This window comes from Lepidochelys olivacea, assembly GCF_965140295.1.
Source record: "Lepidochelys olivacea isolate rLepOli2 genome assembly, chromosome: 2".
Classification (NCBI taxonomy): domain Eukaryota; kingdom Metazoa; phylum Chordata; order Testudines; family Cheloniidae; genus Lepidochelys; species Lepidochelys olivacea.
The window spans coordinates 257,763,230-258,051,587 of record NC_140412.1 but is presented as its reverse complement, the minus strand read 5'-3'; the positions used below and the strand labels follow the sequence as shown (position 1 = coordinate 258,051,587).

At 43.9% G+C, this 288,358-nt stretch overlaps 5 protein-coding genes across 8 annotated transcripts in view; 2 read left to right on the top strand and 3 right to left on the bottom strand.

Annotated features, from left to right (window-relative positions):
- CSRNP1 (cysteine and serine rich nuclear protein 1) overlaps positions 1 to 10,942 on the top strand; it is a 19,938-nt gene extending 8,996 nt beyond the window's left edge. The window contains exons 2-5 of the mRNA XM_084620446.1: positions 617 to 815; positions 3,617 to 3,876; positions 4,977 to 5,273; positions 6,944 to 10,942. Of these exons, the coding sequence (XP_084476572.1) occupies positions 641 to 815; positions 3,617 to 3,876; positions 4,977 to 5,273; positions 6,944 to 7,954 (1,743 nt within the window). The 5' untranslated portion in view covers positions 617 to 640 and the 3' untranslated portion in view covers positions 7,955 to 10,942. The remainder of the gene's footprint in view (positions 1 to 616; positions 816 to 3,616; positions 3,877 to 4,976; positions 5,274 to 6,943) is intronic.
- Positions 10,943 to 52,965: 42,023 nt separating this feature from the next.
- Positions 52,966 to 70,228, bottom strand: LOC311516798 (chymotrypsin-like elastase family member 1; the record flags this gene model as incomplete). Its single annotated transcript, XM_084621134.1, has 6 exons — positions 52,966 to 52,992; positions 55,579 to 55,728; positions 67,718 to 67,863; positions 68,494 to 68,630; positions 69,085 to 69,216; positions 70,203 to 70,228. The coding sequence occupies 6 exons, from the start codon at positions 70,226 to 70,228 to the stop codon at positions 52,966 to 52,968; spliced, it is 618 nt and encodes a 205-aa protein (XP_084477260.1).
- A 31,784-nt stretch (positions 70,229 to 102,012) lies between these two features.
- On the bottom strand, positions 102,013 to 162,371 carry TTC21A (tetratricopeptide repeat domain 21A). 3 transcript variants are annotated; one of them, XM_084620045.1, is made up of 29 exons: positions 162,221 to 162,371; positions 160,244 to 160,373; positions 158,847 to 158,960; positions 152,300 to 152,466; positions 150,745 to 150,867; positions 150,001 to 150,158; positions 149,114 to 149,198; positions 148,084 to 148,182; positions 146,592 to 146,787; positions 140,468 to 140,565; positions 139,286 to 139,486; positions 138,898 to 139,027; positions 136,949 to 137,106; positions 136,050 to 136,265; positions 133,409 to 133,647; positions 129,363 to 129,435; positions 129,052 to 129,162; positions 128,738 to 128,876; positions 128,318 to 128,421; positions 123,151 to 123,339; positions 121,097 to 121,207; positions 117,155 to 117,236; positions 116,511 to 116,661; positions 113,639 to 113,800; positions 112,910 to 113,105; positions 110,793 to 111,017; positions 110,031 to 110,151; positions 102,907 to 102,974; positions 102,013 to 102,822 (listed from the first exon to the last, which is right to left on the bottom strand). In XM_084620045.1, exons 1-29 carry the CDS (start codon positions 162,245 to 162,247, stop codon positions 102,745 to 102,747), a joined length of 3,951 nt encoding a protein of 1,316 aa, XP_084476171.1. In that variant the 5' UTR covers positions 162,248 to 162,371; the 3' UTR covers positions 102,013 to 102,744. The 3 variants fall into 3 exon arrangements, with proteins under 3 accessions (XP_084476171.1, XP_084476172.1, XP_084476173.1); XM_084620046.1 differs by lacking the exon at positions 162,221 to 162,371 and having other exon boundaries at positions 160,212 to 160,265; XM_084620047.1 differs by lacking the exons at positions 102,013 to 102,822; positions 102,907 to 102,974; positions 110,031 to 110,151; positions 110,793 to 111,017 and having other exon boundaries at positions 113,034 to 113,162.
- A 130-nt stretch (positions 162,372 to 162,501) lies between these two features.
- On the top strand, positions 162,502 to 182,838 carry GORASP1 (golgi reassembly stacking protein 1). Of its 2 annotated transcripts, XM_084620251.1 has the most exons (9): positions 162,502 to 162,659; positions 170,380 to 170,460; positions 172,693 to 172,896; positions 175,745 to 175,831; positions 176,189 to 176,319; positions 177,939 to 178,086; positions 178,787 to 178,937; positions 179,388 to 179,543; positions 180,626 to 182,838. In XM_084620251.1, the coding sequence occupies exons 1-9, from the start codon at positions 162,597 to 162,599 to the stop codon at positions 180,880 to 180,882; spliced, it is 1,278 nt and encodes a 425-aa protein (XP_084476377.1). In that variant the 5' UTR covers positions 162,502 to 162,596; the 3' UTR covers positions 180,883 to 182,838. The 2 variants fall into 2 exon arrangements, with proteins under 2 accessions (XP_084476377.1, XP_084476378.1); XM_084620252.1 differs by lacking the exons at positions 162,502 to 162,659; positions 170,380 to 170,460 and adding an exon at positions 171,897 to 171,958.
- A 21,805-nt stretch (positions 182,839 to 204,643) lies between these two features.
- WDR48 (WD repeat domain 48) lies at positions 204,644 to 259,810 on the bottom strand. The gene is made up of 19 exons (XM_084620753.1): positions 259,729 to 259,810; positions 241,670 to 241,810; positions 240,680 to 240,758; positions 240,315 to 240,397; positions 240,047 to 240,176; positions 231,776 to 231,864; positions 231,296 to 231,397; positions 230,451 to 230,675; positions 224,031 to 224,105; positions 223,109 to 223,211; positions 220,884 to 220,981; positions 218,305 to 218,412; positions 217,747 to 217,843; positions 215,538 to 215,633; positions 212,324 to 212,429; positions 210,559 to 210,646; positions 209,142 to 209,218; positions 207,837 to 208,029; positions 204,644 to 206,602 (listed from the first exon to the last, which is right to left on the bottom strand). Exons 1-19 carry the CDS (start codon positions 259,774 to 259,776, stop codon positions 206,507 to 206,509), a joined length of 2,034 nt encoding a protein of 677 aa, XP_084476879.1. The 5' UTR covers positions 259,777 to 259,810; the 3' UTR covers positions 204,644 to 206,506.
- Positions 259,811 to 288,358: the final 28,548 nt, after the last annotated feature.

Here is a 288,358-nt window from a genome sequence, read left to right as displayed (position 1 = left end):
TTTATTAACGTTTCTGTTGATGGAATGAATGTGTGGAACATCTGTTTTGTGTGCGTGCAGTAACCTACACTCACCTTTTTTGTACAGTCTTAATATGGGTGGAATGCTGCAAGGAATTCAGTTGAGTTGTCAGAAATAAGGTTTGAAGGTAGGGTGAAATAGGTAAAAATGTGAACCTCAAAAGTAGGGGAGAGACTTGGATGTGTTCAAAAACGATAGCAGTTTTAAGTAGTAACCATTTGTATTATGGTGGAAATCAGGGGACAGCTTTCATGGATGGGAATTAGTTGATGTACAAACTGAAATCATGGTGTGCTCCATCGCCTATCAAGGTTGTGAGGGAACAGCCCGGCAAATGTGAGGGTAGCAAATGTGTGACTTATGGGTAGGTGGCTAAACATCTCTGCCTCTGATCTTTAGGTGCATAGGGGTAAATCTTAGCCACGTGCAGAGAGCTGGCACAGAAGCCACTGAAATGCCAATGAAGCCCTCAAAATAAGGCTTAAGTGGTATTTGGTATTTTTGTTGGCTCCCTGTACAGGAGCGAATTTCACCCCTAGTGAAGAACATCCATTGTTGCCCATGCTTTATTTTTCCTTTCTCCCTTATTTTTCAGTTCTATGAAAAATACCGAATAACCATGAGTGGGGTACTGAAAAGGAAGTATGATGAACTGGAGGACGATGCCACCTACTGCTCCTCTTCCTCCTGCTCGCCTTTCTCCTCTTCTTCAGCCTCCTCAGGTTGGGAAACAGACGAGGAAAACTCCGGAGGAGACAGCAAGCCCAGCACTGCCTTACCCTCCAGTTTCACTCGTAAGTATCCTCTGACAGTATATGTTGTTATATCTAGATGGTGGGGCTGTGTCCAAACATTCTGCAAACGGATTTTTAAAACATGGCACCATCTCTGTGGATAGTTATTACAGTCACTCCCAAAATCTTGGCAGATACTGATTTATTCATTGTAAACTATGGAATGAGTCTATGAAGTCTGGTGCATGTAATTTTATAAATCTGGTCCGTTTACTTAGCCTGCATTTTAAGGATAGTTTTCTTCAACTGTTTATCCCAGTATTTTATAACAATTAGGGCCTCTATGAATTTGCATAGAGGCCCCAATTTGCAAAGATAGGAGCCTGAAGTTAAGTATCTAAATCTACCTTCAGGTATCTAAATGGGCAACTGGGGGCCTAAATGTTAGTTATAGGTGGCCATTTAAAAAAAAAAAAAAAGTAGGGTCAAGTGATTAACCAATGGCTTAATTAGTTAATACAAACCATTTCAAAGAACGGTTTCGTAAGCAAACCGGATAACTTGCCACTGACACTGTTGCTGGTGCAGACAAATGCTATTTTGTTTTCCTAGCAGCTACTACCAGTTTGGGTTGCTTTGGGGAAACACATAAGAACTTCTTCCCTCACTTGTCATCCAAAAATTACAATGCGCACAATCTTCAGCTAAGGGAAATAGCTTTACCAAGTAAATTATACTAGAGCCCTGCAAATATCTTGCAGTTAAAGTCCACTTAGCAGACATACACAAACATGCACTGGTCTGAAAAGGCATTAGAAGTCTTGTAATAATAAAGAGTCTCATTCTTTTTTGTCCTCTGGGTTTTGTGAAATAACAATGGACTTTCTGTATGCTCTGGCCCGATTAAAAAGTGTCAGGAATGAGAATACAATTTTTTTTGCGGGGGGAAGCAAAGTATATTTATATTTTGTTTTTTGCGGGTGGGGTGTTCTGGTAAAGAATAAATACTTTTAAATGCTTAAGCCAAGACTACACAAAAATGCTGTGCCCAGGGAGAAGATGTCATTAAAATGATGACAATGACCAGTGTGAGATCTCGAAAGCTTTGCTGATACATGTAGTAGAAGCTGCTAACATAGCTGCATCAATGCTCCTTTACACTAAACTAAGAAATGTTTGTTTATATGTTGGTAAATGAGGCTTACTGTTAAAAGTGGGCCTAGCTAACTCCAGTTCTGCATTTCTCTAAGCTTCTGGGGCACCTGATCCCACCCCACCTCTACAAACACCCTTTGAGTTTATAGCTGGTCATTACAATTCCATATCCATAGTAGTACTAATCAGGAGAGGAAGGAGATGGTTCAGACCGAGCTTTGGGATCCAGAGATCTGAGTTCAGAACAGTCTGCCAGTGATTCCCTTTGCAAGATCAAGTCACTGCAGCCTCAGTTTCCCATCTGTAAAATAGGGATGATAATTCTTCTTCTGTCTCGTGGAGTTAGATTCTAAGCTCCTTCAGGACATTTTCTGTCTTACTCGGTGTGTATACAGTTCTCCTAGCACGGTAGGGTTTGGTAAACTACTGATATAAGCTAAACCAGTGTAAACAAGGGTTACTCCAGTTTAAGTGTGTCTGCACTAGGGCATGTACCAGTATAGCTAGAGGGATGTAGAATAAAATCTGGCGCAATTTTTCATATACAGTCAAGGCAAGTTTTTAAATTGCTGTTTTAGCTGAGATGGGAGGCCATTGTCATTGGGAAGACATGCCCCCCCCCCAGTAACTGGAGACTTTCCACTTGCCATGTGAGGTCTGTTTATATAATTGTCAATGGTTTGGGCTCTAAAATTTGATTATCTTTGTGCTGACTAAGACTTCTCCCCACCTTCTATGAGAATCCAGCAGAGATGTGGGCAAACAAGCTAATTTTGTCTTTTGCTGCCTCTTCTTCCTAACATGTTCCTGTTACAGGAAAAGTAGTTCCTTAAACCAATATTGCCACAATTTTGCCTTCCATTTTACATGTCCTGATAGGTGCAGGGCAACAGAGTGATTCTGGAATTACTCCTGTAGACTTGTAAATCCGATCTGTTATATAGATAGATAGATTCACACTAGACAATGTAAAACTAGGTATCTCTGTAGAGATAACATTTTTAAACTTTCCCAATACATAAAGCATGTTATAGCAGTTTCAGATAAACCACAGTGTAGTGTTGCCAATGTTTATATTGGGATCACCTGTACAAAGATTAACATCTTTGCAGCTGCTCTCAAATTAGTCTCCGGAGAATAAACTACAGATTCATAGTTCCTCCCAGTGGATGCAAAAGGAAGTACCATAAAAGCAGCTGTTGGTAATTGTGTGCTCTCCCATATAAGCTGCAACAAGCATACTATTTGGGGGTCTGCAGAAAAGAATCTGAGGAATAAACGCAAGGTACCCTAAAAGCTGTGATGCTAACAGCATATAGAGAGGACCCAAGTGTTTAAAATCTCTCACGCTCACACACACAATTTTGTTATGCTCTGCTATACTTGAAGAATAAGTAAATGTAAATTTCCTTGAGGAAATCCATGTGAGGAGGAAATAGTCAGTTGCTTCTTAGAAAGACTGATCAATGTTCCTTGCTAGCAGAAAAATATTGGCTATGATTTCTTGCACCACCTTCACCTGCCTTGAAATGAGTATGCACGCTGCACTTGAGGATCTGTCTGCTGAGATACTGGCCTAATACTAACTGGTTGATTTATGTAGACTAACTGGAAGTCTTACAGTGGTTTGCAGCTGTTTAACATGAACGTACATCTGTTCAAAGGAGAGGTATGTCATGTGCCTTTTTTCATTTCTGCCTTTCTAGCTACATCCATTCTGAAGAAAACCAAGCGGTTAAAGAAGAACAATGTGGAGTTCGACCAGGTCACTGTGTTTTACTTTCCACGCTGCCAGGGGTTCACCAGCGTGCCTAGCCGTGGTGGCTGTACCCTGGGGATGATGAGCAAGCACAGTTCGTCCAGGCAGTTTACACTGGCAGACTTTTCTAAGGAACAGGAGAACGTTCGGCGGGAGAAACTCAAGGAGCGGCTAAAAGAGGAGAAACTGGAGGCATTGAAATGGAAGGTGAGTAGTAACATGTGGCATCATTTGTCATGAACTGGTGCAAGTCCTTATGATTAAGGCTGAGGTTTTGTCACGGATATTTTCAGTAAAAGTCACGGGCAATAATGAAAAATTCACGGAAGCCGTGACCTGTCCCTGACTTTTACTAAAAACACCCATCATGAAATGAAGAGCCTGAGCAGCTGCGGGTGGGCTAGGAGCTCCAGGGTCCCCCTCCACTGGGGGCTCCGAGCTCTGAGGGTCCTTCTTGCTTCCCCCCCTCAAGTGGAGAGGTGCAGTGGTCTCTGGGGCTGCGAGGAGCAGCGGGGGTCCCCCCTTTCAGTTGCGGTGGCTGGGAGTTGTGGTAGGTCCATCTGACCCTGCAGATCCCAGCCAGGGCTGGCTGAAGTCACGGAGTCTTTGGAAGTCATGGAATCGGTGACTTCCGTGACTAAGTCGCAGCCTTGCTTATGATTAGTTTCTGGCCGCTTTACCATTCGGGGCATCTCGGAGGTCTAAGTATCAGTTTTGACATATCCAGATTCTCTGGAAGCATGTGTTCAAATGTAGAGATGAGCAGCTCAGCTTTTCTGTTCTCCAAAGGTGAAGAAACTGAATTCCATGAATTTAATAACTTACCAAGTGTTTAGAGGAGACCTTGTTCCTGTCTGCTTGTTCCTGAAGGGCCGTCTCATATCTCTTTTGAGAAGAGTAAAGATTTGCCCTGGTGTCCTTGGCCAAAATGTTCCTCTTCCCACTTGAGCAATTTACCAGGTGTCTGCCTCATGACCCAAGAAGCTGCTGCATTTCAGAAGCAGGACTAGACCTGTCCCCTTCTCTCCCTTTAGCTTCTGCCCCTCTGGATCTTAATGGTCACCAGTTTTAGGTCACTGTTCTCTGACTCTTCCCCACAGCCGTCTCTTCACCCCTACCCAAGATACATGGCAGACACCCATTTGGGAAAGGCCAAGGTGCAGTAATAGTGGGGGTGGGGGGGTGGGGAGGGAGGATATTTGTTGTTGTGGCTTAGTTCTAAGTGTGCGTTTGCTGGTACAGGTTGAGATGCGTTCTTTAGTGTGTGTGGTCCGCTGACTCTGTCTTCCTCTGTTCTTTGGGCACAGCTGACCGTGAACGGCACGGCGGAGTCTGAGGAGGCCAGCCAGCTCACTACTGAGGACATATCCGACGATGACGTGGATGTGAGCAGTGTGGAGCTGGAAGACGGCTTCTTCCTACAGCCCTACCCTGCCAAAAAGAGACGTGCTCTGCTCAAAAACATGGGGGTGAAGAAGATAGACAGAGAGGAGAAACGGGAGCTGCACAGCATCCGCCTGTCCCGTGAAGACTGCGGCTGTGACTGTCAGGAGTTCTGCGATCCAGAGACCTGCAGCTGTAGCTTAGCAGGCATTAAATGTCAGGTACGTGCGGCTCGCTGTGCCACCCAGGCTGTGCATTGTGCCTTGCATCCATTCGGGACATATGTGAGCGAGGCTGGGACTGAGACAAGGGTGAAACTTAATATCAGAAGGGTCCTTGCACAGATTGGAACTATGTACATGGCCAGGCTTTTTGGCAGCGTCTGCAGTCTTGATGCAAGCAGAAAAAAAAGCAGGCAGGGAAGATTAGCTAGTTTTGAGCAAGCGCAGTATATAGACTAGATTCTCCTGCTAGCAAAGCCGGATTGTAAAATGCGCTAATTCTAACTTGCATTTAAAAAATTGTAACTGTCAAAGGGACACGGTTGAAATTGACAGGTTAAGCTCTGGCTACCTGCCTTAAAAATGGTCTATGTACACATATACTTTATCTGTATTTCAGAGCATAGAAAATTAGGCCCTTCTTACTCCTCAAGAACATAAGATAAAATGAGGGTAGCAGTGTAGATAAAGTTCCAGGATCTCTGCTGGACAGCCCCCACCTTGGGATGCCCAGTGGGTGCTGCATTTCTTTGCAGTCATGTCCATGTCCCAGTGCCCTTCTGTTCTGCATGTTTCTGCAAATCCACCACGTGTGGAAATCCGTACTCCCACACTGATCACTTAAAGCAGGACTGATGCATATTTAATGTTCCACTGGCTTGCCAAAACCGAGCAGGCAGGTAGAGTGGAGGGCTGCATCAGAGGCACATGCCCACAAACTTAAACGATGCTTCTAGGTCTCATGTTAGGTCTTGAGCGTGTCCCTTTGGATTTCTTGGCTTGTCTTAGTTCGTATCCCAATTCTGAAGTGATGACAAGCTGGGCTGACAGTCTATAGCATGTGATGTCGTGCATAGCTTCACCCAATCTTCAAAGAGTCCTCCTCCATTTTTAAGCACCCCCACCCCAAGAGATGAGTTTGGCATGCCAACCTCAAGTTTCTGCCTGTAGGTAACTTCAGACTGAGTTGGCCTGTATCACCCTCTTGGTGTAATTCCGTTTAGGAATTTGTGTTCAGGTTTTTCTTGTAGATGCTTGCCTCTCGAAATGTGTTCTGCAAGATGCATTCCATGGATTTTGAAATGTTAATTCATTATATGTCATGGCTGTGGGGATGGAAGTGTGTGAAGTGTGTGCAACCTACTATACAGCGCGTTTTACACATCCCCCTCTAGTGGCTGGTCCTCAGAGGGTGACTCTACCGCAGGTGCCAGTTATGGCAGTTACTCCTTTACTTCAAACGGTAGAAACTCTGCTTATTACCAGCCTGGGTCCTGGGAGCAGTCCCCAGTGACTATCACGATAGCTCTTGTTACGTGTGCATATGATATAATCAGTATATCACTATTTATACTATTTGTCCAAAACTTTCCACACAGGTTTCCTTTGAAAGGGTATATGCTTTACCTATGAGACCTTTTCAGCTCCTTTGGTCTTAAGTTGTACCAAGATCCATCCTTCTTCTAAAGAGTGTTTGTTTTTACCCACTAGCTGGTATGCTCTGTTATGAAGATGATTTCTCAGCATCACTGAAGTTTGGGGTTTCTTCAGAGCTTGCAGTCACTTTCTTTCACATTATGCAGGGGTTTATGGGCCCCGCACCTAACAGCACCTAGGCAGATGTAGAATCTCAGAGATCTAACACTGTTGTCTTCTTTGCTCCATGGCAGATGGATCACACTTCGTTCCCTTGTGGCTGCACGAAAGATGGCTGTGGAAATACAGAAGGAAGAATAGAATTCAACCAGGCTAGAGTGCAAACTCACTTCATCCACACCATCATGAAATTGGAACTGGAAAAGAACCAGCAGAGCAGTGAAAGGAATGTAGAACCCGAATCATCATTTCGGGACAGACTCCATCAATTTGGCTGTTCAGCAGGGAAAAATGTGTTTGAGGAAAGAGCTGTCCCACTGACTCCAGCATTTCAGTTCAACATGGACCTGGAGACAGTTGGGGAGAATAGCTGTAGTAGTGATATGACAGACTCTTCGATTTCATCCATTCAGAGCGAGGATTCGGAAGAACAGTACGAGAGTGTCCCGTCAGATAAGTCTCAGTCTGATATTGATGACGACGGTCTGGCAAGAATACTCCATTTCAATGATTCTGACATCGAAGACAACAGTAATAATTGCCAAGACAACTTAAGCTGTTTCCATCCTGCTGACTTCTTTAGTGCTAACATTGAAGACCAGTGTGGTACAGCTGCTGAAAAACTCAGCACTGGAAACTACTCTGGCCATTTGTCAAACATCTCTGAATGCCTGGATGAAAATGCCAATCAGGACGCTGGTTGTTTTCTAGACGACACTGCTGATACACACTGTGATGGGCTTTCGTGCTGCATGTCATCCTCTGCAGAGCAGTGCTCAAAGAGCTACACAGATCTCAGCCTTTCCTCTGACTCCTTGGATCTTTTTCAGTCATTTTCCGACTATAACTTGGGACCTCTTTATAACTCGTTAAAGGAATATGAGAACCTTGATAACTTTTCAGCATTGCAGTTTCAGTTGCCTAATTTTCCTGGCTTTCCCCAGGCAGGAGACCAGAGCACCTGTTTCCTGGAGTCTCTAATTGGCTTGTCTGAATCTGTCCCAGAAACTCCAGTCCCTTTCACAGACAATCAGCTTTTAGAAGATGCCATTAAGTCATCGCTAATGGAAACAGTGAAAGTTTAAAAAAAGAAGGAAAACTGAAATTAAAACTGAAGTACTGAGCAAACTTTCACTGGAAGGAGAAAATACTAAAAAAAGCTTTCTAAGCAGACAAATTATTTTTGGTCTTTATAGAACATGGACACTTTGAAATACTGCAGCTACAATCAGTTCTCTTGCTGTTTGTGCAAAATTTATAAACTTTCATAATTTGGAAAAAATAGAAGACTTTCAAGTACGAATTTACCTGTGTTTTGTACAAAAAGACTTATTAAGAAATACTCCTTGTTAACATTGCCAGTCATACACAACAGCCCCTTCTAGAAACTATTCAGTGTTGCAAAAACTTTTTAAAACAACTTTTGAATCCATATTTATTGTGAAAAATGATTTGCATAAGAGTGAGCCTGACATGTGCTTATGTTTAAATCTGAAGAGGTTTACAGAAAAGATCCATACACTATATCCATAATCATTTTCACCTATTTATTGCAAATTCCAGAATTTAAATAGCCACCGAAGCTTGAACTAGTATGAAACCTTATTTAAATTGGTAATACCTCAGATGTATTATGTGTACAATCATATTTTTTACATAATATATCTGTATTTATTTATTTTTTACCTTTTAGTACATGAATAGCACTGTGGTTTATTAATGACCTGGAAGTGCAATAAAGTCTTTAGCAGCACAGATCCTAAAGACGACAACACTGTTTTTTAAAAGAGACGGAAAGATGTTAACTTCAGAGATTGTCAGATACCTTTTCTGTCTTTGTATAACATTTCTAAAAGAGCCTAAGCCAGGTGAAGTTTGTGCGGGGGGGTGGGGAGGGTTGGTGTTGGGGTTTTTTCATAATTAAAAACATCCTCTTGGTAGCTAAAAATCCTTTCATGGATGGGATTATACAATGTTGTGTGAGGTCCATAATTCTGCTATGGAAGACAACCCCCCTAAACTATTCAAGAAATAATATGAACTAACTATATTTAAAAAAAACTTTTTTCATAAATTATTTTATAATTTTATTTAATTTCCTAAGGATTTGGCCATGAGATCTTTAGTGATCTATTATGGTGCCTGAATATGCAGAGGAACCATTAGCAGCAGCAGATGTAATGAGGACCTTTCCAGCTGGTAGAACTTTATGAGAGCAACACTGCTCATGCTCCTGATTTAAGTGCTCCTTAGGACACTGAAGTGTAAAGGGTCTAACGATTATGAAACACAGCGGGCCAGACCATTTATATGCATTTTATAGATAAATTGATAGAAGTAAATTTAGATGAAAATGAAGGTATTGGATTATTTATTGCTTTTATATGTTTTAGAAAACCCTAAAATAAAAAACTAAAGCTGAATAACTTGGCGCAACTTTTTAAGAAATAAATTAGAAATCAAATAGTATCATTTTAAGGGGTATTAGAGGCCTTCTCAGGCATGTGTGTTTAAATCTGTCTGAAAACAGGTCACTGGCCATTACGTATAATTGGACATAATCTGTATTTTAGCAGTACACTAAGTGCCTATGCCAACTGTACTGATGTGTGTTGGTCTAGTTTGTATATCCCAATATCATGGTATAAATCTACCAGCTTTAAAAATAGGTTTAAAAGATTCAATTCTTGTACGTGACAGAGTGATACCTGTACTTGAGCAATAGCCAAAGGGGGGGCTAGGGAATACATTTTTCTTTTTAAAGCCTGGTGTACATTGAGTTAAATGTCCTGCTCGAGCTATTTTAAACAAAAGCTGTGCCTATTAGCAACCCCGTATTCTGAATGTAAGCCCGCGGTGTCTGCTTTGCTGAATAGGCCAGCGTATGCAGACTCCCAAGCAAGAAAAGATGGTGTCAGTTTGACTGATTTTAGGCTAAAACAAAAACCCTTATGAAAAGCTGAGGCAAAACACTTCCATAGGCTGAACTATAAATATAGCAGACTATAGAGATTACAATGGTTTGTACCTGCTCGTTAATAAATGATTATTTGGTATTCTAATTGGCATGGCAAGTTGTTCACAGCGATCAGCAATTAGGAAATTCTCACATACCAGAAGAGCTATTTTGTCAATTGTAGATCTTCTCTTGTACTGAGCTGGTCAACTTTTAAATGGGACATATTATAACAAACCAAATTGAACTGTGACCCTTTGCAGCTGTGACTAATAGCTGGGTTTCAGTATAGCTGCAGGTTGCAGCGCTCAGGAGTCTATTGGTGCTGTCTGATTTAACTTCATCAGACTCCACTTGCCTCTCTGGGACTCCCTGCATCTTCGCCCCTGGAGCCCCGGCTACCCTGACTGAGCCCCCACCATTCCTTCCACACTGGAACCCTGACTGAGGACCCTGCCCTGTGCCGTGCAGAGCAATGGTACACTTTCATACAAGCCTTACCTAGCGAGAGTTGCTGGATGGGACTTGGCTGCCATGCAGGAGGGCCATTGTACGTGAACTACTGGCAGATGGAGGATTTCAAGAATTTTTCTTTGTTGTTCTGAAAATCCCATTCAGTTATCTAATTGGTGGTCGTTTCTATTCTTCAGACGGCATCAAAAATACTGACAAAAAGTGTCCGGTACCATTCTGTATTTATTGGCACTAATGTAAGATTATGTTTTAGAACATTCCTAGGTTTCTCTGCATATCTATCATTTTAGAAGTGAATGATGGGGATAAAGATTCCTGCCTTCATGAATTTTTTTTTCTATAATTTATTCATTTTATTTGTGTTGGTGCCAAAAAAAAAAAGAGAGAGAGAGAGAGAGTGATTCTTTTTTTCCCCTCCTTCAGGGCACTGTACTGTAAATATATATATTTTTTCCCCCTCTCCGTATCTGTGTAAAAAGTTGCCTATCAAACAGTTTAAAAACTGGGTATTTATTGACACAATCTGTAATTATCTAATGTATTGATTGAAACGCTTTGGTTTCAACATAGCTTTATTTTAGCTTTCCTTGTGTATATATTGTGATTATGTTGCTTAAAGGTACAAGTAAAAAAAGCTTTATTTTTACCTTATCCATTTTCATTTGTTTAAAAAAAAAAAAAAAAAGCATATTTGTCTACAGCTGCTGTCTGTCATTTCATCAAAGCAATATGAAGAAATTTCCATTTACACGCTCAATAAAACAATTTTGTTTGAATATGGTCATGCCTCTGCCTTTTTTCCTGGCTATTTCAATACAAGTGTTTGCTGAAATGTGTTAACTCGTTCCAGTCAAAAGGTTTGTGAGCGAAAGCTGCCAATCCCAGGCCTACAGTGTCACTTACCTTTCTTAAAACAGTCCAGAATTAGATAAACCTTTGCAGGTAATGGCAGGTTCTTTGAAGTGTATAAATATTAACTAGCCTTCATAACACCCTTGTGTCAATAAGGATACAGCCTCACTAGGAAAAAGGGTGCATTCTTAACTGATGTTCGCAAATGTGGTAACACAAGGCAAAATCCTAGTGGAGACCAGGAAGTTTGTAGTTTTAACAGGGAGTAGGTTGATGTAAAAGACGGGCGGGAGCCAGGTTTATCTTGACCTGCTAGCACATGTTAAAATTACAAGCTACCTTGCCTTAATCTGGTGTTAGTTACCACCTACTAGCTAAAACCATGTGTTAACTAAGAACTTACTTTGTTTTTTCTAGTGAAGACAAGGCCTATGGGTATGTCCATGATAGAGTTTTTACCTCTAGCTAATTGATTGTGTTAACTAGCTTGAGCTAATTGGCATTTATGAAGGCTACTCTGGAAACTCTCCAAACATTCGTTCTAGGGTAAACCACAATGTTCTGTAGTAGTAAGAAGGGACTGGAATGTGAAGGTTCACTGCTGGTATCAAGAAGGGGATTTGCAACCCTTTTCAGTCAGACATACTTGGTCCTTCACAGCAAATTTGGCACCAGCTGGGAGCTTCCCACTGAAGTTACACAGGCAGGGCAGAGCTAGCACTATTCTAAGAGAAACTCATGGTGCTGATCCTCTTCCTTTGAACAGTAGATACCAAAGAAATTGAGTCATGGGCCTTCTGACTTTTCTAAACCAGAAGAGCTCCCTTCCCCTGAGACCTGAGCAGCCTGGGCAAGCTAGCAGGGCCAATTATTTGTCACCCTGCTGTGAGCAGAACTAAGTCCACTCCAGCACTGAAGCCCAGTGCTGGCAGAGACTTCTCACCAGCTCCCACACGCTTTGTAGGGGTATCGGAGTCATACCAGGACACCAGCCTTGGTTCCAATGCCACCTGCACCAATTTCTCTGGCACCAGAAAGAATTAAAACTTTCAGCAGCAGGAGAGTCTGTCAGCATCACCTCCAGAACAGACTTATTCCTCCTCCTCCTCTGCCCACAACACTTTCTCTCCAGAATCTAGCAGGGACCCTCTTCCGGACATCCATCCCCATCCTTCTCCCAGGGATCCCCCAGAGAGAGCAACTCAGATCACACACTTGATCACCACCAGCAGACTTTAGGGATCCTCCTTAAGATCCCTTCCAGAATGCCTAAGTACCCCCGATATCCCTGTTAGACATTTCCGTCTCTATCCTATCCCTTTAGCTCTAGCCCTGCCATTGTGGGCCCCCTGGTCCAGGCCCCGCTAGGAGTGGCTCCTCCTAGATCCCCTGCCCGAGCTGTGACTTTTAGACCTCCCAAGGCAACAAGAGCGAGAATAACATTAGGAGGCAGAGGCTCAGGAGGAAGGCCCAGAAGATGCCTCTCTCCTATGAATGGTCCCTGACGGACACTCTCAAGCCTATATTCCACAGATGGGGGCTCCGCTCCGTAGAGCTGTTTACCAACAGCAAATGGCCTTGCTTCTGCTCCAGAGCAGGTGCTAGCCCAGGGTCCTTCATAGGCTGTTCTCAAGGCCCCAGGTGCTTAGGCATTGCATCACTCAGCAGTGCAACACCTAACTCCCAGGTGCCCTGCCGCCCAGTGGAATTCACACCCCTGCGTTAGGTACCCAGGATCCCCTACAGTGTATGGGGAGGGGGTGCCTAATGAAGGGATTTTTTCAGAAGCCAGCAAGATGCATTTGGAGTGCAATGCTGCAGAAACGGGCTTGGGAGTAGGGAGGGGAGTAGGCACCAAAGTGGTTGTTGGCGGGCAGCCCGTGCCCTAGCGTCCGAGCGATGGCTCTCGCTGTCTCTTGCGCACATGTGGCAGACGTTGCTCTGTGCCCCCAGCTGCCTTGTGTGCAGGGTGCTGTGCTCCCCCGCACCCTATTGGTGGCATGTATATGTCCCATCTGCTGCAGGGACTGGCAGGTATTGGGTGCGCTCAGAGTATGCCTACAGGATCAGACCCTGCTGGTGACCCGCCTCCCAGGTCGTTTGGGAATCCTGCTTTGGGGACATGTCTGCACCACACCCACACACCCACAGCTGGCCCACATCAGCTGATTCAGGCTCAGGGGGTGGAGCTGTCAAATTGCAGGGTAGCTGTGCAGGCTGGAGCCCAAGCTCTGAGACCCTCCCCCGCCTGTGGGGTGCCAGAGCTCAGGGTCCAGCCCAAGCATGAACATCTGCATCGCAGTTTCGTAGCCCCGCAGCCTGAATCCGAGCTGGCTGACACAGCCAGGCCGTGGGTGTTTGATTACAATGTAGACATGCCCTGGACATCAGCTTGCGCGAGGGCTCTGAGCTGCTCATTAGCAGCAGGGGCCGGGCAGGGCTTAGGCGGCTTTGTCAATGCTGAGCAGCAGAACCTAAGGCACCTAGGGGGTCGGGCAGCAACTGAGAGGTGACTTTGAAAATGTCCTTGGTGCCTTAATGGTACCTTTAGGCTATAGGCCAAAGCCTGCATGCTTTCCCACCCACCTCTCTGCTCCCCACGGGGTGATAAGGAAGACCAGGCAGATTGCAGCCACTGTGACTCTGATAGCTCCCCAGATAGTATTTGCAAAAAGAAAAGGAGTTCTTGTGGCACCTTAGAGACTAACCAATTTATTTGAGCATAAGCTTTCGTGAGCTACAGCTCACTTCATCGGATGCATACTGTGGAAAATACAGTGGACAGAGAACATGAGACAATGGGTGTTGGCTCCCAGATCTAACTGCCTTTGTCCACCCAGCCACTAACTTCTCTCCCCCATCTACCAGCTTTACACTCCCAGAACTGAGGACAAATTCTCCACCCAGAGCCCACGGTGCTACAAGTGACTGATCAGACATTGGCTGGCTGAGCATCACAGCCCAGGATTGCTCCATGGCTGTCCAGCAGCTCCTGATACGGAGCAGGAAACCCTCCACCAGCTCAGCATGGAAGAGCTTTTCCATCTGGGCGTCACATGGTCTAGCTCCAGTGCAAGACCCTATTCCCAAGAGTCTGGCTTACGTCCTCTCGCTCATGTCATGGGGCGTCACCATCAGCTCTCGCGGGAGTGGCTACAAACCAAAACAACCTGCAGCAGTGAGTCTCAGAGCCCAGGTCAACTGACTCAGGCTTGCACAGCCAGGCTAAAATATCAGTGTAGACATCTGGGCTCAGCTGAAGCCCGGGCTCTGAGAGCCTCCCTGTTTTGCTGAATTTCCAAGCCTGGGCTCCAGCCCAAGCCCAAATGTCTACACTGATGTTTTTAGCCCCACAGCCTGAGCCCCACATGCTAAAGGCAGTTAACCCCAGGCTTTGAGAGGTGCTGCTGGAGGTCTTCTTCAGCTGAGGAGCTGTACTCTCCGGTTCCATTTTGCTGCCCTTTCCGTGCTCCACCCTCCTGTCCAACCCCATACAGTGTTCTCTCAGCCCACTTTTCCAAAACCTCTCAAAGACTGGTCCATGCACACACTCTCCCTTCAGAAGGGGACCCTCCTGCACTCAGGGACGTTAATGTAGTTCTGACGAGCCTTTGGGAGCCCCTCCTCCTTTTAAGCACTCATCCAAGTGTTTTCGTCACCTCACATTCAAAACTGCCTTCCTGGGGCTGAGACCTTATGTGTCGCCCTGGTGGTGTCTGTTTCACTTGACCCAAACCAGCAACTTCCCTGTTTTCTTCACCAAGCCACACTCAGCTCCAGGAGAGCCCAAGCATCACACTGCAGATGCTTTCAGAGCCCTTTCTTTATTCCTGAGCCAGGACAGAGCCATTCCGGCAATCACCCCATTTATTTGTGGCTTCGGGGAAGGCTGTGAAAGGTCAGGTCACCTCTTCCCAGAGTTCAGCCAAGTGGCTCACTCAGTGCATTACAAGCTATAACCAACGAGCAGATATGCCCCTTCCCTTCATGAGATCCCAGGTGACTTCTTCAGCCAGACTAAGAAATATTCCTATGTCAGCGTGCTGCAGGGCAGCCCGTCGGCACCCCGCCCAAACCTTTTCTAAGCATTATGCCCTGATTTGGCAACTAGATCAAATGCCAAACTCACGTGAGCAGTTCTGCAATCCTTACTTAGCCAGCTGTAGCGAGCAAGTCATCATAAGTGGGATCCAAAGACTTGAAGACAAAAGAACAGTTACTTACCTTGCAGTCTTACGTGCCACGTGCCAACCAGGAATCGTCACTGAATTTAGGCAGCTGGTGGGATCAGTGACTTCCCAGGCCCAGGCTGGGTACTAATGGGGAGCACGACATGAATGCTGCTCCATGCCTCCCACCTTGCAGCAACTGTGGCTCTTCGAGATGTTTTAACCATGTGGATCCCACAAGCTGCCCTCCACCCCTGCTTCTCTGGAGACCTTCTTTACTGGATTCTGAGTTAGTGAGGGAACGGAGTGACAGCCCCGGCTGAAATGCTGGGTACAGGCATGGCTTCAGCTGACACTACTAGTCAATGATTCCAATCCCTCATGCATGCCGGGGGAGGGGAGCGTGGTATCCTGAATGAACAAGGTGCCACAAGTCCTCCTTTTCTTTTTGCGAATACAGACTAACACGGCTGCTACTCTGAAATCTACACAGAGAAAACATCATATTTACTGTAAGGTAAGTCACTGTTCTTAGTGGTTAATGCCTGTTTAACTTCAATACCTGATAAGCATTTGGGGACAAAGGGCCCCTTAGGTGAAAGAAAATTTGCAAGACATATGGAGTAAGATCCTCACCCCCACACTGGCCCCTGTAAACTGGAGCAGGCTGGAGCAGTGTAAAGGATCTCTAAAGGCCTCACACCAGGGGAGGATTAGCACAGCACAGACATACTGTAAGGCTGCCATCAGAGGACCCTTCGCAAGCCCTAGTTTTGGGTGCAGAAGGGGCATGATGAAGTGGTGTGCCGCGGAGATGCTGGGAATCACTGCCCTGGCCAATAGAGCAGCCCAGGAAAGCTGCACTAACTTACCTGGGTCCCCAGGATGCTCTAAGACATATGGGAGCCACAGAGCCACTCAGTCTCAGGAGAATGCACAGGTGACTTAAAGCCATCTTCACTCCTGTCACTTGGGCAATGAGCTCCACAGAGCTCATCTTAATGTAGACGGTCCCCATGTGAGTGACTGCCGTGGGGCCACTTGTGCAAAGGGCAGAATTCCACACAACTGGGGTACAGATCCAAGGTCAGCAGGCCAAACCCCTGCTCTGTTGATAGGGCAGAGAGCCAACCATCCCATCTGAAAGATTGGCACATTGTAAACTGCATGAAACTCAGCTCAGCAACTTTGGAAAGGTGAAAGACCAAGCAGATGCTGACGGCCAGAAGTCCAAGTCCAACCCAGTCCTAGTGAGACTGTCTTAGGGGACGTTTTTTGGCTTGTTCTGCCATAGGCTGCAGCATTGTCCTAGAAGTCGCAGTGCAATAGAATGAGCTGTGCTTTGCAAAACCTAAAGCTTTAGGGGCGGGCTTCCTGGACAAGGAAAGCCAGGTTAGGGGACAACCAGGCTGCTATGTGACAGCCCAAGAAAAATAGTTCGGTTGGTGTGGAGGCCAGCACCATGAAATGTTTGTTTTTCAATATAGTCTTAGTGGGATTTTTGCAGAGAAAAATCAAAGCTGAGGCTTCAGATTACCCCCCTGAGGTTTTGGTTTCCCCTAACAAGGAAGAATTTGGGACCTATTTAAGCTCCTCCTGTTTCCTCCATATTTCATTCAGACAAGAAGGCAGCTTCTTGAAAGCAAGCCAGTTGCTATAATTATTTCTGGGTGGCCAGTCCCAGAGAACAAGCATTACTGTTAACAAAGCTTTTTATGTATGAACTTCCTGGCGCCTTCTGACGATTCGCAGAATGTAGCATTCAGGTCGCTACAGATTAACGACATACAGCAACACTAAGGCGGCCAGCGGAATATAGTGCTAAGGAAAGTTCACTGGTCTCCTAAGATGCATCACAGAAACGATGCTTGTGCATTTCAAAGGCTAATGTGTAACAGCCTCCCGATTCAAAATAGCTGCCTGGGAAGAGAGGGTGTGAAATCAGACTGTAACCAAATTGTTGCACACTTGTATGTGTGTGTGTACAGCACATAGGACTGCTGATACAATGACACACCATTTAGAGTGAAGAGACAGCAAAAAGGGACACTTGGGTGTGATTTTAAACATAGTGAAATTGGTGCAAATCTCTGGGTGGCAGTTTATATCGGTTTGAGAGTACCTTATTTTGGATTAGCTTAAACTGATCCCTACTTGACTTAAACTAGATGGACATAAGACTGTCCACACAGCTTTGTCCACTAGCTTAATGAAACAAATGTTTACGATTGCATCTTAAGTTCAATCAGTGCAACTTTCTCCTGCAGACGAGTGTAAGGTTCAAAACCCTATTTGACGTTACACCAGTGTAAACTGAGGTCAGTGGGCCTGAATCTCTTTTTCACACCCATATCTACACTCCATTGATTTCATTAAAGTTGCTTCTGATTTACACCGGTGTAAGAAAAAAGACAATCAGGCCCAATGGAGTTACTCAGGATTTGCATCCGTGTCAGAGAGAGCAGAATTAGGCCTACAGGTTGCCACATTGCCTGAGTTTGGCATGAGCCAATATACAGTGCCAGTTCAGAAGGCAGCAGGTGGATGTAGGCATCTGAGTTTGAGAGTTGTGCTCTGTAGTGTGACTGTCCAAAGGAAAACAGCATCCTAGAAAAATAAGTATATACAAATGAAAAGAGTTTACATGGCTCAAAAGGTCTTTTCAGAAATGCCAACATTTTGCAGAAATGTTATCTTCAGCTTGATGTTGAGAAATCCCTCTGAACCAAGTGCTGATGGGGGAAAAGACAGAAAACACGTAGGCGAAATGTTCCATCTTTCTCCAGAGCACTGTAACATTAAGGCTTGGTCAGAAAAGTAACTATGAAAATAGTATCCTCTTATGCAACCAATCAGTTCTGTGTCTGTGTTCGGCATCAGATCTGTTGAATTACTGACAAAAATAAGTTTTTAATGCTTTTTACTTCTGCAAAGCCCCATTATAGAGGGAGTTGTTCCAGAATAGCTATTAAGGTCAATTTTCCCACGTAGGAAAGGCATCTCATGACCCTAGTATCTGAGCTCCAACTTCTCAAGCACGATGGGGGATAGGGGCATGGCTTTATGGACCAATAAAAATGCTAGATTCCTTCTCTGTGGCATTTACAATCTAAATTGGATGTAATAGCACAAGGGATGGAAAAGGGTGAAGGAAGAGGATTGTATGATGTTCACCATCCTGGCCATGACTGGGGAACTGAATGAGGGAGCTCCAGGACTGAAACACCAGATGCCTGTAGACCAAGCTAAAGCACTACCTCTGTAGCTAGGAGCCACACAGTCTTCTCCCGCTGTGGATTGGGTGCAGAATGGGACACAATACAGTCTGATCAGTGGGTTATTTGTCTGGAGTGAGCAGTGGGGCTAGAGAACAACTGGAGGTAATTCTTGTTATGTGCACATCATGCTCATTCTTCACCCAATTCAAAAAATTAATTGAACAGATTAAAGGTATCACAGGCGTTGGGTTGGAGGTGAGATAAATGCATTTTCTTTACAAATATGTTTTTCATTCTACCTAGCTAAGATGTGCTAACGAACAATACACAGCCCAGGAAGCGGTACACGTTGGCAAACACAAGGCTTAACCCTTTCCTGTATCTATTATGTAAACATTTCTTCGGTTTAGTAACCATGGGAACAAGCTATATTTGCTGATAGCCTTACCCTGGTAAAGTGCTGGATGAATCCCAGCTGAGCTTTAAGACACGCCCACCCTTCTGTTGTGAGGATCACGAAAGATTTTCTTTTTAAATGATGCCCTGTGAAGAAATCCACTAACCACGACCAGATGTGCTGCACACTGTGTTGCTTTCTCTCCGAAAGCACGGTTAGGAACAGGGCAGCTCGCTGAAACTTGTCTGGCCCAGCAGCAGGTTAAAGCAGCCGGCGAGAAATGCACTCGCTCTGAAACATACAGCTGAGTGAGGAGAATTCAATGGCAAGTGCATGAAGACAGTAGCCTCGGCTAGTGAAAAGCAGAAAGGCAGCGAGCTCCACGCTCTATCAAATGTTGTCCTTTGGTGTTATTTGGCTGGGTTAGGGTCACCATCTAGTGAAGGGAAATTAAAGGTTGTTTCTCTGAATGTGGACTGGACTATAGTAGCCTAAGAGAGCCAGCCTTTGGTGTAGGTATTTATTATTTGTCTGGGAGAAGACAACAAGCATGCGGGAGATGTGGGATGGATGACACGAGTTAGAACTGGGACATGTGTGGACAGGCTTGGGGAAACTTGTCCAGAGAGGCATTGTAGGCCCAGTATGTCAGGCACTAGACTGGGACTCAGGAGACCTGGGAAAAAATTCTGGCCTCACTTAACACAATGGAAGTTTTGCCATTGATTTCAGCGGGGGCCAGTGTTTTACCCTGGTTTGTGTTCTGAGCTCTGCTACTGATCTACTGTGTGGCTGCAGGCAAGTCACTTCACTTCAGTTTCTTCTTTCCTCCTTTGTTTGTCTTGTCTTTTTAGAGTGTGACTTCTTTGAGGAGGGGCATTGCCTCTCACTCATGGCGCGTACAGCACCTAACTCAAGGTTGGTTGGGGCCTCGAGGTGCTACTGTAATACAAATAATAACAACCACAACATGCCTGATGGTGTTCGCCCGAACACGGCCTCCAACAACCAAACCTGGCTCACCCTTGTGCAAAGAGACTGACAGATGTGCTGAAGTATGAGGTGGCGTGGTGCAGAGCAGGGGTTACACAAACTTCTGCTATGGAGGGGCATGACTTGACGCCACCAAGTGAAAAGTAGCACTCTTGGAGAATAAGTGGCCAGTAGCAAGCCTACCAATAAGATTAGCTCAGAGAACATCAAAGGCATCAGTTCTGTCTTTTTCCCCATCTGAGGCGCTCAGTGGGACTTTAGTGGCACATAGGCCTTATGCCAGGTCTCTGCACTGTGGTAAATTTCACTCAGGCTGAATAAAAGTGTCCTTGTTTTGCAGGTGGGGTTGGATACAGAAATGTCCCTGTCTGACTACATTGAAGTAACATTAGGTTCTAACTTGACAAAGACAAGGAAATCAAGAGTTTACACTCACCAAGCCAACAACCAGCATACAGCTAGACCCAAGCTGCAAAGCACAGATTTGAACTCTGAACCAATAAATCATTTTCTTTGACAAATGTTTTCATTTGCTCCTTCAAGCAGAAACCTAAATTCAGTAACCCATTCCTATATTAATGGGTGTGTAATTTCCAGTACAAGGTGTCCGACTAGTGTAAATCATGCTGAAATCAATGGCACCATATTGCCCCCCTACACCACATACAGCAGATCCCCTTCACGCACAGCACTCCCTTAACCCTTTAGCTTCCAGCCATTACAGCAGGCAGTACAATGGAGCATGCCGCAGCTTCTATTTTGTCCAAGTCCCTGAACAAAACAGCAGGATGGAACAGGTACTGAAGATGTAACTGACAATGCACATCAGCTCATTCCAGCAAGAAATCAGAGCCATTGCCAAATCTATTCCATTCCCCACCCCCACCCTCACCACTTAACCTTTTAGATTAAATAAAGGCTGATTTGGCTTTAAATATGAAAAAAATCTACATTTTAGGGCCCCTTTCCACTGATTCGGTCCTTTTATCTAGCAGGTCTGGAGCAGGAATACAGATCTCACCCTATCTTTACTGTGTGTCTATACAGTGCCTAGCACAATGGGCCTTGGTCCTCATTTGGTGCCTCTAAGGACTTCAGCAATACAAATAAACACTAATAAAAATTGACCATCCAAAAGCAAGCCAGAGAGTAAATGAAATTCATGAAAAATTCCATTGCGTAATTTCAAACATGATCAGTTGCCAGAACAGAGGAAGAGGCTAAATTCACCAAATAAACTATTTGTTATGAATTATTTCCTCATCTGTTTAAGCAATAGTAATTGCTTAAACCCCCCTCCTCCAATAGCTATTATGTAATACACAGTTAGCTAGGCGGACGGCATGTATTTCCTCTACGCATAAGGATCTGTTTAGTCATAATTTTAATTGACTGCATCTATGCATATAATTTCCTGTTAGGTTGATTGTGCTCCCCCTGCGAGAAGAATAGACCCCATTGTATTGCTCCATCAGCCATATGAACTGTGAGTAATGGGTTTAAACCCCAAAGGGATTGGAGAACGGTAATGATGGGTATGTGCAGTGCAGTGTGTACACTAAAGCTGAGAGAGAATTCTGTTCTATTCATGTTCTTATGCCATGCCCATCACCATGGTATCAGAGACCCAAGGCTGGCTCCAAAGCCCATTGAAGTCTGTGGAAAGGCTCTTGTTGATTTCAGCGGGCTTTGCGGCTGGCTCCCAGTGAAAAGGCATCACACAGAAGTATGGTGCACAGGCAGTCTTCTAATTCCAGCTTGTGCTGCCTGTCTTTTCAGGTGGCCAAAGCTACAGTTTCTTTTACAGTGTGGAAGAGTGCACTGGGCCGAATCTTGCTCCCTTTGCACTTAATGGGAGAACTGCCATTTTGTTCAGTGGCTGTAGGCCTTCAGGCTCCACCTAAAGTCAGCCACCGGGTGGCTTGGGCATGCCAGATGATAAATATGCTCTCAGAACCTCGTCCCTCCCGCCCCTTCTTTCTCTGACTCTTCCAAGACTGTGGCAGCAGAAGTTGGCAGCATATAGAATAATAGCAGACTTCATAATAGCCGCTTTGTGCCAAGAGAAGTTTATGTTTGATTTGAATAGCATGCAAGAGAAGGCCCTGGAGGAATTTCCTTCAGGGATTCAGTATCATGTCTCTGCAAGGCTGTAACTTTAAAGTGACAGACCCTTAATTTTTATAAGACTGAATTTTAAAAGGCCACAAATCTGCCTGTTTTATTTTAATTTTTTTATTTCTCCTGCTTTGAAATAAAAGAATCAACCTTCTGTCTTTTATTCTAGTGGAAAAGTCCTGCAGTGCTTGTCTCTCGCTGTCAATTAGAGCCACTGCAAACGCTGCCATGCCATTAATGCTAGATTACCTGTTACATGTGCTTCATACACGTTAGACCAGATTCTGAGGTCAGTTTCTCTGGTGTAAATGAAAAGAAGTGCCATGGAAATCACTGGTGCGCTTCCTGATTTAATCTGGTGTAAGGGAGAGCAGAATCGGAACCAATGACAGCTTACACGCACCAACTCACACACATCACCTAAGCCCACTACATACACAATTTATGCATCATTTGACAGCAGGAGGTTCATCTTCATGTTGGTTGGAATTTGGGATGGGGTGTTAAATGAATGCATTGCTGCCTTCACTGTCACTTGTGGGGAGGAAGAGCTGTGCTTGATCACTGGCATTTGCTTCTTTCTTGTTCTGCCCCATTCTATTTTGCAAGCTCCCTTGTCTAGCCACCTCTTGCTCAGGGCTTTTAGCGCTTTCCTTTTTCTGGGCATGGCCATCACGTGAGTTTTTCTTTTAATACTCAGAGGTATGGGATTTCTCACCTCCTTTCTTCATATTCATTTTGTGTGGGCCTATAAAACAAGAGTTAAACAGCACATTTAGCAACTAGGCTATAGAGCTTTTCTCCTCTAGGTCACAGAGCAGGATTTCAAAAGGGGCTGTGTCGTTTTATGACCAGTAATAACTACACATGGGCCAGAGACGCCGAGTTCAGATCAAGGATGTTTGGATCAATGCCTTTGGTTTGGACACATCTCTGCTAATAGACAGGCTAGTTCCTCAATGCCATAAATCATAGTAGCGCCGCTGACTGCAACAGAGCAGTGCCCGTGTGCACCAGATGAGGATGGGTGTGTCTACACAGCAAAAAGAAACCTGCAGCTGCCCTGGGCCAGCCAGCTTGGGCTCATGGGGCTTGGGCTGCGGAGCTGTTTTATTGCTGTGTGGCGTTCTGGGCTCGGGCTGCAGCCCAGGTTCGAGGACCCACTGGGGTGGGAGGGTCCCCAAGCTTGGGCTCCAACCCGAGCCCGGAAGTCTACACAGCAATGAAACAGCCCCACAGCCTGAGCCCTGTGAGCCTTAGTCAGCTGGCATGGGCCAACGCCACGGGTATTTCTTTGCTATGTAGATGTACCCAGTGTGGCCCCATACTAGAATGTAAACCAGCCTACCGAGTGCTGACCAGCTGTCATGATTCAGCGTGCCAACGGCTCCGCTCAGGAAAACATTTCACTGCCACCATCATCATGGACCGTACTGCACAGCCGGGCAAGTAGCTATTGATATACGCCCCTGAAACATCAGCCACTGCCAGGTGTTTATTACACAACTGACATCACCTCCATCCCCGACACCAGGGGTTCCCAAACTGAGGTTCATGAACCCCTGGAGGTTCGCGAAATGTTACAGGGGGTTCTCAGGAAAAAATTCCCTAATGGCAGACAGAGCTGTACCTAGGAAACCCGGGCAGCAAGGGGCCAGCAGCCTGGAGCCCCTGGACTTCCAAGAGCTAAGCAGATCAAAGCAAGCATATCTATCACACTGAGGAGATTTAAACTTCAAGACTCCTTATAAGAAATGGAAAGGGAGGTGGATATTTTTTGCTGTTTTTAAAATTAAATAGGCAGCTACTATTGTTTTTAAAATGATTATGAAGAACAAGTTTAAGCTTTGTTGTAACATGCGTTGTTTGCCTGGACTGCTCAAGACCTGAATGCTGTTTGAGTTGGCTTTTTAAATACTTTCATGCTGTTTCACATCTGATACTCCTTGATGAAACATAGGAGCCTTGTCATATAACAGGCTTATTCAAAGTGATACAAGCTACCAAAGTGAGATCTTGGAAGAGTGTTGCCGTTTTCATAATGATAAATAATAATTAATAATAAATAGTGTGTAATAAGCATGTCATAAAAACAAATTGTATATTTCCAAGATCACTGCTTTTATAATTTATACTCAGGTAAAGGAGAAAATCCCTGGAAATATTCATTTTTAGGAGGGGGTTCACGAGACTTGACATTTTAGTGAAAGAGGTTCACAGGTGGTTAAAGTTTGGGAACCACTGACCTACACCTTTATTTTCTTTCTTCTCTGCGGCCCCTCCCCTCCGCAGAGAGGCAGCCCTGGTTAGGGATCTACTAAATTCGCAGCAATGAAAATCACATCACAGACTGTGAAATCTGGTCTACCCCATAAAATACGGTCTCCCCTGTGAAATATGGTCTCCGGCTGCTCAGCTCTGAAGGCAGCACCCCCGCCAGCAGCAGCGCCGAAGTAAGGGTGTCAGGGTCTAGTCACCATTACTTCTGTGCGGCAGGGCTGCTGCCTTCACAGCTGGGTGCCCGGGCAGCAGCCACCACTTTCCAGCTGCCCAGCTCTAAAGGCAAAGCGGAGAGCGGTGGCAGCTCTGAAATCGGCGTCACCGCCTGCAGCTGCAGAGAAGTAAGAATGGCAGGGTACGGTATTGTCAGCCTTCTGAGCTGCTGCTGGCGGCGGCGCTGCCTTCAGAGCTGGGCACCCAGGCAGCAGCTGCTGCCCTCCTGCCACCCAACTTCAGGCAGCGCTGCCGCCAGCAGCAGCACAGACGGAAGGGTGGCAATATCATGACCCCCTAATAGACTTGTGAGCCCATTTTTGGGCCTGGGCCCCTAGTCTGAGAAACGCTGCAGAGAAATCACACATTTTTCATGGGCTGGTCACATAGCAAATTTCACAGATGTGTTACACAGTCACAAAATTTGCTATTTATGCCATGACCGACCTGTGAAAATTGTGTAATTTCTCTGCCACTTAAGTAGACCCCTAGCCATTATAGTTCTCCCCAGCGACCACCTCTCACCAACACGCCGGCACCTTTCCTGGTCCCAGAAAGGCACCTGAAAAATCCACTGCTTCACCTGGAAGGCAGTAGTTAAATGTTCCAGTCCAGTTCATTCTGCTCTGACCAGGCCATAGTTCATGATAACTTCCAGATGAACAGAGATTTACTCTGTGTGGAAACAGAAGCTACAGCAGGAATTAGTTAATGTCTGCACTTAAAATAGGGATGAAAAATGTGCTATTTTAGCTCCTCTCATTCTGCATTGTTATTAGTATTACAGTAGGACCTACGGGCCACAATCAAGATCAAGTCCCCATTGCTGTGGACACTGTATATAAATATATAAAGACACTGTCCCTGCCCCAAAGAGCTAATGATCTAAGGGCCTGATCCTGCAAGCGTTCAGTGGTCTGCACACACACACACTACTCACTGCAGGATTGGGGCCTAACTTATCTTTGCATGTATGAATCTCCAGGTCTGTCTTTGCTTGCTCCTGATGGCCCATTAGCCTGAACGCGATGCTGGTAATTTATTCTGTATCAATTTCAAGGTATATTTTACCAATTAAGTTAAATGTGAGTAGTGAGCATTCCACTTTCATGGATTACAGGTCTGGAACTGCACAGTGAAGCGAACAGCACAAATATTTCAGAAATATTCTGGCTGGGATCCAACACCCCCTGCCAGCAGCGATGGACTTTATCTTCTGGTGAGAAAGAAACAAAATGAGAAAGATCAGAAGGAAAGCACCCCAGGAAAGAGCAGTTTTACTTCAAGGTAGTGCAAGATAAGCACTAAGGGCTAGAGGCACAAAGGGAACTTAGATCCAGGTATAATTTTAAAGCAAACATTCTTTTCTTACTTCTGGAGACTTACGTTCAGGATTCTAGACCTTATTCTCCTCCCACTGAAATCCTTGAGATTTTTCCATTAATTTCAATGGGAGACAGGCTCAAACCCTTAAGACATTTTTTCCCCCTAATTTGAGTGTCTAAAATTAGGCACCTAAATCAAAGCAGCCTGATTTTCAATTGTGTGAGGCACCAACCGCTTCAATGCATGTCAACTGAAGCTGTGGGTGCTCAGCACCTCAGAAAATGTAGGACCCTAAATATATATTTGGGTGAAGAAATTCAGGCTCCCAAGATGGAGCATTTTGGTCTTAGAGTTTTCCCTGCAACAGATGATAAAAATCACACACCTACCAGAGTGTAGGCTAAAGGAAGAAATCACAATTTAAATGATTAATAGGAAGGGTTAACTTGTTTCCTTCATAGATAGCAACTCTTCCGATGACCTTTTTAACGTGAATGCCTCTACATATGTTAAAACATTTTTGAACGGATCTATTTTATATCTCGAGTATAGATATGAAGACTGCAGCTAAAAGAATAGCAACATGTGTGCTGACCCCGTCCTCTCCTAAGCGAGCGATTTCCCTTTGCCGCCTAAGCTGGATGTCTGTGAGGGGTTCTACCACACCCTATGGTAGGACATGCAATGGTGCTGGGTGTATTGGAGGTGCAGGGCATTGGTAATTAGACTCAGAGCCTTCAAGGTCAGAAAGGACCAGCATGATCCTCTCATGAAGGCTCAGGGCATTGGTAATTGGGGTACAGAGCTGTTGCCTTTGAGGTCACAGTTCAAATCCAGTTGTGGCTGTTGGTAGTCAGAAGCTGATGGCTGTTTGGGGGGACTGTATGACATGAGGTCCAGTGGTCTCAGTCCAGTTCTTGGTGGGCAATTAGTCAGAGCACAGGACCCACCCCAGAACTGCATTAATTGGCATCCTTGTTGGCAGTCTCAAACAAGAGCAAGGGACTGAAGAGACGTAGAGACTGAACTGCATACTTCTGAGGCAGAGGGTGTCCCTAGATCAGGGTTGAGTCCTGCTGGGGGAGAGGGGTGGAAAGCACTCTCCTGCTGCTGCTGTTCTGTGGGCTACCTGGCAATAGGAGTAGATATGTCACCTTTCACAAGCCCTGGTGCCTGTTCTACGCTACAGATGTGCAATGTTGGTAAGAACATTTTGTTCTTACATAAGGGCCCCAAATGGTCGAGTGGTCTAGAACAGCTCACCTGTCAGCAGATTTAATAACAGGTAAAGGCTCAACCAGTTCAGTGCCAGGATGGATGCAGATTAGCTGAAATAGTTCAACTCATCCTCTTGTTACCATCCCACAGCTTACCAGCAGTCCAATGAAAAAACCTCCTAGAGTAGGAGCTGAGCCAGGAATTGTGGAGTAGGTGCTCACAGGGCATTGCAACTAGTCTGGACGCAGAGAGAACCTGACAGTGATTCAGCCAAACTGTTTAGTATAGACCTGGACTAAGCACCTGATCCTGCACCACGAGTCAATAAGCATATGCCAATAACTTGAATGGGAGCAGAAGCAGGACCTAAAGCATTACAAAGTAAAACAGTGATTGTGGTGTACTTAAAATTGTAAATCATCACTTTACATTTCAGGGTTTTTTTGGTGCTGTTTGCTGGGTAGAGGATTCTGTACAATCTGGGCCTAGTAGCAGGCAGTCTACACTCAGCCACCGTGCAATAATATTAAGTAAGTTGTGCCTTAATGTTTTTTAGGGAGCAGCCTGTTTTGTCTCTCTCTGTTTTTTGCTCATTGTATAGATTATCATTCTGAATTCTAAGAAATAAAGTAGTGTTGCAGTCCAAGCTTCCAGCAAGAGTACTTATGTTTTTCTAATTTCCCTGTGTGTATGCCCGGAACATAACAAAGATGATGAATAATGTAGACAGGCCTAAATTATAGATAGGTCTGGTCCAATAGGTTGCAATGCATTACAAACTATTAACTATTATACCTTCTTGGACTAATAGAGAATAGAACTTAATGGGCCTTATGTACTTTTCATGCTCAAAGTATCCCAAAGTGCTTTCCAGTAATGAAGACTGAATTGCTCTCATGGGAGAACAGAGTTTATTATTTTCATCCCTCCTAATGCCCATCTTTTTTGCCTGCTGGTCAGTGGTTGATGGGTGAACAAGAAGAGGCAAACTTTATTAGAGACTTTGGAGACCACTCCCTACCCAGAAGGCTATTCAATCAGTCACAACACTGCAGGGACAGAAGTGACCAGAGCCAGGGCAGTATAGGATATTCCTCACGCACTTTAAGGCACTGCATTTCAGGCAGTGCAGCCGGACATTGCTCTTTCCACAGTGCTGTGTAGTTAGGGAGTTCATGCTGGGAGGTGCTGAGCACTCCTTTGAAGTGTGGAGTGCCGTCAGCTCCAAATAACATCCACAGGAGTGGAGGGTGTTTAGCTCCTCGCAGGCATGTCCGGTATCTTGGGGATCCATCTCTTTAAAGCCAGCCATTGTCTTGCCACACCCCTTCAAGATGGGCATGCAGACTTTCCAAAATCTAGTGGGATCCCCTGTTTTATCTCAACCCACTGTCTGCCACCTTTGGAAAAGGTGCTTGATATTACCACCATCAGAGTATCATCACACAGTATGATTAGAAGGGTCACTTTAGATGAGCTTTTTTGACAGCCTTTCTTAACTGTGATTTGGGAGTGACATGATTACAGGTTTGTGATTGGGGCTTGTAGAAAGATGAGGGGTTTGTAGCTCCAACAAGACTCTTCAGTGCTGAGAGACATATGAAGCGTATAACATGAAGAATAATGCACATCTTACAAAGGCGGTGCAAGGCTGTAATTTTATCTAATGGTTCTTCTTATCCCATGTAATAAACTATGGCAAAGTAGCACAAGATGTTCCTGTCAAAGGAGCCTGAGAAGCAATGATCCTCTTTGTAATGATGACAAGATAATGGCCCTGAATTAGGGTTTACTTTCTCACAACATTTGGTTCTTCTGCCATGAAACTTGCATTGTGATACTTGCTCCTGGCTGTTCCAGGGACTGATTCTGATCTCAGTCAGTCTGGAATAACTCCACTGGCTTCAATCACTGACACCGGCATGACTGAGATTAGAATCTGACCGTCGGGGTTAAAGAAGCAACAACTTGCTCAACATCCAAAGCAACTTGTGATAACAGGTTTAAAACGGCACAGTCAGGGCTGTTGCCCTAAGCAAACTGATCACAATCATTATATCTACGGGACAGCTGTCCCAGGGCACCCTTATTTCGAGCTGATGACAGAGCTTGTTAGGAGTCATGAGAGGCTAATATCAGAGACAGGCTCACAGTGCACCATTCAGATCCCCAAATCTGAAAGGTCCAGAGTTCACTGGGTTCCAACCCAAGGCTTTGGTTCAAGACTTCCGTTAATTTATTCAGGCCGGTATAGGCCCAGTCTGTCAGGCACTGGGGGAACACAGCATTCTTGGCCCTGGGCCCTGCACATAGGATCCTTCATCAGAAAAGAGCCTGAGCCCCCTGGGGTCTAACACTGTTCAGGTGAAGGCTAGATGCTTTCACTGGGTGAAATTCTATGGCGTGTGTGATGCAGGATGTTACAATGGTCCCTCCTGGCTTTAAAATCCATGAAAGGCCTAAAATACCATCTCAGGAAAGCCTTCCCCCAGAGCCAGCGAGGCGCTAAATATTCCACACTCACAATTCTGTGCTCCTCAGCCCCAGAGAGACAGGGAAAGATCTTTTTGTTCTGGGCTTTTGTGCACCATTGTTTTGGCCAGCACCTAGATACCAGAGTGATAGGCAGACAGACTGACCAGATTAGACTAGACAGAACCACTGACACCTCGGAACAGGGGAACTGAAAAAAATGTGAGAACCGAGGGGTGTCTACACCAAACAACCTGAACCATTCACAACCTAACTGCACTGATGCGTTCACATTACCCAGGCTGAGAGCTGGATTAAGGAAACCTGGTGCCTCAGGCACACCAAAACACAGGATGCCCCAGGGCTCCACCCACACAATCCCATGTCCATGCCATTACCTACAGTGGCAGTGGGCGGACCCCTCATCTGCCAGGAGCAGCAGAATTGGCAGCGAAGGTGGCAGTGAAGGTATTTATCTCAGGAGCCATTGCTTGGGTACACCAAGGTTACTGCCCATCTGCTCTTTCAGCCACACGGAGTCCTCTGCTGGGGTGATGTTCTCAGCTCCCTCCCCACCCACCCCGAGAGATGTGAGTCTTGGAGATAATCCCCCATTGAAGTAGCTCACACTTTTCAGAGCTATTGTTTCAGGCTATCTGCACCCAAGCAGACGTCCCTGCATTGGTTACACTGGAGTCACATTTGTTCATGTCTATGAGAGCTACAAACTTAATTTTGTTTGAATGAACGCTGAGATTCTGAGGTAATCACATAGCTCAAGAGCCAGGGCCCTAGGCATAGACCTTATGCCTTAATCCAGCCTAGCCAGGTTCTTTCACTTTAAGAAGGTTTGTACTTCTGCTTCACATCCTCACTTGCACTGAGCTACAGTGAATCAGTTGCACTGCCCTTCAGGTAGCCCCCCAAAGCTCCTGGAGCCGCTCTCAGCTCCAATGGCTACTGGGTGATTTTGCAGGGCTTGTGAGATAACTCCAGAGCATCCAGGGGAACTGAGCAGGGCCGTCTTGGCGTTAGTAACGTGGTCATACGTGGTGAAGGATAGTTAGAGCTGTGTATCCTCTGCATATTGCTGGCACTTGAGTCCATGTCATCTGACCAGTTCACCCAGTAGCTGCATGTAGCTGTTGAAAAGGATGGGAGAGAGACTTGATCTTTGTGGGACTCAGGTGAGGAGTCTAAGTGATGAAAGTGCTGTTTCCCATCACCACTCACTGGGTGCATCCTTCCCGGAAGGACTCAAACCATTTAGATCATTACCCTGCACCCTTGACACCTTTTTTAAGCAAGAAAGCACTGCTGCTTTCTGCAGCTTGGTCAGGAGGATGAGCATGGATGTCTGCCCTCTGTCCATTGACAGGAGGAGATCCTCCATCAGTACCTGTAAAGTGGTTGCAGTTCCATATCGTGGCTTGAATCCAGATTATGCTGGTTCTAGAGTCTTGGCTTCAATTAGATGAGCTTGTAGTCACCCTTTTGCTAGCTTCTCTATGAGCGTGCTCGGGAACGGGAGGTTTGACATTGGGCGGTAGCTGGCTAGAACCGATGAATGTAAGGTCATATTCTTCAGTGTCTATTGGCCAATTGTGTGTTTGAAGGAGGAATGAAAGATTCTTTCCCTGAATGATATGTTGGCTATTTTGGTCAGGAGTTTTCACCAGTTACTCATGATTCTCTTTCACAAGCCAGGAAGGGGCCAAGCTGGGTTTGTAAATCTTGGACTGAGACTCATTTAGGGTGTTCAGACCTTCTTGATAAGTGAATGTACTGAATTCTGGGAACACAGGCAGACTATGGGTTGGTGGGAGTAGGCAGGGTGGATCCAGGTTGTTTGGGAAGCCTTGCTGAATATCTGTGAACTTTTTAGGCTATGTCCACACTTAAAATGCTGTGGTGACACAGCTGCAGTTACACCATTGTAGCACTTCAACATAGACACTCACTACAGGACTGGGATGGGTTCTCCCATTGCGGTAGTTAATCCACCTCCCCAAGAGGCAGCACATAGATAGACAGAAGAATTCTTCTGATAGCCTAGTACTGTCTACACTGGCGGTTAGGTCAGCATAGCTACACCTCTAGGGATGTGGATTTTTCACACACCCCTGGATAGATGTAACTGTGCCAATGTAACGGTTCAGTTCACTAGGTGCTGGGTTCTGTTGCAGGCTGTAGGCACTTGGCATTGATGGAACAGTTCACCATCCTGATTAGCTCCGTTGGGCAGGATTTGGCAGCTTCAGTGGAGGCTAAGGGGAAGGTTCTCTGGGCCTGTAATATTGCCTCAGCATGGGCTGAGAGGAATTCATTATGTTTCATCCTCTCTCTATCAGCCTTCCACCAGTGTATCTACCCACTAAGGTCCAGATCCTCAAAGGTATTTAGGCTCCTAATTTTCATTGAAATCAACGGGAGTCAGGTGCCTAAATACCATTGAATCTGGGCCTAAGTGACCAAAGGGAAGGAGGGAGAAATGAACTCATTCCTTTAAGGATTCCAAGTGGCTTCAGTTTTGCAAAACTTTTGTAGGGCAGGTCACTGGAGCACTTGGGGTACGTCTATCGAGCTAGCGGCTCGACAGACTTGGGGGAGTAAGGCTCACGCTAGCACTTAAAAATAGCTGTGTAGGCAGTGCTTTGAAGTTGCAGTTTGGGCTGGAGCTCGGGCTCTGAAGCCTGGGTGGGCTTCAGAAACCCTACCCGAGCTGCACCTTCAAAGATCTGTCTACACAGCTAGGTTTAGAGCGCTAGGATGAGTCCCATTACCCCAAGTCTATCCCCCGGGGCTGGGAGGCTCACTGCTGCAGGCTGTGTAGACATACATACCCTTGGAGACCAGGAACCTAGTGAATCTCAGTCAATGCTTTGTCCAGAACAAGTCTTATTTTTAAGCCTGTAAATTCCTCGGGGCAAGGCCTGTCTCTGTTTTCCATTGTCAGAATTGCAGGGCAAACAGCTGAGGCAGGAGCAGATGGAGGCTGGAACAGGGGCTGGCTAGTGTGGAAGCGGCCATGGGAAAAAGCAGGAGCAGGCTTTTGAAAGTACTGGCAAAGAGAGTGTTCCTGGCCAGGTAGTGATGTTGAACATACTGGAGAGACTCCTTCCCTGAGCAGCCTCTATATGTGCCTTGGGATCACTTGGGTGGATCTTCGCCTGTGGATTTGCTGAATCCTGGTTGAATGGCCTATCGCAAGACTTGCAGGTAATTGTCTTTAATGACTCATCACACTCTCTGGCTCAGGGATGACTCATTGGGATGACTCACCATCAACCTCAGCCTAGACCAGTCCACACAAGCCATCCATTTCCTGGACACTACTGTGCTAATAAGCGATGGTCACATAAACACCATGCTATACCGGAAACCTACTGACTGCTATACTTACCTACATGACTCCAGCTTCCATCCAGGACACACCACACAATCCATTGTCTACAGCCAAGCTCTAAGATACAATCGCATTTGCTCCAATCCCTCAGACAGAGACAAACACCTACAAGATCTCTATCAAGCATTCTTAAAACTACAATACCCACCTGCTGAAGTGAAGAAACAGATTGACAGAGCCAGAAGGGTATGCAGAAGTCACCTACTACAGGACAGGCCTAACAAGGAAAATAATAGAACGCCACTAGCTGTCACCTTCAGCCCCCAACTAAAACCTCTCCAGCGCATCATCAAAGATCTACAGCCTAACCTGAAAAATGATCCCTCACTCTCACAGATCTTGGGAGACAGACCAGTCCTTACTTACAGACAGCCCCACAACCTGAAGTAAATACTCTCCAGCAATCACACATCACACAACAAAAACACTAACCCAGGAAACTATCCTTGCAACAAAGCCCGATGCCAAATCTGTCCACATATTTATGCAAGTGACACCATCATAGGACCTAGTCATATTAGCCACCCCATCAGGAGCTCGTTCACCAGCACATCTACCAATGTGATACATGCCATCATGTGCCAGCAATGCCCCTCTGCCATGTACATTGGCCAAACCGGAAAGTCTCTACGCAAAAGAATAAATGGACACAAATCTGACATCAGGAATCATAACATTCAAAAATCGGTAGGAGAACACTTCAACCTCTCTGGCCACTCAGTAACAGACTTAAAGGTGGCAATTTTGCAACAGAAAAGCTTCCAAAACAGACTCCAACAAGAAACTGCTGAGGCTGAATTAATATGCAAACTAGATACCATTAAAGTGGGCTTGAATAGAGACTGGGAGTGGCTGGGTTATTACACATATTGAATCTATTTCCCCATGTTAAGTATCCTCACACCTTCTTGTCAACTGTCTAAATGGGCCATCTTGATTATCACTACAAAAGTTTTTTTCTCCTGCTGATAATAGCTCATTTTAATTATTAGCCTCTTACAGTTGGTATGGCTACTTCCACTTTTTCATGTTCTCTGTACATATATATATATATATCTTCTTACTATATGTTCCATTCTATGCATCCGATGAAGTGGGCTGTAGCCCATGAAAGCTTATGCTCAAATAAATTTGTTAGTCTCTGTTAGGATATAGATATTCTGGCCTGTCTGTAAAGGCCTATACTCTAAGAATTTAAGTGTATTCTTATCACTTGGCTAGTTATAGAGGTATAAAAGAAACAATCAAAATCACTGTCTGCCGGTGTAAGAGCCTTCTCTTACTGTGACAGTCTGAGGCCCTATTCTTAGGCTAAGGCCTTTGGCTAAGCAACAGAGGCAGCCATAAGCTGGGAAGCGGCCGGTCACATCCTCACATTCCAAACTAGTCACATTGAAATAAGGTGCTATTGGGCTGTTAGGAATACAATCCTGTCCTGATAGTGCCTATCGCCTCCAGAGAAAGGGAAGTGCCTAGAAAATGTAAAAGGAAACTTAGTTTGATAGCATCCTGTCTGCCAAGAACTCACTTATCAATAGCTGGGATATGAAATCCTCACTTCTGTATTGTTTTGTCATTATAGTTCCCACTTTGCTATTGTTTGTCTGTATAATCTTTGTCTGGTTCTGAGATTGTTTCTGTCTGCTGTATAATTAATTTTGCTGGGTGTAAACTAATTAAGGTGGTGGGATATAATTGGTTACATAATCATGTTACAATATGTTAGGATTGGTTAGTTAAATTTCAGTAAAATGATAGGTTAAGGTATAGCTAAGCAGAACTCAAGTTTTACTCTACAGTCTGCAGTCAATCAGGAAGTGTGTGGGTGGGGGGGAATGGGAATGGGGATGGGGGTGCGGAATTGGAATCATGTTTTGCTAAGGGGGGGATGGGAACAGGGACACAGGTAAGGCTCTGTGGTGTCAGAGCTGGGAAGGGGGACACTAAGGAAGGAAACTGGAATCATGCTTGCTGGAAGTTCACCCCAATAAACATCGAATTGTTTGCACCTTTGGACTTTGGGTATTGTTGCTCTCTGTTCATGCGAGAAGGACCAGGGAAGTAAGCGGGTGAAGGAATAAGCCCCCTAACAGTCTCTAAGGTGCCACAAGTACTCCTGTTCTTTTTGCGGATACAGACTAACATGGCTGCTACTCTGAAACCTGTCATTGGGTTTAAACAAGCTTGAGCTCAGAGGTAACCTGACTCAGGTTTAGGCAGGCTCCGAGGTAACTCATCACACCGATACACCACTGAGCTGTCTGTCAGCACATTAAGAGCTAAACAAATAAACAAGCAGCTAGCACAGAAGCAGAATAACACGCATGCATGTCCCGGACGTGAACAAATGCACAGCTTCCAGGGCTTATGTAAGCCACAACAGCTTCAACGGTAGAGTTCCATCCTGTACCATCCTTTAAGAAAGGAATGGCTCCTGGGAGCTGTAATCCCTTGCTATAGGCAACGGGGACATCTTCCTCATCAGCAACATCTGATTTCCTTTCTATATAGGACAGGCTTTATGCATGCCACATATCGAGGCTAAGCAGCCTGGCCCATGCTATAGGGCACAAAGTCAGGCTCCAGGGCTAATGCTCTGTACCACATTTAATTATTTAGTAAGTCAAGCCCTTTCTTTTTTTTTTTTTTTTAACAGTCAAACGGTGTCATGTTACCACTGTGCCATGAATATCCCACCTCTGGTATTCAGGGATCATTTGTCAGATGAACTCTGTAATCCTAAGCATAGCAGGAGTTGTGCAAAGCCCCAGCCTGCCCGTTGCAGCAGGTTGTGATCAGAGCTGAAGTTGACACATTATGGATGTGATATAACAAGGGTCTCTCTGCGGTCAATGGGATGTTGCAGAGATTTGAACAATTAGCTTTGCAGCCCTTTTTAATGAATGTTCTCCCATACCAAGTACTGAGGGCCAGTTTCGAGGGGATGAGTTGGATTTCTGGCTTGTGTATATCATCTTTCACCAGTGTATCACCAGTCAATCTGGTTTTATCCTCGCAGATCATCTTTTTTAGTGTATACAACGAGAAAACGGTGCACCCAGGATTGTGTTGCACCAGATAGCACGTGGAAATGTATGTCCTTACCAAGGGCAGCCTCTAGGTCGAGCAGCTTGTCTTCCAGTAGCTCTGTTAGTCTTTGTGAAAGGAACATATGATCTACACCCATTATTAGGGGTGTGGTGAATGCACTCACCATATTAGCTGCCACCTATGTAGACTACCCCGTCGTAGCAGGTGAGAGGAAAAGCGGGCTAGCACTGATGCAGATTGTCCATGATGACACCAGGCCTGCTGCCCCTTTACAGTACTGCATGTTAATGTGAAGCTTAATGGACAGAAGGAGCTCTGCCTCAAGCAATAAACAGGGGCAACGGGCGAGAATTCTATTGACTTGCAGGTACCTTCCTTGACTGCCTGATGGTTGCCTTGGTTTCCAGTGAGGTCTCTCAGGACCTGTGCTAACTATTTTGGTGCCCTTGGCTGCTGCTACCCGGGGCAGTAAGGATGCCCTTACAGGGACACTCTCCTTCCCAGAACTTGCTTGGCTGGTGGGAAGGGAGTAGCCAGTCTGGGCAGGAGTCATGCTAATGTGTCAGCTCCTGGCCTGATTTCTGTAACAACTATCAGCAGTGGGAGGGGAGAGGTGCCCTTAAAGGGACAGTGTGGCTTAAACTGTCCTGGCTGACCTGGGGCATGGCCCAACTGGAGAATCACTTGGCCCTGCCACTGCTGCTGTCCCAGCTGAGCATAGGGGATGCTCTTAAAGCTGCTGCCTGTGTAACGTGGCCCTACGTGGACCCAGGAAAAGTTTGTTTTAGAGACGCCCAAGTCTCCTCTTCAGCTCATCCATAGTAGTGACTGACAAAGTGGAGTGGATATGGGACAATAATGATAGCCGGGGGCTAAGAAAGCCCAATAAATGCAGTTCTTCTTCGCATCCAGGCTTCAGACGATCTTTCCCACTATCCACCACATTGCCTTGGGCATAACAGCTCCACCAGTCAGGCTGAGAACAGGTGGCTTGGTCAACTACCGGGGAAAATAATTTTCTGCAATTTGGCAAGAAGACTGCCACAATCTGAAGGGAAAGAACAGATGGAGAAAACCAGATCTGCATTCCACAACATGGCAGTCTGTCAGATGGCAGGACATAACCTTGGATGCCCTCACACAACAGAAATGTAGCATGATTACTGACTTTCCAAGTAGTCAGATACTTATGGAGACAGAGGGCCCCAGCATTGTCATGTCAACACATCACACAGACTCATATATGGCACTTTTCAGAGTAGCAACCGTGTTAGTCTGTATTCGCAAAAAGAAAAGGAGGACTTGTGGCACCTTAGAGACTAACCAATTTATTTGAGCATGAGCTTTTGTGAGCTACAGCTCACTTCATCGGATGCACTGCGGAATTGGTGTCCTACAACCCGACACAGACTCTGCAGGGCCTTCTTTTTCCAGCCCCTGTTATCATGTGCCCTGTCTTGCTCAGGGGGCATGCCTTGCATTCACCGTAGATCCACAGTTGCATGCATGCACATTCAGATAGACTTTCCACATGCACTAGCAGACATGTGCAAGCAGATCCCTGCTCTGTGTACATGCATGGGTAGCCGGGCAACTGTCTAGCTAATGCACGCACACAAATCCAAGATTTGCACATGTAGAGCCACATGAAAAGTAGTCCTGTTTGAACACATGGAAAATGGTCTTCTGGAAACTTACTGTGCTCACCCTGAACATCTTCCCATTTTACCTCTCTCTTCACTATAACAATCATTTCCCTTGACATTACAAGGGGCTGGCATTATCAAGGGATCATTGTAAGCCAATGCATATTGATGCCCCCTGACCTAAGCAGCTGGCCAATATTTAGGGTCTTGCCAGGTTGTTTTCATTAGGTGGAGAAATTGGCGATGGAGTCAGATATTTCTTTGGTGCAATGCTGTTTATTTACAGAGAATGTACACAAAGTCCTGCTTCCCAGAACACAGCAGGAAGTTGCTCACAATTTTCAAACCTGCCTTTCCAGCCATTTCTGTGCTCCGAGGTGCTCTGTCTGAGCTCGCACTCTGGGCCACGTGCACAACTGCTTCTCTGGCTTTCTGCTGATTTTCTCTTCCCTTTCCGGTTGCTTTCTGCCTTTGACAGACAAAACCTTCACAGACAAAACACAGCTGCAACCAATCAGTTCCTCAGCCCCTGCATTTCCAGTCCTCAGGGAACCCTCTCTTACTTTCCCTGAGTTAGTTCTTACTCAGGATTTCTTACATGGTGCAGTGTCTTGGGAGGTGGCTTCTATTGTTTCAGCTATCTTATTCCAGGAAGGAGCTTAATTGCTTCTCCCATGTAGCTTGAATGAAGGGTGACTAGCATGCTGCCCATCAGCTTTAACCAGGTCTGTGATTTCTTAGATGAAAGACATGCTTGCTGGAAGCTACTAAAACCTTCCAGCATAACCGTATTGTAAACACTGGTCCCTTTTGTGAGAAGCGTAGGAGTTAGCAGAGAGCAGAGAATATGGTGCCTTTAAGATCCTTTCAGTCAGCCTGGAACTGTATGTATCATAGGGGTTGTCTACACTTCACTTTCACAGCATAGCTATGGCGGGAGAGCCCTCTAGTGCAGTGGTTCTCAAAGCTGGTCCATCACTTGTTCAGGGAAAGCCCCTGGCAGGCTGGACAGGTTTGTTTACCTGCCGCATCCACAGGTTCGGCCAATTGCGGCTCCCACTGGCTGCAGTTCGCCGCTCCAGGCCAATGGGGGCTGTGGGAAGCGGTGCGGGCCAAGGGACGTGCTGGCCTCCCTTCCCGCAGCCCCCATTGACCTGGAGCAGCAAACCGCGGCCAGTGGGAGCCGCGATCGGCCGAACCTGTGGACGCGGCAGATTAAACAAACCGGTCCGGCCCTCCAGGGGCTTTCCCTGAACAAGTGGCAGACCGGCTTTGAGAACCACTGCTCTAGTGGAGACTCAGCATAAGCTGACAAAAGGAATTCCTTCGATAGCATCGCTATACCACCTCCCTGAACTACTTTAGCTAACCATCAGAGGAGTGAAGTTCTGGAACAGCCTTCCAAGGGAAGCAGTGGGGGCAAAAGACCTATCTGACTTCAAGATTAAACTTGATAAGTTTATGGAGGAGATGGTAAGATGGGATAATATGATCTTGGCAATTAATTGATCTTTAACTATTCATGGTTAATAGGCCCAATGGCCTGTGATGGGATGTTAGATGGGGTGGGATCTGAGTTCCTACAGAGAATTCTTTCCTGGGTATCTGGCTGGTGAATCTTGCCCACATGCTCAGAGTTTAGCTGATCGCCATATTTGGGGTCGGGAAGGAATTTTCCTCCAGGGCAGATTGGAAGAGGCCCTGGGGGGTTTTCGCCTTCCTCTGCAGCATGGCGCATGGGTCACTTGCTGGAGGATTATCTGCACCTTGAAGTCTTTAAACCATGATCTGAGGACTTCAATAGCTCAGACATAGGTGAGAGGTTTTTCGCAGGAGTGGGTGGGTGAGAGTCTGTGGCCTGCGTTGTGCAGGAGGTCATAATGGTCCCTTCTGACTTTAATATCTATGAGTCTATGAGCCTATGAGAAGCACTCTTCTGTGTCAGCACAGTTGCACCTACGATGGAGGCTTTGCTGCCCGGGCTACGCCTGCTAGCAGGTGTGGGGTTTTTTGCTTGCCTCGCCAACATCGCTATGCCGACAAATCTTAAGTCTCAGAGTCAGCATGTTTGCAATCATCAGAGCCCCTGGAAATTTCAGAGGGCACAACATGGTCAATGTATTTTTGACACGTGCCTTAACCATACTTAAGGGGACATATTTCAAGGAATCCCTGTTGAGGTTACAGGGACAAACCATCCCGATGAGTCGAAAGAATGGTAAATATGGCAGGTGACCAGCTTGGCTTAACGGTGAAATCCTAGTGGGTCTTAAACATAAAAAAGAAGCTTACAAGAAGTGGAAGGTTGGACATATGACCAGGGAAGAGTATAAAAATATTGCTCAGGCATGTAGGAATGAAATCAAGAGGGCCAAATCGCACCTGGAGCTGCAGCTAGCAAGAGATGTCAAGAGTAACAAGAAGGGTTTCTTCAGGTATGTTGGCAACAAGAAGAAAGCCAAGGAAAGTGTGGGCCCCTTACTGAATGAGGGAGGCAACCTAGTGACAGAGGATGTGGAAAAAGCTAATGTGCTCAATGCTTTTTTTGCCTCTGTCTTCACTAACAAGGACAGCTCCCAGACTGCTGCGCTGGGCATCACAACATGGGGAGTAGATGGCCAGCCCTCTGTGGAGAAAGAGGTGGTTAGGGACTATTTAGGAAAGCTGGACGTGCACAAGTCCATGGGGCCGGACGAGTTGCATCCGAGAGTGCAAAAGGAATTGGTGTCTGTGATTGCAGAGCCATTGGCCATTATCTTTGAAAACTCGTGGCGAACGGGGGAAGTCCCGGATGACTGGAAAAAGGCTAATGTAGTGCCAATCTTTAAAAAAGGGAAGAAGGAAGATCCTGGGAACTACAGGCCAGTCAGCCTCACCTCAGTCCCTGGAAAAATCATGGAGCAGGTCCTCAAGCACTTACATGAGAGAAAAGCGATCAAGAACAGTCAGCATGGATTCACCAAGGGAAGGTCATGCCTGACTAATCTAATCGCCTTCTATGATGAGATTACTGGTTCTGTGGATGAAGGGAAAGCAGTGGATGTATTGTTTCTTGACTTTAGCAAAGCTTTTGACACGGTCTCCCACAGTATTCTTGTCAGCAAGTTAAAGAAGTATGGGCTGGATGAATGCACTATAAGGTGGGTAGAAAGTTGGCTAGATTGTCGGGCTCAATGGGTAGTGATCAATGGCTCCATGTCTAGTTGGCAGCCGGTGTCAAGTGGAGTGCCCCAGGGGTCGGTCCTGGGGCCGGTTTTGTTCAATATCTTCATAAATGATCTGGAGGATGGTGTGGATTGCACTCTCAGCAAATTTGCGGATGATACTAAACTGGGAGGAGTGGTAGATACGCTGGAGGGCAGGGTTAGGATATAGAGGGACCAAGACAAATTGGAGGATTGGGCCAAAAGAAATCTGATGAGGTTCAATAAGGATAAGTGCAGGGTCCTGCACTTAGGACGGAAGAACCCAATGCACCGCTACAGACTAGGGACCGAACGGCTAAGCAGCAGTTCTGCTGAAAAGGACCTAGGGGTGACAGTGGACGAGAAGCTGGATATGTGCCAGCAGTGTGCCCTTGTTGCCAAGAAGGCCAATGGCATTTTGGGGTGTATAAGTAGGGGCATAGCGAGCAGATCGAGGGACATGATCGTCCCCCTCTATTCGACATTGGTGAAGCCTCATCTGGAGTACTGTGTCCAGTTTTGGGCCCCACACTACAAGAAGGATGTGGATAAATTGGAAAGAGTCCAGCGAAGGGCAACAAAAATGATTAGGGGACTGGAACACATGAGTTATGAGGAGAGGCTGAGGGAGCTGGGATTGTTTAGCCTGCAGAAGAGAAGAATGAGGGGGGATTTGATAGCTGCTTTCAACTACCTGAGAGGTGGTTCCAGAGAGGATGGTTCTAGACTATTCTCAGTGGTAGAAGAGGACAGAACGAGGAGTAATGGTCTCAAGTTGCAGTGGGGGAGGTTTAGATTGGATATTAGAAAAAACTTTTTCACTAAGAGGGTGGTGAAACACTGGAATGCGTTACCTAGGGAGGTGGTGGAATCTCCTTCCTTAGAGGTTTTTAAGGTCAGGGTTGACAAAGCCCTGGCTGGGATGATTTAATTGGGGATGGGTCCTGCTGTGAGCAGGGGGTTGGACTAGATGACCTCCTGAGGTCCCTTCCGACCCTGATATTCTATGATTCTGTGAAGGAGGAGTGAGACCAAAGAACCCTCCTATGACTCAGAAGCTGTAGAGGATTGTGGGATTTGGGCAACAGCAAGATTTTCTGAGCCATTTTGGGGTGGGCTGTTGATATCGCTGGTTGAGGGGCATGTGGTGTGGGAGCTGTTGGATGGGGGTGCTTATATGGTGGAGGGCTGGTGTTGCTGTGGGTGGGCTTTGGGGGTGAAGGGTTGGTTCTTCTGGGCGGGGTGCTGGTGTTGCCAGGTAGGGCAGTTGTGGGGTGGGGGAGACTGGTGTTGTCAGCTGGTGCTTTTGGGTGTTGGCGGGGGAGACTAGTGATGCCAGATGGGGTACTTGTGGGGTGGGCAACTGGTGTTGCTGGGGATGGACTTGTGGAGGGAGGGTAAGCTGATGCAGCTGCAGGTGGGCTTGTGTGATGGGGGTGAGCTGGTGCTGCTAGGTGGGGGCTCATGGTGTGGGGGTGGGGCTGGTGTCACTGGGTAGGAGGGGCCTATATAATTGCTTGCGCAGTGTTGGTGTGGATTGTTGAACAGCTGCTGTGTTCCTCACCAGAAGTGGCTGTACATGGTGGGTGAAGACAGTCCTGCAGTTCTCTTCAAATCCTTTTAAAAATCAGAAAATTAAAGTGTATTTTTGTAAAGCCAAACATATGGGGAAAACCCCATTGGTTTCCAGATCAAAACAGCAAAACATGCAGTTTAATACAGTAATGAGTATGACATTTTACCTAGATGTGGACTATAGGAGGCTCTCACCTCTAATCTTTATATTAGAAAGACATAACTGACCAAAAAAAATGTACCACGGTGAGTGTGTCTACCTGGTAAAAAACCCTGCTGCAGTGAGTCTCGGAGCCCGGGTCATCAGACTCAGTTAATATATGGGAGAACCTAGAAAATATTATCAAGTGCAATCAAATAACTTCATGATTTTAAAATTAAAATCCATCACTACAGATGCTCTCCAGTGCTCTTGCAACTCTTGCAAAACTTCTTCACTTCTTCATCTTCATTTGTACTTGCCATAATATACAAGATTTATCTATTTGCAGATCAGAAATGATCTCTCATTGATAATAATTGTATCTAAAAAGCAGCTCCCTTATATAGCTGTGAGTGAATTAAATGCAGGATATGCATGCACTGTTTCATCATTTAGATCCAAAGTATTTTCTTCGAGATTTGGCCTTTGTATAGTTGAGCAAAAATAAATATTTCTTTGATGTAATGGTGCCCTTCAGTGGCTCGTTTGGTTAATTACAAGTATAAATGCTGTAATACAGTTCCAGATGATTAATGCAGATATTGGGTGGAATACACAAAGGTCCACATCATGCCCTGGGGCTACGCAAGCAGCTATGAGATTTGGACAGAATAGGAGAGTGCACAAAGAAGTTAATGAGCTGGAATGGAAGTATTGGTAAATTAAACAGCAATTCTGCAGTTTTAAAATGTTCCTCTCCTATACAGCAGAAAGGGATTTGGCTACGGGTGGGTGTGTAGCTTCCCCACATACTCCAACAAGCCCCACTGTTTATAGTGTAATTAATCAGAAAATGAATCTGTTACCTCCAACTCCAGTAACAGGGTTTGATTGTTTTTTTCTGCTAGTTTCATAAACTCAATATCACCCCTGATTGGTTCTGACTCATCCTTTAAGCTGTTTAAAGCAGTTCACAGAAGTATTGTGTTGGTAAGAATACATATTGTTACACAGCTCCTATTATCGGGGATGGTGAATTCTCACATCCCAACACCTCAGTGTGTATTATTCATTATCACAGGACTGAAACAAGAGCTTCTCTTGCAGCCTTTGCCCTAGGCCTGCCCTCGCCACTCCACCAGCAATTCCAGCCTAGAAGCCATTCGTCTCCCTCTGTCACGCTGGTCTCTGAACCTTTTATCACCATGCCCCTCCTGCATGGAACTCCCTCTCCATTCCAGTTCAGCAAGGGCCTGATCCTGCTGACATCAGTGACAAAGCTCTCATTGAGTTCAGTGGAGCAGGCTCAGGCCCCAAGCCACCACCTTCTCATTCAAATGCCGCCTAAAATCTGAGCTCTTTTGCCCTTTCCACAACAAGTGATTTAATAATGATTTTTTAAAAATCCAAGCTAGCTCTTTCTGCTGGATTTCCCAATGCCAAGTTAGTTTTCTGTGTCTGCCTTTTAAGGCCCAGTCCTGCAACCACTTTATAAGGCACGTAAGCAGGTTGGGGTCAGAGGGATGATGCCGAGATGTAGCGTTGCTCATATGCCAAAGTGTTTGTGGGGTTGGGGATTTAAGCCCCAATCTTGAAAAGACTTAGGCCACGTCTACACACCCACTTTTTTCAGTATAACATAATGTCACGCCAGAGAGGGAAACAAACCCATAAATTCTACCGACAGAAGCGCCGGAGTGCACTGTGTTATGTTGGTGGGACAGCTTCTCCCACTGACCTAGCTCCCACCACTCACGGAGGTGGTTTCATTATGGCAACGGGAGAGCTCTTTCCCACTGGCACAGAGCGGCTACACGGACACTCTTACGGCGGCACAGCTGCATTGGTACAGCTCTGCCGCTGTAAGCTTGCTAGTGCAGACAGCCCCTTAAAGACATGCTTAACTTTCCAGGCTGTGAGTAGTCTCCAGTGAGTCCCATGCAATTGTTCCCAGTGCGTCAAGTTAAGTATGTGTGTAAATCTTTGAGTGAAGCGTGTGTGTAAATCTTTGCAGGACTAGGGGCTTGCATTGTAAGCTCTTTGGGGCCGAGACCATTGTCATTTTGTGTCTTGTACAGCCCCAAGCGCACTGTCAGAACTTATAATGAACCTTAATTTGGCTGAAAACCGTACCAAGGACAAATTGATTTATTCTGCATTAGCGTGTGTAACTGAAGTTGCATTCTCAGTTCTCAATAATGAACTACATGATGTTAACTCACTAGTTTAAAAAAAATGGTGTTTCTTCTACTGATGAATTAGCTGGATTTATCTCTGATGTGTCTTTGTCATCAAGAGCCGTCCATCTAATGTACTTATATGGTTGCATTACTGTAGCACGTGAGCACCTCACAATAGTTAATGTATTTAAATGGGGATGGGGAACTAAGGCGCAGAGAGAAGTAATGACTTGTGCAAGGTCACAAAGGAAATGTCTTTAGAGCCCCAGACTACTATGCTAGCCATTGGACCCTCCTTCTCTAGAAGAAGATCCCCTTCCTAAAACCTAGAACCACTGAGAAAATTAAACCGCTTGAATTTGTAAGTGAGCATGACATGCCTCCTCGTTTCATTCTCCTACACACTTGATTGGGAATAAAGGCGGGGGCACATTCTGTTCTCAGTTATAGTAGCATGATCCCACGGACTCCAGTAGGGAGCCATTCTGCACTGGCAAGGCAATGGAAATTGGTGATGAAAACATCTCGTCTATAAATTGCATGAAAACAGGCACAAACGGCTGGCCAAGGCTACACAAAGTTTTTCTCATCTGCATTATTGTTTCAGAAGTATAAGTACAAAGGGAATCAGTTCCTATTCACAGAGAAACATGAGTGCACGAGATAAGGGGAGAGAAAGGGATCACTTTTCTCCTCTCTAATGGATCCCTATCCCAGCTAAGGGCTTGTCTATACTTACCGGGGGTTCGTCACATGGTGATTGATGCATTGCTGGTCAATTTAGCGGGTCTAGTGAAGACCCGCTAAATCGACCGCAGATCGCTCCCCCGTCGACTCCCAGACTCCACCTGAACAAGTGCAAGGGGAATCAACGGGAGAGCGTCTCCCGTCGACATAGCGTAGTGTGGACCCCACAGTAAGTAGATCTAAGTGCATCGACTTCAGCTACGTTATTCACGTAGCTGAAGTTGTGTAATTTAGATCGATCTCCCCCATAGTGTAGACAAGGCCTAACTTTCAGAGAGGTGAAGGCCAGAAGGGACCGTCATGATCATCTAGGCTGATCTCCTGCCTAACACGTGCCATTGGACTTCACCCATTGATTTCTGCGTCAAGCCCACAACTACCATTTGAGCGATAGACTATTTTTTTAGAAAGACATGAAGTCTTGATTTAAGTTAACACATCGGACTGACATGGGTTGTGTTGTGCCAGAGCATCAACACCAGCAGCAGCAGCCTGTGGACAGCTGCGCATAGCCAGCACACAGATGTGCTTTCTGGTAGCTTGCCCGCATCTGCTGCTACTGGTTCTGTCAGGATGGCAGCGGGCATTGACCCCGTGCTGTTTTCAAGGTGTCTCTTTGATGGATGGAACCTCAGTGATGACACGGAAAAGTGTTCCAGCCTTTGAGGAGGTGGGTAAAATGGTCTGAATTTCAGATTTTCTCCAAGGACAGGGCTTCTCTCACATGTTTGGGTTTCTTGTAAATCTAGCTAAGAGTATGCTAGTTGTAAGTGATCAGGGCCCTAGCCTGGGACTTGGGGGGGCCCTAGCCTGGGACTTGGGAGACCCAGGTTCAATGCCCTGCTTCACCACAGTGTGATCTTGGGCAAATCAAGTTGTTATTCTGAGCCTCAGGCTAATAGCACTGCCCTACCTCACCGGGGTCTTGTGAGGAGAAATGACCTTGAGATTTTCAGGTGCTCAGACACTCCAGTAATGAGGGTTATAGAAGTACCCAAGACAGAGAACTTTAACTCTGAATTCCCTGGCTTTTTAATGGTGTGTGTTTGTTTTACTAGCTACAGTGTTCTTGTAAGGATTTTTATCTTCATGTCATGTCATGTCATGTCAATTTTAACTTCACCTAAATGAAGCTTTTTGTCTGTGGGAATACATAAAGGGAACCATATTCTATCCCAATTCTGCGAACAGAATGTTCTCTAACAGCAGTGGCAGTTTTATGCAGAGTCTGATAGTAAAGCATCACGTGAAGTTTATTCCTACCTACATTCACATGTTTTAATGAATCTCAATGATCACTAAGAAAGGATCAACTGGAAGCTCAGGGAAAATACTCTAAAATGCTCATTTGTTTCTGTCACAGATTTGAGTAGAGTGCCCCCTTGCGGTCTCTCACTAAACTGCTGTGAGGGGAATCCAAGCCCCTGGATGGTGACAGCCTCCTTTGGTCTAAGCAAACTGTAGCAGTTCTCTCCCTTGGTCTTTGGTACATTTTCTAGGCACCAACTCTCAGTCTACTATGTCACAGAAATGGAGCCCTACAGCCCACATGCCTTAGGCCCCTAGGACCAGTGCTGACCCCCAAGATATCCCAGTTGCTTACACACACCCTCTGCCAGAATCCCACCGGAAGGTGCAAGCCCTCTATATTATGAGTTTAACTCTCAGGAGGCACTTAGTAGAGGTGAGGTATATAACACATATCTATCTATCCACAGTGCAACCCCAGTGTAATCTCCTTTGATTGAAGCTTCACATCCACAACTGGTCAGTTCAGTCAGTAGTCTGACAGTGATCTCTCACATCGTGATGGCCAGGAGTAATGCCTTCTACTATCTCTGGTTGGCTTGGGGACTCCATCCCATCCTGGCAGGCAGGGCCGGCTCTACAGTTTTTGCTGCCCCAAGCAGTGAAAAAACTGCCGCCGCGGACGGCAAAAGGGAGAAGCTGCCACCGATTTGCCGCCGCGACCGGCAGAACAGAGAAGCTGCCGCCGAATTGCCACCACGGAAACACTGCCGCCCCTTTCTAACTGCCGCCCCACGCACCTGCTTGGAACACTAGTGCCTGGAGCCTGCCCTGCCGGCAGGTGATGACTTGGCCACACCTTCATCACCTCTCGGCTGGACTACAGCAATGCAATACACCTGGGCATGAAGCCTTCAGCACCTAGGAAACTCCACTTAGTTCAAAACGTTGCCGTGCATCTCCTCAGCAACACGGGCTACACATCAAACCTGTCCGCCATGCTCTGGCTTCCCACAGAATGTCAAATCAAGTTTCAGGTCTCGGCCCTTATCTTCAACGCACTCAATGGCCTCGGCTCAGGGTATCTAGAAGATCATCTCAAGCTCTGGGACAAAGATTGTGGTCAACAACTTCACTCCTCTGGCACAATGGAACTCAATAACGAGAGTAAAGCTTGTATGTGTAGGTGACAGAACCTTCTTTGGGGGGGCGATCTGCGACTGTGGAATGAACTTCGCTGGCAACTAAGAACCATCACAAACTTCACTATTTTCCGCCCCAAGTGCAAGGCTCATTTCTTTGACCGTGCCTTCTCTAAATGGTATATTTAACACACACAAAAACCACACCCCTCAGAACCCTACCAAAGTGGGACACGCCACTCCACACGCTTCTCCTTCTGGGCCGAGGTAGAAAGAACAAACAACATGTGACAGTTGTATAGCCACATTGCTTAATGCAGTACTGGAAGACGCTCAGATACTATGGTGATGAGCCTGGTAAGAAAAGCCCACATAGAACAGAACAGATTCTTTGCAAGGAAGTCTAACACATTTTCTCCTTTGCTTAATCATAGAAAGCACAAGATAGTATAGATCATTTAACAAACAACAAGCATTCTAACTGCTCTGCCCCTCACTAGCTCACCCTCTCCTTGGGAATCCTTGGAGGGTCCATCTGTGTTCAGGAAAGCAGGCAGGTTCCTCTGCCTCATGAAGCTGCTACATGGTGGTAGGGTTGCTAAGTTTCTACTTGCAAAAACAAATATTCCCACCCCACCCCCCCGCCGCCCTGGCCTTCCTCCAAGGCCCCGTCCATGCCCCACCCCTTCTCCGAGGCCCCACCCCCCCGCTCACTCCATCCCGCCTCCCTCTGTCACTCACTCTCCCCACCCTCACTCACTCACTCATTTTCACCAGGCTGGCTCAGAGGGCTCAGGTGCGGGGGCTGGTGAGCGCTCCAGCTGTGGGTGCGGGCTCCAGGGTGGGGCCAGAAATGAGGAGTTCAGAGTGGGGGATGGGGCTCCAGGCTGAGGCAGTGGGTTGGGATGCCAGGGGGGGTGAGGACTCCAGCTGGGGGTGTGGGCTCTGGGGTGGTGCCAGGGATGAGGGGTTTGGGGTGCAGGAGGGGGTTCCGGGATGGGAGGTGGAGCTGAGGGGTTCGGAGTATGGGAGGGGGCTCTGGGCTGGGGCAGGGCGTTGCGGTGGGGGGGTGTGAGGGCTCTGGCTGGGGGCACAGACTCTGGGGTGGAGCTGGGTATGAGGGGTTTGGGGTGCAGGAGGGGGTTCCGGGATGGGAGGTGGAGCTGAGGGGTTCGGAGTATGGGAGGGGGCTCTGGGCTGGGGCAGGGCGTTGCGGTGGCGGGGTGTGAGGGCTCTGGCTGGGGGCACAGACTCTGGGGTGGAGCTGGGTATGAGGGGTTTGGGGTGCAGGAGGGGGTTCCGGGATGGGAGGTGGAGCTGAGGGGTTCGGAGTATGGGAGGGGGCTCTGGGCTGGAGCAGGGGGTTGCGGTGGGGGTGTGTGAGGGCTCTGGCTGGGGGCACAGACTCTGGGGTGGAGCTGGGTATGAGGGGTTTGGAATGCAGGAGGGTGCTCTGGGCTGGGAACAAGGGGTTCAGAGGGTGGGAGGGGGAATCAGGGCTGGGGCAGGGGGTTGGGGCGCAGGGCTCAGGGGTGCAGGCTTCATCTGGTGCTTACCTCAAGCAGCCCCTGGAAGCAGTGTCATGTTTCCCCTCCTGCTCCAGGTTGAGATAACACATAGAACAGATTCATAACATGGCATCTCTCCTCACTCTCGTTTGACTCAAAGCCTCTCTCACACACACGCATGGTGCACTTGCCTGTTGATGGGCAGACAGCTGCTGTATTTTCAACAGTTTTGATCTGTTATCACTTAAATTGCGGAAGTGGGAACACTGCAGGATCTTTAGCTGGACACAGGAACTTTTAACATTAGATATCCCAGTGTATTGTGATAATAATGCAAATCTTTACACCCACATAAAAAAAAACAAACCTGGCAGATTAAATTATTTTTCTGGCACCTGGCAAATCCATAAAAAACCCAGCCAGGCCGAGGAAATACCGGCCAGGTGGTAAACCTACTTGGGTGGCTAGCCTGGGCCAAAGTCCATGCTGCCGTAGCTTCAATGCTATTGGTACCCGAGCTAGCTAGATTAAAGCTAGCTTGAGTATATTTACATGTGCTGCAATCACACCTCCAACTGCAGTGTAGACATACCCTGAGACCCTCTCTACACATGGGCAGCAAAGCCTGCCCAAAATTGGGGGCCATGTGCACCCCTGCCCCACCCCGTCTCCGAGGCCCCCCCTCACTCCATCCCCCCTCCCTCCCTCCGTCACTCGCTCTCCCCCACCCCACTGATTTTCACTGGGCTGGGGCACGGGGTTAGGGTGGGGGAGGAGGGTGATGGCTCTGGCAGGGGGTGAGGGTTCTGGGGTGGGGCCAAGGATGAGGCGTTTGGAGTGCGGGAGGGGGTACAGGGTGCTGGGTCCTGGCAGGGCTTACTGCGGCTCCCTGAAGCGGCCACCAGGTGCTTGCGGCCTCGAGTGCGTGGGCGGTCAGGGAGGCTCCGTGAGCTGCAGCAGGAGCAGCCCCTGCAGCTCCCATTTGTGGCAGTTCACGGCCAGTGGGAGCTGCAGAGCCGGCACTTAGGGCGGGGGCAGCACGGAGAGCTACCCTGGCTGCCCCTGTACATAGGGGCCACAAGAATCTGGCGGCTGCTTCTGGGAGCCACGCAGAGCTAGGCCTGGCAGGGAGCCTGCCTTAGCCCCAGGCCCTATCCTCCTTACTCCGAAAGTCCCAGGAACCATCCAGTGTCTCTAAGCTATGAGTATTCCTAATAAAGCACTAGTATGTATGTCTAGTTATGTGACATCCATGTGACAAGTACAACAGCTACCCTATCCCATCCCATCTGCACTATTTTGGGTTTCACTATATAAGCAGTCAGATGTAAGCAGTCAGAATGAGCTCTACCCTGACATCTGGTGGTGAGCTGTGGAAAAGGACTTCAGGGGCTGATCTTGTTTGCATGGGCACTCTCATTTGCATGGGCACACCCACCCTGCCTAGCATGATGGACTGCTTGCCCAATGGTCACTTTGGCTGCTGTGGGATCCCCAGTCTCTCTGCTATTGGGGCAGGAGTAATAAAGGGTTGTTATCCTGGTTATGTGAATCAAGGACAGTAGAACTGTACTTGGCATTTTATGATGGAGAGGCTCGCCCTCAACTAAGTAGCACTTGCTTGGCAAGGGACATGGATTCCAAAACCTAGAGAATTGAGAGAGGTTGGGTATGTGGGTCTCTTCTCAAGGCCTCAAATATTACTTTCACACACCCCCACCATGGTGTAATAATAGAGCTAATTTTGGCTCCATTAGAAGCCTTGTGACATGCTGCAGAGCTGAAATCACTGATACCTAGGTCTAAGCATGAGACCTACTTTGGGCTAGTGGTGCGCCAGCACTGAGGCTCCCCCTACTATCAGCTAAAAATCATTGAGTTGGTGAGCAAACAGGAGGATGGCTAGAGCAGCGTGGGTGGCTGGCAGGGAGTGGCATGGAGCGGATAGCAGGGCAGCTGATGGAGAGGTGAGGCTGGTGGTGAAGACTGCAGCAGAACCCCATGGAGAGGCATGGCACTTGGCCGTTGACCTGAGCAGTGGAGAATGTAAGATGCCCCCCATATCTCCCTCCACTTCCACCCAGGCTGGGAGGTAAACTCTGCAGATTAACTTCTGAACTCTGGGGGGCTGCATTGACCAAGGACAGAAACTGTGGGTGGGGTGTGTGTGTATGACTATTGGCTTGCTGGACTTAAGACCCTGAGTGGAAAAGGACACTGCCAAACTTACTTTTGCTCATGCTTGGTGTTATGAATCCTGTTTGTGGTGTTTCCCCAACATAATGCCGCATTATTTCCCTCCTTTATTAAAAGGCTTGTGCTACACTCAGACTCTGTGCTTGCAAGAGGGGAAGTATTGCCTCTTGGAAGTGCCCAGGGGGGTGGTATCTAATTGTCCCAGATCACTGGGTGGGGGCTCGAGCCGGTTTTGCATTGTGTTATTGAAACGGAACCCCTAGATACTGAACCTGGGCTTTGTTGCTGCCAACTCTGACGGGAAGAAGGGTTACATTTGGACATAAGAGCATAAGAATATAAGAATGGCCATACTGGGTCAGACCAAAGGTCCATCTAGCCCAGTATCCTGTCTTCTGAAAGTGGCCAATGTCAGGTGCCCCGGAGGGAATGAACAGAACAGGTAATCATCAAGTGATCCATCCCGTCACCCATTTCCAGCTTCTGGCAAACAGGGACATCATCCCTGCTCATCCTGGCTCATAGCCATTGATGGACCTATCCTCTATGAATTTATCTAGTTCTTTATTGAACCCTGTTATAGTCTTGGCCTTCACAACATCCTCTGGCAAGGAGTTCCACAGGTTGACTGTGTGTTGTGTGAAAAAAATACTTCCTTTTGTTTATTTTAAACCTTCTGACTATTAATTTCATTTGGTGGCCCCTAGTTCTTGTGTTATGAGAGGGAGTAAATAACACTTCTTTATTTAGTTTCTCCACATCAGTCATGATTTTATAGACCTCTATCATATCCCCCCTTACTCATCTCTTTTCCAAGATGAAAAGTCCCAGTTTTATTAATCTCTCTTCATATGGCAGCTGTTCCATACCCCTAATAATTTCTGTTGCCCTTTTCTGAATCTTTTCCAATTCCAATATATTTTTGTGAGATGGGACAACCACATCTGCACACAGTATTCAAGATGTGGGCATACCATGGATTCAAATAGAGGCAATATGATATTTTCTGTCTTATTATCTATCCCTTTCTTAATGATTCCCAACATGCTGTTAGCTTTTTTGACTGTCGCTGTAGATTGAGTGGATGTTTTCAGAGAACTAGCCGCAATGACTCCAAGATCCCTTTCTTGAATGGTAACAGCTAGTTTTATTTGTATAGTTGGAATTATGTTCTCCAATGTGCATTACTTTGCATTTATCAGCATTGACTATGGAATGCACAATACTACAAGTTTTTAATTCATTGTCGCCTTATTATTATTGCAGCCAACCCATTCTATTACCATAGAATGGGTAGTGACCATAAGAGAGAGAGAAATGTAATTAACAGGCATATCTTTTCATTCAAACAGTAGTTCATATTCATGGACAAACTGATCCTTCCTTAATATCCACCATTATTCTCTATAATCTGAAAAACAACAGAGAAATGGATTCAATACAGAATATATTCAGTTTTGATCTTACATTATTTTTAAATGACTGAATAGGCCAATCCTCAGCTGTGCCAGACCTCCATTCAGCACAGCTCCGGAGAGTGGGGAACAAACGAGGCTATATTCCATGCCTGGGCTCTCCCCATACAGAGCTGATGGGGCTGGTTCAACTCCTGGTGCAAATTAGAGCAGTTTTAGGGCTGTTCCATCTGCCGGGAATTGCTTCAGTACAGCAGCACTTCAGCCATGCCCTCTTCACCACAGTTATGTCTTTGGCACGTCCTCTGTGCCAGAGGGTTGAGGGAGGCCAGAAGATGGCTAGCTATGCTAGCTTTATACCAGCAAGGGGTTCTCCCATACTAGGGGAATTCCCAGCTGGCTGGATCCACCAGGCTTCCAACTGCAGCTGAGGTGGGGCTAAAAATCTGATAATAAGACAACAACTTTCCAAATATAGAGAGTTCAGGTTAGTCATGGGCACTTTCCAACTAAAGGGTAAGTTACTTCAGATGAATCCATTGGGTTTTGTCCTATTTCCTGTTGACTGTAATTGGTGTAGTGCACATAAAACTCCATTAAACCCTTTGAAAGTTGGCTCCCCAGGGCCTATTTTTACCAGGTGAGGGATGCATTGCAGAGACCGCCATCTCATGGAAGAAATGGTTGTCCTGTTTTTATTCGTAATGGTTTAGAACATCTAGCTTGTTTCTATGGAAGTCTGGTACGCAGCACATCTTACAGACATGATTGTAATACAGCATTTTCCCGTGACCCCCGAAGCAGACGCCTCATTGTGGTGCACAATGTTGCTGGGAGCAAGGGCTCTTTGGACATTTCCATACCCTGGGCATTGACTGCATTGTGGGAATCAGCTGAACTGGGACAGCTACCGCACTTGTGCATTTGTAGATACAGTCTACAACTGTGTTGCCCCAGATTGGATTCAGAGATACAATAGTAGACTGCATGGATTCCTGAGGGACATGAGTTAAAGACATCGTCCCAGATATTATAACCAACTGGTACAACCATGCTTGTCATAATCACCTGGGACAGCTGCTGTATGTGTGCACAAAGCATTGTACAGGTGTCAGTCTCAAAATATACCAGGTAATTCATAGATCTTAAGGCAAAAAAGGACCAGTATGATCAGCTAATCTAACCTCCTGTATGACACAGGCCATAGAATTACACCAATGGTTTGTTGCAGTGTCTTTTTGCCTTATGTAGGAAAAGTCTAACTGATCAGATTTCATACCTATGGCCAAGTCGGATTTGTCAGCCTTACGTGTTGTACAGTAACTCCCCACTTAACATTGTAGTTATGTTCCTGAAAAATGCTACTTTAAGTGAAACTATGTTAAGCAAATCCAATTTCCCCATAAGAATTAATGTAAATGGGAGGGTTAGATTCCAGGGAAATTTTTTTCACCACACAAAAGACTATATTTATATATATACACACACACACATACAGTATAAGTGTTAAACAAACAATTTAATACTGTACACAGCAATGATGATTGTGAAGCTTGGTTGAGGTGGTGAAGTCAGAGGGTGGGATATTTCCCAGGAAATGCCTTACTGCTAAATGATAAACTAGCACTCGACTGAGCCCTCAAGGGTTAACACATTGTTGTTAATGTAGCCTCACACTCTACAAGGAAGCAGGAATGGAGGGAGCGGAGACAGCATGGCAGAGAGAGACAGAGACACACACAGTGTGTGTGAGAGACGCTCATTGGCCCTTTAAGTATGCTGACCCCACTCTAAGTACATTGCCTTTTTAAGTAGATCAGCAAGTTGAGACAGCAGCTGCTGCCAGCAAGCTCTCTCCCTCCTGAGCCATGTTGTGTCCCCTCTGCTCTGTGGAAATGGGGTACAGGAGCTGGAGGCAGGAGCGGGGTGAGGGGGCACCCTAACATTAGCACCCCTCTTCCCCCCGTCCCTTACACAGCAAGCAGGAGGCTCCTGGGAGCAGCTCCAAGGCAGAGGGCAGGAGCAGCACATGGCAGTGGGGGGAGGGACACCTAAATGCCCGGCAATTGATATCCTGCTGGTCGGCTGCCGCACAGGGAACTTAGGGGAGCCAGGAGCTGATAGGGGGGCTGCCGGTCCACCCTGGTTCCCACCCCCCACCAGCTAGCTCCAACGAGCTGCTCTTCCTGCAAGCAGTGGACAAAGCAAGTGGCTGCCAAACAACATTATAAGGGCGCATTGCACAACTTTAAACGAGCATGTTCTCTAATTGATCAGCAACATAACAATGAAACAACATTAACTAGGACAACTTTAAGTGAGGAGTTCCTGTACTTCAATCCTAGTATTTCCAGACAGTGACTGCATTCATTCTCCTTCATTAGATTTATTTGAATGTGCCAAAAATAAGGCCAAAGCATTTTGGATTTTAAACTCTCAACATTTCTTAATTCTGTTCTTAATGTAATAAGTATAATAATAAATGAATGTACTGGGTCAAACTTATCTCTGATATAACTCCATTAATTGTATGGGAGTACATCCAAGATGAATTTAAACCATTAACTTTGGGAGGAACTTACGTTGTAAATCCAGTTGATGTACGCAGATACCCGTGTGAAGACTGTAGGCTTCTGATAGGTGTTGCAGTAGGGGACAATCCCAAAACTAACAATCCCATGAATTTGCCAGGAACCATACCTGTTACACTGCAAAGGGCCCCCTGAATCACCCTGCAATCAGAGTGGAGAGAAGTGACACACAGTTACACCCAAATTTTCTTAGCAGTTTAGAAAAACTGGAAAAAGTGGTGACAGCTGATTAATTCATGAATGTTCCAATCAATGGGCCCGATACTGTGAGGTGCTGAGGATCTTTTGAGAGATGCTGAGTACTCCCAATGCCTACTGAAGTCAATGGGAGCAAAGAGTGCTCAGCACCTCCCAGAAGGTACGTGACATATTACAGAATCAGGCCCATAACTATTTGTTCTCTGAACTATTCCCAGGGGGATTCTGCACCAAAAAATTAAAAATTTTGCACATAAAAAATTAAAACAGCCTGAGAATGGGAACAGTTAACTAACAAAAAGATCATTAACAATGTTACTCTGCAGACAGGCGGCTACATTTCTGTTCAGAGAATGAAATCAATTAACCAGCAACATTAACAAAATGTGTTTTGTTTTGTTCAAAAGCTATTTTCTTTAACTGGAAAACAAAAAATTTTCAGTAACATGATACTAATATTTAATTAAGTTTTTTTTACAATTCTCAAGAAGTTACAGACATTTTACTAGGCAGGCAGGCTGCTACATTTCTGCCTCGGGGACAGAGCCTTCCTCCTGCGTAACGAAAAGACCTACCCTCCTCGAGCCACAGTATCAAGCAAGAGGAACAGAGTCTCTCTTGCTTGTTGGCCAGCACCGCCCCCTGATGGTGATCAATGTCTCTCCCACAAGCATGTACACCCAGCCTCTCTCCCCCTGCCGTGATTTGTGTCTCTGAGGCTGCTCCAGGCATGCTGGAACAGATGCACTGCCTGGGTTGCTGGGGAAGAGACATGTCCCCCCAAAAGATTTCTTTTGTATTTTTGTGTGTGTGGGGCACAGAAATATGCAGGCCATATGGATTCTGTGCCCTCGCAGAAGTGCAGAATTCTGTCAGGAGTACTGAACACACTCTCTTTCTGCCCCCTCCTATTCAATATAATTGATGTTTAAGGCACTTATCCACTGCCTATTGAAGTCCATCAAAAGATTCCTAGTGAGTTCAATTCAAAGATTAGACTCTAAATAAATCAGAACACTCTTCAGGTATTTGGACCCTGCAGGAAGCTTCAGCTTCTAGCAGCTCCCATATTCAACCAGGAATGTTCTAATTCTTCCCAAGATGAGACAAATTCAAAGGATCACTGAAAGCTACAGCTCATGAATTTAAAGAGATAGCAGCACAAGAGAGGCTCTAACTAAAACAACAGAAGTGAAAGATAAACAGACTATGGGCTCCTGCTGGGTCTTAAAGCCCTGGGTTTTTTCAGGTTCCTTTATAATGAATTAATACTGAAAATATAGTCAAAGCCAAATGTATTGCCCCTTGTTTTTAGGGTTTTGCACCATTTCCTTGACTTGACTGCATAGCTGCAATGGCGGCCTGGGGCCCTGGCCTAGCACTAATTCCCAGGATCTGATCAATGGGGCTTGCTGGTGGGACAGCAAACCTTGCCCACCCTGATAACAGCTGGGGAGAAATATGTGCAATGAGAAGAGAAGGTTACTCACCATGTGCAGTAATTGAGGTTCTTTGAGATGTGTGTCCCTCTGGGTGCTCCACTTCAGGTGTGTGCGCAGTTGGTGCCTTGACTAGTGTACACACAACCCAACCCCCTCAGTTCCTTCTCTACCATAGAGTCCTGACCGCAAACTCTGAAGTAGAGGGGAGGAGGGTGGGTAGTGGAGCACGTCCAGGGACACACATCTCGAAGAACCTCAGTTACTGCACAAGGTGAATAACCTTCTCTTCTTTGAGAGCTATCTCTGTGAGTGCTCCACTTCAGATGATCGTAGAGCAGTGCCCTTGTGTGGATGGAAGGGGCTTTGGAGTTGCATTCGTAATGGAGGTTAGCACTGTTAGACCTAGCATTGTGTCTGAGCTCAAATCTTGAGTAATTGCATAATGGTTCGTAAATGTGTGTTCAGAGGCCCTGGTGGCCGCTCTGCATATGTCTATTATTGGTACATTATTTAAGAAGGCTATTGAGGTAGATACTAATGTTGTTGAATGGGCCCTGATCCCTGATGGGGATGCTGTTTTGAGTTGTTCATAACACATCTGGATACAGTTGGAGATCCATTTTGACCGTTTCTGTGTGGATATTGCAGACCCCTTGGAAAGCTCTGTCATTGAAATAAAAAGCCTTGGGGATTTTCGGAAAGGTCTTGTTCTGTCCAGATAGAATGCTAACACGTGTTGGACATCCAATGTATGTCGGGCAGTCTCTTGTGTATTCACATGAGGTTTGGAGTAAAATGTAGGCAGGTGAATCAATTGATTGAGGTGGAAAGAGGATGATATTTTTGGTATGAATTTTGGATGTAGTCTCAATGTGACTTTGTCCTTGAAGAATATGGTGTACGGGGGATGAGCCACAAGAGCACCTAGTTCGCTTACTCATCATGTGGATGTAATTGCGACCACGAACGCCACCTTCATTGATAAGTGAAGAAGGGAGCAGGTGTCTAGTGGCTTGAATCGGGCTGTCAAGGTACTCTAGGGTACAGATGTGGGGACCTGCATGAAAAACCTCCTAAGCTTATCTTTACCAGCTTAGGTCAAAACTTCCCCAAGGTACAAAATATTACACCCGTTGTCCTTGGACTGGCCGCTACCACCACCAAACTAATACTGGTTACTGGGGAAGAGCTGTTTGGACGCGTCCTTCCCCCCAAAATACTTCCCAAAACCTTGCACCCCACTTCCTGGACAAGGTTTGGTAAAAAGCCTCACCAATTTGCCTAGGTGACTACAGACCCAGACCCTTGGATCTTAAGAACAATGAACAATCCTCCCAACACTTGCACCCCCCCTTTCCTGGGAAATGTTGGATAAAAAGCCTCACCAATTTGCATAGGTGACCACAGACCCAAACCCTTGGATCTGAGAACAATGAAAAAGCATTCAGTTTTTTACAAGAAGACTTTTAATAAAAAATAGAAGTAAATAGAAATAAAGAAATCCCCCCTGTAAAATCAGGATGGTAGATATCTTACAGGGTAATTAGATTCAAAAACATAGAGAACCCCTCTAGGCAAAACCTTAAGTTACAAAAAAGATACACAGACAGAAATAGTTATTCTATTCAGCACAATTCTTTTCTCAGCCATTTAAAGAAATCATAATCTAACACATACCTAGCTAGATTACTTACTAAAAGTTCTAAGACTCCATTCCTGTTCTGTCCCTGGCAAAAGCAGCATACAGACAGACACAGACCCTTTGTTTCTCTCCCTCCTCCCAGCTTTTGAAAGTATCTTGTCTCCTCATTGGTCATTTTGGTCAGGTGCCAGTGAGGTTACCTTTAGCTTCTTAACCCTTTACAGGTGAGAGGAGCTTTCCCCTGGCCAGGAGGGATTTCAAAGGGGTTTACCCTTCCCTTTATATTTATGACACGGGCTCTGGTAAGGCTTTAGAGCACCAAGTTTAAGTCCGATGGTGGGGTGGGTTCATGTATTTGTGGGTACATATTTTGTATGCCCGTGAGAAAAGGATTCATCATGGGGTGCGCCAATATTGATACGCCATTGACCTTATGGTGAAAGGCAGTAATGGCTGCTAGGTGTACTCTAGACAAGCTTGTGGAGAGTCCTGAGTTCTTTAGTTCTAATATGTATCCCAAGATCAATTGTAGTGGTGCCTTGAACGCAGATACGTGCTTGTTCTGGCATAATAAGGAGAATCTTTTCCATTTTTGGAGGTAAGTGGTACATGTGATTGGTTTTCTGCTGCTTACTAATACCTGTTTTACTTGTTCCAAGCAGGTTAACTCATAATGCTGGAGCCATGGAGGAGCCAGGCCTTCAGGTGAAGCGTGATGGGGCATCTGTCCCACACTGGCAGAAAAGGGGTTAAAAGCAGGCCTAGGGAGGCTGCGCAGGAGGCAGCCAATCACAGAAGGGCTTATAGGAGCAGCCAATCAGGGCCGGGCTGACCCATATAAGAAAGGCTGCAGAACAGAACAATGGGAGTCATTCCCTGGAGCTCGAGAAGGGAGGAGGACTGGCTGCCTTGCCGGCAGAAGGCAGCAAGCACCCTGGACTGAGCAGTGCTGTAGGCAGAGACTCAGAGGCTAAAGGCAGCTCCTGTCAGGCTACAGGGATCTGCAGACTGAGGCCCTGATGCAAGGGCAAAGAGGGTGCTGGAGCCCCTGAATGAAGTGGACTGCAGTTTGTCACTGAAGGAAGTGGCTAGACAGTGGACTGCAGGTCCCTCCAGAAGGCAGGGAACATAGAGTGTGGCACAGCCGGAGGACAGTGTCACTGAAGAGGATGCTGTGGTCCTGGGAGTGACGTGGGACCAGGAACAGAGGTGACAGCAGGCGAGACACCACCAGAAGAGGGAGCAGTGCTAATTCCCTGCACAACCTGCAAGAGATGCTGCAGTGGTGAGTCATGCCCCATCACATGAAGTTTTTCCAGGTTTGGGTGGAGGACTTGACCTCCATCTTGTGCGAGGAGATCCCCATCACAGAGGGAGATTGTGTGGTGCACAAATCACCATGCACCTCAGGTATGGGTACCAGGTCTGCCTGGGCCATGTCAGAACTATAAGTATGACGTTGGCTTTGTCAGTCCATATATTGTGTAGTACTCTGAGATTAGTGGTATCGTTGGGAATGCGTACAGGAAAGGAGCGTCCCATCTGATGAGAAAGGCGCCTCCAAGGGATCGTGTTCCCAGTCCTGTTTGTGAACAGAGTTGTGGAGATTTATTGTTTCGTGCTGTCACAAATAGGTTGATGCGTTGTGCGATACTATTCTTCAGTTCCCATTCATGGTCTTGGGAAAAGTGTCTGCTTAATGTGTCCGCTGTCATGTTTTGGCAGCCTGGGAGGTATGAAGCAGTGATGATGCTGTCATGAATTATGCACCAGTTCCATAATTTTATAGCCTCTGTGCATAGGGAATGAAAACAGGCTCCTACCTGTCGATTTGCTTCATGGCACCTAATTGTAGAAGATAGTTCACTTCTTGCTGTGGAAGGTGCTCATGAGGAGAGTCCCTGAAGAGGTACTGGGCGGGCGGTTGGGTGGGTGGGTTAGAGGTAAAGGGGATGGCATAACCCAATTGTATTATTTCCAAGACTCATTGATCCATGGAGATGGATGCCCAAGTGTGATAGAATGGACACAGTCAGTGGCCAAAGACCTGGGTATGTGCAGATGGCACTGGTTGTCAGGGGAGGTCGTTCAAACCCTCAGCCAATGTTTCAAAATTGTGTCTTGTGCAATGATGTCTGTGACACTGTAGGCTGAGACTGTGGGGTTCAGCATCTCTGTGGGCATTGTCTCGGTCTCTGGGAGTCGTAAGGTCATTGTCTTTGTCTTCTCCACCTATTTGAAGGTGTGTATATGCCTAAGGTATGGAGAGTTGCCTGGAGTGAAGGACCTCATCCTTTTTGGCCAAGAACAGCTTGTCTCTGTCAAAGGGAAGATCTTCAACCTTTGTTTGTAAGTCCTTCAGGATTCTGGATGAATGTAGCCATGATGCTCTGCGCATGACTATCACTATGGCTGTCATTCATGTGGCCATGCCTGCCACGTTGAAGGATGCCTATAGTGCTATTCTTGCCACAAGCTGTCCCTTGTTAAGGATTGCCTTAAATTGTTCCTTCTTCTCTTTGGGGATGTCAGTAAGGAACTCATTGAGTTTCAAGTAATTGTCGTAGTCATGTTTTGGAGGACCACGGCATAATTAGCTCTGCAGAATTGTAGAGTTGTGGACAAATATACTTTGCGGATGAATAAGTCTAGCCTCTACCAGTCTTTGTCTTGTGGGGTGGACCTGTACTGGTGTTGTTTTCCTGTGTGATTGGCTGCATCTACCACTATTGAGTTAGGGGAGGGAGTGAAAAGAGGAAGTCCATTCCTTTAGTAGGAACATAATATTTTCTATCAGCTCTTTTACATGCCGGAGGAACAGTGGCTGGTGTTTGCAATACTATTTCTGCCAGCTCCATTATTGTATTAATTGGCAGTGCTATCTTGCACCTAGAAGATATGTGGAAGATCTTTAGAAGCATTTGCTCAAGAAACTCCCTGAAAAAGCACAAGATCAAATCCGCACAGACGCACCCCTGGAACCCCGACCTGGGATATTCTATCTACTACCCAAGATCCATAAACCTGGAAATCCTGGGTGCCCCATCATCTCAGGCATTGGCACCCTGACAGCAGGATTGTCTGGCTATGTAGACTCCCTCCTCAGGCCCTACGCTACCAGCACTCCCAGCTACCTTCAAGACACCACTGACTTCCTGAGGAAACTACAATCCATCGGTGATCCTCCTGATAACACCATCCTGCCCACTATGGATGTAGAAGCCCTCTACACCAACATTCCACACAAAGATGGACTACAAGCTGTCAAGAACACTATCCCCGATAATGTCACGGCTAACCTGGTGGCTGAACTTTGACTTTGTCCTTACCCATAACTATTTTACATTTGGGGACAATGTATACCTTCAGATCAGCGGCACTGCTATGGTTACCCGCATGGCCCCACAGTATGCCAACATTTTTATGGCTGACTTAGAACACCACTTCCTCAGCTCTCATCCCCTAACGCCCCTACTCTACTTGCGCTATATTGATGACATCTTCATCATCTGGACCCATGGAAAAGAAGCCCTTGAGGAATTCCACCATGATTTCAACAATTTCCATCCCACCATCAACCTCAGCCTGGTCCAGTCTACACAAGAGATCCACTTCCTGGACACTACAGTGCTAATAAATGATGGTCACATAAACACCACCCTATACTGGAAACCTACTGACCGCTATTCCTACCTACATGCCTCCAGCTTTCACCCTGACCACACCACACGATCCATCGTCTACAGCCAAGCTCTGCGATACAACCGCATTTGCTCCAACCCCTCAGACAGAGACAAACACCTACAAGAGCTCTATCAAGCATTCTTACAACTACAATACCCACCTGCGGAAGTGAAGAAACAGATTGATAGAGCCAGAAGAGTTCCCAGAAGTCTCCTACTACAGGACAGGCCTAACAAAGAAAATAACAGGACGCCACTAGCCGTCACCTTCAGCCCCCAACTAGAACCCCTCCAACGCATTATTAAGGATCTACAACCTATCCTGAAGGATGACCCAACACTCTCTCAAACCTTGGGAGACAGGCCAGTCCTTGCCTACAGACAGCCCCCCAACCTGAAGCAAATACTCACCAGCAACCACATACCACACAACAGAACCGCTAACCCAGGAACCTATCCTTGCAACAAAGCCCGTTGCCAACTGTGCCCACATCTATTCAGGGGACACCATCACAGGGCCTAATAACATCAGCCACACTATCAGAGGCTCTTTCACCTACACATCCACCAATGTGATACATGCCATCATGTGCCATCAATGCCCCTCTGCCATGTACATTGGTCAAACTGGACAGTCTCTCCGTAAAAGACTAAGTGGACACAAATCAGATGTCAAGAATTACAACATTCATAAACCAGTCGGAGAGCACTTCAATCTCTCTGGTCACGCGATTACAGACATGAAAGTTGCTATTTTACAACCAAAAAACTTCAAATCCAGACTCCAGCGAGAAACTGTTGATTTGGAATTCATTTGCAAATTTGATACAATTAACTTAGGCTTGAATAGAGACTGGGAGTGGCTAAGTCATTATGCAAGGTAACCTATTTCCCCTTGTTTTTCCTACCCCCACTCTCCCAACATTCTTGTTAAACCCTGGATTTGTGCTGGAAATGGCCCAACTTGATTATCGTACACATTGTAAGGAGAGTGATCACTTTAGATAAGCTATTAGCAGCAGGAGAGTGGGGTGAGAGGAGGTATTTTTTCATGCTTTGTGTGTATATAAAAAGATCTTCTACACTTTCCACAGTATGAATCTGATTAAGTGAGCTGTAGCTCACGAAAGCTTATGCTCAAATAAATTGGTTAGTCTCTAAGGTGCCACAAGTCCTCCTTTTCTTTAGAAGTTTGTAGACAAGTTCTGGCGGACACCTGCAGGCTGTTCCGCACTGTTGAGATCAAGGTGGTTCGAGTCAGAAAGAATTTTGTTGGTAGGAAGGCAGTTGCTTCAAGGGAGTTGAGGTCCACTCCAATGAATTCCAGGCATTGGACAGGTTTTAGAGTAGACTTTTGTATGTTTCTTTGAAGTCCTAAGCTGGTGAACAGATTTATTGTACATTGGGTGGAGTCTATGGCTGTCTGTAGTGTTGGTGCTTTCAGCAGACAGTTGTCTAAGTAGGGGAATATCATGATTCTCTCTCTCTGCGTAGGTAGGCAGCTACTACAGCTAGTACCTTTTGAAAATACCTGAAGCACAGTGGAAAGGCTGAAGGGCAGAACTTTGTACTGGAAATGGTCCTGTGATATTGTAAACCACAGGAATTTCCAGTGTGAGGGATGGATAGATATGTGAAAATGTGTGTCCTTCTGACAATCAGTCCCCTGTCTCTAATGCTGGGATTATGGTGCTTAGTGTGACCATTTTGAATAGTTGTGTTTTCACAAACTTGTTGAATTGCTGGAGATTGAGAATAGGTCTCCAACATCCTGTTTTTTTCTGTGTGAGAAAGTAGTGGGAATAGAACCCCTTCCCTCTGTACTTGGTTGGTACAGGTTCTACTGCTCCCAGAGATATGAAATGGTTTGCCTATTCTCACAGCAGATGCTCGTCAGAGGGGTCCCAGAAGAGGGGCAGGGAAGTGGGGTGGGTAGGGGGTTTGGAGGTAAGGGGGATAGAGTAACCAATTTTGATGATTTCTAATGCCCATCTGCCCGTGGTAATGGACTGCCAGATTGGGTAGAATGGAAGTAGGCAATCTCCAGAATTCTTGCCAGTTGTAGATGGTGCCAACACTGAGAGACATGGGATTCTCAAGCCCTTGACCAAGGTTTCAAATCTGTTGTCTAGAGGTTGATGGCTGAGAGGTAGTAGGCGAAGGAGCAGATTGTCGTCTCCTTGAAGTTTTCTGTTTCCGCCCCGTTAATCGTAGTATCTATTGTGTTGTGTGTACGGAGGGGGTCAGAATCTTTGAGGAGTTTGACAATTGCTCTGCCATCTCTTGTTCTTAGGTGTGTGGATGCCCAGCGATTGCAGCGTGGCCCTCGAGTCTTTTAGAGTGTGCAGTGACTCATCTGTTTTGTCCGCGAAGAGTTTGGAGCCTTCGAACGGTAAGTCCTCTACAGTGGACTGTAGTGGCTTTGGAAAACCATATAGGTGAAGCCAGGAGGCTCTCCTCATAACAACCACTGTTGCTATGTATCTTGCTGAGGAATCAGCGGACTCAAGGGCAGCTTGTAGCACTGTTCTGCTGATGAGGTGGACCTCTGTGATGAGTGCTTTGGACTGCTCTTTTTTGTCTTCTGAAATAAAGTTAATAAATTCAGAGAGACTTGCGTAATTATTGTGATCATACTTTGCCAATAGGGCAGCATAGTTGGCAATTCTTAATTGTAAGGTCACTGCTGAATATGCTTTTTGGCCTAACAGGTCGAGCCATTTCCGGTCCTTGTCATATGGGGTGTTCCTGTAGTATTGTTGTCTACCCCGTTCGCTGACTGCATCAATAACTAGTAAATTCAGTGTTGGAGGCAAGAAGAGGAATTCAGTGCCCTTTGCTGGCACATAATATTTCTCATCAGACCTCTTACAGGTAGGTGGAATCATTGCTGGGGTTTGCCAGAGCGACTTCACAGGGTCCATGATCACATCATTCACTGGAAGGGTGATTTTGGAAGAAGTGGATGTGTGCAATTTGTCCACTAATTTGTGTCGAGATTCCTGGACCTCTTCCAGAGAGATGTCTAGTGAAGTGGCTTCTCTCTTGTAGAGATCTTGAAATCGTTTTAAATCATCAGCTGTGTTGGGAGGTGGGGGTATAACTGTGTCAACCAGTGAGGATGATGAGAAATGAAAATCAGTTGGATCCTCTGGGTCCTCCTGTTCTTGAGCCCCATGTTCAGAGGTGCCAGACGGTGCCTATGATTTTAATATAGGTGGTTGGTGTGTGCGAGTTATGGGCAGACCAGTAGGTGCACCCTGTTGCTGCTGTTGTGGTATGTAGTCCATGGATGCCAGAATGGCCATTTTGGTTGGAAGGGCACTGTGGGCATCCAAGGTTGCCCATACCAGGGCTGGTTCGGAAGGTTTGCAGGGAAGCCCGTGCCTGGAAGGGCATGTGCGGTGGGAGTAGCCACAGGAGAGGAATGTTGTGAAGAGTGTCCAACATTCTCTTCTCTATATTCCTCTTCGCTAGAGAATTGTGGTGCCGAGAGATGTGGGGAGCTGGGCTGGCTGATTACCACAGGTGCCAAGGTACAATCGGTGCCGAGGAGAGGAGACTCCAGTACCGATGAAACAGATAGATCTTTGTGAGAGAGGAATTGTTGTGAAGTGCCCAGGATCAGTACCATTGGGGTGATAGGAAACAGTACCATGTGCTGGAGAGTGCTCATTGGTGACAGTGTGTGGCTGGAGTGCATAATACCAGCACTAGGTGGCAGCATTCGAGGCGGAAGTACCGGTATACTTGGTACCGATTGCTTGATCACAGTTGACGGTACTGCAGCATGGGGTTTCACTTTCCCCTTGGTGTCTGTGGTGGAGCTTGGTTGCTTAGAAGCTCTCAGTTTCTTGGTACCGATGGTGCCAGGGGGACCCATTTTGTCAACCATTGACATGGCCAGAGTGGTTGATACCGGAAGAGTTTGACCAGTATCAGAGCACCTTTTCTTGGTTGACTCTGGAGTCAGGAACATGGTACCCCATTTTTTTTGCTGCCTTCTTGGCAGGTTGGTCAGGAGCCCTTTCCATAGAAGAGGGGCCTTTGTCAAAGGCTGCAGTCGGCGATTACTGGCAAGAGGGGTGCGTACCTCAGGGTCAGATGCCTGGCAAAGAGATTTCTCCATGAGGAAAAGTTTTAGTTGGAGATCTCTTGCCTTTCTGGTGCGGGCTTTCAAGTTGTGACAGTGCGAGCACTTCTCAGGTATATGTGCCTTAACAAGATAGAAGACGCACTGAGAATGCCCATCTGAAAGGGGTATTGACAGCTTGAAGATTGTGCAGTGTTTGAACCCTGGGGAGCCAGGCATGCCCCTTAGGGAGCATACGCTCTCTGTAAGATGGAGAGAGGTACGGATATCATGCTGCTGCGATAGAACAGAATGGAAACTTACAGTCCTAGGAGGAGAATTAAAATAATTTCTTTTTAAAGGGATGGTGATAAGTAGGAAGGTTATGTATTTGAATCTGTTCTCACTAAAATCTATAACCTAAGACTAATTGAAGAAAGGGTATTCCTAAGCTGCGAGGCACTGCTGAGTGCTCCAACTTGAGCCAACAGTGGTAGAGAAGGAACTGAGGGGAGGTTGGTCGCACAGCACCAGTTAAACACCTGAAACAGCACGAGATGGGGACCACACATGAGAGACCCAACCAGGCACTGATACCATAAATCTCCGGCTACGAGCGCAGGGGCGCATCGATACCTAAAGTGGAGAACCCACAGGGACAGCACTCAAAGAAGAATTGAGGGGTTCAGGTCGTGCACGCAGTAGTCAAGGCGCCACCAGTGCTGTGAGACAACTACTGCGCACACACATCCCTGATGGACACTGCTACTGAAAATCTTTGATCAATGGCACAAGGACGCACTGACACCTGAAGTGGAACACCCAAAGGGACAGCACTTGAAGAAGAACTTTGAAGCTTTCCTCTCCTTTATCCCCTTCCCATGGGCTCTCTTGTGGGAGGGGGCAAGCAGGAACAATAATAATTAAGAGGATGGTACTCAAGAAGAAGTAGCTGACTTGTCAGGAAGGCCTGAACTCCTGAGATGTTGCAAGCATTGGGGAAGTGTGTTGTAAGTAATTCACAATTCCTGTAGGAGCAGGGTTGTATAAGAAAGAAAGAGTTAAGGGGGAAAAGAGAAAATATGGCACTTACACTGCACCCGGCCCTCACGCCATCTCCACCAGCACACACCATGTTCTCCTTTGCTTGAGAGCCCCACCAGTGATTCTGAGAGCAGATGGCATGGTCAACCACTGGGAGTATCGCTTCTTGAAGTCTAGCGGGAATGCTGCCACCAGCTAAAGGAGAAAGGGCAATATTCTGCTCAAAGAGACACTAGAATTAAAAATAAAGGCCCACCTCTGCCACCCTTATTCACGTTGAATAGTACTGAACTATGCATGACTAGTTCCATCGGGATCAACAGTACTATTCACTGAGCAAAGTACAGCCCAACGGAACCGTAGTGGGATTGGGCCCAGGATGAGGGTAATATGTCCCCTGCTCACTCGTGGGATCTCCTCCATGTCTAGTCAGTCGTATCTGCTGAGTTTAGTGATTAAAATAAGTGTTTACCACTTAAATCATGATAGCTGGTCATGGTCAACCCTCGGGTGGATCCCAGGATGAACCACTATCACTGACATGTTAAACACGACAGTGCTTGTCCACACTGAGTGCTAAATGGTGCCAAACATCATGCTATTTAAGAAATGTTTACTCTGGGAAAATGCATCTTGTGATTACAAGAGCTTATTCCGGCATTCACCCCCCTGCAGAGAGCCATTAGAAGACCCGGCACCACTTACATCCTGCGTGAGCTGTCAAAGATGTTGCATAGCCACAGGTTTTATTTACAAAAAGAGTTGTGCTGGGTCTCTGATCTGGGTCAGTCTTTCTGGAATGAGGAGCAACTTTTTCCCACTTACCACTAGCCAGTCCCCATCCAGTAATATAACATGGATAATCATTAGGCAAAATGTCTCCTTCAGACGGAAGCATGGCTACCTCAACAAAGCCATTAGCATAGGCAGGTGTAGAGAGATACAGCAGGGCAATGTCATTTCTGAAATAGGACACAAAGATTAGCCCTTCAGATGCCACAAGGCAAAATTCTTGAGTTAGTCATGACCAAATCCCGAACACCCTTGCTCACTTTTTACTTACCTATCTAGGCACTTATATAGCCTCCACTGCCATAGTATCTGACACCTCACAAAGATTAATAATGTACCCTTAAAATGCCCCTGTGAGGTAGGGAAGTGTTGTTAACCCCATTTTACAGATGGGGAACTGAAGGTGCAGAGGGATTAAGTGATTTGCTCTAGTCATATGGAAAGTCTACAGACTAGAAACTGAACCCAGATGTCCTGAGTCACAGTCCAGTATTTTCTACAAAGCCATCCTTAACCTCAGTGGGTGATGGATAGAATATGTACATAAACATCTGCAGGATTGGCCCCTAAGTAAGGACATCAGTATTCATTCCCATGCCAACGTCGTGTTCAAAAACAAATTACCCATTTGCAATATCATAGGGGTTCCAGTCTTCATGAATAAATATTTTGTTCACACCAATAAAATATTCAGTGCCATCCAATTCAAAGAGATTGTGCTCGCCCAGAGCCACTCGGTAAGTTGCTCCTATTGGCCTGAAAATGAATTGAAAAATAATTACCATAAAGCACGCCCTTTGCTCCACATTGGTGCCTTTGTATGATAGCTTCTGCAGCAGTAGGATCTTTCTCTTGTTATAGTCATTTCTACAGCGCCTTTCATCTGAGGACCTTCAAAGTGCTTTAACAGACCCTATACCTGTGAGCTCGGGAAGTATTATCCTCATTTTACTATGTGGGAAACTGCACCTGTTGTATCTGACTTCCTTGTTCAGCTCCTCATAACCTTTTCAAACCAGAATCTGGAATTGTTCATGTTCCATCTATACTTAAAGTTTAATATATAAAATTATGGAATATATATGTGGAATGTTAAGGATGTGTTTATTGTGGATACTTTATTTAAGGATATGTTTGCTAAGGGCATCTGTAGCTAAAGATATGTTTCTTCTTAATATTATAATGTATTGTTTATATGGTGTCAAAAATGTGTGAGTATCAGAGGGGTAGCCATGTTAGTCTGGATCTGTAAAAGCGGCAAAAAGTCCTGTGGCACCTTATAGACTAACAGACGTATTGGAGCATAAGCTTTCGTGGGTGAATACCCACTTCTTCAGATGCATGTCAAAAATGTGCGAGGAGCTTTACGGATCATATAAGCAGATATGGCATGCAGAGGGGGTAGGCAGGGTTTCCTTCCTCACTCTGTCTTTGTGCAGGTTTATGCATATTTAAATTTATTTTAAATAGTTACATGTATGCACATTTATATGCATTTATGTAAATCTGCAATCCGCTGTTTTTTGCTTCCAGGAAGTTGGCAGAAATGGGTAAATATGGATCAGTCTTATAATATTTACCATAGGTCACAGACTAACTGTGGGTTAGTCACACTTGCTTGTCTCACAGAGAATGAATGTGTTGAGGGCTGTGAGTGTTTGAAAGGCCCGGTAGCAGTCCAAAGTGAGAAGCAGATTGGGATTTGTAGCAAGAGTTAGAAGTCTCATATTATTTTTACTTACATTTGAATGCAGTGGGCAGCAGTCATGACCCAGCTGGGATGAATAAGGGTGCCACCACAGATATGAGAAAAATAATCAGGATAATTTGCATCAGATATTTGGAGGGACACCTGAATCAAATGGCAAAATATTTAACCTCAGTGTTCCATGCCAGACTCTGCAGCAATTTACAAGTGCTATTTCGATCAGTTACATACCCTGCAACCCACCCAACCCCTCACTGGAGCTTGCTTTCTGTGTCTGCTTAATTGTCTGCTGCCCTTAGTCCAGTGGTAGAAAGTAAGTCTTCTCCAAGGCCTTGTCTAAACTAGGAAGAATAGGTACTTCTTTGAATTGAGTCAGATCAATCAAGATGGCTTAACTCAATTGTTTACTTACCACCAATGTAGACCAAGTTTAACACCTTTAGGAGCTAACTTGATTGAAAGAAACACTTTACCTTGTGGAAGCAAGGCCTGATTGAGGGTTCAGATTACCAGAGCAATACAACACCACCATTAACTCTTTAGCATCTGAACACTTGACAGTAGTATGCTACAGAAAGCCACTCCTTCAGGATTAGTGTGCAGGTGAAATGTTGGGATGTGGAACATCTTTATCATTAATATATGCAGGATCTATATGCTTGTGTATAATTAATAGGGGTGAATAAACTTTATGGGGTTGGAAAAACATTATTTGGCATGAAAGTTCAAAGAAAAATTACACATGGGAGGACAACAGTTTCCATGTGAGGATTGTAATGGGAATCCCTCACATGGGTCTGCAGAGAACCATCCATGACTTTAACCTCTTTGTGTCTCATTTTGTACAGCAATAAAATAAGGATATCACCTAGATGTAGACACCCTTAATCGAAAGATGTGTCTAAATAGGCTTAGCTGTACTTAATTAGCTCCTAGGTAGCAGTGTCTCCCTGAGCTCGCTCTGAAACCTGGCTGCAAGTTAACCCATGAAACCTCAGATTGTTGGCTAGCTCAGCCGGGTCTCCTACAGGGGATTCCACTGGACAGGGTAGAGTTTTCAGAGTCACTACAGAAGGCCTGCACACCCCATCACAATAACCTTTAAACCAGAGATGGTCAAATGGGTTAGTCATTCACAATGATGGATTACCAACAACTGTGGTTTTGCAGGGCAGGTTTAAAATACTGTAATTTCAACAGTACCCCTTTAAATAATTTCAGTAGGATTAGGCTTTATATTAACTCATATCAAACTTGCAAACTGTTTTTGTTGTACTACAGGACAAATAACTAAGGTCCAGAGTACAAAAATATCAAAAGATATTATGTAGAACATGTACAAAATAGCCCAATAAAGTGAATCATCAATAACTTCAGAGTGCAGTTTCCATTTAAAATTCATCCGTTTATTTAATATTTATGTTAGAATAGTATCTTGAGTGAAATCATAAGCCATAACATCATTTAGTAAGTGCTTATATCTTGCTTCATATTTTCCTTGTATTTTTAAGGGAAGCTATTTGCCTGAATTTACTCTAATGATGGGGATAATTTTTCTGTAACTATATTTCTCAAATGTAGAATAATCCATGCTGTATCAATGCCTAAGTCAGAACACACTTTAACCATTTAACATTCACAGATTGTATTTTTATTTAAAATGAGACTGAAAATTACTGCTTGCTGACACTTTTTGTTCCTAATTGTGTTATTTTTACTGTGGAAGTGTGGGATGGTGTTCCAAGAAGGAGTGCTAGGCAGAGACGGGCTCCACTTAACAAAGAGAGGGAAGAGCATCTTCGCGAGCAGGCTGGCTAACCTAGTGAGGAGGGCTTTAAACTAGGTTCACCAGGAGAAGGAGACCAAAGCCCTGAGGTAAGTGGGATACCGGGAGGAAGCACGAGCAGGAGCGTGTGAGAGGGGAGGGCTCCTGCCTCATACTGAGAACAAGGGGCGATCAGCGGGTTATCTCAAGTGCCTATATACAAATGCACAAAGCCTGGGAAACAAGCAGGGAGAACTGGAGGTCCTGGCAAAGTCAGGGAATTATGATGTGATTGGAATAACGGAGACTTGGTGGGATAACTCGCATGACTGGAGTACTGTCATGGATGGGTATAAACTGTTCAGGGAGGCCAGAAAAGGTGGGGGAGTTGCACTGTATGTAAGGGAGCAGTATGACTGCTCAGAGCTCAAATATAAAACTGCAGAAAAACCTGAGAGTCTCTGGATTAAGTTTGGAAGCCTGAGCAACAAGGGTGATGTCGTGGTGGGAGTCTGCTATAGACCACCAGACCAGGGGGATGAGGTGGACGAGACTTTCTTCCGGCAAGTCGCAGAAGCTACTAGATCGCATGCCCTGGTTCTCATGGGTGACTTCAATCATCCTGATATCTGCTGGGAAGAGCAATACAGCGGTGCACAGACAGACAATCCAGGAAGTTTTTGGAAACTGTAAGGGACAATTTCCTGGTGCAAGTGCTGGAGGAACCAAGTAGGGGTGGAGCTCTTCTTGACCTGCTGCTCACAAACTGGGAAGAACTAGTAGGGGAAGCAAAAGTGGATGGGAACCTGGGAGGCAGTGACCATGAGATGGTCGAGTTCAGGATCCTGACACAAGGAAGAAAGGAAAACAGCAGAATACGGACCCTGGACTTCAGAAAAGCAGACTGACTCCCACAGGGAACTGATGGGCAAGATCCCCTGGGAGAATAACATGAGGGGGAAAGGAGTCCAGGAGAGCTGGCTGTATTTTAAAGAATCCTTATTGAGGTTACAGGGACAAACCATCCCGATGTGTAGAAAGAATAGTAAATATGGCAGGCGACCAGCTTGGTTTAACAGTGAAATCCTTGCTGATCTTAAACACAAAAAAGAGGCTTACAAGAAGTGGAAGATTGGACAAATGACCAGGGATGAGTATATAAATATTGCTCGGGCGTGTAGGAATGGAATCAGGAAGGCTAAATCACACCTGGAGTTGCAGCTAGCGAGGGATGTTAAAAGTAACAAGAAGCGTTTCTTCAGGTATGTTGGCAGTAAGAAGAAAGCCAAGGAAAGTGTGGGCCCCTTACTGAATGAGGAAGGCAACCTAGTGACAGAGGATGTGGAAAAAGCTAATGTACTCAATGCTTTTTTTGCCTCTGTCTTCACGAACAAGGTCAACTCCCAGACTACTGCACTGGGCAGCACAGCATGGGGAGGAGGTGGCCAGCCCTCTGTGAAGGTAGAAGTGGTTCGGGACTATTTAGAAAAACTGGACGTGCACAAGTCCATGGGGCCGGATGAGTTGCATCCGAGAGTGCTAAAGGGATTGGCGGATGTGATTGCAGAGCCATTGGCCATTATCTTTGAAAACTCATGGCGATCAGGGGAAGTCCCGGAAGATTGGAAAAAGGCTAACGTAGTGCCCATCTTTAAAAAAGGGAAGAAGGATGATCCTGGGAACTACAAGCCGGTTAGCCTCACCTCAGTCCCCGGAAAAATCATGGAGCAGGTCCTCAAGGAATCAATTCTGAAGCACTTAGAGGAGAGGAAAGTGATCAGGAACAGTCAGCATGGATTCACCAAGGGCAAGTCACGCCTGACTAATCTAATTGCCTTCTATGATGAGATAACTGGTTCTGTGGATGAAGGGAAAGCAGTGGACGTGTTATTCCTCGACTTTAGCAAAGCTTTTGACACTGTCTTCCACAGCATTCTTGTCAGCAAGTTAAAGAAGTATGGGCTGGATGGATGCACTACAAGGTGGGTAGAAAGCTGGCTAGATTGTCAGGCTCAACGGGTAGTGATCAATGGCTCCATGTCTAGTTGGCAGCCGGTATCTAGCGGAGTGCCCCAAGGGTCGGTCCTGGGGCCGGTTTTGTTCAATATCTTCATTAATGATCTGGAGGATAGCGTGGATTGCACCCTCAGCAAGTTTGCAGATGACAATAAACTGGGAAGAGTGGTAGATAAGCTGGAGGGTAGGGATAGGATACAGAGGGACCTAGAGAAATTGGAGGATTGGGCCAAAAGAAATCTGATGAGGTTCAACAAGGACAAGTGCAGAGTCCTGCACTTAGGACGGAAGAATCCAATGCACCGCTACAGACTAGGGACCGAATGGCTAGGCAGCAGTTCTGCAGAGAAGGACCTAGGGGTGACAGTGGACAAGAAGCTGGATATGAGTCAACAGCGTGCCCTTGTTGCCAAGAAGGCCAATGGCATTTTGGGGTATATAAGAAGGGGCATTGCCAGCAGATCGAGGGACGTGATCATTCATCTCTATTCGACATTGGTGAGGCCTCATCTGGAGTACAGTGTCCAGTTTTGGGCCCCACACTACAAGAAGGAGGTGGAGAAATTGGAAAGAGTCCAGCGGAGGGCAACAAAAATGATTAGGGGACTGGAACACATGATTTATGAGGAGAGGCTGAGGGAACTGGAATTGTTTAGTCTATGGAAGAGAAGAGTGAGGGGGGATTTGATAGCTGCTTTTAACTACCTGAAAGGTGGATCCAAAGAGGATGGATCTAGTCTATTCTCAGTGATAGCAGATGACAGAACAAGGAGTAATGGTCTCAAATTGCAGTGGGGGAGGTTTAGGTTGGATATTAGAAAAAACTTTTTCACTAGGAGGGTGGTGAAACACTGGAATGCGTTACCTAGGGAGGTGGTGGAATCCCCTTCCTTAGAAGTTTTTACGGTCAGGCTTGATAAAGCCCTGGCTGGGATGATTTAGTTGGGATTGGTCCTGCTCTGGGCAGTGGGTTGGTCTAGATGGCCTCCAGAGGTCCCTTCCAACTCTGTTATTCTATGATTCTATGATAAAATGGGGATTTTTGGCTTCTACAGTGCATTACATATTTCCCATTCTGGTTTTATTTTAGGACTAAATATTGTCAGTGACACCTGGGTATGAGATATCAGAGGTAGCAACCTAATCACTTCAAATACTAGACACATTTGTACACAATGCCTATTATCTTTTGTGTGAATATACAGTGCTACAGCCTCACAATACCAGAAGTTCTATTTCATCTGTATTTCTGTGATGATATTCTAAAATGGCTAGTTATGTTAGTTACTGGATTAAGATAATAGACATAAGGTAGTTTTAAATAGATTTCAGTATGTCCACACAGGGGTTTGTAGTAGTTTAACTAAATTGATTTAAAAACACATTGTAGTAGTGCAGCTTATGCATGTAGACAAAGGTTGGGAGTCGCAGCCTTCTACTGAACACAAATGTTTGTTAAAGAGAAATTAAGTTTGTTAAAATGCGGCTATATTCTGAAAAAGTGACTGTAAAAATGGCTTCAAAAGATTCCAGGATTATTGTCTCTCGGTGGTTTTCATATTAAATAACTTAGTTGACAAAGAACAAGATTTTCTTCTAAATGCTGGACCTGTGAATTCAAGTGGGATCTTAAAGTCATGCTGGTTTTCATTGATTAATAGATTCCAAGGCCAGAAGGGATCATTCAGATTATCTAGTCTGACCTCCTGTGTAATACAGGCCCGAGAACTTCCCAAAAACAGTCCCCTGAGCAGACCTTTTAGGAAAACATCCAATCTTGATTTAAAAATGGTCAGTGATGGAGACTCCACCACAACCCTTGTGAATTGTTCCAATGGTTAATTACCCTCCTTGTCAAAAATTTACACCTTATTTCCACTCTGAATTTGTCCAGCTTCAGCAGATGACTGGTGCCCCCGAATACTGGTGCCTCCCCATATGACCTCCCCACGTGACTCCTCCCCACACCGCCCCGCCCAACCCTCATTCTCCCTGTCCCCTCCCCACCTCACGTTACCAGGCTCAACTTCTGGGGACCAGAACTGACTGTGAGCATGCTGGAGGGGTATGGGGGAGGGTGGGGGCACTCCAGCTCGCTCGGCCACTGTCCCCAGAAGCTGAGCCGGGATTGGGGGGGCAGCCTGCTGCTGCTGCAGCCAGGCGCTCTCCCAGTCAGCCGCTGCACTGCACTGGACAGTGTCCCAGGCAGCATGGCTGGAAGAAGCTCTGGCCCTGCCCCTTCCCTTCCTGCTCTGGCCCCACCCCTTCCTCTCCCCACCTGGAGGGGATACTTACAGAATGTAATTGAGTCACCCCTTAACCTTCTCTTTGTTAAGATAAATATATAGCACTCTTTGAGTCTATCACAGGAAAACATGTTTTCTAATCCTGCAATCATTCTTGGGGCTCCTCTCTGAACCCTCTCCAAATGTACCAATATCTTTCTTGAATTGCAGCCATGTCCACACTGGGAAAAGAAGGTGCCTTTTAACATGTGTTAGAACCCTAGTATAGACAAGACAGTAATAGTTTAATATGTGTTGAGGTAAATTAGTGGAGCCTAGGGTTTAGGCTATTCTTGGATTTTAACGTGTTTATTAACATGAGTTAAAAATACATCTTTTCCCTAGTGGAGACAAAGCCTGCGAGTAATAAAAGATATTGGAACGTAGCTAACAATTATGATGGCACATAAATCCAGAATAGAATCCAGCTAACTCTTTCATATCTTTATTAATTCTCTGGTGCTAACTAGAATCAATTTTTTTTAGCAAAAAAGTATTTTTGACAATGAAGCAAGCAGAAATTATTTTGGAGATATACAAGATGCAGACATGTCAGTAGGGAGATGCCATTTTTAATCTACTCGCTCTTCTAATCAGAATCATATATTTTTTAAAAAGAACAAGAAGAAAATATCCCCTCCTAGGAAAATGGACCGTAGTCAAAGGAAAGCTCCATTATTTTAGTTTTGTATTATGGGATCTTGGAGATATGGTTTTTCTAAATTCTTGGTACCAAACTACCTCAAGCAAAGAAGCTCCCTGATGGTGTAGTCAAGGGATAGTTTGTGAACCACAGCTTGTGTTCCTTATTAATGTGCTGGACTGACAGATTTAAATAAAGTTGTATGTTTGTTTGCTTTGACTACCACTAGAGAAAATTCATCCATATCTGATATCTCATATTTCTGCTTTGCTGTCATGTTCTCAAACCTTCTTCTTTTCTTTTTTTTTCTTAAGCAAAAGATTTCAAATACAAATTTTACCTGCCACTTCCAGCTGTTTCGCACGGCCTCCTGTCCTCCAATTACTCGCTCCATTAGCATATCATTGTGAACCGCATAGTTCAGAGGGCTTCCAGAAATTGCCCCTAAGTGTAAAGAAATGAATGCAGTTCGTCATATGGATCCTTAACCAGGATCAGTCAGTTTGGCTTAATGTCAGCTACAAACCTGTGCTGTGCATTGCAGTCACGTTAGCAAGACGGACGCTCAGGTAACTTTTTCAGTTATGAAATGTGAGCAGATATACTGAGATTTCTCACACAATGAAAGTGTCTTCGTGTGGTACATCCCACTTTAATTCAATTCTATCATATAAACATCCTGTACAAGAGACCTGGTTTGATTCCCAGTCTCTCCCTCGCACAGTCCTCTGCAGCATAATGCTACAGCAGCAACATGCTCATCCCTTGGGATGCAAGACTCCCTTTGCTTAAAGACAGATTTTCTGGTAGATAACCAGTCTGACAGATTCTGAGGGGATCCTTGTCTAGCCCAGCTCAGTTAAAATGTGAAACTGATAGCTTTCATCCAGACCATACCACACGATCCATTGTCTACAGCCAAGCTCTATGCTACAACCGCATTTGCGCCAACCCCTCAGAGACAAACACCTATAAGATCTCTATCAAGCATTCTTACAACTAGAATACCCACCTGCTGAAGTGAAGAAACAGATTGACAGAGCCAGAAGAGTACCCAGAAGTTACCTACTATGGGACAGGCCCAACAAAGAAAATAACAGAACGCCACTAGCCATCACCTTCAGCCCCCAACTAAAACCTCTCCAACGCACCATCAAGGATCTACAACCTATCCTGAAGGACGACCCATCACTCTCACAGATCTTGGGAGACAGGCCAGTCCTTGCTTACAGACAGCTCCCCAACCTGAAGCAAATACTCACTACCTATCACACACCACACAACAGAACCACTAACCCAGGAACCTATCCCAGGAAGCCCGTTGCCAACTGTGTCCACATATCTATTCAGGGGACACCATCATAGGGCCTAATAACATCAGCCACACTATCAGAGGCTCGTTCACCTGCACATCTACCAATGTGATAATATGCCATCATGTGCCAGCAATGCCCCTCTGCCATGTACATTGGCCAAACTGGACAGTCTCTATGTAAAAGAATAAGTGGACACAAATCAGACGTCAAAACTTATAACATTCAAAAACCAGTAGGAGAACACTTCAATCTCTCTGGTCACTTGATTACAGACCTAAAAGTGGCAATTCTTCAACAAAAAAACTTCAGAAACAGACTCCAACAAGAGACTGCTAAATTGGAATTAATTTGCAAACTGGATACAATTAACTTAGGCTTGAATAAAGACTAGGAGTGGATATGTCATTCCACAAAGTAAAACTATTTCCCCATGTTTATCCCCCCACTGTTACTCACATGTTCTTCTCAACTGCTGGAAATGGCCCACCTTGATTATCACTACAAATTATCACTTGATTATCACCTTGATTATTACTCCCCCCTGCTCTCTGCTGGTAATAGCTTACCTTACCTGATCACTCTCCTTACAGTGTGTATGGTAACACCCATTGTTTCATGTTCTCTGTGTATATAAAATCTCCCCACTGTATTTTCCACTACATGCACCCGATGAAGTGAGCTGTAGCTCACGAAAGCTTATGCTCAAATAAATTTGTTAGTCTCTAAGGTGTCACAAGTACTCCTGTTCTTTTTGCGGATACAGACTAACACAGCTACTACTCTGAAACCTCATAGGATAGTTGTAAATTATGAAGAAAAAACAAGATGCTCTAAGGCTCCAGCAGTTGTTCAGAACCAGCCACCCTCCCTCTCCCAGCTCAAATCCTCTAATTATAACTTACCCAGGCAACTAAGAAGGATCAAATAGTGAATCATTTTTTAAAATGCAGTGACAACACTTTCCCAATGAGATACATTTTTATACTGAACCATTTGATAAGAAGCTCTGTTTGAACTAGTAATTAATATTATTTATCTGCATTGTGTCATGATAACCCACTAGGAATAAAAATGGAAATGGTCTTTGTACAGATGGAAAAAATGATAACCAGCTAATGACATAGCACAAGGTTACATAAACTCTTTCACACCTGCAAAATTCCCATGGACTTGAAAAAAACAATGATATATTTAGTGGATACTCAAGTTATCAGCACAGGGGAAAACTATGCCAACTTGTGCTAAACATTCCAGCACTGCATAATATTAACTTAATACCTTACCTGTATATACTGCATTTAATCCCAAAATTCTTTGGAAATTAGCAGCCACATTCTTCTCCCAGGTTTCAGAGTAACAGACGTGTTAGTCTGTATTCGCAAAAAGAAAAGGAGTACTTGTGGCACCTTAGAGACTAACCAATTTATTAGAGCATAAGCTTTCGTGAGCTACAGCTCACTTCCTCAGATGCATATCGTGGAAACTGCAGCAGGCTTTATATATACACAGAGAATATGAACCAATACCTCCTCCCACCCCACTGTCCTGCTGGTAATAGCTTATCTAAAGTGATCATCAGGTGGGCCATTTCCAGCACAAATCCAGGTTTTCTCACCCTCCACCCCCCCCCCACAAATTCACTCTCCTGCTGGTGATAGCCCATCCAAAGTGACAACTCTTTACACAATGTGCATGACAATCAAGTTGGGCTATTTCCTGCACAAATCCAGGTTTTCTCACATCCCCCCCACCCCCATACACACACAAATTCACTCTCCTGATGGTAATAGCTCATCCAAACTGACCACTCTTCAAGTTTAAATCCAAGTTAAACCAGAACATCTGGGGGGGGGGGGTAGGAAAAAACAAGAGGAAACAGGCTACCTTGCATAATGGCTTAGCCACTCCCAGTCTCTATTTAAGCCTAAATTAATAGTATCCAATTTGCAAATGAATTCCAATTCAGCAGTTTCTCGCTGGAGTCTGGATTTGAAGTTTTTTTGTTTTAAGATAGCGACCTTCATGTCTGTGATTGCGTGACCAGAGAGATTGAAGTGTTCTCCGACTGGTTTATGAATGTTATAATTCTTGACATCTGATTTGTGTCCATTTATTCTTTTACGTAGAGACTGTCCAGTTTGACCAATGTATATGGCAGAGGGGCATTGCTGGCACATGATGGCATATATCACATTGGTGGATGTGCAGGTGAACGAGCCTCTGATAGTGTGGCTGATGTTATTAGGCCCTGTGATTGTGTCCCCTGAATAGATATGTGGGCACAATTGGCAACGGGCTTTGTTGCAAGGATAAGTTCCTGGGTTAGTGGTTCTGTTGTGTGGTATGTGGTTGTTGGTGAGTATTTGCTTCAGGTTGCGGGGCTGTCTGTAGGCAAGGACTGGCCTGTCTCCCAAGATTTGTGAGAGTGTTGGGTCATCCTTTAGGATAGGTTGTAGATCCTTAATAATGCGTTGGAGGGGTTTTAGTTGGGGGCTGAAGGTGACGGCTAGCGGCGTTCTGTTATTTTCTTTGTTAGGCCTGTCCTGTAGTAGGTAACTTCTGGGAACTCTTCTGGCTCTATCAATCTGTTTCTTTACTTCTGCAGGTGGGTATTGTAGTTGTAAGAAAGCTTGACAGAGATCTTGTAGGTGTTTGTCTCTGTCTGAGGGGTTGGAGCAAATGCGGTTGTATCGCAGAGCTTGGCTGTAGATGATGGATCGTGTGGTGTGGTCAGGGTGAAAGCTGGAGGCATGCAGGTAGGAATAGTGGTCAGTAGGTTTCCGGTATAGGGTGGTGTTTATGTGACCATTGTTTATTAGCACTGTAGTGTCCAGGAAGTGGATCTCTTGTGTGGACTGGACCAGGCTGAGGTTGGTGGTGGGATGGAAATTGTTGAAATCATGGTGGAATTCCTCAAGGGCTTCTTTTCCATGGGTCCAGATGATGAAGATGTCATCAATATAGCGCAAGTAGAGTAGGGGCTTTAGGGGACGAGAGCTGAGGAAGCGTTGTTCTAAATCAGCCATAAAAATGTTGGCATACTGTGGGGCCATGCGGGTACCCATAGCAGTGCCGCTGATCTGAAGGTATACATTGTCCCCAAATGTGAAGTAGTTATGGGTAAGGACAAAGTCACAAAGTTCAGCTACCAGGTTAGCCGTGACAGTATCGGGGATAGTGTTCTTGACGGCTTGTAGTCCATCTTTGTGTGGAATGTTGGTGTAGAGGGCTTCTACATCCATAGTGGCCAGGATGGTGTTATCAGGAAGATCACGGATGGATTGGTTTCCTCAGGAAACTTGATTGTCATGCACATTGTGTAAAGAGTTGTCACTTTGGATGGGCTATCACCAGCAGGAGAGTGAATTTGTGTGGGGGGGTGGAGGGTGAGAAAACCTGGATTTGTGCTGGAAATGGCCCACCTGATGATCACTTTAGATAAGCTATTACCAGCAGGACAGTGGGGTGGGAGTAGGTATTGTTTCATATTCTCTGTGTATATATAAAGCCTGCTGCAGTTTCCACGATATGCATCTGAGGAAGTGAGCTGTAGCTCACGAAAGCTTATGCTCTAATAAATTGGTTAGTCTCTAAGGTGCCACAAGTACTCCTTTTCATTCTTCTCCCAGTTACACCTGTGCAACATTAATTTAACCAGTGGGTTTGCATTCATGTAAATGAGAGAACTTGGCCCTTTCACTGATAATGGCATTTCACCCACTATTGAGATGCAACCACCAACAGGGTGAATCATAACAATTGTCTAACAGCATGCATAAAAAAAACAAGTTACTTACTTTCTTGTAACTGTTGTTCTTCGAGATGTGTTGTTCATGTCCATGCCACATCAGGTGTGCGTGCACGAGCATCGGAAACTTTTTCCCTTAGTGGTTCCTGGCGGGCCGGCAGGCCCCCCGAGTGGCACCACTGTGCTGTGCATATATACCCCTGCCGGCCCGACCCCCTCAAGTACCTTCTTGCAGGCGACACTGACAGAGGGGTAGGAGGGTGAGTGGTGGAATGGACGTGAACAACACATCTCGAAGAACAACAGTTATGAGAAAGTAAGTAATCATTTTTTCTTCTTTGAGTGCTTGTTCCCGTCCATTCTACACCAGGTGAATTACAAGCTTACCTCTGAAGGAGGGTAGGAGTTAAGGAACAACTGCTCGGAGGACAGTTCTGTCAACTGCCGCGTCCTCTCTGGCCTGCTGGTTGACCTCATAGTGGGTTGTGAAGGTGTGCAGCAAGGACCAGGTGGCTGCTCTACAGATCTCCTGGATCGGGACCTGTGACAGGAACGCCAGGGAAGTTGCCTGCGCCCTGGTCAAGTGGGCCATGACCGCTGGGACCGGAACACCTGCGAGCTCATAGCACGCCCGGATACATCTTGTAATCCAAGACAAAATCCGCTGTGCCGACACCGGGAGGCCTTTCATCCTCTCAGCTACAGCCACAAACAGCTGCACGGATTTGCGAAAGGGCTTGGTGAGCTCCAAATAGAACGCCAGTGCTCAACGCACATCCAGGGTGTGCAAGCTGCGGTGGCTCGGGTCCGTATGGGGTTTCAGGAAGAACACCAGCAGACAAAAGTCCTGGCCCAGATGGAATTGGGAGACCACCTTAGGGAGGAACTTGGGGTATGGCCGGAGCTGCACCTTGTCCTTGTGAAATACTGTGTATGGTAGTTTAGAGGTGAGGGCCCTCACTTCTGACACCCTTCTGGCCGAGGTAACGGCAACCAGAAATGCCATCTTCCAGGAAAGGTGGAGGAGAGAACAGGTAGCGAGGGGCTCAAAAGGGGGTCCCATGAGCTTAGAAAGGACCAGGTTAAGGTTCCATGGAGGGACCGGGGGGGTGGGAGTACGAGAACACCCTCTCCAATCCCTTAAGGAACAGTCCCACCATTGGGTGCGAAAACACCGAGCCCCCCAAGAACCCCGGATGGAAGGGGGAGATGGCCGCCAGGTGCACTCTGAGCAAGGACCGGGCTAGCCCTTGCTGCTTGAGGTGCAGGAGGTACTCCAGAATGGCTTGCACTGGGGCCTGGCCTGGCTGCACCTGTCGGGGTTCACACCAACACGAGAACCTTTTCCACTTGGCCATATAGGCCGCCCTGGTAGAGGGTTTTCTACTGCCAAGCAGAATCTGCTGCACAGGAAGGGAGCACTGGCTCTCCAGGGCATTTAGCCACAGAGCCTCCACACCGTCAGGTGCAGTGACTGTAGGTTGGGGTGGAGAAGCCGCCCGCCGTCCTGTGTAATGAGGTCCTGGTGTAGGGGCAGGACTACTGGGGCCTCCACCGACAGCTCTAGGAGCGATGTGTACCAGTGTTGGCGGGCCCAGGCTGGAGCGATGAGGATCACTGCTGCCCTGTCCCTGCACACCTTGAGCAGGACCTTGTGCACCAAGGGGAGCGGGGAGAAGGCATACATCAAGCCCCCTCTCCACAGGATCGCAAACGCATCTGCCAGTGAGCCCAGGCTGTGGCACGGGAACGAGCAGAACCGCGGGCACTGGGCGTTGTCCCTGGCGGCAAACAGGTCTACCCGGGGAAACCCCCACCTGCAGAATAGCGAAAGCACGACATCCGCTTTGAGCGTCCACTTGTGCATGTGATACGACCTGCTGAAGGAGTCCGCCAGCTTGTTCCGCACCTCTGAGAGATAGGACGCCTCGAGGTGAATTGCATGGGCTATGCAAAGGTCCCAGAGGAGGAGAGCCTCGCGACAGACTGGCGAGGAATGAACCCCGCCCTAATTGTTTATATAAAACATGGCAGTAATGTTGTCTGTCAGAACTGTCATGCTATGACCCCTCAGAGTGGTGTGAAAGGTCTGGCAGGTGAGATGAACCACCCTGAGCTCCTTCACATTTATATGGAGCGACCGCTCTGCCTTGGACCACAACCCCTGCGTCATGAGGTCCCCCAAATGAGCCCACCATCCGTGGTCTGACACATCTGTTACCAGCGTCAGGTCCGGAAGTGGGGCGGCAAAGGAGATGCCTTGGCAAACCACAGGCTGGGACTGCCACCACAGCAGGGAGTCTGGCACATCCCTTGGGGCTGTCACTACCAAGTCTAGGGGGTCGCTGCCTGGCTGGTACACCTGAGCGAGCCACGCCTGCACTGTCCTGAGTCTTAGTCAGGCATGCCTGACCACGAGCGTGCATGCTGCCATGTGGCCCAGCACCTGCAGGCAGCACCTGGCCATTGTCATTGGAAACTGGTGCAGGGAGGCCACTGCTTGTTGGATAGCCTGGAATCGGGATACTGGAAGGCTTGCCCTGACTTGCACTGAGTCGAGGACCGCCCCTATGAATTCTACTCTCTGCTTGGGTACAAGTGTGGACTTGGGGACGTTGACCAGGAGCCCCAGTTCGTGGAACAATCTCAGGGCCACCTCCACATGGCCCAGCACCTCCGCTTCGGATCAGCTCACCAGGAGCCAGTCGTCAAGGTATGAGTACACCCGGATTCTCTGCCTCTGTAAGAAGGCCGCCACCACTGCCATGCACTTCGTGAACACCCTTGGGGCCGTGGCTAGACCAAACGGGAGAACCACAAACTGATAATGTTCTCGGCCCACGGTGAAGCGTAGGAACCGTCTGTGTGCTGGGAAGATGGCGATATGAAAGTACACGTCCTTCATGTCGAGGACGGCGTACCAGTCCCCTGGATCCAAGGAAGGGATGATGGTGCCCAGAAAGACTATGAGGAACCGGACCTTGATCAGGAACTTGATGAGCCCGCGCAGGTCTAGGATGGGGTGAAGGCCCCCTTTGGCCTTGGGGATGAGGAAGTACCGGGAGTAGAACCCCTTTCCCCTTAGGCCATAAGGCACCGCCTCTACCGCCCCTGCCTCTAGCAGTGAGTGAACTTCCTGCTCTAGGAGATACTCATGAGAGGGGTTCTTGAAGAGGGATGGAAAAGGGAGGTGGGAAGGGGGGAGGGAGGCGAACTGCAGTGAGTACCTGTTCTGCACCGTGCTTAAGACCCAACGGTCTGATGTAATGGTAGACCACACACGGGAGAAGCGGGACAGGCGGTTCAGGAACAAAGGGATGGATCCAGTGACTGGTCTAGTACGCTGTCCTCAAACACACCTTCAAAAGCCTGGCTTAGTGCCCAGCTGGGGTTTGTGCTGACCTTGGTTCTGGCCCGGCGTATTATTATTATCGCGCCATTGCCTGTTATCCCTGCCTCGCCTATGGTAAGGCTCATGCCTGTGATGAGGCTGGTACTGGCCTTGAGGGGGAGGCTGCAGCTTAAAGGGCTTCCTCTGAGTCGCCGGGGTGTGCATACCCAGCAACTTGAGCGTAGCTCCCGAGTCCTTGAGACTAGGCAGCCTTGCGTCTGTCTGGTCCGAGAAGAGCCGGACTCTTTGAAGGGGAGGTCCTGGAGTGTATTGTGGACCTCCGGGGGCAGACCTGACTCCTGGAGCCACGCCAGGCGCCTCATGACCACCCCTGATGTGATTGTTCTAGCCAACGTGTCTGCCGAATCCAGGGAGGCCTGGAGAGAGGTCTTGGCTACTGCCTTGCCCTCATCTACCAGGGCCATGAACTCCTGTTGGGAACCTTGCAGGAGGTTGTCCTTAAACTTCCGCACTGCCGCACAGGAGCTAAAATTGTGCCTGTTGAGGATGGCCTGCTGGTTAGCAATCCTCAACTGAAGGCCCCCAGATGAGTACACCTTTCTACCAAAAAGGTCCAGGCGTTTTACCTCCTTGGCCTTAGGGGCCGGAGCCTGCTGACGATGGCGCTCTCTTTCATTCACCACTAGGGAGTATGGACTCATGTGGCAGAACAGGAACTCATAGCCCTTAGATGGGGCAAAATATTTACGCTCCACTCCTTTAGCTGTTGGAGAGCTGGAGGCCGGGGTCTGCTATATAGTCTTATAGTTAGACTGGATGGTCTTAATGAGCGGGAGCACTATTCTGGATGGACCTTCGGGGCTCAAAATGTCCACCATGGGGTCCTCCTGCTCAACCGTCTCCTTGGCCTGCAACCCCAAACTTTGGGCGACTCTGCACAACAGTTCCTGGTGGGCTTCTGCCTCATCGGGGGAAGACGAGGAGGTTAGCTGCTGCTCGACCCCCTCTGGTTGTTCCTCATGCTCCCCATATCCCGTGGAAGGGGCAGGAGTCCATTGGACAGCACCGGGCTCAGTGCTGGACTCTCTGGTCTACGCTGGGGGGATGCTGGAGGCCTGGATACTGTTGCCTCTGGCACCGTCTGGCGTTGGTGCGGGGACTGGGACCGCTGCACCGAGTAACTTGCCCTGGGTGGAGCCCCTTGGCGCTCCTGATAGACCCGGGGGTCCAGAAGGGCCAATGGCCTGGCGGCCCCTATTGAGGTTGCCAGCTCCCTTGAGGGTCCCTGCTTTCTGGTCCCCAGTGTGGGTAGCTATAGCGGCCGAAGCTGGCGCCGGACTGCAGCAACGCCGATCGAGACCGGGAGCTGTACTGGTATCCCCGGGACTGGGATCGGGACTGGTGCCGGCGTTCCCTGGACCAGGACCGTCTGCAGGAGACTGCTGGTGAGGGCCATCTCGACTCCTCCCAGTGCCGGTCTCCGGGCAGTGCTGGAGAGCGGTGTGCCCTTTCTGGCGCTTGTTAGCCGACGGCCAAGGATGTTTGGTGAGGTGCCAGCTATGCCCGTTTATACCATCCGTGACTTTAACCGCTAGGACGCACTGTCCCTTCGCGGCGGGCAGCCCGGGCTAGGCTGACAGATGCCCCAAGGTCCTAACCACCCGTGACTTTAACTGCTAGAGCTCAGAGCTCCTTCGCAGCGGGCAGTCAATACTGACTGACAGGTGCCCCAATGGCAGCACTAAGAGCCTCTCCACACCCGTGACTTTAACTGCTAGAGCTCAGAGCTCCTTCGCAGCGGGCAGCCAGGATTGACTGACAGGTGCCCCAAGAGTTTGCCCCGTGGAGGCGGCACAACTCAACGCTAGGCTCTTAGTACTCTCACCTAATGGCCAGGCTTTAGAGCCAAAACGGCTGAGGTTCTTTAATTGTGTTGGCTGCTTTACAGTAAACCAGAGAAAACAAGTCAGGCTTATGCATAAATGGTTACCAAAATTTATTAAGCTAGATTCTAATCATGTGGTTACAAAATTGCTAGTGCCTACTTATTTAAATGTAGAGATGTTACACACACAAACAAGTTACAAAACTGAAGCCACAATCCCAAAGAAAGAAAACAAAGTATAGAGCTCTATTTCAAAATATGTGTACACTAAAGATAGGAGATCAGGTGTGGGTGCTTCTTACCCTCCTTGCATCTCTCGATTCCAGCGGTGCCAAGCCAGGATCGGTCACTCAATTCCACGGAAAGACGAATAAGGGACAAGGCGTAGGGACCCTCTTAGCTGCAGAAGCCTTGGGAGGCTGTCACTTATCTGACCAGCAGATAGATAGTGAAAAGCACTCAAAAATCATGGTGCTGTAGGTCCCCTACTTATACCTCTGTACTCCTTTATTCTCTTTCTCCTTTCTTATGCCAAATTGAGGCTGGTCTGTCGGGGAGACGCCAGCTTTCGCAAGAGTAGTTTACACTTGCAAGGGAGAGAAACAATAAGTGTCGACTACTGGACATTTCTTTTATCAGGGTAAATATTTTCCCACCTAGGATGTTGGTGTGTGTGCATCACGCTATTTAGTAGGGGCTAAGAGCCATGTCTGTCCCAGGGCCTCTGCCTGCTGTGAGCTTAATCGTCGTATCTGCTCCCAGAGGCACAGTGTAGCAGCACACCTGTGCTTTCACAGCTTCAAAGGCTGTGCTGGAATATATGTTAAGTGCCCTGTTCCTGCTTCCTCCTGTGTTTCCAGCAATGCTGGTCTGGGGGGGGGGGGGGGGGGGCTGGCTGTCTGGCTACATTCCACCCCCTGATGCACCACACTACATCCCAGATTGCAAGGTGGTGGTGATGCCAGCACCTCTTGCCCTCCTTGGGGAAATCTAGAAATACCCAACAACCAAATTAGAGGATGAGGGTTCGCGGAATTGGGTAGGATCCCTTTTTAGCTCTAGGTATCTGATTTGCGTGGAAGAAAGAGCAGTTTGAATCAAACGCTTCATAATACATAAAGTTACACAAAAAACAATTACAATAATTAAAATAGTATTCACAACCGAATGTAAAAACGGGGAGAGGGAGAATCCCAAGTGTTGAGCTAACCATTGCATCCATGAGGTTTGTCCATTCTCAGCCACTGCATGTAGTGGTACCAATTCAATTCCCAGTCCATTGGTTGAATCTAGCAAGGTGCACATCCAGCAATTTGTAGCACCAGCAGCTGAGGTAATGGTTTGGATTGCTCCCCGAAGAGGATGTTCTGGTATTGCCAAGGTGACTGGAGCCAACAGAAGGATCATGAGGGCTTGCAGGAACATATCTCTGGTGGGTCGTGTTCTAGCTAAAAAACTTATTTTAACACTAAAAGCAAAAATTACACCTGCTATTATAAGTAATGGCAAATATATCAACAGTCCATAGTAGTCTCTAGTGATCAAACAGGTCTGCTGCATGGTCCATTTTGCTGACAGGTTAGCTGGCAGGTTGCTCGGAACCATGGGACCATTCCTGCAATAAATCACATGGTCAGCCGGTCTTGGATGCGATCCAAGCCTCTGTAATGGTTATTAGCCTTTTATCAGCATTTAAGGCACTCCATACACCTTTCTCTTTATAGGCGTGCAAAACGCAGGTAAAGGTTCCCAGGGCTGGGTGTTTAATCACAACAGTGTCTCCGGGAGCATACTTGGAACTGTGCAGTGGTGTTCTGGCAGGGGAGATAGCTTTCCCTGTAGGGAAGAATCCCCTGCTGATTGGACTTCCTGTAGGAGTCTGTCTGTTGTTTAATCTCTGCACCACTTCGTCCAGTCTGTCTCCCCATGTGCCATCAGTAGGCTTCAAGTGATTCTTTAGCAACCCATTCCAGCGCTCGACCATGCCATTAGATTGAGGTCGATATGGAAGGTGGAAGGTCCATTGGACTCCATGGTTAAGGGTCCATTCCCTTACAAGTTTATTCTTAAAATGCGAACCATTATCTGATTGGATTTCTTGAGGCATTGGGACAATTGCTGTTAAGCGGTTTAGTCCCATAACTGTGGACAACCCTGTTGCCAATTGGGTTGGATATGCAAAACCAATCCCTGAAACAATTTCTACTCCAGTCAAGATGTATTTCCACCTCTGCCTTGTAGTGGGCAGTGGTCCGACATAGTCGACCTGCCAGGTTGCCCATAGTGTTTTTCCATCTCTTAGCCTGGCAAACCTTTGTCCTTCTGCTATATGTTTTCTAGTCTCAGCACAAATAGTGCAGGCTTGCACCAGGTCTCTAGCCTGTCTGTGGGTGATAGGCCACCCCCTGATATGTGCTTGCAGCACTAACTCATCACTTCCTGTGTGTCCTAAATTATCATGTAACTATGAATATAAGCGTTCCCATTCTACTTGTGTGGTAAAGAGCTGGGCAGCTGCATCGGCTAAATCGTTTAACTGTGCAGCTGGGGTATTATTCCTCTGATGAGCTGAGACATGTCCTATAGACAGGGGTTGTTGCAGGGCATGCTGATATAACCACTGCCAGTATTCCAGTCCCCAGACTGGTTTACCTCCTATTTCCCAGTGGTTATTTTTCCAGTTAGTGATCCACTGAGTGGCACCTGCCCATACCGCATAGGAGTCCGTATATACTGCGGTGGCTCCTGCTTCACAGGCCAGTTTAATTGCAGCCAATTCTGCAAGTTGTGCTGACCCATCAATTTCAGCAGTTAGGGGTGCTGCAGAGGGGTCTGCAGGCGCTGCTGCAGCTTTTCCCTTCCATTTTCCTTTGACCAGCCTGGCACTGCCATCAGTGAACCATACTCCCTCAGGCTTAGAAGGATCAAATGGGGCAGCATCCTTAATGGGAGACTGCTGTGGAGGTAGGCGGTATTCATCAGGCATTCCTACTTTCCATAGGGATTCCTGAATCATAGTGGGGTTTTGTGCAGTGTCTGCACTCCCTACCCTGTGGTGTATGTAAAGTGCCCATCTTTGGATAGTCATCTTTTGTGCTACACCAGGTGGTAACTCTTTCCCTTTCAATATAGGTTTAATGATTGGAAGAGGAGTGTGAATTGTGATGTCCTTATCCTGAGTTAATTCCTCAGTTTCTCTCAAGGCTGTGTAAGCTGCCAGAAGCACCTTCTCATAAGGTGTGTAGTTAGCCTGTGACCCTTGCCATGACTTGGAACCAAACTGAATTGGTCGTCTGGGAGCAGTGTCACTTTCTTGCCAGAGAGCATAAGACATTCCAGTGGCTCCCACAGTTAGGTACAAATGGAATGGGGCTTCAGGATGTATGGGACCCAGAGCCTGATAGGTGTGTATCTCCCCTATCAGTTGCCTGAGGGCTTCCTCATGGGCAGGAGCCCATTCCCAGGCAGCACTTTTCTTTAACAAATTGTACAATGGTCTGGCGATAATGGCAAAGCCAGGTACATGTTTTCTCCAAAACCCCAGGGTTCCCAAAATCTGTCTCAATTGATCTTTACTTTCAGGGGAGGGTGCCTGATTTAGCTCTTGCACAGTGTCATTAGGCACAGACCTCCTACCTCCCATCCATACAGTACCTAAGAATTTTATCTCTTGGGAGGGACCTTGGCATTTCTCAGCTGGTAACTGTAAATTAAGGGCTTTCTAGTGCTCCTTTGATTTGATTCATAGCCTCCTGTACCTCTTCTGAGGTTTTCCCACCTATTAAGATGTCATCAATGTATTGCACAGTTTGTACATTGGGTGGCAGTATAAGGTCATCTAGGACCTTTGCCAGTGCCCCATGGCAAATAGTGGGTGAGTGTTTAAACCCTTGTGGCATTCGGGTAAAAGTGTATTGTACACCTCTCCAAGTAAAAGCAAATCTTTCCTGGTCAGCTGGTTGCAAAGGGACCATGAAGAACATGTCCTTTACATCTAATACTGCTAGCCAGGGTTTATCCCAGGTTTGTATGGTGTTTACAATATCTGTTATGCTAGGGACTGCTGCAGTTAATGGTCCAGTGTTACTGTTTAGCTTCCTATAGTCTATAGTGAGTCTCCATTTGCCATTTGGTTTCTTGATGGGCCACACAGGAGAATTAAAGCGAGAGTGGGTACGAATTAAAATTCCTCGCTGTTCCAAATCTTTGATCAGGTCAGTAACAGGGCTTATGGCCTCAGCTGGGACATTATACTGCTTTGTGTTTGTTACTGTTGAGGGCGGGAGAGCAGGCGCGCTGCTAAGTAAGTTTACAGAATAGTGGGGAGGGCTTTCCTCTTCCAGGTGGGTGGCATGAGGAACAGAACTGACTCCAAAAGCCCATCTTTCCCCATTAATCCTTCCGTCCATGCCCAGTATGTTGGCATTGCCCAAAATCACCTCATATTTTCGGGGCTGATGGTGGGGTTGCAAGGGGATATCCAGTTTTATCTTAACTAATGGGTAAGTTATGGTACTGCCATTTACCCCTGTAACAAGTACCTGCTTTCCGCCAGTAGGTGGCGAGACCTGAAAACTTTCTCGCTTAATCATGGACCTTTGAGCCCCTGTGTCCATTAAGAAAGGAATAATGTGTTTGTCATTTACAGTTACATGTATCCGGGGGTCTTTTGCTGTTATTTTCTCCTCTTTGGATTTAAGTTGGTTTATTAGGAGAGGAGATTGACCCCCGCAAGCTAGTTTCCCTGCTCTGGTAACTCTTGCAGTTGCCGCAGCAATGGAGTATACCGGGTGTCTGCAGGTGGGGAAAGAGGAGAGAGCTGCAGAGGTGCACTGGGAGTAGCATTAGTTGTCTCCCTCTTCTAGTCAGCTCTTCTAAAGGTGGTGAATAATTTTAGCCGCTCTGTGGGCAGTCCATTTATCACATCTCTGGGATAACCTAAAGCCAGACATTGTCTCCACAACTTGGCTCTAAGCTCCTTTTCCTCCTGGGTTGGCTCTCGCTTGTTTTTATGTCCTTTAGATGGTGCCCCCTTGTTTCCCTGAAGGGAACGCATCTTAGCTTTGCCTGTCAGTGCTCTGATGTCTCCGAATTCTCTAAAGTATGACACCAGAAGGTTTAGCAGTACCCGAAAGGTACTGTTATGTGCTGCAGCTTCTGATCTAAGGGACAGTGCCATAGCCCTGTGGTTACTCGGAACTCCCTTAAGCAGGGGTCTGAGATCATCTACATCTACCTGACCCTCCCATGGGCTTTCATAGGCTGACTCTTGAGGGTTTTGGCCAAGCATGCTAATGACAGCCACAGTTAATAGAGCTGTTTTTACCTCATCTGTGTTGGTCCAGTGCATTACTGTGGGTTCATCTCGGTCTGCTGGGTAAATACCTCTTGCCCATCGACAAGCCAGAGACCAAAGTGTTTTAGGGGTGTTCCCCTCTGAGTGTTCCAGGAATATTCCTGCACCTAAGTTAAGGCGCTCAGTTTCTTGGGCTGTCAGGCGTATATATCCACCCCCAGTGCCCCAGAGGCGGACCAGCCACTCTATTATACCTTCCTCGGGCTTTTTAGCAAAATCTCCCTGGATTGTTTTTATCTCCATGGGAGTATATTGGCAGGTGGTAATTTTGGTAAAGTGTGTTGGAGCTTTACTCCCTTTTCCCTTTTTACCTCCCTTCTTTGTTTTTGAAGAGGTGGATGGATAATTGTCATCCCCTTCTTCATCCAGCTCTGCCCCACTCAAATTTTCCTCATGTTCTTCTGATTTGTGATGTGTGATAGCTGGTCTTAATTTTACAGAGGGACCTTCCTCCTCAGAGGAGGGGGACTCATCTGCTGAATCCCAAATGTCTCCATCCCATTCCTCAGGGTCTAGCCAGAGAGCAGTCTCAACTTTAGCCCGGTTGATACTGCGTGTTTTAGTCTCCAGCTTTTCCCTTCGTTCTATCCCTTCTTTCTCAATTAAGGGAAGTAATCTTTTCTGAAGATGTTCCATATCCCTATTCAGTGTTCTTACTCTGGTATCTAAATTCTGGCATTCCTGGCGCAGTGTGTCCCTTTCCTTCTGTAGCCTATTAAATTCTATTGCCAGACTATGATAATCCTTACAGGCAGCTTGCCAAATGTTAGTAAGCAGCCATATACAAGCACCTTTTCCTTTCCCTTTCTTCATCTTGCAGGCAGTTCTCCAGTTACAGAAATGCTGCCAGATCTCTGCTGGTTTTCCCCAATATTTCTCCAGCAGTTCTTTGCTCCACAGAGGATTTCCCCATCCCTCTTGGGTCAAACTTTTCTCTAGCTCAGGGAATTCTGTGGTGTTTATCATGACTGGTTTCATTGTGTTACTGTAGTGCAGCCTATATCACAATCCTGTTCGTGACGCCAATTTCTGTTAGCCGACGGCCAAGGATGTTTGGTGAGGTGCCAGCTATGCCCGTTGATACCATCCGTGACTTTAACCGCTAGGACGCACTGTCCCTTCGCGGCGGGCAGCCCGGGCTAGGCTGACAGATGCCCCAAGGTCCTAACCACCCGTGACTTTAACTGCTAGAGCTCAGAGCTCCTTCGCAGCGGGCAGCCAGGATTGACTGACAGGTGCCCCAAGAGTTTGCCCCGTGGAGGCGGCACAACTCAACGCTAGGCTCTTAGTACTCTCACCTAATGGCCAGGCTTTAGAGCCAAAACGGCTGAGGTTCTTTAATTGTGTTGGCTGCTTTACAGTAAACCAGAGAAAACAAGTCAGGCTTATGCATAAATGGTTACCAAAATTTATTAAGTTAGATTCTAATCATGTGGTTACAAAATTGCTAGTGCCTACTTATTTAAATGTAGAGATGTTACACACACAAACAAGTTACAAAACTGAAGCCACAATCCCAAAGAAAGAAAACAAAGTATAGAGCTCTATTTCAAAATATGTGTACACTAAAGGTAGGAGATCAGGTGTGGGTGCTTCTTACCCTCCTTGCATCTCTCGATTCCAGCGGTGCCAAGCCAGGATCGGTCACTCAATTCCACGGAAAGACGAATAAGGGACAAGGCGTAGGGACCTTCTTAGCTGCAGAAGCCTTGGGAGGCTGTCACTTATCTGACCAGCAGATAGATAGTGAAAAGCACTCAAAAATCATGGTGCTGTAGGTCCCCTACTTATACCTCTGTACTCCTTTATTCTCTTTCTCCTTTCTTATGCCAAATTGAGGCTGGTCTGTCGGGGAGACGCCAGCTCTCACAAGAGTAGTTTACACTTGCAAGGGAGAGAAACAATAAGTGTCGACTACTGGACATTTCTTTTATCAGGGTAAATATTTTCCCACCTAGGATGTTGGGTTGAGTGCATCACGCTATTTAGTAGGGGCTAAGAGCCATGTCTGTCCCAGGGCCTCTGCCTGCTGTGAGCTTAATCGTTGTATCTGTTCCCAGAGGCACATTGTAGCAGCACACCTGTGCTTTCACAGCTTCAAAGGCTGTGCTGGAATATATGTTAAGTGCCCTGTTCCGGCTTCCTCCTGTGTTTCCAGCAATGCTGGTCTGAGGGGGGGGGGGGGCTGGCTGTCTGGCTACAGCGCTTCTTCACGTCGACCCGCTGCCGGTGCCGCAACCTCCTTCTGGGCTGCTGGCAAGTGCAAGTCTGCAGAGTTGGAGCTCAACCGGGACCAACTCCGGGAGCGTTGCCGGGACAGCGTCCTCAAGTGGCACACCATTGCCGGCTTACCCCTCAACGGCACCTGAGGCATGGGCGCCGGAGGGTTCTCCCCATACCGGAGAGGGCTCACCGCTGACAGCTCAACGAGGTCCTTTGCAGCCTCAAAGGTGCCAGGCGTGGAGGGCTGATCCGTTATGCCCTCGAGCCCATCGTCCACACTGAGCTCACTTAGGTCTGGGCTCGGTGGGGCTTGTGCTGCCAGGACCGCCTGCGTCAGCACCGGTACCGCGGCCTTCCCGCTCTTGTCGGCTCTCGGGGCCTTGGGAGGCGCCAGCCTCCTGTGGGGGAATGACCACACCTTCCTTTAGGCTGCGCCGGGGGCCGCACCAGGGAGGACGATTGGTGCCAGGGCCTAGCCTGGTGCTCCAGGGCCGACAGTTTACAGTGCTTAGCCGGTGCCAGGTCTCTCGACGGCTACGCAGCGAGAAAGCCTGAGCTGGAATCGGGTGCTCCAGGCCCGGCTGCTGCAATGCAGCCTCCATCAACTGTTGCTTTAGGTGAAAATCTCTTTCTTGTCCTTGGGCTTAAATGCCTTGCAAATCCTATACCTTTCAGTTTGATGTCCATCCCCCAGGCAACGTAGACACGAGTCATGGGGGACACTAACTGGCATAGGTTTGCGGCACGTGGCGTAAGCCTTGAAGCCGTGGGCCTGCGGCATGCCCCGTGGCCTGGGGCAGGTGGTGGAGGCCTCCAAGCACCTAATGACTTAAGTGTCCACAATCTGTATGTAAATTAACTGATAACAGCTACTCTAAGGCTAAGGGACTGCTCTTCTACTCGCACTGTTAAACAATAGAATACCAATTGAAACTCATTCAATGTTTTGGATGTTTTTCTACATTTTCATATATATTGTATTCTGTGTTGTAATTGAAATCCAAGTGTATATTATTTTTTATTACAAATATTTGCAATGTAAAATGATAAACAAAAGAAATAGTATTTTGCAGTTCACCTATACAAGTACCCTAGTGCAATCTCTTTGTCGTGAATGTGCAACTTACAAATGTAGATTTCTTTTTTGTTACATAACCGCACTCAAAAACAAAATAATGTGCATTATTTTATTGTTGAATGCAGGTTTTTTGTACTTAATTTTACATTTGTAAATTCAACTTTCAGGATAAAGAGATTGCATTACAGTACTTTATTAGGTGAATTGAAAAATACTATTTCTTTGGGATTTTTTACATTGCAAATATTTGTAATCAAAAATAAATATAAAGTGAGCACAGTGCACTTTGTATTCTGTGTTGAAATTGAAATTAATATATTTGAAAATGTAGAAAACATCCAAAATATTTAAATAAATGGTATTCTATTATTAACAGTGTGATTAATCACAATTAATTTTTTTAATCACTTGACAGCCCTAATAATTACATTATCATGAAGTACAGTATATTAAAATCATTGCAATCACCTACAAACTGTCTTCATTAGTGTCCCAGTTTAAAGACATTATGTTTCATTGTAGCTTTCTGGATGAAACTGTCAGCAATATTATTTACATCTAGGTTCCCTGGTATTGTTTTGAGGCACGTTAAGAACAGCTACATTATTCAGTATCTACATTATTCAGTTGCTTCTGTCCCATTGATGACTGGAGGTAATTTTTAAGCCTTCTGAAGCTGGAGAATGAGTTCAGGATAATACAGGCACAGTGAGAAGGATTCTTATGAATTTGCAGTACTCTGGAAACATAGTGCTTCCAGAGTACTACAAATGACTCCAAGATCTCTTTCTTGATGGGTAACAGCTAATTTAGACACCATCATTTTATATAAAAAGAAAAGGAGTACTTGTGGCACCTTAGAGACTAACCAATTTATTTGAGCATAAGCTTTCGTGAGCTACAGCTCACTTCATCGGAAGAAGTGAGCTGTAGCTCACGAAAGCTTATGCTCAAATAAACTGGTTAGTCTCTAAGGTGCCTCAAGTTCTCCTTTTCTTTTTGCGAATACAGACTAACATGGCTGTTACTCTGAAACCCATCATTTTATATGTATAGTTGGGATTGTATTTTGCCAAGTGCATTACTTTGCATTTAACATTGAATTTCATCTGCCATTTTGTTGCCAAGTCACCCAGATTTGTGAAATCCTTTGTAATTCTTTGCAGTCTGTTTTGGACTTAGCTATCTAGAGTAATTTTGTATCATCTGCAACCTTTGCCACCTCACTGTTCACCCCTTTTTGCAGATCATTTATGAATATGTTGAACAAGCACTGGTCCCAGACCAGTACAAGCCCCTCAGGGTACACCACTATTTACTTCTCTCCATTCTGAAAATGGACCATTTATTCCTATCTTTTAACTGGAGTGCCAGGGAATGCTTTCAGGATCATCTAATGATTCTTAATTTAATGACAAGCTTTTTGTTATCTTTTCACCCTGCCTCTGTTTATAAACAAACTCCCTGCCCCACAGGCAGAAGTTGTTAGCAACACAGAACTCATCACATTCCACATGCAAGCTCTGGCTCCTGGGTGTTGAGCACCCACTATTCATCCGCCCCCCCCCCCCGCCGCATGGGTGCTTGAGCCCCAGAGCACCCACAGAGTCAGTGCCTATTTTTGTTAGGCCTGGCAAACTCACTTCGTTTCTGTTGCTAATTTGTTATTCAAAAGGGTAGTGCTTGTTCCCAGGGTTGAAAAATACTGTTGTTTGTATATTTTGCTTTTGAATATCATGTTGTTTAGCTTGTTTGTCCATAATCTGTACTTTACAGTAATACACAGAGTATCATATGCATTTTTCAGCTGAATTGCTTTGATGTAATGTCATGTTGTAATACCAAAGGAGAAATAAATTACACTGCTGATGAACTACAGCTGTTTGCAGCATTCCTCTGCTTTAGCTGTTTTAGGGTGGAGCTCTTGAAGGACTGTCTGATTTCTGTTCTGTGCTATACCTATTGGACTTGTGAAAAAAATGAATCTTGAGGAGGTATCTGAATGAAGAGAGGAAGTGGAACTAATGCACTAGGAAATTTGTTCCATGCACACGTGGTTTGTGACACATGGCTAGAAAGGGTTAAACATCCTGCAAAATAAATAACCCTTAAAAGACCTGTGGGGAGATAATGTTTGTGGTTTTGTGTATTTACATATGTATGAGTAGGGTGGACAAAAAGTTGACAAAATCAACAGTCCCTGTCTATGCTGTATTCTGATCATTCAGAGGTCAAAAGAACATCCTATCATGTAAATTAATTGTAAACATGGGATATCTCAGTATTCATCTCTCTTTGAAATGTACTGCGAATGATGGAGGAACAAGCAAATGGCCTTACGTTAATTCATATAGCTAAGTACCCGTGATGGACCTTTTTCAAAGTCACCCTAATTACCTTTTGTTCTCTGAGGAATTCCAACTTGTCAAAAGACATGAAATTGCATAAAAGATCCTTGGGTCCTGATTCTGTCATCTCAGGTCTGCTTAGACTTCATCAGGGGAAGTTTGAGTCATAAGACTGAGGTCCCATTTATGCTGGTATGCCCTGAATATGAGATTTGGACATTTGACTATGACCCATGAACTGAATTCTAAAGGAACTCTTTGCAACTACAAAGTTCACCGTCTCTGCTGTGAATCTGAAGCTCAATGAATTGAACTAATTTCTGTATGTATATTGATCTTTTAACCATACTCTCTCTCTTTTGTTTTTAAATAAATTTTAGTTTAGTTCATAAGAATTGGCTGTAGTGTGTCTTTGGGTAAGATCTGAAACATTCATTAACCTGGGAGGTGATGTGTCCGATCCTTTGGGATTGGTAGAACCTTTTCTTTTATATGATGAAATAAGATTTACAGAAATTTTCATCATATTTGACATGGGTACCTGGATGGAGGCCTGAGGCTGGATCACTTTAAGGGAACTGTGGTGTTTGGACTTCTGAGTAACCAGTGAAGTAATAAAGAAGCTACTTTATGCTGGCTTGGTAAATCTAAGTATTGGAATATCCACCAGCTTTTTGGAGCTTGGCTGCCCCATTCTTTGCAGTTCACCCTGAGTGACCAGAGCTGACTCCCCACTAGGACCCTGGTCACAGGGTTGCATGGAAGAAGTTATAAAGTCAATAATGGGGGAAGGAAAAAAAGCCTGGAGACTGGTGTCACTGGCAGAATGAAGGCGCTGAAGGGGAATGTGAAAGACTGTTTGTATTGTATTGTATTGTAGTAAAGCCTATGGGCTCCAAACAGAGACCAGAGCCCCATGGGACTAATTGCTGTAAAAACAAGTAGTAAGAACCCAATCCTGGCCCCACAAGAGTTCACAATCTAGATGGAGCAAGTGGGTGAGACTCCAAACAGGATGAGTGTGGCCGGAAAAGAGAAGTAAAACAAGAACCTTTTGCATAGGAAGGGGTAGCCTTAGCTCGCCACTTGCCTCGCCGTTATGAGATACAAGATGTAGGCTCAGGAAGAGGATTTTTCACTGAAGAATTAAGGGGAAGAACTAGCAGCTTTCCCAGACATCTACAGAGAGCTAAGCAACCTCACAGTGTTCTGTTCCATCATGCATCATCAACAATCTGCAACCTATCCTGGAGAACGACCCCTCACTCTCCCACACCTTGGGAGACAGGCCAGTCCTCGCTTACAGACAGCCCCCCAACCTGAAGCAAATACTCACCAGCAACTACACACCACACCACAGAAACACTAACCCAGGAACCAATCCCTGGAGCAAACCTCGTTGCCTACTCTGTCCCCATATCTACTCTAGCGACACCATCAGAGGACCCAACCACATCAGCCACACCATCAGAGGCTCATTCACCTGCACATCTACTAACGTGATATATGCCATCATGTGCCAGCAATGCCCCTCTGCCATGTACATTGGCCAAACCGGACGGTCCCTACATAAAAGAATAAATGGACGCAAATCGGACATCAGGAATGGTAACATACAAAAGCGAGTAGGAGAACACTTTAATCTTCCTGGGCATTCTGTAACAGATTTGAAAGTAGCTATACTTGAACAAAAAAAAATTCAGAAACAGACTTCAAAGAGAAACAGCAGAACTAAAATTCATTTGTAAATTTAACACCATTAATCAGGGCTTGAATAGGGACTGGGAGTGGCTGGCTCATTACAAAAGCAGCTTTGCCTCTTCTGGAATTGACAGCTCCTCATCTATTATTGGGAGTGGACTACATCCACCCTGATTGAATTGGCCCTGTCAACACTGGTTCTCCACTTTTGAGGTAACTCCCTTCTGTTCATGTGTCAGTATATTTATGTCTGCATCTGTAATTTTCACTCCATGCATATGAAGAAGTGGAGTTTTTACCCACCAAAGCTTATGCCCAAATAAATCTGTTAGTCTTTAAGGTGCCACCGGACTCCTTGTTGTTTTTGTGGATACAGACTAACATGGCTACCCCCTGATACTTATCACACACCATGGCTCCAATAAAACCTGCAATTGATTTTCTGGGGCATGTCTCTACTTCACTAGTGCCAAATTCATGGCCAGGAATATGGAAAGGATATTTCCAGGGCATCACAAGTTCCATGCTGTCAAATTCTACTCATCAAAATATAGAACATAACTTATGCAATACTGTAAATACTAGCCTGGGGTGAACACAATAGAGTTTGAGATTTTGTAGGTCTTGAACAATTTGTTTACAAAGATTCAGAAAACCAAAGTTGAAGTTCATTCATCTAATATACTGTAGATATATGAATTTCATGATAACTATACTGTAGTTTTGATATTTGTATGTGCCACAAAGTCCTATACATTTACTAGACTATATTTACAGTACAGTTACAATGTGCATGAAAAATAACTTCATTGTAGTTACTGTGTATAATTCAATACATAATTCTTAGTTGAAGTTTACCAACATTATGAACCATTTTTTGTCAATTACATTAATTTCTTAGTAGATATATTTCAGAGTAGCAGCTGTGTTAGTCTGTATTCACAAAAAGAAAAGGAGGACTTGTGGCAGCTTAGAGACTAACCAATTTATTTGAGCATAAGCTTTCGTGAGCTCATGCTCAAATAAATTGGTTAGTCTCTAAGGTTCCACAAGTACACCTTTTCTTTTTTAGTAGATATAGTGTATTGGTACATAATCTACAATTAGAGATAAGTTCAAATCAAAACCTTGGATCCAAATACCCCCAGACCTTGGGAAACCTCACATCCAACTCCAATAATCACAGAAAACCTCTCAATATAAAATGGACAGAACAAAAAGTCTGAATTTGAACTTTGCAGTTCAGACTCTTTTCTATGTTGCAGTAAAAGCTTTGTTTCCTCTCCTTCTTTATGGCCCCAACTCAGTAAAGCGTCTCTATTCAAGATAGCACTTAAAACACATACTTAACTTTAATCGTGCTAGAATTAAACATGCTTAAGTGTTGTCCTGATAGGGATGAACTTAAACACATGTTTACCTGCTTTCCTAAATCAGATCCAGAATTATGTATTAGTGAGAGAAGATCCCTGCCAAAAGCTAGAGTTACATAAGTAACCTACATTTGGCATTTCATTTTTCATTCAAGTTTCTTTCTCTGCACCCTCTTCTCACAGGCTCATCTAAGTGGAATGCAAACTCACAATCAGTCAAGCTTGGTTTGAACTTTCAAACTCAATATTAAAGTTGGATCCAAATTACGCAAGATGAGTTTATCCACCTCTAACAGAACCCTATAACTACATAAGCAAAAAGAGTTTGTTGATACATAATAGTGAAGACAGACAAAACTTTAATCAGTTTAATTTACTTTATATATTGGTCTCAATCATCAATAAACCAAGGAAAAGGGACAAATTACTTTTCCTTGTCCCGCCTTCTGCTTTTATTGTTGGAGGATGAATTATTTATTTCAATATAACTGATCTGAATTGTTTGATTATTTGAAGAAGCTGTGAATAAAAATGACATTTCTCTCTCTTGCAGCCAATGCTCCTCCTGAATTAGAGTAAGTTGTGGAGAAAAATTACATAATATCTAAAAATATATATATTTAAAATGAATTCTCATTAAGTGACTAAAAAAGTAAAATAAAATAAATGCATGAAGAAGCTTTAAAATAAAGTTCAAACCTAATTCATTTTTTAAAAGCATAGATTAATAGATTTTTTTTCAAAAGGATGGCTTAGTCTTATTAATATAAATGTCTAAACCACATTTGCTGATAAAACACTAAAGTGGTGTCTGATCTGAATAACCAGTCATTGGGTAAACACTATAGAGTTAATACATACAGAGATACACACTTCTTTGAAAAGAACTTTAAATATTACATTCACTAGGCAAGTGAGTCCCACAGGCATGCCATAATGGGAACCTTCAAAATTTTCCTAAACTCTGTACTTAAAATATTTTTTAAAGTACTTGGATATATTGTAAATTAAATATATTGAGCCTGAATCCCATTTACAGTAAAGCCTCTTTACACCACTCTGACAGGGTAAAGGGGCCTTAAAGTATATGTAAACATAGTTTAACTCTCACTTTAAGACTCCTTCACTCTGACAGAACGATAGAAAGGGGCCTTATTAAAAATGAGAATCAGGCCCACTCTATTTTCTTTTAAACTGAATCCAGTAAATAATGTAGATAAGATAAAGAGGATACACTCTTCTGCTGAATTTACAATTCTCCTTTGTCAGTCCATATACAAAGTCTAATGGCCATGCCTGAGTCTTAATAGCTGTTCATTTCCACAAGTTTCAGCAGCGTACTCTCTGCAAAGAGGCAAGGCTGAGTTTTGTACTAATTGGAACATCTAAAATGCATAATAATCTTTACTTTCAATATGTTTTTATTTCTAGTGCTTATTGACATATTTCTGATATCAAAGCATTTCATATTATCAAGACTTTTATTTCTAGGGTTTGAGAGCTGCTTGAGCCTTTTCCAAAATCTCTTCTCTAATTTTTGGGTAACTTGGGCATATCCTCAAAACCTAGTGAAAAAGAAAAGATGGAAAATCAATAAATTAGGAACAATCTATTTCATTATATAATTAAAAGTTTTCTGTAGAACTTACATCATGACAAACTTCTATTGCCTCCACATATTTCTTATCTTTCAGGTAATTGAAAGCAAGTTTGAAACCTGCAGAAGGGATGGAAAAGTTGTGATTTCATTGGATTTGAATACAAAAACTACAGATAGTCTTAAGACTTAACATTTATTAAATAGCACTTCAGGCAAATAACTCTGATGAACTCATGTTAAAATATGATATAATAGAATTGCATCAAAATAATTTACTTATAACTTGTGGTGCAAATATTTTCTACAAGGGCATTTTAACTGGATTAATTTATGCATGATGTTAGCAAAATGAAAAGTCAGAAGTCCTTAAAAGAAATGTCCCTGGTAAGTAGACAGGGTTTATACACCCTTTGGACCTAACTCAGCTTGCAGTAAAAACAGTTACCTTTTCCATAACTGGTGTTCTTCAGGATGTGTTGCTCATGTCCATTCCATGTTAGGTGTGTGTGCTCGCCACATGCACTGGTGCTGGAAGTTTTTCCCTCAGTGGTATCCGTAGGGGACCAGCTCTGGCGCCCTCTAGAGTGGCGTGCGTATGCTGAAGTATAAGGAGCGCCACCAGCTCCCCCCACCCTCAGCTCCTTCTTGTCAGAACTCCAACAGCAGGGAAGAAGGGCGGGTCATGGAATGGACATGAGCAACAGATCTCAAAGAACACCAGTTATGGAAAAGGTAACTGGCTTTTCTTCTTTGAGTGCTTGCTCATGTCCCATTCCACGTTAGGTGACTCCCAAGCAGTACCAACGGAAGCGGGTAGGAGTTCATGGACGTGTAGCTTGTAACACAGCTCTGCTGAACCCAGCATCATCTTTGGCCTGCTGGGTGATGGCGTAGTGTGCCGTAAACATGTGAACCAAAGACCACGTCATGGCTCTGCAAATGTCCTGGATGGGGACATGTGCCAGGAAGGCCGCTGAGGACGCTTGCACTCTCTTTGAGTGGGCCTTCACTAGAGGAAGAGGTTGGACCTGTGCCAACTCATAACAGGTCCGGATGCAGGAGGTGATCCAGTTGGAAATACTCTGAGAAGACATGGAAAGGTTCTTCATCCTGTCTGCTGTCGCGATGAAGAGCTATGTTGACATATGAAAGGGCTTAGTGCGCTCCAGGTAAAACGCTAAGGCACGATGAACGTCCAAGGTGTGCAATCACCTCTCCTCTCTGGTCTTGTGAGGCTTAGGATAGAACACCGTGAGGAAGATATGGTTGATATGTCGTGGTTGATATGGAAGGAAGACACCACCTTCAGCAGGAATGCTGGATGGGGTCTCAGCTGTACCTTGTCCTTGCAGAAGACCATATACGGCAGTTCCGAGGTCAGGGCTTTAATCTCCAACACTCGTCTAGCCAACGTCACTGCCACAAGGAAGGCAACTTTCCGTGAGAGGTGGGAAAGGGAATAAGAGCCTAAGGGTTCAAAGGGCGGACCCGTGAGTCTGGAGAGAATCAGATTGAGGTCCCATTGTGGGACAGGATCCCTAATGGGAGGGAAGAGCCTTTCAAGGCCCTTCAAGAACCTGACTGACATCTCATGCGAGAACACCGATTTACCCTGGATTGACGGCTGAAAAGTCAAGATGGCAGCCAGATGAACCTTGATAGAAGAGAGGGCCAGGCCCCGATTCTTCAGAAGGAGCAGATATTCCAAAATGGACTACAGAGAAGAGTGCGTCGGGGAGACACTATGCTCAGACGCCCAGTGGGAGAACCTTGTCCACTTCGCCAGGTAAGTCGCGTTAGTGGAGGGTTTTCTACTTTCAAAAAAGGTGAAGTTGGGGTGCAGGAGGTGACCATGATCTTGCGAGAGAAGGTCTGGGCGGTTGGGCAGCGGCCACAGGGAGGCTACTGCCATATCCAACAGCGTGCTGAACCAAAGTTGGCGTGCCCATGCCAGGGCGATCATGACTCGAGCCTTGTCCCTTTTGATTTTTGACAGGACTCTGTTGACGAGCAGGAACACGTACATCAGGAATCCTGACCAGGACAGGAGAAAGGCGTCCGAGAGAGCATCCTTGCTGAGGCCCTGCAGGGAGTAAACGTTGTTCTGCCTGGTGGCAAACAGGTCTACTCGGGGAGTTCTCCACCTCTGGAAAAGTATCTGGACCACTTCTGAGTGGCGCGACCACTTGTGAAAAAAGAAGGATCTGCTACGGTGATCTGACAGCATGTTCCTGATGCTGGGAAGGTGACAGGCTTCCAGGCGGATCGCATGCTGAATGCAGAAATCCCATAGGCAGAGTGCCTCTTGACAAAGGGCCGATGAGCGCACTCCCTCTTACCTCTAGATGTAAAACATTGAGGCCGTCAGGACTCAAACCACTCGGCTGGGAGAAAAACCGCGCAGGCTTGGCAAACTGCCTTGAGCTCTTTGACATTTATATGCAACGTCATCTCCTCTGCGGATCACATGCCTTGTGTCCACATCGCGCCGAGGTGCGCTCCCCAGCCGAGGTCTGAGTCGTTGGATATCAGTGATACCGAAGGTCGCGGGCTATTGAACAGGACGCCATTGAGGTCTGCTCCGGGGTTGGTTCACCACTGCAATGAGTACTTCCGGTGGGATGGTGATGACCTTGTCCAGGTGATCCCTGGATGGGGCATAGACCGTAGCCAGCCACTGCTGGTGAGGTTGCATCCAGAGCCTTGCACGGCGGATGGCGGACGTGCATGCCACCACGTGGCCCAGCAGCAATGGGCATATCCGGGCCATCATGAGAGGAAACGCAGAAACACCGGCAATGAGGTCCCCCATCATCTGGAACCTGTTGTGTGGTAGAAACACCTTTGCCCTGGTGGAGTCAAGGACCGCTCCGATAAACTCTATTCTTTGTACAGGGACTAATGTTGATTTTCCTCATTTATCAACAGGCCTAGCCTCCTGCATGTGGTCAGCAGCATCTTGACAGTGTCCTGGATTTGGACCTAGTACCTGGAGTGACCCTTGACCAGTCAGTTGTTGACGTACAGGTAGATCAGGATAACCCAACGCCTGAGGTAAGCCGCCACCATTGACATGCATTTTGTAAACACCCTTGGTGCCGTTGCCAGGCCAAAGGGAAGCACTGCGAACTGGAAGTGTGCGAATCCCACCGGGAAGTGGAGGAAGTGTCTGTGTCCTTGAAAGATCACTATATGAAAATATGTATCCTTCAAGTCAAGCGCAGCATACCAGTCTCCTGGATCCAGGGAGGGGATGATGGAGGCCAGGGAGACCATGCGGAACTTCAACCTCTTGAGATACTTGTTGGGGTTTTGCAGCTCCAGGATGGGCCTTAGGCCCCCTTTGGCCTTCGGGATCAGAAAGTATTGTAACGGGAGTAGAACCCCTTGCCCCTGAGGTCTAGGAGGACTTCTTCCATGGCTCCCACCTGCAGCAGGCCCTGCACCTCCTGAGGCAGTAAACTCTTGTGAGGGGGTAGCTGAAGAGGGACGGGGAGGGAGGAGGGGGTAGAAACAAATTGAAGGGTATAGCCCTGCACCACAGTATTGAGGACCCAATAGTCTGAAGTTATAGAGGCCCAGGCTGGGAGGAAAAAATAAAGGTGGTTGGAGAAGTGGAGAGGGGCAGGATACAGGACAGTGGCTGGAATGTCGCCCTTGGGTGCACCCTCAAAATACCCACTTTGACCCCTGCTGGGAGCAGGAAGAGCCAGCCTGTGACGAGGTAGAGAGCTGCTGGCCCTGACGGTGTTTGTAGCCCTGGCCCTTTTTCTGGAAGGAATCCTGCCTAGGCTGGCTACGCTGCTGGTGGGGAGGTTGCGGCTTAAACTGCTTCCTCTGCTGCCCTGGGGTGTACAGGCCCAGGGTTTTGAGTGTGTTGCGTGAGTCCCTTAGCCCATGCAGCTTGTCATCTGTTTTCTCCGCAAACAGAGCTTGGCCATTGAAGGGGAGGTCCTGGATGGACTGTTGGACCTCTAATGACAAGCCTGAGGACTGCAGCCATGCTGCCCTCCTCATTGTTATGGCTCATGATTCGCCACCCTCAGCTGAAGGCTTGATGATGAATAAACCTTCCTCCCAAAAAGATCCAGTTTCTTTACCTCTTTATTTTTGGGAGTAGCCCCCGGTTGTCCCTGCCTTTCCTGCTCTTTGACTGCAGACACCACTAATGAGTTCGGGGCAAGGTGGGTATAAAGGTATTCATACCCTCTTGCAGGCACATAGTACTTGCACTCCACACACTTGGAAACTGGGGTTAGCGATGAGAGGGTCAGAGGGCTTTGGTAATCTTGGCCACCCCCTCATGTACTGGCAGTGCGAGTCTAGCCAGGGCTGCCAAGTTGAAGATGTTGAAGAGGGTGTCCGAGGGCTCCTCCAGCTTCTTGGTTTCTAGCCCCAAGCTCGAGGCTACCCACCTTTGGCATCGTCCTGGGGGACCGTAGGTGGAAGCCCCATGATGTCCTCATCAGGGGATGATGAGGATGATGCAGGTGCAGCAGACATCATGACCTCTGTGACCTGCTCAGCCAGGCCTTCGTCCCCCAGTTGTTGCATATGCGGTGTCCCAGGCATGGTGGCCTCTGTCTCAGGCAGGCAGGAGACCATAGCAGAGGGCTTGTCGGAGCCTCCTGACACCAATTTATGCCCTTGGGATGGCTGCAGGAACCCCCACGGGTTTCAAGGGTGCCATGGCATAGGCCATTGGCCCTGGGGCCAAGATAGTCCCGCCAGTGCCGCAGGAAGGACTGGTGCCGCCAGTGGAGGATCTTGACCCACCTGCAGGGGTTCCTGGTCCAACTCTGAGCCCAGGGATGGAGGGCCATGTTCTGGAGACCAGGACTTTACCAAGGCCAACCAGCTGTCTCGGTTCCAGCTGTGCCCACTGTCATGCTCCGAGTGGGATCTTTACGCGGGCGACAACCTACTGTGTCGAGATCCCGATGACTGGCATTGGCATTCAGCGGATCCACAACAGTACCCCAGAAATCTACGCTGAACACTTCCTGACCAGTGCTGAATTACAGAGCAGGAGCAAGAGCATGACCGATGCCATGATGATGAGTGTTGACACAGGCACGGCGACCTATGTCGGTAGGCTGGTGACCGGTACTGAGAATCCCGATGGAGGATTTCACAGAAGCAGCATTGATCTGAAGAGGAGCTGCTACAACGCTCCCGGTACTGAGAATCCCAATGGAGGCTTTCAAAGGGGAGCTGCTACAATGCTCCCGGGTACTGGGGTCGCAGGGTTGTGCATGCCTTGGTAGGTCTACACCACCTTGCCAGACTCAGATTCTTAGAGCCCGCAGAACAATAGCCAGAATCCGGAGACTGGCGCTGAGGGCTCTGACTAGTAGGCAGCCCTACATCCAAGGCGCAGTGGCTCTGTGCGGGTGAGCGCTGGCAGGATGCTCCCTGGGGTGACAAGCAGTGCCACACTGACAGGGACTGAGGGGGTGGTCCAAAGGCAGACTTACCCCTTGATTTGGGAGCTGCCGTTACCGGTGTTAGCAGCACTAGGAGGGACAAGATATCCTGTGCCACCTGCAGGGCCTCTGGGGTCAACGGCATCGCCAGGTGCCAGACTCCCATGCTGCTATCCGGGATAGTGGGCGCGTCCCAGGATGGGCTAACCCGCTCAACAGAACCTGCGGCCTGACTCCCACTTGGAGGTGATGAGCCGCACTTTGTGGGTCTAGGCTTGCCTCCTGCCCTCTCCTTGTCCTTGTGAGCAGGAGACCGACCTCTCCCAGTCTTCCTCTTCTTACTAGCCGGTGCTGGGGAGGTGGATGACGGCACCAGCAGGGCGCTCCGCCCAAAGCCACGGTGCTGAGCACGGAGTCAGATTTCGGCTGCTCCAGTGCCGGTGTCAGTGCCGACTCCATAAGGAGTGCTTTAAGTTGGATGTCCCACTCTTTCTTCATGCCAGGCTTAAAGCTCCTGCAGATGTGACACCTGACACTAATAGGAGACTCCCCTAAATACCTTAAATAACTAATGTGTGGATCACTGACCAGTATAGTTTTCCTATAACGGTCACAGTTCTTAAAACCCGGGGACTGGGTCATGCCCCATCCCAAGGCTAGGTCCCATCTGGTACACTAACTAAAAACACACTAAGGGAACTAATACTAAATGATATAACTATTTATGATAGAAAGTTCGCAACAAACAGTTTCTAGAGAAGGAAAGGTTTGCCGAAGCAAAGGAACTTTCCAGCACTGGCACTGGAGGTAAGAAGGAACTGAGGGTAGGGGGCACCAGAGCCAGTCCCCTACAGATACCACTGAGGGGAAAACTTCCGGCACCGGTGCATGTGGTGAGCACACACCTAACATGGAATGGACATGAGCAAACACTCGAAGAAGGAGGACTGGATCCTGCAAGATTTGGAGAACTTTGCAGTCTCAAGCCATGTCCTATAGTGTGCAAAACAGCCTTAAATCCATCTTAAAGAGCTAGTAGGGAATCCTCTAGTGGTGAGAACCCAGCATAGTGGCCCCAATATCACAAGCTTCTCAGCCCCTGGAATAGAGTGTGTGGCCAGGGAAAAGGGGAATGGCTGATATATCCCTATGCTTTAGTGATTTCAGCTGCTGGAACAACTCAATGGGGCTGTGAGCTACTGGTATAATATACATTGTATTGGGGGACTGAGCCAGTATATGGTGACTTGTGGAATGAGAGAGAGAAAAGATGTCTTAAAGCTACCTTTTCACTCACCTCATGAGCAGCCCAGGATCTGGCCCAAAGTGTATAACTTTCATTAGTCATATGCAGTAGGTCTGGAAACCAAGAGGGATTCTTCCTTTCAGTCTTTCAACTTATAAGAAATCTTTTCCAAATATGCTAATACCTCCATCTCTACATGGATCTCTTTTGCACTCCTCTACATGCAACTATTTTGTACTTAACCCTTCTACAGATTTTCACTGTTCTTACACTATTATGCAATATTAAAACTAGCTGTCAATAAACTCTTAACAGCATTCTGGATCAAATGCTGCCCTTAGTTACACCTCTGTAACACCACTATCTTCAGTTTGGTTGCATAGGTGTAACTGGGGGCAGAAGCATCTATATCATCATCACAATTTGTTACACTTTCAGGAATAAATGTGCTGGATGATATTCAGGTGGAACTTGAGCTAGAACAGTACTTTCTCAACTCACCAACAGCAGGATTTGCTTGATTACTGTATTTCCAAGCTAATTCATAATTAGTTGCAGCATCCTTATAGGCCTGTTCTTTCTCCATGATAAAACCCATATATTCATAAGCTTTTGAACAAGACTAAAAAAACCAAAACCACAAAATGTTACATCATTATTGAGAATACTTAGCATACCCAAATGTCATAACAGCATTGATTTTTCATATCTTAGTGAATTTAAATTGTGATCAAGATTGTAAATACAGGGCTCAAATTATATTTTCCATTGAAATATAAATGTAAAATTGCACTGTTTCCTATATCTGTTTTTTTTGTTAAATGTATAGCTTGATGTTTTATTCTTAAGATAATAACAAGATGTGTACTAAAACACAGAATGTGCAACATGACCAAGTTAACATTACCATTGTGAGCTTAACTTTTGCATTTCCTGGCTTTTTGTGATTTAAAATGTGCAACCTTAATGTTGCATTAACTGTCTCTGTGTGTGTGGGTGTGTTTAGGGTCACAATAGTAAAATCAATAATGAAACTCTCACCAATTTCAATGTGATGAAGATTTTGCCATTAACTATCATTAAATTAATTATTATCCATTACCTACTTTTATTGTAGATCAGGTTCTAAATTACAGCTGTGACTTTTGGGGTTATTGTAAATGGCTATTAATGAAAAACTCTATTTGTGTTCAAATCCCTAACCGGTCACAATGTTTTCTGACCTTTCAAGATCTCCTTGTAAACACCTCCTTTTCCTCTCACCTTATTATATTGTAAGCAGCGTTTCAGTTGTTCAGTTGCAAGATCATACTTTCCGCTTTTGCAGTATATATCAGACAATAACATCCAACTTTTTTCTAACTCTTCAGCATCAGACAAAGTCCAGTTAGCTTTGGCTAACCGTTTTAGCTGGGTTCTGGCCTTGGGAGTCTGTTTTAGAATCATATAGGCTTGGGCCATTGCCAAAATAGCTGGAACATTTTCCCTCTAAGAAATAAAAGCAGAAATACTATTGTTTAAACATTACACTCTTTCCAAGGTCTAGAAACATTACTGGTTTTATTGTCTTACTTTAAAAGTTAACAGCTTTCATTGTTAAACCAAATTTCATTTGGATTATTAAAAACAACATGGTTGTCAAGAGACTGTTAAATAAACTTTAGTATTTCCCTTATGTTATCTAGTCTGCCATAAACAATTAGAGATGACAATCTAATACCCCAATACTTGCAACTGAATCCATTTAGACAGACCATTATGATCATACAGTGTAGATGGATCTACAGATGAAAGCATTATATGAGAGTTAAGTATTTTATTATGATGATGATTAAGAATGAGAAGTCAATGGGACTCCAAGCACACTCAAGATCCATGTGTGGATCCTACTGTAAAACTGAGGTCCTAGGGGTATTGGTATTTGGGGTGACAAGGTAATTGTTAAAAACAAACTACCTCAAATTTAACTATGACATTCTAATATGTTTACAAAGAATGTCCCCTCTTTGTCCCCATGAAAGCACCTAGGATGGGTGTGTACAATAACAAAGCACAGTACAAAACAGAACCCCCCCCACTAATATAATGAAAAACAAACAAAATGGTAAACTCAAAACCAGAAAGCTAGGAAGGTAAAAGGAAAATGTTCTACATATGAAGGCCAACGGTGGTCACAATAAAAAACAACCTTTGAAAAAGAAGAGTTTTCAGTTTTTTCTTAAAAGTGAGTATAGAAAATACCAAGGGGAAAAACATTCCATATCCTAGGAGGCCATGGCAGCAAACACACGACTGCAATGATGCAGTCCCTTGGAGCTGGGTGTTGTCAGAGTGTGCTAACACAGTTGTGCAGTGCAGTACAGCACAACTTTGACTATCCAACCCCCAACTATCCAAAGCGCTTTGTGAACCAAACCAGGGTCTGGGGCTCAATTCTGCAAAGTGCTGAGCATTTTACCTCCTATTTAGCAAACTTTAAGCATGCATGGGAAGTCAATAAGAGTACTGATTTGTTTACAATTAAGCAGGTCATAAATAATTCACTTGATTAGGACCGAAGTGCTCAGCAGCATGTAGGATCAAACTCCTGTTCCCAACACTTAGTTGACTACAATGAAAATTCCCTTAATTAGCCAAAACCTCAATAATCCAAATTTAATCATGCACTTCATATAATTAAAGCATTCATCAATGAAAATGAAAAAACCTTAGCTATATTCTTTTCATAATATTAAGAATAACTTGATCTGACTTAACTCCAGACTATGTTGAAAGTACAATATATATCCTACTACCACTTATTTCCATTCTGGCTGTAGCAGCTTTGCTACTGAGTACCAGTTGTTGAAAAGCCTGTACAATTGTACATCTATTAAGAGTGACTAGCTATTTTTCCACAATTTGCAAATAAAACATATCCTTTTGAAAATTTAGTCCATTAAGTTTTCAAAACTTTGGGTAAAATCCTGCCTCTATTGAAGTCAATGGGAAAAACTCTGTTACTTCAGTGAGGCTAGGATTTCAACCACTGACTTTGTAGAAACGGTTCCTTCTGAGATCAAAGTACAGTGATGCTGGCAGAATGACAACAAAAAGAAAGTTAAGCAGACATCCTACAGCTTCATCTCTATCCTGCTGATGTTGCAGCTTGCAGTTTTCTCTCTCTTACTGATCCTTTAACAAGGAAATAACAAAACACACATTAAACAGTAACACCTTATTATGCCTATTAAATTAATTTCAAAGCTCTTATCGTTTTAAAATTATGGAGAAAATGGGTGGCCACTCAATTGAAAATACTCCTAGTAAAAACCAAAATGTTATCTATTAGCATTTTACAACAGAAGGGAACCTAAGATGGAATTGAAGAATTTTCTTACCTCATTTTGAGCCATTTCTACAAATACACTGAGGGCTTTCTCCACATTAACTTTGTCTTTTGTGGCCACCAGACAGCAGTTCTGTAACATCTTCATCTGATTTTGTCCCTTTTGTGAGTGAGGATAAAACTCTTTAAGCAGTTTCTCAGCTGTGCGTATCCCATGTTGCTCAGATTCTCTCTTCTCTTTTAAGTTACTGTTAAAATTATCATTGAACATCATACATGATGATTCCTAGAGTGTCAAATCCTGTCTAATGATAAAGCAATATCTTTTAATTCTAATAGCACCATATTTAACAGAGCAGATTTGCATTTCTTCTTCTAAATACCTCATAATTCACACATATTAGATTACAGACTATTGTCCCTTCCAGACCAGAGCTGAAGCACCTTAAACTGCGACTCCCCATGTATCTATTCTGTGTCTAAATACAGGCCTTCAGCCTCCAGGTCTCTCAGTCCAATATTTTCCACGAACATTAAAATTCATCTCCTTCTTTTTAAACCTACAAATATGGCAAATGTTTCTATTTTCTGTTAGTGACTATAGCATAGAGTGCACAGCTGAACTGAAATACTGTGTTTAGCCTCTCTTTACACATGTAGCGGGGAAAGAAATTACCAGAGCTTTATGCTAGTCTTAGACATATAATGGAAAATGAATTTGATATTCTATTACATATCTCTATTACAAACTGTTTCCATAAGTGTTGGGTTTCTCTTTTACCTGTTCTCTTCATTGAGGCTTTCAAACACTTCTCCTCCTATTATCTCATTATCAGGATTTAGGCAGATCTGAATCATATTGTTGATGGCTCTCTGGCCCCAGTCACTATCCTTTCGAGCTTTGTTGAAATATTTCAGTGCCTGATTGGGCTGTCCCATGTGCCTGTTTGGAGAGAATACGTAATATGCAGTTGCAAGAGTGTAGGGTGATCATCAATCTTAACAATAACATTTCCATATTTATATACATAAAAGCACTAATGAAAAAGGCCTTTGTCAGCGTGGAAAAATCTTGTAATATTGGTTATACGTACAGAACATTTCTACATATGGATTCTATGAAAAATAGGAATAAAAAAGTGCATAATCTGCACCAGATACTTGTTTAGTTTACTTTATAGTGTACTGATATTCTTGTGTGTGACGATTCTTTTACTGTAATGTATACTGATTCTTATTACTTATTGTTCTATGAATGATATTCCTGTTTTCCTGTATGTGTTTGTCTTTTTTTGATATATTAATGTAAAATCAAACTAACGGTACAGAAAGCCACATAAATATAAAATGTTATATGAATATATTATTTAAATGTGGTTGTGGTTCTGTTCTTTGCTAATATTATCAGAGTCTGGCAAAGGCCTCAATTATATAGCAACCATACCAGACCTAACATGAAGGAAAAGGAAAGTGAAGGAAAGGGAAGTTAAAAGATAGTCAGTTCAAGAAAGCACTTAAGAAAGTGCTTAAATAAATTCGTTTTCAGGAAACCACTTGAGCATATGCTTAACTTTAAGCATATATTTAATCTCATTGACTTCAGTGGGATTTAAGCATGTGTTTAAATTCTTTCCTGAATAGGGGTGCATACTTGAACTGGGGCCTCAGTGAGCATTGCTGGAATCTTGGAATGCTAGAGGTTGCACAGACCATGTACACTTAAAAAATGAACAAACAAAAATACCAGAAACAAAATCCTAACGAAACAAAACGCTCCACTGAGCTCAAAATTCTCCCCCTAGGGGAGAATACAAGATGTTAGTCAATTTTTTCACGATTTTTTCACGGCGGTCACAGAAGTCACAGAATCCATGACTTCCAGTGACCTCAGCCCGCAGCAGACGGGAGCTGCAGGGTCCCCCTGCCAACAGCAGTGGGAGGACCCCAGAGCTCCCAGCTGCCGTGGGGTTACCCTGGAGCTTGTGGGTGGCAGGGGTACCTTGCAGCTCCCGGCTGCCACAGGCAGTGGGGGGCCCCGGAGCTCCAAGTCCCCCAAGGTGGTGGGAGCCCCGGCTCCAAGCAGGCCCCTGCAGCTGCCTTGCTGCTGCGGGGTGGTGTGGGGACCCCACAGCTGAGCTCCCCATTTTGTCATGGATATTTTTAGTAAAAGTCACAGACAGGTCACAGGCTTCCGTTAATTTTTCTTTATTGCCTGTGACCTGTCCGTGACTTTACTAAAAATATCTGTGACAAAATCTTAACCTTATTTATGCACTACTGGAAGGTGGTCAGATACTACCATGATGAGTGTGGAATATGAATCTATACAGAATAAAGAATAGGACCTCCTTTGCTGACTGCTGACTGGAATAACTGGTGGGCAGCATTTTTACTTGGGAAGGAGTAGCGCACAACAGTTAGTAGGGGGCCTGGCTCATGCCCTACCCTGTTACTGCTGTCCATGATGGTCAAAAAATCTTGAGAGGTAGGTAAATTCCACCACAATCATATTAAGAAGCCAAGACCCAGGAACTGAAAATCCTCCACAGATGATATCTACAGAGTAAGTATTTTTATTGCCTTTTTCCTTTTAGCACTACAAAGCCATCACAGCTAAGAGTAAGTCAGTTTTGCATTGTATTCCAACTTGTGCATCAACACATTTGTTAAGTTCCAATCAATTACACCTGTGGAACGCCCTTCTGATAATCAGGATGCACAGATATTACTGAGGGTATAATTTGACTACAGTACATTTTCACAGATGTGAACAAGGAGCATTTCGGCCTATGGAACCTTTATTATTCATGAGAAGGAAAGAACCCAGCTTGATCGGCCAGATCCCAGATTAAGTCTGCAGGGCTAACAGTTAGTAGAAAAACATCTTTTGACTTGTGCTAGTTTGATACTTGAATCACTGAAACATAGTATATATGGAACCCTGCAATGCCATTTTTAGAGTCACATTTTCAAGTAGAGACAGACCTCAAGGTAAGGAGGCTAAGTGCTGCTTTGATTTATCAATCTGTGAAACAAGTAAAATATCTATCTGAGGTGCTTTGTGGGGCTCACATGTTTGGAAAGTGCTTTGAGATCCCCAAATGAAAAGGGGTTATATAAAGCAGAAACTATTCTTCATTATTTGACCCTCAGAACATGAAGTTTAATGTATTATATCCAAATATCTTGGGTGAAATCCTGGCCTCACTGAAGTCTATGGGACTTCTGCCATTGACATCAAAGGGGCCAGATTTCACTCCTTGGTTTTAGAGCCATGTAAAATATTTACAATCAAACCTCAACTCTCTTGTACTGAGTCTGATATATTCAAGTCAACTGACTTTGTTCTATTCTATTCAGGTTCTTACATACAACCAACTACTTTCCTATGTTCACCTGAGTTTCTTTTTCTATTCCAACATTGCCCTCTCCCACAAAAAGCCTTGAGCCCAGTAGAAAATTGAATTTGTATTAGAACTTTAACTTCCCAGCAAACCTGAGATGCTGGTTCACTTCCAGTTCTTCCAAACCAAATTGCAGGGCGCAGTTCTCAAAATGAACCTGAAACAGCACACATAAGCTATACAGGGGTTGCATAGCCTTATTCATCAGGGTATCTATAACATTGCTAAAGACTACTCAGTACAAATTACCAGCAGTAAAGTCCTTTGCAGTAGTTATAACCAGGCTCCAAAAGTACTCGAGTTGACTTTTTATTAGCCATTTCAAAGAAATATGTAGCTTTATCAAGCTTACCACTTCTTCTTAGCAAATCTATTAACCTTTCCATGACGGAGAAGTTATCTAAAATGACATAACAATGTAACAAAGTAAGAAAGTAAACTTTACCTTTGTATTGAAAAAACTCAGGCTATCCGAATTCATGTTAAGCTTACACTTTAGTTTAAAATGTGAAAAAAGGCCATGTTTTGCTGTAGGCAGCTATCAGTAGGGTACTACAATGATGCCTGGAGGATTCAAAGCTGGGAAGAGACTAAGGCTTTCAAAAGGGAAAATGGCAGAGCTTCAAAGACACACAAGAGAACCCAATCCCCACCAACTTTTCCTGTTCTTCTGAAGTGCCAAGGCATAGTCTCCATCCCAAAGCTTCAGACCCATTCATCTTGTTCCTTTAAGTGTTGTGGGACTACAGAAGCTCCTTTTAATGAACAGAACATGCTACTTGGAAGTCTTATAGATGAAATTAAGACAACAGAGTTGTCACATATTTTCATTAGTTAACCTTTTAAAAATAGGGTGAATCTAAAAAAACTCCACCTTATTTAAAAGTAGATACCTGGTGCTTTATCCAGAACATTTTGGTGAAGATTTATAGCTTGTTCATACTTCTGTTTTCTAAACATGAGGTCTGCCATCATCTAACAGAGCAGAAAAAAACTGCATTAAAAGTGACTGAGTTGAATTCCTTGAAAAGAACCAGAAATGTAAAAGTTATTTTAATCCTTCTGAAAATAGTCCTGACAACCAAAAAAGGATATGTTTTAAAAACAGCTGAGCATGAACTAGCATTAAACAATGTACCAAGTGAAAATATGAAATATGCAATAAAATAACTATGCACTATTCAGATAGACACTTGAATGTAAAGACCAGATATTGCCTCTTGTTGGATTTGGGCCCAATTCTCTCATTTGTACTTCTAGGGCCCTGGGTATTCTCTGATTCTGCAGCTGTGCATTTTACCATAGAATTCACCCCTTGCTAAAGAATTATGTTCCAAAAATCAAAGCTTTCAGTTAAAAAATATTTCTAATAATTATGGTTGCTGAAATAATCTAGAAAACAAACTAAGTGTAAACTGATGTGGTGCTGCCTTTTTAGTTGCAGACAAACATGAAACAGTAGTTTTGAGAGATGTGAACAGCCCCCTTCATTTAAATAGGTTGTTTTAACTCTGAAATATAAATAAGATCATTTCATTGTCAAGGGTATTAGCTATTTTCCTGCTGGTCATTTAGCAGAAATATGTACTGACATGCTTATGAAAAATGAAATTTCAGAACTGTTTAAATCAGCCTCTGAACCAGATGATTGAAAGAGAGCTAATGTAATGCTGATTTTTAAAAAAAGGCTCCAGAGGCGATCCTTGCAATTACAGGTCAGTCAGCCTAACTTAAGTACCAGGCAAACTGGTTGAAACTACAGTAAAGAACAAAATGATCACACACATAGATGAACACAATATATTGGAGAAGAGTCAACACAGCTTTTGTAAATGGTAACCATGCATCAGCAATCTATTACAAGGATGTGAACAAGGGTGATACAGTTGAGATAGTCTACTTGGACATTCAGAAAGCCTTTGACAAGGTCCCTCACCTAAGGCTCTTAAGAAAACTAAGCAGTCATAGTTAAGAGCAAAGATCCTCTCATGGATCAGCAGCTGGTTAAAAGATAGGAAGCAAAGGGTAGGAATAAATGGTCAGTCTGCACAGTGGAGAGAGAGGTAAATAGCAGGTGTAGAGATAGGTTTGTAGAAGATTATAATTTAGAAATTCTCCGGAATTTAGAGATGTGCCCTGAAGGTGGGCATTGGGACATCATATGACTGCGTGCAGCAGTTCACCAGAGATGCTTTCCCGTTTGTTCTATCAAAGTTTTATTCCTTTCTCATTCACTTGTTTGCTATTTAATGAACCCAAAGATCATTAGAGCAGGGTCCCCCAAGGAGCTGTACTGGGACCTGTGTTGTTCAACATATTCATAAATTATCTGGAAAAGGAGGTGAACAGTTTGGTGGCAAAATTTGCAGATGATACAAAATTACTCAAGACAGTTAAATCCAAAGCTAAATGTGAAGAGCTATAGAGGGAGCTCATTAAACTGGGTGGCTGGGCAATAAAATGGCAGATGAAATTCATTGTTCATAAGTGCAAAGTAATGCACATGGGGAAAATATCCCAACTAAACATACAAAACGATGGGGTCTAAATTAGCTGTTACTACTCAAGAAAGACATATTGGAGACATCGTGGACAGTTCTCTGAAAACATCTGTTCAATATGCAATGGCAGTAAAAAACAACAACAACAAATAACAGAATGTTAGGAACTATAAGGAAAGGAATAGATAATAAAACAGAAAATATCATAATGCCACTATATAAATCCATGGCATGCCCACACCTTGAATTCTGAATGCAGTTCTGGTTGCCCCATCTCTAAAAAGATATATTAGAATTGGAAAAGGTACAGAGAAGGGCAAAAAAAAAAAAGATTAGGGGTATGGAACAACTTCCATATGAGGAGAAATTAAAAAGACTGGAACTGTTCAGTTTAGAAAAGAGACAAGTGAGGGGAGATATGACAGAGATCTATAAAATCATGAATGGTATGGAGAAAGTGAATGGAGAAGTGTTATTTATCACTTCACATAACACAAGAACCAGGAGTCACCCAATGAAATTAATAAGCAGCAGATTTAAAACAAACAGAAGGAAGCACTTCTTCACTCAGTACATATTCAATCTGTGGAACTTGTGCAATGAGATGTTGTGATGGCCAAAAATATAACTGCATACAAAAAATAATTAGATAAATTCATTGAGGATAAGTCCGTCAATGGCTATTAGCCAAGATGGTCAGGGACATAACCCTATGCTCCGGGTGTCCCTAAACCTCTGAATTCCACAAGCTGGGACTCGCTGACAGGGGATGGATCACTTGAAATTGCCCTGTTCTGTTTATCCTTTTTGAAGCGCCTAGCACTGGCCACTGTCAGAAGACAGGATACTGGGCTAGATGGAACCATTGGTCTAACTCAGTATGACCATTCTTATGTTCTTATCCCACTGCCCCAAGCTGCCTCTCCAAGAGCCCAAATGCCCAGCTGTCCCCTCCCAAGCTGCCAAAATCTCTAGTTTCATCAGAGACAGCTTCACCATGCAGTTCGGTATTGCCACAGTGAAAATTTTCAGCATACTAAATGAAGTGTAATAAATGTAATGGAGCCAATATAAAAAAAAACCTGAATTGAATATTGTAATAAATAACACAATGGCTACTTTACTACTGTATTATTCATTATTATACTTAATTCAAAGAAAACTTCCATTAAGGTAACTCACATGTGTATGTGTTTATGGGATCAGTGTCTGTGTTGGGACTGAATTCTTCAAGCAAGTTATTCCTGGTACAAGTAGTTACTGCACTGATTGACCCATCACATGGCTAAAACATGCACTTCAGTAATAAGGTATACCCTGCTATTTCCTAGATTGAATCCCACTTGGAAGGGTTTTGAGATTCAGAGAGAACCTATAAAGCTAGCAGAGTTGAAGAAGGCTGAAAATGAATGAGATGGGGAAAGGTAGAAAGAAAAAGAGTAGAAGAAGGGTGAATGTTTACCTGAGTGTTTTCTGCTGGCTTTGTTTTTCCTGAACTGTTATTTTGAATAATATCAAAGGGTATTTTTCAACATAACAAATTAAAAGACACAATGAAACAAGTAATAATAATCATACAGACTTATCATGCAGTAAACTGCATTTTTGGAGGGGATCCAAACTCATTTTCAGGTGTCTAATGACTCAGGGCTTGTCTACCTGGTGGGGAAATGGGCTTTACAGGGGTGTGGTATCTCAACCACACTAATGTGTTCACATTAATTGGTCGTGTGGACCCTGCTGGTGCACAGTAACATAGTGCTGTTTGAAACAGTTAAAGCACACTAAGGAACCTTTAGTTTGCACCAGCAGGGTATATACATGGACCACTTAATGCACAACACATTTGTGCACTTTAGAAATCACAACTGCTATAGCACATTCTTCCACAATGTAAACAAGCCTTGTATCTCACTTATATGCAATACAACACTGACATGACACTTAGTGCCATGTGAAACATGGACTGAACTGCCAATCAGAGAAACTTTGCCCTGTGCTAAATTGATAGAAGTACATGATTACCCTCAAAAAAGCAAACACTTTTCCATTACTCATAGGTAAGTATATGTTTAATATTTTTTCTGCTCTTATGCAGATTGCTTTTTGGGAGGTATACATTTGCCTTTTACTTTCCCCTTACCTCCCTTTCCTCTGATTCTTCATGGAAAAAGTTTCATTAGTAGATGCAACCTATTTTGCTACCAATTGCAGTGTAGCTTCTTGGACATAAGACATATGCCAATACATAGAGGAATGTCTTTAGAATAGCCTAAAAATTGAAAACAATTCTTTAATCTGATCTGTAGATGATTAACTATTACCCATTTATACCATTGTTGCAATTTCGTTGCAATTGTCATCTTGAAGAAGCAGAGCACAATGATGTTCACATGACTCAATATCGCCTTGTGTCAAATAAAGGCAAGCCAACTGCAATAGTACCTGGGAGAATAAGGACAAGTAATTAAAGAAGGGAAATATTTCAATGATCAGTGTAATTGATATCGAGAGTCATATATATTTTTTCTTTCTTGATTGAGAATCCTATCTCAGAGGCTAGAGATGGAAAAGATTTCAGTGAAGTGACCTCAGGGATAAATTTGTCCCATAACAACATTTACATCACCCTCCTGATAAAGCGGAATGCTCCATACAGTAGTATGCTCTTCAGTGCTTTGTCTTGTCTAATTTTAATTGTCCCAAATGATGCGAATAGCATTATTTCTCTTAGAAATAAACAGCTCCAGTTGATGTGGGGCAAAACAGTTACAGAAAAGTCACAGTACATGCCATGTAACCTTTGGAAATGAGTGTGATTTACTCCAGGAAAACATGCATAGGTTAATGTTGTTCTCATTTAAATGGAAGTTGCAGATGCTTGATCCTGTGACATGCCTGAGTGCCATCAGCTCTCAGTGAAGTCCGTTGAAGGGGTGACAAAGAGAAGAAGGCTAAGAGGTGACTTGATTACAGTTTATAAGAACCTAAATGGGGAACAAATATTTGATAATTGTTTTTTAAATCTAGCAGATAAAGCTCTAACTTGATCCAATGGCTGGAAGCTGAAGCTGAAACTAGGCAAATTCAGACTGGAAATAAGGCATACATTTTTAAAAATGAGAGTAATTAATCACTGGAATAATTCACCAAGGGTCATGGTAGATTCGCTATCACTGGCAATTTTTAAACAAGATTGGATGTTTTTCCTAAGAGATCTGCTATAAGAATTATTTTGGGGAAGTTCTATGGTCTGTGTTATAGAGGAGGTCAAACTAGATGACAACAGTGGTCCATTAGTGGTCCCCTAGCCTCTGTTTGCCAGAAGCTGGGAATGAGCGACAGGGGATGGATCACTTGATGATTACCTGTTCTGTTCATTCCCCCTGGGGCACCTGACATTGGTCACTGTCAGAAGACAGGTTTCAGAGTAACAGCCGTGTTAGTCTGTATTCGCAAAAAGAAAAGGAGGACTTGTGGCACCTTAGAGACTAACCAATTTATTTGAGCATAAGCTTTCGTGAGCTACAGCTCACTTCAACGGAGTGAGCTGTAGCTCACAAAAGCTTATGCTCAAATAAATTGGTTAGTCTCTAAGGTGCCACAAGTCCTCCTTTTCTTTTTGGCAGAAGACAGGATACTGGGCTAGATGGACCTTTGGTTTGACCCAGTAGGGCCATTCTTATGTTCTTAATCTGGCCCTTGAATCTATGAAACTCTAAAGTTGAGAGGGTACAGCATCCCAAAGTTGTGCTGATTACTGCACCCTTCTTGCAGAAAGGGAACATTGGCATCTAACTTGGCAAAATTCCCAAGGACTTCAATTGAGGTTCTGCCTGCACAGGGGGAATTTATCATCATATTCAAGACCATGTTGCAATGCTTAGTGGACCTGAGACTCTAACCCCCAAAACTGTAACGGGAGTTTTTCACATGTAAACCTTATAGGGCTGGGCCCTCTCTTTGTTGCTAATAGAAATATGTGCTTCAGAAGTTTAAGAAAAATGTATAATAGGAAAGGGCTTTTTTTCTGGAGGTAGGGGTTGGTATTTAATTTCTCTTAAAAACCACTTTTTTTTTTATTGTACATATGCTCCATGTTTTTTTGTAACTGGATGAATTTGATAAAATAAATAAATGAAAAAGTGCTAGTAAGAGCCTGGACCAATATTTCCTTCTTAGATGTGATTTGTTTTCTTCTGGCTGCTGTTCTGCTGAAATGCAAGTTTAAGAATTCACTCACGGTACTTTTTATAGTCTAAATATTCAAACATATTTTCATCACACCCTTCAAACAACAAAGTGGCTAACATAACTATTTTTCCAACTTAACGTGCACTTAAAGTACTGTTGAATAGATACTGACTTGGATTTAAGACAATACTTACTTTACTATCTGTCTGAGTATAAGATAGTGCGTCTTTATACCATTTAACGGCCTGTACATACTCTTTCTCGATTAGGTATTGCTCAGCAAACTGTACACAGATCAATGATGTCAACTGCTTCTGAGAAGGGATCAATTCAGGTTGTTCCAGAGGGATACGTTTCAGTATTCTCAACTGTATGTCAATGGCCTTATTGAATAAACAAATATACAAAGAGAGATTATAACTCAAACAGTAATGGAGTAACTATTTTAAAAGTTTTTCATGCAGCAGGAGGTCTAAAATTTATACTTGCTAAATTACTTAAGATGTTTCAAAAAGGTTTTTGTTATATTGTAAGTCCAATTTCCATTTCATTCTCTGCAGCTACTTTCTTTTTTAAAAGTAATGAAGTTATCTTAATATTTTGCAATATTGGATTTTAGGTTAGTTGGTTAAATTACTCCTGTTTCTTATAACCTTTTCATATTCTGGTGCATACAATTAGCTACTGCAGGCAATGGCTTGGTGCATCTGCTCTTTTACTATGCAACAGGTGAATATTCTCAAGGCTAAATTGACAATACCAGAAGGTTGGAGAATCAATATTTCTTCAGCCACGCTGGAGCAATGAAGATGATGACCTTGGCACGGGTCAGCTTGAGGATTACTTGCAAGATGATTGGAATCAGAGGGAAAGCATATAGGAGTGCACACTCACAACTCAGGTGAAAGGAGTCAGTCAGGGAGCCCGGATTGAGGCCTTCTCAGGAACAAAACAGACAGCATTTCTTGATGTTTCTCATAGTGAACAGATGTATTGCGGGGATGCCCCAAATTGCAAAGATGGACCGCAAGACACTGGGCTTCAGAGACCACTTGCAACTCAGGGCAAAATTCCCACTGAGGTGATCTGTGTGTTGATTCTCAGCCCCAAGTGAGTGATCAGCCACCAGATCAGCCACTCTCAACCCGGGGGGGAAGAGGAGAAGAAGCAGCCTGATTGCTTCCTGACACAGCACTTTTGAGTGTGCTCCTCTCTGTCTGTTCACACAGAATATTAGGGTTCGAAGAGACCTCAGGAGGTCATCTAGTCCAATCCCCTGCTCAAAGCAGGACCAACACCAACTAAATCATCCCAGCCAAGGCTTTGTCATAATATATTGTGGTGGTATGGTCCATAAGAATGTGAACCATGGAGCCCCAATGTGATCTCAAAAGGCATGAAGTGTTGTAAGTGGCCCAAAGCTCCATATGAAATGTAGTTTCCTGTTCTGACCCTGAACTCTCAGTGACCCCAGACGTGCTCCCCAGCTTACCAAGGAGGCATCAGTGACAATGGCTCTGGTCAGTGGGGACCAAACAAAGGGAACACCCTGGCATTAATTGCATTGAGCTATCCACCACTGTAAGGAGTCCAGGATAGGCACAGGGAGCTGGACCAAACTGTCCAAGGGATGATGGGTGGATGATAAACTGTCCTCAGCCACATTTGGAAAGGGTGAAGATGTAACTTGGCAAATTGGACTACCTGCATGCAAGCAGCCCTGTGACCCAACAGCCTTAGGCACCCTCAAGCTGTAGTTTACTCCTGGGGGTATTCTGTGTGACTGCATACATGACAAAAACGCCCCTCCTCTGCAAAACTCCTGTGATTCCCTGCAGAAAATGGCAGGGAAGCAAAGGGATGCTGTCTGGGGGGGGAAGGCCCAACGATGGTCACATTTAGGGGGGACTGCCCCCCCAAACAGAGGCGAGGCATAGGGGAGCACACAGAGTTATGTGCCACTGCTCCCTCATTTCTGCAAGTACAGAGCTGCCCAGCTGAAGGAGGCTACATCTGGGCTCCGCTGACTCTGCAGCTGAATGCGGCCTCCTAGGTCCTAGTGCCAGTCGTGCTGCACTTCTGTGTGCTGGGGGCCTTCCTTTTTTCTCAAAAAGAAAAGGAGGACTTGTGCACCTTAGAGACTAACCAATTTATTTGAGCGTAGGCTTTCATGAGCTACAGCTCACGAAAGCTCATACTCAAATAAATTGGTTAGTCTCTAAGGTGCCACAAGTCCTCCTTTTCTTTTTGCGAATACAGACTAACATGGCTGCTACTCTGAAATCTACTCCTTTTTTCTGTGGAACAGTGAGTGCCCGCGGTGGGGCTGGGGGAAATGAGGGAAGGGGGTGAGAGGAAAGGCAGTCGGGAGGGAAATGTGGGAGTGATAGGGGGATGGAGAAGAAAAGGGGATCGGGGAATCGCAGGGGGAAGTGGGAGCCTGGCATGCAGTGTCCCCTTGGCAGCAGCTGGGGCTCTCCGTTAAGCAGGCCCATTGAACCCTGACAAGCCGTATCCCCCTACACCTGGACCCCTCTGATGAGACTTCCACACCCAGACCCCCACCCCACTGATCACCAGCAGCTGCACTGGACTCTTACCCTATCAAGCCCCACTCCCCCAGCACCTGGACCCCTTACTGATCCCCCACACCCAGACCCCCCCCCGTTGAGCCCCATCTCCCCACACCCGGACCCCAACCCCATCCACTTTCACCTGGATCCCCTGAAAAGTCCCACTGCTCCCACACCTGGAACCCTGCAACGAGCTCCTGTGGATCAAGATCTCCCATTGAGCTGCCCACACCGATTGTCCCACCCTGAAACCTCTCACCCCACACATGGATCGCCCCACACTAAGCCCCTCCACACTTGGATCCTGCTGGGCTGAGCTTGCCCACCCACACCTGGTGTACTTGGTGCAGAGGGGTAGGGCCCCAGGGCATTTCTGGGGCAGGCTCAGCCCTTGCATTGTGTCAGGGTCAGGTGCAGACTCACTGCCGAGTCCCTGTACTGGGGGAAGTGGGGACTTCAGGGTGATCTCCCACCTCAATGCAGCCAGTGGCCTGTGCTCCCACTGCCATGCTGGAGCCACATTTATTTATTGAGAAATAAAATTTGCAGAATTTTAAAATACCATGCGCATAATTTTTATTTGGTGCAGAATTTCCTCAGTAGTAGTAGTAGTTAAAGGCTGAGAGTGCAGCTTCAGAGACAGATGACAAATCATCTGAAAATGGTCCATTGGCAGAAGCACTCTCAGACTTGTAGCTCTGTTAAGGCCCCAACCAATTCATTCTTTGAGTGGGGACCAACGGTGACCTGTTTCCATTGAGAATGAGATCCAGGCAATCAAGTAAGCATAGTGTGACATGTATGTGGGACAGAAATTCTTCCCTCAATTTGCCCCTCAATAACCAATCATCTTGGTATGGGAAGATACAAATTCCCCTCTTCCTGAGGTACACTGTCACTACAACCATGCATTTGGTAAAAACCCAGGGAGCAGAGGACAGACCAAAGCAGAGTATGGTATACTGATAATGGCCATGTGCCACAACGAATTGGAGAAACTCTCTGTGGCTTGGAAGAATTGTCACATGAAAATAATCGTCCTGACAGGCCAGAGCAGCAAACCAGTTATTCTGATTTAACACGGGAGGATAGTCGATAGAGTGATCATCTGGAATCTCACATATCTGATATATTTGTTGAGGTTGTGGAGGTCAAGAATTGGTTTCACCCTGCCTTTAGATTTGTGAACCAGAAAATACTGGAAATAAAATTAGTGGCCCCAGAGTTGCAGAGGGACCTCCTCCACAGCTCCCAATTCTAGTAATGACTGAATCTGCCCAAGGAGTAGTGCCTTGTGAGAGGGGTCTCTGAAGAGGGACAGGGTAGGAGGGCGCAGAGGTGGGATGGATAGCATAACATAACTGGATAGCATAACACAACCTGATGGTGCTTAGGACCTAGCTGCCAGGGCAGTTGAGCCCCAAACATCTTGAAAATGAGCAAGTCGGTCCCCAAATGCGGGGGATGGGTATATAGAGGTCACGACTGGATTACTGCCCTTGACAAAGAAGTCAAAACAGACTCTTGGTAGACACCGGGGGAGAACAAGTTGACTGGCCGAACCAAGGACCCAAAGGCCTCTGCCTCTGGGATCTATGACCCCTTCTGGAGTAGTCTTTCTGCCTCAAGGGAGGGAAGGACTGCCCGAAGGAGCATTGCAAGTGGTACTGTTGGTGCTGCTGCTAACTATCGAAATGGCATCTCTGCACTGCTGGAGTATACACCCACAGAGCGCATAGGGTAGAACTTGAGTCTTTAAATGAGTTCAAGTTTTCATCAGTGAGTGAACTGATCAATCAAAGGACAGGTCCTCAGTAACCTGCTGCACACTGGGTGCAATGCCTGAATTTTGCAGCCAAGATGCCCTTTGCATGGTTACTGTTGAAGCCATAACTCTGGCCAATGTAACTGCCACATCCAAAGCAGTTTGCAAGGATGTCTTGACCACCAAACAGCCCTCAGCTACAAACACTCAAAATTTATCCCTGAAGGCTTCAGGTAACTGATCTACAAACTTAGACATAGCTGTCCAATTAATGAAATCATATTTTGACAGTAATGCCTGCTGGTTTGCAATATGCATTTGTAGGGAAGAGGAGGTTGAGATTTTTCTACCCATTAAGTCAGGCCTCTTGGACTCCTTGTCCTTGGGGGTAGAATTATACCTATCCTGCTGGGTCCTATCATTCACCACAGTCACAACCAGGGAATTGGGGACCAGGTGGGAATAGAAGCCCCCCAAACCCTGCATAGGTACCAAATAGCATTTCTATGAACTCTTCACCGCGGGCAGCACAAAAACCGGATTACTCCAAAGAACCTTTACAGGCTTCATAAATATATCTTTAATAGGAAGGGCTACTGTCCCCAGGGCAGACAGCTGGAGAATATCCAATAGTTTGTGAATATTCTCCTGCAGGAACTCTGCCTAGATGCCCAACATAGCAGCCACATGACACAAAAGGTCCTGGTAGCCTTGAAGTCCTCAGGCACTGAGGGAAAAGGGGAGCCTGGTACCATCAAATCATCGGGGGACAATGATGATTGTCACTTGCACTAGGGATGTGTTCTGCCCCTGAACTGTCAGACCTGGATGGGACAACTGGAGGCCACAAAGAGTGAGCATTGCGCTCCTACAGGTACTGCTAGGCAAAATTCTGTGGCTTCAGCACCCTACATAGGATACACAACTGCATCTACTCAAAGAAGAAGTTAAGCTATTTTTACTGATAAATGATTAGGGAATATCTCTAGCATTGTATATGGCTTGTATAACCTCATGAATTACCTTGTTCAAAATTCCCATCACTTCTTCTTTTTTATTGTTTTTGTAAACCTTTGCTAGTAAAATCAGGCTCTTGACATCCTTCATCATGGAAGGCAAGTCATTAACTGAAAGATTAAAATGGTAATATGTTATCTTTCTAGTCTGACATTTTTCTGGATATCAGAAACAAGAATTGATGTTTGGAGTACACAATGAAGTATTTTTGTGTCACCCACAAATGTGTAAAACAAGGCCTGGGAGAGTGCCCTCATGCAAGGCAATTTAAATATTTACTGAATGCTCGCGTAAGTGTACTCAGTCTAGAAATATAATTAACTAGAATAATTATTTATGAAGAAATTAATGTTGTATATTTTAAAATGATTCACAGGCTTTGATACTACACAGAGCAAACTTAATAGAAAGGATGAATAATGCTACCAGAGTCATGGTTCATAGCTTGATTCAGAACTCTTTCTGCCTTGTTAAACTTCTTGAGTTTGAGGAGGAGTTCAGCAAGATCATGGCACAAGAAGTCCTGCTCACTCATCTTTAGAGCTACTTCATAATAATTAATAGCCTGCAAGGAAATTTAAAGAGGTCAATATAATATCCCAAATACAGAATTACACACAGTAGGTCAAAATGAAACATTCATATATAACTTCTGTCATCTATTTGATTATTTCTCTTTATTTCTTTGTTCTTATGATTTAAATGCTCAATGAATAAAATAAATACTTTGTTTTCAAGACCTTGCTATATTGATGAGTTTTCACATATGCTTGTCCAATTTTTCTGGCCAGTGTTGCATCTAAAGGATTCTTTCTTTGAGCTGCTTCGTATACTTCCACAGCTTTCTCTGGCTAAAAGTAAGTGACAGAAGTGGGAGTTATTTTCATGTGTAACATTAGAAGTTAGGAATATTTTTGCCAATGATTCAGCAACATTTATTGTATGCTATATAAGTGCTAGTTATTAACTGATTATTATTTAAATCCAGCTTTTCAGTTAAATGTATTTTTGTTTGAATTACTACAGATTTATTAAACAAATTTATACTAACCTCTTGAACATTCATGTAGGCATCTCCCAAGAGAAGGCTAGTATGAGGACTTGGCAATTGTTCACATAGTTCGCTACAAAAAAGTAAGAACAACATTTAGAATCAAGACAATAAGAAACAAATTTTGAAATCTAATGGATGAAATGTAAGAAAAATACATGAATCCTCAAGAAAATAAAGTCAGTTCTGTCATTTAAAAAAACAGAGCTAGAACTTCAGCTGGTGTAAGTCAGAGTAGCTCCAATGACTTCAACAGCCACTGCCCCAAAATGCTTGCGCAATCTGAATGAAGACAAGATGCAATACACTGGTGCAGCAAACAAACTGAGAGAATTGGGATGGAAAGTTGAAGATAACAGTGATAGGAACTCATGGTTACATAAAATAGTTAGAAGATGTTTGTACGTTTTGAATTTAAAAAGTATACTTGTTAACAAGTTTCCACCACCACAGTCTGATTCTAGCCCCTCTTGACACACACACACACACACACACACACACAAAAGTAACTAATAGAAAAAGGCAACCTCTCCCCAACTGTATCTACTGTGAGGTTTTTGCCAAATTCTCTCATCAATGCACTACCACTGGGGCAAGTTCACAGGGGTTAGCAAGGATGGCAGCATAGTATGCACCAAATGTGGGTCTTTTTGTTACTAAATCACCTAACCCTAAACAGAACAGATCTAGACTACATGGCAGTAAAAAAACCACCTGTGCTCAGACTACATTAGTGCTCCCACCATTCATAGCACTGGTGAAGCTGCACTGCTACTATAGTGCAGTAATGGGAGAATTTGACAAAACTTCAGAGTGGGTAAATTCAAGCAGTTTATCCCCCAGAGATTAATCTAAGGGCTTGCCTACACTTGGAAATATACTGAAATAGTTATTCCAGAATAATTATTCTTCAGGCTAGACCACACTACTGTGGAGGACAGTCTATTATATCTAGTTGAGAAAATTAAATAAACTCAGCACAAAAGAGCAAGGCAAGGCAGGAAAAAAGCGAAGTGGGTAAATGGAGGGGAAATCTCTGTTTTTCACTTTGCCCTAGATAGGGGGATTTACTGACTTGACAATCTCTGGTAAACTCAAAAGTCTTTTGGGGAGCTGAAAATATTGGTGATAGTCCAAGGAGGATATGAATAAAGCATACACTAGCTGTGCATAATGGCTCTTTATAAGGTATGTTGTCCTTCTGGCTAGGATTAAGTGTGTTAGATGATTTTAATATCAGATATTGTCCTTTAGAGGCGGAACAATATCATGCACTTGAAGGGGGGTGGATTTTAAGAGTTCTTTCTCCTCTAACTTCTATGATCTTATATTCTTTTCCCTCACCAAAGCAGACATCTACATCAAATATTAGGAGATACTGTGACTTAGCAAGGGACTGGGAGTGTGGAGGTCTGGGTTCTCATTCTCACTGTATCATACCCTTGCAGTGTAACCTTGAGTGAAATCACTTTACTTCTCTGTGCCTTGGTATAAAATAGACATAACATTTCTATGCTTTTAAGGACTTGATCCTGTTTGCATTCAAGTCAATGGGAAAACTTCCATTACCCCTAATGATGCAGGCCCAAGCCCTAGAGAAGTTTGAGCTCCTCAAAGCAAAGGTGCTGTTATTACCAAACAAAAGAATTCCCCCCACTCTTTTTCATACAGGAAATCTTACACACAAAAGTAATTTCAGTTCTGCTTGTCTGAACATTGTTGCACACTCAAAAATAGCCAAAGGACCATAAACAAAGGAAAATGATAAAAAGCAATATATCAAATATGTAATGGGCGGGGGAGGTGCCTAGGAACATACTGCACAGGAATTTTATTAGGTTCTATCTTATTTAATATTCTGATGGGGATCTGGAAGAGGGAAAAAATGTAAATGGCACCAAACTTGGAGGCATTGTCAATACCAGTGAGAAATTATTACTACTTAATAATATGCATATTGCTATGGTGCATAGAAGCCAAGCAGGTTGGGACCCCATTGGGTTAGGCACTGTACAAATATAGAAAATGATATTCCATGCTCCACAGAGCTTACAATTCAAAAGACAGACATGACAGATGGATGAGACAAACAAGCAGGTTAGATTGAGGGGAGTGGAGAGAGAAAATAGAGCACAAGTTTTAGCAAGTAAAGAGCAGTAATCCCAACTATCCCCTTTCCTTCCTGTATAAGGGCTTTTCTGTATTAACAGTATTGTGCAGTAAGATGGGATATAAATCTACCCCACACCAGCCTGCTGCACACTAACTGTGTGGCGCTCACTGCCACACCCTAAAAGTTCCCTAGTGCACACTGATCTATCCCGCTTTGAAGCAGTGTATCAAAGTGCACTACTGAACTGTTAGTCCACAGCAGCAGGGTCCACATGGACAGTTAATGGGCAGCAATCTAGAGTGAAGCAGATTTATATCCCATCTTGACCTGCACCAACTGTTCATATAGACAAGCCCCCCAAAAAATAATACCAGAATTCCAGCATATTTCGAATCTGAGGAAGAAACAACAAAAAGAGTTAAAACTTGGAAAATATAAGCTAGTGCATCTGGGCAAACATATTATGTGGCCTGTTTACATGTATTACTTAGATTATCAGTGAAAAACCACATGCCAAAGTTCAGTTATCAATAGAGAAAAAAATTATATTCTGAACATCATTAAGTGCATATCTCTAATGCTTTTAATGTGTATGGAAATTCATTACAACGATTATGTAAAATCTCTTTCGGTTATAGAGGTGCTGGACTGAGGATTTTGCCATTTGTGTGACAGTAGAAAGCTTTTAAATGAATGATTTATCACTCGGGATATATAATTATTTAATCATAGAATCATGACGTCTACTTCTATTTCTGTAGGTCCAGATTCTGTCCCCTTTTCTCATTTTGAGTAGTATCTTACTCAAAACTGTGACCCAGGCAATGGGGTGGCATGAGGGAGTGCAAGATGCTTCTCTTGCCATTTACCTTAATCATCATTATTAGCATGGGAGGGGATACAGGCTAACCGTACAGGTGAGCCAGAGGGAGCAGAGAGAGGTCAGAGCCTTAGCTCTGTTCTCCCAGCATGCCAAACACTGTGGGTGTACTTGATGCTTCAGGGAGCGTATGCTGCATCAGGTACAGCCTCCACACAGAATGCTCTCTCTGCGAATCACTGTTTCCTGCTCCCTGCTCAAGCTACTCCTAGGGCAACACAGCAAAGCACTGCCCATAACACAGGGCTAATGGCAAAGACATAGTTGAGCTCTCTGTCAGCAGTCCTATTGACTGAACGGTCTAATTCTGCTAGGCAAATACTCAGTGTGAGAGTGACAGAATCTGGCATTTAGTCTTCCCCACTTCAGTTCTTTTCCCCATAAAACCAATGTTATCCAATAGTCAAAATCAGTACGTATTTTATGTTTCTGATGCCAGAAAAGCTTTTTTGTCTTCTTTAGCTGAAGATGAAAGCTTCTTCCAATAAATAAAATACTAGTTCTGAAATAGAAATATCTGACCCTTAATGCCAATTTTGAGGGAAATATATACCCTTGGCTAGTGATTAAATGGCAAATTCTGCCATCCGTACTCCCACTGAGTACTAATTTACTCCAAAAACTGACCTTTTGTTTTCAGTAGTACCTGAAAAAAGGTGGCACAATCTGACCCCAACTGTTTAGCATAATATTTTATGTCATAACAATGTTTGTTGTGGTATTTTTAAATATTAATGTATTTCCTTAAGATTCTCAACTGTTTCTAATTTTTTCTCTTTCCCCCAAGATTCTTAGAGGTCTTGTTATCTTAACAAAAATATGAATGATTATGACAAACAACATTGAAATTAAAACGTGACTTGTGGAAATGGACCTTGTTCTCTGGATTCACAGTTCTGTACTTTCACTCCTAGACTATGCTTCCAAAAGCTCTGAAATTGGTTTTGCTCTATATTGTCAGCTTTTTTTCTGTATATAAAGCCATTGTCTTTTTAAAATAAAATATTTGAAAATGTAAACATTTTTAACATATTTAATCTTAAACAATATTACCAATAACATCCAATGTATAGTCTCTTATCCTTCCGTATCTGAAGGTATATCTGAGCCATCTTTTCTTTAACCTCAGTATAATATGGTTGGCTTGGGGTGATATTTCTCAGCATGCTTAGCGCTATTTCCACTTCCCCTTTACTGAGAGCCAAATCTACATTAGCAACAGTGATGCGGATTTCCTCTGGAGTTCCACTAAATTCATTAATGGCATCCTGCATAATTTTAGTAGCTTCATGCTGGAATATTAAAAAATAAGTAAACTTTTAACTAAATTACTCTATTATCATCAAAGGATTAGGTAGTGCAAAATGTATTTCATTTTAAAAGCAGTTGGCCTTGCCAAACCCATTTTCATTTCATATTAAACTGGAGGTTCAATTGAATCCAAAACCCTAATATTGCAAACAGTGGGACCATTGCTTTTCTTTTCGTGCTAACCAGTTTTGTCTCATTGTTACCTTCACAGTTCCCTTGTGTTTCCCCCTGTCTGTTTGTTGTATCCATATGTTCAGTCTTATACTTAGATTGTAAGCTCCTCAGGGCATGTACTGTCTTTTGGTTGTGTGTTTGTATAGTGCTTACTACAGTGGGATTCTAGTCTATGACTGGTGTCTCTATGCACTTCTGCAATCCAAATAAAGAATAGTGTGATGCTTTAAAGTCTGACAGCATGCAGTGTTATATCTGGCATTGAATAAAAGTGTTTCCTTAAGCAAAAAAGATAACTATTGATAAAGTTAAGGCTTTATTCAGCTAATAACTGAATAACCTGCATGTTTGTGATATAGTCTATTTTTAAAATTTACTATATATAAGCAAGTTATCTCCTTTGTAAATTATGTAAATATTTCAGACAATATGTGCTATCTAACTTTGAATAGCAGACAGCAATTTGAAAGTAGGTTATTTAGGGAAAATATTCAACCTAATACCCTTTTGTTTGGAGATGCTTTATTTCAATTAACCAATTTGTCCCAACTCTAATGGCAAACTTTCTCATGAGCAATATATATTTTAATTGGCAAGAGAGGGAATGTTCAGCACTTCAGAACAGCATAGACTAATTCTCCATGAGGAGACAAGAATGACACTGGAAGCTGTTGATGCTATTATTACCAAAGGAAAAAAGGCACCAACAAATCATGAGACTTTCTTCATTGTCTATTCTCCTGATTTTTTTAAGTGTGTCAGAAGGCACTTCATTTTGGATTTACTGCAGTTGCCACGTATCTCAGTTAAATGACTGATGACAAGTTTTACTACACATAATTTAATGAGCACTACAGAGGACACTATGGACTGTGCCCAAAGCACATTCTAATCACTTGATTCCGAGAAACACTGAGTGCCTACAGCTCACACTACAGTGAAAGGCACGTCTCAGGATCAGGTTCTAGACTAAGCTGAGGACAATGTATACACACATAATACACAAGATGACAGCTATACTACTGTTTCCAAATAGTATAGGTATTTTAACTTTGAAATTAGGAATTAAAATGTACCTATTAGGTCATTCAATTTTTGTTTCTAGTTAGAACTACAAATGGCCTTTTTTGAATGACTACTTATTGTGGGAATATTTAAATAGCTTTTTGAGGGTGAGATGGAAAGTTTTAGTCACACAACTTCTCAGCTATTAGTTGTAGGATCCATATATAAAACTTGTTTGCATATATATAAAACCACTTGTTATTTTATACTGTCTGTTCTATGTAGTGAAGTACTTAGCATGTATCGTACACTACACTCAATGTGGGTGAAATCCTGGCTCCATTGCAGTCAATGGCAAAACTCCCATTAATTTCACCCAGTATTGTTAGGGGAAACCACTAAAATGTTGGCATATTCTGTATAAACACATGCTTTCAGATTAATTGCCATCAAGTACCTCACAGGTATATAGAGGACAATATTATTACATACAATAATAACATAATATATAGTGGATAATTGATAAAGTGAATGTTAACTATCCCCTCAGTGACATTTGGAATCATCTTCATTGCATTGCTAAGGAACAGGGCAATTTTCATAGCCCAGTGAAGTTATGAGCCTAATGAGACACTTGGACTAACTCTACAATTCTTAAAATGTACAGAGTATAGTCACATCATATAAAATATATGCAGAGCTTGCTATAACAAATGGACTGTATACCAAAAGGACTTCTTCTTTGGAGAGGAACTGTGCTGTTCGGTTCAAAATCCCTTATAGTTTGAAAAATTAAGACTCTTTTACTGTGTAAGAAAAGTATAGTTTCTGTGTGACTGCCCCCTCAAAACTGCTTAGGGAGGCCCAAGAAGATTGATTCTGTACCTTCTTCTAGATGTCTCCTTTTCCTACAAGGTCAGACAGACACAGACCGGACACAGAAAAGACTCCTATGGGTCAATTTACAATCATAAAATATCATATCTGCCTAATGAATTTCACAACATCTTTCAAGAGATATTTTAGCAACTAATCTAGATTACAAACATCATTCTTGTTGTGCTCTATTAATGTATGGCCAGTTTTGTTTTCCTTACCGAGTTTCATTACTCTAGATTTACCTAATCAGAATGGCTCCTGACTTTTTAATTAAAATTTATGACATTTTCCTTACTGAAAATGTAGTTTACATTCAATTTCTTACCAGTTCCCCATTGAGTCGAAGAGCTTCTGCAAGTTCCAGATATATGGACACCCATTCATCGGTTGTTATACTGGTACCAAAGATTCTTTTACTTTCACCTTTCTTCATATAAGGTAAATTGATAATCATTTTTAAAATTTTTATGGCTTCTGGATAATCTCCTACTTTATTCAGTGCTCTGGCCTTGATGAAGTGATACAGTGGATAATCACGAACCTGAAAAAAGTAGTAAGTGTATGCTGTATGTTCATGACAAAAATTCAGTTACTTTGCAACCAGAGCCTGATCCTGCAATGATTACTTATGCAAGTACTCAAAAGTCTATTCTCAATTGCTGGTTGTCGAGAAACCATTACTGTGGAATTGTCAAGTGCACTGAAACAACTTTGACTTGGAACGCTAAATAGATGTCCTTCTGATATAGATAAATTGCTCTCAACTCAAGAATGTTCACTCAAAAATAAAACTAAGAAAATATCTCAAGATCATAAATGTTGTAACCCTGTCTGTTAAGAAGGCATCTGTTACTACAGATAGGGAGAATAAAAGTGACCAATCTCAGGACATTAGACCACACCCTTTACTGTAGCTCCTCCCATACATTTGATATGGTGATAAGGAGACAGCCATGAAAGATCATTGACTGGGGAGTACCGACTCTTCTGAAAGCACTAACATACAAAAGTGAACAAATGGCGTATGGTGGTGTATGCCACTGCTGAAGCTGGTATCAGTATATCTGCATTTCTCACTTCTGTGGAGTGTAAGTTAGTTAAGGATATTTCCTAAGAGGAAAATGTTTAGTACAACATATAAGGGATTAACTCACACAGTGTATTGTATATTGTGAACAAATACTTCCAGTAAAAAGATTTTTTGAAGTCAGTACTAGCTCTTACCTGAAAATTATGGCTGACCCCCAACTCCAATGAATGAGAACACTCTCTGAAATTTCCTTGAGACAGATAGATCTGGGCCATTAGAAGATGGACATCCGCTGATGTAGGGTCCAAATCTAGACAACGTTGCAGAGTACCCTGTGCATTTTCCAACTCACCTGAAAAACAACTGACCATTTTCTTTTGTTTTTGACCTGCTTTTCTTATAAACTGTCTTAAATAAGCAACATGAATATACCGCAAATGTAATGTCTGATATGTGTCATGATGCTGTCAGTATCTCAGTATGTCAGTATGAGAAAAGAGCCAGAGCCTTTAACCTATGAAGCATATAATTCCTCTTTAAGAATGAGAGCATAACATAAATAAAACATGATGTACAGAGCATGTACAAAGTGCCAGTTTGTCAAATATATTCTACAGCTGGGTGGTATTCTTTACAGTCTTACATGTAGTTCTTACTGACTTTGCAGATCTGATGAAAACTCATTTGCTCTGCTTGGATCTCTGGCAGTTAAAGGAGCATCAATCAGAGAAGCCCTGCTGTGTGACGCAGGGAAATAGCATTCTGACTCCTGGAGTAAGAATCACCAGAATATTACTGTACTTCTCTCCCAGCAGCCAAGAACGGGAGAGACGACAAAGGAGAGAAGAAACAACCTTCTGTTTTTTCCCCAAATGAGAAGACTGGAAATACGATGTTTAATGAGTAGGAGAGAACCACAAAATAGTTCTGGTATGATATCTTGGCATTGTTATGACTTTTGCCTCATGCTTTTACATTATTATTTTTACTTCAAAACATTCATCACTGTAGTGTCTTGGCATCAATTTAGAAATGATAATAAATCCCTTGAGAGGGGAACTCTCTAACTATTGCCTATACAAATATACTATACCCATACTTTGGAGGAATATATGAGTATGTTGAGTCTCAGTGACAACATATAGGTGCAAAATCTCATTTCAGTTTACAGTGTGAAATAAAGATGTCCCACCGTGATTATATGGTGGTGTCACAACTTGGACTTCAACAATGAAGTAGCTCTCCAGTTCTTCTGTTCTCCAGTACTGCTTTGGAATAATTTTAAATAAAGGGGCATTTTTCCAGATAATTTAATTAAAGGATGGTGTAGTTCCAGCCAGGCTAGTAATGGCTCCCAAAGAGACCCACCTCATTCAGTGCAGACACTCAATGGCACAAATGTCTTATATAGCCGTTGGCAGTCATTTACATTTTTTGCTCTTTCATTACAATCTCTGGAGACTGGATCTGTGCCCATAAGGCCAAGGGAATATTTAGTTGGAAATGAAACAGGAGTAGTATTTTCATCAGATCCTAGCATTTTTTTCCACTTTTGAGAAATAGTGATAATGGCTGGTTTAATCCCAATAATTAATATATTCCTAATGATCATATTTTCTTCTCTCTCAGTTTCATTATCAGAGACCAACTAATGACAAATTTCTAAATATTTTACTACTCCTACCCTTGAAAACTGCCACTTGCATAAGCCAGTGTCAAAATCCACCTATGTTTCAAATTTTGTGGTTTAATGTAATTTCATTGGACAAACTGAGGGACACAAAGAAGCATAATACATCAAAAGGTACTAAGAGACAAGGTGGGCAAGGTAATATCTTTTATTGAACCAAATTCTGTTGGTGGGATTGTCCCAGACCTGAAGAAGAAGTCTGTAAGCTCTAAAGCTTGTCTCTCTCACCAACAGAAGCTGGGTCAATAAAAGATATTACCTCACCCATCTTTTCTCTCTAATGTCCTAGGACCAACATGGATACAACAACACTGCATACATCAAGAGGTACTAACTCAGTTTAACCCAAATTTTCAGAATGTGTTCTAGCAGTCAATGAGTCTTAAGCTTAATAATTTCTTAGCATGTAAATTTTTATTTTTATTTGGATTTAACAACATGGTCTTGTCTTACCTGATAAATATTTAACTTGTGCCATTAGATAAAGAGGCTCCAGCATACCAGGAGAAGCTTTAACCACTGGATTCAAAATTACAGCTGCTTGTTTAAGAAAAGGAGATACAATTTGACCGGGTGACCTAGGCTATGAAAAATTAAGAATTAGACTGGCCTTACTACATATTTTCCAGAAGTGTAATATACAGATTACCATTTCAAAAGAAAATATATTGGTGTCTAGTCTCTCCTCCATTTCTACATATATCGCCTCATAAGAGCAATGAAAGTTATGGGCATGTATTCTGCAGAAATTAAACATCTAGATTTCTAAATTACAATATCAAAGTTGAATATAAACAGATAATAAATCAATACTAAATATTTAATCTAAAATAATTCCCACCTGTTTGGGACAGAAGACTAAATATTCCTTCACGATTTCAATCAGGAACATGGGGTTTAGTTTTTCATAGTATTCCATGCTCAGAGGAAGGCCATGCAAAGCAGAAAAATGAAGTTCTGCAGCTTCATTCAGAAGGGCAGTTGCAACTGGTTCATTCTTGTTTTTCTTTGAAGCAATAACTGCCTGAAGATAAACTAAAACCTGTGAAAAGGAAAATTCCCATATTTTACTATATTAGGACAAATGCTGTCTTTAGATAAGTGCACATAACTCCAGTGGATTTCAGGGCAAACACAGAGTGATCATCTGAAGGTAGTTTTAGGCTACTTATATCCGTTCACATCAAATTGTGTGTTTTATTTTGGGAACTATCCTATCCCTTGTCTAAATGTTTGACCTTTAGGGCTTTGTATAATCATTTACATCCACGCAAATAAGTAACAAATGAGTGTAAAACCCTACTAAATCATAAGAGAAGCATGTGCTTTAAGTGCTTTGCTAGACTGGGGGTAAAGTACTCAGCATCTTGCATGACTGAACCACAGATGGTGTTGCATCTTAGAAGCATTCAGAAACTACAGCTAGAGCAGAATGTGGTCCACTTGTTAAGAAGCATCCCCCAATGGGTGCACATTACATGTGTGTTCCAGGGTCTGCACATCCGTTTCCAGATGAACACTGACATTGATTTTGACCTATAAATTCCTAAATGGCAGGGACTATCTGCTTAAAAGACTGTCTCTTTCCCCATGTGATACAAAAGCAATTGCAATCATAGCTGCAGCTAACAACCCTGACTAAATGAAAGGAGGCTGGCAGTAGTGTTTTCTGTGCAGGATCCTTGATTCTGGAACATTTTTCTCACCTTGATCATCTAGAGCCCAGATTTGGTAGCCTTCAGAACATCCTTCAAGACTTAGCAAGACTTCAAGACTGCTTTTCCCAAGGAGGACGAATTGTGTGGGGGAATGGAGTTGAGAAAGTTTTTAGACAGTCTAGTTCTGAAGATTGATTTAATATATTTTCTTAATGTTTGTGGGACAGATTCTGTCAGTCCATGAAGTTAATCTGGATTTACACCAGCATAACTGCACAGAATTTTAAAGGTGTTCAATGTGCCTGGAACATGTGTAGAAATGAAGAACAAAAATAAAGAAAAACAATTGTATTTCTATATCTAACCGCAGATTTTCCAATGGACTGCTGAACTTCCTTTAAGAATTCCAGCTGGTGCTCTGCTTCATCCAGCTTCCCTTCCAGCACCTGGCACCAAATAATACCTGTAATACAACAACATGTCAAGTGCTTAGAAATACATAAAAAGGACATTTAACCACAACAACAAAAAAGGTACACAAGCATCCTGTGTACATGAGATTGGATTCTTTGGACCAGCAATGTTCATTGGGCTGTTCGTGCACCCTGCGTATCCATGAGCCCTTCATTCAAGGGCATAAAGGGCAGCGAAGCCCCAACTTCCACTCAGTTCCTTCACCAATACAGAATCCCAAGTTTAAAGAGCTCTGCATTAGCAAGAAGGGCAGGTTATGGGATCCATGTGGACAAAACATCTTGAAGAACCACAGTTACTCTAAGGTATTTTTTCATACAGATCTCATTCTGATTGGCACCGTAGCAGACATTTAGTGGATCCTTCCACCAGAGTAGTGGTGATAGGATATTCTCAGTATGACTACTTGCAGATTCACGCCATCTGTTTGGCTGATAGACTAACTTTAGTCATCGCTGGAGTGGACAGAGACATAACACGGCGGTGTCATGTCTGTACAAGAGGTCACATGACCCAGAAGTCTGAGAGAGACTTTCACTGATGTCCTTGGCTGAATCTTAAGATCTAATATCAGACGACTCGTGGTGTCAAACCACTCTGGAGGGAGACAAACCCTTGCTGACTTTGAATCAAGAAGCAACTCTATAAACTGGTGACAGTGATTGGTGCCAGGACACAGTCTTAGAGCAGTACTCTTTCCTACCATGGGCAGGAGGAGCAACTGACTGACCCAAGGGGATCTGTGTGACCATGTCAGTAGACTTTGTTGAGGTGCTAGGTGTCTTCGAGTCCAAGGAAACTCAGGATCCAGGACCACTGGCTAAATAGAGTTTTGAAGCAACAGGAGCTTCTTTTCACAAAGGGGTCTCAGAACCAGGCACACCTTTTATTTAGCACTTTAACAAAAATAATTTCAATCAGACGTCTCCAGCCTGTTAGGTGACATTTGAAAAAAATCTACAGAGCAAATATTTTTCAGGGACGTGTCCCTCTCTAAGGCCAGAAACACACTTAACATACCCATCATTTAAGGGGATAGCTGCCACACAGGCTAGAAGGATTTTAAAATCTGGAGACTTAGGCACCATCCCTGTGATGGAAGCTAAGTATAGTACCAAGGTAACGTGAGGAAACTAAAATTCCTCCCAACTTTGTTAAAAGAGCCAATGGCCTAACTAGGTACTAATAACTATAAGAACTAACACTAACGGTCAGAAGAATGAGAAAGATACAGCTACAGGGTAAATAGGACACAAAGGAAGTTCCATCTTGCTGCCACAGGTTGTAAGAAGGAACTGAGTGGCAGATGGTCCCTTTCCATCCTTTATGCCCTTGCGTGAGGGGTTGAGGACATGTAGGGCACAAGTGTAGACTTACAGGCCACTGCTGTACAAATCTGATCTGATGTGCATGGGGCATATGCACACCTATAGTACAGTCCGTGTGGGCAAATACTAAAAAAGTTCTTTCTAAATTGATAAAAAAAATGTTAAATTGATCTGTGCTCCACATTATTATCCAAACTGAACAATCACCAAAACACTTTTGCATGTTCTTAACTTTAGGCATGTGCTTGAATCTTAGCTTCAGTGGAATTTTAAAATGTGTTTAAAGTAGGGCTGTCAAGCGATTAAAAAATTAATCACGATGAATAGTGCGATTAATCACACGATTAATTATACAATGCCATTTATTTAAATATTTTGGATATTTTCTAGATTTTCAAATATATTGATTTCAATTACAACACAGAATACAAAGTGTACACTGCTCACTTAATATTTATTTTTGATTACAAGTATTTGCACTGTAAAAAACCAAAAGAAATCGTATTTTGCAATTCACCTAATACAGGTACTGTAGTACAATCTCTATCATGAAAGTTGAACCTACAAAAGTAGAATTATATACAAAATAAACTGCATTCAAAAATAAAACAATGTAAATTTTTAGAGCCTGCAAGTCCACTCAGTCCTACTTCTTGTACAGCCAATCACTCAAACAAACAAGTTTGTTTACATTTGCAGGAGATAATGCTGCCCGCTTCTTGTTTACAGTGTCACCTGAAAGTGAGAACAGGCGTTCTCATGGCACTGTCATAGCTGACATCGCAAGATATTTACGTGCCATATGCACTAAAAATTCATAAGTCCCTTCATGCTTCAACCACCACTCCAGGGCACATGCTTCCATGCTGATGATGGGTTCTACTTGAGAACAATCCAAAGCAGTGTGGACCATGTTCATTTTCATTATCTGAGTCAGATGCCACCACCAGAAGGTTGATTTTTTTTTTTTGGTGGTTCGGATTCTGTAGTTTCCGCACCGGAGTGTGGAGTATGCTCCAGACCCCCTCCTGATCAGATTTTGGAAGGCACTTGAGATTCTTAAATCTTGGGTCAAGTGCTGTAGTTATCTTTAGAAATCTCACATTGGTACCTTTTTTGCGTTTTGTCAAATCTGCAGTGAAAGTGTTCTTAAAATGAACCACATGTGCTGGGTCATCATCCAAGATTGCTACAACATGAAATATATGGCAGAACGCACGTAAAACAGAGCAGGGGACATACAATTCTCCCCCAAGGAGTTCAGACACAAATTTAATTAATTTTTTTTTTTTTAAAACGAGTGTCATCAGCATGTCCTCTGGAATGGTGGCCAAAGCACAAAGGGACAAATGAATATTTAGCATATCTGGCACGTAAATACCTTGCAATGTCGGCTACAAAAGTAGGAGCACTGTCAGCAGATCGAGAGAAGTGATTATTCCCCTCTATTCGGCACTGATGAGACCACATCTGGAGTATTGCGTCCAGTTTTGGGCCCCCCCACTACAGAAAGTATGTGGACAAATTGGAGAGAGTCCAGCGGAGGGCAAGGAAAATGATTAGGGGGCTGGAGCACATGAATTATGAGGAGAAGCTGAGGGAATTGGGCTTATTTAATCTGCAGAAGAGAAAAATGAGGGAGGATTTGACAGCAGCCTTCAATTACCTGAAGGGGGGTTCCAAAGAGGATGGAGCTAAGCTGCTCTCAGTGGTGGCAGGTAACAGAACAAGGAGCAGTGGTCTCAAGTTGCAGTGTGGGAGGTCTAGGTTGGATATTAGGAAAAACTATTTTACTAGGAGCGTGGTGAAGCACTGGAATAGGTTACCTACGCAGGTAGTGGAATCTCCATCCTTAGAGGTTTTTAAGGTCAGGATTGACAAAGCCCCAGTTGGGATGATTTAGTTGGCGTTGGTCCTGCTTTGAACAGGGGGTTGGACTAGATGACCTCCTGAGGTCTCTTCCAACCCTAATCTTCTATGATTCTAAGAAGAGGATAGCATTATCTCCTGTAAATGTAAAAAAACTTGTTTGTCTTAGCAATTGGCTGAATGAGGAGGACTGAGTGGACTTGTAGGCTCTGAAGTTTTACATTGTTTTGTTTTCGTACACTTTTTATGTCAGTTACAACACAGAATACAATTTATATGAAAATGTAGAAAAGCATCCAAAATATTTAATAAATTTCAATTGATATTCTATTTTTTAACAGTGCGATTAAAACTACGATTAATTTTTTTGAGTTAATCGCGTGAGTTAGCTGCAATTAATTAACAGCTCTAGTTTAAAGTTAAATAACTGTTTAAGTGCTTTGCTGAACTGGGGCCTATCTTGCAAGGTACTAAGTGTTATGTGCCCTCAACTGACGTTGATTTCAGTGATAAAGGAGCTATTACTACATTGCAAGATTGGGCCCTAGGCATGCTTTTCTTTTTGAGATTTGCAGCACTTACAAGACTGCAGCTCTAACAAAAGAGCATTATAAGTCAGACCGCTAGCTCCGCCCGTTATTAAGGCTGTCCAACCCTTCCCAATTTAAGACTCTTGTTTTCAGTTGCTTATAACTTTGCCAAATTTAACTATTTGGGCTGAAATTTTCCACTCTGGGTGTTTACTTCAAGTTGAATTTTTTCAAAATTTAAATGTCAACAATTTTTAAGAGCAAAACTAGGAAAAATATGCTGTTTTCTCAATGTTAAAAAAACATAGCAACCTTTTCTTTGAGAAGCTCTTGCTTGTGCTTTGGAACAGGGACTTGAAATCGGCAAGGGGCAGGTCTTTGTGTCTGGGATGTGTCTTTTGCTGTTCCCGTTAAAATCTGCCCAATTTTGGTTAAATTATAAGCCTTTGAAAAATTGTAGTTCGCACCTGTGCAGTAGTGACTTACTAGAACTTTGCAGCTAAATTCCCAAAGATTCCATCTGCACTGGGCATGTGTGACATACCAGGGTACAATCCAGACTAATGAGTATCTGTACCACCCCTGCCCGGTAACCTGGGGTGCCCTTCACAATGCCTTGCTGCTGTAGCCTCCAACCTGGACTGCTCACAAACAGCCTCCAGCATGTAAGTCACTCCCAGCTCTGTGTGTGTGTGTGTGTGTGTGTGTGTACACGCTGCAGCCAGCCAGCCACCCCTTGGCTCTTACCAGCCTTGGTTATGCTGCAGAGTGACCCAACACACTCCCAGACCTTTCCCCAGAAATGTACATTCTGTACGGCCCAGCCCTCTCCTGGACAGTACAAATATGTCACATCCATTATTCCTTTAAAGGAATAATATGCACACAACTTGTTACCTCAAAAGGAGTTACCCAGACACTTCAACTTGAACACACTGTATTATATCTACAAGTTTATTAACTACAGAGATATAGATTTTAAGTGAGTACATGTAATGAGGTAGAAAGTTTAGAAATGGTTACATGAAAAATAAAGATAAAACACTTACTGGTGCCTAACTTAACCAACTATATTAGATTCAAAGCAAAGTTTTCTCACCACATGTTTTAACAGCAGTCTTACGACCAAACTCTTTAGGTCAGCAACCCTCCCCCAAAGTCCAAAGGCTGCTTCTTTTGTCTCTTCATGTACAGTGAATGCAAAGGGGAGGGAGAGAGAGGAATGTTTTGGGGTGTTTGCCCCGAATTTTATAGTTTCAGTCCCCCTTTTGAGAGGGACTGGATACTGCATGGAAACATTGCTGGGGAACTTGGGGACAAGAAAGTGCAAGGCAAGATTTTAGACTGGCATAGTCTTGAAGAGTTTGCTTGCAAGGCAGACAAGCTGGTGAGTCAGGAGGCCGATACACAGCTTAGCAGCCGCATAGCTCTTACTTGCTGAGGCACTGGGGTAACACGTCTGGGTGCCTTGAGGAAGATGCCACAAGGACAAAACCAGAAAAGCTCTCAGGTTAAGGTAAAGCTGTTCAGGAGTATGGAAGGTAGTGCCCAGATGCAGGAATGCATGAGCGACAATGGCACCAACAGAGTTGGAACTGAAAAGGTTGCACTTAGAAATGCAGAAGCTGCAGATACTGTACAGCTACCAGGAGGAGATGGAGAAACACTGTGAGAAGCATAATAAACAGAGACTTCATGAGGAGATTCAGTGGATGTGAACACAAGCTGTGATTGAAGTGATGAGTAAAGGCCTTCATAGCCTGTAAGTTCATAGAACTCCTGCACATTTGAAAACTTTATTGCAGTTAGTAGATAGGGATGACTTGTTTTCAGATTTTTCTGGTGTGGATGACATTAGTATCTATGCAAACATACAAAAGACCTTATGGGCTTGTAATATCAAATTTTCCCCTTTGGTAGAAGAATCCCCCACCTGCCCTTTTTGGGGCAGTTATAAATCCCTTTTGCACCACTGAAGCAGTGCAAAAGGGACTTAGCCCAGCCCAAGGATCTGGCCCACATACTCCATATATATGAGTGTATGTAAAAATACAAATGTTAATGCAAAAAAAGAAAACCAAGAACATTGATCAAACCCAGTTGCATTCAGATATTATATTTGTTAATAAAAAAAAAAACTGAAGTAGCTGGTGTCTTGAAATATTATTATTGTTTCCAATAGCATCCACAATGTGCTAACACTTTCCAAACATAAAGGAAGGCAAATTCTCTGTCCCAAAGAGCTTAAAATTATCAGAGTCCTCTTAAAAATACCAAACCAACCCTACCTGTTAGAGCATCTACACTGCTTTCATCCAGCTCCATGGCTCTTCTATACCACACAGAAGCATCTTTCCACTTCCCCTGAAGAATCAGTTGATATCCCAGCTCATTAGCAAAACATGCATCTGAAGACTTTAATTTTGTATACGAGCGTTCAATAAATCCATATATTAGCTTCAAGATTTGCTGATTTTTCCCACACTGAAAGTAACAAAATTCACATGGACTACTGAACAATGTACAGAATATAAAGAAACAGTTTCACAAGAAATTCCAATTCAGTCAAGATAAAATAGAGGGAAAATAAGTACTTAAATATAACAAATCTACAAAATAGTTAACAATAAAATAGGCCCACTGGCTTGAAATACCAAGTGGCAAATGGAATATTTGGAGTGAAATCACGGCTCTACTGAAGTCAATGTGGTTGGGACTTCATTTCTGAGGAATATCCAATGGGTGGCCAAACATATTATGTATTATTCATAGAGCTTGTCTCCAATATTAAGGGTGAACCCACTTCACCTATAACAAAGCCAGAATCATTGAGTTCTAGGTCTGGGTAGAAGTTGTCAAGGAAAAACGCTGGTTCCTCTGTTATGTGCAATTATTTCCTGTGAAATTGTCTGAATATGTGACTGACATATTCTAGATAATAGCTATGCCAGATAACACTGTGCTAACTAATGAATCTCGGTCTTCTGCTTGCAACATTTCTTCAAAGTTATCCCTGCAAACTTCTTAGCATTGTAGATTTTATGAACTCTGCAGAAAAGTCAGACCTTTAAGTTTGTAAGTTCTCTGGGGGAAAGGACTGTCATTTTCTCTATATTTAGACAGTGCCCAGCACAATGTGACTACAACCTGATTGAGGTTTCCAGACACTACAGCAATGTAAATGTTTAACAAACATAATAATGGACAGGTTCTAAAATCCATAGGCCAGATACTGTCACAATTACTCCTGTTGAGCTGTTGAGTACTACCTTTGTCTGTGAGTATGCACCACTGAGGCAAAAAGGACTATTTGTGGAGTAAGGTTCTAACCAATGTGAGTTAGAGTGGCATGATAATGCCCATATCAAGTAATTCTAATATTAACCATATAATGTTCCCCAAAGCACTCAAAGAAAGTAGCTCTTACCGAGTGCAGATGAATAAAACAAACTAATTTAATAGACAGAGACATTTGGAGGTGATTTTTTTAAAAAAAGCTAAGACTTTTGCCAAAGTGAAAACCTACATTTTCAAAACTCTCATCTCTCTCAGATGTTTTGAGCAATTGCACCAAAACTTTACAGGAAAAAAAAAAAAAGTACTTTCATCAGATGTCACAAAGGACATTTAAGCTGGAAAGGATTTTTTCTTTTTCTTTTTTGGAGACTGAATCAGAGAGGTCCAGAATAGACCTATAATGGAAAACTAGTTACAACTGCAACTATGTAGTTGCTTCCACAGATGCATAATTACTATCAGTTTTTAAACAAATATGCTTACCAATCTACTGACCACAAGGATTTTTCGAAGATGTAAGTCTGCATTTTGAGGTTCCTTAGTCTCCAAAGAATGAATAAAATCTCTAAGTTGAAATGATGCCTGCAGAAAAAAAATTTAATGAACTAATGAATTTATTTCAAAATTAGAGACAATAATTCAGATAATACTACCATTCTTTACACAAGAGTCCTCTGAATGTTACACAGGGTAAAATTCATGACCACCAAATGAAGTCTGCGTAGACTGATTTTGTGTAGGGGACTGTGTTGGGATGGAGTATAGAATCCATCATCAAGTCAGCAGGCAAGATACAGGACTCAGTGGCTGCTACTCAAGCCCATGGGCTTCATAATCATGAACCCACTGACCTCTCCTCTGTCTCTTCATCAGCCTTCTCCAACCCCTACTCCACAAAAGCCTACATCAGCTATGTCACAGGACAATGTTGTGAACTCTCCCTGTACTTCTGTTCTACAGCGGAATTACGAATGTTCTGTTGCAGTCTTCCATCACCATTGTGCTGCTGGATGAATTTTATTCTAACTGCAGAAATCACTTGGCCAAGTAAATTAGCATTGTGATTTACAGAGTACATTTATAACAGTTTAGGATACTAACAATAAACTGGCTCACATGCCTTCCCACCAACTACATTTCATCTTATTGCTCTTAAAAATCACAGAACTACTTGAGCTAAAAAGCACCTCTAGAAGGCCATCTAATCCATCCCTTGCACTTCAGAAACCTGGAAGGAGTCTAAAGATGGGATTGACACAGGTCAGCTTTGAAGACTTCATTCCAGCATCAAGTGTGAATGAAAGTATAATACTGATATTGGAAATATAAGGATATGCTCCTACAGTGACAGAGGATGGTTTGGGATTCATGGAGTATTGGGGTGTCTTCTAGAATTAGAACCTCTTCATACCACTTCTCTTGAAAAAATACCATGAGGTCTTTAAGGATCACAAAAAAAAATCAAGGCCTCAACTTTATACTTCAAATACTTGTAAATATAGAATATACTCACAGCATTCAAGTTTCCAGTTCTTGAAAGCTCATTTACAATACTAGCTTGAAGTCCATCTATATTGGTCCCATCTTTACTCAGGATTCTTAAACAATAATTATTATATGTATTATATGTAAGTTGCAAGTTTTACAAAACAAAACAGAATACAGTACATACAGTTATTTTTAATAGATTCAGCTTGTTCTCTGATGTTGAAAGATAATCTAATCATTGAGTTAAAGCTTCATAAACGATACATTTCTAATTGTGGTAAATAGAAAATAGGAAAAACTGTGGCCCTAGAGTACCGAAGGGTACATCTACACAGCAAAGAAAACCCCATGACAGTAAGTTTCAGAGCTCAGATCAAAAATTGACTTGGGCTCACACCATGGGGCTAAAAATAGCTGAATAGACATTCGGGCTCAGGCTGAAGCCCAGGCTCTCAGATCTGTTGAGAGGGGGGGGATCTCAGAGCCCATGGCTGCAGCCTGAGCGTGAATGTCTACATGGCTATTTTCAGTCCCATATCACAAGCCCTACAAGCCTAAGACAGTTGACCTGAGCTCTGAGACACTGCTGGATAGGCTTTTTTGCTATTATACATAATCTGAGAATTTACACTCTGATATAAATAACAAATGCTGTCCCAGGGACACACACTTCAGTTACCATGAAACTGTGCTTAATATCAGGAAAAATTAGTCTGGGACCTCATGGAAGAAAATTGCTTAAAATATTTTAAGTTGTTAAATGTATTTTGAGTAAATGAATTTGAAGAAGAAATATACTCTTACTTTACAAATATATGTGTTACAACTTTATAGAGGCATGTAATAGAATTTAGAAAGGAAATCACATATCTTAGTCTGTACTGGGTTTGTTTGGTTTTTATTATCCCCTACCTTAGTGCAGTTTCTAAAGTTTGCTCCCAGTCTTGCTGAGCTAAAAATAGCCTCATCTTGAGGATATATGCTGGTATGAAACCAGAAAAATTGACTATTATTTGGTTAACTACTTCCAGAGCACCTGAATAGTTCTGTTGCATCATGAAATATCTTGCCTATGGAGGAAAAAAAAAGAAAAACAAACAAACAAACAATCTCATTGATTCAGAAAAGTGGCAGATTGTACTAATATGCTAAAGGAATATCATTAAATTGGTAGCTAATTACCATCTGCTTCATTACTTGAACCAGCAAAAGATCCAGATCACTTATCACTGGAGCCAACAAGAAGGGGGATTAAATTCAGGGCCTCCAAGCCCTCCCCACACAGTCATCACAAGACTCACCAGTAACCATTTTAGAGAACTGCATACCAGCATCTTCCATTCTCTACCCACTTTCATGGCCAGGACTAGCAAGGGAGGAGCTGGAAGTTAATGGGAGTTAGGCACTGAACCTGCTTAGGCACTTTTGAAAATCTCACAAGGCACCGATCTGCATTTTAGGTGCCTAAATCACTTTGAAAACAGGTTGTATATTTCTGGAAAGCAACCTAGGGGTCAACAATGCTATGTGTGGGCACAGGAAAAGGAAGTTGTCTTGTGTCCTCTCTGTCAAAAATGAAGTCCAATGACAATGAGTGAAGTAAGAAGGAAAGTATAAAATAGAGTTAAACCCCCCCCCAAGAATTAACAATCATACCTTTCCCATCATCCCAAATATATCGGTGGTGTCTTGTATCCCTTCGTCAAGGTATTTGATAGATTTCTTAACAGCATGCTGTTTGTCAGATGTACAGTACACCCATCCTTTAAGCACAAGACCCTGTGAAGGTAAAAAAAAAAAAATCCATATATTTTAAGTTACACGATAGGCAAATCATAATATGCAGTGAAAAGTCCTAATTTCTTGTCTCAAGTACATTTATTTTTGTTTAAATATTTAAATGCATAAAAATAATAAAAAGATACCTCTCACAATCTCTAACCACCTTTGAAAATTATTTTAAGCCACAAGAGGTATAACATCAGAAAGCAGAAAGACTCAAACATTCTCAAAGTCAGTATTCTGGCAAATATTTGAATTAGCCATTGCACACAATCTTGGTTAGAAGGGTCATCCTCCACTGGCAATATATATGGATAAAACCAGAACACACTCCCCGCCCCCCCGCAATTGTTGTCTTACCATTTAATTAGGAGTCAAAACTATCAAATTCTCCGTATGCAACACATCAACAGACGGATGAGAATTTTCAGAAAAAAACCTCAACTATTATATTTATTGAGAAATTTGGCTGGATTTGTCATCCACCTGTTGTTGTGTATCCATCAAAACTTCAATATATAAATATCCACACCCTGTGGCATGTGTTAACATGCGACAGATGTGACCAGCTTGTCTAATTTTTTGCATGTTCAATATTGCTTCTGTGGCCAGTCTGCTTTCTTCTGTGATGAAATCCATGGGAGGGAATTCAAGAGAAGGAAAAATCTTGAGTCTTCCCTGGCTGAATTCCTCCAAAAAAAATTTCATCAAAGTATAGGGTTTGCCTCTCTATAGCACAGGCTGTTGGGCCTTCCCAGAAATTGCACACAGTCCAAGGTAATCTGCATGAAGGCTGTGTAATTATGGACAGAATCTGTGCCCAGTTACATCGATTAACTCCACTGATGTCAGTGGAGCGACCTCACATTTACAATAGAAGATGGCCCATCATGGCATACTTGTGTGATAGTTGTCCTACTCCACAGCACTGCGATGAAACAATTTGCTTCATTCATTTCAAGTCAGTAGCATCACACACACACACACACACTAGTGTTTTGATCATCTGTGTACTGTGAAAATTGTTTCATCAGTTTTTACAACAAACAATATATTTGCACACAGTAGTAATGTTTTTGTTCAAAGTGTACACAAATGTATTTGTACACAGTGAGTAAAGCCAGTGCCATTTTTCATGGTGGAAACTCAGCATGTAGTTATTTTCCTTTGCAAAAAAATATTGCTTTGGATTGAGGTGGAGACATCCACTTCAAACTGTTCTAAAAACAGCATCAAACAGCTCTCACCTCAGCTTGTGTATGAGACAAGATATTTACATCTAGGTAAATCTAAGTTTAGGGATAGTAGACTATGTTTTGCCGGTTTATTTTTTACCATCTAATTAAAACTGTGATTACATTTAATTTTAAAGATTAAGAACTTCAGCCAGACATTTGTCTTATGGGTGAAAAACCTTTATATACATTACCTCTCTAGATCCATTAGACATTTTCAGCATTCTGTCAATGTATTCATTTGCTTTATCATTTTTACCCATCAGCCACAGAAACATTCCTGCATAATATAATGCATTAATTCCTGCGGTCTTCCGGGTTTCCTTTAATTTGTTTTCCAGCTCCAAAACAGCATCACGATCTGAAAGCAAATATCCCAACCAAAAATGTTTAAAACATATATAGAACTTATATAATGCCAAAATATAGTATTTGGTAGCCAAATGAACCAAAGGCCCCAATCCTGCAAACACTTATACACGTGGATAACTTTTCACATGGGTAGTTCCATTGAACTCAAAGCTAATCATGCAAGTAAGGGTTTGCAGAATCAGGGCAAAAAATAGCAGGCTGTTTTCCTTTTAGAACTGGTATATTTTAACTGGAGTTATTTTTTTGCATACAGACAAATTGAAAAAAGTAGCACACCATTCTCTATTACTGTAGGCTCTATTCTCCCCTCAACATGTGTGAGATTTGGGCCCAATCCTGGAGGTACTGAGCACAGTACACTCCCATCCCATTCACTTTAACATGAATAGAAGGTGCTCAATATCTTGCAATATCTTTCTGCAAATAACTCCAATTAGATTTAATATTAGCTCCCTGCCTTTCTCTCCCTGGTATTATGAAATAATCTTGCACACTGCTTGGGAGATACCAAATACAATAAAACAGATTAATGACTCCTGGAACTGTCCAAACAATTAGTGAAATCATTTTATAATCTAAGCCTATTTGCCTTCTCTTGGCTTTCTCATGCCGCTCTATTTTCTCCTCTTATCTTTCTATAAACAGTCCTCTTTCCCTCTCCATATTTTCTTTCTTTCCCTACTCCTTTCCTTCTAGTTGTTCCATCTACTTTGTGTTCTTGTTCTTTAACAATTATATAAATATGTTAACAATTAACAACAAATAGTGCTCTGAATGATGTACTAACATTGTGGAATGCTCCCACTCATTTTTGTGTTTGATGTTAACAGTAACAGAATAGAACCTTGCTAATGTGTACTAATGACTGGGCTACCTATTGTGGATTACAGAATTTTACAAATGAGCAAATAAGAGAGTAATCAATTTTAATAACATCAAGGCTACTGCATAATAAAATAAAATTTACCCATTTATTTTAATTTGTGTAGTTTAATTCTTCATAGTACAATATCATTTCCCCACTGATATCATTGCTGATTCACTCCATTCCTCACTCTCCTCCACTCTTGCATCTTTTGTCCCCCTCTCCCATTGAAAGGTCCACCTTGCCAGCCCCCAACCCTGGCTCACCCCCAAAAACCACTTCCTACACTCCTGCTTCCCTGCTGTGGAGAGTCTCTGGCAAAAATGCAGTGACCAGGCCCACTTCCTCCATTACAGCTTTGTTCTCTCCTTTTTCAGTTCTACCATCTTCCAGGCTAATCAACTCTACTTCACTGAATCTCACACCTGCAATCCCAGCTGCCATTTCACAACCTTTAACTCACTCCTCAAACCTTTCCCTCTTCCTAATTCCACTTCTCCCTCTGCACGGGCCGATTTCTTTTAAGGGAAAACTGACAAAATATGCCTCTCCCCTTGGCTTGCCTTTCTTTCCCGTATTGCCCCCTACAACTCTCTCCTCCTTCTCCCTGGTCACAGATTCAGAAGTTTCTCATCTGCTCTCTTCCTATAACCCCACCACTTACCCCAGTGGCCCCATCTCCTGACCTCCCTTGCACACATTCTCATACCCTACATCTCAACCAAGGGTCTGCAAGACCTTTCAGGGGGGCCACAGGCCCGCCGTCTGAAACCCGGTGTCCCAAGCCCTGGCACCCGGCCCTCTCCGAAGCCTGCAGTGGCGCAGTGAAGAGCTGAAGCCAGCAGCGGTGCAGGGCAGAAGCTGGGACCCTCTGTGTCCCCCCGGTCTGAAGCTGGGAGTGGCGTGGGGCTGAAGCTGGGAGCACCAGTGCCCTCCCCCAAGGCTGAAGATGGGAGTAGCAGGGTAGCCCCAGTGCCCCCCACCCCATCAGAAGCTGGCCACGGTGCAGGACAAAAGTCAGGAGCCCTGGCACCCCCCCCAACTGAAGCTGGGATCACCCCATCACGCCCCTCAGGGTGCACCCCCAGGATGAAGCCAGCAGCAGCGCATGGCTGAAGCCCTGAGCCCTAGCGCTTCCGCGGGCAGAAGCCCTGAGCCCATGGGCAGGGTGTTGCCCCCCCAAGCTGCAGTGTTTTACCCAGAGTGGGGTAGTCCCGGGGGCAGCTCCAGCTTCTCCTCTCCCTCCTCATCTCCCCCAGTTCCCCTCTGGCCAGGTTGTAGGTGAGAAGCCAGAGCTAGGCAGTGTGGAGCAGCTGCTCCTCTGGCTGGTGGTGCCATGGAGTGGACAGCTGTGGCATTCCCACGTTTGCTGCTGGTGCCCAGGATTGCGGCTGCTCCTCAGCTCCCACCCCTCTTTGACTACTCATGCAGCCAGTAAGAGTTGCCTGGGCGGGGGGACCCGGCTTCAGGGCTGCAGAGCCCTTGGAGAGCAGCCACTGCATAGGGAGCCCTCCCAGCACAGAGCTTCTATCTACCCTCTCCCTGCACCCTGAGCTACCCCCTACTGACACAGAGCTAACCCTCTCCCTGCACCCTGAATGGTTTTCAAACTTTTTGAACTGAGTCCACCCTCTGAGTTATATTTTTTCGTTGTGTCCCCGCTGGGTGGCCTGCTGAGGTGAGTCAGGGAGTGGAGGGGTCACTCCCTCCCTGGACCACATTGTGTAGAGCTGGCCCAAGCCCCGCCGGCCCTTGCCCCCTCAAAATAAAAGTCAAACTACACCTATGAAGGACTGCCCCTGCCGGCCTGGAGCCCCAAGTCCTCCCCGCCCCCACTGAGCCCTGGAGGGCTCACCCTTTTTATAGCATGTTGAGGGGAGCCTCCAAAAGAAAAAGATTAAGAACCCCTGCCCTACACTACCCTTCTCCTTAATCTCCCTCACTGTCCTCTGGCTTCTTCCCCACACAAGACAAACATGCTTAGTCAATCTCATTTTAAAAGAGTCACTCTTGACCCTACTTGCCTCTCCATTACTGTCTCATCTCCTTTTCACCTCTCAGTTAACTGAACACACTCTTTACAACAGCTGTCCAGAGTTGCATCTAAGAGCGTCTCCAATAGAGCTTCCACCCCTTGCACTCAACTGAAACCACTCTTGCCAAAAATCGCTAATGTCTTTCTCTTAGCCAAATCTTAGAACCAGTACTCTAGCCTCATGTTCCTTGACCTGTCAGCTGCCTTTGATGCCGTTGATTCTGTACTTCATAAAATCTTGTCCTCCCTCAGCTTTCATGACTCCATCCTCTCCTGGTTGTCTCCTACTTCACAGCTTGTTCTTTGGAGGACATCCCCCACCTTTCAGCTTTCCTGGGGGCATTCCACAAATTCTGTTCTTTGTCCCATCCTTCTCTCTGTCTACATCTTTTCTTTGGGTAATCTCATCTGCGAACACACATTCAACTACCATCTCTATGCAGACTATTCAAAGATCTACCTCTCTACTCCAGACCTGTCTGCTTCCATCCAAATAAAAATCTCAGCGTGTCTCTCTAACATCTCCTTGTGGATGTCTAGCCATCAGCTCAACATAGCTAAAACAGAGCTCTTAATCTCCCCCTGGAAGCCCTCTTCACTACGTTCTATCTTGATCACTGGGGACAATACCACGATTCTACCTGTCACTCAAGCCCATAACCTGGATGTCATCTTCCATTTGGACCTCTCTCTAGGTCCTCAAGTCCAAGCGATGTCAAAATATTGATGATTCTTTCTGCATAGCATGGCCCTTCCTATCCATCCACGCAGCTACAACTCTTATCCAGGCTCTCATCATCTCACGTCTCAATTACTACAGCACCTTTTTCTCTGGCCTTGACAAATGCAGTCTTACCCACTGATATACATTCAGAAGGTTGATGCAAAGATCTTTATCCCGTTGATTTGACCACGTCTCCCCTCTCTTTGCATCCCATCACTGGCCTCCTCTTCTCTATCATATCAACATAAAATAATCAGTCTTCATTTTCAAGGCCCTCCATGACCTATTCCCCACCCTACCTATCATCTCTCATTCAGTATCGAAAGGGCAACTCCCGCCTTCAGTCAGCCTCAATCACCCATTTGCTACACTTTCAAACAAATACCTTTGTGCTTTCTCCCACGCTATTGCTCATACTTGGGGGAAGCTCCCCATAAACATCTACAAAGCTAACTCATTCAAACCCCTCCTCTCCTTTCCTGTGAGACCTATAAAAACTTGACAGTGGTTAGGTTGCTGGTGTGCTAAGACCACTGCCCATGATGCTGACCAATATTGTCTCATTGTTTCTTTGAACTCCCCTGTCTGTCTGTCCATCTGTTGTTTCTTGTCTTATATTTAGATAGTAAACTCTTAGGGGTAGGGACTGTATTTTGTTCTGTGTTTGTACAGCACCTAGCACAATGGGGTCTTGGTCCATGACTGGGACTCCCAGGCATGCAATAATGCAAATAATCAATATTAAAATATTCAGCAATGTGCTTTATAAAGTAACATAGCTATAGTAATAATAGCTATAGTAATATGAGGTCACCTTACTGCGTTCTGCTATGAAATCTCTGCTGAGATGTCAGATGAAAATTATGATTTGGAGGATAATTATTAGTTTTGCATATTAATAAACTGCGAATTAGTGAGGTTCTACTATAAGATTGATACAGCACTTTTTATCCCCAAGGATCCCAATGTGCTTTATTAACTACATTCATATGGCAATTATATAGCCTATTTCTAAGGTCAGAGGTCAGCTACTAGTCAGATAATGAGTGCACAATATGCTGCACAGAAGCTGGGATGTGTGTGTGGAGAGAAGGGAGGGATTATTCTGGCAAATGAAACCAAGGCAACCACCCACTCTTGCAAAGGTACCGTGGGACTGGTAATGTCCACAAGAGCAGACAGAATATAGGTTTTAAGATTTCATCCGAAAGATCCACACCTCAAAAACTGCAAGTACTCACCTAATTTGCAAGGGTGAAAGGTATAGTCAAACTAGGCAGGATTTAATGTAGGGAACTTCTAGGTGTTTCTTGGAGAGTCTAATTATTTCCAGCCTAATGCTTAAACAACCAGATCACCATGAACTCAGAAGACTGAAAGATGTGTTGTCAATAGTAAAATAAGATGTGTTGTTCACAATAAGATAGCTAATTCAAGGCAAGTAACTGGTCAAGGCATACCATAGGAGGTTTGTCTAGGGCAGGGGTGGGCAAACTATGGCCCGGGAGCCGAATCCAGCCCTTCAGACGTTTTAATCTGGCCCTTGAACTCCCTCCAGGGAGCAGGATCTGGGGCTCGCCCCGCTCTGGTGCTCCAGCCAGAGAGCAGGGTTGGGGGCTTGCCCCGCTCCGCGCGTTCTGTGGCTCCATGCAGCTCCCGGAAGCAGCAACATGTCCCCCTCTGGCTCCTACATGTAGGGGCAGCCAGGGGGCTCTACATGCTGCCCATGCCTCAAGTGCCACCCCTACAACTCCCAGTGGCCGGGAACCATGGCCAATCGGAGCTGCAGGGGTGGCACCTGCAAACGGGCCTGCCTGCACCTCCACGTAGGAGCCAGAGACGGGACATGACACTGCTTCTGGGAGCTGCTTGAGGTAAGTGCCGCCGGGAGCCTGCACCCTTGACCCCCTCCCTGGGCCCCAACCCCCTACCCCAGCCCTGATCCCCCTTCTTGCCCTCCGAACCCCTCGGTCCCAGTCCGGAGCACCCTCCTGCACCTCCAACCCCTCATCCCCATCCCCAGCCAGAGCCCTCACACACACACACACACCCCAACCCCCTGTCCCAGCCCAGAGCCCCTTCCCGCACCCTGAACTCATTTCTGGCCCCACCCCAGAGCCCACACTCTCAGCCAGAGACCTCACCACCTCCTGCACCCCAACCCCCTGTTTCGTGAGCATTCATGGCCTTCCCATAAAATTTCCATACCTGGATATGGTCCTCGGGCCAAAACTTTTGCCCACTCCTGATCTAGGGTATATCTCGGCTAGCTACATCATGGTAAAACTACTGTTTGCCTTGTCTTCATGCGGATTTTATAATGAGATAGTTATCTCAAAAGACACACCTTGTTCGGTTGTGAAATCCCCAAGTTCTCCAATACCTAGCACATATATAACGCTTTACAAGTTCAAAGTGCTGTAAAAACTAACTAATTAATTCTCAAAACAGCCTGTCAGGCAGATAATGAGTGGCTGGGGACAGGTTGCCCTTGTCAGTAAGTTTAGCAATTAATGCAGCAATATTTCTTTTTGGTGCTATTCCATTTAACAATCAGTTAGAATCCTTTTAATAGACATCAGTTAGAGCGCATATATTTCCATAAAAATACTCTCAGGCTACTTTCCCCCTCTGGTCCTCATTTGACCTAAATATGTGAATGCAGCACAAGACCACTGATTTGGTCAACTTTCTGATTTTTGTAAGTTTGTGATGAATGACATTTAACAGATAAGAAAAACTCACCAACATTTTCACATATTTTGTGTGCATAAATGAGTGCTAAAAGGCAGCATAATGAAACATCAGAGTGGCATTTCCTGGCATTCTCGAGCTGTAAGATAGCATCTTGTATTTGACCTGAAAAGACAATGCAGATAGCAGATTCACTAATTTTCACATTTTAATGATCACTCAAAGAATTCGCTGTATACCCAGCTCAAAGACTCAGGCTAACTGAGCAGTACATTTCAATTACATGTCCTTGGCACTGGAGCTACCCCGTTTATATCTGTATATTTAGTATGTATACTAGCTTTGGGAACATTGGAACACTGAGGAATATGGTACTATGGAGATATATTTTGTGATCCAGGTTCAGGTGTCTCATTACTAGCCTGATTTGCTGTTTACTCCTGGGGGAATTCTGCGCCACTGTGCAATGCAGAATTTGCAGAAATTAACATTGTATGCACCAAATTTCCTTTCCCCTACAGAAACGGGCTGCAGTGCTGCTAGCTGCCATTATGGGCCACTGGACCTGGCAGAGCTTAGCTTACACATACTATAGAAGACACTGCTGGGGGGAGGGAAAAGCAGCTAGATGGTTTGTGGCAGCTGCAGTTCCCAGCATGCCCAGAGGGAAGGTGAGAGCAGCTCACAGGAAACTTTGTGAAAGCCTGGGACCCAGCCTGAAGCTGTTTCTCTGGGTAGGAAGGGGGATGGGTGTCTGGGCAAGAGATGGCAGGGGCTCGCACCTGGGCTCTTGGGGAGAAGGGGTGTGGGTATCTAGGTCGGGGAGACCCCATGGTTGGGCGCTGGGGAGGATATGTTTAATACTGATTGGGGATAGTATCTCTCTTTTCTATCTGCTCTTTATTATGTACCGTATGAAACAGTAGGAGCCATATGGACAAACTGGTATTCAAACCACGCATATATGAAACCACAGAGCCTTGTTCAGCCATAAGGCTGAAGTAGCAACTGCAGACTGACTGCCTTGGGAGGAGATGTTCTCTCTCCTTACCCCACTGACATGCCCAGCCCAGTGACACCAGCTTGGGACTGTGCTGGAAACAGAATTTGAGATTTAGGGATTGTCTGCACAGGAAGGCAATATAAGGCAATGTGTGAATTTACGCCACTACAGTTATACTTCTATAACTCCCTGTGTGGACACTCTTATTCCGGTATAAATAGTACCTTTTTCTAGTTTACTTTATCACTTTGGAAGTGGTTTAAGCTAAACCCAGTGGGCCATCTATCTCTTCCTGAACATATCTGTTATTGAAAAGTAAAAGTAAAAGGCAGAAGTAAAATAATCCGTTTTAAACAAGAGAATAAAAAACACAGGTGGAAAGTAAAGTAAATTCAATTGTTGCTTTTCCTTACCAATATAACAATCATCTCTTCTTTGTATTTACCTAAATGTAAGGTTCCATATGCCTTGAAAAACTGAAACACTGGATCATTGATGTATTTGTCCAATTCTAAATTTGCAAATTGCCTTACATGGTTGAAATATTTTTCTTGAGCATAATATATAATATAAGCCTGGAGGGAGGAAGAAAGCAGGAAAATTAATTTTTATTTAAGTAAGTGTACTCTTTTTAATTTGAAAAATATGTGAAATGAGGAAATTCTTTCACTAAAGAAAGGGAGTTGCTGCTGATTGAGGATCATATTATGATCCTTATTTCATAAACTGAAAACCAGATATTAAGATATCAGTATGACAGCAGAGAGATGGCTACAAAGGGCACAGAATATTTGTAAAAGTCATACTTTACATAATTCGTTAACACAAGAAACTCTAAATGCTAATCCAAAAAACACTTATTGCTCTGTGTTTTTTTCTTTCAGTTTGTGGGCTTAAAGCCTGATCTAGCTCTGCTGAAGTCAACATGAGTCCTTCCATCTACTTTAGTGGATGCTGGATCAGGCTCTCAGATTATAAACCTTCTCCAGGATGAGGATATATTTGAGTCTCCAGGCCCATTTAATCCCTGATGTTTCCGATCAGACTGACAAAAAAGGAGCCTAACAGTGTAAATGGGTTTTCATGACACCTGTCAATTGGAAGCCAGACAAAAACCACTGAATTTATTTCTACTGAAGTCATCAGTTTCCTCTGTTGACTAGCTAATCAGCTCTCAGTGTGTAAATGGAATTACTTATTAATTCTTCCACTCTACTCCACACTGATAAATCCACAACGGTAGTAGTGTGTCCAGTTCTGGGCATCACATTTCAGGAAAGATGTGGACAAATTGGAGAAAGTCCAGAGAAGAGCAACAAAAATGATTGAAGGTCTAGAAAACATGACCTATGAGGAGAGATGGAAAAAACTGGGTTTGTTTAATCTGGAGAAAAGACCAAGGGGGGTTTTGACAACAGTTTTCAACTATGTAAAAGGTTGTTACAAAGAGAAGGGTGCAAAATTGTTCTCCCTAACCTATGAGGATAGGACAAGAAGCAATGGGTTTGAATTGAAACAAGGGACCTTTAGGTGTGATATTAGGAAAATCTTCAAAAAAAAATGTCTGGGTAGTTAAGCCCTGGAACAAATTACCTAAGTAGGCTGTGGAATCTCCATCACTGGAAGCTTTTCCAAGAACAGGTTGGACACCTGCCAGGGATGGTCTGTTATTACATAGTCCTGCCTTGGTTGCAGGGGATTGGACTAGATGACCTGTTGATGTCCCTTCCAGCGCTACACTTCTATGTTTCTATGACTACATACACCGGGCTAAGCGGAGAAGAATCCGGCTGAAATGCACACTAGGAAGGGGTTTGGAAGAGAAGACAGCAGCATTTCGCCGGCAGGAACAGCGCCACTCTCTCCGGCCCTGGGGGCAGCGGGGTGGAAAGCCTGCAGCTGCGGGCTGGCAGGGGGAGAGAAGAGAAAGAAAAGGAGAGCCCCGCGGAAGCAGGATGGAGGAGTGGGGCGGGGCGGGGCGGGGCGGGACGCAGGGTTATGCCGGTTTAGAGGTGGGGGTGAGGAACGTGAATGTGAGGGGGAGTTTGCCAGGGAGGGGAGTCAAGGCCGGCGTGACACGGGTGCGGAGCACACACCACCAGGGCCGGGCCGGGCCGGGCCGGTCAGGTGAGGCGGGGGGAGGAAGAAGCTAGGATGGGGGAGGGAGGAAGAGCCCGGCGGGGGCGAGCCCCCGCCCGATGCCCCACGTACCACACCCGCCCCGTCACCGGGCTCAGCACCACCCGCGCCCCTGCCTGTCTCCCGTTCTCAGCCGCGCCTCGCTCGTGCCCCAGAGCAAGCGCTGCCTCCCCGGTTGCCGGCTCCCGGCCCACCTTCGGGCCCCCTCCCGTGTCCCCATCGCTCGCGGCCCAGTGCGCCCCCCGCCCCGTACCCCCTGCCTCGCCCGCGGCGCGGTCTGTACCATGGGCTGGGGGGCGCGCTCGGTCATGGCGGCGGCTCAGGCGCCTCACTGCCGGGGGCGGGGCCGCTCGGGCTCCTGGCTGGGGCAACCGCGGGGGGCGGCGGGGCGCATGAGACTAGTTGAACCTCAACGGCTCCAACGGACACCCGCCGCGTCCTGAGTTACAAGGAGCCCCGCCCCGTTACTAAGCGCGTCTCCTGTCACGTGACGAGCGCGTAGCCTATCAACTACCAGAGCATAGCCCCACCCCTTACCCAGGCTTGAGCAGCCGCTCAGAGCGGTCGGTTCGGCACTCGTTTGATCGGGTCTGTGGTGCTGGCGGAGCAGAGGTGGCGGCCCCGGAGCCTTGAGCGACCGCCGCTCCCGGAGTGCGGCGATGGGGCTGGGCTCTAGCTCTGAGATCCCCGCCGGGGGCGCTGAGGGCTTTCATGTGCACGGGGTAAGGCTCGGGGGATCTGCCCCGGGGACCTGGGAGGGGGCCGGGATCTCGCACCGGGGAGGGGCCAGGGGGGACCCGGGATCTGGCCCCGGGGAGGGGCTAAGGGGGGGACTGGGACGGGACCCATCCCAAGGCGAGATCCTTGGGGGACTAGAGGAGCACGGTTCCGCCCTGGGGGTGATGGGCGGGGGGCACAGCCCCATCGAGGGGAGGGAGATCAGCGCTGTGACACGTCCCTCCCATTGTGCAGCCCCTGGGGCAGGGGTGAAGGAGATGAGGAGCCTCCCTGGCTTCGATGGTCGGGATCTTTGGGAAATGTCCCCGCTTCACCGCCCCCGAGGCTTCAGGGTCCGACCGCCCTGCCATGCAGTGCCCTTTTGGACATACGTTCTGTATCGGGAAGGCTCAGCCCCACATTTAGGGTTCATGGGGAATAAGCCCTGCCCCTGCGGGGGGACGATGGAAATACCCCAGGCAGGTTCCACCCCAAAATGCTACTGAGCATTAAACGTTGTCAGACTTTGCATACGTGTTAAATATTTGCCATGCTGGTGTCTCCTCCTCATCTTCCAACCCTCCACCTGTTCCGTTCTTCCTCTGGAAGTGCCAGGACACAGAGGAAGAGGAAGAACAGCATGACAATCATTTAACTCAATTTTAAGGCATCAGCTGGATGTTTGTACACCTTAAATTTATTGGAGTTAAAGGAGGGGTTTGGCCTGATCTTCCTATTTAACTCTCCTGGCAAAGTTAGGACATCTTAATTGTTTTGTGAAGCACCATACACATCTGTTGCTCTACATACCGAGGGGCAGTAACATCTCCCCATTATCCTTGCAATCAACTTCAATTATAAAAGGCTGGTTTTGCTTCCCTATAACTATGGATTGGAAAATAGACTTGGCCTGAAATTTGTTGGATTTACACTGAAAGCGAAGGAGAATGTTTACGTAAATTTTGATGAATGTTTTTCAAATGGTTTCTGAGTTACAGGTAATCTTAAAAATTACCTTGATATGAGCTTTGACTTTTGTCTGGTGATTTTTAACATTACAAAGATGCATCATTCTAGACAGGAATTAATCTCTGCTCAGACCATAAGATAATACATTTGGGGAGATTGGTTTCTCCCGGCAGTCCTTAACAATTATTTTGTATGGCATGTTTCAGAGTAACAGCCGTGTTAGTCTGTATTCGCAAAAAGAAAAGGCGTACTTGTGGCACCTTAGAGACTAACCAATTTATTGTATGCATCCGATGAAGTGAGCTGTAGCTCACGAAAGCTTATGCTCAAATAAATTGGTTAGTCTCTAAGGTGCCACAAGTACTCCTTTTCTTTTTGTATGGCATGATGCTGGCACATGGGTTGTTTTGAATGTGTGTCTTGGAGCATAGATGTCAGGCTAATTTGCATAACAATGCACCTGTCTTTTAACTATTGGTATATGGCAACCTCACAATATAAGAGTTCACATATTATTGCTACATGCTTCTTTACAGTTAATCAGCTGTTCATGTGTCTCAATAAAGAAGCTGTACAGTATCAATAGGAATAGGGTACAATTTTAGGCCAGTGCATCAATTATCTGTATGTAATCTGCTTTGCCTTTGTTCTCTGCTGTGTTTATGGAGTCTGGAGAGGCCTTGGCTCCTGAAGCACATTTCTGGATGGAATAACACACGTATATTTATTCAACCCCTCCTTATATGAGGAATAACGTGATTCTTATCCTCCTAATCTCAAACGTGTTTATCATTTATTAATTGTTAACAAAGTGCTGTCCCCTGTAGAGGAGACGAAAGCAGTCCCTACACCAAGAAACAAATAGAGCAGAACTTTCAATGTTGTTTTACCATCAAGAGCAGGTAAAGAGGAGGGCTCCTTACTGTGAATAGTCTGTGTTAGTGGCGACTGGTGTGTAGAGAGTGTTAAGGCACTGCCCCCAACAAAGTAGGCAAGTACACACTTTGTATTTTTTTAATTTATTTATACATGGATGTGTATGTGTACATGTGAATCACCAGCGTATTTAGTGACATACACATTCTCTCATACACATTTTATCTATAGAGTGACAGCGCAAGACTAAGTATGCTGCAATTCATATTTAACAGCAGGACGTTCTTGTGGCACAGGCAGAATTCCTCACCCCAAGCTGCAGGCTAGGTGAATGTAGCACATGCTAAAATGTCCCCACGCAGGGCTGGGGATGTCTAGGCCAGTGGTTCCTATCCTGCGCCGGACTCAGCTGCTAGTCCTGGCTGGACTGGGGTTGGTGAAGGAGTGCACTTCCCTGCACGGAGGGGCCACCCCTCAGACCACCCCCCAGAAACCTTCCCTGACTCTGCACCCCCCCCCCTTCTTGCCCCATCACTCCTCAGCCACAGGAGGGAGGGGTCACTATGGGAAGCTGCTCCCCCATCTGCCCAAATCCTGTGGATCTGGACCCCCCATTCCTAAATACACACACCCCTGCCAGGCCCCACCTCACACCTCCAGGCCCCCCCCTTTTTGAGCCCTACCACCATGCACCAGGCCCCCTTGTACCCAGACCACCCCCTGCTGAGTCCCCCGGCACCCTAATGAGCTACAACCAGCTGCACTCAGACCCCCACCCCACCAAGCCCCACTTCCCCAGCACCCAGACCCCTTGTAGAGCCCAATCCCCCCAGACCCCCTCCTACTGAGCTCCAGTCACCTTCACCGTGACACTCCCCCGCCCCGCAGAGTCCCATTGTCCGTGTACCTGGAACCCCACACTGAGCTTCCCACACCCAGATTGCCCCACACAGAACCCTCTCACCCCACACGTAGGTCCCCCCACACTAAGCCGCTCTACACTTGGATCCTGCTGGCCTAAGCCTGCTAGCTCACATGTAGTATTCCTGGCGCAGAGGGATAGGGCCCTGGGGTGTTTCTGAGGCAGGCCTGGCCTTTGCGCTGTGTCAGGATTGGGTACAGCTTCACTACCGAGTCCATGTCCCAAGGGTGCAGGGTGATCTCCCACCTCAGTGCAACCAGTGGCCTGTGCTACCTACTGCCATGCTGGAGCCTCCACATTTATTTATTGACAAATAAAATTTGCAGAATTTTAAAATATTGTGTGCAGAATTTATATTTTTTTGGTGCAGAATTCCCTCAGGAGTAAATAATGTACACAGTCCAATCACCAGCACAGACTTCATGGCCCGGGTGCGTCTAGTGGTACAACACAGGCATGGGGGCGGGGTGGAGGTCTTATCCAATCCTGGTCTTTCTGATGGGAAAGGACCCAGATGGGACTTCACCCTCCCCTCTCCTTCCATTGGAGAGGCTTGGGCTGACTGGGAACTCCCCCAGGCCCTGGTGCTGGGCCTGGCAGAGGGCGCTCACTGGAGGGTCAGTGCAGAGGGAGCCCAGACTAGGAAGGGGAATATGGGGGCCAAAACTGCTGGTGTGGAGCTGAAGCCAGATAGTGGGCCCCCCCACAGGGAGGAGGGGATGGGAATAGGATGGGCTCTGTAGGGTGGTCCCTGCTCTTCTGGGCCTCCCCCAGCTCCTCTAATGCCTAGATCTTCCTCCCAGCTCCTCCCTGCTGATCTGATAAATCACCCCACTGGCCCCAAAGTTCACCAGCCGCCACTGGTCTGTGTACTGATGTGACTGCTACTAGCTGGACATACAGAACTTTAGCAAAAAGACAGGCATGTATTTTACAACGGCACCTTTTTGACCCATAGATATTGTAGAGTTTTGTCATTGTGACAGGCTGAACAGTGCATCTTGAAATGTGTAAATTTCCATTTACGCACTTCTGTGCACATCTTAACGTTTACTGTACTGTTAAATAGCTAGCATATGACACCAGCTGAATGGGCCTTAATTGAAAGACTCCTTATACTGTATTTACAACTGAAACCCCTCATGCCCACTTCAGCAGAAAACAAACCCTGCCATTATTGTGAAGGCTTCTAGTTCCTCTGCTGTCATGGTGGCTAAAAGTGACATACCTTGGCTAATTATTGCATATTTGTAAGGCTGGGAACTACGCTTACGAAGTTTTACTGCATAATTGTGTTGCTGCTGTTTCTGGTATATGGCTACTGACAGCACGAGCAATGAATTAGATGCCAGGTAAATGATGTAGCCACTCTACCACAGCAGCATCCACCGGAAACATCAAGAATATACATCCACCGTCAAGACGTTAAAGAGGACGATCCATAACCAGATAGCTCGCTGTTTGTTCTTGAGCACCTCAGAGGCAGGATTGGGAGCCCAAAAAGCCCCAATGGTAAAAATGTAAGTTAAACTGCCTGTGACCACAACATATCCTGTTGTAACTGATGGATCTTTTGGTTCATGTGGGTGTTCATGAGGCATGAGAGAGCTGATCCACAGAGACTAGGGAATGCAGCTCTGAGTTGTCTATCTGCCAACAAATGTGCCATCAATTCAAAATATATGTTTCTAATGGCTTGCTTTTTTTAGTGACACTTATGCCAGTAAAAGCCCTGGTGTAGACTCACTTATCCCAGTTACATAAGGCGCTTTTATATCAGTACAGCTTATTTTGTTATACAGAACCGGAATAAGCTGTACCTTCTGAGTGGTATCACTGCATCTACTATGCTAGCAGAATTAAAGCTGAAAAACTTTTAAGTGTAGATGAGAGCAGTGGTTCTCAAACTTTTTTTTCCACAGACCACTTGAAAATTGCTGAGGGTCTCGGCAGACCACTTAATGATCTTTCCAAATGTTGTTTGTACCGTTAGCTAACTATTGTAAAGCACTTTGGATAAAAGCGCTATATAAAAAAAACCCTTAATAATAATAATAATCTTTTTTGTTCTACAAATAAAAGCACACGACTCATATTTTAATATCAGTTGTCTTGCCTTTGTAATGCGATGGATGTGCCCTCTCTCCCACACCACGGCAGCTCCTGAGCTGGGGCTGGGAAGGAGGGCCGTCTCTCCCCGGCAGCCGCAGCCCTGGAGCTGGGGAAATTCGCCTCTTTCTCTGGCCACTGCAGCCGTGCTCATCCCAAATTCCCCCCACCCCCTCCTCTCAACACTGCCCCCTCCCACCTACTCCCTATTCCCCCCAAGGCCACCACCTCACCTTACATGTGCACCTTCTCCAGGGTCCAGGCACCTAATTAGTGGAGCCATGCCTGCGCGTCTCCACTAATTAGGTGAGTGGCCCTTCATTCACTCTCGCGTGTGGCCGCCCAGGCGTGCACCTTAGAGGGAACTATCCTTGGACCACTTGAATGGAGCTCACGGACCACAGCTTGAGAACCTCTGGACTAGAGCTAAGTTTTACCTTAAGCAGCCTGGTAGTGTTTGTTTTAGGGAGGAAATAGAGCTATCATGGTTTCACAGGCCTTCGATGTAATGTAAAGTAAGGAGGGTGGCAGTTATTTTTGTTCCAGGGGAATTGTGACCTCACAATCAACAGGGCATGTGACTTATCTGTCTGTTTACTTTTCTGTTCACTTATAAGCAATATTGGCATGGCAACCTTGATATGGCACTGCATTTTTACCTTGAACTAATCATACATCTAAGTAGAAACATTTTTTCAATCTGATGTACCTATATATTCTAGGTTTTGATGCTGTGTTTAATGTCAATTTGTGCTCTTTTGTATCCTTGTCTGAACTGCATTTTGATAAATATTCTATACCGTTTTTGGTTTATATTATACATTTGTTTTGTTCTCTCACATGTACAGCTGTTGAAAATCAACACGCTGTGACTTCTTTCATGCTTTCATTAATATAGCTTACAGCAATTCATTAACTTCTGTGGGTCAGAACTTATAAGCACTTATGTATCCATGATAATCTCTTTATCCATAAAAGCGGCAAAGAGTCCTGTGGCACCTTATAGGCTAACAGACGTCTGTTAGTCTATAAGGTGCCACAGGACTCTTTGCCGCTTTTACAGATCCAGACTAACACGGCTACCCCTCTGATCTTTATCCATATGTTTCTAATCTAAAGCTGAATGAACATGACCTAATGACTTTCTTACTTTTTAATACGCACAAGCTATTAATTGCAAAAAAACTACTGAACATCAACTTATTCTGTGAAGTGTTCAGTGACCATGTACCACTCGTTCCTGTTTGCGGCACTTCTGCATACTGTACTGTTAACCCTTAAAGGGCCTGCTCTTGGTATCTGTAGAGGCTGGAGGAGTGGCTCTTAGGTGCTGATCCTGCAACCTGCTCCATGCAGACAAACCCCTGTTGAGAGCTCCCTTGCCTTCAGTGGGTCCCTGCATGGATCCAGTTGCAGAATCAGGGCCTTAGTTTGTAAGTTTCTTAGGGCAGGGTTTCTGTCATTTGTATGACATGTTACCCAACTGGAAAGCACCACAGACAGCTAACAGTACTTAAACATATTGATGTCGGTTATGCAGTTCTTAACATGTAGTTGTCCTAAGCACTGAGTGAGTGGAGATATCAATACTACAACAAGATTATTTCATTCATAGATGTTAAGGCCAAAAGGAATGTAGATCCTCTTGTCTGACCTGCTCAACACAAGCTAAAGAACTGGATTCATTTAGTAGTGTGTACACCACTGTATTCAGCACTTTGTTAACCATTTCACAGCAAACAGCAGATACACCAGGTACTTTCCAGCACTGGATAATGTTTCCTGAATGCACCTGGTACTATCTTCTCATTCCCTTGGTTTAAAGCAGAGGTGGGCAAACTATGGCCCCAGGGGCCGCATCTGGCCCTTCAGACACTCTAATATTGCCCCTGAGCTCCAGCTAGGGAGTGGGGTCAAGGGTTTGCCCTGCTCTAGCCAGGGTGTGGGGTCAGGGGCTTGCCCCACTCTGCACATGCCGGGGTTCCGCTCGGCTCCCAGAAGCAAAAGCTCGTGTCCCCCACCCCCACACACCTACATGTAGGGGCAGCCAGGGGGACTCCACACACTGTCCCTGCAGCTCCCATTAGCTGGCAACCACAGCCAATGGGAGCTGATGGGGCAGCACCTGCAGATGGGGCAGCGCGCACAGCCGCCTGGCTGCGCCTCCACATAGGAGCTGGAGGGAGGACATGCCGTTGCTTCTGGGAGCTGCTTGAGATAAGTGCCGCCCGGAGCCTACATCCTTGACCTCCTCCTACACCACTGCCCCAGTTCTGATCCCGCTCCCGCCCTCCAAACCCCTCGGTCCCAGCCCAGAGTACCCTCCTGTACCCCCAACCCCTCATTCCCAGCCCCACCCCAGAGCCCGCACCCCCAGTCGAAGCCTGCACCCCCTCCCACACCCCGACCCCCAATTTCGTGAGCATTCATGGCCCGCCATACAATTTTCGTATCCAGACGTGGCCCTCGGGCCAAAAAGTTTGCCCACCCCTGGATTAAAGTGTGCACCGTAGAAGAATGCTGGCCAGAATATACCTGCACTTTGTCAGCTGCAATGCCATTAAAGTTGCAGAAAATACAATGCTTCGGTTTCACCTGCTGAAGTTTAATTGACACCTGTTGTCTAGTAGGACTATTCCACAGATGGCCCATATGGGTGTCATGGCTCAAACAATTGAGGAAAGGGAATTCAAATTTCTGAGAACGCTTCCAAGGTCTCTTAAGTGGTGTCCCACATTTGGTTCAATCCTGAATGTATTTATTCATGAATCCAGTATTTATAACACTGTCACTTGGTGATATTTATTGTAGATTTTTCTTATTGTAATTTAAAATATGTAATTTTGCAGGTTCAAGAAAACTCTCCCGCTCAGCAGGCCGGGTTGGAACCTTTCTTTGACTTTATCATCACAATAGGACATACCAGGCTAGTAAGTGGCTAAAGACAAGTTATTTTCAAAGAAGAAATTAATTGTTTTATTTTAATTTTGTGCTCTTGAAAGGTGCTGGCCTATTTGGCTCTGGGAGATTGATGCTATCTTTAGTCAGAATGGCAGCCATGCAAGCTTCCCTACACTTTCTTGCCAGTGTGCCAAAACCCTGACCCAGAGGGATCAGCTGTGGGTGAAGTTATTTTGTGATCTGAAGGCTCATTCCATCCTTGGCCTTCATGCTTAGCGTGCCAACTGATGCAAATAGGTTTGCTTTTCACAGTGTGGACACATGTCCATGGGAAGCTAGATTGAGACCATCCAGCTCATTTCTTCTGAATTCATTAGTGTCTTCTGTAACACTGATGTGAATATCTCATACACCCTGAATCGCAGGGTGAAAATATTGTAAGAAATCTATGATCACCTTGGACTTCCCACTTCCCTCCAGGCTACATATTTTATGGCTGCCTGAAACTTGATGTCAGCAATAGGGATAGAACCTAAAAACTCCTGTTTTGAAAGAACAGATCTCTGTTGCCTTTTCTAACAGAGTGGTTTTGAGGTGCACCGTAGTGATAGGTGTGAAATCTTTCTTGCACTGGGAAGTAAATGAATGTGCTGATGCTGGAGGAGTTATCACTGTTCCTCCACTGAGCAATCCTCACTCGAGCAGAAGAGAAACCAACGAAAATGTTTGTGTATTTTTGCTAGAGTTGCGAACAGGAGAGGAACTGGGTGGTTTTGCCTGAATTATTTTGTCATGCTGTTTTTTATAGAAACCTCTATTTTTCCTAGTGACTGTCAGAAGAACTACATGAGGCAAACCCAGGCCTTAGTTAAGGCCTGATCAAACTCCTGTTGAAATCAGGGGACCCTTTCCTTTGACTTTAATGGGACTTGGATCAGGCTGTCAGATATTTCTAAAACAATGAAGAAAAATAACTTCTCAGGAGAGCCTCCTACTCTTGTTCCCTTCCCTATTTTATAGGACTCTGGCTCCATGGTGTGCGTATTTGGTGTCTATTGAGTCCTTCCACCCTGGGGTCTTTTTGAGATAGAGTTGTGGTTCATTGTACTATAAGTCCCATAAGTCACTAATGCTAACTGCCTCTGTAGTAAACTGTTTAACAAAGTCCCTACATTGTAAACCTGAGCCTACATAAAAGTTAAAATAACATTTAAAAATCTTCCCCATGTGACATTCTAGCTGTCCCCTTGGATCCTGTGTCGTCCAACTTCTATGCCTCTTGACTCCCTGAAGGACTGATAGAGTATCCTCTGGCATTTCCTCTAGCGTTTTTCTGGCACGAGATGAAAGTCCCGGTTTTTAGGTTGTTAGAACTCGACACTTGTTTGAACAAATGTAAACACTTGGTTACATATGAACATGAAAATGAATCATTAACAAGTGGGAAGCTGCCATGTGGCCAGTCTCATGCAGGGAGTGCAGTTCCTGTTTGAATGCCTGAGGAAAGAGGAGACTTTCAAAGCTGTGGTGGGGACAATTCTATTTTTAAAATCAGTTTTACCATTAAAATCAACAAATAAGTTTAAATAAATCCCTCACAATTTTGAAGATCCTTTGCTTTCTTGTATTCAGATAGAAGCTGAGGGGTTTTTTAAGTCTGTCTTACCTATATCAGACTGGATCTTCTATTGGAAGCTGTCAGTACAATGGCTGTTTCCAGTGAGGGGCAAGTACTGCATTAACCATGTGGAAATAGTGAAATTGTGGTAGATATTTCTAAAAACTGTTCTTAAAAAGCCCATCTGTTGTTCTATAGTAAACATTTAGCTAAGTTATAACTAGTCACTACTAATTTGTTTTAAGAATTCTACTTTAAGACTTGCAAAATGGTTGCATTAGTGAGGTAAAGAAAAAGATCAAGGTCACCATATAAAGTATTGCTATTTATTGTAATGTAGACATAGTTCAGAACTAGTATAATTGACCAAAATTGTTATAACAGCATTATAAAAGAAGGGGGTGGCGGGAGTGATACTGATGGATGTGAGTAGTGAATAACCTTACCCAGGATTAGAATCGGTTACACTAGTTCATGCATCCAAACAAAGTAGTGCTGATGGAGTTGTTATGGAGGGTAGAAGTTAGGTCCCCACCTTTGTTGGTTCTAGATATTGAAAATCTGCCTCTTCATTGATGTTTTTGCATTCCAGATCCAGCTACACACTGTCAGAAACAAATCTTTCCTTTCCTGTGTTTCACAGAATAAAGAAAACACCATGTTGAAAGATCTGCTGAAGGCAAATGCCGAGAAGGCAGTGAAGCTGGAGGTGTACAACATCAAAGCGATGAAAGTGCGCGAGGTGGAGGTGATCCCTAGCAACATGTGGGGAGGACAAGGGCTTCTCGGAGCCAGTGTGAGGTTCTGCACTTTCCAAGGAGCCAATGAACACGTGTGGCATGTTCTGGTGAGCAAGAGAAACATCTGTGTACTCAGGCTGTGTGCTTTAGCTTAGTAAAAATGGTTACTAACCTGTTCTGTCACTTGTCCTTCGAGATGTGTTGTGCATGTCCCTTCCACGTCAGGTGTGCGCACGCCCAGAGCACCAGTGTAGGCCAGCACGGGTACACTGGGCACACACGTGCTTGAAGTGGCATGGATATGTGCACTCATTTGAAAAACTTACTTTATGAAAACAATTCAGCATATAAACTTGGTACCTTAATGCAGCAGTTCCCAGATGCTATTAATGTTTGAAGTACCTCATGCATATTTCTCCTTTTTGTGCATATTTATTTGAGGCCTTAATAGACTTAAGTATTTATGGACTCAGAATAAAATAAGTTTTTTGAATTTGGCTGGTGGAGTTTTGCCTGGGGGAGTTAGAAGAGAAGGGAATCTGGTTGGGAAAATCTTGGTGGGAAGGTTAGAGGACGTGATATTTAAAGCAGGGTGGGAATTTTTCAACTAAACTGGTTTTCATCAGAAAATGCTGATTTGAAACTGGAACATGCCAGCTTTAAGAGACATGGATTCAAGTCCTTGCTGTGCCTGCTTCGGAACGAACGCACGAACGTGCGCGCTCACACGCCCCTTTTCCCCAGGTGGAAAAATTTATGTCTCCATTTTGTCCTGATGCAGAAGTTTCATGAGCCATAAAAACCGTTTCCTGCATGGGGGTGGGGATTAACTTGTGCACCAGGCAGCTCCAATTCGTAATCTCATAGAAGATTAGGATTGGAAGAGACCTCAGGAGGTCATCTAGTCCAACCTCCTGCTCAAAGCAGGACCAACTCACCCTTGTTGCCAGTGCCCTTCCCGTTTCCTCTGAGCCAGGGGACTACTCCCACTGAAACCCCCTTGCCTCTGGAGAGTCTTTCTCACAGGACTCTTCCTGCCTCGGCCCCTGGACTCACAACTCTTTCCTCTTGATTAAGGGATTCCTCAGCCCTTTCATGGGTCTGTGCCATGATTTAAGCAGGTTTCGCCAGCCCAGACCACCAGAATCCAAGTTCTTGCTCCATTCTCTTTCACACAATGCACAATTAACTTGTGGAACTCATTGCCATGAGATGTTGTGATGGACAAAAGTGTAACTGGGTTCAAAAAAGTCCTCCATAAAATTACCTAGTACAGGTCCATTAATGGCTATTAGGATGGTCAGGGATGCAACCCCATGCTTCCAGGTGACCCTAAATCTGTTTGCTAGAAGACAGGGGTGGATCACTCTTAACTGCCCTGTGTGTACACTCTCCCTGAAACTCTTGTACTGGCTACTGTCAGAAGGCAGGATACTAGGCTAGATGGACCATTGGTCTGACTCAGTATAGCAATTCTTATGTTCTGATTCCATGGAGCCTCCCTTGATCCTTGGACTCACACACTTCTTCTCCTTGGTTCCAGGGCTCCTCAGCCCTCCTTCCTGGGGCTGGGCTGTAATTCAGGCAGGCTTCCCCAGCCCACCAGTCTCTGTTCTAGTTTACACCGCAGGGAACCTCTCTCCTGACTTGATACTCCCCTGTAATTCCTTTTCCAGTCTGTCTTTGTTTCCTGGGAGTCACCTATCAGCTGGGTTTTATCCTTTTAAGGAGTTAGCTACCTGATTAACACCAGCTAGCCTACTGCTCCATTGAATTCCTGTTTCCTTAAAGGGGCCATGCTATAGAACACAGATTGGTCAGCTCTAGGTCCCAGAGCCTCTTAAAGGAGAGACACTGTAAGAGGGCAGTCTATCAGTTCCTACAAGTTCATGTACCACAGTTTAAAGAACCTTTGCCTTAAAGCTTTCTGCAAGACACTGACATAGTCCGGTTCCCTCCTCACATCAATGGAGTTAATTTCCTGATGGCAAATCCCTGGAATTGCTTTAAAGCAGTGATATCATTTCTCATTTACTTTCAGATAAAACGTGCCACTTTGATTTCTAGGGGCCTAGTGAATGCTTGTTCTGATAAATGTTAGGAGCTTCTTCATGAGCATTCTCTGGATGGGAATGTGAGTGTCATTGTCAACCTGAAAGATGCAGTAAAATATGCTCACGACCATACGACTATCGTTAGGAGAGTGAAGCCTCGAGATGATGGAGTTGCCAATTAGTGTCTTAGTACTCCCGATACATGGAGCATTTAATTTACTGTTCATTTTTGCATGCCAAAGCAGTAACACCATTGAAGTCAGCTAAGAGAAGAACAGGAAGTGTCCTAAGGATTTGCCTATGCAAATATAATTTTTCAGTAAAGGGACTTCTTTTGAGCTCGGGATCACGAATGTAGGCAGTTATTAATGTCTTAGCCCCAGATCCTCTTTCTGGATGCTGAACTTTATTGGCAGGTAAAGAATTCCTGGCAAAGTAAATGCATTCCAGTTGGATTGGTCTCTTTAGCTTGACTGATCTTCATTAAAATAATATGGAGATGGAAGAGCACAGAAAAGCTTTATTTTTAAAGTAAATGTTAATATTGGTTTAGGGAGTAGGCCAAAAGAGACTGGGAAGGGTCCCCAGCAAAAGCTAGTTTCATCTCATAATCTTTGACTTCTCTTGGTGAGATGTCTGTTGAGGGTTTGCAAGAGATTGCACTTGGATTAAAACAAGGATTGGGTTGTGAACTGGTGAAATTTAAGTTTGGTCTTTATTTATGAATCTTGAGTACTCAGGAGTACAAAGAACTACTCAAATGCAGCGTTCTCAGATATTTTTCTAATCTAAACACAAATCATTTTACCTTGCATTTTTCTTGAGTTAAATTTTTCACTCTCTAATTGTTGGACAGTTTATTCAGCTGTGAATGCAGGTGACCTGAATCATTCCTTTACAGGACGTAGAACCCGCTTCCCCTGCAGCTCTAGCTGGTCTGCAGCCCCACACGGACTACATTGTTGGATCAGATCAGATACTTCAGGAGGTAGAACATAGTTTTCCTTTTTTTTTATTTAACTATTGCAGTTTTTTGTGTATGCTGCGAAGTATGAATTGTAACTGCTTTAATTGGGTATACATCCCCCAAATTTACGTAGCTCCGGGAGGAGGCAATGATAGCCACCTCTTTATGACCAACTTAGTCATTACCTCTTTATACCAGACAATGAAATTAGCTGCCTTTCAAGATCAAATGTCACCAGCAATTTAGTAGTCGTCTTTAATCCTTTGGAGTAGTGAATGTGATCGTTCTCTTCGTTGAAAGCTGCTTATATCTGTAAAGTGGGGAGCTGGGATAAAATAACATATTTTAAGGGCTAACACACTATCTTTGTTTGATCAGTCAGAGGATTTCTTCTCACTGATTGAATCCCATGAGGGGAAGCCATTGAAGCTGATGGTGTATAACACGGAAACCGATTCCTGCCGAGAGGTATTCGTCACTCCCAATGGAGCCTGGGGTGGAGAAGGAAGGTATTGATTTGTGATTAGTCTTTGCCTGATTATAGGGTATGTTTTGTAAATAAATTCTTCTGTAAAATAACATCACCAGTTATTATAGCTTTCCACTTTTCAGTTGAGTCTTATTTTCCTCAACATTCTCACATAAAATTTCTCTGCTCTGAGGTTTTAAATAATGGAGAGCAGCTGTGGAGTGTGAATTTGGCATAATGTAGGTCTAATCCTGCTCCCATAGAAGCCAATGATAAAATTCCCATTGACTTCAGTAGTAGCAGGAGTGGACCCTTTATGCCCTGCAATAGTGTCTCTCATTTGGAATTAATTTGGGGTTTTTCCTGCATTTTGTAAGGATGGTGTAAATGAAGCTCTTGAAGTTTTTGAGTCACACAAGGCTAAAGCTGAACTGCGAAATACTTCATGGCCTCAGTATTGCTACAGTTAGGTTTGGTCTACACTACATAGTAATTTGGGTATAACTATATCGCCCCGGTTGGTGTGAAAAATCCACATCCTGAGGGACACAGTTATACCAACCGTAACCCCCTGAGTAGACAGTGCTATGTTGGCAGGAGAGCATCTCCCGCTGACATAGCTACTGCCTCTTGCAGAGGTGGAGTTATTAATCCGACAGGAGACCTCTCTCCCATCTGCTCAGAGTGTCTTTGTTACCCGGGGTTCTTTCAACCCAAAGCTCTTGGTAACATTTACTCTGTGCGAGGTGGTGTCAGAAAATAAATCAGGGGAGACATGGCTGTCCGACTGATAGATGGCTGGCACAAACAGGACAACACAAGAGTGCCTTCACTTAAAGCTAAACTTTACTTAGTTTCAAGCACTTACACAAAACACCCCAACCCTTGATAATTACCAAAGCTGAGCGTGGCTCTCAAGTGACACAGCGGTAGACTTCCGTCTGCCAAATCTTCCATCTGCTGATGGGGACTGCAAGATGTATCCAGAAGGAGAGTCCAAAAAGAATCCAACTACCTCAAACTTTTCCCCTTATTTATACATTAGTAATAGAATGACACGTCCCTTAAAGAAAACTTGTTAAGTAAGCAGTTTCAATGGTCAAGCAAGAGGTTCCTTCTGATTATCGATTAACCAGGTGTGGGTTTTTCCAGAGTTTGCAGCCTTGAGGCCCCAATATATGTTCCTGGGGCACATCCTGCTCTTCTAAATAGCATGTATCAGCAATTTCAACACAGTTCTTATCAGGAAGGACGAGGGGTCAAGCTGCCCTTTCTGTGGCACCCAAAGACCCCCTCCCCTCCTGCCTTGGTTAAGCTAAGCCTGCTGACTTGGCCAATCTACAGCCTGCTGACTTGGCTGCTTTTAGAAATAAGCCATAGTGGTTTCAGGCACTTTACTGGTTTGCAGACATCTCCCCGTACATCTTCACCAGATGTGCTACAACAGTGCAGCTGCGCCAATGTAAGTTTGTAGTGTGGATCTGGCCTTAATCATGACTACAATTCCTGCAATGCCATATTTCTTCCCATAGGTCAAGAAAACTAAATTTCTACCAGGCTTCTGCTTAGAGATTCCTAACTTAAAACACTTACAGAGTTAGCTGCAGAAAAGTACACTATAGTCTGTCAGGTTTCTTGTACTTTGCTTTTGTTGTGCAGTTTAGGATGTGGTATTGGATATGGCTATTTGCATAGAATTCCAACACAGCCTGTTATGCCAAAGAAGCAGCAAGAGGAAATCAAACCACCTTCACCTTTGCCGTCGGAAGACAGATCCCCTGTGCCATCTACAAATGGCTACATAGAGGTATGTAAGAAATTTGTTCATATCTGCAGGGTACCTTTTGAGGTTATTTTGGGGTTTTTATGAATGTCTAACAGGTGAGGTTCCATGAGCTAAGGGCTTGAGTAAAAGTGGGCTTGGTGAAGGCCAAGCCAAATGAGAGGTGATACTGCTAGAATGGGGGATATGACAACAGAGGAGATTTCATCGAGCTGTGCCTTTTATCACTCAAGATTGCAAGCTGAGATCCTCTTGGATTCACCGTACTATGAATACTTCATGTTTCATCTGCAGTTGGTGAAGAGGTTGCGAGCTTTCTTTATGGGTATAAACATAACCAGTTATCCATCTAACTGAGGCTAATGTGCTTCACATGGGTCTACCCCTGAAGACCATTCTGTCAGAAATTTCAGCCCACTTAGCAATGCTTCTTGTGTGCTACATATTATACCTGTTCTCCAGAGAATACACTGGCTTCCAGTTGGTTTCTAAACGCACTCCAAGGTGCTGATCATGATTATTTAATGCCCTTTATGGTTTTGGGGCATGTTGGAACCCATCTCTCTCCTCTTTTATCACTCAGCAGTTAGAGCTGCTGGGATGCTCAAGCTGGCACCCCCTGAATTTGTATTTTTGGGAACAGCGGGGCAGAGCATTCACAGTGACAAGCCTTTGTCAGATTGACTAGAGATGGTATGAACGGGATACTTATCTGTTATTTTAGGCTCCATTGTTGGCACCTAATTCCCAAAGGGACAGCTCTGAAGAAGTTATGAACTTGGATGAATCCACAGGTCAAGAAATGAATATGTATTCAATGGAAAACGCACTTCTCCCTCCTCCTCCCCCTCCTGTCCAGAGAGTTATGGATCCAGGTAAGCACTTCAGTTATTCATCTTCAGAACATACAGTTAAATTTGTGATTGCAGTTTAATTCTCACTTCCCCTAGCCACCAGTCCACCATTTTTTATTTAAATATAGAATAAGTGTGGCTTTTGATGTTCTTACTCGAAATCTGGCAGAACTTTAACACTCAGGTGTTGATTATGGGCCTGATCCAAAATCCACTGAAATCAATGGGAGTTTCTGCATTGACTTCAGTGGACTTTGGAGCAAGCCCTATATCAGAATGGTATCTTCTGTGAATTCTTTCTTGGTGCTCTAATAGCTCTATTGCTTGCAATTACTGGGGCTGGGGGGAGAGGTGGGGGAGAGAGGTATGGAGGGAAGAAATCCACTGATTCCAGGAATTTGGGTATCATTTTTCTTGATGGTCTAGAGTTTCATACTGTGTTTAAAGCAACACTGTTGATTCCTCCTTCAGGTTTTCTAGATGAGTCTGGTGTTTCATTTCCTGAAATTGTTGACTTAATGAAAATGCCTAACTTACCTTCCTCTGCCCCCTTCAACATGTCAGCTGCAGAATCTTTAGCGGGGACTGAAAGTTTAATACCTAATGATGGAACTACTACTTACTTTGGTGAGTTTGTTTAACGTTGTTAGCCTGTTGGCTTGGTATTGGTGACAACTCAGTTGATTGTGGGGTTCATGACTGAACTACAGAGTCATGCTTTTGGGGATGTGTTGTATATTATTCATAGGAAAACCTCCTGCTAGTTGAAAAATCATACAGAAAGCACAGCTAAAATGAGACGGAGGTAGAATTAGGATTTAAAAGGCAAGGAAAATGGTAGCCAAGAATGAATGGGTTAGCTAAAGCTAATGGATTCCAAATTTGATAAGGCCAATGTCATAAGGTTTTTTATTTTTGTTTTTTAATATCCGGAATATGGTTTGCTCTTTGAGATATTTATGTGCAGAATGTGGTAAATGTGAGGATCCCCATTCAAGCGCTTAGGTCCTCCAGATGCAAGAATGAACATACAGATCTTGTAAATTTTGCTGCAAGGAGATTTTCATACTATGCAGCCCAGTTTTCACAGAGCTGGAAAACTGATGTTTTAGCAAGGCTGCTGTCTATTTATAATAGAAAATGTAACTCAAAATATTCAGGAGTATTTCACTTTTTATTTTAAAGGAAAATTTCTTTGTAGGAAGACACTGTTCCCTTTTTTAAGGTGGGGTGGAACATTCCAAGAATAAAGACAATATTTTAGCTTACAAAAACAAAATTGGGCCCTTTGTAGTGAGGCTGAAATGTCAAAAAAGTAAACTAAAATATTTAATTTAGCTCGTCTTCTAATCCTAAAATATTGAGATGTACTTTCTGAGTGTCTGAATTTCAGAAATACGAGCATTCTCAGCTCACTTGTCTTTCATGGGAGTTGTGGGTGCTAAACATCTGAACACAAAAAGCTGTTGATTTGTAAAGGATGATGATAAAGCTTTAGAAGAATCATTAAGCAATCCTTGTATATTACCTTGGTGCCGAGGAGTTCTAGTCATAGATCAGGAACCCACTGTATTGCTCTGTATTAGAGTAGTCCGTCAGCTGCATCGCACCCAAGCTTATGCTATAGAAATACAGCCACACAATTAGTCTCTGCTAGGTGTCTGACAAGTTTTGGTTTGTTTGTTTAACTTACTCTTTTATTTTCTCAGAGCATGCCACGGCTTCAGTCTCTGCAGATCTAACCACGTACGCTGAGGGCTCAGTTACACAGTCGGACCATTTAATGCCTTCACTGTCCCCTTTACCATCCTTTGCTCTTCCTAATGATATTTCTTCAAAGTCAACACTAAGAACAGATTCTGATTCTCAAGAAACTGAACTACTTGAGAGCTCACCACCCACTAACCCATTGAAACTTGACAGCGATGAAAAGACACATGAACTGAAAGAAGCTATACAAGACTAGCACTAAAAGGACACTTCCTTATGTCATCAATCTGCAGTCTGCCATATGCTGTCATGCTACATCTCAAATGTTGACTTTTTGATCTCTAGAGATAATTACAATTATTCTATTTTGTTAGCATAGGCAATGCTGTAAGAGTATACAGGTCCCGTACGCAGCACTTGTTCTCTTGTTATCTCTTCTCAGCATTGTTTGATAGATGGAACTTATTTAAATGTTATGCAAACTCAGATTAGTCTATTGATCATGCATCTATTTGTCTATTCAATTTTTAAAAATTGATATTTTTTTGAAAGATCTGCTGGAGATTGGAAAAACTCACTAATTTTTCTTCTATTAACAAGCATTATTACAATTTGTTTTTAATTTGTTGATCCAAAGGCATAATTGCCTTATGTAAAGATTAAGCTACATTTTAATGACTATTTCCCTGGTATCTTTTACAGTGTTTAAGAAAAATGCTAGTCATAATTTTGACTTCCCGGAAAACAATTTTTACATCTTGACCAAATTTTCCTGAACACGTACAAACGTATTTGTAGATCATGTAGTTCCAAAATAAACTGTTTTATACAGACTTCTTAATTAACATGAAAGTAATGCAAACTTTATATATTGGAACTGACTAAGTGTTCCACTGCCTTTCATTTAGGGAGTCAATGGGAGTAAATTTACTGGTTGCCATAAAGTTATTTTTGCAGGAAATAGTGCACATTAGATAGTGCAACATATACTGGGTGATACAGAACTGCAAGTGGCTGTGATTGGCATTCAATAGATTGTTCATTGGTCTGGATCGTGGTCTTTTACAAAGAACTTTTTTAAATGAAGTTGTAAGGGAAATGTTTTTGTGGAGTTAAAAATTAACTAAGTTGATTTCTGTTTAATCAGACTATGGTTTTAAGATGAAGCATGTGGTTTGATTCTGGGATGACTAAAATTTTAAATGAATATTCTGTTAGAGGTAATGGGCTGACAGTGAATAGCCTTGGTACTGGTTTTTATTAATCTATTGTGTATTTTCCCATTTCTTAACGATTTTAGATATAAATCTATAGGTTTAAAACAGTGGAATAGAATATGTAGTGTAATGATCTGTACTGCTTTTATAGATTTGTTTTGTTTTCAAACACTTCCTATATTTTTAAACACTTATTTTACTTTATGAATATTTGCTATTACTGTTCAGCCAATTGTCAAGCTACCAGCATGGGATCCTTCTCATTACTTAGGTGGCAACTCCTTTGACGTTTTTAAGTACAATGCAGTGGTTCCAGTCTTCTTCTCATACAGGTGTTGATCAGGAATAACTTCACTGTGGTCATTTATGCTGATGTAAATCCAATATATATGAAGAGAATGAGGTCCAGTGAGGTCTAAAATGCATCCTAGTTGGAAAACGGTTTGTAGCAATGGAAAATGTTAACTGGCATTTTTCCACCATCCTACATAAGATATTGTATATTTCATAGGCTTCAGTATATTTAGGATAATGTCTTTGAGCCAGGCTGTCTTAGTCAGATGGCTTTGTCTGTAGTCCTCACATGTAGTAATCAGGATTTAGAAGAGTGTTGTAGATGAAGCCACAACACAAGGAGGCAGATTCTGAGCTGGTGTGGGTTGTCATAGCCACAATGGAGCTATGACAGCTTGCATCAGCTGAAGGTCTTCTGCAAGGTCCCTTAGATCACTGTGCAATTTCTTATTAAACTCTTGTTTGACAGGACATATGGTATCTGTATAAACAGGATGGCCAACATATTTTTACCCTTTATAGAGAAGAATATATCAAGCATTAAGTACAGGGGATTTGCAATTAAAATGATTGCAGTTACAGTTTGAGATGATAGTAATTTGTTTCTCACTACATTATATTAGCAGAATACTGTATGTGCAAAGTGAAAGCTCACATGAGTGAATATTCAATGTTCATAAAGAAGAGATCATACAACTTAAGCTACTGGTCAATTTATTTTTCTTGTTCAGTCCTTCTGTTTTCAGAGCATGGTGAAAGAACTAGCCACCCTTATGTAAAGGAGGATCTAGTTAGGCAAGCATCATATTCTCATTAACAGGTTGTAGTTTTTTTTTGTTTTTTTTTTAAGCTAATGGCAGTTCAGCTAAAGGAGTGGTGGGGATTTAAGGTCCTTCACAAACCTGGAGCTACTGTTTAGCACCCAGATATAGAAAGAGGCCCCTTTTTAAGAATTCCAAAACAGAACAGGAAATATCAACCCCAATCTTAAATTTCAAATGTAACAGTAATAAATAGCTTAGCTACTTATATGGTGTTTTGGGTGTTCACAGCATTTAACATTAGCTAACCTAGGATTGGTTGAAAAACAGAATTTAAACTTTTTGTGATAATTACAAAGATCTTGTCATTCTTCTCATTTTTGATGAAAAATTATCTAAAATGTGAATTTTGAAAATTTCTGACCTACTCCAAACTTTTCTTTGACTGTAGAGGACTGTAGCCCCTAGCATTCTGAATGACTGATTATCTTAGCCCCTGCCTCAGGCACTTCATCTGTAAGAATTTGTGGGTTGAAGCTACATTCACTGTTTGTAAAGCACTTATGCTGAAAGATCTGATGTGAAGTCTTGTTTTTGTGATTTCCTTATAACAGGTAAGCTGTGAATTATGTTCTTGAGAACAGCTGAACACCATTTAGACTGCTAACATTCGTGCAAGATAAATTAAATTGATATTTGTGAATATGACTTCAAAATTTTAACTCTTCCAGCATAGAAGAATTTAATTTGAGAAACAAGAACCTAAGTTCCTCTGACCTTAATACTTGGAAACTTCCTTAAGGTACACAAAGATGGAAGCATGGCTTAGCAGTCTAAGTATCAAGTTTGAAAAATACTATATTGTTGCTCTATCAAGTCCCAAGAGCACGTGGTCTGTCAGATAGAAGATGTGTCCGCCTGGCTAATACAAATGCTGGAGCTAGTAGGATGTGCTAGCTGGGGGCGTCTCTAGTGCTCTTTTCTGTAACAGTAGAAGAGTTCCTTGCCAAACATTTACTCATCCCACTGCCCTGCCCGGCAGGATTACCATGCTGAAAAACACCTGGACAGGACTTGACATAGAATCATAGGGTTAGAAGGGACCACAAGGGTTGTCTAGCCTAACCCTCTGCCAAGATGCAGGATTTGTTATGTCTAAGCCGTCCAAGACAGCTGGCTATCCAGCCTCTTTTTGAAAACCTCCAGTGAAGGAGCTTCCATAACCTCCCTAGGCAGTCTGTTCCATTGTCCTACTGTTCTTACAGTTAGATTAAATCTCAGAAAAAACTTCCTAAATCTGCTATTGTATCTTGTCCTGTCCTCTGTGGCAAAAGAGAACATTTTTTCTCCATCTTTCTTATGGCAGCCTTTCAAGTATTTGAAGACCGATATCATGCCCCCTTAACCTCCTCTTTTTCAAACTAAACATATCCAGTTCCTTCAGCCTTTTCTCATATGGTTCACATTCCATCCCTTTGATCATCTTGTTGTTCATCTCTGGATTCTTTCCAGTTTCTCTACATCCTTCCTATACAGTGGTGACCAAAATTGAACACAGTACTTCGGCTGAAGTCTAACCAGCACCAAGTAGAACAGTACTATCACCTCCTCTGACTTGCATGCTCTACCTCTGTTAATGCAACTCAAAATTACATTTGCTTTTTTTGCAATAGCATCGGATAATTGACTCATGTTGAGGCTGTGATCCACCACAACTCCCAGATCCTTCTCAGCAGTGCTGCTGCCAAGCCAGTTATCCCCCATTCTGTATTTGTGCATTTGGTTTTTCCTCCCTAAGTTTAGTACCTTTGTCATAAATATAAAGGGAAGGGTAAACACCTTTAAATCCCTCCTGGCTAGAGGAAAAACCCTTTCACTTGTAAAGGGTTAAGAAGCTAGGATAACCTTGCTGGCACCTGACCAAAATGACCAATGAGGAGACAAGATACTTTCAAAGCTGGGGGGGGACAAGAAACAAACGTTCTCTCTGTCTGTGTGATGCTCTTGCCGGGAACAGAAAAGGAATGGAGTCTTAGAACTTAGTAAGTAATCTAGCTAGATATGCATTAGATTTCTGTTTTGTTTAAATGGCTGGTAAAATAGCTGTGCTGAATGGAATGTATATTCCTGTTTTTGTGTCTTTTTGTAACTTAAGGTTTTGCCTAGAGGGATTCTCTATGTTTTGAATCTGATTACCCTGTAAGGTATTTACCATCCTGATTTTACAGAGGTGATTCTTTTATTTCAATTAAAATTCTTCTTTTAAGAACCTGATTGCTTTTTCATTGTTCTTAAAAAGAAAAGGAGTACTTGTGGCACCTTAGAGACTAACCAATTTATTTGAGCATAAGCTTTTGTGTGAGCTGTAGCTCACGAAAGCTTATGCTCAAATAAATTGGTTAGTCTCTAAGGTGTCACAAGTACTCCTTTTCTTTTTGCGAATACAGACTAACATGGCTGTTTCTCTGAAACCTGTCATTGTTCTTAAGATCCAAGGGTTTGAGTCTGTGTTCACTTCAATGCAAATTGGTAAGGATTTTTATCAAGCCTTCCCCAGGAAAGGGGATGTAGGGTTTGGGAGGATTTTGGGGGGAAAGACACTTCCAAGCAAGCTCTTTCCCTGTTATATATTTGTTAGATGCTTGGTGGTGGCAGCAATAAAGTCCAAAGGCAAAAGGTAAAATAGTTTGTACCTTAGGGAAGTTTTAACCTAAGCTGGTAAAAATAAGCTTAGGGGGCTTTTCATACAGGTCCCCACATCTGTACCCTAGAGTTCAGAGTGGGGAAGGAACCTTGACAACCTTACATTTGTCTTTGTTGAATTTCACTTTGTTGTCTATAGCCCAGTTCTCCAATTTATCTTTGAATTTTCATTGTATCCTCCAAAGTGTTTGCAAACACCCCCCACCCCAGCTTTGTGTCATTTGCAGATTTGATCGGTATGCGCTCTCTTCCTACATACATATCATTAATAAAGATGTTAAATAATACCAGACGCAGAACAGACCCCTGTAGAATCCCACTTGAGACCCCTTTCCAATCTGACGTCATTCCATTAATAGTTACACTGTGTGCAGTTGTTTAACCAATTATATTTCCACATTTGTGAAATGTCTGGGGAAACCACAGAATCCAAATATATAGTGTGAGATGTAACCAAAACACCTCTTTTATTGTACTCCATTACTACTTGCCCAGACTACATGTCATTAGGACGGAAGAATCCAATGCACCGCTACAGACTAGGGACCGAATGGCTTGGCAGCAGTTCTGCGGAGAAGGATCTGGGGTGACAGTGGACGAGAAGCTGGATATGAGTCAACAGTGTGCCCTTGTTGCCAAGAAGGCCAATGGCATTTTGGGATGTATAAGTAGGGGCATAGCCAGCAGATCGAGGGACGTGATCGTTCCCCTCTGTTCATCTGGAGTACTGTGTCCAGTTTTGGGCCCCACACTACAAGAAGGATGTGGAAAAATTGGAGAGAGTTCAGCGAAGGGCAACAAAAATGATTAGGGGTCTGGAACACATGACTTATGAGGAGAGGCTGAGGGAACTGGGATTGTTTAGTCTGCAGAAGAGAAGAATGAGGGGGGATTTGATAGCTGCTTTCAACTAACTGAGAGGTGGTTCCAAAGAGGATGGTTCTAGACTATTCTCAGTGGTAGTAGATGACGGGACAAGGAGTAATGGTCTCAAGTTGCAGTGGGGGAGGTTTAGGTTGGATATTAGGAAAAACTTTTTCACTAGGAGGGTGGTGAAACCCTGGAATGCGTTACCTAGGGAGGTGGTGGAATCTCCTTCCTTTGAGGTTTTTAAGGTCAGGCTTGACAAAGCCCTGGCTGGGATCATTTAGTTGGGGTTGGTCCTGCTCTGAGCAGGGGGTTGGACTAGATGACCTCCTGAGGTCCCTTCCAACCCTGATATTCTATGATTCTATGTCCCTTTCCTTCAGACTCTTCAATCAGCGGGGCTAAACCTATTTCTCCTCCCGCTGTATTATATGTCCTAAAGCACTCTGGTCCATCCTCATACAAGCACCAATGTTTCCTACTCCTAGTATTTGCCACCTCTCACACTCATAATTCCCATCTCCCAGCACCTTAGTCCCTGTTTAGCTGTTGGGAATTTCCATGGCCATCTGCAGCATTAGCAGGACTCTAAGGTGGGGAGGTAAACGGGGCTCTGTAGTGGAATCAGACTTCAGGGAAACCTCAGACATACCTGCTCCAACAGTAACTAACGTAAGGACAACAGCAGTTCCTTCCAGATATTGAATAACATGGATAAGCAAACACCACACATATTCATGAGTGTATTCCCCTACTGTGTGAGCTGGATCAAAGAACAGTGGAGTGTTTTAATCTTCTGAATTTTTTAAGTGTATGGAAGCACCAATGGGGAATGGCTTTCATATGGATGCTAAAAATCAAAGTATGACACCTGGAGTGGTTGGTGGCTTAAACTTGCTATAATGCACATCTTAAACAGTATAAAATATTCACTTTTTTCTCCTGTTTTGGTTAGAATTTTTTTTCATGTTCTTGTAAAACCTTTATAAATGTCTGTTTCATGTCACTGATTTGTTCAAATGCCTTGTGTTACTAAATTAGTATGGGTAACTCTTTCTGCGTTGCAGTGTTTTAGGAGGAGGTGTGAAACGAAACCAATCTAGGAAGACTGCAGAGAGGTGGAGCTGCAGTTTTGATCATTTGCTTGGAATATATTTTCAAATTCACAGTACTTTGGGGCAAGTGGTCTGTTTTAAAACTCATTATGAAGGCAGAAAAAGTTGTTACAATAAGTAATGATTTCAAAGTATAAGTCTGTGTCCTAAGCCTGAAGAATCCAAAACCAGCTTTTTTTTTTTTTTTTAAAGGGGATGGGGAAGACATTCACGTGAATTTGGTTCAGTGTTTAAGTTGTATAAATTTAAACTTCTGAAACATATACCCAGTTATTCTGCTGCAATATCTTGGAACATGTTGTACAGTGCCAGTGTACAAGAACCAGGAGGCAGGGAATCCAACCGCAATAATCTCTGCTTGTAGAAGCAAACATAAAGGTCTACTTCAGTGGAGAGAAGCATCTTCCTTCCTTCCCTCCCCACATTTGCTCTGTGTATTTAATTTGTACACACTCAAGTAATTTTGTGCTGATGACAGTGAGGTGTGTAAGGAAGTGAAACAGTGACTAGGTGAACTTACCTCATGTAAGGTGGTAAGGACCTAGTGTATTTAGTGGATTATGTATATCACATATTAGCTAGTAATCCATAAGCAATATAATTGTTAGCCAGTTTTTATTGTGGTTAATAAGACCTTTGAATAATGGTTGGGGAAAGGAGTGCAAACAAAATATTTTTGGTTTACAAGATACGCTGCTGTTCAGTTTTTGGAATATCCCGGCTTTGGGTACAGGACAAGGATGAAGTTACTGTGACCTGCCAGATACAGTGAGGATAAACAAGGAAAGTCCCTGTCAGATAATGGGATTAGCTTGTTATTGCTAGTAAGTAGATAAATATTTTATATAATCTAGCATGTAATGTGGATTTTCATATTTGGTCATAATTTACCATATAATGAATCAGGGTGATAAAAGTAGGGGGTCATCTTGGGTATAAAAACATTGTACTGAGACTTAAACTTGTTGGAGTACTGTGACAAAGTTCCTCCTCTACCTTGGTGGGTCTTGCGCTTATTGGTGGATTTGCTCGCCTTGGAGCTTCACGGCAGCCCTCAGCTTGGCCGTTTTTCTGAACCCACAGTCCAGGTTGACTCCTCCTGTGTCTGACCAGGAGTTGGGAGGATTTGGGAGAAACCTGGGCCTGCCCTCTACTCCGGGTTCCAGCCCAGAGCCTTGTGGAATGCAGCTGTCTAGAGTGCCTCCTGGAACAGCTGTGTGACAGCTACAACTCCCTGGGCTACTTCCCCATGGCCTCCTCCAAAAACACCTTCATATCCTCACCATAGGACCTTCCTCCTTGTGTCCAATAATGCTTGTACTCCTCAGTTCTCCAACAGTATGCATTCTTACTCCTAGCACTTCTTACTCCCAACTCCTTACACATGCACCACAAACTGCAGTGAGCTTTTTAAACCCAGGTGCCCTGATTAGCCTGCCTTAATTGATTCAAGCAGCTTCTTGATTGGCTGCAGGTGTTCTAATCAGCCTGTCTTAATTGTCTCCAGAAGGTTCCTGATTGTTCTGGAACCTTCCCTGTTGGGAAACGGAACGTCCTTTGCTTGCTCCTCAGCTATCTGCTTTCTATTCTTTCCTAAAGCCCCCTGGCCTGGATTTTTCTTACTTTTGGACCCTGCGTTAGTTCCCCCCCCCCCCCCCCCGACTGGGCCAGATGCTTTTTTGTTTCGTTTCGTCTTTCTGCCGTTTCTCTGTTGCTGCTAAGTGCTGGTCAGCTGCCAAATTGCCGCCAGAACCCCCCCCCCCCCCCGCCTGCTCCCGGGCGCAGCTATTTGCCTCAGCTGAAATCCCTGGAGGAGGGGGGGAAGATTGCCGACCTGCTATCCGGAGCGGGGAGTGGAAGCCCCCAGACCCAGCCGTTTTGCTGTCAGCTTATTTTTGTAATTTTTCTCGGCTGGCCGGAAGCCTTGGAACACAGCCAACGCAGCTGGAGAAGAAGATTTCAGAAGACAGGAGAAATAACCCAGGGAAGCTACAAATCATCGTGAAGGGGGCCGTAAGACTGAGTGATTTTCTGAATTATACTCTCGTGGGGGGGAGTTTGACTGTGTTTTACTTGCATTTGTGGCGGCACAGGGGGTGTGGCAAGGAGCCCCCCCCCCGATCCATCGGTGCCCCTAACCCCCCACCATTACTACAACTGTTACGGCCCCCCCCGCCATCCGTCCCTGCTGGCAACCTGCCATCTATCTTCGGATCCAGCTGTTCGCTTTGAACTTTGCCTTTCGGACCGGACATAACAGCCGACCAACCAAGACTCTTTGGACAAACGTGTGTGGGTCTGCACCCACCCCCCCGGATTGCTTATCCCACAGCTTGCCCCTATTACTGGACCCCGATTTGTTCCCCCCCCCCAGTCCAACCCCTTCGGCATTCCCCCCCCGGCCTGCAGCCCAGCAGGGAGGAGCGGTTAATCTGCTTCCCCCTCCCCCCTCCTCCTTCTGGTGTCTCCCCGTCTCTCCCTGCTCACAATGGTGGGGAATGAGAGGGGCGAGGCCCCTCCACCAAAATCAGTTGTCCTTCCCCCACCCCCCCTGCCCAACCCCCAAGGCCCCCCCCCCACTACTGTCAAAACACCTGCCACCGCCCCTGCTGGAGCACCGGCAGCAGGAGGCACCGGGGCGATTACTGCTGCTGCAACATCCACCACCCCCCCAGATTCTAGGAATCCCCCCCCCCAGTTGGCCAGAAAGGCCAGGGCGTGAAGAAAGGAAAGGGCCCCGCTAAAACCACTAGGCCCTCCATGGCAGGGGCTGCCCCCACCGCTGTGGCCTCATCATCGACCATGGCGTCCCTCCCTGCTGCTCCCTCCACCAGCTCTGTGAACGTCCCTCCCCTGGCCCCCAGGACATATGCCCGGGCGGTGGCAGGCTCCCCCCTGCCTGCCGCCTCGTCATCTCGTCCACCCACTGCCTCTGCTACCATCACCAGCAGCCGGGGCCCCTTCCCCACCTTGACCAGGAGGCATGGTGTTCGTTGCCTCCTGGTGCCTGCCTCGCCCCACGTGGAGGCATACGTGCAGGCATTGGCGAAGCTGGTAGGACCCACGGCTATTGTGGCGGCCTGCAAAATGTATGGGAAGGTCGTTTTTTTCTTAGCTTCAGAGGCTGCCGCCCAGGTGGTGGTGGAAAAGGGCCTGGCGGTGGGGGGTGGGGGGTGTTTGTCCCCCTAGAGCCGCTAGAAGACCTGAGCGTTCGCCTCGTCCTCACCTCCGTTCCTCCCTTTTTACCCAATGCTGCCCTGTTACCCGCTCTCTCCACCCTGGGGAAACTTGTCTCTGTCATCAGCCCTCTCCCGTTGGGCTGCAAGGACCCCACCCTCCGTCACGTCCTTTCATTCCGCCGGCAAGTGCAGTTTCTACCGCCGGCGGCGGTGCGTGATGGAGAGGCGCTCGAGGGGTCCTTCCTAGTCCCTTACCAAGGAGCCCACTATAAGGTCTTTTATTCCACCAGAGAGGCCCGGTGCTACCTCTGCTGCTCAGCGGGGCATGTCCGCAGAGACTGCCCTTTGGCCCAGGGGGGAGGGGCACCCGAGACCCCCGAGACCCGGCAGGACATCGGCCCCGTCATTGCCGATGCCCCTGGCCGCCCGGCACCTGAAACCAACCCTCCTCCTACTCGACCCGCCGCTGCTCCCGTCTGGGCCCAAGAAACACCTCCCCTACAACGCCCAGGTGAGCAAGGGAGTCCCACCCCTGCTATTACCAATCCGGCAGAGCCTATGGAGGAGGGTGTGGCCAAGATATTACCGGGTATAGGAGAGGGCCCGCCCCAAGGAGAACCCCCCGCCCCTCATGCTGCCTCACCGTTACCCCCCCGAACCCCTGAACAATCGCCTCCGCCCCCCGACACGACCCCTGCTAACCAACCCCCAGACGACACTATGGAGGGCTGGACCCTAGTCCAGGGGAAGCGAGGCAAGCGGAAGACTCGAGCTCCGCTGCACCCATCCGATGCGGAAGCCCCCCGGAAGACCAGGAAGGGAGGCACTGATATTGAGCCTTCCGCTACGGCCACGAGTGAGATCCATCCGCTGGTGTCGGGAGGGGAAGACAGACTGGCATTGGAGGGCAGAATCCCCCCTCCACGAGAGACCCTCCCCTCCGAGACCCCTGAGGAAGCTCCTTCTGCCCGGATACCACCCAAACCCCCCGCGAACCCCGAGGCAACCGTTGAGGCGGGCCCTAGAGGAGAGGCCCCCTGGGTAGCGGGAGTTGGCCTCTCCTCCATGTATGCGGAGATTGAGGCCCTAGATTTGACCCCGGTCACCCAGGGAGAGGATGATCTACTGCCGGCTGGCCTCGATCTGGGTAACCTCACCCCAGCCCCCCTTTCCCCATGCTCCCTCCCCCTAATTGCCTTCGCGGGCAAGCGCCCCGCAGAAGGTGGTCCACCACCTGATGCCATGGCCGCCAAGACCACCATGGAGCCAGCGCCTAGCGTCACTGGGAGCCCCCTCCCTTACCCCTTAACCCTCGACTCTGCTCAGGAGGCACCTTCTTTTAGCTGCTCGCCTCCTGAAGCCCAGAGCCTTACCTCTGCCCCTGCCCCCACCCCGTCCCTGCCCAGTTCACCTCCTCCTGCAATGCTATTGCTGCCCCTGGGGTTATTTCTTTCCTGCCTTCCGCAGATTCCCCCCCAGGGAGCAGTCTTTGCACTTTCTAGTTGCGACCCATTAGGAGTTGCAATTTTTCCCCCGCCATCCCCTTCCACCAAAAGGCGTGAAATGGATTTAATAACCCCAGCCTGTCAGACGCCCCGCCGGTGGTCCACACCCTGCCTACCCGCCTTAGAGGACCATGAGGCTGCATTAAGAGCCCCACCAGGGAACACCCCGGAAATCGTAACCCCACACCCCCATGAGCTGCGGCATGCACTACGGAAGTTCCTAGAACACACCCATGGTGCCCGCAATAGGGCACAGCTGGCTCTTCAGCTATGGGGGGACTTTGATCAAATTCTTCAGGCCACAAGGGCCCTTATAAAGGAGGGCAGGTGGCAAGGAAAGCTCAGTGCTGCGGCCTACGAGCGGGCCCGCGGCTTCTGAAAAGATTTACTCATCCACGGGATGGGTCACGGGTTGCTGCGCAACCTGCAGGGGCCACGAACACCCCCACCAATAAGAACCCCCCCAGCCCTCCGCATGACGCCTCTCATTATTGCAACCTTGAATACCAGGGGCTGTAGGATGGCTCTCCGCAGGTCCCAGGTGCTCTCTTACCTTCGGGAAGGGGGGTACTCTGTTGCTTTCCTGCAGGAGACCCATACGGACCCGACCGTCGAGGCCAGGTGGCGGCTGGAGTTGGGGGACGGGGTATACTTTAGCCACTTCACGACTTGGCAAGCTGGAGTGGCGACCCTGTTCTCCCCCACCCTACGGCCCGAGGTGCTAGGGGTCACTGAGGCCGTGCCGGGCCACCTGCTGCACCTTCGAGTCCGTATGGAGGGGCTCGTGGTCAACCTTGTTAACATTTATGCCCCGCAAACAAGCCCAAAGCAGCCACAATTCTATCAGCGGGTGTCCGACTTCATCGGCACCCTAGATTCGCACAAGTGCCTGGTCCTGGGAGGGGACTTTAACACCACCCTCAAGGAACGGGAGCACTCAGGGGCCGAGCCGAGCCCGGCCACCGTGAACATTCTCCGAGGAATGGTTGAACATCACTCCCTAGTGGACGTCTGGCATGACCATCACCCAGATGACACTTCCACGTTCACTTTTGTCCGGGTGGAGGCCCATCGGTCACACCACTCTCGGTTGGACCGTATTTACTTATCCCATTTCCATCTCTCACAGGCCCACTCCTCCGCCATTCGGTCGGCCCCATTCTCCGACCATCATTTAGTCACCATAATGGTCTCCCTCCGTGCAGAGAGACTGGGGCCACCCTATTAGCACTTTAACAACAGCCTGTTGGAGGACGAGAGCTTCGTGACGTCCTTCCAGGAGTTTTGGCTGGCCTGGCGAGAGCAGTGGCGTGCCTTTCCCTCAGTGCGGCGATGGTGGGATCTCGGGAAGGTGCGCGCCAAGCTCTTCTGCTGTGACTACACTCGGGGCACCAGCCGACGGAGAAATGCGGCAATAGAGCAGTTGGAACGGGAGGTCTTAGAGATGGAGAGGCGCCTGGCCGCCAACCCCGAGGACCTGTCCCTCTGCGGAGTGTGCCAGGAGAAGCGGGAGGAGCTCCGGGCCCTCGAGGACCACTGGGCCTGAGGTGCCTTCGTTCGGTCCCGCATCCGCCTCCTTCGGGAGATGGACCGCGGCTCCCGCTTCTTCTACGCCCTGGAGAAAACGAGGGGGGCCAAGAAACATGTCACCTGCCTTCTTGCGGAAGACGGCACCCCCCTCACGGATCCGGAGGAGATGTGTGGGAGGGCCCGTGACTTCTACACAAGCCTTTTCTCCCCGGGTGCTCTGGGAGGAACTCCTCACGGTCAGCGTGGGCGACCGAGACCGCCTAGAGCTGCCTCTCACCCTGGCCGAGTTCTCAGAAGCCCTCCGTCGCATGCCCACCAATAAATCTCCGGGCATGGACGGGCTGACCGTGGAGTTTTACCGCGCGTTCTGGGACATCCTCGGCTCAGACCTAGTCACCGTCTGGACTGAGTCCTTGCAGAGCGGGGTCCTCCCTCTGTCGTGCAGGCGAGTGTGCTCGCCTTGCTGCCGAAGAAGGGGGACCTCCGTGATTTACGAAACTGGCGTCCCGTCTCACTCCTTAGCACGGATTACAAAATTGTAGCGAAAGCAATCTCGCTGCGGCTAGGGTTCGTGATGGCGGACGTGATCCACCCAGACCAGACCTATACTGTTCTGGGTCGCAGCATTTTTGACAACCTATTTCTAGTCCGAGACCTTTTGGAACTCGGGCGGAGAGATGGTCTGTCGTTCGCCCTCCTGTCTCTTGATCAGGAGAAGGCATTTGATAGAGTAGACCATGGGTACCTCCTGAGCACTCTGCAGGCGTTTGGATTCGGACCTCAGTTTGTGAGTTTTCTCCGGGTGCTGTATGCCTCCGCAGAGTGTTTGGTTAGGCTCAACTGGACCCTGACCGAACCGCTCAGCTTCAGGCGAGGAGTGCGGCAGGGGTGCCCCCTCTCGGGCCAGCTGTACGCTCTGGCGATTGAGTCTTTCCTCTGTCTCCTCTGCAGGAGGATGACAGGGTTGGTGCTGCGGGAGCCGGAGCTGCGTCTAGTCCTGTTGGCGTACGCTGATGATGTACTCCTCGTGGTCCAGGACCTGGGCGACTTGGCACGAGTGGAGGCATGCCAGGCCATCTATTCGGCAGCCTCCTCCACCTGAGTCAACTGGGTCAAGAGCTCTGGCTTGGTGGTGGGGGATTGGCGGCCGGTAAGCTCCCTCCCACCCGCGCTTCAGACCATCCAGTGGAGTGCAGGTCCACTGCTCTATCTCGGCGTTTACCTTTCCGCCACGCACCCTTCTCCGCCGGAGAACTGGCAAAATTTAGAGGGCAGGGTGATAGAGTGGATCCAGAAATGGACGAGGCTACTCCAATGTCTCTCCCTCCGAGGGAGAGCACTGGTGCTTAACCAACTAGTCCTGTCCACCCTCTGGTACCGGCTCAACACCCTGGCCCTGGCCCCGGGTTTCCTGACCCACCTCCGGAGATTGATTCTAGAGTTCTTTTGGTCAGGAATGCACTGGGCCCCTGTTGGAGTTCTTCATTTACCCCTGAAGGAAGGAGGGCAGGGCCTGAAGTGTCTGTACACTCAGGTCCGCGTTTTCCGCCTCCAGGCCCTGCAGAAGCTCCTTTATAGTGCAGGTAGTTCAACGTGGAGCATATTGGCGCACGCCTTCCTGCGCCGCTTCCAAGGGCTCCGATACGACCGGCAGCTCTTTTATCTTTGTCCGAGAGGTTTTCTGTGAGACCTCTCCGGGCTGCCGGTCTTCTACCAGGACCTCCTCCGGACCTGGAAACTATTTCTAACGACCAGGTCCGTGGCGGCCACCATGGGAGCAGATCTCCTCACGGAGCCCCTGCTACACAATCCCCAACTCTGTGTGCAGGTGGCGGAGTCCCGTTCGGTGCACCAGAGGTTGGTCCTGGCGGAAGTCACGAGGGTCGGAGACCTCCTGGACTACGACCGGAGAGACTGGCTGGATCCCCTGACGCTCGCTCGGCGCATGGGGCTCTCCAGCCCTCGTACCCCCCGGCGCGTACTTCAGGAGGTGAAGGCCGCCTTGACCCCCGCTGCTCGGGCTTATGTCAACCGAGCCTTGCACAAGGGCGCACCCCGCCCATCCTCTACCCCAGGCCCGCCGGACCTTTCCATTGGGCCCCTACCCTGCCGATCCCAACAAACCCCTCACCCTTTCACTGCAAGCCGGCTGCATGAGCTGCAGCCGGTCAGTTTTCAAATCGCACCACGGAATTATTTATACACACTCACACTTCACACCCTTCACGCCCACACCCTGGTGTTCCGCCCTGATACAAAGTGGTGGGACCTCCTGCCACCCTTGGAGGGTGAGCAACCTCGGTGGGCCAGCCTGTATTCCACCTTGGTCCCGAGGCCCGTTGGGGACATCAGTTGGCGGCTCCTTCACGGAGCTGTGTCTCGGGTGTGTTTCTGACACGGTTTACCCCCATCCCGGATACTTGCCCTTTTTGTAATGTGAGGGAAACCCTGGCGCACGTATATTTAGAGTGTGCCAGATTGCAGCCCCTTTTCCGGCTCCTCACAAATATTCTATTGCGCTTTTGGCTTCATTTTTCCCCTCACCTTTTTATCTATACACTCCCCATCCATGGCCCCACAAAATCGCGAGACCTCCTGGTTAACCTCCTCCTAGCTTTGGCTAAAACAGCCATTTATAAAACCAGAGAGGGGAGGTTGGCCCATGAAGCGTCCTTTTCCGATCCTCAGTACATTCATGTATCCGGGCGGAGTTCCTCGGGGTGGCGTCCACCGACTCCCTTGATGCCTTCGAGGAGCGGTGGGCGCTGTCCGGGGTTCTCTACTCGGTGACCCCGTCCGGTTCCCTCTGTCTGACCCTTTGATTGAGGGGAAGAGCGAGAGACGCTAGCCCCAGCCGTTGCCACTGTGGATACCATCATTACTGTCATCTAGGAGGGGTCCTATACTACATGGGTGTCTACCCCCCACCCCTAAACCACCCACCCCGCAGCCATGCCCATCTTGCCGGGCACTCTCATGAGAGGGATGATTGGTGACACCGGGCGTGGCACTAGGTAACTCGAGGGGGTGGAAGACCACGAGTGTCGAGGAAGCCCTCCCGCTCTAGGCCACCAGGTAACTCAGGAGGGTGGAAGACCACGAGTGTCAAGGAAGCCCACCTGCTCTGGGCCCAGGCTAGCCTGAACACTTCTCCCTCCTGAAAGCTGCTGTGTTATACCTTCTGTTTGCATTGTTTTGTTGCATAGTTTGTTTTGTTTCCTTTGGTAATTCTTTGTAAGTGTTACAAATAAACTTCTTTTCTGTTTCAAAAAAAAAAAAACCTTCCCTGTTACCTTACCCAGGTTCTAGTACTCTCCTGTAGCCAGCTGGCCTGACCCTGTCACAGTACATGTAACGACTCCATTGGCCTATCACCCTCAATTGATCACTGGGGGGTTGGCATTCTGTACCTTTGCTGCAACAAACTTCCTTGGATTTGAAGTTGGAGTTAGTGGTTTTTGTCTGCTACAGCAAGCAGTGGTGGTTTGCTTTGCTGTGCCTTCGTCCCTTGTACAGCCTCAACCCTCCTGCCACTCACCAAATAAAAGGTAACACATGCAATGGATGCAAGTCTGACTACCTTTCATATTGCCACTAATGCTTAAATACTCTCCAGCCCTGCTTTTGACTTAAACTATGGCACTCTCAGAGACATATCCGCTGTAAATTCCTTCTGTTTCATTCTAGAGATAGACCTTAGCCTGAAGAATCATGCTTTAAAAATAATCCTGCTTGTAGTAAATGTTGTGGAAATGTTAAGTTTTTAATGACAAACAGAAGAGGCTTTTGTCCCTGTGATAGAACACCTCTGTATTCACATCCTGTTGTAATAATCTTACCTTACAAGGCCTACCTTGTACTATCATTTGAAAACCCAATGTGCTGGTCAGTATAGTCCTGATAAATGTGTGTGGCAACACTATATGTGAAGTTATAAGATTCCTCTGTATGATAACACATCTTCCAAAACCCACAGACCTGCCCAAGCAGACATTGGCAAACAGGTCTGTGCTAAACAAAGGAATGTGTGCTTGCCTCCATTTGCATTTAAGCAGTAAACCGTCATCAAGCAGGAAGGGAAAACAAAGGAAGTTCAAACAGGTTAAATAAAACTCAGCAGGGAACATCCTTCCACCTCCACTCTGTCTTTTGGTTCTCACAGCTGGCAATGTTTTTCAAGAGGGGGACAAACTATAAAAAGAAGAAACAAATGCCTCAAAATACCCCTCTCTCTCCCTGCCCATCTCATTCTCTGCACCTGAGAAGACAAAAGGAAACAGCTGTTGGACTCTGGGGGCAGGGTCCTGACCTGAAGAGTTTGGTCAGTAACCTTGCTGGAAATGGGGTGAGAAAGTTCACTTTACAATTAAGTTAGTTTCCTAAGTAAAAACAACTTTTTTTTCTTGTAACCATTTCTGACTTTTATGCCTCATTACTTACATGCACTTAATCTCTTTGCAGTTAATAAACTTGTTTTATTGTTTTATGTAATTCAGCGTGTTTAATTTGAAGTGTCTGGGAAGCTCTTTAAGCTAAAATGACACATATTATTCCCTTAAAGAAATGGACTTAATATATTTGTACTGTCTAGCAGAGGGCTGAGAAGTACAGGACATACATTTCTGGGGGAAGATTTGGGATTAGGGTGTAGCCCATAGGATTATTTTGCTAGCTATTATATCCTACTAATCCAGCCGGCAGTATCAATTAATATGTTTCTTTTTCTGATATTAATCCATTTTATTCTTATATTTTATCAGTATTAATTCCTTGGAATTTAGGATGTGTTGAGACATGTGTTTCCTAATAATTTTTGCTGAAATGCAAGAAGCCTACTGGCCTGTAAGATCTGCTATATAGCAAAAAGTATAATCAGTTATGAATATGTCAGCATAAAAGCTGGCAACCTTTGGCACAAATAAGAATGGTCACCGAACTTTGGGGAACTAAAGGGAGGAACTATCCACATCACAGGTTTATCCAGCATCTACAACCGGTTGGTAACCACAGGGTACGCCACAACTTGGAGGTCACCAAGAGACCAAGGTTGGCAGTTTTGGAGTGAGATAATCCTTATTAATATATTTAGAAAGTGTCATAATCCACTAACCTATAGGAGAAGGGTACCCATAAATTTCTTAGGGTACAGAAATAAGATTTAGGTATAGTAGGTTAGGCCTTAATTACATAGGTCAGGATCCTATAAAATACCTTGTAAGAGAGCTCTTTTTAGTTCCAGCGTCTTCTAACTCCTGAAGCTTCAGTTTCTTGGCGTGTTCTTTCCAGTTCTCCTATACTCTAGAGACTATCTTCTATCACGCTATCAGCTCAGCTTGTGCAGTACAGTATAACTACTCAACATTCCTAACCATTAGGGAAGCCAGCACCATCACATAATTGGGCATGCCAGGAGTGAGGCTGGTCCTTCATCTCTTATTACCAGGTCCTCAAGGAAGGGTGTGAGTATGTTAGGTTAAGGTACTTATAATAGAAATGGTACCACCAGGAGTTTTGGAATTTTTACTGTTTTGCAGTTATAAGTTTCATTGCATTTCTTATTTTTGTTAATTTCAATAAAGGTTTTATCAATGAGATATTGTCCTCAGTGTATGTGTTCTTGCCAAGTACCCTGAGATTCCTCTCCTGCTATAGAACTCTGAGTTCTTGAACTCTGTAGACTGAATTGGATAAGAACCTATAAATATTCTGGTCGGATGCGATCAGTGGCGAGCCACAACTAACCCATCAAATTCAGGTCAATATGGGGTGTGTTGGGGTCATCCTGTAGTATAACCAAGGCTATTGAGAGCCCACGTGTAGCTGGCAGGCTTTGCAGTTATTCTCAGATACGCAGGGTGTGGCCTGGATGCCCTTTCTGAGCAGCCCAGATGGAGAGCTACAACAGCAGAGCAATGTGAGGCACCCAAGGTTGCAAGGTAGGGGTGACAGTCCCCCACAACTCTGAATTGCACTCCTCTTATGTCACAGTCCCCCATTAGAAATTACAGGTAGCATAAGCTCTTCCCCCTTTGCCTGGCTCAGGCCCCTAGACGGTGTTCCCTATCAGATGTCACTTCTTACAAAATCAGAAAAACAATGCAAATATTGCAGGAAGTGGTGGTGCATGCATCGACTAGCTCCTTCTCAGACCGCAGCATTTAATTTTTTGCTCATCATTTATAGTCCTTTCTGGCCTTAGTCAGTCTGATATGCTTAACACAGGCCATAGAACTTCACCCAGTAATTCCTGCAGCAACCCTATTACTGCTGGCTAAACTAGAGTATTTTCTAGACAGAGGTACAATCTTGATTTAAAAATTAAGTGATGGAGAATCCACCACATCCCTTGGTAAAGTCCAATGGTTAGTTACCCTCATTTAAAAATGTATGTCTTAGTCCCAGTGCGAATTCAACTTCCAGCCATTGCTCTTTCTAGATTGCTTGAGCCCTGCTCTAAGTTATGTTTGCAGGATGTTTGCTAACTTTACGATGAGTGTTTATCCAATCCCTTCAACTAGTGATACAAAATTGGGGCTTGTCTCATAGCAAGTGAGGCCTAAGATGTGGAAACAAAGAAAAGGAATTAGCAGAGACTCAAATTTAACCCAGATTGAATTGATTCTGGTAAGAACTGATATTACAAGATACAGTGATAAGCAAAAATTCCTAGGGAATCATACCTAGTCAAGTCAGCCTTGCAAAACTCATTAAAGTTCATGCAAGGTTTAGCCACCTACACCAATAGATGATGAGTAAAAATAATAGCAGAGGTTGCAAGAAGCTAATGTTAACCTTGTGAGTACACTAATTCTTACAAATTTCAGAGTAGCAGCCATATTAGTCTGTATCCACAAAAAGAACAGGTGTACTTGTGGCACCTTAGAGACTAACAAATTTATTTGAGCATAAGCTTTTGTGAGCTACAGCTCACTTCATCGGATGCATGCAGTGGAAAATACAGTGGGGAGATTTTATATACACGGAGAACATGAAACAATGGGTGTTATCATACAGACTGTAACAAGAGTGATCAGGTAAGGTTTCCTTGCTAAATATACTCTGCTATGCTGGTGAGCCCCAGTGAAAGGGTAGAATGCTGGAAGAACAGTAGAGGGATGTACTACACTGTCCTGTTCCAGGTCTCCTTTACAGTGGAGCTATGCTGGTTTACACCAGTTGACTATTTCACCTTGATTGGCTATGCCTGATTATCTTTGATCACACTTCTTTCTCAATCTAAGGCAGCAACTGAGATGACTAGTGATTTTCACTTGACAGACACCAGGCTGAAGTTCTTGCAGGCTAAAAATTTACAATGGAAGATAACTGACTATGGAACTTACTTTACCAGAAATCAGGATGTGCTTGAATCTTGCTACACTGGAGCATAAAAAGTAAAGCCCATGTCTTTGCAATATGTCTTTCCCTCCATTACCTCAGAATAGCTCAGTAATATTTTCTTGGGGCAGGAAGGGGAACAAAACAGGGATTTCTAATGCACACACAGGGTTTATGCTCCCTTCAGATAGAATTCACTGCTCTCCCTTAACTCCCCAAATTCAGCTAGGACAGAGGTACTCAAACTTTTTCCACACAGTAGATCAAATCTTGAGTCTGCATTATGAGCACCTCCCTCTTCAGGATAACATGTTAGGGTTTATCTTCACTGGGAAACTTCATTTAAATACTTACATTTAACAGTCTAGGTAAGCAGCATGCTGATCATGACTGACTAGCTGTGTAGACAAGTTCAGCATCATGTCAGCTGCTCATTGGTAAATGCTGATTAAAGTTTACCAACAACTTGTGCTTGTCTATGAGGAGTGGTCAGACATGGTCAGCACCATATCTTCTAAGTTGATTGTTAAGAATCATGTTTGAACTCATTTTAAATGACTGTCCATACATATTCCATTCTCAGTGTGCACACAGTCCACATGCTCAAGATCGGAAACCTTTTGCCTGTGGGGTCAGGACTTCTGCTCCAGGGTTATGTAATCCCTTTCCTCCTTCCCTGAATGCTGGGACAACATATGCATGTTTGCCAATTTCTTTACTACTGAAGGTCTTGAAAAAATAAACTCAGGCACCACATGGTGGTAATGATCCTGATAGCACCACGCTGGCCCAGACCATTTTGGTGTCCAGATCTAAAAAGACCATCCATCCAACAGTAACACTGCTTCAGATTATAATCTCCCAGAATAGACAAGATTCCTCATTCTGACCCAATCTTATTGCATCTCACAGCATGGGTGCTGGCTAACAGAGGTGGAAAGATGCTGATGTTCAACACATTTTAACTTGAAGCAGAAAAGACTCCACATGACTGACATAGTTAAGTGGAAAAATTTCCCTACTTGGGCAGAGCACTTTTCTCCCATGGAGACTCAGACCCCCTTTGTTTTGGACTCTATCATCTTAACTCTGGTCTATTAATTCTATTACAGTGCACCTGGTAGCAATATCAGCCCACCATCCTCCAATCCAAGGTCACATGATATTCTCACATCCACCAGTAGCTAGGTTCCTCAAAGGCCTAGTTCATGTATTTCCTTCAGTCTAAGAGCTCCCTCTTTCCTGGGATGTTCATGTAATTTTTAACTAGATAGGTTCCCTTTCTCCCCCCTCTTTGAGCCCTTGGCATCATGCTGGCTACATCATCTTTCAATGAAGACAGCCTTTTCAGTGGCACTCACATCATCCCAAAGCATAGGGGAGATGAGGCACTTACAGCAAGGCCATCATACAAGGTCTTCCACAAAGTTACCCTTCGCACCCATCCTTGTGTACCTTGAGATCTACTTTCATCTGAACCAGATAATCTCCTTGTTTTCTTCCCCAAGACAGACGGCAATCAATGGGAGGCTAGGCTCCATACTTCAGATGTGCTCTGGGCTCTATCCTTTTGTCTTGATAGAACCCAAACATTCAGGGTCTTACCTAGACTGTTTACTTCTTTTGCAGATAGGGTTAACTGCCAGGCTATATTGTTCCAAGGACTTTCAAAATGGGTCTCCAATTGCAATAAACTATATTATCTAGCTAGTTTAGACCTCCACATCAAAGTCAGGTCAGAACTCATTCAGCTAGAGTGCAGGCAGCATCTGTGGCTTCTCCAAGAGGTGCTCCAATCTCTGAAATGTGTAGGGCAGCTACCTGGGATCAACACATACCTTTACAAGACCCTATTCCCTTGTACAGGCATTTATTTAGGTCAGATGCCAGTTTTGGCAGAGCCATCTCAGTTATTTAGATTCTGAGCACGCACCTTCTGTACATTAGGTCAGTGGTTCTCAAAGCTGGTCTGTCGCTTGTTCAGGGAAAGCTCCTGGCGGGCCGGACCAGTTTGTTTACCTACCGCGTCTGCAGGTTCGGCCGATCGCGGCTCCCACTGGCTGCGGTTCGCCGCTCCAGGCCAATGGGGGCTGCAGGAAGGGTGGCCAGCATGTTCCTTGGCCCACGCCGCTTCCCGCAGCCCCCATTGGCCTGGAGCAGCGAACCGCGGCCAGTGGGAGCCGCGATCGGCCAAACCGGAGGACGCGGCAGGTAAACAAACCGGTTCGGCCCGCCAGGGGCTTTCCCTGAACAAGTGGCGGACCAGCTTTGAGAACCACTGCATTAGGTTATTGCTTGCAAGTCACCAAGAGAGGAATACCTATGGACAATCACTTGAATTCAAAACAATTACTTAACTACAATTACTGTAAGGTCTGAGATGTGTTGTCCATATATATTCCATGACCCATGCTTTTTCTCTGCTAATATGGAGTCTGACAACGCCTGGATTCTGTACTTGCAAAGGCACTTATAGACAGTTGACCTTGCTCTGCTCTTTATGCTCTCGGGGACACAAGGGCATTCAGGGCTCAGTCCTAGCCAAAAGACAATTCTAGCAGAAGATTCTGAACTCAGGTGTGTTGGGCACCAAGAGTGGAATACATTTAGACAGCACATCTTGAAGTACAGTTGCTATAAGGTAAGTAGAAGTCTTTCTAGTCACAACAAGCAGCAACTATAGCCATTGCTTACATGAAAAAGGTGAAGATTTTAGTGTATTTGTAGATGTCTTAATGGAATTTAGGAGCTGAAAATGGGAACATGTGACCAGTCTGCTCAGCTGGCTCACCAGAGGTCCAAAGAACAGGGTTTGGGAACCTCTATCTAGGAAATTAAAACAAGCCACTCGTCTATAAACTTGTTTGTGAAAATATGAATGTTGACAGCAAAAGGATTGTGAATTGCTCGTCTAATGAGCTACACCTCATGTTTTAATGAAGGTAAACACTGTGATTAATCACAATACAGTACCACCTTAGGGCCCCTACCTTCCATCAGGGTCTATAGCAAGTGAACTTGTTTGTAAACTTATTCTTGGGTAAAGGAGAGTTTAAATTCAGCTCTGCTGCCTCCTCCCATTGTACAGATGCTCAAGAATAAAGGGCTATTTTGGCAACAGAGCAGGGACAATGTCTTTGGGAAAACAGAGCTCTGCTCCCAGGGTCAGTAAGCCTGGGATGAACCACAAGCTGAGGAGTATTTTCCTTCTTACATTCCCTTATTTTGTTTTCTTGTTGCAAGCATTATCTCTTGAGAAAGAGCAAATATTTTTTCCTGTAGTCACATTCAACTATCTTATGCTACACTACAAAAATCTGCATAAATTACTGTGTGTATTTCACTAGTACACTACCCTGCAATTATTTTTAAGCTACTGGGAACCTGACTTCTAATTTTTAAAGAAATTGCTCAAAGGATTTATATGCCCTTTGTGTATAGGGTGAAAAAAAATGACAACCCCAGGGTTGCATAAGTGAACCAACGAATGATCAAAACAACTTTGAAATATTTTAACTAAAGCCTTTTATTCTGTACAACTGTGAAATACAGATAATTTACCCTTTTGGCATTGCAGACGCCCTTCAATCTCTCCTGAAACTGCATTATTGGGATGGTTGGAAGAGTAACCTTGGCTGATTTCAGACAAAAAAAAACAAACAAACAAAAAAACCCCCGAATGAACGAATGAACTGGGAGCAGTTACAATGTATACAAAGGGACAGCAAGACAACCAGAAAGAATCACTGTCTATTAGAACAAAGCATAGACCTCTGCTATTAATAAATACAATTCAGGACAATTTATTAATAAAAGTTACACAGTTCTGCTAAACCATTTAATTCACAAATATCACTAAAAATGTGCAATATAGCACAATTGTGTCAAATGGAGTATGCACAGAAATGGGGCTTCCTTTCAAGGAAGGGAAAAAGACATGCTAGCTTAATTCTTAACCATACCCTCTTGTTTAAGTGGTGACTTTGTCCAGGACATAATGCATTTGGATATTTTTCTAACATATGCCAGTGGGAAAAAAATTTTTTTTTTGTAGTTTGATCACTATAAAATCCCAGTAATGTATCTGGGACTTTCTGTAGGCCCCAGCCTAAATCCTGATAGCAAAACACAGGAAGGGCAAGAGCACACGTCTCCTGAAGAAACTTGAATAAATATACTGCCCTTTGAAGGCACTTGTGCTTCTGTTTCAGACAAGAGTCATATTGTACACAATTTTGTGGTGAGGATTTTTAATTTGTTTTGGCTACAAATAGTCTTTTGGGACAGTCCCAAATTTTCTTGCCAAAAGATGAAATGCTTTCCCCTCCCCAGTAAGTTAAACTTTATACAAGGCTACTATGAATATATGAAAGCCTTAGATTTTTAGAAAGAACAGGAAAAGAAGATGTGTACAGCTATAACAAAATCTGCATATAAAACTTGGGAAAAAAGAATACAAATGCTTTTATATCATGGATATGAAATTTGCTACTGACATCAACAAATAAAATTTAAATTTTCAGAATGGTCTTAAATTTTTTAACAAAATGCCACAGAAGTATAGAGCACAGTTTCTTGGAATTCCAACTAGCGTGTCTTTAAAACAAGGACACATTGCAGGAAGAATTATATTTTTTTTTAAAAAATCTATTAAATTTTGCAAAACATGTTTATTCTATTATGATGCACAGCATCACTGGACTGACCCTGCTATAATACTTCTCTAGTGTTCTCAATCTGAATGGCAATAGCTCTCTATAAGAACGTTTGAACTGCAGTATTAAAACAATTCTAATTATGTTAACCTTTGACTTACAATTAAATGGGCTACTACTTTCAAGTGTGCAATAGCATTCGGTGTTTTTTGAGATTTCTCTAAGTGGTAAAAATTATTTTTATGAATAACCTGTGAAAAATCATTGTAGGTAATGTATGAATGGAATGTATTCAAAAAATACAGTGCATGCATTATGAACATAGTGACTAATATGGCCAAAACAGTGTTTCATATCAAGCCCGAGCAGATGAAAATTTAATGCTCTGGAAAAAACAAAACCAGAAGGAAGCAAAAGTCTGCACTGGATTATCATCTGTTCTCTGTATACCTCACATAACATGAACCACTAGGGACTTCTCATTTCACTTGCTGTGCCTTAGCTAGGACAGACTTTAGTTTAAGTCATATAGATTTTTTTTCTCTATATTACAGATCTATTAGTCACTTCAATTATTAAATGTATACTCTCTGGTCCATACTGAGTCATTAGAAGTCTCATCTACCTTAGGGTTCAGTGGGCTTCTATAGTACTACTCTTGGAACCAGTACAGTAAGGTCAAGTAAATGAACAACCATTTGAGTCCATCATTCCTTTCACGTTGATTTCTGTCGGTAGTGAAGTGTCAGATCACCACCACTCTTCCATATGAAGTGCTTAACAGTTCGAAGGTCCATATTTGGATCCAAAACCTGCAGTGTAAGAGGATTTATATTTTATTGCAGAAGACCGGTAGATATGTTAAATCTTTCGATGCTGGAAGTTTTGATTTTCAGACAAGCATATTCTAGGCTGACAGTGGTACACCATACTAATAAGGACTGGTACCCAGGGGCTAACATATATTAGAGAGAACCAACAGCAGCATATATAGGCTTGGAATGATTATTAGTAAATGTCAGTAAACATCAAAATGTATAGATAGGCAAATAAGAAAAATGCCGCTTGAGTCCCACCTTACTGTCTATAAAGTGTACTGTAATACTGGTATTAGTGGAGTTGGAGAAGGGGTGCCATTTAAGTGGCTTTAACTTACTGAATCTGAACATCTACTGTCTTTCCCCCCATAATTGAGACTATTACACTCCTTTCATTTGTGATCCAAGGAAGTTTGAAACCTACTTCCAAAGTAGCAGTGCCTCTTGCTGTGCTATTGCACATATTGCCACTAAACAATTGTACTACTAAACCTAGCAGGCAATATACAAATATGCTCTGAAGTTAGACAGATTTTGAACAGGACCAGACATGTAACAATATTCTAAACCCCACAGTTTATTTGCTTAAGTTAATCTTAATGATGTTATACAGAAGTGTGATTACAATGTATTGCAGATTGATATCAAATTCTAGGAGGCATACAATAGATGAAAATGGGAAATGATTTTTAAAACTAATTTGTTCCTAGTCTGGTTTTACAGCTTTCTAAATAATTTTGTCTGGAAGAGAGGTATATTCTACTCAACACTGTAAATACTGGTATCGAACAAGCATGAGTAGCTTAAGGCCCTCCTCAATGGAGCTCTTCTTTAAAGCCTGTGATCTTCGAGAATAACAAAGTACTGTCATCTGTGTTTACTGCTCATATCAGTATAGCTAGTATATGATTAATAAGATTACTATCATGAGCAAGAGTTTGGAGTATTAGGCCCCAAAAGAGAATACAGTTCAACAACCAAAATTCTGCGATCTAGACATTTGGTAATGCAATATATCCACCCACGCTTTATATGCGAAAAGCAAAAAATAGTACTACTATCCATTAACATTGAGTTCATAACATACAATTTAGTTTCAAAGGCATCTGTTTTAAAATAGTTTACCTGTAGCACATTTTAAGAACAGTACCTGGAGGTTCACAAATGATTTACTATTGATCATCATATTTTTGAAAGAAGGCCTAAATGAGTGCTTATGCCAACTTACCTGGTCCTGGCACAAAAGTTCAATCTTTTCTTCTGCTAACACAGCAATGTCCTCCTCTTTCTCTTGTTCTCCAGCTTTTTCATTATTGGAGGAGCTAGTTGTCTGAGATTCATTATCCAGGTTTATGATTTTCTCATAAACATGTTCCATCACTTTTCTGACCTGCAGCATGTCACTAGCTGACAATCGGTCTCTGTACAAGTTAATTAAAAGTTGTGAAACACCAGATTTAGTCTTTCAAACACTTATCTTCACAGTATCATGTGCAATAAGGTTTGCTATAGCAGTTGTTTGTAATATAAAATAAGATCTTTATAATAATGCCTTTATATAAATCAATGGTGAAGACTCATCTGGAATACTGTGTGTAGTACCAGGCACCTTATCTGAAAAGGATACTGCAGAACTAGAGGGTGCTCAGAGAAGAGCAACAAGAAAGATCAAGATCTTGCATGGCAAAACTCAGATGAAGAGAGACTGAAAAGACTTGGAATGTTTTCCTTAGAAAGGAGATGAAGCTAGGGAGATGATAATAAGTATAATAAATAATGACTTGTAAACAGAAAGGAGGTCAGGAACTTCTGTTTTCCCTATCTTATCACACAAGAGACATTCAAAAAAGTTAAAAAGGTAGGAAATTCAAACGGATAAAAGGAAATACTTTTTTGGGCAACATGTAATTAAACTGTGGAACTCATGCCACAGGAAGTTGTTGAGGCCAAGAACGTATCCAGATTCAAAGAGGGACTGGATGTTTATATGAATATCAAGAATACACACAGTTGTCATAATTAAAAGACAGCAAACATTTTAAAAATTCATGCTTCAGGGCTCAAGCCGATCTCTAATGATTAGAAACCAGGATGGGATCTAATGTAAGGGACAGGTTCTCCCAAGCCTGCCTACTTTGGTGTTTCTTACACCTTTCTCTGACTGAAGCATCTGTTTGAGATAGGATACAGGATTAGATAAGACATTAGGTTTGATCCAGCCAAAAATGTTATGGTACCAACTCAAACCTCATTATTAATACTAAGGTAAGACCTTCTAAAGTACAATTAATTTAAGCCGCTGCCATTTACAACTACAGTATCTCCCAGATCTTTAAAATATTTTTATATCAACCAGTGTAGCAGGATGTTGTCCTGTAACACTAAATACCTTCTCTCCCAAGAATTGAGATAGCATGTCCAATGTTGTTCTCTGGATTAACCAAGAGTACCGTTATTCTCTTTGGCATACCCTTTTACGAGTCTGCTAATATCAGTATCTCTGAAATACTAAGAGTCAAAAATATATACGTACTTTTTTAAAGTTTTTGCCCCTGAAGACGAATGAGGTTGAAGGTAGAAAGGAATCTTATTGAATTTGGGCATATTTTTCTAAAAGGAAACAAAGTGTTACATTTAGTACCAATTGGCATCACACAAATTATATTCACTTCATTGTTTCAAATTGGAAAGTGTGTTTACCTAATATGTATATTATATCAAATAAAAATGAGATTTTCTCTAGCACAATGATTGAGGACTAGTTTTCTTTGAATTGCTTAAGCTTCTGGAGAGCTCAGATCTATCTCATGCAAGTCCTTTGTTTGCCTAGCTTTTATAGAAGTTGGAGCTCATTTCAGCGGAAGCAGGTGAGTGTAAAAAGTGTACAGCACTTCGATATGATAAAAAGTCAAAACACTGAATATTTTGTTTAAAAAATGACTGCAAGTTTTAAAGAAGAAAGACTTTGAGTATCTGGAATACAGCATCAGAAATCAGGTTTCTTAGGAGGTGATTTGTTAAGGAATGGAATCAAATTCGAGACACATGTGAAGAACACTTCACCCCAACCAGGCAATGAGGGATATTTAGTATGGTTCTAACTCAAAAATGTACCTTATCTTCTCTTGGACTCCCCCAAATTCATCATATTTCAGTATGCCAGCAAGCAACACTACAGTAGACATTATGTTGGTCATTTCCCCGTCAACCAGGAGACCCCAATGAAGCTGGCTTGTTTGAAAGGAAGCCAAAGTGGTGTTTAAAATAAAGGTCTTCACAGGCCTAATTTTAAAACCTGACCCAGACCCAAACTGACAATGCCGAATCATTTTCAAAACTGATGCAACCTGAACCCAACACTCCCCCCACAAACCTGTCAGCACCGTCACCACCACCTGGAGGCTGTGATTTGTCAGCATGCTTACTTCACTGCACAGTAGCGGCAGCCAGCAGGAGTGGTGCACACAGCTGATGCCATGCGAAGCCCCCAGGCAGAAAGCAGCTGGAGTCAGAACACAGACATGGGAAGTGGCAAGCCCCCACTAGGCCAATCCCCATGTGACAATGCTGACATGGGTTTGGGTTGGTTCTGAAAAATGACAAACTGACACTCCTGGGTTGGGTTTGAGTCAAGGTCAGGCTTTAAAATTAGGTTGAAGGAGACCTCTATCTCATACAACACCCTGGTTCCTATTGGTTTATGGAACATAAGCACAGTGCATGCTGGGAAGTAGGGATTTACAATGGGCAGGTTCCAGTGACCTGTAGGGAGGCTGAATTTCAATGGGTTTATGAGAAGAGTGTTTTGAGCTAGTAATGCCTTGAATATCCCTTTAGGTCTGATTACTGAAGATATTCAGTATACGTTACTTGAGATGCTGGAGTCTAGTTAAATTCCTTTGCAGTTCACCTTTAAAAGAAGGGCAAAGTCTATACCTAATGACACTTACATCCACAGTGATGTCAATTACCCATTGTGGCACAGTTTCATTAAGCAGCATAGATTCAGTTTCACCACCTGAATCCCGACATAATAACCTAAAATATATAGAAATGAGTTTCATAAATAATACATTTAAGCACTGAGAAGAAAATTGCTGTACAGCACATAAATTACAGAACTTAAATGCAAAGATTAAAAAAAGTGTGCACAGTGATGGGCAAAACCAGAAATTATTAAAATAATAAATCTGTTAATCAGATGAAAGAATAATAATTCCATAACCACGAGTTAAGCAAGATTAGTGTTTTACGAATTCTGTTTAAATGAACTTTAAATTAAAAATAAATTGTTTAAAAAAACCCAAACAAAGTATATACATTTTAGCAATTGTGGACTCCAATCCTTTAAGTTTGATATGTGAGGGTGTACCCTTGCCCTTGTGTAGAGTCTCACTGATTGAATGGAACTTTCTGTAGACATAAGCATCTGCCAATGCAGATCTAACCGAAGGGCTAGAATCCTCAGTTACAATTCAAAAATATTAAGAGCTGTGGGAATGGGGTTCATTTTAAATTGAAAATGTAGCCTCATTTTACTTGAATGACCCGTGATCTGAAAGTTACACTGCTCCCAGGCTTGGGATGTGCTATATTCAGTTCTGGAAAACTAAGAAACCTTGACTGAAAAACCAGTCTTAATTTAAGAATGGATATATTCAGTTACCAGGGATAAACGTGAATGCTTTATGACATTCAAAAACCTGGCATCCCAGGGATATTCATCATGATATATTCAGTGGTGAACTGGAGCCGGTTCGCACAAACCGGTTGTTAAATTTTGAAGCCAGTTTAGAACCAGCTGTTAAAGGGATGGGGAAGCTCAGGCGGGACAGACAGGATGTGGCCCGTGGGACTGTCCTGTCAGTCCCGCCTGAGCTCTCAGCTAGGGAGGCTCCCATGTGAATTTTTACTGACCCGGCGGCACTCTGACCCTTCGGCAGCAGGCCCTTCACTTGGGGCGGGTCTTCGGCGGCGGGTCCTTCACTCACTCCGGGTCTTCGGCGGCGGGTCCTTCACTCACTCCGGGTCTTCGGCGGCATTTCAGCGGCGGGTCCTTCAGTGCTGCCGAAGACCCGGAGCGAGTGAAGGAACCGGTTCTTGAGCTTCTGGCAGCTCATCACTGGATATATTAGCTGATAAAGTCATGCTGGAATCAAAGTAGTGTAAAAGGCAAGATGGGTGGTAATCAGAGTGGCATGATAAGATCTCATACTACTTGACTGGTCAGACCTGAAAGCACTCTGATAGGCCAGCAAATATACTTTTAGGAGAAGTTCCCCATACCAGTGGATCAGAAAAAAAAAGTCTAATGCCTGAAGACTAACACTGCAGCACCATAATAAAAGACAATAATTATACATTAAGCTCTGCTCGAACTTAAAGTGGTACATTAAATAGTCTTAGAAGGAAAATGGATCAGCTTTAGGTTGTTGTTGATTAGTCTATGGAAGGATGGTGTACAGGAAGTGCCCTCAGAGCTATAAATCAACAAGTCCTTGTAAGAGTTACTGTACAATTCATGCACCATGTCTTGATGATTTGGAATCTAGATGTTCCTAGTCTGACTATGGAATGACATTACCAGCCACAGACCAATTTTGTATGGTCAAGCTTCTATTTCCTGGACATTGATGAATATCTGAAATTGTTCAAGAGCCAAAAAGAAAATAATTCTATTGCTTTAGCCACACTGCATTCTCTGAATTTCTGTACCTGAACAAAGTGCGTCCTCCAGCTTCACCAAAGATAACTGGTGTATGCGGTGGTACCTGAAAGTATCCATTTCCTTTCTGTACTCTGTTCTCCTGCTCACCATTCACTATAGAAAAATATACATCAAGACTATATACCTAGTTTTAGAGCCAAGTATACAGACTAACACAAGTTATTGTCTCTTGCCAATACAGTGGTGAATTAAAAAAAGAAAATAAACAAAACAGATGCAAAGATGAAGACATGTTGATTTCTCATAAACCAGAATTTCCAACACTTAAATATTTCATGAGAAATACCAAAGAATTAACACATTATAACTTTGTAGGAGGCAGATCTCAATGTCTGATGTACATGAGAATAGGGACCATGAGTGGAACACTGATTTACTATCAGTTTTCCCCAGTTTCTGAGCAATACAGAGATGTAAGTATCTGGGGAATTGAATGACCCTTACTTTAGAGGTGAACAAGAAAAAGAATAATTCTGCAAAGGCAATTATTTCACATTCAAAAGTAACATCTTAACAAGCATCTTCTTTGCTTTCCCACCTAACTACCAACTCTGAAACAGAGGACCAGGAGAACTTGACAGAGACATCTTGATTTCACTGCACTGTACATTCCATTAACTATTGATCAGGTTCATGTCTATGGACTATACAACTAGAAGTGACTGATGACATTTCAAATGCAGAGGGTCAGATTAAAAGAGCAGTGATTCACTTGTTAGACTGACTACAGCTTTCAAAATGAAACGATTTGATAAATAGTAATTATTTTGCAGTGCAATGTAAAGTTCTCTGAAAAATATGGGAAAAACTGTTTGGTTGCAATGCCTTTCAGTCAGAAAAGAACCCAGACTTACTATGTGGCACCTGAAATCCACCAATTAACAAATTTTAATGTTCTGTCGAATGCTACAACATACCAGATAATTGAATATGGGTTCCTGTGGGGGATAGGAGTTCCAAAAAGATTGCTTAGCTCATTTATGAGCAGAGCATAAAATAAATGGAGGCTCAGAATTCATAGCCAAGAGTACAGTCTAGAGATAAGACTATTGTATATTCCCATGCCCGGAGCTCATCAGAAACAAAATAAAATCATTCTGGAAATTAGAAGGGAGAAATTTTGGGGTTTTAGAAATTTCTTTAAAAAAATATTTTGGTGTTACCCTCCTGAATTTTTGATTTTTTAAAAATCAAACTCTCCTTTTTGGAGGCAGTGGAAATTTCAGCTTAAAAAAAAATCCCACTGGACGTAAGGTAGGGGAATGGTGCTATCTCAGCATGTATCAGGACCCTGTTCTCAAATGCTACAAAAACATAACATAGATGCCAACAGACATCCCTTTTTGTTAATAAGCAGATTTCAAATCTGTGTCGTCCAACTTATTTTCCATAATGGTGACTCCAGAGAAACTATGAACACTTTTCTCCTCGAGTTTTTTTTCCTAGACTACAAAATTAATGAAGTATTTTATTACTAAAACAGTTAGTATTCAGCTTGCCTAGTCACAATCTTTGTATGGTCCCTCAGCTCTCTATTAACAATATCACTGATCCAAGAGACCCCCGGTGCACTTATTTCCCAAGCCACTATTAAGTATTTGCTTTGTATTGTTAAATTTTAATATTTTAAAAGCAAATTTAGAATCTGGTTTTACAATCCTTATTTACCTGACCAGTTCTACTAAAGTACAGTACTATTCACGAGTCTATAGGAGGAATCAGGTCTCTAATGACTTGGAAAGTTGGTAAATTGCCACTCCTTATTCTTCCCACCCCAAGACTAAGGGCTTGTCTACACTACCGCTTAAATCGATGGAAGTTATGTCGCTCAGGGGTGTGAAAAAAACACCTCCCTGAGCAATGTAACTTACGTTGACTTAACACAATGTCTACACTGCGCTATGTTGGCAGGAGAGCATGCTCCCATTGACGTAGCATGTCTTCACCAGATGCGCTAAATTGACGCGGCTGCATCAATCGCAGCGGCACCAATTTAGCATGGTAGTGAAGACAAGCCCTTAAGCCTTCTAAATGCACAGCACAGGAAGTAACAATGCAAGAGCCTCCAAAATAGCCTAACAGAGTGCCTCAACCCCATTCTGAGACCACACTGAGTGAAAACGTAGTTAAACCCACATAATCCATAGGAACGTAGGACTGGAAGGGACCTCCTAGGTCACAGAGTCCAGTCACTTGCTATTGAAAGGTATTCCATCATATTAATCCCATTCATAATTTTATCAAATTGCATTTTAAACCTAGTTAGTTTGCCCCCAACTACTCCTATTGGAAGGCTGTTCCAGAATTTCACTCCTCCAATGGTTAGAAAACTTTTTCCAATTTCCACACTAAATTTATTCCAACACATGACAAGGATTTCAGCTGAAGGCCAATCTGATAAAAAAGCCAAGAGATTACCAAAACTAATAGTTTTGTAAGGTAAACATCTGCAAGACATATGAATTTAAACCACCTCATTTTATTGACACCAAAAACTTTTGAATTGCTTTGGCCCTGATTGGATGTGAACTTGTGTCCCAGTGAAAGGTTCTACCAATCATCTTCCAAACCTTTGAGCTATAGTTTCTCTTATTTTCTGCCAAATCCACCCACCTATCTTGTGTGCCATTTACAGAACCCTACTGTTAACCTCACCTTTCCTTTGTGGATTACTTTAGAAGATAGCCTCCTGGGTCAGTACACAATTCTGTTTTCAACATCCATTCAGTGTAACACATTCCAACAAATATAACTGCTATTTATTAGTGTATACTTCCCAGTAATACTTACAAGCAAATTAGGCAATGTGCCCTGGACACTTACCCAGAAAAGCATAACTGAATTACTCCCATTCCTCTGCCCTATCTAGAATTTAAGGAATTTATTCTCTCCCTTAAAAACCTAGCCTCTTAATTTTACCAGAAATTTTTTTCATTGCGAACTAATAGCATTTCTGTAAATTCACCCTCAATGCAGAATTAGCTTTTCAATTGTTTCCTCTTTATTGTGGAGTTCCAAAGGCTTTTAAACAGCACTATCGTCAGTGGAGGAGTGCTACGTGAAACATTACAAAGCAATGTTATATTAAAAGCTATTGTACATGTAGAGACAACTCTAAAAACCTCACATAAAACAAACTAGCTATGAATGCTAGAGACAAAAAGATTTAAAGATTCTTATATTGTACAGGTGAACACTAACCATGATTTATTTCATTTTCCTCTTCATCCATTGGATTGATGTGTGTTCTAGGCCAATACTCTAGAAGAGCTTGTAATAGAAGCCCTCCGAGATTCACTATAAGACATGATTAAAAACATAGAATATAATTATGTAAAAATCACTGACCCATATAGCCAGTTTAGAAAAAGACGACAACTCTCCATGTTTTTAATTCACAACTGGTTACTATAAGCTAATTGTTTGTATTTCTTATCAAAGCTTAAGAAGTTAATACAAGAGAAACTGAACATTTAAAAAAATGCTAGGTCCCAATCCTGCAATGAACTCCTTGCTGGCACTGAGGTCTACTGATGTGGAGTTCATCTCAGGGTCAGGGGCTTCAGCCCAGATCCACAAATGGACTTAGGTGTCTAACTACCACTGTAGGCACCACTGAGATCCTCAAAACTCTGGCTACTAACCCTGAAGGTGCCTAAAATCCTTTGGCACCTAAATTTCCGATAAAGTCCTTATGACACCTAAGTTTCTGCTTCTAGGTACATGCACTGCTGCCTCGCTCTAAGAGCTTGAATACCTATCTCATGCCTAAGCCCCAGAAGGATCTTTGAACCATGTAAAACTAGGCATTCCTTTGCCTATCTCGCTGGCTGGGCCCAAGCTGGTGGGCATGCTCTGAGCACATCTAATTCCAAACAAAACTGTGAGAGGGAAAGGAGGAAGAGGCAGTTGTAGCAACTTCCCTAACCTTTAGTCCAGTGGTTAGGACAGTGTTTCCCAAATAGTTGGTCCCAATCCACCTGTGTGTTGTGGGAAAGTTTTAGATGGTTGCCATGTCCAAGGCCAGATGAACTCATCACGTGACCCTGAACTAGGCAAACATATATTTCACCTGGCCTGGATGTAAAGCCTCAGGTGGGTGTGGAGGGGAGAAGAGGAAGGGTTTGGTGAGCAAGCCTGTCTCGCACTCATCCCATAGTGGGGCTAGTCCCAGTTCCCCACTCTGGTCGTTGTAACCTGGCACACGAGGCTGCAGCACCACTCAGATTTGGTCTGGCTAGCCCTCCCTCATGAAAGAGAGGCAGCCGGGCCAAACTTGAGTGGTGCTGAGACCTTGCACATGAGGTAGCACAGAGCAGGAGGGCTTGCCCTCCAACCCCACCCATCTAGACCTCCCCTCTACACTGGGCCAGGATTAGGGTTGTGGTAACAGGACAGAGGGTTCATATAGGTAAACGATGGGTTACAAAATAAAGACAATGCTGTTGGTGGGTTGCCTTTGTAAAACATTTGGGAACCAGCAGGCTAAGGCACTCACATGAGACAGGATTTGAGCAGGGTTCTCACACTACTTCTTGTCAAGGCACAGGGGGGAATTGAACCGAGGTCCCGCATTTCCTGGGTGATTTCACTAACCACTGGGCTAAAGGTTACAAGGGAGGCTGCCACATCCTGCAACCTCTCCATTCACCCCCTCGGGCTTTTGCTTGGACTTAGGTGTGTGCTGCCTTTCTTCTTGCAAGAAACAGCATAGGTGCCTGACTCCAAGAAAGGATTCCTAGCTATAGATCCTAAGTGGAAATAGGCACCTAATTCCCTGTGAGAGACAGGGTTTAGGACACACCCTTCTCCATCGCATCTGCTACTGGCTAGCTTAGGCAGTTCCTCACCTAGCACTATGGCTTTAGTGGATCCCATCCGTAGGTACCTAACTCTTCCCATGCACGAAGCAGGGAGTCCAGTGCCTAACTCTGGTTTATGGATTCCACTGGGTTGCAAAAGCACCTAGAAGTTAGGTGCTCCCATGCTCTGTGTTGCAATGCCTAAGTTGTTTTGTGGATTTGGACTTTGTCTTTAGTCTTGTAGAAAAAGCTAATTTTGCTATAATTCCAGTCAGTTTTAATTGTTTTTAACAAATATTTTAAGATATGAGTTTATTACAGTATTATTCTCTAGTTCAGATCTTTCATATAATAATTCCAGTCTAGCATTTTTCATTTTGCTTTTTGAAGGAAAATGAAATGGACAAATGAAATAGACAAAGTGAATACAAGATTGCCATTATAAAGCATCTCAGTACATTTTCATTGGAGAGTCATTTGGAGGATTTAGTCTCAAGAAAAGTGGGGAAGTCCAAGCAAGCACAAAACTACTATCTGCCAGAAATATACTAATATGTAATGGGGTTTTATATTGTTTGAATGAAATGTTAATTTAAATTAAAACTCACATTTTGGATCAGATCCATCTGGACTGCTAAATCCAGCATCTTTTGCTGAGACCCAAGCTGCAAAGCAGTCACTCTCATCTAAAGTAATTGTCAACATCTGTCAAAAGAAGACCATATGAATATTGTATTAAGAACCCAGCAGGTTTCTTTTACATATACAGAAGACACACTAAACTGCAACTACAAAATATGGTAGTATTTGATTATACAGCGACTGTCTACAAACACTCCATTTCTCAAATTTTATTACATTAGTAATTGCCGTGTACAAGATTAGTTTAAACCAACATTATCTCCTTACAAAGAATTCTGTAATTAACTACTCTTCAAGTTATCAAGATCCAAAGAAGCATTCACAGACATGTTGATTGAAAGATAAATTATATCAGATAATCAAAATATAGTTTATGCCACACACATTAAATTAAATCTTAGAGTCAAAGCTTTATATGGCTCACAGAAGTTTAACTTAATAAAGTGTATATATTAATGCTTTCATGAATGGTCATATGAAATGACAAATGCCCAAATTAGGAAATAATTTAAGTTGTGTCTTACCCCAGTTTTTAAGTCTACTGAGAACCAGTTTGGCACATACACCATTTTAAATCTCTTCTTAATTTCTTCTTCAAAATCTACTTTCCCAAGGTCTTCAACTTTACATGCCTGTACACCAGAATATTAAAAAAAAATACGCAAGTTTCTTAATACTGAATAAGCAGTCATATCCACTGTTAAAACCTTTAATTTGCATATCAGAAAAATTAACTTTTAACAAATGTATTCCCTCATGTGTATACCCTCTATGTAATGCAATACTCAACTTGAAGATTCACATTCTCAAATGGCTGTACAGTAAATTGTATGCTAAGTAAGCTTTTTATTTTTCTTGGTAGCTTGATGCCACTACCCTCCAAAACACTAAAACAGAAAGTATGGAAGCACTACTTCAGAGCAACATAAACTTCTTCCCCAGTGTTGAATCTTGCCTTGCCTTGAACTGTAGTTCATTTTAAAAAAATAAACAGATGGATTCAAAGAAAAAAGGAACAGAATGAATATTAATACTATTCATTACAAGTTCAACATCTACTAGTTCTATAAAAATGCTACTCTGATAGTGGTACTTACTGATCTATTGACAAATTAATACAAAAATGGATTTTGAAATGCTCTTTTTATTTTTAACTTTTTTAATCTGAAAAAACTACTTACCTGTTCTTAGACTGTTGTCAGTAAAGACATCGTCCTCTCCTCCCCCCACTACTGGAGTACACATGCACGCTAAGCCTGGAACCTCTAGTAAGGACTGAGCAGTGCTATGGCTCTCAGACACTCTCTTGAGTCACGGAAAACTCTGGTATAAGTAAACATGACCCTCCCCTCCACCAAAACCTTCATTTACTCTCAGTTCCTTACACTCACTCAGAATCGAATATAGGTTCCAGGAAGTAGGGATGGAGGGTGGAGTCACAGGTGAGTAACTCTTCTCTTTCCTTTAAATATAGTCAGTACAGATCCCCAGTTTTTAAAGTGGACTGAATCTATATAGAAACTACTTGGGAGCTAGTGGGTATCCCAGTCCCAGAAAGCAAGGTGCATCTAGGGCATGCCTTTGGAATGTCCCAGTAGTGAAATATGTAAAGATGCTATCAGGTGCTCAGTTCATCCTTTACACAGCATTGATCTCTGGACTTGGCCTTGAGATCAAATGCCCACCTCAGGAGAGCAGTTTTCTAAAGTTGCCCGATTAGATAGTCTCCTCATCAGTTTCCTACTGCTAGTGAATCTCCCAAATTTGTACTGACAGTATTCAAAGGGAGAAAGAAAAGTGACTCACCTTTCTCTAAAAAAAAAAAAAAAAAAGAGTACTTTTGGCACCTTAGAGACTAACCAATTTATTTGAGCATGAGCTTTCGTGAGCTACAGCTCACTTCATCGTATGCATCCGATGAAGTGAGCTGTAGCTCACGAAAGCTCATGCTCAAATAAATTGGTTAGTCTCTAAGGTGCCACAAGTACTCCTTTTCTTTTTGTGAATACAGACTAACACGGCTGTTACTCTGAAACCTGTCACCTTTCTCTGGAATTCTTCAAGCAGAGTGTTATTACGAATACACTCTTCAACCTCCATCCCTGTTTCTTCAGTCTATAATGGATTCTAAGGCACTGTAGGGTACCATACTTTGTTATAGAACCTTGTCTGGAGCATTCCATGTATCAAGAGAAAAGGCCAATTTCTCAAAAGCATTTAAGCGCCTTAAAAGCCCATATCCCACTGACTTTTGGAGAGACTTAGGAGCTTAAGTGCCGGTCACTTTTGTAAATAGAATTTAGGCATTTTTGAAAACGTTACCAAAGATCCATGCAGATCCCACAATAGTCAGGATTTTTTTAGAAGATATATGCACCAATATGCAACCTGAACTGGCATTTTTTGATTTGTGCTGCTTATTGATAAGTAAGGATAAGATTTTGTCATGGATATTTTTAGTAAAAGTCACAGACAGGTCACGGGCAATAAAGAAAAATTCACGGAAGCCCATGACCTGTCTGTGACTTTTACTAAAAATATCCATGACAAAATGGGGAGCTCACCTGTGGGATCCACACACCACCCAGAGTGGCTAGGCAGCTGCAGGGGCCCGCTTGGAGCTCCATGGGCCCCCAACACCTGTGGGGGCTTGGAGCTCAGGGTCCCCCACTGTCTGGGAGGGCTCCCGCAGCAGCCGGCAGTCTTGGGGGGCCCCCACAGCTCCTGGCCACTGCAGGCTGAAGTCACAGAGGTCACTGGAAGTCACAGATTCTGTGACTTCCAAAATCGTAGCCTTAATGATAATGTTTTGACTGATGTCCATCCATCTGTCCCCCTCCCCATCATGCATTCTTATTATGTTCATTGTTTTATTTTAAAGACAGAATTTTAAACACATTTATGTAAGAATGAACAGTAATGCAGCAGAAGAGACAAATATCGTCCCTTATCAATGAGAGTCTTTAAAAATACTTGCACTATGTTTTGTGGCACAATGAGGACCTATTTTCTCCAATCATCACCTCACATGCAGACAAATAGCAAAGGAAACAGAAGACCAGAAATCCATTAATACATGTCTAATCCAAAATTTTACACTTACCTTCAATACATCCCAGTATGCCACATTATTATTTGTATCTTTGGTTAATATATGTCTCTTGTCATTAAGAATGTGGCACTGAATAATACTAGCACCCCCTAGCAGTTATAAAGAAGAAATAAAGTCAGCAATGCCATTCATTTAATTAAAACAACAAACAACAACAACAACATTAGACTGCTACAAAAGTAGGAGCTATTCCTCAGCTCCAACAATTTGGCATGAAGCTATTTCAGCACATAATGAATATATGGCATATATGTATATCTACATGTGTTTCAACAATGATGTTGATATATTGTACAGTCAATTGCTTAACCACAATTTGGGTTGTTATGAAATATACTCAAAAGATAAAATAACCAATGTAGGTCAAGTTTATTGCTATACAGCAGGGGTTCTCAACTTTCATTGCAGTGAAACTCCCTTCTGACAACAAAAACTACTACATGACCCCAGGAGGGGAGACCGAAGCCTGAGCCCCACCACTCCAGGTGGAGGCGGGCCAAAGCCCAAGCCCCGCTGCCCTGGAAGAGAGGGGGGCAAAGCTGAAGTGGGGAGCCTGTAACCTGAGCCCTGCTGCCCAGGGCTGAAGCCCTTGGGCTTTGGTCCTGGCAGGTGGGGTTTGGGCTTAGGCTTTGGCTCCAGCATGTCTAACACCAGACCTGGTGACCCTACTAAAAAATGGGGTCGTGACTCACTTTGGGGTTCCAACCCATAGTTTGAGAACCACTGCTATACAGCAGTGATAATATAATACAGGAAAAAGGTTCTAAACAGAGACTATAATATAGGCTTGATCCAAAGCCCCTTGAAATCAATGGAAAGGTCCACATTGATTTCAGTGGGCATTAGATCAGGTCTTATGTCATTTATAGGTTTTAACTGTGACAATGATTTTGAAATTATACTTAACAGGGAGCAGTATTTGATATTTATCTGAAATAACTAATCACAATTTCCAACTCTTAATTACTCACAGATCTTACATTATGGTCATTGTTAACAAAGTACCAATAGAATAACCCTAAAATCAAAGGCTGAGAAGGGTTAGTGAATTTTTTTTTTTAAATTATACTGTTCACCACACAAGCTAAAAATATGCTTGACACACACAGTTGTAGGATACTATTATACAAAACATGCTATTTTCTGCAGTTCAGGTTATAGCAGAGAGAATTCCAAGGCATTCATGCCCTTAATTTATTATAACTTCATTAAAATGTCTACTCTGAATATAAAAATACTTAATACCTTTTAGATGCTAACATTTTTTTTTTAGCTAAATTGTCATGGTTATGATCGACATGTATATTTATCCATCTTCACATGTGGTTTGGTCATATCGTTTATCTAAAGTACTCAAATGCAAATAGGGCATTCAATCTTTAATATATTTATCCTCAATATCTCTGTGAGGTAATGTAAGGAAGTAGTATTATGCCCATTTTATAGAGACTAAGGGTATATCTACACTTCAAAAAAAGGTGTGTTCTTAATTGAGGCTAGCTAACTCAGGTTAAAATAGTGGTGAAGACACAGCAGCTCTGCTTTTAACTTAGGTCAGCAGCTCAAGTTCAACCCCAGGTTTCTTGAGCTGCTAACCCAAGTTAAAAGCCAGGTTGCCAGGTCTTCATTGCTTTTTAAACTGCATTAGAGAACTTGAGTTAGCTAACCCCCAAACCACACCTTTTTTCTGCAGTGGAGACATATCTTAAGTGCCCAAGGTCTCACAGGAAGTCTGTGATGGAGCAGGGAATTGTACCCAAGTCTCCAGCATTCCTGGCTAGCATCCAACCCACGGGACTGGTCCCTTATTTTCTCAAAGGCCTTGACCATCAGCTCTGATAACGAAAGTTAGAATGAGCAAGTGAGGAGAACGGGTAGTAGCTAGAAGAGCCATCTCCCAAACACCTCCCATTCCAACACATTCCCCCACAGTAAGTTTATAAGAGAATAGTTTAAGTGCTTTTAGTGGAATTTTCTGTTGTTCTTCCATTTAAATGTTCATATACCGTACTAAATTTTTATACTGCAAATGTTTTACATTGCATTTTCAGATAAATATGGGCCTGATCCAGTGCCACCTGAACATAGTGGAAAGGCTCAAACAGAATTCTATGAGCTTTGGAACAGGCCCCGTATTTGTCACGCTACCCTCTTCACCTGCCATTTTTTCTAACAATATTAATTATTTTTTGAGATGTTCTGAAAGACCTGTTTACCTTTGATAACTTGGTCAGGCTGTGTACAAAGAGGTGTTATAGGATTGGTACAGTCATTGTCATAGTCCCCAGAAGCTCTAAAATTATGAATTCCCTTCAAAGTCTAAAAGAAGAGACAGAAGCATGACAGTCATAATTTGCAGAGATCAGTGAAACCTATGAACATAGCTAGCCCAGGTGAGTGAGGTAATATCTTTTATTGGACCAACTTCTGTCAGTGAAAGAGACAAGCTTTCATGCTAACTCAAAAGCCCGTCTCTCACCTCATACAAGTCCACTCAATCCTACTTCTTGTCCAGCCAATCACTAAGACAAACAAGCTTGTTTACATTTACAGGAGATAATACTGCCCGCTTCTTATTTATAATGTCACCTAAAAAGTGAGAACAGGCGTTCGCATGGCACTGTTGTAGCTGGTGTTGCAAGGTATTTATGCGCCAGATATGCTAAACATTTCGATACCCCTTCATGCTTCAACTTGTAGGCTCTAAACTTTTACATTGTTTTGTTTTTGAATGCAGTTATGTAAAAATAAATTCTACATTTGTAAGGTGCACTTTCATGATAGAGATTGCACTATAATACTTGTATGAGGTGAATTGAAAAATACTATTTCTTTTATTTTTACAGTGCAAATCTTTGTAATCAAAAATAATATAAAGTGAGCACCGTACACTTTGTATTCTGTGCTGTAACTGAAATCAATATTTGAAAAATGTAGAAAAAAATCCAAAATATTTATAATAAATTTAAATTGGTATTCTATTATTATTTAACAGTGAGATTAAAACTCTGGTTAATTGAGACTTTTTTTTTCCATCATGAGATTAATTGTGATTTTTTTTAATTGTTTGACAGCCATATAGTAAACTCATACTGAACTTAAATTTTAGCCATATAATGGACAAAGAAAATCACTCACCCACTTATTCACAGAAGATTTAGTTGTTGCAACCCAAAGGGCTGGAGGAGGATCAGCTGATCTATCAAGTTCCATCTGAATAATTAAACCACAGAACACTTTTAGATACCCCAAGTTTAACTTTTTTCTTTTCAATAAGTTTTTTGCTTTCCAGTGACCTCCAGTCATTGCCAGATGTGCTCCAGAAACAGCACTACCTTCAAGCTTACTGAAGAAATACAAGTTTCAATACATTAAATAGCTAATTGTAATTTTTAACTTTATCGGTGATTTTAAGTTTCATTACAAACAATAAAAACTATTTTAAATCTCTAGAAACATTTTAGAAATTGTGACTAGAAATATTGAATATGTTTGAGTTGTTTTTAGCTAATCAGCTGTGGTTTAAAATGTTTCAAAACTACAGTATTTTTATACATTATCTAAAGATTTTAATATTTGACAGGATGATCATTTTTAAAAAGATACAATTAAGAAAGTTCAGTACTACTAAATATGTAGAATTTCAGAAAATTAGATTCACTTGCTGGTTTACTATAGCAGTAGTGATCCATCCTAGTTAAGGATCATAGAACATTTCTATTCTAGCCCTGTGTGTGATCACAATTTTTTAAATTTCATTTTCAGTTGAAATTTTCCAGGTTTTGACCCCTTCAAAACTACACTTTAGATATGCACAGTACATTTTGAATTTGGTTCTTTTGCTAAGCCAGTAAAGCGTGCAACTAAGGAAGACCAGCCCGCTCATGCATTTTAGCTGTGCACTAGAATATATACCTCTTGGGGTCCTAGCTGTTCCAATGGTACATAGCCAAATAGTTACCAGCTATGACACTCCCTCCCTCATCTTTTTTCCTTCTTTTAAAAAACAAGACCTTAGATTTTTTTTATGCAATTTCCTAAATTAAGAGAATGTTAGTGTTGCAAAATTAGATGTTCCAAAGCCCTACACAACCTTAACTCTTCTCTCCCGTGTGAGTATGCATCACAGTACAGTCTAGTTACATAACCACATACTATTTCTCAAATACAATATACTAAAATTTTTTCTTCAGACTTAGAAACACTGCTGTAAATTTTTGTAATCCCCCACTCCTTGAATACCTACATTACCAAGTTTCAGAGTAGCAGCCATGTTAGTCTGTATTCGCAAAAAGAAAAGGAGTACTTGTGGCACCTTAGAGACTAACCCATTTATTTGAACATAAGCTTTCGTGAGCTACAGCTCACTTCATCGGATGCATAAAGTGGAAAAAAAATTACATTACCAAGTACATGGATACATTCAGAGTGCATAGCTTTTTTGTGCAGAAAGCATTTAGGGAAGAACACAGGTAAGTTAAGATTACCTACTCCTGAGGGCATTCTGCACCAAAACACTAAAAATTCTGCACCAAAAAATTAAAAATTCTATGTACAATATTCTAAAAATTCTGCAAATTTTATCTGTCAAATAAACGTGGAGGCTTCAGCATTGCACTGGGGAGCACAGGCCACTGGCCGTACGTAAGTGGGAGATCATTCTGCAGTTCCCCCCTGGGACACGGACTCAGCGGTGAGGCTGCACCCTACCCTGACCCAGCACAAGAACTGGGCCTGACCCAGAAACATCCCAGGGCCTTGTCTTGTATAGAATGGACTGAGTGAAGCTCGTTCACTCTTCTGGCCAAGGTGACAGTCTTGCAAGTACGATAATGGATGAAGCATTTTGAAAGGGACTTTAAGAGCAGTCTAAGTTTTAAAAGGATGACATTGAGGTTTCACACTGGAGTAAGTTCTCTGACTAGAGGGTATGTACGTATCTGGCTGTTGAGAAATCTGGAGACCACTGAACGAGAGATCAAGAACAGCAGCATCAGTGTATGATACACCCATACTGTTGCCAGTCAGACCTTGACTGCGTGAAATTAAAGTCCAGATTGTTATAACTACAGCAAATGTTCAAAACAATCTTTGGCACTGGGGCTTGCACTAGATCTAGGCCTTGTTGGACCACTCATATTGAAAAAGCTGTTTCCATTTAAAGTAAGTCTTTCTCACGGATAGCTTTCTGCTCCATGCCAGGATTTCCTGAACATGTTAGAAGCACTCCCTTTCCAGGGTGCTCAAACAACATTCAGGCCATCAGATGCAGTAACTCTGGGTTTGGATGGAACTCTTAACCCTGATCCTGTGATTGCAAGTCTGGGTGGTCTATCAGCCACAACTGTCTCGGCCAGAAGGGAGCTATGAGACTGAGTGTGACTTTGTTTCCTCTGGTTTCGGCAGTTACTTTGTTGATTAGCTGAATCAGTGGGACAGCATCTTGATTCCATTGCAGAAGGAAGGTATTCAGCAAACAAGCAAGCAAACAAAAAAACCCCACATCCCTTGTATCTGTGGATGGGTCCAGGAGGACTCCCCCATCTCAGATGTGCCTATGACTAATGCCCTGGAAGGTTACAAGGTCATGAACTGTATCTCTTTTTGCATATTATCAGGATGCAGTTAATAGTTCAGTAGCTCAAAGACATAAGTGGAATTAGGACTTTCTTGCTAATTGGATACTTTGCAGGGGTGTAGGCTCATCTGAGCCAGAGATGTAGCAGTCTCCTCTCAAGTCTGGTAAGTGGCTTCACATATGTACAGGCAGACATATGGCCTAATAATGCGAGACAAGTCCGTACTGTCATAGCTGGCTGCGATTTCACATTGTTCAGTAATGACTAAAGGGAGAGGAATCTGTCTCCCAGATAGGTGAACAGAGAGAGGGTGTAGCTGAGTCATGTCAGAATTCCTTGATGCGATGCTGCCTTTGATTAGCCAGGCATCTATATACAGATACACATAGATGCACCTATGGTGATGCATCTGACAGAGACTCTGGGTGCTGTGGAGAGTCCAAGGGTCAGTATCTTGTACAGGCAATGATTTGACCCCAGAATAAATCTCAAGTACTTCTTATGAGCCAGGTGAATGGCAGGATGAAAGTACGCATCCTTAATAACATGAGTTACAAACCAGTCCTAAATCTAAAGTGGTGGAATGATGAAGCAAGTGTTACCATCCCAATTATGAGGCACTGTAGGCATTTTCAGAACAACAAAATATTGCAAGAAGAAGCCTCTTCACCTGTACTCCTGCAGGACCTCTTTTACATCTCCTATGTGAAACAATGAGGCCAATTCTTTTGGTAAAAGACTCTCATTAGAAGGATCCATAAAGAGGGACAAGGGTGATTAAGACGCAAGGAAAGAAAATGGCTGGGATAGTGATAGGCTACGTCCAGCATTTGTCTAATCTCCGACTACACCTGATGGAAGTGGGAGAGGGTGACTTCCAAAGTCTGGCTGTAGAATGGTGTTTATGTGGTTCTTGACACACCTCCAGTCAAATCTGCTGCCTCTGGACAGGAGCCTGGTGCATGACAGAGCAGAGTGACAGGTGCCTTCTGGTGTAATGGGGCCACTTTCTAGGCAGGTACTCCAGTTTGTGATTGTGGGAACAAGACTGTGTTCTTTGTCGGAGTGGGGGCTGGTACAAGAAGGGCTTCTGGTATGGTGCTGGGGTATAGATTCTGCAGATCTAAGGACACCCCCAAATCCTTGAGGGAACGGAGCACCTTGTATGTCTGCTTGCTGAAGAGCTTCATGCCCTTGAAGGGTACATCCTCTACTGTCAGCAGGACTTTTCAGAATCCCAGACACCTGCAACTAGGAAACGTGACACATTGCAACTTATGTAACCATGGATCAAGAAGCCACCGACTCATCCATTGCCAATAGTAGCGTGGTTTTCATTACCATGTGACCCTCCTTGATGGAGTACCTTGCATCCTCCCCAAGTCCTGAGGAAGCCTAGAGAGAAAGGAGATCACCCTTTCCCTCATTAGAGAACTGCATTTCACGAACAGGGCTTGGTAGTTCACACTGTTGAATAGGAGGGAGGTTGATAACTAGGCTTTTTGGCCAAAGAATTCATTTCTTGGAGCCCTTATCTTTTAGAATCCCCTTGGTGGACCTGTTTTTTCCCCCTGGACCTGCAGAAAACACAAGGGAACCCCAGGTTGGTTGCACATAAAAATGTCTGAAGCCCTCGAACAGGACTTGATAGAGCTTTTCTACTCACTTTGAAGTAGGAGAAAGGGAGACTGCAGCATGCAACAGTCCCTTTGCTGAGTCAAATATATTCTCATTGATTGGAAGGACAATTCTTGTCAGCACCAAGGAAATGAGGTAATTGAACAGTCTGTGCTTGTTCTTTTAAATCACCATTGTCTCAACATCCAAAGTTTCAGCTATCCTCCAAAACAGATCGTGAGCAGCCCTAAAGTTATTGATGAGTCAGGGCTGAGGTGACAGCCTCATTTAACTAACAGAAGGATTCCTTAGATAGGAAAGGCAATTAGGAAGTGTCCTGAGCCACATCTGTTCCATCACAGGGAGGTTCTTCTGGTTCTGGTGTGGAATGCTTGGCTACTAATGTGCATGGTGACTGAGACCTCCTCTTTTCTGGTACATTGATGGAGCTCTGCTCTGGGACCTGTGGGAAGGTGGGCCCCAATAGTGCCAATAAGGCTCCAATGGTAAATTGTACCCTTACTGGCCAAACTGTCTCCTGAACCTTCTCTGTGGCTGATGGCTTGCTTCCAATCCTTCATGTTGAAAAGGATTTGGAAGACTTGCCTTTGGAGGAACGCTCTGAGTCTTCCTTATGGGATGAAGCCACTGTGCACTGAGCTGTGATTGTGCTCAGTGTGGGTACATGACTTCGTGTCTGAAGTGGCTGGCATAGGTGCCCTGGGGTTGATGCCAATGCACTTAAGGCGCGGAGGCAGTCTGTGCTGATAGTGCCGGAAGGATCAGCACTAGCACCAACGGTCTTGGCACCCTTTTAGGGCTTCTTCTCCCTGCTGGCATCAGAGGTATGGTGCCGGGGCGCTTGCCATAGCTAGCTTCCTCAACTCCAGCTTGGAGGAGGTCTCTTCTCCAGGATTGGACATGACCTTTATGGATTGCTTTGAGTCCCATCTCTCTCAATATTCAAGTGTGGAATGACAAGGAGTTGCAGAGGGAGCACTTGTCGGGGGCGGGGGGGGGTGTCCTTCTCTGAGTCAGAAGAAACATCTATTGTGCCCATTAAAGACATAAGATCATCGTATGATGGGCAAGATTGATACTCTGTGGCTTTACAGTCTGCCATGCTGGTGTTGGTGTGAAGTACTTCACCCTGCTGTGAAGCAGGGTTGAGAGGGTCTCCCTATCCCTTTTTCTTTGGAACATCCAATAAGAAATAAGATGATAATGAGGGTGAAGAATTTCTTCACAAGAGGGTTGAGACTGAAGCTTGAAAAACTATAGTGGGTTGCAGAGTAACAGCCGTGTTAGTCTGTATTCGCAAAAAGAAAAGGAGTACTTGTGGCACCTTAGAGACTAACCAATTTATTTGAGCATGATGAAGTGAGCTGTAGCTCACGAAAGCTCATGCTCAAATAAATTGGTTAGTCTCTAAGGTGCCACAAGTACTCCTTTTCTCATAGTGGGTTGGACACTGTCCAAGTTCTGTCTTGCTGCCACAGGCAGTAAGAGGGAACTGAGAAGGATTGCCACTGATCTGCCCTGTATGCCCTTGGATGGAAGCACCAGGAGGAACAAGGTGCATGCACAGCACCCAAGGATACTACTATTCAAACGATTTCGAGCTCATGTCCATGACACACACACACCCCCCTATAGTGGGATCCACAGACACACATTCAAAGAAGAATTTAATGGGGTGAACATTGGTTGTCTTACACATATTCTTACATACAGTTATATTTGCAGCTGTTCTGTTACATAACATGCCACAGATTAAGCATAACTATGTTTTACTGTGTACACTTTTCATATGAGTGAGTTATGGATGGTCTAGAATATTGAGCAGCATACAAAGCTACCAGTTGTTACCCACATCTGATATTGTAGAAAAAAGCATCCAATTTGCGTGTTTGAGAAATAGCACGTAACCAACCCTGTAACTAAAGGCTGTTGAAATACATACACACCCGGGGGAGAGCCAAGCTTGTTTCCAAACACATGAGTACTGAACCATTGAATCTAATTCTCTTTCCATAATTCTTAATGGAAACAACTCCCAGAGCAACTTGCTCTCTAATGCAAGGATCTAAAAAGTCCTTTTCAAAGAATGAAAATCTGCAAATCATCATTAGATTCAAAATTTTACCAGGGATCAAAATTCTCTCTTTGGGACCAGTAATTAGAACATTTTACTGGTCCTAAGAACAACTGCAATGGTCCAAAGGAATTCCAGCTTTATTATGTTATCAGATGGTGTACCTTAAACATCAAGTCATTCCATTTACCATCTTGCATTTTAGGAGCTACCAAAAGCTCTTATGGAAGATCAAACTTGTAGCAATCTTTTAAGTAAATCAATTACCTTAAGAACTGGTGCCTTTTCTTCACAGATGAGCACACGGATATCAGGATTTCGTAAATCTGTGCAATAAATCTTCCTGTCTCTTCCTCCTGAATAAACATGAGTGAAGGCTTCATTGACCTGCAGAGCCCAAACACCTTCATCGTGGACTCGATATGTGGCTATACATCTCTGCTGGCCAAGGGACCATAGACGAATAGTTCCATCAGAGCTGCCTGAAAGACACTGAGCAACAAACATTGTATTTAAATTACACCACTAAGTACCTGGAAAAAAGTGACTGTTAAAAAAAACCCCAAAAAACAAAAGCAGTTCTTATATGGAGGCTCTAGAAATCTTACATTCATATTTTTCCATTAAGACGGTGTTAAACTGAGAATTGCAAAGTCAAAATTCTGGTCACATTTTTCTTTACCCGATGCGTATATTGTACATTACATCAACAAGAGAGACAGAGACAAAAATAGTATTGTTTTATTCCCTCCCACAAGTCTCCCTTCCCCAAACAGAAACTAACCAATATTAGTTTACAAGTAAAATAAAGGATAAAATATTCAGATGTGAAATCACAAGCTCATTTAACAATATATTTATGGCAATTCTCTTAGCTACTCGTCACAACTATGCTTCAAAAGTAAAGCGAAAAGTTACAGATTATTAATTTAGTTTAATATATTTAGATTAGAGCACTCACTTTTAGACCAAGTTTTATTTAAAGACTTTCAATATTCTACAGAGAAAAAGTGGAAAAAACTGTTCTGTACTGAAAAAGTATAACATTTTTTATAAAGCTCTAAAGAAAAACCTAAGTGAAAGATATTTGTGCTTCAAATGAAAACCCATACCTGTGTGCCATCTCTGTTCAACAACAAAGCTTTTACGTTATCCGTGTGCCCTTTAAGTTTCATCAGCTTTGCACAAGTCCTTGGATCCCATACCCTTAAAACCTGTCAAAGCAGATAAGATAATTACATATATCATTTTCACACATGCATTGCCTACATATGAAGATACCTTTGAAGTAACTCCCATTTTTTCAAATAACTGATTCTTCCAAAAGTGTAAAAAAAAATAATTGGTACTTTTGCAAGATTCCTATATTTTATTAAACTCACATACACCTAACATGTTATCTGCTATCAGGAGTATTTGCAGCAGGATTTTGTTATGTTTTTACAAGACCAATTTACTTCAAATGATGACACAAGTTAAACAAGAAGATATTGATTGCAGAGTCAATTCAGAATTAGATTAGAACTCAGTGTCTAAAAAAAATTAGCAATAATTTTACTAAGGTTGAAAGAGTTCTAATAGGTCCTGCTTACCTTTTCAGTGGACCCCGATACAATTACTGTTCCCATTTGATTCATCGCAAGGCTGTAAATGGAATCTTTGTTCCCACTCAGGGAAGAAGCTAGTGCAAAGTAAGATAACAGTATTAATGCTTTGCTTTCTCCATTTGTCAAAAAACAAACACTATGCACTTGAAAATGCTGCACTTAAGAGCCAGCTGCAGGTTTTGATTCAGTATGATGGTCCAATGTGAAAAAACAGCAGTGCTTTCACCTAAGTATCTAGAATTACTTTTAATAGAAAAAGAATCTGGATAACATATTGCTAGAAAAAGCCTTCTCAATTCCTCATTTGCAATTCTGTAAAAGAATCACTATAATCATGGTACCACTGCAAAACCATTGATTGGCATTAGGATAGTTAGAGTGCTATCTGCAGCTTCTTCTCGGGCCCTCTATGTTAACTCCACTGTAAGAGAGGGATTTATAAGAGACTCTGAAATACACTGGGTTTGTGTTGCAAACACAGACTATAACATTTTGCATATGGAAATTCAGTCCCACCACTTCTAAAATTGTATTTTATAGATTAAGGAACCTTTTTCTTAGTCCTGTGGAGCAGACGTAGAACTTTTAGCTTAGGGATGTGTGCATCTGGGAAGTCGTAGTGTGGGGTAGGGATGTGTATGTCAGAACTTGATAAAAAGAAAAGGAGTACTTGTGGCACCTTAGAGACTAACCAATTTATTTGAGCATAAGCTTTCGTGAGCTACAGCTCACTTTATCGGATGCATTCAGTGGAACAACTCTGACATCATAATCAAAAAGGCTGACAAAGGAGGTGCTGTCATCATCATGAATACATCGGAATATGAACAAGAGGCTGCCAGGCAGCTCTCCAACACCACCCTCCACAAGCCATCACCCTCCGATCCCACTGAGGGCCACCAAAAGAAACCACACCATCTGCCCAAGAAACTCCCCGAAAAACCACAAGAACAAATCCGCACAGACACACGCCTGGAACCCTGACCCGGGGCACTCCATCCACCACCCAAGATCCACAAACCATACTGTTCCTGAAGGCTTGTAGTCCATCTTTGTGTGGAATGTTGGTGTAGAGGGCTTCTACATCCATAGTGGCCAGGATGGCGTTTTCAGGAAGATCACAGATGGATTGTAGTTTCCTCAGGAAGTCAGTGGTGTCTCAAAGATAGCTGGGAGTGCTTGTAGCATAGGGCCTGAAGAGGGAGTCTACATGGCCAGACAATCCTGCTGTCAGGGTGCCAATGCCTGAGATGATGGGGCGTCTGGGATTTCCAGGTCTGTGGATCTTGGGTGGCGGATGGAGTGTCCCGGGTCGGGGTTCCAGGCGTGTGTCTGTGCGGATTTGTTCTTGTGGTTTTTCGGGGAGTTTCTTGGGCAGATGGTGTGGCTTCTTTTGGTGGCCCTCAGTGGGATCGGAGGGTGATGGCTTGTGGAGGGTGGTGTTGGAGAGCTGCCTGGCAGCCTCTTGTTCATATTACGACCTATTCATGATGAAGACAGCACCTCCTTTGTCAGCCTTTTTGATTATGATGTCAGAGTTGTTCCACTGAATGCATCCGATGAAGTGAGCTGTAGCTCACGAAAGCTTATGCTCAAATAAATTGGTTAGTCTCTAAGGTGCCACAAGTACTCCTTTTCTTTTTGCGAATACAGACTAACACGGCTGCTACTCTGAAACCAGGTAAGGTGAGCTATTATCAGTGGGGGGAGGAACCTTTTGTAGTGATAATCAAGGTGGACCATTTCCAGCAGTTGACAAGAACATCTGAGGAACAGCAGGGGGCGGGGGAATAATTTTACTTTGTGTAATGACCCATCCACTCCCAGTCTTTATTCAAGCCTAAGTTAATTGTATCTAGTTTGCAAATTAATTCCAATTCAGCAGTTTCTCGTTTCACAGTAGCAGCCGTGTTAGTCTGTATCCGCAAAAAGAAAAGGAGAACTTGTGGCTTGCTGTTTCTCCAAAACGTAGGAGTGTGTGTAGGAGAAGGCTGTAAGGATCCCATCAGTGGAGGGCTGCAGGTGTTCCATTCCCCAATACTGGAGGAGTAGGGACACAAAATATCAGAGGAGTTCAGAGTCAACCATCCCTCAAACTTCATCAGTTTCAGAAAGAAATTCAATAGCTACGGCGTAGGCACGACTAGAATGGTGGTAATGGCACTGACAACAATTATCATAGTTCTTCTTGCAACAAAAGGCATTGTAGATACTTCTTTCTGTACAGTACATAAATTCTCCACCAGGTTTTTAACACATTGCTCACCATGCAGCAGCATAAAGATTCTGTCTAGTTGAAAAACTTGTGACTTCATTTCAGTATCCTCCTAATCATCTAGTATTGTTATCTGAAGTGTAACCTTTCATGCGAAGCCTTTTTTGTCATTCATCATCAGGATGCTTTGGCTCAGACTCTTATTGCAGAGCCAATAGAAGATCAACAAACAGGACCAAACCCCTTAAAATGAGATTTGGCAATTCAGCCATTTTAAAGTTTATATTAGATGAAAACTGGTCTTACTCTACGTCGAGAATAGCTGCTATACATATGTAGCACCTATTTTTCTCTTTAATATTAAAACCCTCATACGCTCCCGGCTTTGTATGTAATTCATAATATAGATCAGGGGTTCTCATAACAAACTTTTTGATGGCCTCAGAGCGCGGCCACCAACTCTTTCCTGTGGCCGCTCTGACAATTTTTCCTAAAATACTCAATTAACTTTAGGAAAAACAGATAAATATGCACATATACATATCCAAATCATTGTAATTCAATTGTGTAGAGCTTTTTGGTAGAGTCAATGATAAAAATAATGTACAGTTGTTTCTCTTCTTTACTGGACCTATACAGAATAGAAAACACATATAAGGTGCTTTGCACATTCATCTTTTTTTGTTGTTGCTTCTTTTGCTTTTTAGGTTGCTTTAAAAAAGAAACAAACAAAACACTTGTTTTGTAAGCTTGTTAATATCACTTTTCACAGCAGACTTACTAGCTAGCTGGGAGTGATATTAACATACATACAAATATCAATTGTCACGGCAGACTTACTCAGCCCTGTTGAGCCAGGAGACAAATTAAGCCCTGGATGAGGAGGTGGGTAGGGAGACAGAGGGGGCAAGGGAGGTGGATGGGGAGCCAGGAAGGCAGCAGGGGCCAGGGATCATACAGGGGGTGGTGAGCCGAGACCTGGCATCCACAGCCGGAGCCCAAAGCCCCACGACCGGAGCCTGCTGTCTGTCCTCCCAGGGCTGAAGCTCGAAGCCAGAGCCTCACTGTACCCAGGAAAGTGTGTAACTCATTGGCTGCCTGCTTCTCTGACCTTTGTGGCTCCAGAGGAGGGCAGGGCACAACCCCTGCTGGTGGCTCTGGTGGAAGGGTCCACTGCTTTCACCCCTTCCTCGCCCCAGTCACTGCCCACGAGGCTGTAGCAGCAAGAAAAGCCCCTGGTGGCCGCAAGCACCCTCAGTGGCCGCGTTTGAGAAACGCTGAGTAGATATACCACATATGTATAGCAAAACAACATGCCTGATTTCACTGATTTCACTGCATAAGTATATTTATATTATAGGATATTAGGAAATTACTGTTCTGTTTGCTCAGCAGCCATGATCATATTGTGGTAGGATATTATAAGTCAAAGAAAATTTATTCTTCCAGTTTCATAATATGCAGCATTTGATTACAAGAGGCCCTTTGAAACATGGGCTAGATGTAGAGCTAAATTCTGCCCTCTCTTCCTGCCTAACTCTACAGACTTCACTCGGTTTTATAAATGTAAATTTGGGCAGAATTTGACCCTTAATTTCTTATCAGACTGAAAGGAAACAGTATAAGGAGCCTAAGTGGGCAAAGTTTAAGAGATATGGCGTCTCTCCATTGTAAAGCATCCAAAAGTACAAATCTTCCTAGAAACAGAAGTTTCACACCTTCCCTCTTGAAGGAAGAAAAGGAGTACTTGTGGAACCTTAGAGACTAACAAATTTATTTGAGCGTAAGCTTTCATGAGCTACAGCTCACTTCATCTGAAACCTCTTGAAGGAGGCCTGCTTCAGAAGTAAACACTTTTCCCTCTGAATTAGAGTGCCTACATCTAGAAAGACTGATGGATACACCCTTTTAACAAGGGTCTGTCTACTGTCAGGCTCCTTATACTGTTTTGTTTCAGTCTGGTAAGAAATTAAGGGTCAGATTTTGCCCACATTTAGATTTATAAAACCTAGTGAAGTCTGTAGAGTTAGGCAGGAAGAGAGGGCAGAATTTAGCTCTACATCTAGCCCATGTTTCAAAGAGCCTCTGGGGCATACAATATGTTTTTCTCTAGACCATTAGGAACATTGTTTACTGAACAATCAAGTGCTTAAGAAGAGTGATAAAACCAGAGCATTTTTTCTTTTCAGACTCTTTAGTGATTGAACTCCATAGGCACACATTTGTTTCTACTGCCTTTGAGGCATCCTCTCTACCTTCTTTAATCTCGGGTCAAAAAAATGGCCGTTGAATTATTTATAGGAATGTTCATTTGCTTCAATTTGGCCCAATATCACTACAGAAGTTTCTAATAAGCCCATCTTCACTTGATCTACAACAGCCTTACAATGTTTTCCTATGAGCCAGCTAGTAAATCTCTAAACTACTCTTGCATCTGCACCCATTAGGCTAGAAGATGACCTATCCACAGTTGTCAGAAAAGATTACTTGGAAATAGAAACTCCCAACTACTTCAACAATAACCAGTTTCAGAAAGAATTACTGGAGTAAACCATCAAAAACAAAAGCAAGAGAACATTGCCAGACATTTGAAGACGACAACATATCCATCTGCAACAACACCAAGAACTGTGTACATTCTCTGTCTTTAAAAAACTCAATGTTCCTGTTTCAGAGTAACAGCCGTGTTAGTCTGTTTTCTCAAAAAGAAAAGGAGTACTTGTGGCACCTTAGAGACTAACCTATTTGAGCATAAGCTTTTGTGAGCTACGGATGCATCCGATGAAGTGAGCTGTAGCTCACGAAAGCTTATGCTCAAATAAATTGGTTCGTCTCTAAGGTGCCACAAGTACTCCTTTTCAATGTTCCTGCAAACTGTTTATATGTTCTATTACATTCATTCCAAGCACACAATCTTTAAAACAGGGCTTGAAAAATCCACGCACCAATGATTAATGATACACTCTTCTCTAGCCGGAGCCTCAGCCATAAATTTCTGCAGAATATTAGCTTTCTTTTTTTTTAAAAAGTGTTTCTACCCCTCATGGTAACCTAACCTTCCAATGTGAACTACATATAAACCAAAGCGACATGTTCTTCCTGATTCTACACACACACACACACACACACACACACCCCTTCAGTGTCTCTGCTATTGTTCACAGCTTTAACAAACAGTGCAGGAGTAAACTTAACGAAACGGGTCATTTTCGTTGCTGTTATTCAGAACCCTACGGCAACAATGTCAGAGAAAACCACCCATCTTCTCAGCAGCCAGAATGCTCTAGAGGGAGGAAAAAGAGAAAGCTTCTCTCTTAACCACTTTATTTTTTAGTGCAGGAGGTGATGCTTTGTAGTGCTTCATGTAAGACATCTACTAAACAGAAGCTGCTATTAAAGACTAACTCACAAAAAAAAAAATCTACAAAAACAGAGAGGAGTCCAGTGGCACCTTAAAGACTAACAGAATTATTTGGGCATAAGCTTTCGTGGGTAAAAAGCCCACTTCTTGTATTTGAAGTCTGTTTTTGAAGTTTTTTTTGTTGAAGTATGGCTACTTTTAAATCTGTTAATAGAATGTCCAGGGAGATTGAAGTGTTCTCCTACTGACTTTTGTATGTTACCATTCCTCATGTCTGATTTGTGTCCATTTATTCTTTTACGTAGAAACTGTCTGGTTTGGCCCATGTACATGGCAGAGGGCCATTGCTCGCACTAGCAGATGTGCAAATGACGGTATCTATCACATTAGTAGATGTGCAGGTGAATGAGCCCCTGATGGTGTGGCTCATGTGGTTTGGTCCTCTGATGGTGTCGCTAGAGTAGATATGGGGACAGAGTAGGCAACAGACTTCAAAGAGAAACTGCAGAACCGCAATTTATTTGCGAAATTACCACCATTAATTTGGGCTTGAATAGGGACTGGGAGTGGCTGGCTCACGACAAAAGCAACTTTCCCTCTCTTGGTATTGACACCTCCTCACCAATTATTGGAGTGGACCACACTCACCCCGATTGAATTGGCCCTGTCAACACTGGTTCTCCACTTGTAAGGTAACTCCCTTCTCTTCATGTCAGTATATTTATGCCTGCATCTGTAATTTTCACTCCATGCATCTGAAGAAGTGGGCTTTTTACCCATGAAAGCTTATGCCCAAATAAATCCGTTAGTCTTTAAGGTGCCACCGGACTCCTCGTTGTTTTTGTGGAAACGTACTCACACGGCTACCCCTCTGATAAAAAAAAAAAAAAAAAGGATGTATTGACAGTGCTTTTCCCAGTAGCTGGGGTTAACTGGGATTCACCAGGGCATTGCTCCTAGACCTCCTTAGTGTTCACTCCCACCTTACCCCACCCTCTCCTTTTGTATCTAGATCTGCCTATCGCTGTAGGCCTTCCATTAGTAGGCATTAGGTATGTTTATCAAGCTCTTCTTTAAAAGATTAATTGTATTAATTTCTGCTTCGGCCTAAATACAGAAGATGGGAAGTACAATATGCCGAAAAAGCAGTAAACTAATATCCCATTGGAAAACTACTACAATGTATTAATTGAGGAGCTAAGAGCTTTTGAAGCTAAAGCTCTATTGAGTCTAGATGAAATACAGACTCATTACATTATGTTCAAAGAGATTTACCCTGTATTCTAGAATCTGTAATGATCAGATGCTCTAGTTTTTCAGCTAAGATTATGTTTGGCAATAAACTGAGATTAAAATAAAAAAGTAAACAATGATGAGAATTACCTGAATGTTTTATATATACTATTGGTACTTTTTAGCAAATATTAATGCTTTTAGTATATTAAATTAATTTACATATTAACTACTCTCCCAAAATCTTTAAGGTATTAGCAAAGTGTATTTGAATAGTAAGGCCAGAGTGTTGGTCCATAACATGTGAATAACTTATATTCAGGAATTTTTATGATTATTAGACGATAATCCATCATGGCTGGCACCTGCACGTCTGTGAAAAAGCAGGTGTCCAGGATAAAGTCCTCCTCAAACTACCAAAAGGGTCTACTAAGATATAAGCAGGATTGATAAGGAACAATTGTTATTGTAGAAGCTTTCTGCAATGATGAAATGGGAATCCATTAAAAGATGTTTTGGGAAATGTCGGTTGTCCTAGATGTTAGGGATAAATGACCAGATTAGAATTCCCTTCTTGCTTATCAATCATGTAACCTAAAGATACCATAAACGAAATTCCATAAGTAACGAGAAACAAAACGATTAAAACGTAAGATATAGAGAAAGCGATCATGGGAAAATATTTTTCCAACCCCAAAAGGGATTTCTTTTTCTCATACCCTATAAAAAGACAGAGGTACTGGGAATTAGGTAGAGGATGCAAAATTGTTGGCATCTCACCAGATACAGAGAAGAGAAAGACAAAGGTCATCTCTTTGCCTTACACCAAGCGTGGTAATGCAGTGGCACTCAACCTTTCCCGACTACTGAATCCCTTTCAGGAGTCAGATCTGTCTTGCATACCCCCAAGTTCCACCTCACTTAAAAACTACTTGCTTACAAAATCAGACATAAAAATACGAGAGAGTCACAGTGCACTATTACTGAAAAATTGCTTACTTTTTCATTTTTATCATATCATTATAAAATATATCAACTGAAATAAAAATATTGAACTTACATATACAGCAGTATAAACAAGTAATTGTCTGTTTGAAATTTTAGTTTGTACTGACTTCGCTAGTGCTTTTTATGTAGCCTATTGTAAAATTAGGCAAATATCTAGATGAGTTGATGTACCCTCTGGAAGACCTCGGCATACCCCTGGTTGAGAACCACTGTGGTAATGTATATATTCTTTCTGTATAGTGCTGTACTAATTTCCAATTCATAATCTTTGATTTAAATTACTAAAAAACAGGTTCAAATGGATTTATTTAAATTATTAAATTCAAACATGTAACAATACACACACACACAAACACTCAAGTTTACTGTCCTAAATTGAACTAGTGGAAAATGTTAATAAATGAGTTATACAGTATTTTAATTTTTCCCAAGTACCTACTTGTGACAGTGTTGTTTGAGGCAGTCAGTGCTGTTAGAGTATTTACATCCCAGAGGAATATCTGTCTGTCCAGCCCGGCAGATGCTACCAGTTCTTTATCTTTTGCATATGCTAAGGCCTTCACATAATCCTACAATAAAATGGGTACAGCAACATGACATTACAGAACCAGCAAATAACCTTCAGTATGAAGTCTGCATCTAAATACGTACACTATTTTTTTAGAACAGTAATGATCATTTATGCATCTTTAATTCATGCCTTTTACCTTATGTGTCCTTAGTGTTGACATGCAAAATCCCTTATGTGCATTCCACACTTTAACAGTAGTATCTGAAGAAGCAGATATCACTAAATGGAAAAGATTGGTACATTTTAACAGATTATTTCATCAGAGCATGTGAAGCTCTTAATATCTTTTAGTTTCTCTTCAAAGATTAGAGGAATTGTATATCTTTGCTGTTCATACAATACACTTTACCAAAACTTATTTTATATACTAACAACGCAAAAAGTTACCCAAGTTGTAGCAAGTGAAGCAGTTGGTAACAGTCAGATACTTAATAAATTTCTGAATGCCATATTTTCCCATTTTATACTATTAAATACTGAACAAAGTAAAGAGATACTTACATGTTTTACCATTGCAACAAAGTACAATATCGTTTACCCAATCAGTGTGATGTTCCATAGATGCTATATAAGGGTCTTGCTGGAATTAAAAATAAATTGTATGAGGTCCCTTCAACATTGGAAAAGACTAAACTGGTTTTTGGGTTCAGTTGTGATATCCCCTTCTACCTCTCATACTGATTAGCAGTTATTTCAAATAGTCCCACCGAAGTCAATGGGGCTACTTGTGATAACTACCACCCGGCAATATGAGTAAGTGGGTCACAATTTGGTCTTTAGTAAAACTCATATTTTGAAATACTTTATATGTGGAATAGTTGTTATACTGAAGTTTAATCTCATACCATTTTATAATGCTTATTTGTGTACAGCATGACAGCTGTGCAAGGCACCAAGTAAACTTAAGACAAGATTCCTAAGCAAAGGAGCTCACAACCTAAAATCCTAAAGGTGCTGAGCTAAGGACACTCATCACATTGCAAGATCTGACCCTAATTAAGACAGACAACAGGTTAGTAAAACATAACATGCCAGGGGAGAAGAATGGAGACAGATCCTGATAAAATAAAGGGGAATGGGAAAAGCGGAAAAAGGAGACTCCTTAGGATACAAAAAAAAAAAAAAAAAAGATCAACCTAAATAGCAGTAACTTAAGAAAAAAGTCCAGATCCTTCAAAATAAAGTACATTAATAAGCAAAGCAACTCCATGACTTACCTGATGTAATTTCCCCTCCCCCCCAACTATATACCCTTTATTATCTACTTTTGTTGTATTCTCTTAACATAGACTGTAAGCAATTTGGGGTATGAATCACATCCTATTTGTCTGTAAAATGCCATGCATTTTTAATAGCATAAGGATAGCTACAAACCCTTAGAAAAATGTCAACATTGTAATAATCTGGTTTAAATTAGTCCACCTGACAGGGTCCGCTAATATAAAAAGTGACTTTTTAAATTAATAAAAAAGACTACGTCTCTTTGCTTACCTTGTGCTGATTGACACTCCATATCCTTATTATAGAGTCTCGACCCGCCGTGAAGAGTCTGTTTAATGCAGGATCCAGCTGGAGTGCATTTACACCATTTCGATTATACTTCTCTACCTCATCTCTAATCACATAGGAGACCTAAAATATATTTATACAAATCTGATTATGGTATTCAGATATTTAGTCTACATGAAAGAAGTGACTCTATAGCCATTTCATTTTTAATAGCACCTTCCATTCAAAAATGTCAAAGAACTTTACAAACATTAAATAACCAAGTCTCAGCATCCTCTGTGAGACTGACAGCCATTATTCCCAATTTACAGATAGAATAACTGAGGCACAGAGAGGTTAGGAGATTTGTTCCAAGTCACATAGATGACTTTGTCAGAGTCTGGAACAAAACTAAAAGGAAGGACAGTTCAGTGGTTAAAGTGCTAGCCTAGGTATTGTGAGACCTGGGTTTAATTCCCTGTTGTGCGACAGACATAGTATATGTCCCCGGGCAAGTCACTTAGTCTGTGCCTGGGCTCCCCAGTTGTAAAGTGGGGATAACAGTATCTCTTTACCTCACAACATTTTTGATTATGAGGTGCTCAGGCAACGGGGGCTATAATATCTAAGACTGAAAGAACCCAACTCTCCTTACTCTTAGTCCTGTGCTTTAAAAGGGACACAGTCTTGAAAATTATTTCCTTCTGAAAAAGTCTGCTGTTATACAGAACTCATAAGATTACACGAACAATAGTTATTTTTCCAATTACTTTTCCATTTGACAGCACTGTGCATATTATTCATTAAACTATTTTGCTGATGATTAGCTGTATGCCTGTCTTATGCACTATCATGACATAACTCAGGCATAGCAATGAGTCAAACGTACATGTTTGGTCTTCTAAAATCTCTACAAGATGTAATTGGAACAACATGATTTTAAGGTCTGTTATAATATATCCTGCCACAGCAAGAAACACGTGCATACACAAGTGTTTCCAACACCTGTAAACTTTTAACAAGCAGTAAACATTCGGTCCCTGAATTATTACTTATCTATTACAAGAGTCCCAGGAGACCCAAAACTAGATCAGAGCCCCCACTGTGCTAAGGTGTTGAACAGATACCTATTAAAAATACAAAAAACAAACAAACATTCCTCCCCTCAGTGTCTTCTTGTTCATCAGCCACCCTCCTTCCCTGTATAGCCCCAAACCCCTCTCCCACTTGTTCCATCCTTTGTGGCCTGGCTCTCAATACTGCTAGATTCTCCCACCTACTTGAATCCCATCTACAATCTCTCAGCTCCTCCTACTAAGGTCCCCACAATATACCCTACCTCCTTACTCTGCCAAAACAATCCACCATCTCCTCCCAGGGGCTGGGCCCATCTTCTCACCTGCACTTTCTACCACCCTGCTGTAAGGATAAGGCCTTTTCCTGTAGACATACTGTAAGGTCTGAGGCCTTTGTCCGCAGCTAGATTAGGAAAGCAGCAGCCATGAGCTAAAAAGCAGAACGTCATATCCTCACATTCCATCTAAATTATATTAAAACAATGTAATGTCGGGCTGTTAAGGTGATCCTGTCTTAATAGTAACCACCATCACCAGATAAAGAAACACATCTTAAGATGGTTAAAGAAAACTTTGCTTGATAGCATTCTGTCTGGCAAGAAATCATTTATCAACGGTTGTGATGGTAAAATCTATACTTCTATTGTTTTCCCTGTATGGTCCCTCCTTCTCTATTGTTTATCTGTATGGTCTCTGTCTGGTTCTTTGATTGTTTCTGTCTGTTGCATAAGTAATTTTGCTAGGTGTAAATCAACTATGGTGGTGGGGTATGATTGGTTAAATCGTTTTACAATGTTAGGATTGTTTAGAAAATTGTTTAGTTATATTTTAGTAAAACGATTGGTTAAGGTACAGCTAAGAAGGACTCAAGTTTCACTATATAAACTGGGGTCCAAAAGGAAGTTCTTTGGAACCAACTCCAGGACACAGCCCCAAGATCAGAGTTGCCAGACCTCAATACTCTGCTAATGACACCATGGAGAAGCTGGAGTTCCCCAGATGACCGGATCCAATAAGGCAGATGAACTTTTCTTGATGGCCAGCCAGGAAGTGTGAGCATTGTATACTTAGCATGTGATTGTTAATAAATAGAGATTAAGTAGAATATTACTGTGTAAGGCTCTTTCACTAGTAAAAGATCCCGCAAATCCGCAGAGTGTAAGGTTAAGCCTTGAGCCTGTGGAAGGGTAAAGATGGGTGCCCTAGAGCAGGGATGAGGAACCTCCGGCCCGCGGGCCAGATCCGGCTCATTGCTTCATTTCATCCAACCTGTGGCAAGTCTCCGCGCTGAGTGCCGGAAGCCCTGAACCTCAGCGCCCCCCTGTGGGGCTGAAGCCATAAGCACCAGCTCGCCCCACCACGGTAGGAAGCTAGGGTTACATCTGGTCAGCTCCGCGCAGCTCCCGGAAGCGACCAGCATGTCCCCGTGGCCCCTAGGCACAGGAGCAATCAGGAAAGCTGTGTGCTGCCCATGCCCCCTGTGCTGGCTCTGCAGCTCCCACTGGCTGAGAACCGCGGCCTATGGGAGTGGTGCCTGTGGGTGCGGGCACTGCGCACCACGCAGAGCCCCCTGGCCCCTCCACTAAGAGGCTGGATATGTCAGCTGCTTCTGGGAGAAGCGCAGAGCCAGGGCAGGCAGGGAGCCTACCTTAGCCCTGCTGATCGGGAGCTGTCTGAGATAAGCGCTGTCCAGCCAGAGCCTGCACCCTGAACACCCTGCTCGAGGTCGGAACCCCCTCCCGCACCCTAACTCCATCCCAGACTCCACACCAGCACCCCAACCCTGAGCCTGCTCCCGCACTCCAAACCCCTCTTCTGCACCCCAAACCCCTCATCCCCAGCTCCACCCCAGAACCTGCACCCCCAGCCAGAGCCCTCATTCCCTCCAGTACCCCAACCCCCTGCCCCAGCCCCCTCCTGCACCCTGAACCCCTGATTTCTGGCCCCATCCTGGAGCCTAGGGGAAGCGCTGAGCCTCCATGCCTCCCCCAAGGGCTGTATGTAGCCCATGACTGATTTTTTTTGTGCGTCAATGGTCCCTGATAGAAAAAAGGTTCCCCACCCCTACCCTAGAGCGTAACGTTGAGCCCTGAGCCCTAGGAACTGGGTAAAGGTGAGTGACATAGAGCGTGCGAACAACAGAGAATTTTGTGTGGGTAACACTGCCATGTTCTGTCAGTTATGTGCTGCCATCTAGTTTGTATTTATGATTCTCTTATGGCTCTAAATCAGCATTTTAAGAAGAGAGATGCTGTCAATCTGGAGACGTGTCTTGTTATCTTCAAAGATGACGCGGACAAAAGTGTACGGCTTCAGGTAAGAGAACAAGTAAAAAAGGGAAGAAAATGTGAGATTTCTGTCTACAGCATCAGAAAGCCTTCTGATAAACACAGATGGGCATAATGATGTTTCATTTATGTAGTTATTTTTGTAGTATAGATGGAGGCTGTATAGTGTGCTGCTACTCCACTCCTTAGCAAGGCCTGAACACACTGCCTCTACATTGTTAAGAGTCCTTGCTTGACTGAAAGAAAAGGAGTACTTGTGGCACCTTAGAAACTAACCAATTTATTTGAGCATAAGCTCTCGTGAGCTACAGCTCACTTCATTGGATGCATACTGTGGAAAGTATAGAAGATCTTTTTATACACACAAAGCATGAAAAAATGGGTGTTTACCACTACAAAAGGTTTTCTCTCCCCCCACCCCACTCTCCTGCTGGTAATAGCTTATCTAAAGTGATCACTCTCCTTTCAATGTGTATGATAATCAAGGTGGGCCATTTCCAGCACAAATCCAGGGTTTAAAAAGAACGGGGTGGGGGGGATAGGTTACCTTGCATAATGACTTAGCCACTCCCAGTCCCTGCTTGACTGGTTGTGCAAGAGAACACAGTATAAAATAAAAGCCTGGTCTGTATAGCAAGACAAAGCACTAGCCAGAAAATAGATAGTTTTCAGATTATTCGTATTCAGTCCATGAAGACAGGCAACTTTCCTGAAAAACTAGAGTAGAAACAACTCACACTGTTAGCTACAAGATGCTGGGTACTGGCAGCTCAAACTGGATGATCATGGTCATCAGGAAGAAATGTCCTTTCTCCTTGTGACATACTGCTATAGTTGAGATCAGCAGAGGCACTCAAGTTACAGCACCTCAATGTAAGTGAGAGGGAGATGCTGGCAAGGCGTCCACTATAAGTCATTCTCGACTTTGGAACTTGCTTCTCCGTTGGGGTCTTTCACAGCCTAGATTAGTTAGCCTTCTAGGCACACTGCAAAGCCAATCATTTCCTCACCTCCCGCTTCACTAAGGATGTTTTGAAGGGTATGGGCTGACGTGGACATGTTTGTGGGCAGTCCTTTGTTTACACTCATGTTGTAATTTTTAAATTTATGTGACAGGAACCCAGAGCACTTGATGGGCGCCTATAATTTTATTAAACATTAAAATTAAAAATAAATGATAGCCCCTTTCAGTAGCACTATTTGTGAAGAGCGTTTGGGGTGGGAGGATAACTGGTTACTTTTGCATATGAGTGAGACTTTTATGGGATTAAGTGAAGAAAAGGTTCATATATTTCTTGATCAAACCCACACAAGCAAACTTGCAAAACTTAATATTCTAGCATGAGAAGAGATAAGCAGCTATGTTTCCCCACTGACCAACATACAATTCTTATATACTATTGGCACAGACAAACTATGGTAGTGAAATCATCTCGTACAGAAAGGAGACAATAAGACAGTCATTTCTGCTTTATTCTGTGACTGATCAGGCATATCAATTAAATTATTCTGCTCTAGAGGTCCTTGAAATATTAGTTGTTGGCTAAGCAGTTGCTTTTCACATTGTGCAAACGCACATCTGATTAGGGAACAACTGAGAACTGTTAACGACTCACTAGAATGTTCATCAGGGAGAGACTGTACTTGTTTCCTGGTTTCATAAAATAGCAGCTATATCAAAAGATTTAAATAAGGGTCTCTAAAGTTCCTTTCAGTCATGAGACCTGAAAACATATGGATCTAAATTCTAAGTGAAAATACAGGGGAACTCAGGCAAACCAAGGCATGATACTATTAAGAAGCCACTGCAGACTAACACAGAATAGCATTGCCTCTTTTTCTGTAGATTGCACAATCGTAAAACACCTGAATAGTCAACAATTAAAGCAATCGAGACCAACAACAAAGAAAATAAAGACATAGCATCTCTATGGATAGAAATTCCAGGCATGAATAATAAGAGTATAGCAGCAGAAATATACTACCGACCACCTTAAAAGGATAGGTTTCAGAGTAACAGCCGTGTTAGTCTGTATTCGCAAAAAGAAAAGGAGTACTTGTGGCACCTTAGAGACTAACCAATTTATTTGAGCATGAGCTTTCGTGAGCTACAGCTCACTTCCGATGAAGTGAGCTGTAGCTCACGAAAGCTCATGCTCAAATAAATTGGTTAGTCTCTAAGGTGCCACAAGTACTCCTTTTCTTTTTTCTTAAAAGGACAGTGATTGTGAAATACTCAGGGAGATTAGAGAGGCTCCAGAAACAGAAAACTCAGTGATAATGGGTGATTTCAACTCTTCCCATATTGACTGGGTACTTGTCACCTAGGAGGGAGGCACAGATAACAATTTTAGACACCATTAGTAACTACTTCTTGGAGCAGTAGTCCTGGAATCCACAAGAGAAGAGGCAATTCTTCATTTAGTTCTAAGTGGAGCACAGATCTGGTTCAAGAGGTGAATACAGCTGAAGTGAGCTGTAGCTCACGAAAGCTTATGCTCAAAGAAATTGCTTAGTCTCTAAGTTGCCACAAGTACTCCTTTTCTTTTTGCGAATACAGACTAACACGGCTGTTACTCTGAAACTGGCTCTAGACTGTTCTCAATGGTAGCAGATGACAGAACGAGGAGTAATGGTCTCAAGTTGCAGTGGGGGAGGTTTAGATTGGATATTAGGAAAAACTTTTTCACTAAGAGGGTGGTGAAACACTGGAATGCGTTACCTAGGGAGGTGGTGGAATCTCCTTCCTTTGAGGTTTTTAAGGTCAGGCTTGACAAAGCCCTGGCTGGGATGACTGGGAATTGGTCCTGCTTCGAGCAGGGGGTTGGACTAGATGACCTTCTGGGGTCCCTTCCAACCCTGATATTCTATGATTCTATGAAACCTGACAGCTGAACTGCTTGGTAATAGCGACCATAATATAATTAAAATTCAACATCCTTGTAGGGAGAAAAATACCAAAAAAACAAACAAACAAAAAAAAACCCACCACAGTAGCCTTTAACTTCAAAATGGGGGATTACACAAAAATGAGGAGGCTAGTTAAATGGAAATTAAAAGGAACAGTCATAATAGTGAAATGTGTTCAAGCTGCATGGAAACTTTTAAAAAACACCATAATAGAGGCTCAAAACTATATGTATACCGTAAATAAAAAAGAAAAAACAGTAAGAGGACCAAAAAAAAAAAAAAAAAAGCCACCATAGCTAAACAGAGTAATAGAGGAGTACTTGTGGCACCTTAGAGACTAACCAATTTATTTGAGCATAAGCTTTCGTGAGCTACAGCTCACTTCATTGGATGCATCTGCTAAAGTGAGCTGTAGCTCACGAAAGCTTATGCTCAAATAAATTGGTTAGTCTCTAGGGTGCCACAAGTACTCCTTTTCTTTTTGCGAATACAGACTATCATGGCTGCTACTCTGAAAAGAGTAATAGAGGCAGTTAGAGAAAAAAAGACATCCTTTAAAAATTGGAAGTCATATTCTAATGAGTAAAACAGAAAGGAACAAACTCTGGCAAGTCATGTGTAAAAGTATAACTGGAAGATCAACTAGCAAAACACCAAAACTAACGGCAATTTTTAAGTACATCAGAAGCAGGAAGGCTGCCAAACAATCAGCTGGACCACTGGACAATCAAGATGCTAAAGGAGCACTCATAGAAGAAAAGACCATTGTGGAGAAGCTAAATTAATTATTTGCATCAGTCTTTACTGCAGAGGATGAGAGGGACATTTTGACACCTGAGCCCTTCTTTTTAGGTGACAAATCTGAGGAAAAGTCCCAGATTGAGGTGTCAGCAGAGGAGGTATTGGAACAAATTGTGATATTAAACAGTAATAAATCACAAGGAGCACATGGTACTTACCCAAGTGTTCTGAAGGAACTCCAACATGAAACTTTAGAACTGCTAGCTCTTGTATGTAACCTATCACTTAAATCAGCTTCTGTACCAGATGACTGGCAGATACCTAATGTAATACCAATTTTTATAAAATGGCTTCAGAGGCGATCCCGGCAATTACAGGCTGATAAGCCTAACTTCAGTACCACGCAAATTGGTTGAAACTATAGTAAAGAACAGAATTATCAGATGCATTGATAAACACGATACGTTGAGGAAGAGTCAACATGGCTTTTATAAAGGGAAATCATATCTCATCAATCTATTAGAATTCTTTGAGAGTGTCAATAAGAATGTGGACAAGGTGATCCAGTGGCTATAGCGTGTACTTGGACTTTCAGGAAGCTTTACACAAGGTTGCTCACAAAAGACTTTTAAGCAAAATAAGCAGTCATGATGTAAGAGGGAAGGTCCTCTCATGGATCAGTTAACTGATTAACAGATAGAAAACAAATGGTAGGAATAAATGGTCAATTTTCACAGTGGAAAGAGGTAAATAGCGAGGTCCCCCAAAGATCTGTACTGGGACCTGTGGTATTCAACACATTTATAAAAATGTATCTGGAAAAAAGGGGTAAGCAACAAAGTGGCAAAGTTTTCAGAAAATATAAAATTACTCAAGATGGTTAAGTCCAAAGCTGATTGCAAAGAGTTACAAAGAGATCTTACAATACTGAGTGGCTGGGTAACAAAACGGCAGACAAAGTTCAATGTTGATAAATGCAAAGTAATGGACATTGGAAAACCTAATCCCAAGTATACATACAAAATGATTGGATCTAGATTAGCTGTTTCCACAATCTCGAGTGCTGTCTTTTTGCATAGTTCTCCAAAAACATCTGGTCAATGTGCGGTGGGAGTCAAAAAATGCTAACAGACTGTTAGGTACCATTAGGAAAGGGATAGATAAGACGACATAAAATATAATGTCATTACATAAATGCATGGTATACCCACATCTTGAATACTGCAGGCAATTCTAGTTACACCACCTCAAAAAGATATATTAAAATTGGAAAAGGTACAGAAGTGCAACAAAAATGATAAGGGATATGGAACAGCTTCCATATGAGGAGAGATTCAAAAGACTGGGACTGTTCAGCTTAGAAAAGAGATGACTAAGGGGAGATATATATGATAGCCATCTATAAAATCATGAATGGTGTGGAGAAAGTGAATAAGGAAGTATTATTTACCCCTTCACATAACACAAGAATCAACGGTCACTCAATTAAGTTAATAGGCAGCAGATTTACAACAAACAAAAGGAAGTATTTCTTCACACAACAACACAGTCAACCTGTGAAACTCATTGCCAGGGGATGCTGTGAAAGCCAAAACTATAACTGGACTCAAAAAAGAAAAAAATAATTAGATATGTTCATGGAGAATCGATACATCAATGGCTATTAACCAAGACTGCAAAGCCTCCGACTCCTAGATCCTGGGACTGGACGACAGAGAATGGATCATTTGATAATTGCTCTGTTCTGTTCATTCCCTCTGCAGCATCTGGCACAGGCCATTGCCAGAGGACAGGATACTGGGCTAGACAGACCAGTGTCAAACTAGAAAAAAGAAAAGGAGTACTTGTGGCACCTTTTCTTCTTGTGAATACAGACTAACACGGCTGCTACTCTGAAACTAGAAAAAAGGGACTGTAGTGTCATGTGAACTTAACAGGTAAATAAAATATTTTTAGAGCAAGAACTATCTTTTTTTTTTTTTTTAAAAGAGAGACAGCCAGCAAAGCCTTGTCAGCAACAGCAAAGGTACATGTTGCTGAAGCCCACTGTCAGCAACAGGTAATTTTGCTACTGTTGACAAGGCTCAAGAGAGCTTATGATAGGTCATATGCTCTTCAGATACCATCAGAAGGTAGAATTTGAAACAGACATTTCTGTCTCACCTAAGAAATCTTTACAACTTTTACAATCCCTCTGTAGTAAGATTTCCCCTCTTTAAAAAGAATGCTATTCCTGACTAGTATATTTTAAGCTTAAGACGAATGGAGTAAGAAAGGAAAAAAAAAGTTATCCTCTGAAGAATGACCTGTAGCAATAACTTTCTGCCTCTCATAAAAAGAAACTATCATAATATGTTTTAAATAATAAATAATAATAATAATATTCCTGTAGATAAAGCAAATGCTTCTTGTATTTCTCCTACTATTGCTTGTACTAAGTGATCACTTTTGAAGAGACCTTGTTAAGAGGATGGGGGTGACGGGGGGAGGGGTAAAGGAAGAAAGAAAATGTTTATGTGTTGGATAGGTTTACTAGGGATCCTCTAACATTCAAAATATTTCAGGCAAACACTACTCCTATTATTAGGTAAGGCAGGAATTCACAAATACATGAACCACTTCTCCATGGAGAGAATGTCAGACACTTTTTTTCATTCACAACCATGACCTAATAACATCCCTGTGGCAACTACATCAACTGCTTACATGAAAAATAATTCATGCATTTCTAACTTCTTTCAATGCAAAGAACCAGTGTCATGTGACAGGCCAGTTCCTGCAGATCACAAGAAAGTGATCCACAGAGGACAGTTTGGGAAACACTAAGGAAAGGAATAACATGTATGAAACAAGAAAGCAACATGTCAAGACACATGCAGAAGATTTTGCTGGAGAAAAATTAGTGACCCCACAAGACGTTTGCATCAAAACCTATTTGCTGGACATCACGCGGGGGCATTCTATAAGAGAGCTTTAAACCAGAAGCATCCAGAGATTTTTTTAAATACATTACACATTCACATGCCAAAGCATGACAACACAGAAGAGTGGCTTGTCTGAATCTATACCAGAAAAGAAGTTCAAGGGGTGTTCGAGACATCCATGTGTAACAAAAAAAGGCTCAAATTGGAGAACTCAAAGTGGATCAATAGAAAAAAAAAATCCCAGTGACATACATAAAAAGAAATGACAAAGTTTGTGTAGTAAGATAAGGGAACAGCATACAAATGCATTTAAACCTCTCACAGCACAACCAGAGAAGGGCTGTTGGTAACACAAACACCACTTTGCTGTACCCCTAATTCTGGTAAATAAAAAGAAGTGTTGAAAGTATTTTTCTGGATGGAATGCCACTGAATAAGCCATGATACATAATGTTCATGTAATATGCTGTATTTTGTGGTTTAAAAATTTACCACAGTTAGTCCTTGTAACACTGAGTCACAGTGATTTATGGCTTTCCCACCTCTTGGCTAGATTTCTGCAGTGTCCGATATTTGGGGCTGACCATTAAGGTCACCTGGAAGTTACATACGATATATCATGCTGTGGCCCATCTGCCAAGCAGGAAAGGCTAATAGCACAGCAACACTTCATGCTTTGCACTGGTTTGCTTATTCAATTCCACATCTGAAAAACAATATAATGACAAGGATCTTTTATCATTAGTATTGCAGTAGTGCTCAGGAGCCACAGTCACAGACCAGGACTCCACTGGGTAGGCACTGTGAAAACACAACAGTAAAGTTGTCCCAAAGAACTTATACCGTATTCTTCAGTGTTCTAAATGGACAGGGCCTAGCTATCTCAGTGGCCACCCATGTCCTTTAGCTCTAAAGCTATATTTACAGGAGCATTTTGACTGACAAAGCCCACAGAAGATTTTTAAGCGGTTGGGCAGAGAGTTCTTTGTAGGGGAGCCTGTGGCTGTGGAACCTGATTCTTTTCAAGTTCAACCGAGGGAGAATTTTGCCACCTTTAGAGCATGTTGCAAGACACAGCTTAATGCAGACATTTTTCTAATGGATGAGTGGAGCCCCCACCCTGTAACTCTACATGCATCCGACGAAGTGAGCTGTAGCTCACGAAAGCTTATGCTCAAATAAATTGGTTAGTCTCTAAGGTGCCACAAGTCCTCCTTTTCTACTTTGACAGCGACAATCCCAGTACAAGGCTATGGTAGAGGAGGATAAGGTGGAGATCAAAACTCTGATACAGGGCATTCTTTGTTCTTGAAAAAGCAAAGAAAACACTTGTGAGTCTACATGTCAGTATGGATGATTTAAAAATTAATACCTTTCACAGCCACTGGAGGATTTCATGACATTTATCAACTAGGAATTTTGTCAACAGTAAATTACACTCAACCGGACAGACTGCCTGTTCATCAGGAAACAACATTCTTTCTCTAGCAGTTAGTGGGTATACCAGAATGATTTTTTCCTTAACAGGGTTTCTTTACTAAGGGTATGTCTACACCAGAATTTTTACCATGAGTTAATCTACTGCCAATTTAACCATGGACACCAGAACAAACATTCTGGAGTTTCTGTACTAGCTTTTACAAATATATTAGCTACCTTGAGTTAACTGGCAATCAGTTAACTGGATGTAAAAAAAAAAAACTCTAGTGTAGACAAGCCACGAGGTATCACAAGAATTACATATCCTATTTGCCAACCTTTACTAAATCTTCACTTATTAAAAGCAAACTTCATTTTATTTATTTTTTCAGTAGCAATCATTAGCTGAAAATATTTTCTAAATGTAAATGTTTTAATATATTCCACTAATTTCAAATAGCTCCCACATTACATCATCCCTATTCAAGCAGCCTTTCTGCTGCAACTTAAGAGGAAGAAAGAGCCTTGATTTGGACATTTTTATTTTATGCCTGGTCTACACTTAAAAGGTAATAATGATAAAGCTATTTGTTAAGGATATGGGCCTTTTTTGGTTGTTTGGTTTTAAAACATTCCTATTTCAGTATAAGCCCTAGACACGCCCTACAAGTTTTGCCACCAAAACCCAAATCACTCACCTAGACAACATATCTATCCATCCCAACCCCTGTGTTGATGCAGCTTATACAGCAGAACCTCAGAATTATGAGCACCAGAATTACAAACTGAACAGTCAACCACACACCTCATTTGGAACCAGAAGTACGCAATCAGGCAGCATCAGAGATGACAAAAAAGCAAATACAGTACAGTACTGTGTTAAACGTAAACTACTAAAAAAAAGGGAAAGCAGCATTTTTCTTCTGCATAGTAAAGTTTCAAAGTTGTATTAAGTCAATGTTCAGTTGTAAACCTTTGAAAGAACCACCATAATGTTTTGTTTAGAGTTATGAACAACCTCCATTCCCCAGGTGTTCGTAACTCAGACTGTACTGTACAGGCAAGAGAATCATTTTTGTCATTCAGGGAGGTGGCTTAACTATAATAGCAAAACAATTCTTTTGTTGGTAAACACTGTCTCCACAAATGGACACTGCCAATATAGCTATCCCAGGTAAGCCTTTGAAGTGTAGACTAACCCCTATTGTGTACATAGTTATATCAATATAACTGTGCTTATACCACTATAACTTTGCCAGGTTTCAGAGTAGCAGCCATGTTAGTCTGTATTCGCAAAAAGAAAAGGAGTACTTGTGGCACCTTAGAGACTAACCAATTTATTTGAGCATAACCTTTCGTGAGCTACAGCTCACTTCATCGGATGCATCCTGTTAGGATATAGATATTCAGGCCTGTCTGTAAAGGCCTATACTCTAAGAATTTAGGTGTATTCTTATCACTTGGCTAGTGATAGAGGTATAAAAGAAAGAATCAAAATCACTGTCTGCTGGTGTAAGGGCCTTCTCTTACTGTGACAGTCTGAGGCCCTGTTCTTAGGCTAAGGCCTTTGGCTAAGCAGCAGAGGCAGCCATAAGCTGGGAAGCAGTCACATCCTCACATTCCAAACTAGTCACACTGAAATAAGGTGCTATTCGGCTGTTAGGAATACAATCCTGTCCTGATAGTTCCTATCACCTCCAGAGAAAGGGAAGTGCCTAGAAAATGTAAAAGGAAACTTAGTTTGATAGCATCCTGTCTGGCAAGAACTCACTTATCAATAGCTGGGATGTGAAATCCTCACTTCTGTATTGTCTTGTCATTATAGTTCCCACTTTGCTGTTGTTTGTCTGTATAATCTCTGTCTGGTTCTGTGATTGTTCCTGTCTGCTGTATAATTAATTTTGCTGGGTGTAAACTAATTAAGGTGGTGGGATATAATTGGTTACATAATCATGTTAAGAAAAGGAGGACTTGTGGCACCTTAGAGACTAACCAATTTATTAGAGCATAAGCTTTCGTGAGCTACAGCTCACTTCCTCAGATGCATATCGTGGAAACTGCAGCAGGCTTTATATATACACAGAGAATATGAAACAATACCTATTCCCACCCCACTGTCCTGCTGGTAATAGCTTATCTAAAGTGATTTCCAGCACAAATCCAGGTTTTCTCACCCTCCACCCCCCCACACAAATTCACTCTCCTGCTGGTGATAGCCCATCCAAAGTGACAACTCTTTACACAATGTGCATGACAATCAAGCTGGGCTATTTCCTGCACAAATCCAGGTTCTCACATCCCCCCCACCCCCATACACACACAAACTCACTCTCCTGCTGGTAATAGCTCATCCAAACTGACCACTCTTCAAGTTAAAATCCAAGTTAAACCAGAACATCTGGGGGGGGGGGGTAGGAAAAAACAAGAGGAAACAGGCTACCTTGCATAATGACTTAGCCACTCCAAGTCTCTATTTAAGCCTAAATTAATAGTATCCAATTTGCAAATGAATTCCAATTCAGCAGTTTCTCGCTGGAGTCTGGATTTGAAGTTTTTTTGTTTTAAGATAGCGACCTTCATGTCTGTGATCGCGTGACCAGAGAGATTGAAGTGTTCTCCGACTGGTTTATGAATGTTACAATTCTTGACATCTGATTTGTGTCCATTTATTCTTTTACGTAGAGACTGTCCAGTTTGACCAATGTACATGGCAGAGGGGCATTGCTGGCACATGATGGCATATATCACATTGGTGGATGTGCAGGTGAATGAGCCTCTGATAGTGTGGCTGATGTTATTAGGCCCTGTGATGGTGTCCCCTGAATAGATATGTGGGCACAGTTGGCAACGGGCTTTGTTGCAAGGATAAGTTCCTGGGTTAGTGGTTCTGTTGTGTGGTATGTGGTTGTTGGTGAGTATTTGCTTCAGGTTGCGGGGCTGTCTGCCTGAAGCAAATACTCACCAACAACCACATACCACACAACAGAACCACTAACCCAGGAACTTATCCTTGCAACAAAGCCCGTTGCCAACTGTGCCCACATATCTATTCAGGGGACACCATCACAGGGCCTAATAACATCAGCCACACTATCAGAGGCTCATTCACCTGCACATCCACCAATGTGATATATGCCATCATGTGCCAGCAATGCCCCTCTGCCATGTACATTGGTCAAACTGGACAGTCTCTACGTAAAAGAATAAATGGACACAAATCAGATGTCAAGAATTGTAACATTCATAAACCAGTCGGAGAACACTTCAATCTCTCTGGTCACGCGATCACAGACATGAAGGTCGCTATCTTAAAACAAAAAAACTTCAAATCCAGACTCCAGCGAGAAACTGCTGAATTGGAATTCATTTGCAAATTGGATACTATTAATTTAGGCTTAAATAGAGACTTGGAGTGGCTAAGTCATTATGCAAGGTAGCCTGTTTCCTCTTGTTTTTTCCTACCCCCCCCAGATGTTCTGGTTTAACTTGGATTTTAACTTGAAGAGTGGTCAGTTTGGATGAGCTATTACCAGCAGGAGAGTGAGTTTGTGTGTGTATGGGGGTGGGGGGGATGTGAGAACCTGGATTTGTGCAGGAAATAGCCCAGCTTGATTGTCATGCACATTGTGTAAAGAGTTGTCACTTTGGATGGGCTATCACCAGCAGGAGAGTGAATTTGTGTGGGGGGGTGGAGGGTGAGAAAACCTGGATTTGTGCTGGAAATCACTTTAGATAAGCTATTACCAGCAGGACAGTGGGGTGGGAATAGGTATTGTTTCATATTCTCTGTGTATATATAAAGCCTGCTGCAGTTTCCACGATATGCATCTGAGGAAGTGAGCTGTAGCTCACGAAAGCTTATGCTCTAATAAATTGGTTAGTCTCTAAGGTGCCACAAGTCCTCCTTTTCTTTTTGTGAATACAGACTAACACGGCTGCTACTCTGAAACCTGTCATAATCATGTTACAATATGTTAGGATTGGTTAGTTAAATTTCAGGAAAAATGATTGGTTAAGGTATAGCTAAGCAGAACTCAAGTTTTACTATATAATCTGTAGTCAATGAGGAAGTGACTGGGTGTGGGTGTTGGTGGGGGTGGGCATGGGGGTAAAGGAGATGGGAACAGGGAATGGGGGTAAGAAAATTGGAATCATGTTTTGCTAAAGGGGGAAATGGGAACAGGGAATGGGAGTAAGGAAGTTGGAATCATGTTTGGCTAAGGGTAGGAATGGGAACAGGGACACAGGTGTAAGGCTCTGTGGTGTCAGAGCTGGGAAGGAGGATACTAAGGAAGGAAACTGGAATCATGCTTGCTGGAAGTTCACCCCAATAAACATCGAATTGTTTGCACCTTTGGACTTCGGGTATTGTTGCTCTCTGTTCATGCGAGAAGGACCAGGGAAGTAAGTGGGTGAAGGAATAAGCCCCCTAACACATCCGATGAAGTGATCTGTAGCTCACGAAAGCTTATGCTCAAATAAATTGGTTAAGGTGCCACTAGTACTCCTTTTCACTATAACTTTGCAAGTTCCAGAAACTGATATAAGCTACACTGGTGTAACTGCATAAAAATTAGGAGGGTTTTACTGATTCAGTTATTCTGGTATAATTATACCTTCAAAACCCTCCCAGTATGGGCAAGCCCTTAGCTTTGAATTTAGTGCTCATGCAAGGCACACCAATTGACAGCCCTAGAAGGTTCTCTGTTTATCCACAGAATAGGTACAACTAAAGTAATAGAACTGCAAACTTCCCTAGTAACACTTCCTCAGCCGTGTGCTTACAAAGTGTTATCAGCTCATGATTTTATTGAGAGTCTAACAATATTTGTTGTTTTTCTGAAATCTGCAGTTCCTAGAATCATGGCGTTGCGTGGGAAAAAAATCACACTTTTAGAAAATTTAGAAGTTTCTAGTCTTCTCAAAAAGAAAAGGAGTACTTGTGGCACCTTAGAGACTAACCAATTTATTTGAGCATGAGCTTTCGTGAGCTACAGCTCACTTCATCGGAAGAATACTGTGGAAACTGCAGAAGACATTATATACACAGAGACCATGAAACAATACCTCCTCCCACCCCACTCTCCTGCTGGTAATAGCTTATCTAAAGTGATCATCAAGTTGGGCCATTTCCAGCACAAATCCAGGTTTTCTCGCCCTCTGCCCCCCCCCCCAAACTCACTCTCCTGCTGGTTGGGAGGAGGTATTGTTTCATGGTCTCTGTGTATATAATGTCTTGTGCAGTTTCCACAGTATGCATCCGATGAAGTGAGCTGTAGCTCACGAAAGCTCATGCTAAAATAAATTGGTTAGTCTCTAAGGTGCCACAAGTACTCCTTTTCTTTTTGCGAATACAGACTAACACGGCTGTTACTCTGAAACTAGTCTTCAGAGTTGTTAATAAATTTGCTCAACTTTTTTTTAAATATATATAGTGTTCTTTTTATCTCTGATCATGATTTTTTGGACCTCACTCATGATTCTTGAACCCTTGGGGTTCGCTATGCTAATTATGCCCTGACCTGGAAAAATAACCCACTTCATGGGGGGATGAGAGTAGTTCTATTTCCATAGACTGTATACACAAAGGTGTAAATTGTCATGGTGGTTTCTGTAAGATGAACATCTGTCCACTGGGAACTGAGCTGACACTTCCAACACCATCCAGTGGTAACTTTTGGTCACTGTGAATAGACCCAGGCCAGATTTGAACTGGCCACTTACTACAAGCAGCTCTCTAGCTCCCCTAAACCATCTAGTCTCCTCTGTATGGACACGTCTAATTAAAATGAAATTAAGAATGTTTATACTAGAGCAAACAAAACGCAGAAGTATAATTATCCATAATTATCCTGTTTTATTTTTACTTTCACTGTTTAAGAGTATTTGTTTTTGCATATATTTCAGCAAGATAATCAAAACATTTCGTGCTCTCTCTCTCACGCACACACATAAATTTCTCCTCTGAAGGAGACCCTGTATGCTCCAAACACACCAAGTTGAAACAAAGCGTAGATCCAAAGGGATGGTTGAGACATGTTCTCACTTTAAAAACAATATGAAAAGACGGCAATTAAAGCTGAACAAGTACTTCTGCTTCTTCAATATGGAGAGTCTGACACATTTAAGCCAGACACACGTTTCCCCTAAGAAAGCACCCACCCTGTCAGATCCCCAGATCCTAGTGGTAGACGGTGAGAGCAAAGGGCAGACTGTCGGCTGACAACTGCCTGCGATATATTTTAGCTCCATTTTATTTCTTAATTATTTTATGTCTAACACTGACAGACACCGAGAGACTCCCAGCGGCCGTGGGCGAGGTTGCGAAGGGTCTCTACTAGCTTCTCCCTCCCTCCTCGCAGCAGCAAGAGAGGCAGCCTTGTTCCCCCCGCCCCTCCCCAGGTACAACAGCACCTGCCCCAGGAGACACCTAGGGCAAGAGGGGAGCCCCCGCAATCGACACAGACCCACCGCCTCCTCTCCTCGCCCCACTCCCTTTGCCCCTCCCACACACACCGCCCCAACCCCCTAAACCGCCTCCAGCGCCCGCAGCCCTGCGCCTTCTCCAACGGCTCCCAACCCCCTAAACCGCCTCCAGCGCCCGCAGCCCTGCGCCTTCTCCAACGGCTCCCCACTCCCTCTTCCGCAGGCCCCTCAGCCACCCCACACGCCCGCTCCGGCGGGAAACCCGACCGACCTCTCACCTGCACTTTCCGGCGCCCGGCCGCGTTCTGTCGGTGATGCGCCGCCATCTTGCATGTTGACACTCTCACGTCATTTCCGAAGAGGTCGACCCGGCCCGGAAATCCCGCCCCCTGGCCGCGAGACCCGCGCGGGGCAGCTCGGTTGCTAAGGGAGCTCAGTGGGTAGACTGGACTCTGGCCGCTAGCCTCGGGGGGCGTCAAGCTGTCCCGCCGGCTGCCAGTCACGGGGCTGAGGAGATACTCGCCCCGTCACGGTGCCCTGAGGCCGCGTCCCCTCCCGCCGCCCGGTCACGGTGCCTTGAGGCCGCGTGCTTCCTGACCTGCCACGGTGCCTTCTCTCGCCCTAACCCAGCCCATTACAGTCCCTGAGGCCACGTCCTGTGCCCTGCCTCCTGCCTTGGTGTTCTGAGCTACTGGGCCCCGTCTCCTGCCCCGGTGCTCTGAGGCCACGTGCCCTGCCTCCTTCCCCAAGGCCGCATGCCCTGCCTTTTGCCCCGGTGCTCTGAGGCCCCATGCCCTGCCTCCTTCCCCAAGGCCGCATGCCCTGCCTTTTGCCCCGGTGCTCTGAGGCCCCGTGCCCTGCCTCTTTCCCCAAGGCCGCGTGCCCTGCCTTTTGCCCCGGGGCTCTGAGGCCCCGTGCCCTGCCTCCTTCCCCAAGGCCGCGTGCCCTGCCTTTTGCCCCGGTGCTCTGAGGCCCCGTGCCCTGCCTCTTTCCCCAAGGCCGCGTGCCCTGCCTTTTGCCCCGGGGCTCTGAGGCCCCGTGCCCTGCCTCCTTCCCCAAGGCCGCGTGCCCTGCCTTTTGCCCCGGTGCTCTGAGGCCCCGTGCCCTGCCTTTTGCCCCGGTGCTCTGAGGCCCCATGCCCTGCCTCCTTCCCCAAGGCCGCATGCCCTGCCTTTTGCCCCGGTGCTCTGAGGCCCCATGCCCTGCCTCCTTCCCCAAGGCCGCATGCCCTGCCTTTTGCCCCGGTGCCCTGAGGCCCCGTGCCCTGCCTCATTCCCCAAGGCCGCGTGCCCTGCCTTTTGCCCCGGGGCTCTGAGGCCCCGTGCCCTGCCTCTTTCCCCAAGGCCGCGTGCCCTGCCTTTTGCCCCGGGGCTCTGAGGCCCCGTGCCCTGCCTCCTTCCCCAAGGCCGCGTGCCCTGCCTTTTGCCCCGGTGCTCTGAGGCCCCGTGCCCTGCCTTTTGCCCCGGTGCTCTGAGGCCCCATGCCCTGCCTCCTTCCCCAAGGCCGCGTGCCCTGCCTTTTGCCCCAGTGCTCTGAGGCCCCATGCCCTGCCTCCTTCCCCAAGGCCGCGTGCCCTGCCTTTTGCCCCGGTGCTCTGAGGCCCCGTGCCCTGCCTTTTGCCCCGGTGCTCTGAGGCCCCGTGCCCTGCCTCCTTCCCCAAGGCCGCGTGCCCTGCCTTTTGCCCCGGTGCTCTGAGGCCCCGTGCCCTGCCTCTTTCCCCAAGGCCGCGTGCCCTGCCTTTTGCCCCGGTGCTCTGAGGCCCCGTGCCCTGCCTCCTTCCCCAAGGCCGCGTGCCCTGCCTTTTGCCCCGGTGCTCTGAGGCCCCGTGCCCTGCCTCTTTCCCCAAGGCCGCGTGCCCTGCCTTTTGCCCCGGTGCTCTGAGGCCCCGTGCCCTGCCTCCTTCCCCAAGGCCGCGTGCCCTGCCTTTTGCCCCGGTGCTCTGAGGCCCCATGCCCTGCCTCCTTCCCCAAGGCCGCGTGCCCTGCCTTTTGCCCCGGTGCTCTGAGGTACCGTGCCCTGCCTCCTTCCCCAAGGCCGCATGCCCTGCCTTTTGCCCCGGTGCTCTGAGGCCCCGTGCCCTGCCTCCTTCCCCAAGGCCGCGTGCCCTGCCTTTTGCCCCGGTGCTCTGAGGCCCCGTGCCCTGCCTCTTTCCCCAAGGCCGCGTGCCCTGCCTTTTGCCCCGGGGCTCTGAGGCCCCGTGCCCTGCCTCCTTCCCCAAGGCCGCGTGCCCTGCCTTTTGCCCCGGGGCTCGGAGGCCCCGTGCCCTGCCTCCTTCCCCAAGGCCGCGTGCCCTGCCTTTTGCCCCGGTGCTCTGAGGCCCCGTGCCCTGCCTCTTTCCCCAAGGCCGCGTGCCCTGCCTTTTGCCCCGGTGCTCTGAGGCCCCGTGCCCTGCCTCTTTCCCCAAGGCCGCGTGCCCTGCCTTTTGCCCCTGTGCTCTGAGGCCCCGTGCCCTGCCTCCTTCCCCAAGGCCGCGTGCCCTGCCTTTTGCCCCAGTGCTCTGAGGCCCCATGCCCTGCCTCCTTCCCCAAGGCCGCGTGCCCTGCCTTTTGCCCCGGTGCTCTGAGGTACCGTGCCCTGCCTCCTTCCCCAAGGCCGCGTGCCCTGCCTTTTGCCCCGGTGCTCTGAGGCCCCCTGCCCTGCCTCCTTCCCCAAGGCCGCGTGCACTGCCTTTTGCCCCGGTGCTCTGAGGCCGCGTGCCCTGCCTCCTTCCCCAAGGCCGCGTGCCCTGCCTTTTGCCCCGGTGCTCTGAGGCCCCCTGCCCTGCCTCCTTCCCCAAGGCCGCATGCCCTGCCTTTTGCCCCGGTGCTTTGAGGCCCCGTGCCCTGGCCTCCTTCCCCAAGGCCGCATGCCTTGCTTCCTGCCCTGCCCTGCCCCGCCTCGCCCCACCCCGGTGCCCCGAGGCTGCATCACCTCCCCTTTTCAGCCTCATCACAGTGCCCTTAAGCCAAGTCCCCCTGCCACCCACTCCCAGTGCCATGAGGCCGCCATCTCATCTCTGCCATAAGCATGGAGCCCACTATTCATATGAAAGTTGCAAATACAGGATGAAAAATTCTCCTGTATTTGTAGACCTGCAGAAAGAACCGCAAGAATGGGGGACATGACAAGTTCTTCGAGGATAGATTGTTGAAACAGTGAAAAACAATTCAAGGTTGTTGGTGGTGTTCACAGAGCGGCTGGAGATGGTGGGAGCATTGCTATTGGGCTTGAGAAATGAGCACTGACTCGATGGATCACATTGTAATGCAGGTTTGGGATGATGAGTAGTGGCTGCAGAATTTTCAGGTGTGAAAGGTCACAATTCTGCATCAGTGTTCCAAGCTCGCTGTAGCCCTCTAGTGCAGGGACACCAGAAAGAGAGCTGCACTGATTTAAGAAATGAGTGGCAATTGCATTCTAGAAGCTTGCAGTGCTGAATTGCTACTGATCAGAGGGAAATCATTTTGCAGTTGGCAAATCCACAGTGGGGGTCATTGTCATGTAAGTGTGTACGGCCATTAATAGCGTCTTGTTGCACAGGGCTGTGTCTCTCAGCAGTGTGCAGGACCTGGTGGATGGATTTGCAATAATGGGATTCCCTAACTGCAGTGGGGGGATAGACAGCATGTATATCCCTATTTTGGCACCAGACTACCTGGCCACAGAATACATTAACAGAAAGGGCTGCTTTTCTGTGGTTATGCAAGCGTTGGTGGAGCACCAGAGATGTTTCACCAAAAGCAGTGTGGACTGATTAGGGAAAGTGCATAATGCTTGTATCTTTAAGACAACAGGGCTGTTCAGAAAGCAACAAGCAATGATATTCTTTCCTGACTGCAGATTACCATTGGCAATATTTACTCTTGGGGGAATTCTGCGCCAAAAAGTTAAAAATTCTGCACACAATATTTTTAAATTCTGCATATTTTATTTGTCAAAATAACACAATATAATCACACCAGTTTCAATTATTTTGGTAATTTATTTCAAAATACCTGTCAGCAAGTATGTCTGTAACAATACAGACAACAAAAAAGATTAAAGAAATTGTTTTTTGGCCAATAGATTCCTTACTAGGCATATTAATACAGAAGTCTGAGTAATAATTCATTAAACCTACAATACAGAACTGTATTTTCTGTACCTCTCAGAACCAGTGGAAAGGCGTAGGGGTGTCAGGGGTAACAAAGGAGCTGAGAGAGAGGGAAATAATTGCTGGGAAGGAACCTAGGTGTGAACTTGGAGGGTTGTTGGGTATGGGTGGGAAAAGTATGGGACAGTTCTTTTGAGGCGGGTGGGGAGGGATTGTTAGGGAGCTTCCCCCATGCAGATGACCCTTAGCCTCTCGCATTCAGTCAGGCACATCTGCCCCTGTACCCATGTGTCCCTCCACCCCGATTCAGACACCTGTTCCCCCCATCCCCTTGTGTCCCTTCATCCCTCCCCCCGTCCCCATGTGTCTCTGTGCCCCCACTCAGCTATCCCCTTTTCCCCATGTGGCCCTGCACCTTGTCCCCCCGTAGCCCTGCACCCTCTCAGCCAGACCCCTCCCTTCATCTCCATGTGTCCCCTGCACCCCCTCCCCTGTCCCCATGTGGCCTGCACCTCCCTCGCCCCTGTGGCCCTGTGCCTCCACTCCCATTCCGCCCCTGCCCCAGTCTGTCTTCCTTCACTAGCCCTTATGAACCCCAGTCTGTGACCCCCATGCAGCACCATGCTGTCAGTCTCACCATGTCCCCTGTCTTTTGACCTGGCTTGACAGGCTCTGTGATGAAGGCACTGCAAGCTCTTTTTCTTCCCTATGGTAACTGGGGCTGGTGGGGAGCAGCTGCTTTGTTCCAGCACCACAGCACCCTCTGGTGGGCAAAAGATAGAACTGAAGCAACTTTTAGCAGAAGTTATTTTCTGTGGAAAGAAAAATATGTGTGGCATATGAATTATGCGCACGCAGTGGCGCAGAATTCCCCCAGGAGTAAATATTGAAATGTCAATAGTGATCCTGTCTCTTGCTTCCTAGGGTCATGAAGCCATACACTGGCCACCTTGACAGCACCAAGAAAAGATTCAGCTACTGGCTCAAGAGGTGCACAATAGATGTGTAGAGTGAAAGGATGCTGGTGTTGTTTAGTCAAAAGATTGTCTCTCAGTGAGAAAAATATCTCAGTAGTTATAGCTGCCTGTTGTGTCATGCATAATATCTATAAGGGAAAGTGAGAAAAGTTGCTGCTGGAGTGAAAGGCAGCGGTGGAGTGGCTGTCTGCTGAGTTTGAAGCACCAGACACAAGGCCTTTACAAGAGTCAGAGGCTTTTGGGAGGCTTTGAAAGAGCCCTTTAATGGTCAGCTGCATTAATGTACTATACTTGACTGTGCTCTGAATCTGAAGGTTGTGGCTGGGAGGAATTGTGTAGTGCTTGTTGTACATTTATACATAGAATACTGTGTCTTTTAATAAACCTATAAATTATTTGGTGCTTGCTGTACATTTATAGTTATTATATCGAGTGTGTCACTGAACCTATGAATTATGCAGTGCTTGCTGAACTTTTACAGATGAGTAGGTGTTTTCTTGAACCTGTGTGTTCTGTGATGCGGTACACTTACAAGTACTGGGTGCTTCTAGTACTTCTATACATTCTGCAATATTTGTGGTGAACTAATAAAGATTGATTTATTTTCAAAAATTAAAATGTTATTTAGTAATAAAAGGAGTGGAAAAAACAGAACAATGTACAAATGAAAAAGAATAATACAATAGAAATTTCTAACGTAAATTAACAGGATGGAACTTTAAAATTAAAGAGGCAGCAAACATTTTTGTCCATTCCAGTGCACAAATGGAGTCCACTTTGGCTACACTTACACTGGCCTGTGAGAGGCATGGTTGGGGTATGTGAAGCTCTGGTTGTCCTTAGTATCCTCAGGCGTGGAGAAGTAGGGAGTGTGATCCATGATACCACATGGAATGTTGAGGGGGTTCAGGGAGCTGCAATCATGGAGTTCTCCAGGAACTGTAAAGAGTGACAAGTCCATGATTGTTTTACCTGTAGTTCAACTAGACTCTCCAGTATTAGTATTTGCTGCCTAAGAAGCCCCATTATGTCTTGGTGCAACTCCCATTTCTTTTCCTGTGGGTTTCCTGGGTCTTCATTTTCTCCTGTAGTCTCTGTCCCTCTCCAGGCCATCTGCCTTTTTGGCCGGCCCAGCCCTTTGTTCACAGTCCAATGCAAAACTGGCTTGCAGGATCTCACTAAACATATCCGTAGTCCTATTCTTTCTCCTCTTCCTCTGGTTCAGGTGTTCTGCTGGTGTGGAGGGGCATCCCCAAAGGCCACAACAGCAGCAGCTGCAGATAAAACAGACAGATCTATTGGATTTACAGCCACATCAGAAAGTGAAAGATAAGTTTTTAAAACTCTTCCCTTATTCACCCAGAATTTTTTAATAAGGCATGCTTATTGAAACTTCAGTTTTGGAATGTCTTTGCACAGCACTACCCTCCCCACCCAGTATGGGGGCTGGCCTACGTGCGTGCCCTCCGGAATGTTTACCCTCATCCCCCAGGGGGGTATGCCCCACAGTTTGGAGCCCACTGGACTAGATGATTAGAATGGTCTGTTCTGCCCTTGAAATGTATAAATATATGATTTTTCCTGCAATTTCTCCATGAACAAGACACTTATTCAAATTGTATTTTGCACTGTTTTTAGAAGGTTTAAAACCTGAAACCTGTAGTAAGATACATGCATGTACACCCTTGTACCTGCCCAAAGTCCCATAAACGTCACTGGGGCTCCACACATGAAGGGTAAATTAATACGCTATGTACTGTTCTTAGGGAAGGCAATGTTGAAGCATGCTTTGCATTTGCCTTGAAACATAGGCGGAGTTGTGGTAATAAGACTGGTACCTAAAAGATTGCCTATCTTGAGTTGAGTTACATGTTGCTCATTACAGTAGCATCTGAGCATCTTACAACTGTTAATGTATTTATTGTCACAACATCTCTGAGAGATAGGAAAGTGCTATTATCCCCATTTTAAAGATAGGCACAAAGATACCAAGTTACTTTCCCCTGGTCACACAGGAAGCCTGTGTCAGAGCAGGGAATTGAGCTCAGATCTCCCAAGTTTCAGACTAGTGCTCATTACAACCATACATCCTCTCATATTATCCTGGGCTCAGGTCATGTAGTACTGTGAAATAAGGACCAAGTCTGTAAACTTAATGTGATACTCTATTGGAAGCCAGTGAAGAGATTGAAGCACCAGGATACTGTATTGGTGGTAATCTGTGCCCTCAGTGAGGCATGCTGTTGCATTCTTTACCCACTGCAGTTTTCTCAAGGCTTATGTTTTTGAGACCAAGTAAAGTGCGTTGCTATAATCCATTTGGGAGGTATTCTTATGACCAGGTCAGTGGTAGCAAGAATGGTACAAAATCTTCCTAATTGTTTGGTGATGATAGAAAAAGTGTCATACATGCTTTTTTTGCAAGAACTTTGTGTCTGGGAGGAGGCTAGAAAGACTGCCAAGATGTGGACTGTCTTGATGTTCTGTGGGCATGCATTGTCGACTGGAGAGAGCTGCAACTTGATGGCTAGCTGTTTGAAGTGTTAACCTCTGTCTTGTTGGGATTCAATTTCAATAAGCTCTACCTGAGCCATGTGCTAATATTGGCCAGTCACTGGGAAAACGGGATGACCATATTGTTAGCCTATGTTGAAAATGACAAATTTGGGTCATTTTCATGTTGTTGACATTATAGCCCATGAAGTCTTCCCATTTCTCCCATTGGCTAAATGTAAATACTTACTGAAATTGGGGAGAGAATTAATCCATGTGGTTCTCCACAAATGAAAAATCTGGTAGCAAAGGTAGCTTCTGTATGTGACTCTCAAGAAAGGATTCATATAATTAGAGAGCATTTCTTTGGAGCACTGTCATTTCCCTCAGATGGGATAATAATGTCTTGCAGTCAGACATAATGAATATTGCAGAGAGGTCCAGGAGTGAGACAATGGACATTTGTTCTTTATATGTAGTAAGAGATCTTCCATTAGCAGTAACAGTACTGTTTCTGTTCTGTATCCTGGCCAAAACCAGACTATGTTAGATCGTTTCCTTATCCCCCAAACAGAAAAGGAAGGACAAGGCTTAGCATTTTTGATAAACTTCTTTTTTCTCTGCAAGGAAAAGATCAGCCTCCTTTAAAAAAATCTTAGTGATGCAAAAAAGGGCACTTGGTAGGCATGCAGATTTTAAAATGTTGTCCAGAGATTTTTTCAAACTGCAAATATTTACATCAACAATTGCTGTGGTACTACATCCAGTGAGGTATCTTGCATCTCACACAGAAGTATATTTCAACAAGCCACATGAGTCATAGGCACTCAGCACAATGATGTACACAGTATGAAAACAGATGCATGTTACTTATCTAGGAACTTTAATTTTGTAACATTTAAAGGGCCTTTTGTTTGTTTGCTTGTTTCTAGACTTTTGCAGGTATAATATAACCTTTTTAACAGTGTAACTTTCCCTTTAAGTGCCAAGGACACTGGCAGTTTTCCTGACATTGACAGAACATTATCATTCTCCCTTTTAACACAGAAACAGACCTTAAACATTTTCTGACCTCATCTGGCTATTTCATAAAAGATAATTAAATGTACATATGTATATCTAGTGTATATCAAATCTTCTTGATCTGATAATTTAACATTGTGTTTCTTTTTCTTTCATTTTAAAGATGTTGGAGTTGCCGGTGTTTTAAAGTCTCCGTCATTGTTGAGAATCATTCGCTTGGTGCGGATTAGCCAAATCCTGAGACTAATACGGCAAGCCCAAGGAATTAGAACTCTCCTTTTTACATTATTGATGTCCCTTCCTGCTCTGTTCAATATTGGTGTCCTACTTTTTCTGATCATGTATATTTATGCTATTTTGGGCATGGCTTACTTCGCCTGTGCTAATTGGGTGGGATTGATAACATTTTCAACTTCCAAACCTTTGGTGGCAGCATGCTCTGTCTCTTCCAGATCACAATGTCAGCTGGCTGAGATGGCCTTCTTAACCCTTTCGTAGGGACAAGATTTGACTCTTGTGCTCCAAAGCTAAAGATAAGGAGTACTTGTGGCACCTTAGAGACTAACCAATTTATTTGAGCATAAGCTTTCGTGAGCTACAGCTCACTTCATCGGATGCATTCTGTGGGGATATTCTATCTACTACCCAAGATCCATAAACCTGGAAATCCTGGGCGCCCCATCATCTCAGGCATTGGCACCCTGACAGCAGGATTGTCTGGCTATGTAGACTCCCTCCTTAGGCCCCACACTACCAGCACTCCCAGCTACCTTCGAGACACCACTGACTTCCCGAGGAAACTACAATCCATCCGTGATCTTCCTGATAACACCATCCTGGCCACTATGGATGTAGAAGCCCTCTACACCAACATTCCACACAAAGATGGACTACAAGCCGTTAAGAACACTATCCCCGATAATGTCACGGCTAACCTGGTGGCTGAACTTTGTGACTTTGTCCTTACCCATAACTATTTTACATTTGGGGACAATGTATACCTTCAGATCAGCGGCACTGCTATGGGTACCCGCATGGCCCCACAGTATGCCAACATTTTTATGGCTGACTTAGAACACCGCTTCCTCAGCTCTCGTCCCCTAACACCTCTACTCTACTTGCGCTATATTAATGACATCTTCATCATCTGGACCCATGGAAAAGAAGCCCTTGAGGAATTCCACCATGATTTCAACAATTTCCATCCCACCATCAACCTCAGCCTGATCCAGTCCACACAAGAGATCCACTTCCTGGACACTACAGTGCTAATAAACAATGGTCACATAAACACCACCCTATACCGGAAACCTACTGACCGCTATTCCTACCTACATGCCTCCAGCTTTCACCCTGACCACACCACACGATCCATCGCCTACAGCCAGGCTCTGCGATACAACCGCATTTGCTCCAACCCCTCAGACAGAGACAGACACCTACAAGATCTCTGTCAAGCTTTCTTACAACTACAATACCCACCTGCGGAAGTGAAGAAACAGATTGATAGAGCCAGAAGAGTTCCCAGAAGTCACCTACTACTGGACAGGCCTAACAAAGAAAATAACAGAACGCCACTAGCCGTCACCTTCAGCCCCCAACTAAAACCCCTCCAACGCATTATTAAGGATCTACAACCTATCCTGAAGGATGACCCAACACTCTCACAAATCTTGGGAGACAGGCCAGTCCTTGCCTACAGACAGCCCCCCAACCTGAAGCAAATACTCACCAGCAACCACATACCACACAACAGAACCACTAACCCAGGAACCTATCCTTGCAACAAAGCCCGTTGCCAGCTGTGCCCACATATCTATTCAGGGGACACCATCACAGGGCCTAATCACATCAGCCACACTATCAGAGGCTCGTTCACCTGCACATCCACCAATGTGATATATGCCATCATGTGCCAGCAATGCCCCTCTGCCATGTACATTGGTCAAACTGGACAGTCTCTACGTAAAAGAATAAATGGACACAAATCAGATGTCAAGAATTAATAACGTTCATAAACCAGTCGGAGAACACTTCAATCTCTCTGGTCACGCGATTACAGACATGAAAGTCGCTATTTTACAAAAAAAACCTTCAAATCCAGACTCCAGCGAGAAACTGCTGAATTGGAATTCATTTGCAAATTGGATACAATTAACTTAGGGTTGAATAGAGACTGGGAGTGTCTAAGTCATTATGCAAGGTAGCCTATTTCCCCTTGTTTTTTCCTACCCTCCCCTCCAGACGTTCTTGTTAAACCCTGGATTTGTGCTGGAAATGGCCCACCTTGATTATCATACACATTGTAAGGAGAGTGATCTCTTGAGATAAGCTATTACCAGCAGGAGAGTGGGGTGGGAGGAGGTATTTTTTCATGCTTTGTGTGTATATAAAAAGATCTTCTACACTTTCCACAGAATGCATCCGACGAAGTGAGCTGTAGCTCACGAAAGCTTATGCTCAAATAAATTGGTTAGTCTCTAAGGTGCCACAAGTACTCCTTTTCTTTTTGCGAATACAGACTAACACGGCTGTTACTCTGAAAGTTAAAGATACAACCTAGAGACAATACTACTTGTGTAAATAGCTCTGTAGCAATTATATATTTTGTAAGTTATGTCATTATATCATTTCTTATTGTTATAAACATGTATATAGCTGTTATTTTAGAGAACTTGAATGTTGCTACTGAGGAAAGTACGGAGCCTTTATGTGAAGATGACTTTGATATGTTTTATGAAATATGGGGGAAGTTTGATTCTGAGGCGACTCAGTTTATTGAGTATTCTGCACTTTCAGACTTTGCAGATGCTTTGGAAAAACTCTTACGTGTATCAGAACCCAACAAAATTCAGCTTATAGCAATGGACCTTCCTATAGTTAGTGGAGATAGGATCTACTACTGGGATATTTTGCTTGCTTTTATCAAACAGGAGAATCTGGGGAGATGGACAAACTAATGATGGAGAAAAAGCTTAAGATTGCCATTCCATCCAAGCTTCCTTATAAACCAATCACAACTACCCTTAGAAGAAGACAAAAGGAGCTTTCTGCCATTATTATCCAAAGGGCCTTCCAGTCCCATTTGATTCAGTGTTCTGTGAAACAGGCCTCTTTTTCATACCAACACAGAAAGTGATCAGGAACAGTCAGCATGGATTCACCAAGGGCAAGTCAAGCCTGACTAATCTAATTGCCTTCTATGATGAGATAACTGGCTCTGTGGATGAGGGAAAAGCGGTGGACATGTTATTCCTTGACTTTAGCAAAGCTTTTGGCACAGTCTCCCACAGTATTCTCGCCAGCAAGTTAAAGAATTATGGGCTGGATGAATGGACTCTAAGGTGGACAGAAAGTTGGCTAGATTGTCGGGCTCAACGGGTAGTGATCAATGGCTCCATGTCTAGTTGGCAGCCTGTATCAAGTGGAGTGCCCCAAGGGTCGGTCCTCGGGCCGGTTTTGTTCAATATCTTCATAAATGATCTGGAGGATGGTGTGGATTGCACCCTCAGCAAGTTTGCAGATGATGCTAAACTGGGAGGAGAGGTAGATATGCTGGAGGGTAGGGATAGGATGCAGAAGGCTGTAGACAAATTGGAGGATTGGGCCAAAAGAAATCTGATGAGGTTCAACAAGGACAAGTGCAGAGTCCTGCACTTAGGACGGAAGAATCCCATGCACCGCTACAGACTAGGGACCAAATGGCTAGGCAGTAGTTCTGCAGAAAAGGACCGAGGGGTTACAGTAGATGAGAAGCTGGATATGAGTCAACAGTGTGCCGTTGTTGCCAAGAAGGCCAATGTCATTTTGGGATGTATAAGTATGGGCATTGCCAGCAGATCAAGGGACGTGATCGTTCCCCTCTATTCGACATTGGTGAGGCCTCATCTGGAGTACTGTGTCCAGTTTTGGGCCCCATGCTACAAGAAGGATGTGGAAAAATTGGAAAACGTCCAGCGTAGGGCAGCAAAAATGATTAGGGGACTGGAACACATGACTTATGAGGCGAGGCTGTGGGAACTGGGATTGTTTAGTCTGCAGAAGAGAAGAATGAGGGAGGATTTGATAGCTGCTTTCAACTACCTGAAAGGGGGTTCCAAAGAGGATGGCTCTAGACTGTTCTCAATGGTAGCAGATGACAGAGCAAGCAATAATGGTCTCATGTTGCACTGGGAGAGGTTTAGGTTGGATATTAGGAAAAAACTGTTTCACTAGGAGGGTGGTGAAACACTGGAATGCGTTACCTAGGGAGGTGGTGGAATCTCCTTCCTTAGAGGTTTTTAAGGTCAGGCTTGACAAAGCCCTGGCTGGGATAATTTAGTTGGGGATTGGTCCTGCTTTGAGCAGGGGGTTGGACTAGATGACCTTCTGAGGTCCCTTCCAACCCTGATATTATATGATTCTATGATATCTATCCACAGATAAAGCCTGGCTGTATAAATTTATTTTGAGTAATATAAGTATGTTTGTTTATAGCATTATATGACCTTGTGTTTGTTTAAAAAAACATGTTTTACTGTAGTAAAAGGCAACATTTACTGTATATGTTGGGAGTGGTATTGCCTAATTTTTATATTTAGGCACCTAAGTAAAAGTGGCCTGGTTTTCAGATTGCAGAGCACATGCATCTTCCACTCACTTCAGAGAGAGTTATTGGTGCTCAGAACATTTTGAAGATCAAACTGTTTTTATTTAGGTGCCTCACTTTAAGCATCTACATTTGAAAATTTGCCCTTAACGTGTCTGTATCCCAATTTGTTAGAAAAGGTGTGTGGGAGGGAACGACGGGGGGAGACAGGGGAGGGAGAAAGAAGGCTATAGGGTGTTGTGTGAATCCATTAAAGTGCTTTGGAGATAAAGTGGTATATTCAATTTTTCATCATCATACTGCAGCCAACCTGTCACAGAAAATATTACCTGGTAATCTGATACAAATTCAAGGCATGTGTATCTAGACAGAAGATTCTGGGAGTAGTTGTTTTTCCCTACTGGCTGTGAGATCAGCTTGTTTACTTGTCGGGTGTCTGTAGCAACATTGCTTTGACTGCTTTGTTGTGATAAGGCTGGTCAGCTGAAGTAAGCTGGGTGTCACAAAATTATTGAGAAAGAGAGGCTTAATTAAGATTTTGTATTTAAAAGCTCAGATGTCTAGGTGTCTTTGTCTATTTTGTCAGAATCTATCCTATCCCCTATTTCCATCTTTCATTTTATTAGAGAAGGAGTACAATCACATAACCAGGAGTTCTCAAACTTTTTTTTCGGGCTGTGATGATTCTCCCCACCCATACCATGCCACCCTTACTTCTGCACTGCTGCTGGTGGCAAAACTGCCTCCAGAGCTGGGCGCCCGGCCAGCAGCTGCCACTCTCTGACTGCCCAGCTCTGAAGGCAGCGCAGAAGTAAGGATGGCAATATGGTGACCCCCGCATACAATACCATTGCTACCCCCAGTTTGAGAAATGCTGACAAATATAAGACTTTAGCAAAAATATCTATCTATTCAAACAAGAGATCTGAAAATACTTGTCACAGGCAGTGAGAACAGTACTTGCAGATACAGATGAAAAATGACAGGAATAATAAGGTAATAAATAATTCTTTATAATTATTTGTTGCTTTACTTAGAAAATATTTTGTCTTAATGTGAAAACTCCATATAATAAAAATAAAGAAGCTATGTAATAGAGTGATATCCTAAAAAGATGAGGTGACCATTGATGATAATACAGAATAGTTTTCTGCCAAATGCTTCACGATTAAACGTAATTTATTTTATTTTTGCAAGACCCTATGAAACAAATTGCAATTAAAAACTATGTTACATTTTATTCAAATATTCTAATAAAATGAGTCTGAAGTAGGTCTTAACTAAACACATTCAAAACTCTCTAAAATTGCAAAATTAGTGTCAAAACCTTTGTACGGTTGGCTTTTATCCTATTTATTTTTTTAACTTGAGAACTGAAATATAGCTGTTACATTTGTAATATATTTGGAACTTCCATAGAACCTCAGGTAACTTTCTGTGCAAGTCTGTATTAAAGGAAATACTTATAACAATATATCAGTGCTGTATCCTCCAAGTACACTGATATTAAGCTAAATTTTGCCCTGAATTACATCCCATGCAGCCACCCCCATTGAAGAATTTGCCTCCTTGTTTAAAATATTTACTTACTTACTACCTAACGGTGGATTTTGTAAAGAGCATTAGGGGAGTTAGGTGCCCAAATTACATTGAAATTCAGAGAGAGTTGGGTATGTATCTCCTTTACAATCCTTTGAAAATGCCAGCCTGAAAGCATGATAGATGCTGCTGCTTTCTCCTGATTGATTTATTAAAGATTACAGAATAAAGAATTAAAAATACAAAACAGCAAGAAAAGATCAGTGGATTCATAGACCCATATATTTTAAAGATAGAAAGGACACTTGTGATTGTCTAGTCTCACATTCTGAATATTATAGGTTATAGAATTCATCCAGTAATTCCTGAATCAAGCCCATAACGTCTGATTGAGCTAGAGGATATATGTTAGACAGACATCCAGTCTTGATTTAAAGACTTCAAGTGATAGAGAATCCAACACATTTCTTGGTAAATTGTTCCACTGGTTGGTTAACCCCACAGACACTGCAGGACACATTAAGCTATTTGTATCCAAAAATGTCAACTTTATATTTCTTCTTTAAGTGGAAAAAAGAACAACTAATACTTTGTATGTGAAGTTGTTTTGTTTAATTGGTGTTTACATGATTACTCCAGCTTTTGTTCAACATCTGAACACCATTAGATGGCAGCATCTACCATGTTTAACATGTAGTTAAACTTAATTGAAAAACATGCAAAATTTGTTGTAATCTCCCTTTGGAGGTATTAAAATTATTTGCCTAATAAATATGAGAATGAGCTCATGATCGGTTTTAGTTTTGCTAATGAGTCTCTCTCCTCCTGCACATGCTCCCAAGCCAGCTACAAATCTTTGCAGGTGCTTGTCCCCTCAATTTGGTATATCTTTTCTATGCAACAGATCTTATTTCTTCAGCCACCAGTGCTGCCTTTTACTGTTTCTCTTCCTTCTGCCTCGACAAAACCATGTTTTGAAACAAAGGGTTCCTGCCATCTGCTGAAGCTATATAAGGCAGGGAATGACATCATCCGTGGTTCTTCACTCCCCACACAAGCAGACACCTGGAAACACCCTAGGAACAAAGACTGAACTGGGGGAAGTGCTAGACCCAGGCAAAAGTGATTTCTAGCCTGTGTATGAAAGACCTGGAGATTCCAAGCTGTAAAGCAAGTGCAGCTTGTCCCTTAAGAATCTGCAGCCTGCTTGTATAATTTCTCAGGGTGAGAATCTGCTGGTTCATATCCTATCTTTCTAGTATCTTAGACTTAGTTTACGTTTTGTTTATTTACAAGGTAATCTGTTTGCTATCACTTATAATCACTTAAAATGTATCTTTTGTAGTTAAAATATATTCTATGTTTTAATCCAAACCAGTGAGCTTTGACTGGAGTGCTTGGGGAAAATCACTGCTTGATTATCACAAGTGTGCATTGTTCTCTTCACATTGAGGGACAGGTAGACCGGGTATTAAACCCATATACTGGTCAGATTTGACCAGGGCAGGACTGTACTTATTTGGGGTCCTCGACTGGGAAGCTGGTGGTTAGAGAGCATGCGTGTAACTACAGCTGGGTGTGTCCCTACCCTATTTCTGCACTCCAGTTTTCCCCAGCTGTCCACATTAGCCTTTAAGGGTCATAGGCAGCCAGGCACAACTGTCTTGAGGCTGCTCAAAGTTTCACCAGTGACTGAAGTGGCCCCAAGACTGGATAGCTGCAACAGTGGCAGGAACTCACCTTTCTCCCCCTCAGCCTTGTGGTACTGTGCTTAGCACAGCTTAGCCAGACCAAAGAATCTGGCCATTAGGTCTGCCAGAAGGTTCAAAGAGTAATTATTTTGTAAAGAAAATTAATAGCATCTAATTCACCAACAGCTTTATCTGTTGTAATGGGAAAAGCTCTTGAAGGGTCAGAAGAGAAGCTGGGACCACAAATACCTAGATTGATGAAATGACAGTTGATGTCCCAGTCAGGACCAGAAGGGACTAACGTTAGCAGTGACATTTGGATATGATGCAGTTGAAGAGAGGTTCTATCAGAAAGAGACTGTTCAGAAGATTGTGACAGGACGCTAAATAATTAAATACAATAGAGAAAAAAACCATGAAGTGTTTGAAAAACGCTGAAAGGGAGAGAAGTGATGTAGTTAAAGAGTGAGTCTCACCTCCTGATGCAACTTTTAAAATGTATGGAGTTTCTTTTATTAAAGTCCAAGTTGCTTAAAAATAAATAAATAAATAGATAAATAACAAACAAAAAATAAATAATAAAATAAATTTATATAAATAAGTAAATAGAAATAAATAAATAAATAAATAAATTTTAGCTCAGATTAGAATTTATCATCCTTTGGTTCTATTTCCTATTTTTTGATGGGGTTTGCTGGTTCTGCTATAGTATAAGTTCTTCTGTAAAAGGATGGTATCTTAGTCTATGTTTTGTAAATTGCTGTTGTAGCAAAGAGGCCTGGCCACCCTCAGAGACTGACCAGGAGGGACGGCCAAATGCCCCTTGGTTGGCAGAACCAGGAAGCCCATTCTTACCACACCGGAAGCAGAGGGGCGGGACAGGAACGGGAAGTATAAAAGGTGGGCCCTGTAGCTCAGTTGAGCACCAGCTCCCAAAGGAGACGGATGTGTTCTCCCCACTGCTGATGCAGGAACCCACAGAAGACTTCAGTGACCCTGAGGACTCACCCAAGCTACCAGAGCTGCCAGAGCCAACCAATGCTGTGGAGCTGCTGGGGTTGCCACTGGCAGTATACCCTGAGGAGACACCAGACTCACCACACCAACATACCAAACCTGAGGCGAGTAGGAAGTAGTGCAGGGAAACTAGACAGTCATCTGGTTGAGTGCTGGCCTGATACAAGGTCAGTGTGTTGCGGGCGGATCCCCGCTGGCCCACTGGCGGACCACTCCACCACTGTTAGAGTCCTGGGCTGGGACTCAGTGGAGTCGGGTGGGCCCACGTCCCCCTACCTTCTGTCACCCCACTCCTGTTGTGGCAGCCTCCCCACCATAGGCCAGGAGGCCTGTGTCAGTCTACTGCCTGAGCCCTAGACAGAGTATGGTGCTCATTGCTGCCTGAAGGCCAGGTTCCTAGACTCTTACCTGCTATACCCTGCTTGAGGGCTAGACTTCTAGACTGCTTGGTGCCCTGCCCTGCCTAAGAGCCTGGGCCCCTGAACTGTTCACTGCTCTACCCTGCCTCAGGATTTGAGCCCTAGAGACAGCTAATTCCCCCTTACAGACTGCTGTTTGAGGTGCGTAACAGCAGAGGAGTGGCCACCCTCAGAGATTGACAGTGAGGCATTGACAGACACGCACGCCTACAGCTGTGTAAACTAATGGTGTAATGTAAATGTTGAATAAGATATCAGAGCAGCATTGGAAGCAGATAAGCAGAGTCCTGTGGGAGCAGCAGTGTGTGGAATATTTGACTCAAAACTAACGTATAGAAAATCAAATTTGATTCAAGTTCAGTCAGTATTCACAAACTAGTGGTGGTTTGCTTAAATTTTTGTCATGTCTGCAAACTTTTCAAAGCATATAATAATTAGTAATAATGTCTGTCTTTCAAAGTGTAAGCTCTTTGGGGCAGGGACTGTGTTTTCTTGTGCCGTACTTGTAATAGTTAAGTCTTTGAACATCTAATTGCTGTTAAACAGATGATGCCACAAACCAAGTCAGCACTATCCTACCTCACAAACTCAGCCTACTAATGCACAATGTCTAGTGCCACTTCGTAGTATAGAGATTACATATTGGATACACTGCTGGTATCTGTTTAGTGTCTTCAGAAGGCTTCACTGCATGAGAACAGTGTTGGGGAACAGTGAGTGATCAGGTGCGCACACTGATCTCTGAACCTCTAAACAAGATGGATTCAGCTTTCCTGACAGATGGGAAATAGAGAAGAATAGATTCCACCAAAACAAGCCTGGTGAGAAGGATCTTCAAATTAGCTGATGTCACCTGGGTGGAGGAAGTAGTCAGAAGTGTAAAAGTCCTACCAAGTGTGACGGTAATGGAAAAAGCCTTCTACTTTGTCCAGATCTGTGTGACTGCTTTGTCTGTGACTTCTGAGTTAGTAACCTGCAATGTATTCCACTACTACCAAAGAATTACCCTAAGCAGGCACCATGGACTCTGATGACCTTTGGTGAAGCCGTGTGACTCCTCCTTCCCTATGTTCATTCAGAAGCTTCATGAATTTCTAGCAAAAGAAGGAAAGACTTTAACTGAGGTAATAGGAGTTAGGAAAAGGATAGGAATAGGACAGGCTGATGGTTGGATGCAGCTAGCAAAAGGTTGGAAACAGTAGTGAAGGTGAAGAAGATGGAAATAGGAACAACAATGAGAGGAGGAAATTGTCAATTTTGTTTTGGACTCCCATTGCCTTCAATAGGCACTGGATCAGCCCCTCACCCCCCCCCCTTTTTTTTTTACAGACTGTTACAGAACATTATCATCATACACTCAGAGTGAGATACTCCACTCAACCAACAGGATGCTAAATTCTATCTTAACCAAAAGTAACAAAGGCAAAAATAACAGTAGCCATCAACCTCCTTGCCAGGTATAAATGGTGAGGGGAGGGAAACAGGTCTGGCCGTTGCTGCTATTTGGTCAACTAGAAATAACTGGAAATCTAACCAGACCCCAGAGTTGCAAACTTTGATAACAAATAATGGCTGAACATCCTCCATCAGGAGGGCTGATATAATTGGACCCAAATCATCTGATTTCCTTCTTCACCCTACCATAATCACCTAATGCATAACAATAGGCATATAATAAATTATTTAAGAATAATGATTATTAAACAACACTTAGTGACCGTCTTCAACAGTTGTTTGTATCCAATTGGAAGTTTGAGTCCATTCCAAGTGATATAAAAGATGCAATTCTGTTCCCTCTATATAATAGAATTGGTGACGGAGTAGAGTGTGGAAATTACCAAGGGATCTCCCATCTATCTATTCCTGGTAAAGCACTGGCAAGAGTCCTCAATCAGCTTCTACAACACTGTGTCAGATTTCTTTCTGAGAGGCACTTGGATACCTCAGTGATGAATGCATTATAAATGCTTGGACAGAGTGTCATCAAGTGGTTTCAGAGTATGATGTGGTAACACTGGTATGATCTTTATTCTTTGCCAGCACCAGAGAAGATAAGTGAAGAATATCAACCATAATAAGTGGTTTTTATTGATCTACAGAGGGCCTTTGAAAGTATTAAAAAGATATTTAGGCAACTCCTCAGGAAAAAAACTTCCCGGGCAAGTCAGTTGCAATCAGCTCTTTATTTCATGAGGCTATGCCTGGAAGAATCAGTTATTGCAATAATGTCCTTCCTGATCCCAATCTGATCAAGACAGGTATGAAACAGGGATACATATTTCTACTGGGTTTGATTCAGAATGTTTTTTTTGCTGCTGTTATTAATGAAGTTTGTTACAATCTGCAGCCAGGAGTCTGCATTCACTTTGGAGAAGATAGAGCTTTCAGTCTGTCATACAAGAAAGCAAAACCTTAAATCACTGACTGTCTCCAAAATCTGCATTCTGCTGCTGGTCTTTTTGTCCTTTCTGAACAGGAGCTACAAGAAATGGCTACACATTTTAATATGGCAGCACTGTCCATATTTTTTTTTAAAAGGCCCAAATTCTCTGTCACTATCCTCTGGGTTACCATGTTGGTCCAAAATCATCACCAAAAGACACCAAGTTTACAGTTTTATAAGATGTTTTTTATTAACTAATGTTCAAAAATTCAGGCTTCATATAAGTATTCAGATGCTAAATCTCTAATATTGTTCCTTAGCCGAATATTTTTTAATACAATGGAAATCATTTTAAGAAAGAAAATGTATCACAATGTTATTTACTTTTATTACAGTACATGTAGTAGTTTCCGTACTTAGAATGGGAAATACTACAAGTACTGTGATAGTCAGCTACTGTGCATTTTAAATGGCATCTCCTGTATCTGTTCAAAGCTGAATAGTTAGGAGACACAGTTCCCTTCCCATGATATTTGTGGCCTGGTAAGCTCATGCGCTTCTCCTCTTTTTTTCTGAATGCCAGTTCTGATGGTGGCTGAGGGTAATCCAGAGACAGGAGCCTCTCTCTCTGGCCCCTCCATGTAACGTCAGATGAATCTTCTTTTATGACCATTTATATAAGACAATCTTACTGTTGTTCCTTTCCTACCCATTCCCCACCTGTAACTAACTTTAGCTATTAATCTGTCATTCTGCCAGTATCAATTAAGTTTGCTTAAAGTAAGGAAAGAGTGAACCTCATCATATAGATGTACTTACATCTGTGTCATTAGTATAAATAAACAACATACCTCTAGGTCAAAGGTATAAGAAAAGGAGCATTCAGAGTAAGGTCTTTAACTTTTCAATGATGGGGAAAAATCCTTTTGTGAAAGGAAAGTTTATTTTTCAAAAGACATTTAACCACCATGACAGTGAAAATAACCTTCAATTTATGATTATGGGTTCAGTGCTTATACCTGTCTATACAGAAGCAGGTGTTCTAATTGCAATGCTTTTTTCATAATGTTTTATAACATTCTATTAATAAACATAATGGGGAAAGTAATATCTAACTCATATATTCTGTTATATGATGTTAGTCATTGGATTTGATTATTAACATCCTGCTGCAGTAAAGGATAAAATAATAGATACAATTGTATTACTTATTGCTTTTTCCATTGTTCAGTTTCTAACTCCTCTTCAGCTGAGCACTGTTCTTTGATATTCAGCTGAATACTACAATTTTTAATACTTAATTAAAATTTAGCTGATAAACATGAACAGGGATGAAGAGCATTGTGAGGGTCTTCTGCAGTCACTAGCAGTCCGCTAGCATCTGACATGATTTTCTGGAGACCTACCCCTATCATGATACAGGAAGTAATCCATCTGGAAACTCTCTGTGCTGAAAGTGCTTGCCCTCTTATTCTGTCTTGCATACAAAATGAAGAGCTGAGGGGACAGTCTGAAAGTCTTAGTTCTGTCAAGATGGAATGCTAAAGCTCACCTCACATCTAAAGTATGGAGACACTCTTCATCCCTATTTGAATGTGGCTTTGGGGAAAAGAACAGGTAAGTATATTGTCTGGTTTAAATGAAAAGCCAATACCACTTTAGTTAAAAATGGTGGATGTAGCCTCAAAGTTACTTTATCGTTGAAAAATAACATATGTGGAGGTCCTGCCATGAGAACCAGCAGCTTACTCATTCTTCAGGCTGATATGATGGCAATGAGAAAAGATACCTTCTGATACAGGTGAGGCCAAGAACAGGTGGCAATATGCTTGCATGGAGGGCCCATCAAGGCAGATAATACAATGTTAAGATTCCAAAGTGGTACTGTATCTATAACAGGAGGAAAAAGCTGAATAATCTTTTAACAATCTAGAGAACATGGGGTTGGAAAAGACCAGTCTCCCTTGAATGGGAGGATGGATAGCTGAGATCATTGCTAAGCGAACTCTCACCGAGCTTAGAGAAAGTCCTGAGGATTTGAGATGTAACTGGTACTCAAATGTCTTGAATCTTAGTTTCTGTTGGCTATATTCCCTGGAGAATGGACCAATTGGTGAAACATTTCCACTTAGCTCAATAAGTGGCTTTAGTGGACTGTTTTCTACTATTAAGTAATATTTCCTGAACTGCCACTGAGAAGTCTTTCTCAGCTTTATCTAATCACTCAACCGCCGTGTCATGAGGTGCAGACTGTTTGGATCCAGGTGCAATATTCATCCATGCTGCTGAGATAGCAGGTCTGGGAGAGGAGGCAGAGGCCATAGAGGTGGAATCAAGAGACTGAAAATCCAAGAACTAGCATTGTCTCAGCTATGCTATAATAATTATCTTGGCATTCTCTCATTTCAATCTGAGGACAACCTACAGGATGAGAGGAATTGATGGGAGATGCATACACGAGACTTGGTTCCCACCATAGGAAAAGGCTGTGGTTAGTGAGGCTGGACTATGACACACTTGGGAACAGACTTGACATTTTCCGTTATCCTTTGTCACAAATGTATTGACTGATAGAATACACCAAACCTGAAAAATATTTCTGAGCACACACTTCTTCAGGGACTGCTCATGATTTTGGGAAAATCTCCTTCTGAAGTGATCTGCCAACTGATTCTGGGAACTTGGTAAATACATGGCAATGGGAATAATGTCTTCTTTGATACAAAAGTTCCACCACTTCATTTCTTCTTGACAAAGCTGATTGGACTTTGCCTCTCCCTGTCTGTTTAGATAGTACATCGCGGTTGTATTGTCCGTCAGTGTTTGGACTGACAAGCCTCTGATGCAAGGGATCAAAGCATAGCATGCCCTGTGAATTGTCTGGAGTTAAAGGACATTGATATGAAGAGTTGCTTTGTGTTCCTTTCATAATGCTTGTGTTTTCAGGCTCTCTAGCACCCCACCCTTTCACAGAGGCATCAGTAATAATTGTCCTGGATGGAAGTGGACGAGAAAAGGGTACACCCCTGCATATGTTGATCTGATCAGTCCACCACTGTTGAGATTGTAGGAATGCAGGATGAACCCAGACCAACTTGTCCATAGGATGTCTGTCTGGTCAACAGACTGATTTCAGTGACCCTTGAAGGATACGCAGGCAAAGCCTGACATTGTGGGTCATGTAAGTACTTAAGGCCGTGTTGCCTAATAGCTTTAGACACATCAAGACTGTGATGATGGTGTGTGACTTGAGAGAGAGGCATAGTTGATGAATCGTCTGAAATCTCTCCAGTGGGAGAAAAGCCTTGAATTCGCAGAGTTGAGTAGGGCTCCACTGAACTTGGTTTTCCATGGCAGGACTTATGTGGATTTTCCCCTGTTCAGCATGAGTCTCAGATGGTTGAAGAGATGAACTGGATATAATGGAGAATCTGATGTTTGGATCTGTCCTGCATTAACCATACATCCATGTCAGGGGAGAGGAGCATTCCCTTTCTCTTCAAGTAGACCACCACGTACTTGGTGAATAGATATGGGGTTGACAGCAGGCCAAAGGGAAGTATTGAGTATTGATAGTGTTGGGCTGCTGTTAGAAATCTTAGAAACTTCCTGTGAGTTAGCAGTGTTGTCACATGGAGGTAAGCATCCTGCAGATGGAGGGCAGCAAACCAGTCATTGCAGTCTAGGGAAAGAATGACTGATGCTAGGGAAACCATACAAAATCTTATGTACTTGATGAACTTGCTGTGATTTCAAAGGTCCACCCTGGGTCTCAGAACTCCCCCACACTCCTTGTACTTGGAGTTCAGAAAGTATTGTCAGTTAAACTTCATTCCCTGATGTTGAAGGGGAACTTCCTCTATGGCTCCTAGAGTGAACAGTGTCTGAACTGCTTGAAGGAGCATTGACCTGTGAGATTGGTCCCTGAATAGCGATGGGGCAGGTGGGTAGGAGAGGGAGACGGAGAGAAATAGGATAGAATATCCCAGTCTCACAGTGCTTAGGATCCATTTGTCTGTCAGTATAGAGTCCCAAGCAGTGAGGAAACGGGACAGTCTGTCCCTAGAGGAGAGATGGCTGGAAGATCACTGATGACTATATTGCTATCTTCAAAGAAATCAAATGGGCTGCTTCTTAACAACTGAGGATGCTATCGAACTGGAGTTGAGGGCCTCTTTCTCTGTGATTTGTGCTTTCTATTCAAAAAAATTTTCTAGCTTGGCCACTTTCTCTGTGATTTGTGCTTTCTATTCAAAAAAATTTTCTAGCTTGGTGGGTATACAGGCTGTCTATTATACTGATGTTGATATTGGATCTGTAATGATGGCAGATGGCTGGGGTATAGCTTTCTAATGAACAAAGGGTAGCATGAGAGTGTAAATAATGTAAAGTTACACTGGTTTTATCTGAAAAGAAAAGTTAATCAACAAACAGGATGACCTTTGTAGTTTGCTGGATATCAGAAGCTATGCCCCAGTTCTGTAATCATGAGGCTCTCCTCACTATTAGTGCAGAGGCTATCACCATAGAAGAAACATCAGCCACATCAAGCATGGAGTGAAGCGACACCCTGGCCACCATGGAGCTTTCTGCCAGGAAAGTTTTAATTTCCTCCCTTGCATTTTTTGGTAGTTTGTCAAAAACTTGGACATTGCATCGCAGTTTACAAAGTCACATTTAGCTAACACTGTCTTCTGATTCACTATATGCACTTGGAGAGAGGAAATAGAATGATTTTTTTCTCCCAAATAGATCAAGTCTTTGGGGCTCTTTTTTCTGTGGGAGTTGATTTAATTCTCCCCGATGTGATCTCTCATTGGTTGATGTAACTACCAGTGAGGCAGGATGGGAATAAAATCACTCAAAGCTTTGCACTGGGATATGATATTTATCTGTGCGCTTAGTTGTAGGAGCTAAGGAGACTCATGTATGCCACAAGGTCTTTGTCAGTTCTAGAAAAACCTCATTGTTTTGGAGGGCAACTGGCATGTAAGTGTCCTCTTGCACAAGCTCAGCTTCTATAATGGAGAAGCCCCAGCCCCAGCCATTTTTGTCAGCAGTGCCTGATGAGACTTAAAATCCTCTGCTACCAGAGAAGAAGAGTCCAGGATCACTGAGTCATCGGGTGAGAAGGAGGAAGGGATAACAGGAGCCAATGGATGCTTATGTGATAGAACTGGTTCATCAGCAGTGGTTCTTCCTGCAGCACTGGAATCATAGAATCATAGAATATCAGGGTTGGAAGGGACCACAGGAGGTCATCTAGTCTAACCCCCTGGCTCAAAGCAGGACCAATCCCTAACTAAATCATCCCAGCCAGGGCTTTGTCAAGCCTGGAGCTCAAGGGTGAATAGAATCTCTGTGTGCTTCCAATTTAGGTGTCTCTGTTTTGCCAAAGGCAGTGGCAACCTTCCCCTAGATTGGGCCAGTGATCGAGACATGGGGGACCAGGAAACACCAAAGGGGTCCAATAAGGACATGGAGGGAGACCATAAGGCATGGGCAACCAAAAAGTATTAGGTCATGATGACTTGTTCCTGCTGAATGATTGGCCCTGCCCCCGGTACTGATGTTCTCCTGTGGGCAGCCTAGATGATTAGCTAGAGTGACTGTATCTAGGAGAGGATGGTGAGATACTGTAAAAGTCTGAGCTTGACTGAGAAGAACCATCTGAGTAGTCCATGGGCATCAGGGGCGCAAAGCCCGATGGGGCCACTAGGTGATCTGTTGTATCTATAGCCCACTGTGAAGATACTAACATTGGCACCTAGGTAGATATGTTTCAGAGGAGCAGCCGTGTTAGTCTGTATTCGCAAAAAGAAAAGGAGTACTTGTGGCACCTTAGAGACTAACCAATTTATTTGAGCATAAGCTTTCGTGAGCTACAGCTCACTTCATCGGATGCATGGTATTTCCACTGACAGCATCCGATGAAGTGAGCAGTAGCTCACAAAAGCTTATGCTCAAATAAATTGGTTAGTCTCTTAGGTGCCACAAGTACTCCTTTTCTTTTTAGGTAGATATGGTAGTTGGTATTACAGTGGTGCACAGAGACACTGAAAGCATGTCTTTCTTAGTTGGTGCTTCAGTGCAAAATGTAGGCAGGACCCACTCTGACAACTGTTCTGGTACTGAGGTTGTTGGTACTGAGACAGGGAAAAAGGCTAGTACAAACACCGATGGTCTAATCTATGATGACACTGTGTGTGCTGGTGCCAAAGAGGGCACTGTGGAAGGCACTGAGTCCTTGCCATATTTTGTAGCTGGTGCCGACACTAATACAGCTAACAGTCTCTGCACCTGAGCTGAGACCGACAGGCCCCTAAAGGGGGATGCACCACCAATGCAATGGACTCATGCACCACAATAAAGTCTGGAACAGAGAGGCAAAGTGAGTTGTTTGTTGCTTTATAAGCTTGTGGAGTTGTTAGTACCATAACATTAGTGCTGAATCAGTGTCCATTGTTACCAGACTCAACAGCTGTTCTGCTGACGGTACCAGAGCCAATGGCATGGAACTAATATCCTCCTGCCATGATATCCGGGAGACATGGGTAGATGTCCCAGCTCTACTAAGTACCTGAAGAATCCCAATGATGTTTCAAGTCTTTTTTTAAGGAAGAAGAGGAACTCTTTTTTCGACTTCAAGATGTCCAGTCTGTCTTGTGAGTCCTCTTTCAGGGGGGCCCTGAAGGGGAAGAATGTCCCCTCTTTCTTCATGAAGAAGAATCCAAGTCCAGGGGTCTGTCAAAGACAAACACAGGTACAGTCGTGTTAGTCTGTATTCGCAAAAAGAAAAGGAGTACTTGTGGCACCTTAGAGACTAACCAATTTATTTGAGCATAAGCTTTAGTGAGCTACAGCTCACTTCATCGGATGCATGCGATGAAGTGAGCTGTAGCTCACGAAAGCTTATGCTCAAATAAATTGGTTAGTCTCTAAGGTGCCACAAGTACTCCTTTTCTTTTTACAGGTACAGTCGCAGTCTGTGGTGGCAGCGTGCTTACTAAGGCCCAGGATTGGAGGCAGGCCTTTTTGCCTGCTCCCTGAGGTGATGTTTGAGGCACAAGTCTCTGGAAATCTGCATCCTTTTCTTGAAAGAATGGCAGCTGCTACACCTCTCCTGCATATGTCCCTTGCTGATGCACAAAGGCAGTGCACATGGGGGTCACTACTTAGGATAGACACCCCATATGATAGGCAGTGCTTAAAGCCCAATGAATGCTGCATGCCACTGGTGACCACACCAAAAACTATTAAAATAACTTAAAATACAATAAAAAAACCTCGCTAACAGGTGCTAGCTGCTAACTATTTACGGGTAAAGTTAGAAAGCTAAACTCACAGATTGCACAGAGGAAAATGTATCTGAGGTAAACTGAACAGGGAGCTCATACTTGGGCCACAGGTGATGAGAAGGAAATGATCGGGGACTGGGCAGCCCCACCCTTATATTGCCTCAGCAGGGGCCACAATGATGGCCCACCCCAACGAGTATTGCTACAGAAAACTCTCCAGCTTTAACATTCTGTGCACATGCACACACACCTGAGTGGGATACATGTATGCAACCAGTCAAAGAAGAAAGTGAAGTTCTGGATATCATAAAAAACGAGGGTAAGATGAACAAAAGAACAAATTATAGTTATTTTCCTTTATGTTTTTTTTGGTTTTGATATGATATTTAGGTATGTTTTCCAAGAGGCAGTTGTAGACATTTCTTTTAGCAGAAATCAATTATGCATTGGCATCAGCCTAACAGTATCTATCAAAGTGTCACAGATGCTTTCATGTATGCAATATATTGCTTCGTCAGACCCCAGAGAAGGGAAGATTCAGGCATCACAGAGTTTTCCACTTAAGTAGGTGTTGAGCAAATTATCCCATTACATTTCAGCACGCATTAGTCCATTAAAGAGATGAAAATTCCTTTGTGTAATCAAATGGTTTCAATGTGTACTTATACTAGTCATTTCCTGTTATTCCATAAAGTTCTTATTACCCTTTATTAAAAAGATCTGAGTTTTTACAGGACCATAACTGTAAAAAAACATTTGATAAAAGAAAACATTCTCTTTTATTTGGCAAAGTAATTAACCGTATTTAATAACATTAAATATAATTACACAGTGATTTGAAGGACTTTGTTTTTCTTTTAATTTATTAACATTCTGGGTAGCTTTCTTATAATGGATTTAGTTTCTTATTTACCAGAAAAAAATCTTTCTTTATTTTAATGTTAGAACAATCCTGCTTTGAGAAAAGGACAGGATGAATATGACTTTTAAGGCAGTGATACGGACACCTCAGTGGTTCAGGAGCCAAATTAGCAATCAACATTACCCCAAAAAGCCCCAGTAGTGTGAATTCATTATTTCATTTACTATAGTACTATTTATATTTAAACAGTATGCAAGGGAAAATATTTAGTTTTTATATATAAATATTCTCATAGCAACTAAGTTAATAACTTAGAGAAAGTTGATAATTTACTTGGTTAGTAACATAGTAAAAGCATCCTGGTGGGGTAATAATGTTAATATCATGTGCTGCAAAGAGCTGCAGGAGACACATTAAAGAGCTACTCCTGAAGGAATTCTGTGCCAAAAATAAAAAATTCTGCATATTTTATTTGTCAAAATAACACAATATAATCACACCAAGTTCACTTATTTTGGTAATTTATTTAAACTACCATACAGAAAA

Bases quoted from the DNA above. Each gene is read 5' to 3' on its own strand.
- TTC21A (XM_084620045.1), bottom strand. From the start codon at position 162,247: ATGACCGAGCGCGCCCCCCAGCCCATG. The intron at 128,422-128,737 runs GTAGCATTATTC...TTAATCTTTCAG, and splicing joins AGCTATGAACCATGACTCTG to TTAATGACTTGCCTTCCATG. The intron at 121,208-123,150 runs GTAAGTATTGTC...TTATTCTCCCAG, and splicing joins ATACTCAGACAGATAGTAAA to GTACTATTGCAGTTGGCTTG.
- GORASP1 (XM_084620251.1), top strand. From the start codon at position 162,597: ATGGGGCTGGGCTCTAGCTCTGAGATCCCCGCCGGGGGCGCTGAGGGC. The intron at 162,660-170,379 runs GTAAGGCTCGGG...GTAATTTTGCAG, and splicing joins AGGGCTTTCATGTGCACGGG to GTTCAAGAAAACTCTCCCGC. The intron at 179,544-180,625 runs GTGAGTTTGTTT...TTATTTTCTCAG, and splicing joins TGGAACTACTACTTACTTTG to AGCATGCCACGGCTTCAGTC.
- WDR48 (XM_084620753.1), bottom strand. From the start codon at position 259,776: ATGGCGGCGCATCACCGACAGAACGCGGCCGGGCGCCGGAAAGTGCAG. The intron at 240,759-241,669 runs GTAAGCAAAGAG...TTTTAATTCCAG, and splicing joins GGAGTGTCAATCAGCACAAG to CAAGACCCTTATATAGCATC. The intron at 215,634-217,746 runs GTGAGTTTTAAT...CATGTCTTATAG, and splicing joins AGATGGATCTGATCCAAAAT to TGAATCTCGGAGGGCTTCTA.